Source organism: Pelophylax lessonae (assembly GCF_965119305.1).
Source record: "Pelophylax lessonae genome assembly, chromosome: 13".
Lineage (NCBI taxonomy): Eukaryota > Metazoa > Chordata > Amphibia > Anura > Ranidae > Pelophylax > Pelophylax lessonae.
In genome coordinates this window covers 124,195,820-124,474,895 of record NC_138780.1, presented here as the reverse complement: position 1 = coordinate 124,474,895, position 279,076 = coordinate 124,195,820, and the positions used below count along the sequence as shown (strand labels likewise).

Below are 279,076 nucleotides of genomic sequence, written 5' to 3'. Positions count from 1 at the left end.
GTGAAACAAGCCTATTCCTGTCCAAAAATGCTAGTTACCTGTGGTGCTGCTTTTTTATTTTATTGCTGATCTAGAACCAGTATGCATATAAGAAGCCCTGACTTTACTTGCTCTGCCTTAGTAACTTCAAAGTATGGAAGCAAGAGCTAGTTGAGCATTGGCAGCATGCATCTTTCATGGCTAGTGCCCTGTAACTGCATTCATTACACACACAGTACCTTTTGTATTTCTCCCTGCAATCTATGCCCAAAAAAAAAGGACAGTAACATGGAAAATAAAACCTGCATCGGTGTTGTATTCATCTCTGCTATTCCCAGACACAAGCTGTGGGCACTGTGTGGCAGGTCGGAGACCTGCTCTGCATTGAGTTGAATGAGACGCTTTTTCCCCAGCAGAAGGTTTTGCACAGCAGGCAAACAAGATTTGTTTTGTGGAGAGTACCTTTTTTTTTTTGTGCAAGATTGCAGTTCAACTTTATTTAATCTCATGCTGGCCAGCTGCCTGGAGCTCATACTTGTTTTCAGGTCCTTTTTCTAGATTTACAGCTAAAAATATCATTTTTGTAAGGATAATTAATAATATATAGGAACTTTAACACTCAATCATTTATCCAGGCCACACTTGCATTTACACATCTACATTAATTGGGAAAACACAGCCCTGTTATACAGTGCATTAAAATGGGCAAAGTCTAGATGAGACAAAATCCACAGTTGCTCCTGCAGGTTCAGTCTCATTTGTAGCCGAATACTTAGCCCCCTATTAAAGACAGTCCACTTTTAGCACAAACTATAATAAATGCGCCCAAAAAAAAAAAAAGAAGCAATTTTTTAATTTTAACAATGAAGCCTGCAGAGCATCACAGGTACAGATCTTCCATTATGAGGGTGGTGGAAGTAAACATATGGTTTACAAGCGCAATGACATCAGTTTGTGAGTCCTTCTGCTTTGGTGGCAGATGGGACATGTAGTGATCTTTGTCACAAATCCCAAACAGAATAAAAACCTGCTGGAAGCATCCCAATATTCAGGTAAATGGGGACTGGGAGAATGTGTCATAGTATACCCTAAACATGACACAGGGTGCCACAGGTGGACTATGCATTTAATGGCGCCAATATAAAATTGGATTATTAATAACAGCTGTTTTTCTAAAGACGCGACTTCTAAAGCAAAGTGTGGAAAGTGTCACCTTGTGGTGTCCATAGAGGATCACAGCTCGGGCACATTGCTCTAAAGGCAGAGAATCAGGAAACATTTTGTCAGCTGATCACAGTCCACTAACAAAGAGAACCAAGTAAGTGCTGTTTCTTTGCTCCAGAGCACTCCCGCAGTGTATGGAATATTGTACAGGACAGTACATACATTCCACACCAAGCCAGTATTAAAGCCCACAATGGTGTTCAGGAGAGAAATATGTACTTATATCTAAATAGATCAGCTTTAGGAACAGATGATTGAAGATACATTGTATTATGGATAACCCAATGCAAACATAGCTCTGCATTCAGGCCTGTTGCTTCTGTTTCCTATCAGCCTTCTTTGAAAAGACAACTCCTAGGGTGTCCTAAAATCTAACCTACAACAAGATTATTACACTCACATCCACAGGTCTCTGCTCTGGAGCTGGGGAGTCACTTCATTATTAGCATACAGTCACTGTTTTACAGCTGATCTATTCTTCAAATCTAAAGCTTGGTTGTCTAACAGATGCATTAGCACATTTTATTGTGACAAAGCAAAACAGTATAATTCCAGAAAGCAGAAGATTAGTGGGTTTGGGCAAAATAGCAGCTGAAGAATACCATGCCAAGCTGCCCTTAGAATACTTATCACGTCAGTAGGCTGATCAAGAAAAAAAATAAATTACTTTCTCCATCTACACAAGTGGGGTGAATGAAGGAATTTTCCTCACCAAGACATTGTGTGTTTGACTTCTTAAACCTGGAGAATGCAAAATATGGTGCAGCTCTGCATAGAAACCAATCAGCTGCTAGCTTTTTTTTTTTTTGTTAAAGTTTAATTGAACAAACCAAATTCAGAAGCTGATTGGTTACCATGCACAGCTACACCAGATTTCGCACTCTCGAGTTTTAGTAAATCAACCCTAGTGTTCTGACATCAGGACTTTACCACTGTCAGAATACACAGATCGTTGACTACAGCCACCAATCAACAAAAGTTTTTCCAACATTCCCATTCAACAAAAGTTGACCTAATAATCAACTTCTGTCATACGCCCACACATGGATCGAATCTTAGCCAGTTTAGCAGGGATTGGCCCGAGTTTCAATAAAGTTCTGGCCAGCTGAAGTCTGTAAATGTTCTTTTATGTGTAGCATGGTAAAAAAAAAAAAAAAGGTGGCCTTTAAAGAAAATAACCCTATTGTTTTTGGGTGAAATTAGCTTAACCGCAGTTATATATCAGAATGTTGAGGTTTCTTTCCTTATGAACCATTGCTGTACCAAAAGGTTCATCCCATCAAACACTTGCTGGCCTTTCAAAGGTGTTAAAAAAAAGTGCACCTTACAGATTTTGTGATCACAGTGCCTCTGCCCAGGCCGGGTCACCTTACACTTTAGCCATTTATACATACTTCCTTTACACAAGATGACCAGCACACAGGAAATCCATTCATCTGTAGCAAGCAAGCACCATAGATACATCAAAGTGCTGCAGGTAGCCCGGCTACGTACAGTAAATATGAAGACAAGGTAATACGTACATTTTCAGTTTTACTATTTTCATTCAAAATAGGATATTTGGTTTAACGACTACTATAACTCAATGAAGTCTTGTTACCATAGCAAATAGGGGGGATCTTGAACCGGATTCCAGTGGGCACTGCATAAATCTACCTGTTCTGAAAGTATTCAGATCCTGCCACACATACCGTACATTTCAGAAGTGCTAAAGTTTAATATGTAGGAATAGAAAATGTCTCTTGGGTTAAGGTGTGGATTTACCATTAGAATGGCCTTTCTGCTTCCACAAACACCATTCAGTCCTGGAAACTCATAAGACACTGTGCAGCCCTTTAGAGTGTACATGATGGCTTCCTCCAGGTTGTAACTTGTAGCATCATAAACCAAAGTAAGTGCGTGGCGAGCTTGTGCTCCACCTAAATGTCATTTTTAGAATTCAAGTCTGGAATCTCTTTCTGCATAAAATACATGATGGCCTGAGCCACCTTATCCGGTCCAATGTTATATACGGGATGTGTAGGCTTCTGTCAGGGAGGAAGAGAAAATAAACGTAAGATACCATACATAGTTCTGCATTTCCAAAATTAAAATGGTATGGAGAAAATTATGCATTTCTAGTAGGGAAAAGAAACCCAATTCTTCCCGCTTAAATTTTAGTAGAACAGTTGGAAAAATACAAGTCATATTAGATTTAGAACAAAAACCTAAAGCCAGTGTTTGCATGGTGAACCATCATAGGGAATATTTTACCATAATGAGCCCATGTCGGATATTGAATACATTTTTTCAGTAGATAAGGAATTACACAAGTACACTAATCCAAAAACAAACAAGGGATTTTTCAGTAAAATAGGATTGATTGGGGGTTCTGCATTATACCCAAGCACCAATATTTAATATAATGCAGCTGACAAGTCCCCGGATGAGGTGTTTGTATCTTTTTTTTCCAGCCCCCCCCCCCTTTTTTTTTATTTTCCCCCTGATCTTGCCATTAACACACTTCCTAATCAAGGATGACGATCATGTACTGTACTGTATCATTAGAGGAGCAGCATTGTCACCCTAGGATAGGAAGTGAGTCAGAACTACAGAACACCTCCTTCTCTCCATATAATAGGGGAGATTTGTACTGTAATCCACAATTATAGCTGGGAGGAGCTCTAACTGATCAAGTCCAGCAAGAACACAGGAAGTTATCAGCTCACAAGTTTTTTGGCAGGGTCAACAGGTATCTTTTTGCAATTTAACGGATTTACCAAAACTAGACTAAAAAGGGAGAGAGTTTCAACATTGGGTTATTGTGGGTGAGAGCCCAATGAGGAAATTTTCCTTCACCTCCTGCCCCCGTGACATCTTTAGAAGAAATGGGGGGGGGGGGGGTGCGGATTGCAGATGTTCTGGGACAGAAAGGCACTGCCGGCCCATGTGAAGAAGGCCATAGAACTTCTGTTTATATTGCAGTTTACCTGCACACACCAGATTCTAGCAGCAAGAATCATGGAATCTTGCAGCTAGAACAGATGTATAAAGTAATAACAGGATGACAGCAACCGTCACTGATCACATGTACCCCCGTGCATAAATCCGTTACTTGCGGTTAGGGATTGATGTCCAAGTTTGGATGCAGTCAAATGCACCCAGGCTCAAACATCGGTACCTAACAGGTAACCCCCGTGGTGTGCAGATACATGCAAACAGTGATGACTGCTGTCAGGAGCAGCCTCTGTCACTTCAGCTGCAAGAATCTGCTAATTCTTGCCTCTGGACTCCAGATGATTGTAGTTAAATGCACAAGTGAATTCCAAAAACTAAAAGGTTTTTTTTTTTTTTTTTTTTAGAATCAGTGTCTATATCGGAGAGATTTCCTTTCCTATCACTCCCTGTCTTAAGTGAAGTGAGGGTGAATCTTCCTAACAGGAACACAAACTGAAAAAAAATAATTTTAAAACACTAACCCCTTTGCCTGCTCTGCCAAACAAAAATAAACATTTGGTTGGATAGTTCTAGTAAAAGTGCTCTGTACATAGCCAGGCCATAATCCGCTCTTCTCATACTTTCTGCCTGCCGCATATTTATTGAATATTCTCAATCATATCATTACATGTCATTGTTAACATATTTTTTTTTTTTTTAATATAAGTTGCTAGTTCCCATATGGCAATTCAATGGGTTTTAAGTAAATCTTTGACCCTGAACAAGCATGTAGCCAGTGAAGTCAGAACGCCTGACAAGCATGTGTGCTGTAGGTCAGTCCCTCACCAAGTAGTAAGAACAATATTGAAAGCTCCAAAATCTCCATCATGACAGAATTGCTCAAAGTGAATTTTCTGTCCTCCATTCTTGCTTATTCCTTTCTTTAATCCCATCGTTTAAACCTTATTAACAGTCTTGATTGATTATGAATGTCACCCCACTCTGTACATACAGGTGCTGGAGAGAGCACTACTCTCTATATGTGACCACAAAGTGTGTCAAGTGCAGGTAAAGCAACTTCAGAAAAAGAACCGTTCATGTAGAGAAATGCACTGAAATTTGGGAAAAATTGAGCATACAAGTCATGTAAAACGCTAAAGCACAAGGGGAGTCATCTACAATTAGAGCCATCATATTTCCCACACAAGGCAATCATCACTTCTAGGGTAAACTTTAGGATAATGGTCCAATAAGATCGCAGCATCCTACTAACTGGCCAAACACAAGCAACAGGCAGGGCTAAGATTGGAATAGTGTGATCAAATACACTACTTATCAATATTATCAAATAAAAAGGTCAATGTTGCAAAACAAGCATCAATTGTCACTATGCACAACAATTGAGAACTGAAAAATCAAATGCATACCAATGTGCATGCATGAAGTCCATAGAAACTATTAAAAGATGATACAGTGTTGAAAATACAGAAGCCTACTGTGAATAAGTGTAGTCCATCTTCTAACAGCTCCCCCAAAGGTGTGCCCTCACCTTAACCCTGTATGGTACAATCAGAAGGCTGCAGTACTGCCCTACATTACCTTAACCCTGTATGGTCAGAAGGCTGCACGGTCCACGTGCCTGCACAGTCACACGTCATTGGTTTGCTGTGCCACTGCTCACGGCGCTCACGGCTCAGTCACAACCAACATTCATCATGCGCGACGAAGAGGATCCGCCGCAAAAAAATATCGCAATATATATCGTGGGAAAAAAATATTGCAATGTGATTTTTTTTCAATATCGTGCAGCCCTACCACACATTATAGAGTTTTCTTACTCAATTTCCTGTAGGTTTAACTTTGTACGGAATCAGGCAGGCCCTTAAACTATAGAAAGTGAAAATACCTGCGCTGCTTCACAGAACAAAATAAATAAATATATATAAATATACGTTAACAAATATTGTGCATAAAGTGCTAGTGCTTAACTGAATGTACACGATAACTATATCATGATTACCACTCAATATACATATACGGTAAACGTGGATGAAATAAATCAATAAATATAAACGGTTATTTCAATCAATAAATCATGTGCTGAAAAATATATAGTGACAGTCTTTGTGTAAAACATCAATCCAAAGTGCTGCGTGCTCATACAAAAAAGTGACGGTGCTCTCTGTATACGAGTAGGTGCTCCCCTCTAGGTCCCTTACTCACCAGAAGCCAAATAATATTGCGCTTTGAGACTCTCCTTTGATGATCAGTGTCTTATTAATCCAACAGCTTAATAGATGTACTGTAGATCACAACATCCAGGTGATGCTCAAAAAAGAAAGAGATGCTGGCATCTCACTTTCTACACTTTTTAAGGCACTTCCCTTTTTATACCAGCAGCAGCTCACCATATTGCACTATAAAAGTAATTTTAATCCTAAGCGCTAGCCTTTCACAATTTAGGCCCTTAAACTACAAACAAAGTGTTTTGACCTAATTTTATATGGCTTTAATAAATCTAAAAGGAAAATTGTACAAGAAAATTGTATGGCTCGTACACATGATCTAAAAATTGGATGAAAAATACCGCTTTCGAATCAATCGTACAGAGCTTTTGAGAGACAATCAAGACAATTCATCTGATATTATCCGATCAGACAAGCAGGAAAATTTATTGTACGATAACATCATACGATTTTCATTTAATCAGTACAGGTAGCGTTCAAAAATACATTACAAATATATATATATATATATATATACATACACACAAACACACACACACACACACACACATACAGTATAGCCTTCAAACCTTGCGGCCAAAAGAAGCATCCGCAGATGCCAACAAATTACTTTTTTTTTTTGTGAAAGAGTGCACCGATGACCAGGTGGCCGTCTTGCAAACCTGCGTCACTGACACCTGATGACAGAAGGCCCAGGAGGCACTGAGTGCCCCAGAAGAGTGCGCCTTAACAGGGAAAGCAGGAACATGACCCTTGATGGAATAGGCATAAATCACTGTCTGTCTGATTCATCTGGAAATTGTCAAGGAGGAAGCGGACAACCCTTTCCGAGGCCAATCCGTGAGCACAGTGAGTCTAACTTCCTAAAAGGCCCCGTAGCTGCCAGGTACACCCTTTTTGGCCAGACCACATCCAAGCCATGCAAAGCAATTTCCTTCGGATGTTTTGGCCTGGGACACAGGAAAGGCAACACAATGTCTTCATTCAAATGAAAATCAAAGACAACCTTTGGAAGGAACGGCAGACAGGGGCCAAGAACCACCTTATCTCTGAACTACCAAGTATGATGGACAGGATAATCCCGCCAATTCCGACAACCTGCTAGCAGAGGTGATAGCCACTAAAAAGACCACCTTCTGGGTCAGCATAAGCAGGGGAATCTCCCGAAGATTCTCAAAAAGGAGGCTTCTGGAGGACAGGGAACCAAATTAAGGTCCCAAGGCGGCGACGGAAACCGCACATGAGCCAAGTGCCAAACTCCCTGAAGTAAGGCACGCACCAGGGAGTGTGTGGCCAAGGGTCGTTGAAAGAAGCCTGCCAAGTCTGACACCTGGCCCTTGATAGTACAGACCCAGCAGAGTGATCTTCAGGATCTGAGGATTCAGATGAGGCAGGAGGCGCTTTTTGCTAGCCCGTCGCTCAAAAACGACCTCCACCCGGACATAAAGGTCTCCAGGAGCGCTATCAGTGCATCAATGGATGGTTGGGACCCGGAGGGGCCTGCAGCATCTGAGAGGGGATTAAGTGGGGAAATGTGCTCCAAAGACTCAGTGAGTCAATAGGGGGACACCACAAAAGCAAGGTGGAAAAAAATCACTGCTAAGGGACACCCCCACTGCTCAGGCAGCACTACCCAGTCGCCAGTAACAGAGCACCTAATCAATCCTCATCAGAGAGGGCGAGGACCCCACCAGACTCCCTACCCAGCAGACACAGGCACCTGCAGCCACCAGGATAATCTGCAATCCACCTACGGCAATCAGGAAGTAATAAGATCCAGGAGTCAGCACCAGTGGATGAGGAGGGGCTCCCACCTCCGAAATCGCCACCCAAATGGCTCCAACTGTCATGTCCGCAGCTATTTTCAATGGCAAACCACCGCAAAATGACCGCCGGACGACAGAAACATGGCCGCCGTGGTGGCAGATGGGAAGTGAGATGGCCCACAGGGACCACCAGACCGATGATGAGAAGGAGGGGAACACGGGGGTCCGACTGTCCCATGGAGGGGCCCACATCCACCCCAAAACCCTTTAGGGGAAAGAGGGGACAGTTACTTACCATACCAGGAACCAGACGGGCACCACTCCAGACAGAACCTCCTCTCCATCTAAATGGGGGGGGCTGTTGGCCAGGAGGAACTCCGATTCAAGCAGACCTGGTCGTATGCAACCTCACGAGGTGTTTAACTCGCAGGCCAGCCCATGTCCGATGGAGCTATGCCGCGGGCAACCTACCGCAGAGCTGAGGTCTGCACGTGCTGGCCAGACTGGGGTGACCACTGGATCTAGATTATCCAGCCTGCCACCCAGTGCAGCAGTTGATTGTAGATCTCACAGGAAAAAAGCCAGGAGAAAAAGAAAAAAAAAAAATCTATCTAAAAAGAAAAAAATTGCCACAGATCCCAGCAAGGAACTAGGTCCTTACTCCTGACTAGCAGAGAGAGGGAGTATACCCGCTGGGACTGCCCATATGCATAGCCAAATTTATTTTTTTCTGCCTTGTGTCCTACTCCTGTAAGGGGCACTATAACCCAATGGTTAAGATCAGGAGCTGTGTCCGTCAATGAACAAAAGAGAAAGTTATTTTTGAATTGGGCTTTTATAACTATTGGATGTTTATTAATAATCATTTTACTGTATATGTGTTATGTTCTCACTGAGCACACACTTCACGGAATAGAAGGACTTTATATATGTGGTTCATATATGGTACTTATTAGGCCTCATGCAAACACTGGGTTTTTACAGCTGCTTTTAGGAGCTTCAGGTGTTTTTTTTTTGCAGCTTAAAAGCACCCTTCTATGTTATTCTATGGCCTCGGGCACACACAGGCTTTGAGGAGCTGCAAGTGGCATAGGCATTTTTTTTTTTTCAAGCTGTAAAAAAAAAAAAAAAAAAAAAAAAAAAAAACCCAGGGCCAGTGCATTCTGGAGCAGCAGCGTTAAGCTGTAAAAACGCCTGACGCTGCTAAAGTTTGCATACAGCGTTAGCCCATGTCAGACGTTTTTTAAGCTGTAGTAGTTGGATTGGAGGTTGGAAAACAGAAGAGGGCAGAGAAAGGCTGCTAAACACCAACGCTGCTAAAACTTGCATTAACTCCAATATAAAACTCTTCTAAAAGCACGTTTTTACATCTGCTTTTTCCTGGCGTCAGAACTGGCTTTGCAGCTTGTTTTTTCAAACGCCCTGTGTGCATGAGGCCTTAGAGGTATTTTTTGATGAACAGCCATTTTTTTTCTTACAGTTATTTTGAGCGGTAGGAGTTTTACCATTTATTAGTGGTGCGGCAGGTCTTTTCTATAGCACATTCATTTGGTTATTTACATAGCAGCGGGCATAAGTCACCCAGTTATATTAGTACAATACAAATACTCTACAACAAATCACTTCTGATTTTTTATTCTATCGTACGAGAATTTTTCTAACTTTAGTATACTTTTTAATTTTCAAGATGCCAATAGTATGCAAAGAAAAACGGACGATCTGTCCTCTGATTTTCGGATTGTGTGTACGGCCATTAGGGACACAGTGGTGTTGAATTACTAAAACTGTTAAATGCTAAATCTGGTGCAGCTCTGCATAGAAGCCAAATCAGCTTCCAGTTTTTTTTTTTTTTTCCTCAAAGCTTAATTTATCAAGCTGAAGTTAGCTGATTGGCTACCATGCAGAGCTGCACCAGATTTTGCACCCTCCAGTTTAGGTAAATCAACCAGTTATTCACATTTCACAATATTGATATTTTTTTTCATATTATTATAATTATTATTATTAAAGATGAGCTCCTACAGAAAAAAATAAAAGTCGGCAGCTACAAAAATACTGCAGCTGCTGACTTTTAATGAAAGGACACTTACCTGTTCAGGCATCCAGCGATGTCCTCACCTGATTCTTCAATTGGCTTTGGGTGTAGGCGCTGAAATCTGTAGTAAGGGAAACATGAAGTGAAGCCTTACAGCTTTCACAGCCTGTTCCTAATGGACATGTGCAAGTTGCACCGTGCTTTATGAACGGTCCTGTAATATCCTGGGACTTGTGAGGTGTCCCTGAAGACTGAGGAGCCACGGCGATCCGAGTTGGAAGTGGGAGCGCGTACCTGTCAAAACCAGGTAGCCCCACCCCCCATAAAAAAATAAAAAAGTGGCAAATGTGGCAGTGGAGGGATGGGAGCAGGGTGCAAAACAAGCAGAACTTCCCCTTTTGGCTGGAGCTCCACTTTAAGTTTAATTAGAATAATCACAGCACAGATTGTAAGTTCCATGGGCAGGGTCCTCCTATTTCTTCTGTATTTAAATTGTACTGCCTCCCTTTATATTATAAAGCGCTGCGCAAACTGTTGCCACTATATAAATACTATATAAGATCCTATTATGATTTAAGAATTTCCCCTCTCAGGCCATAGACCTAACCTTCCAAAAGTCAGCTGCTGCTTTCTTTAATCTGATAGATGACAACTATAATAACTGATGACTTCTATCTTCCTACTCACCAAAATGTTTTCCGGAGATCCCACAACAGTCTCTCGAAGCATCTCACCACTTCCAAAATGCTGAGCTATAGACAAGCCACTCAGACAATAGCAGGTATGATAGAAGTCTCTTGATCTTTAAAAAGAAAAAAAAAATTCCATTATCCAAGAGAAGCCACTCCAGTGCTATACCAGTACAAACTAAACAGTTCTTACTTGCCAGGTTTATCTAGTAAACCACCAGTGGGACATTGGCAACACAAGAGAATATATTCTTGGAGGGCCTTCTGGTCAAACATCCAACTGGTGTAGCTGAGGGCGGAATCTCCTGCAAAGACAACGCTTTCGGTGATACAGTGCAAAGATGACATGCAATGTGCTGTACCTAGAGTCACCCATCAGAGTTAAAGCAAATCTTTCCTTGGAGAAACATGGGGCCGCCACTATCAATCCCCTTCTGAAGATGCTATCTGGATAGAAAACTGACCAATGGGATGCAGTATAGTTTCTGTCACTGATCTGTAACAAGCATGCATTATGTAAAGTCTGACATCCTTTTGTGCATGCTTGTTCCAGGTAACAGAGAAGGAATTTCAGTTTAAGGCAGTCCTATTTATTATTGTGCCCAATCTGTATATCAGTTCCTTAAAGCGGAGTTCCACTCAAAAGTGAAACTTGCGCTTATCTGTCTCCTCCCCCCCTTCGATGCCACATTTGGCACCTTTCAGGGGGGAGCAGGTACCCGTTTTTGACAGGTACCCTGTCCCCACTTTTGTTGGACGCGAGGTACATCCCCCTACTCCTCCCTCTGCTTCCTGGCCAATTGCTGAGCGCAGCGCCATGCGCAGGAGGGACCCGGCCGTGAAGCCGCAAGGTGGCGGTGGCAGCACCCGACAGCCGATGGAAACATCGGCTGCAGTGCCAACATCGCTGGACCCCAGGATAGGTAAGTGTCCTAATATTAAAAGTCAGCAGCTACAGTATGTGTAGCTGCTGACTTAATTTTTTTTTGGGGGGGGGGGGCGAACTAAGCTTTAACGTGGTTGTAAAGCTTAACATACCACACCTCCCACTAAAGTGACTACCATCTGCTACACGGAGATGAAAAAAAAATCCTTTAGCATAAGTTGTGCCTATTTTTCTACATCCATCTCTCCTGTACAGTCAATGTGAACAGTTTTTACACAGCATTTCTGAGTTCCAGGAGGCAGGAATCTGATGTCACACCATGCACAGCACAGAAAGGACAGCTGAGTGAGACCTGAGTGGGGGGGAATGGACATACCCCCCTCTATAAATGGGAATACCCCCAGCTAGTGGGGATAATATAGCGCTTGCTAGTAAAATGCAAATATGTAGATCTAAAACCATAGGATAAAATAATTGCCCTTAAATGCACAGTAAAATGTAAATATATAAATCTAAGACCATAGGATAAAATAAAAGAGGAGGTTAGATGTACACTCACCAGATGCGATGGGTCTCAAATGTCATATGACAATGAGGCCAGTATTGCTTTGTGACCATCCAGGTCAGGGGTAGGGTGACTGCTAGACTCAGGTCCCTCTAGACCAGGTACTCCCCGAATATGGATCGAATTCCCAAGGTCCTTTTGTTGGGAAGAAATAGCTGTTCCTTTCACTAGCTGTTACTTTCACTGCAGTCTGCAATCAGTCTAGTGAAAGGAACAGCTATTTCTTCCCAACAAAAGGTTTTTAGATCTACATATTTGCATTTTACTAGCAAGCGCTATATTATCCCCACTAGCTGGGGGTATTCCCATTTATATCCATTTTATCTATAGCAGCTGCTTTGTTATTTATACCACTATACCATATATTAGGCACTCCTAGGCGCGAGGCATATTCCTTGAATATATATTTATCATACCCCCCTCTACCCGGTCTTATGAGGAAACATGTACAGCTGAGGCAGTCAATCACCTACTGCTGGGGTGGGAGGTTGGGTAGGTGCGCTGCCGTTTCATGAGATTGCTTGGTATCAGATAAAAGATCAGAGGGGACTTATGCAGATAACAGAGAATTAGGAGAGCAGACAGAAAATCACACTCAGTGCATTGGAGTGAGATAAGTACACACTATACAATGACATGCTTTGTTCATTATTAATTTCACAGGTTTACAACCACTTTAAAACCTTATGCAGAACATTAAATAATTTGCAACAGTCCTTACTTCCAATCTAATTTTTATAACTGAAGTTACACAGTGCAGCCAGATTTGGGTTAATATCACTTATAGGCATTACAGGTAAAAGCTTCTACTAACATAGTAAGTTCCTGGGCCAACATGAGGATTGACATGTCACTTTGTGGTACACTTGAAGCAAGCCACCATTATAGAAGTCGTAGGGACAGTGGACCAATTTTATCTGTGGAGTTTCCTGCATAGGAAGTCAGCTGTGTGTTAGAAACTATCACTACCCGCATGATCTTCCATTTCTGGCTTTCCATTTCCAACAACCGCATATGGTGGGGTACACTTGGTATCTGGAAAACTGAAATTTGATGGCATTCATACATTCAGTGGAAGACAGGATTGTGTAATGTCATAAAGAAAATACTGAGTTCATCACCAGAGGAAGCACACTGATGCCATCAAGCTGCACGGCTACATCTCTATAATAAACATATGGCAGAAAGGTTGTTACCTTCAGCATGTAAAGTTCTATGGAGGAGGGGCATCAGACCAGCTTGCCAAAAGGAATAGCAGCCATCAACCAGTTTGTTACAGCGACCTTGGAATCCACCCTCAAATCTCATTTGTCTAAAAGCAACCCATCTCTGGAAGAAAACCAAAGCCAATTGCATTCATGTATCAAGTTCATACTGGGCAATAAGAAGTCCACTACTTCTGTGAGTTAAGATAGCAATCATGATCTATTTTCCTATCAGTCTTAGAACAGAACCAGTCAGGAATAAGCGCTTGTAGGAGCTGGAAGTTCTACCTAATGTGCAACTTTACTTCTCAGGGAAAGGTTTGTGTGCTGCTATTCACTTGTATTTGCTCCCAGAGGCTGACTGGTGTTTTCTCTGAACTCAGGCCTGATATCGGACACTGTCCAACCACTGTAGGAGAGTATGTAATGGGAAAAAAAAAAAAAAAAAAAAGAAGATTCCTACAGGTGCATCAGAAAATCAGAATATCAAAAAGTTAAGATTTCAGGAACTCAAATAAAAACGTGAAACTCATATTTTATATAGATGCGTTACACACAGAGTGATATATTTCAAGCATTTCTTTCATTTAAATGTTGATGATTATGGCTTACAGCTAGTGAAAACCCACAATTCTCAGAAAATTGATTACATAAGATCAATAAAAAAAAAAAAAAGATTTTTAATACAGAAATGTTGGCTTACTAAAAATATGTCCACATACAGTACAGTAAGCACTCAGTACTTGGTCGGGGCTCCTTTTGCATGAATTACTGCATCAATGCAGCATGGCATGGAGACGAGCAGCCTTTGGCACTGCTGAGGTGTTATGGAAGCCCAGGTTGCTTTGATAGTGGCCTTCAACTCGTCTGCATTGTTAGGTCTGGTGTCGCTCAACTTCCTCTTGACCAGGGGTCTTCAAACTATGGCCCTCCAGTTGTTTAGGATCTACAATTATCATGCCTAGTCATGTCTGTGCATGTTAGAGTTTTTTAATGCCTCATGGGATGTGTAGTTCCACAACAGCTGGAGGGCTGTAGTTTGAGGATCCCTGCTCCTGACAATACCCACAGATTCTCTATGGGGTTTAGCTCAAGCAAGATTGCTAACCAATCAAGCACAGGGATATGAAACCAGGTAAAGGTACTTTTGACAGTGTGGGCAGGTGCCAAGGCCTGGTGAAAAATCCTTCTGACCAGCTTTATGGAGATGCGGATTTAATTTTCTAGCAGGACTTGGCACCTGCCCACACTGCCAAAAGTAACAATACCTAGGTTATGGACCATGGTATCACTGTGCTTGATTGGCCAGCAAACTCGCCTGACCTAAACCCAATGGAGAATCTGTGGAGTATTGTCAAAAGGAAGATAAGAGACATCAGACCCAACAATGCAGATGAGCTGAAGGCTGCTATCAAAAGCAACTTGGGCTTCCATAACACCTCAGCAGTGACACAGGCTGATCGCCTCCAAGCCACGTGGAATTGATGCAGTAATTTGTGCAAAAAGGAGCCCCGACCAAGTATTGAGGGTATAGTTACATAGTAGTTGAGGTTGAATAAAGACTATAGTCCATCCAGTTCAACCTGTGTAGGTGTGTGTGGATGCAATCATCTCACATACTCCTGAATGTTTTGATCCTTGAGATGTATGTCCAAGAGTCTTTTAAAAGTAGCCATACTTTCCGCAGTTACTACCACTTGTGGCAGAGAATTCCACAATCTTGTAGCCCTTACTGTAAAAAGCCCCCTGTGCAGCCTGAGGTTAAATCTCTTCTCCTCGAATCGCATTGTATGACCTCGTGTCCTCATGCACTTGTTGCGACTGAACAGTTTTTTTTCTATGCTGAGATCGCCGTTGAGGTACTTACATATTGCTATCATGTCCCCTCTCAGGCGTCTCCTTTCCAGGGAGAATAAATCAAGCGCTTGCAAGCGCTCTTCATAATAAAGATCCTCCAATCCCCTAATCAGTTTAGTTGCTCTCCTCTGGACTCTCTCCAGCTCCAACACATCCCTCCTGAGTACCCGTGACCAGAACTGGATAGAATACTCCAGATGTGGTCAGACCAGTGGAAGGATTATAGTCTTATCTCTGGAATATATCCCCTTCCTTATGCATGCTAATATTTTGCCGGCTTTGGCAGCTGCAGCTTGACATTGCATGCTATTACCAAGTCTATCTTCCACTAAGACTCCCAGATCTCTCTCCATTTTTGGTCCCCCCCCCCCCCCCCAAAGAGTATTGGGTGTTTATGTTTTTAGTCCCCAAGTGCAATACCTTACACTTCTCCACATTAAACCTCATTTGCCATATAGTTGCCCACTCTTATTTTGTTCAGGTCATTCTGTAAGATTTCTGCCTCACTATGTGCAGTTATTGCCCTACTTAATTTTGTGTCATCTGTAAAAACTGATATTGAGCTAAAGACCCCATCCTCAATGCGGTTTATGAATAAATTGAACAAAATTGGTCCCAGGACTGAGCCTTGGGGGACCCCACTTACCACCCCAGACCAGTCTGAGTATGCGTTATTACCATCATTTGGACACGCCACTTTAACCAACTTTGTATCCAAGAGCAAACCTTGTGGTCGATGCCTGCAGTCGTTTACTTTATAAATTAAGCGTTTGTGGGGAACTGTATCAAACGCCTTAGCAAAATCTAAGTACACCACATCCACAGGTCTCCCCCCTATCTAGCTCACAGCTCACCTCCTTGTAGAATGTTAACAGATTGGTTTGACAGGAACGCCCATTTGTAAACCCGTGCTGATTACTGCTGATGATGTGGTTCTCTTTAGCATATATCTCTCTTGGATATAGTCCCTTATCATCCCTTCCAGAAGTTTACATACTATTGACGTCAGGCTGACCGGCCTATAATTTCCCGGTACATGCCTCTGCCTATGGACTTTTAAGCCAGCATTTCTCCATTAAAAATGATTTGCCGTTTGCAAGATTTTATTTTATTGGTCTTATGTAATATTCTAATTTTCTGAGATACTGAATTTTGGGTTTTCACTAGTTGTAAGCCATAATCATCAAAAGTAAAAGAAAGAAATGCTTGAAATATATCACTCTGTGTGTAATAAATCTAACAAATCTGTATAAAATATAGGAATTTCACTTTTTGAATTGAATTACTGAAATAGATTTACTTTTTAAAGATATTCAAATTTTTTTTTTATTTTTTTTTAGATGCACCTGTTTATTACAGTTTTAGTGTGTTACAGCCCTACACTTCTGCAATGACAGGGAAACAAAACATGTAAAAAAAATATTTTAGGGCTGATTTTTTGTGACAAATCAAGAAAGATCGATCAGAATAATAAAGATAGCCATGTGTGACTGGCAACCTTAGGTGTGTTTGTCCTATATGCTGCCCTTACTGTACACTTTGTGTGCAGATCAAGTCAGTTATCAGCCCCCGTGTGATAGCAATGCTAGGTGAAATGAAAATAAAGAAAAGAAGAAAGAATTTTTTTTAAACTATTTACTCGACTGGTCTCATCTATTATACTGTACAGAACATTTGGAGATATTCTTGTGTTCATGTGCATTACAGTGCCTTGAAAAAGTATTCATGCCCCTTGAAATTTTCCACATTTTGTCATGCTACAGCCTTAAATGTATTTTATTGGGATTTTATGTGATAGAGCAACACAAAGTGCCACATAATTGTGAAATGCAAGGAAAATGATTAAATGGTTTTCTATATATATATATTTTTTTTTTACAAATATCTGATAAGTGTGGCGTGCATTTTTATTCAGCCCCCTTTACTCTGATACCCCTAACTAAAATCTAGTGCAAACAATTGCCTTCAGAAGTCACCTAATTAGTAAATAGAGTCCACCTGTGTGTAATCTAATCTCAGTATAAATACAGCTGTTCCGTGAAACCCTCAGAGGTTTGTTAGAGAACCTTAGTGAACAAACAGAATCATGAAGGGATCATCAGGGATAAAGTTGTTGAAAAGTTTAAAGCAGGGTTAGGTCATAAAAAATATCCCAAGCTTTGAACATCTGCTCAATCCATCATACGACAATGGAAAGAGTATGGCACAACTGCAAACCAACCAAGACATGGCCATCCACCTAAACTGACAGGCCGGGCAAGGAGAGCATTCATCAGAGAAGCAGCCAAGAGGCCCATGGTAACTCTGGAGGAGCAGCAGAGATCCACAGCTCAGGTGGGAGAATTTGACCACAGGAAAACTATTAGTCGTGCACTCCACAAATCTGGCCTTTATGGAAGAGTGGCAAGAAGAAAGCCATTGTGGAAAAAAAGCCATAAGTCCCACTTGCAGTTTGCAAGAAGCCATGTAGGGGGGGCTCAGCAAACATGTAGAAGAAGGTGCTCTGGTCAGATGAGACCAAAATTGAACTTTTTGGCCTAAAAGCAAAATGCTATTTGTGGCGGAATACTAACACTGCACATCACCCTGAACATACCATCCCCACCGTGAAACATGGTGGTGGCCACGTCATATTGCGGGGATGCTTTTCTTCAGCAGGGACTGGGAAGATGGTCAGAGTTGATGGGAAGATGTATGGAGCCAAATACAGGGCAATCTTAGAAGAAAACCTGTTAAGAGTCTGCAAAAGACTCAAGACTGGGGCGGAGGTTCACCTTTTAACAGGGCAACCACCCTAAACATACAGCCAGAGCTACAATAGAATGATTTAGATCAGAAAATATTCATGTGTTAGAATGGCCTAGTCAAAGTCCAGACTTAAATCCAATTGATAACCTGTGGCAAGACTTGAAATTTGCTGTTCAGACGCTCTCCATCCAATCTGACAGAGCTTGAGCTATTTTGCAAGGAAGACTGTCACTCTCTAGATGTGCAAAGCTGGTAGAGACATCCCCAAAAGACTTGCAGCTGTAATTGCAGCGAAAGGTGGTTCTACAAAGTATAGACTCAGAGGGGCTGAATACAAATGCACGCCACACTTTTCACATAAAACCATTTATCATTTTCTAGCACATAAAATTCTAATGAAATACATTTACATTTTTGGTTGTACATGACAAAATGTCGAAAATGTCAAGGGGTATGAATACTTTTTCTAGGCACTGTGGATTAGTTTGAATCCATTTTTAATGAAAATCCAGAATTGATAAACTGTTGCACTAATATCCTTTTGACGTAAAAAATGGTAATTACCATATTTTGGATTTCATTGACCTTTACTTCCAGAAAATATAACGTGCTAGGGTTAAACACATTTTCAGATAAAAAAGTGCAAAAAATGGGGGGGGAAAAAAGATTAAAAAAATTAAAATGAACAATTAAAAAAAAAAAAAAAAAAAATAGAGACTTACCAACAAGCTCTTTAAGTCTAAAAGGTGAACTCTCTTCATTATGACCAAGGCTGCCAAGCCACAAAACGTATATCCTCCATGTGCTTCCATGCCTGGCACCCCACCGATGCCACCTTCCCAAAACTGGCACCTATAACAGTGCCCCAGTGAAAAAAACAATACATCGTATGAAGATATCCTAAAACATCAGCACATTTTAAAAAGTTTTTGTAACTGAAAGTGACATTTTCATACCTGGCTATCCATTCAGCCGTACCATCAAATAGCCTGGGTGTCATAATGTTTGTCAGTGATGCCACAGAGGCAGCACAATAGGCACTTCTGTAATATAACAAGAAATGTAACTGATAGTCATCAAGTACTAACCTCCCATGCAAAAAATTACCCATAACACTTATTACATATTGAAAAAATATTTAGGTTGTGGACACAATCTGCTTATTCTATACCTACCTACATAACTCCCCCCCCCCCCCCCCAACTCCTTTATTATTTTTTCAAGTATTGTCAGCTGGGATAAAACAAGGAATTTCATGGTTTAGGTTCTATCATTTTACAAAAATGCAGTAGGATGACTCAAAATCAATGCAGGTGATGGCGAGCTGTAGTCTCCAACAGACCTAGAACAATGATTATGCCCACCAGCGCCTACCTATAGCTTACAGCTCGTAAAACAGTCTAATGCCGATTTCATTTTAATCAGACTGCTGTATCCAAACCTTGAATAAATATTTTTTATCCCCCCAAAAAAACAAAAAATTAAAAACGGAATAGCTGACCTTACATCCACTTCTCCACCCACATGCATGTTGAAAGATCCATCATGTTGCTTCAGGGACCAGAGGAATTCTAGCAGTTTTTCCCTGTAAAATAAATCATTATTGGCAGGGAACACACAAATGATGAAATTTACAATATTCTGCCCAGAGACAGCCAACATAGTCAGTTTAAAAGATGGATCAGCATCCATACAGGATACTTTAAAGGCCAAATTAAATAATTTGTTACCCCAACATTCCATATTCCTGATATGTGCCTGTTGTATCATGTTCTCTTTGAATTGTTTCCATTATGTGAAATCTCTGTTGTTCCTGCCAATTCCTCTGCTTTCCCATTTCAAACTGACCAAGATAGGCAAAGAATCACATCCAACCTAGCATGGTTAGTTTTCTGGCTGTGCTCCAATGGTCAGGCCCCAACCCTAAAGGTGATCTATCAGGATGAGGTCAGGACTCTGTGCAGGCCAGTCAAGTTCCTCCATCCCAAACTCACTCATCCATGTCTTTTTGGACCTTGCTTTGTGCAATGGTGCTCAGTCATGTTGGAAGAGGAAGGGGCGATCCCCAAATATTCCAGCCGTGGCAGCTAGGTGCTGCTGACGATCCCATTCACTATGACAAGTTGCTGGTGGCTGCAGATATTCACTGCTGCCTGCACAGCCACAAAGTGTGTGCAGTAGCGATTGCCGATTATTGTAAGATAGCAGGCTTCACTCATCCACATAAATGATGCACATACCTGTTAATGACATTATAGGCTTCTTCTGTTCCAATGGTGCATAGAGCATTCACTGCTGCATAGGTAGGAGCTAGGTGAGGTTGCTGGGCAGGTCCACCACCAAAGCCCCCATTGGGATCCTGACATCGACCTAGAAACTGGCAAACACTTAAAGAAAAAAAAGAAAAAAAGAAAAATAAAGAAATAAGGACAAATGATCCTGCATCCATTGTAAGTCATTTATTTTCACTGCTGTACACAGGTGGTCTGAAAAATCGCAAGTAAATATATTTCCCTTTTTTCCCCATCAAATTTGGCATAAACTGGCGGCAGGCCATACCCTGTGCAGTGTACACGCTCTATCCAATCTGGGCACTTCTAAGATGCCAAAAATGGAGCCTGGATAATTAACTCCGGCATATCCAAAGACCAAAGGAAGAATTCATTGGTCTAGAAGGGGTGACAAGGAAGATTGCAGCAGCAGAGAGAGCAGTGACAGCAAATCTGGACCGGTCAGCATCCCAGGGGAGCAAACTAGAGGGCAAATCTATACCAAAAGCCAGGTGTCAAACTGCAATGATGGTCTAATGCTAATAACTATAACTATGTGAGCCTTCACTTCCCTGTCAGGCATGTATCTCCTCTGACAGGGAAGTGAAGCTCACATAGTTACAGTTATTAGCGGCTGCTCACCCGGTGTCCCGGTGTGTCACTTCATTCATGCACAGATCGTAGTAGTAGTGACATCACCGGGAGGTGGGCCGCCGGCCAGAGGCGCGTCTTTTGAATGAAGGAGTCAGGACTACGGAGGAGCCGAGTGAGTAGGAGAGGGACGCTGGGGGGGCGGGGGAGTTCAGGCGAGCTTACCGTTGGTATAAGTAATATGCAGCATGATGGGGTTAATGTATTGTCACTGCTGCATTAGTGACCAACCAGTGACAGTAAATTAACCCCTTTGTGCTGCATTAGTGCAACCAGTATCAGTGCAACCAGTGTTAATTAGCACTGACACTGGTTGCACTAATGCAGCACAAAGGGGTTAATTAACTGTCACTGGTTGGTCACTAATGCAGCAGTGACCAGCAGTGACAATACATTAACCCCCTCATGCTGCATAATACTAATACCATTGGTAATTAAATGAACCACTTGCCAACCCGTCACAGTACATATACTGTGACAGGGTGGCAGCGCCAGGTGTACATCGCTGCCTGTTATTGGTGTATGCCCGTCTTCTATCCAATTTAAAATTTGGGGGGAAAAGTCATTTTCGGTTTTCGGCCAAGGGCATCCTGCATTTTCGGTTTCGGCCCAAAATGTTCATTTCGGTGCATCCCTAGCCATAACATCCTAGTGGTTGTAACCCTTCATCTCAATCCAAAAAAAAAAAATGGCTTCACTTTACTGTTTTGTATGAAGAAAAATAGAATCAGAAGGAGCATGCTCCACAGTGTTCTAAGAAACCGGAATATCAAATGTATAAATTCCTGGCTACTGCACTAGGAGAACTAGACTACTAATATAAATGGCTATGCAGGATACAGTTCATTTATAGCTGACTTATTTTAATACGGCTTACCTTGATGCCACAGATTCAGGGATTGGCTCATCCAATATCATTAAACTATGTACAATCCAATAGCATAGCCAGGGGCGGCTGGCATCCAGGCACTAGGATGGAGAAAACGTTACACAAAAAATTCAGAAGTGCTTCTTTAATGCAGCTTTAAATTTTTACCTGGAGTATCTTCATGGAACAAAGCAGAGCAATGGATTTTACTAAGCAAATAGATTTACATGTGAAAATACAACCTTACAAATGCATGAAAATGGCTAAGGCCTCATGCACACTGGGCATAAAAAATGCTGCTTACACAAGCGTTCAGCGGTTTCTTTTTTTTTCCTTTCAGCCTGCAATAGCAACTCTTTACGTTAGCATGTGTGTCCATGCACATTTTGGCATTTACAGGCAATTTGGAAGTGAAGCTGGAAAAGAAAAAACCCATCACTGGTGTGTTTTTAAAATGAGTTTCAAGCAAAAAAAAAAAATGATTGACGCACATAAACGCGGCGTTGGAGTGCATTTGGTGTTTTTTGAAGTGTAAATTGATTATAGTAAAAAATGAGCAGAGGGAAAAGTGCGTATAAACACCAATGCACATAAACCCACGTGCAACATGAGCCATTAACCGCGCTTTCTATGCTGCTTTTTTATGCCATTTTTTTTTTAGGTGCCTAGTGTACACAGACCCTAAATGTATAGTCCAGCACTCAGTGATTGACCAGAGACTCTGAAATGGTGATTTTTCAATCACATGGAAAACTAATTTGACAAATTCAGGAGATCCCAATATGAAGCCGTAACCTTAAAGTGGACCTTCACCCTAGATCACATCTTGAGTTGCCCTGCCTCCTCACCCCTCTCTCTTATACCAATGGACATTTTTTTTTTTTAATTATTATTATTATTCGTGCTGTGAAGCAGCAGTTCCCCTTTCCTCACCTAAGTGACAGGTTCTCCCCACCCCCTGTGTGCGCAGATATGCCACAGGGCTCAGTTCCTGAGAGAGGTTTCCCACGCAAAGACAGGCAACAGGGAAGTCTAAAACCTTCCCTGTCTTTAGCGCAGGGCTTGACAAATTTTCCTGAAATCTAGGAGCCAGCTAAAAAAGTTAGGAGCCAGTTTTTTTTTTTTTTAAACTAACAACCAAGCTTTATTTAATAAAACGGATACTAAATTTACACATAAATACGACTAGAACCCCACTCTCCTCTATAGCACAATTGGATGAAAACAGACTGTCTGTCTCTTTCCATCCGATGCCATCTGATCCGATCCACGGGATGGATAGAAAATAGAACCACCATCCGTCTGCTTTTGGTGGACAGGATCAGATGGCGGCAGATTACTGCTCCATAGAGGAGAATCAAGGGTCCGATCAGGTCTGCCTGAAAAACTGACAGGCGGACCTGATCAGACAGCCCGTGTGAAAGGGGCCTTCGGCTGTGGCATGGCGATGAGGAAAAAAAAAGGATATATATATATATATATATATCTCTCTCTATATATATATATATATATATATATATATATATATATATATATATATATATATATATCTCTATATATATATATATATATATATATATATATATATATATATATATATATATATATCTCTATCTTTTTTTTTTTTAATAATTGGAAAAAAAAGAATTTTTTTTTAATAATTAAAAAAAAAAAAGAAAAAAATATTATTCATTTTTTTTTTTTTTTACATTTAAAAAATAAATTAAATAATAATAACCACACTCCCTGTCAAAGGTAACTAACTGGACAGGGAGATGGTAATGAATGAATTGAGAACAAAAAGGCAGTGGAAACAGTCATTACAACAGTCATTACTCCCGGCCTCCACAAGAGGGCGCCAGTTCCCCATTGGAAGCCTGTCATCTCAAGTAGGCCGAAAAGCCGGGGCCTCAATTTTCGGACGGCCCGGAAGTCCGTGCACTCTGTGCGCGGAAGTCCGGGCAAAAATGACAGGACACCTTCTGCAGGGCACCCCCAGGCGCCAGGTCGCTAATTCTAGTCGCAAATGCGACCTGGCGCCCGGGGATTGTCGAGCCCTGCTTTAGCGCATGCATGGAAAACCCTGTGCAGACGGGCCTAGGGTACCAACCACCTGGTGGAAGAATGATCTGCATACTTACCCATTTTAAAGCTCTTCTGGTCTGGTCACATACTCCAGCTCCCCTGTGTCAGCCAGCAGCTGCTTCAGGGGAGAGGAGGGACAGCCAACAGATGGCCCATAGTAAGCTTATGAGCGACATCACTGCTCAGGTATTCCAGTCGTTGTCAGAGCGTTCTCTTCTCTCCCCTGTAGCCGAAGCTGGCTGATACAGGGGAGAGGAGGGACAGCCAACAGATGTCCCATAGTAAGCTTATGAGTGACATCACTGCTCAGGTATTCCAGTCGTTGTCAGAATGTTCTCTTCTCTCCCCTGTAGCCAAAGCTGGCTGATACAGGGGAGAGGAGGGACAGCCAACAGATGTCCCATAGTAAGCTTATGAGCGACATCACTGCTCAGGTATTCCAGTCGTTGTCAGAATGTTCTCTTCTCTCCCCTGTAGCCAAAGCTGGCTGATACAGGGGAGAGGAGGGACAGCCAACAGATGTCCCATAGTAAGCTTATGAGCGACATCACTGCTCAGGTATTCCAGTCGTTGTCAGAGCGTTCTCTTCTCTCCCCTGTAGCCGACACTGACACAGGGGAGAACATGTGACAGGACCGGAGAGCCTAAAGCCTAGTAGACACAGGCTGAATGTCGGCCATTTCATTAGAAACCAGCTGACATTCGGCCAGCTTCTGTTTAAGGCTCATGACCAAAAAAGGTCTGCTGAATGGCTCCCGATCAACGCCCTCGCCCAATGGCTTGCTTTGGTGGGGGGACGCGCTGTAAGAACACAATAGCATAGCAGGGGAGATAGCTGTAATAACATTGGATTGTTAGTACAGCGGCTTGAACCTGAGCTGTCAGACTAGTGGTGTGTACGAGGCTTTAGAATAGGCAAGTATACAGTCCATTCTTCCCCAGAGTAGTTAGTATAGGTATTAGAAGGGGGGTAGGAGCAGTTTTGAGTTATAATAATACTGGAATTCTACTTTAAGGCATCCTTCACAAAGCTGTTACAGCATACACCGGATTCTAGTGCCAAGAATGACACCTGAAGCACCTGGAATGACAAGTGCATGCAAATAGGGACGGCCACTCAGCGTGTACAAGGTATGGACAGACTGACAGCAGCTGTCATTTGCAAGTAGCAGCCCAGCAAGTGATAAGTAGGGACAGGTGTCTGACAATGGACGCAGTCACATCCACTATAGAGCGGAGATTTTACAACCCCACCACTTTATATGTAAAATAGTCGATTACCTCATAGGAGTCGGAGAGGTGCTGTAAGCCTTTCCGTAGGTAGTGAGCATGGAGCTCTCTCTCCAATACAAGCCTGGAAGAAACACAATGTACTTCAGCTTAAAGTTAAACTGTTATGAATAATGTATTATAATGAATCCCCACTCTGCACCTCCCCCAAAGCTGCAACAACGAAAAATAATGAATGAAATAGGAGTAAAAATAACCAATAGGCTGCTGTATTGCAAAATCCCTTGCAAAATAAAAAAAGTGACATATATATATAAGTGATCATATACTCCTACTACAGCACTCAATGGCAATCACATGGTGAATGCATATAAACTGAGCCATGAAGGTATTATTTAGTACTATGATAAATGTATCATTGCTGAACTTCTGAAAAATCTTACTCCTCTGGTTATTTTACTTTGCGTTAACAAAAGGTCTGCACACCATTATTACCAAACAATATCAGGAGCAAATTTTCCATCTTTACCACACATACTAAAACATGCATTTTAGGCTAGAAAATTACTTAACCACTTCTGGACTGGAAGATTTCCCCCTTAATGACCAGGCCATTTTTTGCGATACGGCACTGCGTTATTTTAACTGACAATTGAGCGGTGGTGCGACGCTGTACCCAAATAAAATTTATGTCCTTTTTTCCCACAAATAGAGCTTTCTTTTGGTGGTATTTGATCACCTCTGCGATTTTTATTTTTTTGCGCTATAAACAAAAAAAAAAAAAAAAAGTGACAATTCTGGAAAAAAAATATATATTTTTCCCTTTCTGCTATATAAAAACATTCCCAATAATAAAAAAAAAAACAAAAAAAAATTATATTATATATATATATAATCAAATGTTTTCATAATTGTAGGCCAATTTGTATTCTGCTACATACTTTTGGTAAAAAAAATCCCAATAAGTGTATTTTGATTGGTTTGCACAAATGTTATCGTGTCTACAAACTAGGGGGAAGATTTAGGTCATTGTTATTTTTTTTCTTTTTTTTTTTTACTAGTAATGGTAGCGATCAGAGATTTTTAGCGGGACTGCGACATTGCCGCGGACAGATCGGACACCTGACAATTTTGGGGGGGGGGGGGGGGGGGACCAGTGATATTACTACAGTAATCAGTGCCAAAAATATGCAGTTACTGTACTGACACTGGCAGGGAAGGAGTTAACACCAGGGGCGATCAAAGGGTTAAGTGAATGCCTAGGTGGTGTTTTCTAACTGCGGGGGGGGGGGGGGATGGGCACTATCAACACTAAATAGGAGGAACACAGGAGCCCTGTGTTAATTGCTGACAGAGCAATGGTCTGCTGTGTTTACAACAGCAGACTGCCATTCTGTCTCCATGGGGAGCGATCGCGCGTGATCGGCGGAAATCGCAGCCGCTGTCCCCGCAGATCAGCTTCCTTGCTGTCGAATGGGGGTGCGCGCGTGCCCCCACGATCGATTTTGTGACGTGACGTACAGGTACAGTGGACAGTCTGTCAGTACAGTAACAGTGCATATTTTTGACACTGATTACTGTAGTAATATCACTGGTCCCCCCCAAAATTGTCAGGTGTCCGATCTGTCCGCAGCAACGTCGCAGTCCTGCTAAAAATCTGTGTTCTTCACCAGAGAAACTGGAGTAGGGTGTTATTGGTGCACATTGCTGCAATAAAGATACAAGCTGACCGCTCCTGTCATCAGATAATATGACGGAAGTCCCGCGGTCGGTAGCTGAGTCACACAGGTATGATGTACCAATCCTCATGTTAATAAATGTTCTTTGTGAATTGTAATGCTCCCTGTGCAGTGTAACAGATGATATGACCAAGGTTTTTGTTGTAGTGGCAGTAATGATTGATTTCAGACTGGCCTCTGATCATGTGACCGCTGTGATTGCAGTCACATGATTAGGAGCCCGTCCTGATGGTTCTTCATCACAAACGAAGCAAGAGCTTTAGGAGACATCTCAGTGTGCTTGGAGGTCCCTCTTAGCAAAGAACCTCAGACCACCGCAACAGCTGGGCATTAAGGCCCACTTTTTCCTACTGCTGCATATATGCATTATGGCGAAAGGGAAGAGGGTAAAGCACTCACTAAAGCTTTATTGCAATCACAAAGGGCCCAATAAACATTGTATGTGCTTTGGGGAGGTGACAATTTCTCTTTAATGACATATCTGCGGTCCGGATGTCTCCACTGCTCTCTACCCGAGCAAAAACTGTGCTTTCCCTGGCCAGAGCCATCAGGTAGTCCCAGCATTGAACCTATCACAAAGATTAAAGTTGATTCTCACAAATACTCCATCCATTCTGAGAGATTTGCGCTGGTACCAGATTCCCATGAGCTGTGGGAAAGCCACCCAGAAAGTCAATCCAGCCTTTCCTCTTACATCCAACATACTCCTGGGTATGTCAGATGTCTGATTCCCCGCTGCGCTCAATGGTCCCTCCAGCCGACCCCTATATTACTGGCAAAGGAGCCAGTGGGAGGAACCAAGACATGTGCTGGGGGGATGCAGGACTAGAACACTCACAGAAGTGGAGAATGCTGAAGACTCTGCCTGGAATTCTGACTTGTGGTCCACAGGAGAGGTTCATTATTCACAGTCATCTATTGCATCCATTCTCTGGATTTTTGGGGGAAATTACAGTCACTTAACTCCAGGAAAAGGGCTAAACATATAATTAGAATATTTATCTGTCAAAAAAAGCTGTCATTTTGTTAAAGTCTGTCCTGAGATTAAGGCCTCCATCACAAGGGTGATTATACGTATACACCAGATTTTAAACACAAGAACGATCGGTGTATATGAATAGCAGTGACCGCTCAGCCTGTACAGAGCAATGACAGGCTGACAGCAGCTTCCATCGTTCACATGTATCCACAACACCAAGTGGTCACCTGCATTTAGGGATGGACATCTGAACCTGGACACAACTGGCTGCATCCAGGCTCTGACTACAAGTAACAGCTTGGGGTGCACATACTTGTGAACAGCGACGACTGATGTCAACCTGTCATTACTTTGGCAGCTGCTGCCATTTGCATACATCTGTCATCCCAGCCAAAAGACCCCACTAACTCTTGCTGCTGGAATCTGGTGTATATGAGTAATCACCTGTGTGATGGAGGCCTTAAGATAGCCCTGCCAGACAGCACAGACAGGTGGTAACTTCACCTCTCATTTGCAGTAAAGCATCTCTCTCTGTAAGCGAGGTTTCCTGTGTGCATGCAGAAAACACGACTGCCCCTCCCTCTCCTAGTCTAAGTGCTGCTGTATAGAGGATTACTGGAAGCGGAAAACAAAATAGATGCAGGTACTTATTACAAATGGTATTTAAAAATACATTTAATGATTTTTAAATGAATATCCAACTACATTTTATATATACAGCATATCTCGATTTCAGCTTTAAATGCACAGTACGTTCTCTGCCAATTTCACATTAAGCCTAGCTGTGTACATTTTGTTACAAGGCATTTCAAAGCAGACTTACGTGGGGAAAATTTGTCAAACAAACTCTACAGCGACAGAGAAAGCAGCGTGAAGAGAAGTCTGAAATCAATCATTACTGCCGCTACAACTAAAACCTTGGTCATATCATCTGTAACACTGCACAGGGAGCATTACAATTCACAAAGAACATTTATTAACATGAGGATTGGTACATCATACCTGTGTGACTCAGCTACCGACCGCGGGACTTCCGTCATATTATCTGATGACAGGAGCGGTCATTGCAGCAATGTGCACCAATGACACCCTACTCCAGTTTCTCTGGTAAAGAACACATGCACACACATACATACATATATATATATATTATATAAAAAAATATATAAAAATGTGTAATATATATATATATATATATATATATATATATATATATATATATATATATATATATATATATATATACACACATACACAGTATCTCACAAAAGTTAGTACACCCCTCACATTTTTGTAAATATTTTATTATATATTTTCATGTAACAACACTGAAGAAATGACACTTTGCTACAATGTAAAGTAGTGAGTGTACAGCTTGTATAACAGTGTAAATTTGCTGTCCCCTCAAAATTACTCAGCACACAGCCATTAATGTCGAAACTGCTGGCAACAAAACTGAGTACACCCCTAACTGAAAATTGCCAAAGTGGGCCCAAAGTGTCAATATTTTGTGTGGCAACCTGTATTTTCTAGCATTGCCCTAACCCTCTTTGGAATGGAGTTCACCAGAGCTACACAGGTTGCCACTGGAGTCCCCTTCCACTCCTCCATGATGACATCATGGAGCTGGTGGATGTTAGAGACCTTGTGCTCCTCCACCTTCTGTTTGAGGATGCCCCACAGATGCTCAGTAGGGTTTACAACTGGAGACATGCTTGGCCAGTCCATCACCTTTACCCTCAGCTTCTTTAGCAAGGCAGTGGTCATCTTGGAGGTGTGTTTGGGGTCGTTATGTTGGAATTATGCCCTGTGGCCCAGTCTCCGAAAGGAGAGGGATCATGCTATGCTTCAGTATGTCACAGTACATGTTGGATTCATCGTTCCTTTAATGAACTGTAGCTCCCCAGTGCCGGCAGCACTCACGCAGTCCCAGACGATGACACTTCCACCACCATGCTTGATTGTAGGCAAGAAACACTTGTCTTTGCACTCCTCACCTGGTTGCCCCCACACACGCTTGACACCATCTGAACCAAATAAGTTATCTTGGTCTCATCAGACCACAGGACATGGTTCCAGTAATCCATGTCCTTAGTCTGCTTGTCTTCATCAAACTGTTTGCAGGCTTTCTTGTGCATCATCTTTTGAAGAGGCTTCCTTCTGGGAGACCAATTTGATGCAGTGTGCGGCGTATGGTCTGAGTACTGACAGGCTGACCCCCCACCCCTTCAACCTCTGCAGCAATGCTGGCAGCACTTATACGTCTATTTCTCAAAGAAAACATCTGGATAGGACGCGGAGCATGTACTCTCAACTTCTTCAGTCGACTATGGCAAGGCCTGTTCTGAGTGGACCCTGTCCTGTTAAACCACTGTATGGTCTAGGCCGCCATGCTGCAGTTCAGTTTCTTGCTAATCTTTTTATAGCCTAGGCCATCTTTATGTAGAGCAACAATTCTTTTTTTCAGATTCTCAGAGAGTTCTTTGCCATGAAGTGCCATGTTGAACTTCCGGTGACCAGTATGAGAGAGAGAGCGATGACACCAAATTTAACACACCTGCTCCCCATTCACACCTGAGACCTTGTAACACTAACGAGACACATGACACTGGGGAGGGAAAAATTGCTAATTGAGCCCAAATTGGACATTTTCACTTAGGGGTGTACTCAATTTTGTTGCCAGCTGTTTAGACAATGGCTGTGTGTTCAGTTATTTTGAGGAGACAGCAAATTTACACGGTTATACAAGCTGTACACTCACTACTTTACATTGTAGCAAAGTGTCATCTCTTCAGTGTTGTCACATGAAAAATATAATAAAGTATTTACAAAAATGTGAGGTGTACTCACTTTTGTGAGATGCTGTATATAAACACAAACACATACAGGTGTCCTAGGGGCCCTAGGAGAAAGTTACTATTCTCATTGATGCTTCAGGACAGGTACATTGCTGTAGACAAGGTTTGGAGTTCACTACTTTTATGGTCATCTACACTACAGTCCTTACAAGGGATTGTAAAGGCAGAAGGTTTTTTATCCTAGCAGCAGCCCCCCTCACTGGGAACTAGATCTCCCGTCAGATGTTATGGATGAGGACAAGATACTGGCGTTTACCTACACATTGTCTGTGTCATCTCATGCTCAAGAAAGTATTTACCAAATGTTGTCTATCTAGACTCTAGATCAGTGGTTCTCAAACCCGGTGTTCCATGAAAAAAACCATACCCATAAAAATTCCATACCCTCGTCACTTCCGGTGCACCCATGTCAGCACCTACGTCAGTGAACAGCTGAGGAGCTTACTAGTGCGCATGCTCGGAGGGTATGGAATGTTCACGGTAGTGTGTAATAACATTACACCGCATCACCACATTAAAACATCTCCGCTGCAACATGAGTCATCTCCGCTCCTACCCCTGTCACTTCCCTGATCTTGGCTACTAAATGTAAAAGCGGATCACGGAGCCGACATCGCCGTGATTTTGATTTCATAGACCCGCCGCCGCTTTTACATTTAGTAGCCGAGATCAGGGAAGTGACAGGGGTAGGAGTGGAGATGATTTCATGTTGCAGCCGAGCTGTTTTAACCACTTAAGCCCCGGAAGATTTTACCCCCTTCCTGACCAGGGTTTTTTTTGCGATTTTTTACTGCGTGACTTTAACGGACAATTGCGCGGTCGTGCGACGCTGTACCTAAACGAATTTCACGTCCTTTTTTTTCCCACAAACAGAGCTTTCTTTTGGTGGTATTTGATCACCTGTGCGATTTTTTGATCATGCGCTATAAACAAAAAAAATAGCGTAAATTTTGCAAAAATGACACTGGCAGGGAAGGGGTTAACTGTATTGGACAGGGAGGGGTTAAGTGTGTCCTAGGGGCGTGATTCTAACTGTAGTGGGACATTGCTATTGGTGTAAAAACAGAGATCAACGGTTCTACATAGTAGAACCGTCTGATCTCCATTTTTACACAGGGAGAATGACAGGCGGCTTGTTTACATAAGCCGCTCCGCCTTTCTCCTGCTCTACCGACGATCGTAGTGTGACCGGCGGACATCGGGTCCGCCGGTCACACATCCGCACTCCTCCGTGAACGAGCCGAGGCGGACGGCCGCGTGCTCGCCCGCTATTGGCTCAAAACCCAGTGACAGGCGAGCGACGTAGACCTACGTCACTCTGCCTGGCCGGGGCTGACTTCCGCAGTAAATATACTGTGCGCAGTCGGCAACCGGTTAATGTAACCGCTGCAACAGCTGATGCGGTGTAACGTTACAACACACTACTGTGAACATTCCATACCCTCCGAGCATGCGCACTGCTTCGCTGCTCAGATGTTTCTGACAGGAAGTGACGTGAGTATGTAATTTTCACGAGGTATGGTTTTTTTTTTTTCAAAACAGTGAGGTTTATTGAAATTTTGGTACAATACAAAAATAAACCGTGCATTGAAACTGCAATCAGGTTCATAACACATTGGGGTACAAAAATACAAATATACAAAATGATCAGCACCGAGAGACAGAACAGACATAGTAAAAAACAAAACAGTAGTCAGTGGCTCTCCGTCGATCCAACCCTCGAACAGAAAATATTGATTTACCAGGGGCGGTCAACATAGAATAGTTACCCACTGCATTACCGAGCCGTATCAGGGCACTGCACCCATTTGTCCCAAATCTTGTTGAACTTCTGAGGGCACCCCCTATGTTTATATAAAAGTTTATGAAATGGGATGACACTATTAACCTCCTTAATCCACAAACCTAGAGTAGGAGGAGTAGGTCTCATCCACCTCCTGGCTATCAGTTTACGTACTATAAACAAAGTTTCCTGAAGAAATATGACAGTGGATTTGGGCATTTCTCCATCTGGGTAAACCCCCAGGAGACACTCCTTAGGGGAGAGTTGCAGAGGAGACCCCATCTTGTCATGGAGGAATGTGACTACTTGTTGCCATAAAGTCTGTAATTGGGGACAGCTCCACAAGAGATGAAAGAAGGAGGCGTCAGGGTCTCCACACATAGGACAAGAAGGGACCAAGTCAGGGTGATATTTGGACAGTCTAAGTGGGGTGAGATAAGCCTGGTGTATTATAAAGGTCTGAGTTAGGCGATCCGACAGTTTTGGCGACACTCTGCGGCACGTCTCCAGGGCATCCTCCCATTCCTCATCCTCCATGGCCCCCACACTGCGCTCCCAGCGGGTCTTAAGTGCAAAAGCCAAGGTGGTCGAGGAAGGTGTGTGAAGTTCAGAGTAGAACATGGAAATAAGGTGACTGGGTGCTGTACTTTTAACAATCTCAAGGGTGGTAACCGATTCTAGCTCAGGAGGGCCATCAGGGAATTGAGATCTATAGGCATGGGAGAGCTGTAAGTATCTGTAGTGCATGGGGCCCTGGATCGCAAACTGGTCCTGCAAGGCCTCGTAAGACCGCAGACCAGTGGTCGTGGAGATATGGCTAAGGAGAAGAATACCCCTCCCGCTCCATATCGACAGGTCAGGGATGGAAAGGAACTCGCGTAATGCGCTGTTATGCCACAGAGGGGTGAATGTGTGAAATGGAGGGCACCGAAGCCTGGACGCTACCACCTCCCAGATCCGACAATAGTGGTATAGAAGAGATCTGGGGCACAAGGGCTCCGGCGAGCCCCTGACACCCCTAAGGATAACTAGGAGGGGGTCCCCGAGGGGATGAGCCCACCCAGGGCAGAGCAGGGTCAAAAAACGTTCTCTATCCGTTTTATCTATGTGAAAGAACTGGGACAACTGAGCTGCCAGATAGTACAGATTAAAATCCGGCAGGGCCAATCCCCCTAGGTTTGTAGGATTCTTGAGTTTGCGCCAGGAGATCTTGTGCCGGTTAGCACCCCAAACAAAGGTCTTGAGGAGTGATTCCATCTGCTTAAACAGCTTGAGTGGCAGGTAAATAGGAGAGTGCCATACAACATAAAGTATTTTGGGAAGGAGAATCATTTTAATTAAATTGACTCTACCCATCACTCCCAGAGGTAATTTGGACCATACTTGAATTTTAGCCTTAAGCAGAGGGAACAGGGGTTGAACGTTATCCGGGACATAATCTGCTGAGTTAGCTGTCACTTGAATCCCTAAGTATTTAATGCGGGATACACATTGTAGGGCTGGGCTTGCGGGGGTGATTGCCTGTGGGCTCTCGTCAAGCGGGAGAATTTGTGACTTATCCCAGTTTATCTGAAAACCGGAGAATCGTCCATACCGTTCAATTAAAGAAAGGGCCGTGAGTAGGGATTCCCGAGAGTCTTCCAAATATAACAAAGTGTCATCTGCATACATGCTGATCTTCTCCTCCAACGGTCCCTTACGTAGACCTCGAATCCCGGGATGTGCTCTAATGGCCATCGCCAGAGGTTCCGCGGCCAGGGCATACAGCAGGGGGGAGAGGGGGCACCCCTGTCGAGTGCCACGGGATAAAGGGAAGGCGGTCGACTGCCAGCCATTTGCCAGGACCCTAGCTACCGGGGCGCTATATAGAAGTTTGACCCACTTAATAAAATTAGGTCCAAAGCCGTACCGGTCCAGACAGGTCCACAGAAACGGCCACTCTACCGAGTCAAATGCTTTAGCCGTGTCCAATGAGACCACCACCCTGCCACCCATTCCGTCGTGCCGTGCCTGGAGATTCATAAATAACCGGCGAAGGTTAAATGAGGTGTTCCTCCCAGGCATGAACCCGGCCTGGTCCGAGTGTATGAGTGAAAGGATCACCTTGTTAAGGCGGAGGGATAAAATTTTCGCAAGGATTTTAGTGTCTACTGGGAGCAAAGAGATGGGACGGTAAGACTCTGGGGCGTGTACATCCTTGCCCGGCTTGGGAATGAGCACAATTAGCGCCTCCCGCATAGAAGGGGGTAGGGTTGCATCTTTGAATAGAGATTGAAACAAAGCCAATAATTTAGGAGAAAGGAGTTCCGAATATTGGGAGAAAAATTCAATCGGGAGGCCGTCCAGGCCGGGGGCCTTAGACCTAGGGAACTTGGACACGGCTGCTGCAATCTCTTCCACAGAGATGGGTGCCTCGAGGGTCGCCAACTGGTCGGGTGTCAAAGTGGGAAAGTCAACAGAGTCCAAAAAGTCGTGCATGTCAGTGCAGTCAGCGGGAGCCCTAGAGGTGTAAAGAGTACTAAAAAATGAGCGGAAACACTGTGTCACCGCAGCAGGATCAGCGATCTCATTACCCAGGTCATCCTTCAAAGTAATAACTACCGGGGGCCTATCCTCACAATGAACTAAGTATGCGAGGAGTTTCCCCGCCCGCTCACCATGTGCAAACAGATTCTGCTTCTGAAAAAACATCTTAGATTTCGCCCTCTCGTAGTCAAGTTGGGAAAGGACTTTAGAGGTCAATTTATACTGAGATTCACGTGCCGGAGTCGGGTCCCCCATAAAGGCCTGTTCAGCTTCAATTAGATTTGTCGTTGCCCTGGAGATCTCCTCGGCAGCCCGCGCTCTAACAGCCTTGATTTTGGAAATCATAGTGGATCTGGCGAACAGTTTAAACGCCTCCCACACCGCAGCCGGGGAGGCAGTGCCCTCATTGTCAGAAAAGAATTGTGTCCAGGTCCCCTCAATGTCGTTCCCATCCGACACCAAGGGGAGCCAGGCGGGATTCAGGCGCCAGGCCGGGGGAGGTCTATTGCAGGGCAAGGACAACAGTATCCAATAAGGGCAGTGATCAGACAGAGTCCGTGGGGCGAAGCCTGCCGTCAGTAACCTGGGGAGCAGGGTTCGAGACAGCAATATCAGGTCAATGCGTGACATAGAGTGGTGTGCAGCCGAAAAACAGGAGTACGCGCGCTGCGCGGGGTATTTGCTGCGCCAAGAGTCGGCCAAACCAAAGCTCTCCAACAATCGGGAGAACCTGGTCGGGGACGACCCCGGCGGCACCTGGGAGGCGCCACCGGACCTATCCAGACCCGAGTCCATCACATTGTTAAAGTCACCCAGCCAGATCACCGGGGCCCCTGGGCTCTGTGCCATAAACGCCAGTCCCTCCATAATAATCACAGCAGAGTAAGGGGGGGGCACATAGAAAGCCATCAGTAGCATCAATTCCCCATAGACTGACGTTTTGAGAAAAACATATCTACCCATTGGGTCGACCTGAGATCCTAGGAGCTGGAAATGTACCGATTTGGCCACCAGTAGCGCCACACCCCTGGAGTGTGAGCTATAAGCAGAGTGCTGCACCCAACCAACCCAGGGACGTTTGAGGGACTGTTGTACACGGCCCTCCAAATGTGTCTCCACCAGAACTATAATATCAGCCCGTACACGGCGTAGGACATTAAAGACAGCCGTTCGTTTAATCTTATCACGCATACCCCTGACATTCCACGTCAACAATTTCAATGCGGCCATGGCAGGGGTAGTACAGAGCGCGGAGCGGAGGCTCCCAGGATCTCAGGCAGTAAGGCCGCGGAACCAACAAGTCCACGGTCACACACCAGCGGCGATAAACGGCAGCAAAGGAGCAAATAATTATTACTTGAGGTCAATGTGCATAAAACAGAAACAGTATAGAGATTGTACCAAATATAAACCATAAACAATGGTAACACCCCAATCCCCCCTCCCTGCCCTGCACCAACCCCAACTTGTGCGGGCATGTTCCCAAACAAGTGCCTCAACCAGAACAGGCCCACATGCGACTGGGAAAGAGCAAGATCAGGAGGCCAGGGACCCCCAAGGTATGCAGCAAAAATACAGCAAAATACAAATAGAATAAACAAGGGGGCCCGGGGGCCCAGGTCCAGCAGAAGTCGCAGGGGGCAACAGGGGAGTTGGGCACAAACACACGCCTTAGCGGGTGTAGGGGGCGAAAACCAACAGGTGTATCGCTGGGTAGCAAAGCCTATGGGCAGGTGGAAGTCCATAGGAAGAGAACAGAGAAATCAGTTCCATCTGTGGAGCTAGGGCGCTCCGCCGGTCAAACACAGGAGCAATAGTGCAGGAAAATGAGGGGGGAGGGGGGGGGGAAGGGGGATGCAAAGTCTTGAGTTCCACAGGATCTACAAAACCCCTCCTCCACCCTTGCAGCAGCTTAAGGTATAGGCCATCAGGGAGAAAGTATCATGAAGTCGCCAGGGCAAGGTGGTCAGGCTCTAGCTTCCAGTCCTTCTAGCCAGGAGATGGCGGCTTCCGGATCCTCAAAGAAGTGGGCTCGGTCCTCGCCCTCCACTCTAAGACGGGCCGGATACAACATGGAGTATTTGATATTCTTGATACGCAGTCTGCGTTTGACCTCCAAAAAGCTCTTGCGGCGCCTCTGGACCTCAGCAGAGAAGTCGGGGAAAATCGCTATTTTGTGATTTCCAAATGGAATGTTCCCCTTAACCCTGGCCAGGCGCAATATGGCATCTCGGTCCCGATAGTTCAGGAATTTAGCGATGAACGTGCGGGGGGGTGCACCCTGAGGGGGGGGGCGCCCTGAGAGGCGATGTGCACGTTCCACAACAAAAGTGGGTGAAAAGGATTCTCTGCCATAAGTCTGAGTGAGCAATTGTTCCAAATATGATGAGGGGTCAGCACCTTCAGAGCCCTCCGGGAGGCCAATGAACCGCAGGTTACAGCGGCGCAGCCTATTCTCCATGTCATCTTGCTTTTGGAGGATAAGGTGTACTTGTTGCTGCAGCCTGTCTGAGGAGCTTTGCAATGGGGGGAGGGAGTCTTCCACCTCACTAATTCTGTGTTCAGCCTCACCAACTCTGTCCCTCAGCTTCTGCATATCCTGACGCATCAAAGATATATCTACCTTCACCTCCTCGATTTTAGTAGTCAGCATGGTCTGGCAAGTAGCAATCGCTTCCAAAACCTTGGATGTAGCAGGGCTCTCAGGCTCCTCCACCACGAGCGACGGGCCGGCGCCATCTTGGATCGGGGCCTCCTTCTCCAGCCTCCGGAATGCAGCCAGTTTTGCCGCAGCTTCAGAGCCTTTCTTCGGCGGAGACATGCGGAGGTCGGTGCCGCGGGTGTGCGGGAGGTGAAGGAAGGATTATCGTGCCCGAAGGGCTGCAGGATTAGCGGTGAAGGATATCGGTCCGGCGGAGCCCCTCTCACACACGTCCTCTCACATGCTGCGCCAGGCCACGCCCCTCACGAGGTATGGTTTTCTCACGTTACACCGGTCCTCAGGACCCACTAACAGGCCAGATTTTAAGTATTACCTTGGGGAGATGCAGACTAGAATACTGCAATCACTGAGCAGCAAATGAGATCACCTGTGATCATCTTGCAAACCTGGCCTGTTAGTGGGTCCCGTGGACCAAAGTTGAGAACCACTGCTCTAGATGGTACCGGTGTCAGACCTAGCCCTGACAGGGGCTTTTTGGAGAGGATTGGGAGCAATCCTCTTACCTACCGACTATGGGCCCTGGCATTTAAGGGAACACTACACTTTGGGAGGTGTATGCCTGGGGGATCCCTGGAGTGGTCTTGTTCCTAAATTAAGTTCATGTCTCCCCAAAAACACACAGACTCTGGGATCCATGGTAAGGGGCTAGATGACACATTACCAGCAATGACTGCTCAACACTGGGAAACCCATAGTCAGTGGGTAAGAGACTTGCTTCCAGTCCTCTTCAAAAGCCCCTATCCTGGCTAGGTCTGTCACAGTACTGCTACCCCTCAATCTCACATAAAATGGATCCTTCTAACCCCAATACCTGCTGGCGATGTTTGCAGGCCACAGGCACAATGACCCACATTTAGGGCACTTGCCGGAAGATCACCCCATTTTGGGACAATATACTGCAACTATATGACCAGCTTGTAGGCGATCGACTCCCTCAACTTGCCCCAAATTACTGTGCTGTCTATGCTGCCAGGTTCCTAGAAACAAATAAAAAAAAGAAAAGTCCTTGATGAGGCGTTTCCTCACTGCCGCTCAATCTGTAATAGCCAGACATTGGCAACAAACCAAACCAAAAATCATTTGGCTGAATGGCCTTGCAAAATGGACAGAACTGACCATTTGGAACACACGATCGCTTAGAAGGAAGACAGAACGGAGTTCATATCGACTCACATGGACGGTATGGTCTCATTTTCACTACTCCTCTTACTATCACATCCTTCATATCAGATGGGGCTTCAGTGTTGGCTACTTCTGGGATGTCAATGCTTGCGTCCCTCTTTTTCCTTCCTCTTTTTTTCCCCCCCCCTCTCCTCCTACCTCCCACGTCTATTAATGCTTCTTCTACCTCATCAGTCAATGGGACTACTGCCCTATTATGCACACACTACTCAGAATAAATTTATAAGGGGGGGGGGGGGGGGGATCACCTCCTCATTTAGACTCCTAATTCTTACATTGTTGGGCTACTGCACATTAGATAAAACTGTGGATTCTTTATGTGTAGAACCTTGAATATCATTCTCTTGATTCTAATGTGATAATGTACAATGTATATATAAAAGCACTGTATAAATTGACAGCGCTATACGAGTACCTGAAATAAAATAAATATTCAGAATTATTGAATATGCGTCATACTACTGTACTTCTGCATTTTCTTGCCTGTTCTGCTGTACTGTATATTGCATACGAATGCGGTTTTGACCTGCATGTTCTGAAACTTCTTTTTTTTTTTTTCTAACAAACATGTTATGTTATACTTACCTGCTCTGTGCAGTGGTTTTGCACAGAGCAGCTCCTACTCTTTTTTTCGGATCCCCCTCAGGCAGTGTGCCCCCAGAGAAAGGCACTTGCTCTGGGGGCACAGCTGTGTGCTCACTCCCAAGCCACTGCTCCATACGTCTATAAGACACAGAGCCACGCTCTCTCCTCATTGGCTCAGCCAATTAGGAGGGAAGCTCCCCATACAGCCGAGGCCATCATGAACATTGCTGGATCGGAGAAGGCTAAAGGTAAAGAATGGGGGGGAGGGCTGCCGCATACAGAAGGTTTTTTACCCTCATGCATTGAATGCATGAGGATAAAAAACCTTCAGCCTTTACAAATACTTTAAACATAAAACATGGTAACTGTGTGTGCCGATCTTATGAAAATGTTGGTTACCCCACTGTTAACAAGACCCTTGGACCAGAAACAAGTATGCATGTCAGCAAAAGCAAAGTGAAGTTCAGAGATTTAAGCACTCATTCACACCAGGTGCTTTAGGCCTGCTAAACATCACAAGTACGCATAAAAAAAATTATTCCCCCCCATGTGCCCTGTTCACACTATTTATGGGGGTGTACACTGCGTAATAACATGGCGCGTCTGCATTTTTAGGCAGGGAAACGCATATCACCACATTGTGTGACAACGTGCTGCAGTGCAGGGAGTGAAATAAAAATGTAAAGGAAGCAGTGAGATGCATTGCAAGAACGCTGCATAACAACACAGCATAACGTGTGCTGGCTGGTGCAGACAAGCTGTAACTGCATAGTTGTTATAGGTTAGTGGCTCAACGTATTGAGCATGACAGCCATATAACTAGAATTCATAAAGTAGCAGTTTCAGATTTCTCGAAGAAAAAAAAAAAAAAAAAAAGACTACATTTACAGTGAACCGGTGACCAGGCTATGCTCAATCAGGTATTTACATATTCTTTCCACGCTGGAAATGGACTCCCCCCCCCCCCCCCATTTTGCCCCCCTTCCCAGCAGCAAGCCCACCCCCCCCTCCCCCAGCAGCAACCCAAGCTCCCCCCCTTCTCAGCAGCTAACCCCAGCTCCTCCACTCTCCCCTCCCCCCTCCTTCCCAGCAGCAACCCCAGCTCCCCCATTCCCCCTCCTCCTTCCCAGCAGCAACCCCAGCTCCCCTACTCTCTCCCCCCTTCTTCCCAGCAGCAACCTCAGCTCCCACATTCTCCTCCCCTTCCCAGCAGCAACCCCATTCCCCCCCCCCTCCTTCCCAGCAGCTAACCCCAGCTCCCCCATTCTCCTCCTCTTCCCAGCAGCAACCCCATTCTCCCCTCTCCTTCCCAGCAGCTTACCCCAGCCCCCCCCCCCTCCAGCAGCATTCCCAGCTCCTCCGCTCTCCCCTCCTTCTCAGCAGCAACCCCAGCTCCCCCGTTCTCCTCCCCTTCCCAGAAGCAAACCCATCCCCCCCCTCCTTCCCAGCAGCTAACCCCAGCTCCCCCACCCTCCCCTCCTTCCCAGCAGCAACCCCAGCTCCCCCATTCTCCCCCCCCCTCCTTCCCAGCAGCTAACCCCAGCTCCCCCATTCTCCTCCCCTTCCCAGCAGCAACCCCATTCTCCCCTCTCCTTCCCAGCAGCTTACCCCAGCCCCCCCCCCCCTCCAGCAGCATTCCCAGCTCCTCCACTCTCCCCTCCTTCTCAGCAGCAACCCCAGCTCCCCCGTTCTCCTCCCCTTCCCAGAAGCAAACCCATCCCCCCCTCCTTCCCAGCAGCTAACCCCAGCTTCCCCCCCCTTCCCAGCAGCAACCCCAGCTCCCCCACCCTCCCCTCCTTCCCAGCAGCAACCCCAGCTCCCCCATTCTCCTCCCCTCCTTCCCAGCAGTAACCCCAGCTCCCCCGTTCTCCCCTTCCCAGCAGTAACCCCAGCTCCCCCATTCTCAGCAGTAACCCCAGCTCCCCCATTCTCAGCAGTAACCCCATTCCCCCCCCCTCCTTCCCAGTAGCTAACCCCAGCTCCCCCCTCCTTCCCAGCAGCTAACCCCAGCTCCCCCCTCCTTCCCAGCAGCTAACCCCAGCTCCCCCATTCTCCTCCCCTTCCCAGAAGTAAACCCATTCTCCTCCCCTTCCCAGAAGTAAACCCATTCCCCCCCTCCTTCCCAGCAGCTAACCCCAGCTCCCCCCCCCCTTCCCAAGCAGCAACCCCACCCTCCCCTCCCCAGCAGCAACCCCAGCTCCCCCATTCTCCTCCCCTCCTTCCCAGCAGTAACCCCAGCTCCCCCATTCTCCTCCCCTTCCCAGCAGTAACCCCAGCTCCCCCATTCTCCTCCCATTCCCAGCAGCAACCCCAGCTCCCCCATTTTCCTCCCCTTCCCAGCAGGAACCCCATTCTCCCCCCCCTCCTTCCCAGCAGCTAACCCCAGCTTCCCCCCCTCCTTTCCAACAGCAACCCCAGCTCCCCCATTCTCCCTGCAACTCCCTGCAGCAACCCAAGTTCCCACATTCTCTTCCCACTCCTGGTAGCAATCCCAGCTCCCCCCCCTCTCCCGTCAGCAACCCCAGTTCCCCCTTCCGGCAGCAACCCCAGCTCTCCCCCCCTCCTCCCAGCAGCAACCCCAGCTCCCCTGTTCCCCTCCACCCTCTCCAGGCAGCAACCCCAGCTCCCCCATTCCCCTCCCACTATCCCAGCAGCAACTCCAGGTCCCCCATTCCCTTCCCCCTATCCTAGCAGCAACCCCAGCTCCCATGTCTCCCCCCCCCCTCTCCCGGCAGCAACCCCAGCCCCCTCTTCCCCACCTCTCCTGTCAGCAACCCCAGCTCCCCCCTTCAGCTGCAGAGTCATTTTAAATATGATTGATCTCAATAAAAAAAAAGAAAAAAGAAAAAAACCACAATGAATGCAGCCTTATGCCCCACAATGATGCTCTCAGACGAATGATCATCTGTTTTTTTTTTTTTTTTGCATGCTAGTCTCTATATAGAAAATGAGTTTACTAAAGTTACAAAAAATCCTGTACGACAGAATAAAATTCGGAAGTGATGTGTTGTAGTGCATTTTAATTGTATTTTCTAACGACAACTGTACTGATTAACTACTTAACCTGCAGGAGATTTACCCAGCGTTCACTTTAACTGACAATTGCGCAGTCGTGCAACACTGTACCCAAATAAAATGTATGTCCTTTTTTCCCCACAGAGCTTTATGTTGGTGGTATTTGATCACCTCTGCATTTTTTTTTTTTTTGCGCTTTAAACAAAAAAAGACCGACAATTTTGAAAAAAAAAAAAAAAAAAAAAGACAATATTTTTACTTTCTGCTCTAAAAACATATGTAAAAAATGTAATGTCTTTATCCATTAGGCCAATATGTATTCGGTACATATTTGTGGTAAAAAAAAAAATCCCAATACGCGTATATTGATTGGTTTGCGCAAAAGTTATAGCGTCTACAAAACTATGGGATATTTTTATGGAATTACTATTTATTTGTAGCACTGCCCCCATAAGGACTGCCAGATTTCACACCTGCGGAATCCCCTGAGTTACCAACAGCAACCTCGACATGAACAGTTTCTCGCTTTTCCTCCTAGGCTCGCTCCACTAACCAGTCCAGGGGTATTTGGTTGTTTTGTGTTTTTTTATAAATTAGGGATAGGAGAAAGGAATATTGGGATACTCCGAATTAACTATGCACAATGTTGGAGGACTTCTATCTTCATGTACAGCCACCCTGCCACTATAGGTGAATTCAAATTAAGTCTCTTTCCTAGGACGACTTGGTGAACTATTGATTGTCTTCAGGGCACTCTCCTCAACATCCTCTCTCTCTCTACTGCGGACACCCGTCCTCTGACTACCCTACATGTGGGGGTGGCCCTCCTCAGGTCGGGCCCCTTGACACGAGTCCCTGTGCTCACGATACTGTTTTTTCCAGGGTCTCCAGTGTCTCTCCTTCAGTCAGCTCTCCGGGACCTCTGGGTTCAGCTCCTCTCATCCATTCCTCCGGCCCTCAGGAGGACCTTCTGCAACCACGTGCCACTGCTACAGAGGAGGCAGCAGCCCCCTCCCTATGGGACTCTGCTCTCCAGCCAAAGACCCCACAGCACATGTGCTCCTGGCTTTTATACAGTATCCCAGAATGAACTGAGGCGACCTGCCACTGCCAACCACCAGGACTGTATCAAAGCCTATGCATTAATTCGTCAGGTTTCCTCCAACTGTCCAACATGCCTCCCTTTTAGACCAGTGTGAAACACTCTAGACACAATGAATCGCATACTAAGCACAAGGAGCAGACCTTACTAACAGATCCTGCTCTTGGGTAAGCAAAGAGCAATATGGATTTGCCTGCAGCCCCTCTGGTAAGCAGACAGAGCTAAAAACTATACTCTCTAACTAGCACCTACCTAGGAGGGTGCTACATATTTTTACTAAAAAGGTCGGCGATCAGCAACTTGGACTACGATATTGCGGCGGACAAATCGGACACTGACACCGTTTTGGGGACCAGTGCTAAAAATATGAACTGTCACTGTACAAATGACACTGGTTGGGAAGGGATTAACTTCAGGGGCGGTCAAAGGGTTAACTGCGTGCCTAGAAAGTGTTTGTGTACTGTGTGGGAGGAGCTTTTACTAAGGGAAGACAGATCCATATATATATATATATATATATATATATATATATATATATATATATATATATATATATATATATATATATATACACATATACACACACACTCCTGTGCACAGCCACCGCCCTGCAGCAGTAAAACTGCTATAGGCCCATCGGCAAGTGGTTAAACAAAAATTGTACGCTCGAATATCAAATGAGAAAAATTTTCGTGCTTGGCCCATTAGAACTGTCGTGATCAGCTCTCAAGAGCTGTGTACATACGATCAGATTGCCGTACAATCGCTTCAAAAGCGGTATTTTTTGTATGATATTCTGATTGTGTGTGTTTGGGCCTTAAGAAATCTGAGAGAAAGCAGGCAAAAATAGTTCAATAAACAGAATTACTTACTGAAAGGCCCCATGGCTGTGTTTGATGGCAGTGAAGATGGCACCCACAGAACTCTCCACCTTTTTCTGTAAAAACAACATATATCATAAAAACATGATTCCCACACAGGCCCTGTAAAACAATAGAAGGGTAGATGTGGAGAGAGCCATTTAGGCAGCCGGCTGAGCTTTACTTTCAGGTAAATTGTACTGCATGTCGTATAACAACCAAACACATGCACACAGTGCGAGCATTTCATGGACGGTTCAATAAGCCTACTGCATGAGCAGCAAGTTCCAGCACCACGGAGCACAGGAAGATGCAGTACTTATCCTCTCCTGCTACATGAAAGTACAGCAGATTTTCAAGTAAGTCAGAGCAAATGTTCTAGTGGAACGGTGAAGCCGATTTACTGAATAAATACAATTAATCAGGCTACTGGCCACTGTAAAATGTTAACAGTGTGCGCATGGCAGACAAATCTGTGAGCCCAGGACTAGGGATGGGTGGTGGGTACTTATCGGAATCCGGAAGCCCCCTTTCACAAGTGAACCCCCAGATCCTCCCCCCCCCCCCCATGTAAATTGGTAGGCGGATAGCCTCCTAAGAGGTGAAGCGTTTTGTCATTTTTTTTACCAGGGTAGTCGGGAAGAGGCACTTATCCCCATCAACATGGGGACAAGGTGATTTGGGGTGGGGGTCAGAGCCCCCCCTGCCCCAAAGCACCCAACCCCCCATGATGGGGGCATGTGGCCTGGAATGGTTCAGGAGGAGGGGGGTGCTCAACCCCCCCCCCCCCTTTCTTACCTGACAGGCTGTAGGCTCGGATAAGGGTCTGGTATGGAGTTTGGGGGGGACCCCACGCTGGTTTTTTTTTCCTCACATTTTGCTGGGTTTTTTTTACCTGTATTGTCGAGAGCCAACAATACATTACAGCCACGAGCAAGTTTAAATTACATTTTTTTCCTTTAGAAATGTCAGCATTGCTGCAGCAGGCTCCATACATCGTACAGATGCGCCACTGTAACAGGCACACTAAGGGGACCCCACCCCCAGGCACGGTATTTAAAGGAATTTTTCATTTTTATTGTTTCACTTTAAGCAACATTAAAAACACCGCTCCTTTAAAAAAAACGGAATTTTTGTAAAATCTTACCTGTAAAATTCCTTTCTCTGAGTCCTCCGACAGTCGCCGCCCTTCATATTCGTCACATATGGGGTATTAGACTTTGCTCCGAAGGAGTAGCTAGGCAACAGAATATGTTAACATTAAAGCTTTTAACATATCCCACCCTCAAGGGGTGGTCCCCTCAGTCAATACCCTCCTACTTCCTGCAACCATATCTCAGTTTTAGTGGAATAGTAGTAGAGTATACAACCAAACCCCAAAAGAGGGGCGGGGGCGGCGACTGTCGGAGGACTCAGAGAAAGGAATTTTACAGGTAAGATTTTACAAAAATTCAGTTTTCTCTTACGTCCTCCGACAGTCGCCGCCCTTCATATTCGTCACATATGGGGACGTCCCAAAGCAGTGCAAACATGAGGGGTGGGAAACGCATCCGCGCCGAAAGGCAACGCAGTCTCCGCATCAAAGAAAGGAACCTTACCAAAGGAAGGAAACCAGCCGGGCTACAGGAAAAACAAGTGCTCAACAGGAGCAACAACCCAGGAAAAGACAAAAAACCAGGGGATAAAAAACTTATCCCAACCGCCAGAGGTCCCCAACAAGGGACCCTAGGGAATTGTCGCACTAAGAACCTTGCGGCCAAAGGAAGCATCCGCCGATGCCTGAACATCTACTTTGTAGAATTTTGTGAAAGTGTGCACGGTCGACCAAGTCGCCGCCTTACACACCTGGGCTACAGAAGCCCCATGACGACAGGCCCAAGACGTACTCAGAGATCTAGTAGAGTGCGCCTTCACAGGCACAGGGGGAACCTTCCCCTGCAAAGCATAGGCCTGTTCAATGGTCTGCCTGATCCATTTGGCGATGGTAGAGGCCGACGCCGCCATGCCCTTCCGAGGACCCTCTGGAAGAACAAACAAGGAGTCCGTCTTTCGAAAAGACTGTCGATTTAAGGTAAACCCTTATCGCCCGAACAACATCCAAAGAATGTAATCGCACCTCCTTTGGATGATTAGGCTTCGCGCACAGCGAAGGCAAGACAATATCCTCATTAAGATGGAATTCCGAAACTCGCTTCGGAAGAAAAGGATTAGGTCGCAAGACCACCTTATCCAAATGAACAACCAGATACGGAGACTTGCAGGACAAAGCCGCCAGCTCCGACACTCTGCGAGCCGAAGTGATCGCAACCAAAAAGGCGACCTTTTTGGACAACATAGACAACGAGATCTCCCTGATCTGTTCAAAAGGAGCACGTTGTAACACAGATAGAACGAGATTCAAGTCCCAAGGGGGCAGAGGATCCCTCCTAGGAGGAACCAGATGCCGCACTCCCTGAACAAAAGTGCCAACCAAGGAGTTGGAAGCCACGGGACGTTGAAACAGAACGGCCAGCGCAGACACCTGACCCTTTATCGTAGCCAGCGCCAAACGCTGATCAACACCCGTTTGAAGGAAGGACAGCACTCGGGAAACCGAGTACGTGCGGGGTGAAAACCCCCTGGACTCACACCAGGCAAAATAGGCCTTCCAAGTACGGTAATAAACCTTCCCTGAGGAAGACTTCCTCGCGTTGATCAAGGTATGAACGACCTCTGGGGAGAGACCCTTCTCCTTCAGGACCTCGGTCTCAACAGCCAGGCCGTCAAAGCCAGCGACTGTAAAGCAGGATGTTATATCGGTCCTTGAGACAGGAGATCGTCTCGAAGAGGCAGACGCCACGGGGCGTCGACCGCCAGATTCACGAGGTCTGCTTACCAGGACCGGCGAGGCCAGTCCGGTGCCACAAGAATCACCATGCTGCGTTCCGAGTGTAACCTGCGAAGGAACCTGGACAGCAACTGAATCGGTGGAAACGCGTACATCAGCCTGTACTGATGCCACGGGGCCACTAACGCGTCCGACGCGTCTGCCCGAGGGTCGCGCGTCCTTGCCACGAACCTTCTCACCTTGTTGTTGAGACGAGGCGCGAACAGGTCCACATCTGGAAGACCCCACTTCGCGCACAACGTCTGGAAGACAGCCGGGTGGAGAGACCATTCCCCCTGATCCAGGGTCTGGCGACTCAGATAGTCCGCCTGCCAGTTCTCCACCCCCGGAATGTGAACCGCCGTTATCGCCGGGACATGAGTCTCGGCCCAAGACAGAATGTCGGCCACTTCTCGAGCCGCTCGGGCACTCCTGGTGCCCCCTTGGTGGTTGATGTAGGCCACCGCCGTGGCATTGTCCGTCTGCACCCGAACCGGGCAGCCCTGCAGCCGGTCCGTCCAGCGATGAAGACAGAGATTTATCGCACGCAATTCCAGAATGTTGATCGGAAGGGAGGACTCCCCCTCCGACCAAGTCCCCTGGGCGGACAGAATGCCCAGAACACCTCCCCAGCCCGACAGGCTGGCATCCGTGGTGATTACCGTCCACGAGATAGGACGAAACGACTTGCCCCCGGACACCACCGGGGACTGGAGCCACCACAGAAGGTCTCTTCTGGTGCGATGACTCAACGAGATTTGAAGATCCAGAGATTGAGGTCGCCCGTCCCACATGGACAGGATCTCCGCTTGGAGACCCCGCGTGTGAAACTGGGCGAAGGGAATCGCCTCGAAGGCCGAGACCATCAATCCCAGACATCTCATGCAGGTCCGCAGAGACGAGTGCGGAACGTCCCTGAGGGACCTGACTTCCTCCTGAAGAGTTCTGAGTTTGTCTTCCGGCAGGAAGACCTTCGCCTGCACCGAGTCCAGAATCATTCCCAGGTAGGGAAGACGAACCGACGGACTCAGCGTCGACTTTGGAAAATTTATCGTCCAACCAAACTCCTGCAGAGTTTGCATCGTGACAGACAGGTCCTTCTCCAGACCCTGGCTGGTCGCAGACCGAACCAGAATGTCGTCCAGATACCCCAGGACAGAAATGCCCTGGGCCCTCAACAATGCCAGAACCGGTGCAAGCACCTTGGTGAAGACCCGCGGAGCCGAGGCGAGACCAAAAGGCAACGCCACGAACTGGTAGTGATCCTCCGCAATGGCAAATCGAAGGTACCTCTGGTGACCCTCGAAAATGGGGATGTGAAGATACGCATCCTTCAAATCGATGGAGGCCATGAATTCCCCCGGAACCAAGGCAGCCACCACCGACCGCAGGGATTCCATGCGGAACTTGCGAACCCGCACAGAGCGGTTCAGAGCCTTCAAGTCCTGAATTGGACGAACCTTGCCCTCCTTTCTGGGCACGGTGAACAGATTGGAATAAAACCCCCGAAATCTGTCCCGATGAGGCACCGGAACTACCACTCCCTGAGCCCTCAGGTCCCGCACCGCCAGGTGCAGGTCCCGTAAACGCTCTGGAGACAGTTGAAGATTTGAGGGAAAAAATCTGCTCTCCGGCCGAGAGAGAAACTCGATCTTGTAACCAGATCGAACGATCTCCTGAACCCATCTGTCCCGCACGCGGGTCAGCCAGGGCTGAAGAAAACCGAGCAAGCGTCCCCCCACCCCAAAACTGGGTGAGGGCGCCCCTTCAGGCCGCACTGTTATGGGCTGCGGATCCGGATTGACCGGACTTCTGTTTACCAGACCAGGGCTTCTTCTGAGAGCCTTGACCTTTGAACGGTTTGCCCTTGTAGTGCGACCGAAAGGCACGAAAGGACCCCTGAGGGGGCCGAAAATTAGCATGCTTCTTCCCAGAAGCCCCCTTAGCCTTGGGGAAATGGGGCAAGAGAGTGCTCTTACCTCCGGTGATCCCCTTAATCAACACATCCAAGGACTCCCCAAAAAGGCGAGACCCATCATAAGGCAGATTGGCTAAGGTCTTACGTGAAGACTGGTCCACCGACCAACATTTCAACCAAACCAGGCGGCGAGACAACACCGCCACGCTGTGCACACGTGCAGCCAACGGAACTAGGTCCAAGTCCGCATCACACAGATACATGACACCCTGGTGGATTTGATCCACCATGTCCAGGGTCGCCGGCGAAGCCGAATCGGCCACTAGGACGCGCCTAAGCATCTGCGTCCAACTTGCGATCGCCTGGGCCGCCATGAGAGAAGCAAACAGAGCCTTAAGCATAGAACCCGTAACAGAATAAGTATGACGGGCAAGAGACTCCAATCTCCTATCCGTGGCATCACGGAACACAGGGGAATCCTCTGCAGGAATCGCAGTGGATTTGTTTAAAACCGCAATTGCGTGATCCACTGGGGGAGGCACACACCACCTTTCATCAGTGGAAGGCGAGAAAGGATAACGCAGCTTGAACCTACTAGGTACAGCAAAAGGTTTGCGCAGATTGCGCCATTGTTCCTTAACAGCGCGCTGAAAAACATCATTGCAGGGAAAAACCTGCGGCGTCCTGCGTTTTCTCTGCGTCCCATAAGCCGCCAAGGCAGCGGGGGGACACACTTCATCCTGCAAACGCAGCGTTTGCTTTATGGAAGCAATCAATTCATCCATGATTGCAAGCTCTTCAGGCGAGCCAGGAGAATTATCAACCCCTTCAACTTCAGCCTCCACCTCAGACCCCACTAGATCCAGGGAGGAGCGGGACCCCGATAAGGAGGCCCCCGCCATAACAGCCCCATCACCTTCACCCTCAGAATCAGAGGAAAGAGCAACTCTGGGTCTTTTAGTAGATTGAGCAGCCACCAGCATCTGCACCTGAGCAGCAAGGCCAGCCACAATAGAGGCTAAATCCCCCCCTGGGGGGGAAACAGCGGTCCCCTGGCTTTCCACCAAGGCGGTAGGAAATTTGCCCTCCTGAGAATCCATTGCCCCTATAACAAATGCCGGATAATAAAGGGTTAACTGCCCCTTTAACAAGCGCGGCGAGCGCAGCCCACCGCACCACACACAAGCACAATGAGACCCCCACAGGGACAATAAAACTGACACAGGCAATGGATAGGAAGGATATAACCTGAGGAGACCCTCGCCGCTGCTGCTGCCTCGATCGGTGTTCCTGGAGAAGAGGAAGTGATGCTGCCAGGGCGCTCTATGAAAGTCTATGGGAGGCTACAAGAAAATGGCCGCCATGCATGTAGAACATGCGGCCGGAGCGAGTGTAGGCAAAATGGCGCCGTTTGGCGCCGAAACCGCCGCTCCACAGTACAGTAAAACACACATGTCATCCATGTATAAAAACAACATGTGAGATCGCCGCAGCGATCGCTGTATAGTGCCCAAACATGCCACAAAACATGCCTCACAGCACACAGCTGCACACACTGACAAGGCTGACACACACAGTGTCACACAGCTCCCCCCCCCCCCCCCTTGCAGCCCACAGCATGCAGCCGAGAGATCGGGAGACAAACAGTGTGAATAGAGGCAGGTTACACAGTCCCAGACTGACACCCCCCCAGACAGACAGGTCCCCACATAGATACACTTACCTCACAATGGCGTGGGGGACCCGCACAGGCGAACAAGCCGCTGCACATGAGGCAGGGAAAAATGCATACAAGACGCACAGAATGGGGGTTAAGAAACTGCACAGCGTCCAGTGAGGTAGCCACCTCACCAATCATCCCTGCACCGAACAGGGATGGGTCGTTCACTGTGCCAGGAGCGTTACCTGGCTGAACGCTCGATGGCAGGCTGGGAAGCCACTGACCCACGACCTGCGACCAGGGGGATCAGCCCGAGACCCAGCCCGCATGATCCTCTTCATCCGAAGAACTAACTAACGCTGACAAAAAGAACAGCTAAGTAAAGGTAGAGAGAAAACTCAAACAAAAAAAATCAAAAAAGAAGAAAGAGTCTGGGGCACAAAGCCCCAGTACAGAGAGAGCCAGCCACTCCTGACAAGCTAGACATTAAAACTGAGATATGGTTGCAGGAAGTAGGAGGGTATTAACTGAGGGGACCACCCCTTGAGGGTGGGATATGTTAAAAGCTTTAATGTTAACATATTCTGTTGCCTAGCTACTCCTTCGGAGCAAAGTCTAATACCCCCATATGTGACGAATATGAAGGGCGGCGACTGTCGGAGGACGTAAGAGAAAAAAACTTTTTTTTTTGCATCGATACATGTCCCCCAGGGAAGTACCCGTGTCCCCATACAATTTTTATGGCAATAACTTGCATACAAGCCTTTAAAATGAGGACTTTTGATTTTTCATGTTCGTGTCCCATAGACTTTGATAGGGTTCGCATGTTCGCTAGAACTTTTTCCCTGTTCAAGATGTTCTGTTGCGAACTGAACAGGGGGGTGTTCAGCCCATCACTACCCAGGACTTATTTTCACAGTGCACTGTTGCAGCATTGCATGCACATACAGTATCTCACAGAAGTGAGTACACCCCTCACATTTTTGTAAATATATTATATCTTTTCATGTGACACTGAAGAAATTACACTTTGCTGTCCCCTCAAAATAACTCGCACAGCCATTATGGTCTAAACCGCTGGCAACAAAAGTGAGTACACCCCTAAGTGAAAATGTCCAAATTGGGCTCAATTAGCCATTTTCCCTCCCTGGTGTCACGTGACTCATTGGTGTTACAAGGTCTCAGGTGTGAATGGGAGCAGGTGTGTTAAATTTGGTGTTATTGCTCTCACTCTCTCATACTGGTCACTGGAAGATCAACATGGCACCTCAGGGCAAAGAACTCTCTGAGGATCTGAAAGAAATACTTGTTGCTCTACATGAAGATGGCCTAGGCTATAAGATTGGCAAGACCCTGACACTGAGCTGTAACACAGGGGCCAAGGCAATACAGCGGTTTAACAGGACCGGTTCCATTTAGAACAGGCCTCGCCATGGTCGAGCAAAGAAGTTGAGTGCACGTGCTCAGCATCATATCCAGAGGTTGCCTTTGTGAAATAGACGTATGAGTGCTGCCAGCGTTGCTGCAGAGGTTGAAGTGGTGGGGGGTCAGCCTGTCAGTGCTCAGACCACTCTGCACAGTGCACACTGCAATAAATTGTTCTGCATGGCTGTCATCCCAGATGGAAGCCTCTTCTAAAGATGATGCACAAGAAAGCCCGCAAACAGTTTGCTGAAGACAAGCAGACTAAGGACATGGATTACTGAAACCATGTCCTGTGGTCAGATGAGACCAAGATAAACTTACTTTGTTCAGATGATGTCAAGCGTGTGTGGCGGCAACCAGGTGAGGAGTACAAAGACAAGTGTGTCAATGGTCAAGAATGGTGGTGGGAGTGTCAGTGGTCTGGGGCTGCATGATTGCTGCCTGCACTGGGGAGCTACAGTTCATTAAAGGAACGATGAATCCAACATGTACGGTGACATACTGAAGCAGAGCATGATCCTCTGCCTTCAGAGAGTGGGTATTTCAACATAACGACCGAAAACACATCTCCAAGACGACCACTGCATTGCTAAAGAAGCTGAGGGTAAAGGTGATGGACTGGCCAAGCATGTGTCCAGACCTAAATCCTCAAATGGAAGATGGGAGGAGCACAAGGTCTCCAACATCCACCAGCTCCATGATCTAGCCATGGAGGAGTGGAAGACTATTCCAGTGGCAACCTGTGAAGCTCTGTGAACTCCATTCCCAAGAGGGTTAAGGCAGTGCTAGAAAATAATGGTGGCCACACATACAATTCGGACATTTTCACTTAGGGGTGTACTCACTTTTGTTGCCAGCGGTTTAGACATTAATGGCTGTGTGTTGAGGTATTTTGAGGGAACCGCAAATTTACACTGTTATACAAGCTGTACACTCACTACTTTACATTGTAGCAAAGTGTCATTTCTTCAGTGTTGTCACATGAAAAGATATAATAAAATATTTCCAAAAATGTGAGGGGTGTACTCACTTTTGTGAGATACTGTATCTAATAAAATCAAACCCAATGCCTTTACTGCCAGAAGTCAAACATATTAATTTGTATACTTGCTGCACTCATCTAACCATGAAATATCACAAGCATCCTACATCATAAGCTCTAAAAAAGCAGGGCCCTCGGATTCCTCCTGTTTTGAATTTTATTGTAACTGTACTGTATGCCCTCATGTTGTAAAGTGCTGTGCAAACTGTTGGCGCTATATAAAATCCTGTATTATAATAATAATAAAACTGAAAATTAGACAATGCATAGCTTACACAGAGGCTGCAGTTTGTGATCTCCGCTGACTACATGAGTGCAGCACAGCAAAAATAATACATGGCTACTGGCAGGAAAGACACAAACAGGCATATGAAGCAGATGCTTTCATTATAGACTAGGTTTGCTGTGACAGCACAAACTGTAATGTTTACACTCTCCTGGGCCTAAGATGACTTTTAAACTTTGATATCAAAAGGGAAGGAAATAGACAGAGGTAGGAGGTTATATTTTTAAACCGTAAATAACACCTCTGTATAGATTAAAAGAGAAGTTTAGGAATTCTTTTTTTTAGAAATCATACTTCCGTGCATCTGTCCCTCACCAGCTCTAAGGCTGAGAGCTAAGCGATCACTCAGTGCTCCGAGCGCTTAGAGAACAGGCGACAGTCAGTCACCGTCTCTCTGCTCCCTCTTCCACACACAAACTGGGCACTGGGCTATGGAAGGGGCGGGAGAGGCTGAACCAGGTGGCGATCCAGGCTCCTGGATGGATCATGACCATATGGTTGCGATCTTTCCCCAGCCTGGAAGGGCACTTCTAAATCAGCCGCTCCCGCCACCTCCAAAGCCCAGTGCTCCATTAAGTGCACGGGGAGGGGCAAGCAGAGAGACAGTGACTAACTCATCAGTTGTTACAATGCTTTGTCCTCCCACTCCTTAACATGTAAATTACATCAAGCAATTAACATGAAGGTGATAAAAACAGCACACCTACGGCAGCACCCTTAAAGCGGAGTTCCGGCCTCAAAACATTGGACCAGACTTCTGAGGTTGAGCATCCCCCCACACACACACCTGTACTCTATCAGAGTCCACCATCAAGTAGATATAGGAGGAGTCCTTTGTAGTGCATTAGCACATCCATCCCAGCAAGGAGTGTTGTCTCCAAGGGTTGGAGAGGCTGGATTCACCCCCTTTTTTATGGATAGTGTAGGACCCACTGATAATGGGGTACTTTGACGCAGTGGTGGGCTTGAGCACGATATGGCCATATGGTGGGACTAAACCCCCATTTTTATTTATGGATTGTCTCCATATTTAATAGTCATTTCTTTTGCATGGTTGCTCTATTCTTTTTTAATATACATGTTGCCTGGTCCATAGCTGCACCGGCTTTAGATATACATGTTCAGGGTTTGCTCCCCCAATTTTTTGCTTGTTTATTATGTATTCGGTCTGACCAGACTTCTTTTAAATATGCTATCCTCCTTTACCGAGTTGATTCCCTTTTCGGCAAGCGAGTAGTTAAATCCCACGGCTGGGATCAAGGGTGTCCAGGGATGCTGGCAATGGTACCTTGTGGTGAAGTAGACTGGACCGGAAGGCATCGACAGTGGTGGAGCCAGCGTGGAACGCGAATGCGCCAATACCGGAACGGATATCAGCAGGAGGATGATGCTGTGACTGGGCGGTGACGCGTTTCGAAACTTCCTGATTTTTTTTCAGACCTCAAGAAAAATAAACAGGAAGCTTGGAAGCACGTTCCTGCCCATCCGCGGAATCGAGTTACCTGCTGTCGTCAGTTCTGGTATTGGCACCATTTGCGTTCCACACTGGTTCAACCGCGCCCGACGCCTTCCCCTCCGGTCCAGGCTACTTCACCACCTTGCTACAAGATAACTTTGCAGCATCCCCGAGACACCCTTGATCCCAGCCGTGCGATTTACCTACATGCTTGTTTTTATCTACTCAAGTGTGAGCTTCCAATTTTACTGTGTCTTATTAACCGCTTGCCAACCGCCGCACGACTATTTACTGCGGCGGTCAACCCCTCACAGGCAGAGCGACGTAGTACTACGTCGCTAGCCTGCGAGGCTCTAGGGAGCGGGCTCGATCACGGACCCCCCCGCGCGCGAGTGACCGGCGGACATCGTCGGTTACACCGGGAGAAAGGCAGGCGGCTAATGTAAACAAAGCCGCCTGTCAATCTCCCCTGTGTAAGAATGGAGATCATACGGTTCTGCTATTTAGGACCATTGATCTCTGTTCTTACACATCAAGCCACATCCAATCACAGTAAGAAACACGCCCCTAGGGACACACTTAACCCCTCCCTCTCAAATAAAGTTAACCCCTTCCCTGCCAGTGTCATTTTTACAGTAACAGTTCATATGTATAGCACTGATTACTGTAGTAATGTCACTGGTAACCCCAAAAGTGTCAAAAATGTCAGTCAAGGGTCCGATCTGGCCGCTGCAATGTCGCAGTCCTGAGAAAAAAAAAAAAACAAAATGACAAAAATCTCTTTTGTAACCAGTAAAAATACGCTTTTTGCGATTTTTTTTACCAAACATGTGGCATAAAACATATTGGCCTAAAATGTCAAAAAAATTTGATTTTTACTTTTTTTTTTTTGGGGGGGAATTTCATATAAAAAAAAAAATGTGAAAAATTTTATTTTTGCAAAATTGACGTTTTTTTTTTTTTTGTTTATAGCGCATGATCAAAAAAAAAAAAAAAAAAAAAAAAAAAAAATCACACAGTTGATCAAATACCACCAAAAGAAAGCTCTGTTTGTGGGAAAAAAAGGACGTCAAATTTGTTTAGGTACAGCGTCACACGACCGTGCAATTGTCCGTTAAAATCATGCAATGCCGAATCGCAAAATAGGCCCTGGTCAGGAAGGGGGTAAAATCTTCCGGGGCTTAAGTGGTTAAACCCATTATCCAACTATTGCACATAGTCTGGCCCCCAACCGTTTTCCATCAGAAACCAATCAGCTTTCAGGCTTTTTTGTCAAACCTTCATTGAACAAGCTGAAGTTAGAAGCTGATTGGCTACCATGCAGAGCTACATCAGATTTTGCACTCTCCAGTTTTAGTAAATCAGCCCCAATGACGGATGGAATATCGTGTTTTATGGGGGCAGCTGCAATAACGTCATTAGAAGAAAGGAAGGAGAACTGGAAGATACTGGGTCCATTCTGTCCTTGCTGATCGAGAACAAAGGGGCCAGTTCTGGGTCATGTACAACAAACCTTCGTTCACTCAAATGTCAATTTGAGTTCTAGTACTTTTCTTCAACCCCTTCATGAATGGGCTAAAACAAATCCAAAAATCGGCTGAACATATTTTTGCAGCTCTTACATGTATTAGTAAAAATGTACGTATCAATCTTTTTTTTTTTGGGCCAATTTGGGCTTTTTTTGGTGGTATCTCCTTATTCATTTTTTTATTCTCAAAAGGAAAAAAGTGCTACAAAAATAGTTTAAAGATACTATATATAAAATGTAGATGTACATTTCTTACTATTACCAGAACATAAAACCAAAAGAACAATCCAAAATAAAATTCCCTTATTGCAACTAATACTCTTATTCCCGACAATCAAAGATACCAAAGATTGCTCGCTCTAGACTTATAATGGTAGTCCTGAGGATCTCGTAGAGACGGGGGGGTGCTCCCTCACCATCCCGATAAAGGTCTTGGTATCGGGGGGGGGGGGGGGGGGGAAAGCACCATCTCATTTCCTCCAACTTGCTTGGTATTGTTGACCAAAATAGTTTTGTTGATTTCCTGGCATTGGGCTCCATTCACAAATACAGATTGCATGCAGTATTTAGGCGGTTTCCCAAATACCATATGTGATCTTGAAAATGTCTGGAGAATCTGGAAGATCCCCCGGGCAGACCGATTGTGTCAGGGAACGGCAATATCACTGAGGCAATCAGTCAAGTGATTGACGCATACCTCAAGCCGCATGTCCAAAATCTGTCATCCTACACAAAGGACACCATCCACCTTTTACAAATCTTGGAAGGGATGGAGGTCCCCGTCAACGCACATCTCCTAACCGTGGACGTTGAATCACTGTATAACAATATACAGCACAATAAGGGATTAACCGCAGTCCAACATGTTCTTCACCAAGAAAGTCTCCGAGATATACCATTTAATAATTTCATAATTAAAATGCTGGAATACATACTTACCCACAACTACTTTTCTTTTGACGGTTCGTACTATTTACAGATATGTGGCGTTGCGATGGGGACAAGTTGTGCCCCATCGTACGCAAATCTCTATTTGGGCGTATGGGAGCAGGAGTTTTTGGCATCCGAAGACAACGCACATCTCTGCAAATACATATTATTGTGGCAGAGATACATAGATGACCTGTTCATCGTTTGGAACGGCCCTGAAATCCTGATCCAGGAATGCATAGGCAAGATGAATAATAACACCTACAATTTATATTTCACAAGTTCACACAGCATGAAAGAGGTAACCTTTTTGGACACCACCATAATGAAACATTCAACTGGTAAACTTCACACCAAACTCTACAGAAAAACAACAGCCGGTAACACTATACTGCATGCGGACAGCTTTCATCCAACATCCCTCAAACAATCCATGCCCTACAGCCAGTTCCTACGCATTAAGCGAAACCGCTCAAATTATCAAGATTTTCAAAGAGACGCAGACGCCCTCACGACACGTCTATTAGAGAGAGGCTACACAAAATCTTGCCTTAAACGGGCATTTAATCGAGTCAGGACACTGGACCGACAGGACCTACTGTATAAACCCCAAAACCAACGCCAACCACAGAGTGCAGATAAGACAAGGGTAATCCTTACCTTTTCAAATCAACACCAACAAGTAAGAAGGATACTTGAGAAGAACTGGTCTATATGGACAGAAGATGACCTGCTTAAAACCTTGGTGTCACCTAAACCACTTATAACCTACAGAAAAGCAGGTTCTATCCACAATTCACTTGTACATAGTGAATTTAAAGAGTGCTATAACAAAGACCCTTGTAAACAAAAAGGTACCTACCCTTGTGGTAGCTGCATGCAATGTCAAGTGATCCCCAGAAGTACTTCGAAAATACTCCCCAATGGGGAAATCTTTGAGCCTAGGCACTTCGCAAACTGCCGAACCCGAGGGGTTGTGTACATGATGAACTGCCAGTGCGGAGCCTTTTACATAGGCAAAACAAGGCAAGAGTTTGGCCGTCGTGTCAACAAACACGTTCAAACCATGTCCATGGGTAATTTTCATCTCCCCTTGGGGAGACATATGACCCAAACGCATGGCAACAAAATGCCAAAAATCACTTTTTCTGTATTAGACAGAGTCCATATCCCCCCTCGTGGGGGAGATTGGAACAAAATCTTACTGCAGCGTGAAATGCGTTGGATCAAACGCCTACAAGCCACCTCTTTTGCTGGACTCAATGAAAATGAGAGTTATCGTGCATTCCTGGAGGGTTTTTCATCGGGCAAAACCGACTGAACCATAAAACCCTCAAAACCCCTTCCCCCATTTTTCCGATCCTCCCATTAATCTGGGTTCACTTCTATTTCTCTATTCTTTTATTTTCATTTATCCATTTTTTCGGTATTTGCACACCTTGCGAGCCATTTCTGTCCTGGGGTTTAACATCCATCCCCATACTGTCCCGCATCATGGTTCCCCCATTGTGTTTAGTGTCCGATTGCTCTACTATTTAGGAGGACCATCCTTCATATACTTGATTACTTTGTCTTGTTGATCACATTTAAATAACAGTAAATAAGTTTCACATATGCAATAATGTAAATGATTTAATGTGATTGTGTCCAGTTTTCCAGGAATCCTTAGACCTGTCCTTTGTGTGTGTGTGTGTGGGGGGGGGGGGGGGGATTATGCGCCCACATGCCCGCCCAGTTTCTTGTACCCAGCACGGAAAGCCCCCTATGTGGGGGCTTCACTAGGAGCCAATCTTACATCAAGTGCTCTTGTAGCCACCCAGCGCAATGCTGGGAAACACTGGCTCCAATACCCGTGTCGGCGGCTTCCAAGTATGCACAGCCGCGTCACGGCACTGACAGGCTGCGCACGCAACCTCCCGGCTCGCACACACTATGTGCGGCCGCAGTACGTGACGCTCAATATCGGCGTCGCTCAGCGCGGTATCGCGCATGCGCGACCCGCATACAAGGACGCCGGGGATCCAGAGGATCTCACTCCGTTCAACCCAGCGTGGAGTGAACATCCGGCAACAAGCGGTCTACACCTCTCCAAGACACCCCAGCCTCCACCATCCTATGGGACCTTTACATACATTCCTTCACCTTGTAAATCCATGCATATATTTTTCAATAGACACGGACTCAAGGACAGTATTTCCCTGGATGTGGGTTTGTCTTATCTCCGACCTAGGAATTCCTTCTTTTTGGGGACTCCAAGAAGTTTAAAAGTAAGCAACTTAAACTTTACATGTATATATTGGGAATAATATGATCCCTTATAAATACAAAACCAATCCTCTTAATATAGGGTCATTAATCCTTGCCATTGGGACCACTGGAGGATCACAAGTGTCTCACCTCCTCTTGAACACGTGAGTGTCACTCCACACCAACCCAATCTTTTACATATTTTACCAGTCCCCCACCATGTATAAATTTGTCCATTCCCCAGGGTAACCGGGTGCTTTTGGCCACACACAGGGGTTTGGGGTTCCTCTACACCCCAGGTTCTCATCCATCCATCCCAAAGAGGTGCCACATATAAACCTGAGGTAATCAGACTTTTTTCACCTATTCCCATAGGGTAGTGGGCAATAAACTGCCTGCCCTAAACATTCTACCATCTCTCTAGACCCAACACGCCCAGGATCCAGTAACAAGTTTCTTGGGGGGACTGGACCTAAGAACCCTCCCACCTCTCCACGGGGACAACCATTCCTGAAAACTAGGTACACAACCAGAAAAAACGATGTTACTTTGTTTTTTTGATATAACTTTTGCACTATAAGTCACTAATTGTGTGTGTTTATTCACTTTTCACTTTATAGAATATGGTGGTGATTTTTCCTTGATAAAGGCTATAAATGCCGAAACGCGTCGGAACCCCAGTTCTACAACCGGGAGTCACCACTTCAATTCGATAAGCAAAATGGTTTCTAGTTGATTGTAAAAACCTGTACATGAATTACCAATACAATTTATTTTCTTCTTTTTTTGTTTTGCTTCATTTATGTGGAAATATTTTTAATAAAACTGATACAAACTACTATTGCCTACAAAATCCCACTTTCTTTTGTCTTTTGGCCTGAGGAACCAAACCCCCCTTTTCCAATTTACCATAGGGATGATGGCAACACAATCTTATACTTTTTATATCTCTAAAACCCCACCCCAATCTTGAAAATGTCAACTCACTATTGTTTTATGTGGTGATATTTACTGCATAAAACAAATACCACATGGTAAATACCAAAGGAGCCAAATCACAAAAGGGGGGAAAAAAAAGGGCAGCCATTAAAAAGAATAGAAGTTTGGTGAGGTCACAAGGGGCAGGGCCAACTGGGGATGTCACTGGGTAGCCCCACCCCTTCGTTTATTTAGCGGCGGGAGGCGGTCAGATGGCGGGAGTCCGTTTCTCTCCAGGTCAGCAGTGGCGGGCATCATGACTGACCATGGATCTACACTGCGGGACATTTTTTTTTTTTGTGTTTTGTTTTTTTAAATAAAAGGACTTGTCAAAAATGGACCCATACCCATTCACACACGGGGGGGGGGGGGTGTAATCTGAGGGCCTCCTTGTTAAAAAGGGGCTTCTAGATTTAGATAAGCTCTCTGCCCCCCCCCCACAACCACCAGATCCCCCACCTCCCAAAAGTAGCCCCCATGTTGGGGGCATGTGGCCTGGTATGGTTCAGGAGGGGGGGGCACCCTCCCTCTCCACCCGTACCCCCCCACCCTCTCTTCCTGCCCTGCCAGGCTAAATGCTCGGATAAGGGTCTGCTAAGGATTTTGGCAGTTAAGCTTTCTTCTTAACTCTACTGCCGGCAATTTTTTTTTTCCATTCAGTTGTCGCTCCTTAAGCAGATATTTAAGGACGCAGGTTTACCAACAACTGCAGTAAATTACCGCATGACTTCATAAAAGTAGCGCATGCTGTATTTTAGTAGTGTTTTTATTGTGAAAGGTTTAAAAAGCACAGTGCTGTATCTTACCACATACTCTGATGCGGTAGGATACTGCTTTGTAAATGGAGCCCAAAATTTCCTGGTAGAGTGGTAACTGTACATATGAGCAGAAACCATGTCTAAATGCGCAACAAAACACGCATTTCAATGCACTATTGGAGGAAACATAAAAAAAATGCATCAATCTGCCCAATTTGAGTTACAAAAGTAGTTCCAAAACTTTGAGCCTCAGGCGTTTTGAAGTAGAGTTTTCGTTTTTTTTTTGAGTTTTGGAGCTTCAGAGCCGGTTCACATATATGCAATGACAGACATCGCATGTGATTCGGAGCGCACTGCTTTGCAAATCACATGAGAGGTCTGTGCGATGCAAATTCACCCATACAGATTGTATGGCTGAATTTGCATCGCATTTGGGTCAAAGTCACACAGGACCCTTATTTGGGTCTGCACCAGAATCAGATTGCATGGGTGTTCACACCTATGTGATCCAATTTATGTCTGAACTGACAGTTCGCACTGCAATATGCAAAATGATCTGGGGGGTGTCGTTAACATTGTATTGACACCCCCAGCGATTCGCATGCAATGCGAGAATCCAAAGTGGATTTGCAGGGTTCCCGCGGTGTGAAACCGGTTTCAAGCTTTGCAAAACGAAATGCTCAGATGTGAATGGGTCCTAAGGTCATTCAACATGGAAATTCATCATTATCTATGAAAATGATTCAGGAAAAAAACAAAAATCAGTAGATATGGTGTATACTTGGTTATCACTAAACAAAAAAAAAAAAGAAAAAAAGAAGTGCCACAGAAAGAACAATTACATCTTTACAGAATGGATAAGAATGGCCTCCATTGAATCAGCACCCACACTCTGCATCCTGCCATTCTCCCTGTGTATAATCTGATAACAAAGGACAGGACGCTCATTGTAGTTTTCCCAGCTGTAACTACCAAGGTTAGCATATTTCTTTTGTATAAAACATTACCATAGAACCTCTAGGAAACGTTTTCAAAGATTTTTGGCACAAAAAAAGCTAAAAAAAAAGTCTGTTCACTCTTATCCCCCCCCCCCCTACCTCTCCCAACACAGGAGCTCTCTTCCCCCCCAGACCCCCTCCAAACTCAGGGAGCCCTCTTCCCCCCTCCCACACACACCACCCACTGCGGGGAGCTCTCTTTCCCCCCTCCTAACACCACCCACTGCGGGGAGCTCTCTTTCCCCCCTCCTAACACCGCCCACCGCGGGGAGCTCTCTTTCCCCCCTCCTAACACCGCCCACCGCGGGGAGCTCTCTTCCCCCCCTCCTAAAAGGGGTTAAACAGGGTCGATCAAAGGGCTGTGCCTAGCCAGTGTTTGCGTTTAATATGTGTGCTGTTTTTACTAGGGGAAGAGATGGATTCTAGTCCCTACTTTGCAGAAATACAGAATCTATCCATTCCTCCCATCAGAATGGAATTCTGCCTTGCTTATATAGAAAGAGTCTCTGCCCAATGAGCAGTGGGAGCCGGCAGACATTTAATGCCTGGCACCCACAGATCGGCTTCTGCTGTAAATATTCACAACAGAGCTGGTGTGCCCCTTGCAGGCAGAAATGCCAAATCAGATTATAATATATATATATATATATATATATATATATATATATATATATATACACATATACATACACACACACACACACACACATATCTCTGTGTGTATGTATAGTTACATAGTAGTTGAGGTTGAATAAAGACAATAGTCCATCCGGTTCAACCTGTGTAGGTGTGTGTGGCCGTAATCATCTCTCATACCCCTGAATGTTCTGATTCTTGAGATGTATGTCCAAGAGTCTTTTGAAAGCCACCATACTACCCGCAGAAACCACCTCTTGTGGTAGAGAATTCCACAGTTTTGTTGCCTGAGGTTAAAACGCTTTTCCTCTAATCGCATTGTATGTCCTCGCGTCCTCATGCAATCCTTGCGACTGAATAGCTTTTTTTCTATGCTGAGATCTCCATTGAGGTATTTGTAAAATGCTATCATGTCCCCTCTCAGCGTCTCTTCTCCAGGGAGAATAAATCAAGCGATTGTAGATGCTCTTCATAATTAAGGTCCTCCAATCCCCTAATTCGTTTAGTTGCCCTTCTCTGGACTCTCTCCAGCTCCAACACATCCCTCCTGAGGACTGGCGACCAGAACTGAACAGAATACTCCAGATGCGGTCGGACCAGAGTTTTATAAAGTGGAAGGATTATAGTTTTAACTCTGGAATACATCCCTTTCTTTATGCATGCTAATATTCTGTTGGCTTTGGCAGCTGCCGCTTGACATTTGCTTGCTATTGCTTAGTCTATCCTCTACCAAGACTCCCATATCTTTCTCCATTTTTGATTCCCCCCCCAAAGGTTCACCTCCTAAAGTGTATGTATGTATGTATGTATGTATGTATGTATGTATGATCTGGTGCACAGCTGTGGTCCCTTAGAACTGCTATAGGGCGGTCAGCAATTGGTAATATACGAGTACTGTACCTTTGAAAGATAAGCCATGCAAGAGTAACTATAATTAATATTAAAAAATAAAAATCAAACCTCAGATGAAGCACAGTCCCTTTTACAAGCTCTACAGATATCAACTAGAGATCCAAGAAGAACCACTAGTGACAGGATTGCCAATGTCCTGGGGTCTCAAGACCTCATGCACAGGATCTTACTGCAAGCCAAATCCTGAGGACTTGTCCGTACTGCATCTGAATGGAGACGTGTGCAGTCTGAGCTTTCTCCTCCAAGTACACATTTATTATATTTACATTTCCCTGAACAATTCATTTATATGGAGGAAGTAAAGTTGTAGAATATCATCAATCTTCCTTCATTCACAAGGACAGAAAGCCAAGGTCATGCTGTGCCCGTGCCATCATGTACACAATCCTTTACTCAATGTAAGGAAAAACCCCCAATAAAGTGTGATCCAACTCTCTCCTGTGGAGAATAAGATATTCCCCGGATCTACAATCCCTGATCTTAAAGTATAACTAAGAGCAAAACTTTTTTTTTTTTTTAGTTTGCGACAGAGGGGAGAAGGATTTAAAAGCTTGTCAGTTTTTATTGCTGTCAGTGCCCTCATTAGGCTCGATTCACACCTATTCATGTTGCTTTGAGCGTTTCTGCACTGCGTTACATGTTTTTTTTTAACACAAATTGCATTTTTTTGTTTGTTGTTTTTTTTTTTTGGGGGGGGGGGGGGGATTGTTGTTGGGCAGATTTAAAAAAGCAAAATGCAAATCACGGTAAAAACGCACTACATGCTTTTCTGCAGCTTCCCAAATAAAGTGTTTCGAACCAAAAAAGAATAGAAGCACCATTTTGCGTAAGAAAAAACAAAAAGTCCCTGACCCTTTCTAAAAACGCAGAGGCACAAAAAATGCATTGATGTGAACGTGTTCCATATGTCCTGCACTTATGCAAAAAGCAAAATAAAAAAACACATGGGTGTGAATGGAGCCTCAAGGAGACTCGCCCTCTCTATTTGTCCTGTTTATCATTATTATTGAAAGGAAAAGAAAAATGCCAAATTTTGGGTTGTAATGAAGGGGAAATCTTCCAATGGGGGGACACTAGTTCTGATGACCTGGGTGTCCCCAAGGAAGTCCCTTAATTTGCAGGGATTTACCCTCATTTCCCGTTTGACAGAAAGTGAAGGGAAATATCTGCAATGGTATACAGATAGCGGAAAATAAATAAATCAGATGTGGGTTATAACCCTTAGGCCCCTTTCACACTTGCGGATTTGTCCGTTTTTCAGGTGGAGCTGAACAGATGCCCCATGCATCTCTATGGGGCAGCGGATGTCAGCGGAGATATGTCCGCTGACATCCAATCCGATCCTGTCCGTCAAATCCGGACTGATGGAAACCCTATTTTCCATCCGTCTGGTGGATCGGATGAGAACGGACAAACGGTCCCTTCTCATCCGATTCCCCCATAGAGGAGAGCGGGGATCTGACACCTCTGTGTGTGGAGACAGAGCTGCCATCCGCCTGCCCAGCGGGGATTGGCAAATCGATCCCCCACTGAGCAGAAAACGGAACGGACATGTGTGAGAGGGGCCTTACATAGGGAGGTTGAAAAAAAAAAAAAAAAAAAAAACAATCCATCCAGTTCAACCTATGATGTGTGTGTTTGCTGTTAACCATACATTGTATAAGCTCTAACGAGCAGGGTCCTCTAATTCCTCCTGTATTGAACCGTATTGCCTTCCCTCAGCGCTGCACAAACTGTTGGCGCTATATAAATCCTGTATAATAATAATTGTATACCCCTGTATGTTGTGGTCCTTAAGGTGCCCATCTAATCGTTTTTTGAAACTATCAATGCTCCCTGCTGATACCACTGCTTGTGGAAGAGAATTCCACATCCTTACTGCTCTGACAGTAAAGAACCCTTTACGCAGTTTAAGGTTAAACTGCTTACTAAAAAGTTTTGCCCACAGTCCTACTTTAAATGTTAGCATCCAGTTATATTGTGTGTATCTAGAAATGCATCTTTTAAACACTTTACTGATCTGGCTAACACAGATTCCTGATCACGCCATACATGCGCGGTGGGGTGCTCTGTGTACTAATGGATCATGTATACATTGTTACGCTGCATGAAATGTCCTTCTGTCATACTTTTAATTAAGTTAAAAGAAAGGAAGCGGTCTGATCCATGTGTAACATGCATTACACGGAGCACACACACCAGGCGATGGGGGGGTGCAGGGGATTTGGCGATGGGGGGGTGCAGGGGATTTGGCGATGGGGGGGTTGGCAGGGGATTTGGCGATGGGGGGGTTGGCAGGGGATTTGGCGATGGGGGGGTTGGCAGGGAATTGGCGATGGGGGGGGGGTTGGCAGGGGATTTGGCGATGGGGGGGGGTTGGCAGGGGATTTGGCGATGGGGGGGGGGGTTGGCAGGGGATTTGGCGATGGGGGGGGTTGGCAGGGGATTTGGCGATGGGGGGGGGTTGGCAGGGGATTTGGCGATGGGGGGGGTTGGCAGGGGATTTGGCGATGGGGGGGAGTTGGCAGGGGATTTGGCGATGGGGGGGGGGTTGGCAGGGGATTTGGCGATGGGGGGTTGGCAGGGGATTTGGCGATGGGAGGGGGTGCAGGAGATTTGGCGATGGGAGGGGGTGCAGGGGATTTGGCGATGGGAGGGGGTTGGCAGGGGATTTGGCGATGGGGGGGGGGGTTGGCAGGGGATTTGGCGATGGGGGGGGCTGGCAGGGGATTTGGCGATGGGGGGGGGGGGGTTGGCAGGGGATTTGGCGATGGGGGGTGCAGGGGATTTGGCGATGGGGGGTTGGCAGGGGATTTGGCGATGGGGGGGGTTGGCAGGGGATTTGGCGATGGGGGGGTTGGCAGGGGATTTGGCGATGGGGGGGTTGGCAGGGGATTTGGCGATGGGGGGGTTGGCAGGGGATTTGGCGATGGGGGGGTTGGCAGGGGATTTGGCGATGGCGGGGTTGGCAGGGGATTTGGCGATGGCGGGGTTGGCAGGGGATTTGGCGATGGCGGGGTTGGCAGGGGATTCGGCGATGGGGGGGTTGGCAGGGGATTCGGCGATGGGGGGGTTGGCAGGGGATTTGGCGGTGGGGATGTAGGTGATTTGTGTGGATTTTGGATGCAGTACACTAAACAAGAAAAGTCCTACAAGCTGCATGTTAAGGGACATTCATCATAAAGTACATTGTATAGAGATTATACCAGCGTCACACCCCAATATACAGAGGGGGGGGGCAGCTGTGGGAACCCCTCCTGGTACGTCCAGTGATGGCTGCTCCGCATGTCTCTGCACAGGGCAGTGGATAGTGACCCATACTGTGTACTGTACATCACAAGGTAGGTGACAACACTCAGAGGTGTCACCCGATACCGGAAGTGTGTGTCCAGCAATCTCCAGGCATTATACAGTGATCTCTTCTATAGAGGAGGGCTCAGCACTTCCAGGGTGAAGGAGATTTGGGGGGGGGGGGGGGGGGGACACGTGCACGGTGCAGATATGAGCGGAGATTGTACTGCACACCTACCTGCTCCATGGAGGTCTCGGTAGGTAGGGAGTCCTCCTGTAGCCGCTCCTCCCCATGGCTCTCCCTCGTACACCGCAGATCTCCACCGGTCTCCGCCATGTCCGCCCTGCACGCCTCTCACCGGCTATCCGATCAGCTACGGAGGCCCGGCGGGGTATGAAAGGGTCAGACCGCGAACTCCGAGCCCCGCCCACCTGTCACTAGTACTACACAGAGAGCGCTTCCTCATTGGAGGATAGACTGAGCCACACAAGCCCCTCCTCCTATGTGACAGACAGCCAGCCTTCTCATTAGTATTCGTTTCTTCACAGCACATACACATACAACATCATTGTACAACAAACACCAACAGACCCTGTCATTGTACAACACACACCAAGAGATCCTGTCATTGTACAACACACACCAAGAGATCCTGTCATTGTACAACACACACCAAGAGATCCTGTCATTGTACAACAAACACCAAGAGATCCTGTCATTGTACAACACACACCAAGAGATCCTGTCATTGTACAACAAACACCAAGAGATCCTGTCATTGTACAACACACACCAAGAGATCCTGTCATTGTACAACTCACACCAACAGACCCTGTCATTGTACAACACACACCAAGAGATCCTGTCATTGTACAACACACACCCAGAGATCCTGTCATTGTACAACACACACCAAGAGATCCTGTCATTGTACAACACACACCAAGAGATCCTGTCATTGTATAACACACACCCAGAGATCCTGTCATTGTACAACTCACACAAAGAGACCCTGTCATTGTACAACACACACCCAAAGATCCTGTCATTGTACAACACACACCAAGAGACCCTGTCACTGTAAAACACACACAAATGACCCTGTCATTGTACAACACACACCCAGAGATCCTGTCATTGCACAACACACACCAAGAGACCCTGTCACTATACAACACACACCAAGAGATCCTGTCATTGTACAACTCACACCAAGAGATCCTGTCATTGCACAACACACACCAAGAGATCCTGTCATTGTACAACACACACCAAGAGATCCTGTCATTGTACAACAAACACCAAGAGATCCTGTCATTGTACAACAAACACCAAGAGATCCTGTCATTGTACAACACACACCAAGAGATCCTGTCATTGTACAACACACACCAAGAGATCCTGTCATTGTACAACACACACCAAGATATCCTGTCATTGTACAACACACACCAAGAGACCCTGTCATTGTACAACACACACCAAAAGACCCTGTCACTATACAACACACACCAAGAGATCCTGTCATTGTACAACTCACACCCAGAGATCCTGTCATTGTACAACACACACCAAGAGATCATGTCATTGTACAACACACACCCAGAGATCCTGTCATTGCACAACACACACCAAGAGACCCTGTCACTATACAACACACACCAAGAGATCCTGTCATTGTACAACTCACACCAAGAGATCCTGTCATTGCACAACACACACCAAGAGATCCTGTCATTGTACAACACACACCAAGAGATCCTGTCATTGTACAACAAACACCAAGAGATCCTGTCATTGTACAACAAACACCAAGAGATCCTGTCATTGTACAACACACACCAAGAGATCCTGTCATTGTACAACACACACCAAGAGATCCTGTCATTGTACAACACACACCAAGATATCCTATCATTGTACAACACACACCAAGAGATCCTGTCATTGTACAACACACTCCAAGAGACCTGGTCATTGTACAACACACACCAAGAGATCCTGTCATTGTACAACACACACCAAGAGATCCTGTCATTGTACAACACACACCAAGAGATCCTGTCATTGTACAACACACACCAAGAGATCCTGTCATTGTACAACACACACCAAGAGATCCTGTCATTGTACAACACACACCAAGAGATCCTGTCATTGTACAACAAACACCAAGAGATCCTGTCATTGTACAACACACACCCAAAGATCCTGTCATTGTACAACACACACCAAGAGATCCTGTCATTGTACAACACACACCCAGAGATCCTGTCATTGTACAACACACACCAAGAGATCCTGTCATTGTACAACACACACCCAGAGATCCTGTCATTGTACAACACACACCAAGAGATCCTGTCATTGTACAACACACACCAAGAGATCCTGTCATTGTACAACACACACCAAGAGATCCTGTCATTGTACAACACACACCCAGAGATCCTGTCATTGTACAACACACACCAAGAGATCCTGTCATTGTACAACACACACCAAGAGATCCTGTCATTGTACAACTCACACCAACAGACCCTGTCATTGTACAACACACACCCAGAGATCCTGTCATTGTACAACACACACCAAGAGATCCTGTCATTGTATAACACACACCCAGAGATCCTGTCATTGTACAACACACACCAAGAGATCCTGTCATTGTACAACACACACCAAGAGATCCTGTCATTGTACAACACACACCCAGAGATCCTGTCATTGTACAACACACACCAAGAGATCCTGTCATTGTACAACACACACCAAGAGATCCTGTCATTGTACAACTCACACCAACAGACCCTGTCATTGTACAACACACACCCAGAGATCCTGTCATTGTACAACACACACCAAGAGACCCTGTCACTATACAACACACACCCAGAGATCCTGTCACTGTAAAACACACACAAAGTGACCCTGTCATTGTACAACACACACCCAGAGATCCTGTCATTGCACAACACACACCAAGAGACCCTGTCACTATACAACACACACCAAGAGATCCTGTCATTGTACAACTCACACCCAGAGATCCTGTCATTGTACAACACACACCAAGAGATCATGTCATTGTACAACACACACGCAGAGATCCTGTCATTGCACAACACACACCAAGAGACCCTGTCACTATACAACACACACCAAGAGATCCTGTCATTGTACAACTCACACCAAGAGATCCTGTCATTGCACAACACACACCAAGAGACCCTGTCATTGTACAACACACACCCAGAGATCCTGTCATTGCACAACACACACCAAGAGACCCTGTCACTATACAACACACACCAAGAGATCCTGTCATTGTACAACTCACACCCAGAGATCCTGTCATTGTACAACACACACCAAGAGATCATGTCATTGTACAACACACACCCAGAGATCCTGTCATTGCACAACACACACCAAGAGACCCTGTCACTATACAACACACACCAAGAGATCCTGTCATTGTACAACTCACACCAAGAGATCCTGTCATTGCACAACACACACCAAGAGACCCTGTCATTGTACAACACACACCAAGAGTTCCTGTCATTGTACAACTCACACCAAGAGATCCTGTCATTGTACAACACACACCAAGTTATCCTGTCATTGTCCCACACACACCAAGAGATCATGTCATTGTACAACTCACACCAAGAGATCCTGTCATTGTACAACACACACCAAGAGTTCCTGTCACTGTACAACATCCACCAAGATATCCTATCATTGTACAACACACACCAAGAGATCCTGTCATTGTACAACACACACCAAGAGATCCTGTCATTGTACAACTCACACCAAGAGATCCTGTCATTGCACAACACACACCAAGAGACCCTGTCATTGTACAACACACACCAAGAGTTCCTGTCATTGTACAACTCACACCAAGAGATCCTGTCATTGTACAACACACACCAAGAGTTCCTGTCACTGTACAACATCCACCAAGATATCCTATCATTGTACAACACACACCAAGAGATCCTGTCACACAAACCAAGAGATCCTATCATTGTATATCACACACCAAGAGATCCTGTCATTGTGTATCACACACCAAGAGATCCTGTCATTGTGTATCACACATCAAGAGACCCTGTCATCGTAGAACACAGACCAAGAGATCCTGTCATTGTGCACTGAAATATTCACTGGAGATGTGATGTCACCAGCTGCTGCTTGCTAGAATATCTCTTAAACAGTGCATGTTTTGGAGATATTCATTCTACCTACAGGTAAGGTTTATTATAAGCCTACCTGTAGGTAAAAATAAAAATTGACTAGTTTACTACCGCTTTATTTGGCTAAATATGTAGCAACAGAGGTCTTATGTTGATAAGTGTAAAGTTATGCACTTGGGGGCAAAGATTTTTTGCAATCGGAGCCGCCTGACCCGTGCATTAGATTCCCCGCTGCCAAATGCGGGAGCGCGCCGCCGGCGCCACGCGCTCGCCCTCTAGCTTCCCGTGCACAGGAGAGCCACCCTACCACAGTAAAAAGGCTGCGGATGGTCGGGAAGTGGTTAAACAATAAGCATGTTATACTTACCTCCTCTGTGCAGTTAGTTTTCCACAGGGCAGCCCGGATCCTGCTCTTCTCCAGTCCCTCTTCGTGGCTCCTGGCCCCTCCCTCCTATCTGGTGCCCCCACAGCAAACAGATTGCTTTGGGGGCACCCGAGCCAAGCTGCAGTTCCATGTGTGCATTCAGACACAAAGCTTCTGTTGCCCCCCTCTCTCTCCTGATTGGCTAACTAACTTTGATTGACAGCAGGGGTGTACCATGGGGTTGGCGAGAACGGGGCCCGCCAGGGGCGCAGGACGAGGGGGCGGGGCGCAAAATCAATGCAGTGAGATCATCCAGCCCCCTTTCAAAGCAGTGTTAACAGTTGGCAGTGTTAGTTTTTTCTCCCCGCCCCGCGATCAGTCTGCGCCCCCAGGCAGCCTGCTGTTCCTTGATAGAGCAGTACCAGTGCGGCAGCATCACTCACCCTGCCTGTTCGCAGCAGCCCAAGTGATGATCTCACTGCATTGAAAGGGGGCACGATGATCTCACTGCATTGAAAGGGGGCACGCGCTGGTCATTCTGCATTGAAAGGGGGCACACGCTGGTCATTCTGCATTGAATGGGGGAACACGCTGGTCATTCTGCATTGAAAGGGGGCACGCTGGTCTGTCTGCATTGCAAGGGGGAATGCTGGTCTGTCTGCATTGAAAGGGGGCACGCTGGTCTGTCTGCATTGAAAGGGGGCACGCTGGGCAGTCTGCATTGAAAGGGGGCACGCTGGGCAGTCTGCATTGAAAGGGGGCACACTGGTCTGTCTGCATTGAATGGGGGAACACGCTGGTCATTCTGCATTGAAAGGGGGCACGCTGGTCATTCTGCTTTGAAAGGGGGCACACTGGTCTGTCTGCATTGAAAGGGGGCATGCTGGTCTGTCTGCATTGAATGGGGGCACACGCTGGTCATTCTGCATTGAAAGGGGGCACATGCTGGTCTGTCTGCATTGAAAGGGGGCACACGCTGGTCTGTCTGCATTGAAAGGGGGCACGCTGGTCTGTCTGCATTGAAAGGGGGCACGCTGGTCATTCTGCATTGAATGGGGGAACACGCTGGTCATTCTGCGATGAAAGGGGCCACGCTGGTCATTCTGCATTGAAAGGGAGCACGCTGGTCTGTCTGCATTGAAAGGGGGCACGCTGGTCTGTCTGCATTGAAAGGGGGCATGTTGGTCTGTCTGCATTGAAAGGGGGTACGCTGGGCTGTCTGCATTGAATGGGGGCACGCTGGTCTGTCTGCATTGAAAGGGGGCACGCTGGTCATTCTGCATTGAAAGGGGGCACACTGGTCTGTCTGCATTGAAAGGGGGCACGCTGGTCTGTCTGCATTGAAAGGGGGCACACGCTGGTCTGTCTGCATCGAAAGGGGGCACGCTGGTCTGTCTGCATCGAAAGGGGGAACGCTGGTCATTCTGCATCGAAAGGGGTCACGCTGGTCATTCTGCATCGAAAGGGAGCACACGCTGGTCTGTCTGCATTGAAAGGGAGCACACGCTGGTCATTCTGCATTGAAAGGGGGCACGCTGGTCATTCTGCATTGAAAGGGGGAACGCTGGTCATTCTGCATTGAAAGGGAGCTCATGCTGGTCTGTCTGCATTAAAAGGGGGCACGCTGGTCTGTCTGCATTGAGAGGGGGCACGCTGGTCTGTCTGCATTGAAAGGGGGCACGCTGGTCATTCTGCATTGAATGGGGGCACGCTGGTCTGTCTGTATTGAATGGAGGCACGCTGGTCATTCTGCATCGAAAGGGGGCACGCTGGTCATTCTGCATTGATAGGGGGCACGCTGGTCATTCTGCATTGAAGGGGGCACACAATACCTTAATTACTGAAGGCCCCTTTCACACTTTTGTGACCTCAAAGTCACGCAATTTTTTACAGCGTTTTTTTGCCGCAAAGCAATGCCTATTACATTTTTCTGTTTGCGCCCCCCCCCCCCAAAAAAATTTTGAGCACCAGCTGCCACTGGTAAGGAGGATCCATTGAAGTGCATTGTACTGGGGAAGGGAGGGGGGAATGTTGTGTGTGAGGTCTGTTTGTATAGTAGTCAGTGTAGTGGGTGGTTAGTGGTCACTATAGTGGTCAGTGTAGTGGTTAGGGTGGTCACTGTAGTGGTCAGGGTGGTCAGTGTAGTGGTCAGTGTAGTAGTTAGGGTGGTCACTGTAGTGGTTAGGGTGGTTACTGTAGTGGTCAGTGTAGTGGTTAGGGTGGTCACTGTAGTGGTCAGTGTGGTGGTTAGGGTGGTCACTGTAGCGGTCAGTGTAGTGGTTAGGTAGGTTAGTGTAGTGGTCGGTGTAGTGGTTAGATAGGTTAGTGGTCAGTGTAGTGGTTAGGTAGGTTAGTGTAGTGGTCAGTGTAGTGGTTAGGTAGGTGAAAGTGGGAACCAGGTAGGTCTGTGTAGTCTCCACTGTATACATGGGCAGGGCAAAGGTAGTGGAGTCAGGGGCGAGGTCAATTTGGGGGAAGGGGGGGTGGCAAAATGAGGTTTAGCCTAGGGTGTCAAAAATCCTTGCACCAGCCCTGCACAGTACACAGGGGGAGCACCTCCCCCTCGCAGTCTGCGTAGGAGCGCCGGGTGTCATGTGACTACCCGGCACTCAGCATGACACAGACAGCACGCCAGACATCGAACGCCCCCTCTGCTCCCCTACCATGACAAGTAGGGAAAGGGGGCTGGGCTAGAGATATTGAGGAAGGGGGGAGATGGCAAGGGGGGGGGAATATTGAGGAAGGGGGGAGGTTGGCATGGTCATGGGGGGGGGGCGATACAGCTCCTCGCCAAGGGCGCTGGAGACCCTAGGTACGCCTCTGATTGACAGCCATGGGAGCCAATGGTGCCGCTGCTGTGTCTCAGCCAATCAGGAGGCAGAGTCATCGACATCACTGGATAGAGATGGGGTTCAGGTAAGTATTAGGGGGTGCTGGGGAGGCTTCTTCACACAGAAGGATTTCTATCTTAATGCATAGAATGCATTAAGATAAAAACCCTTCTGACTTTACAACTTCTTTAAGATCATCACAGAGCGCAAGGGGACACTCTTTACCTCTGGAGAAAAAGGGATTTATTCTCCAAATACGGAAAGGTTTCTTCACAGTAAGAGCTATGAAAATGTGGAAAAGACTTCCGCAAGAGCTGGTTCTGTCCAGGTCAGTAGATTGTTTTAAAAAAACGCCTGGATTATTTCCTAAATGTACATATAACTGGATACTAACATTTATTTGAAAAGTTGATCCAGGGAATATCCGATTGCCTCTTGGGGGATCAGGAAGGATTTTATTCCCCTGCTGAAACAAATTACATCATGCTTTGCTGCATTTTTTTTATTTTGCCTTCCTCTGGACCAACTGCGGGTATAGGATTGTATATATTCTCTCCTGATTGAACTAGGTGGATTTGTGTCTCTTTTCAACCAGACTAACTATGTAACAATGTAACATGGCTGTCATGATGGGGCCAGCAGCTGTGTTTGTGTGGCTATTGTGTCCCAATACACATGAATGAGACTGCCTGCATGTTTATGTACATAAACCTGTGAATCCAGTGTGGGTAAAGACAGCCCTTTGCACAGGTGTACACATAGATACCGAAAACAGACAAAAAAGGAGGCGTAAACACCTAGTGCATTACCTTTAACACCTTTGGAAAGTTTATTAAAAAGCCAAAAACATACAAACATGAAGAGTAAAATTGTGTGGAGAAGGGCACGTCCTAGTGCTTGGACCGCTGACGCGTTTCAGAGAAATGCTCCCTTCCTCAGAGCTAGTCCATTGTCCTGTAGACTCTACATTTATACTGAGCGAGCATAAGTCCCTCCCCCTCCACCATGCACTCTGGGCGGAGCTGAGCGATAGAAAAATGAATGGATGAATGAACAGCTGTGTTGTCCACAACCCAAAATAGGGGACAGCCGCAATCCCCCCTGTCCATACATAAAGTGCTATATAATGAGTGGTATTTGGCCCCCAGTCTCACAATGGGACCTATGGCTTCCGTGACATCCCTCACCATCAATCCCACAATGGGAGGCATGGGGATCTGGGGCTGCCCCACTGTGTGCCCTGTTGTAATAAATGATTAATTTGTATGTCACATCACTATCCAGTGATCCCCCCCCCCCCCCCCCCGCTCAGACCTAGCGCCTGCTTTTTTGTCTGTCTTCAGTATTTTGGAGTTTCCCCACCTAAGGAGAGCAGCACACCGACAATTCCTAACAGAGTGAGCGCTTGGGTTATATAAAAAATTGAAATATCCACGCTAAAACATATAAAATAGGTGGATAAACACATGAGCAGCTCGCATAAATTTTGTTGATTACAAAAAAACAGATAAATAAAACTCCATATGCAGCACTTTAAATCAAAACATAATAGTGCATGATCATTGAAGAAAATGGAGAGAGGAGATCCCAACAGCAGTGAAAAAGTAGCACATCACACCACAGTGCCAAGTATATCTCCTTACCAGAGCCAAAGATGACGCTAGGCATATAGGCAATGCACCATAATCAACATCAGTAGTCAGATATGCAGACTCTCGTCAGCCACCTCAACTGGGCAGGACTCAATCCGAGTAAAACCGTCAACCAGAACCCACTTTTGCGCTGGATATGTCCTTTTGTAACCTCACATACAGGGGTAATGATACCAGGAAGAAATGACAAAGCAGCACATAGTGAAGGCCTATAAAAATAGCACAAAGTCTATTAAACTGGTACACAAAGATAAATCGAATACAAGCTTCAAAATGTACATAAAGGGTTGCCATGGCTCATAGCGTACTTGTGTCTCAGCTGACGCGTTTCATCCAATAGGATTTCTTAAGAGGCTATATGGTGGGTTATATAGTCGTAAACATAGATAAACCTGTGTGAATAAGGCCTTACCATGTGGGCATCTATCAATGTGAGCTCCGGTGCATCGTACTGCTTACTTATTTTTTTTTAACTTTATTTGAAGTATCACATAGTGACACTTCAGGGTTGATTTACTAAAGGCAAATAGGCTGTGCACTGTGCACGTGCAGATGCTCCAAAAACTTTTTACGTTTATGAGGGGAAGCTCTGCTGGCTTCCATCATTCAGTCATGCGCAAGTACAAATGCAGCTGAGTAGCAACTGCATTTGCAGAGTACAACTGCACTTGTAAATTGCATAGTCTATGTGCCTTTAGTAAATTAACCACATAGCGTTTGACATCTGTGGGCAGCAGGGTTGAACAGTGCACCTGAGCCCTCCACGCACAGCTAAACGATTGGTGAGCATGAGGCCTAAAGTGTTTGCATGAAGACATAGTCCAATGAGGCCTTTACACAGTATCTCACAAAAGTGAGTACACCCCTCACATTTTTGTAAATATTTTATTATATCTTTTCATGTGACAACACTGAAGAAATTATACTTTGCTACAATGTAAAGTAGTGAGTGTACAGCTTGTATAACAGTGTAATAACTCAACACACAGCCAATAATGTCTAAACTGCTGGTAACAAACGTGAGTATACCCCTAATTGAAAATGTCAAAATTGGGCCCAATTAGCCATTTTCCCTCCCCGGTGTCATGTGATAGTGTTACAAGGTCTCAGGTGTGAATGGGGAGCAGGTGTGTTAAGTTTGGTGTCCTCGCTCTCAGTCTCTCATACTGGTCACTGGATATTCAACATGGCACCTCATGGCAAAGAACTCTCAGAGGATCTGAAAAAAAGAATTGTTGTTCTACATAAAGATGGACTAGGCTATAAGAAGATTGCCAGGACCCTGAAACTGAGCTGCAGCATGGTGGCCAAGACCATACAGTGGTTTAGCAGGACAGGTTCCACTCAGAACAGGCCTCTCCATGGTCGACCAAAGAAGTTGGGTGCATGTGCTCAGCTTCATATCCAGAGGTTGTCTTTGGGAAATAGACATATGAGTGCTACCAGCGTTGCTGCAGAGGTTGAAGGGGTGGGGGGGTCAGCCTGTCAGTGCTCAGACCATACACTGCACACTAGATCAAATTGGTCTGCATGGCTGTCGTCCCAGAAGGAAGCCTCTTCTAAAGATGATGCACAAGAAAGCCCGCAAACACTTTGCTGAAGACAAGCAGACTAAGGACATGGATTACTGGAACCATGTCCTGTGGTCTGATGAGACCAAGACAAACTTTTTTGGTTCAGATGTGTCAAGCGTGTGTGGTGGCAACCAGATGAGGAGTACAAAGACAAGTGTTTCTTGCCTACAGTCAAGCATGGTGGTGGGATTGTCATGTTCTGGGGCTGCATGAGTGCTGCCGGATGTACTGTGACATACTAAAGCAGAGCATGATCCCCTCCCTTCGGAGACTGGGCCGCAGGGCAGTATTCCAACATGATAACGACCCCAAATACACCTCCAAGATGACCATTGCCTTGCTAAAGAAGCTGAGGGTAAAGGTAATGGACTGGCCAAGCATGTCTCCAGACCTAAACCTTTATGAGCATCTGTGGGGCATCCTCAAACAGAAGGTGGAGGAGCACAAGGTCTCTAACATCCACCAGCTCCGTGATTAGTGGCGGCTGGTGCTCAAAATTTTTTTTGGGGGGGGGGGGGCGCAAAAAGAAAAATGTAATAGGTATTGCTTCGCGGCAAAAAACGCGGTAAAAAAATTGCGTGACTTTGAGGTCATGGTACAGGCATGGCACAGGTGATGGTACAAGCATGGCACAGGTGATGGTATAGGCATGGCACAGGTGATGGTATAGGCATGGCACAGGTGATGGTATAAGCATGGCACAGGTGATGGTACAGGCATGGCACAGGTGATGGTACAGGCATGGCACAGGTGATGGTATAGGCATGGCACAGGTGATGGTACAGGCATGGCACAGGTGATGGTACAGACATGGCACAGGTGATGGTATAGGCATAGCACAGGTGATGGTATAGGCATTGTTCAGGTGATGGTATAGGCATAGCACAGGTGATGGTATAGGCATGGTACAGGCATGGCACAGGTGATGGTATAGGCATGGCACAGGTGATGGTATAGGCATGGCACAGGTGATGGTACAGGCATGGCACAGGTGATGGTATAGGCATGGCACAGGTGATGGTATAGGCATGGCACAGGTGAGGTCACAGGTCGGCTTCAATCACTTACCTGCTCTCCTCCTGGGCTGCCTGCGAGACGTCCACAGCGCTGCTCCTCTCCTCGAGTCCTTTTCTTCTGACGGCGGTGGGATTCCGGGAACCGTCCACGGCGCTGCTCCTCTTCTGTCTTCCTCTTCTGGCTCTTCAGATCCGTCCGGCGGGAATGAGATCGGGCGGTGATGGTGCGTGACTGACGCACGCACCGGCACCGCTCCCATTGCGGTAAAAAAATTGCGTGACTTTGAGGTCATGGTACAGGCATGGCACAGGTGATGGTACAAGCATGGCACAGGTGATGGTATAGGCATAGCACAGGTGATGGTATAGGCATGGCACAGGTGATGGTACAGGCATGGCACAGGTGATGGTATAGGCATGGTACAGGCATGGCACAGGTGATGGTATAGGCATGGCACAGGTGATGGTATAGGCATGGCACAGGTGATGGTACAGGCATGGCACAGGTGATGGTATAGGCATGGCACAGGTGATGGTATAGGCATGGCACAGGTGAGGTCACAGGTCGGCTTCAATCACTTACCTGCTCTCCTCCTGGGCTGTCTGCGAGACGTCCACAGCGCTGCTCCTCTCCTCGAGTCCTTTTCTTCTGACGGCGGTGGGATTCCGGGAACCGTCCATGGCGCTGCTCCTCTTCTGTCTTCCTCTTCTGGCTCTTCAGATCCGTCCGGCGGGAAGGAGATCGGGCGGTGACGGTGCGTGACTGACGCACGCACCGGCACCGCCCCCATTGCGACATCAGCGGGGTCAGCAATCGGATGTCCTGGATGATGATTGGTCCAGGCTGGAGACTGGACCAATCACAGCCAGGATATCACGAAAGTGGGGGTGTCCTAGCGCTATGACCTGCGCCCAGGTTACGCCCCAGAAGGCAGCCAATCGGCGCCTCTGCTGGGTCGTAAACCCCCCCGTAGCCACCACATAGACCGGCGGCCAGGATTTTTTTTTTGTAACTTTATTTTTCTTTTTGTAAACTTTTTTTTCTTTCCTTTTTTTCTAGGGGGGGCGGAGCCCTGGCGCCCCCTATGCACAGGCCGCCACTGTCCGTGATGTCGCCATGGAGGATTGGAAGAGGACTCCAGTGGCAACCTGTGAAGCTCTGGTGAACTCCATGCCCAAGAGGGTTAGGGCTGTGCTGGAAAATAATGGTGGCCACACAAAATTTTGATACTTTGGGCCCAATTTGGACATTTTCACTTAGGGGTATACTTACTGTTGTTGCCAGTGGCTTAGACAATAATGGCTGTGTGCTGAGTTATTTTGAGGGGACAGCAAATTTACACTGTTATACAAGCTGTACACTCACTACTTTACATTGTAGCAAAGTGTCATTCCTTCAATGCTGTCACATGAAAAGATATAATAAAATATTTACAAAAATGTGAGGGGTGTACTCACTTTTGTGAGATACCATATATTGTAGCATTTTCTCATTTTCTCATTTCTTTCATTGTGAAAAATCTCAAAACATATTTTAAAAATGAGCTGCAAATACATCTAGACACATTTATTATGACACCCGTGTAAATGAGGTCTTATAATCAGGGCTGCATGTCTCCTACTATTCTTTCTATTCCAGGGTTGCAGTCTCTGTCAGATTCTTTAGCACTGAATAGTTCCAGAAGTGTCGGATGCCTGTGGCCCCATGATGTTCTCCTCTGATGCAGCAGTGATACAGAAGCTGGAGGAGAAATGTGGAGATGGGGAGGAGGAACAGACATCCAACCCTTCCAGGAGTGACAAATACTGAAGAGATTGGGAGAGACTGGCTGCAACATCGGAAAATAGCAAACGTATAAGACACAGGATGTTGGAGAGATTAGTATAACAACCCTGATTTGCATCATCAATGTTCATGTAGGGATGGCTGAGTAGCTGGGACAGCACAGACAGTAATTAGACACTCCCAGAAGAGGAGAGGGCTAAGACATGCAAGGAGGGAGGGGGCTGTGCTAGGGATCTGACACTTTCTGGAGTGCAGTATTGGTAGTGCTTTAACCACTTGCCGACCAGTCACGTTGACTGTACTGCGGCAAAGTGGTTCATTATCGTCTGGCGACGTAGACCTATGTCACCAGACATTCCCTTCTCTCGGCGGCGCGCGCGCGCCGCCGGAGGCTCGCTCCCGCCGCCGGAGGCTCGCTCCCGCTGTATTCAGTTAGGGGAGGGGTCCAGGGGAGGAGCGGCGGTGATCACCGCCACTCTTCCCCAATCGTCGGGGAATCGAGTGTGGAGATTCGCCCGCTTGTGTAAACAAAGCGGGCGGATCTCCTAAGTGACAGACAGGGTCAGATTGCAGGGTTCAGCAAAGCTGAACCTGCGATCTGTCCCTGTGTCACTCAGTCACCTCCCCCCACACACGTCAGTAAGCACCAGGCATACATTAACCCCTCCCTCTCCAATAAAAATGAACCCCTTCCCTGCCAGTGTCATTTTTACAGTAACAGTGCATATGTATAGCACTGATTACTGTAGTAATGTCACTGGTACCCCCAAAAGTGTCAAAAATGTCAGTCAAGGGTCCGATCTGTCAGCCGCAATGTCGCAGTCCCGCAAAAAAAAATCTCAGATGGCCGCCATTACTCGTTAAAAAAAAAAAAAACACCAAAAATGACAGAAATCTTTCCCTTAGTTAGTAAACGCAATAACTTTTGCGCAAACCAATCAAAATACGCTTATTGCGTTTTTTTTTACCAAAAATATGTAGCAGAAAACAAATTGGCCAAAAATGATAAAAAAATTTTGATTTTTACATTTTTTTGGGGGGAATTTCATATAAAAAAATTTGAAAAATATTGTTATTTTTTCAAAATTGTCGCTCTTTTTTTGTTTATAGCGCAAAAAGTAAAAATCGCACAGGTGATCAAATACCACCAAAAGAAAGCTCTGTTTGTGGGGAAAAAAAGGACGTAAATTTCGTTTGGGTACAGCGTTGCATGACCGCGCAATTGTCAATTAAAGTCGCAGAGTGCCGAATCGCAAAAAGTGGCCTGGACGTAAGACAGCAAAATCCTCCGGTGGTAAAGTGGTTAAAGTGGAAATCTACATTACCCCCACCCCCCTCCCCCTCCCCCTCAATGCCAAACACTTATCCTCTTGTCTATCCTTTTTTCCAGACAGCTCAGGGCTACTCATTTCCTTCAACCTCTTTCAGCCACTTCCTGTTTACATTGATTTGTCTGATTGGTTGCCAAGCACAGCTACTTATAGATTGTGTCTGCTCCAGTTTTAATAAATTCCCCCTTGCATGTATTTTCAGATATCCGTTTGAGTTATTATTGCGTTTTACCTGCATGCTTTTCTTTTTATAAATTTACAGATATGTAGATTAGCCACTAGAGGGAGCCCCATATTCCACCACTGTCATTCAAACCTCCCTGCTGGAAGGAAAAGTGCAATGTATTCTCAGGGATCCCACATTTTGTAACATTATTACAATGTTTAACCATCATTTTTAATGTGACATTTACATTTTTAGATAGTTGCATATAATATATATATATATATATATATATATATATATAGTTACATAGTAAATCAGAAAAAGTCAAATGTTCATCAAATTTAAAGTAGAACTAAAGGTAAAACATTTGTTTTCATTTTGGATAGCATAACGAGGGTTATAACCCCCCCTTTTTTTTTTTTGCTGTGTCACATTGGGGGTATTTACATTCACTTCCTGTCCTATAGTCAAAGCAGGAAGTGAGAGGAAATTCCTCCAAAGTAAAGGTTGTCACCCAGGTCACTTAAACTTCCCACTGCAAGAAGGCACTTACATTGGTACTTACATTGGGTGAGAAGTGTTCTTTGTTTTGGTGGCTGCTGTCTCAGTCAGAATCTTCAATCCTTTGCCCCCCCCCCCCCCCCACTCCATACCAGAGCAGCTGTAACCTTCCAGTACTGAGGGGTTATTACAGCTATTGGACCTATCATAGGCACTCGTCAACAATGTTGACTATGGACGTCCTTCTTTCTACCCCTCCTTAATTTATAGTAGCTGTACTATGGTTTCCATAAATAAAAAGTGGACCTTTGACTCACCCACTTGTCCTCCATTCATAGATCGCTTTTCATTGCTGGAAGCTATAGTACAGTTTCTATGAATGGAGGACTGGCGTAGAAAGGGTGGGCATAATTGCCACTCTTAACAAACATCTTTGACAGGTCCAGAGGCTGTATTAACCCTTGCAGCATCAAAAGATTACCACTGTGTGGGTGGGGGCAGAGGACTGAAGATTTAAACGAAGACAGCAGCCACCAATGCAAGGGACACTTCTCATTTAAGGTATTACTGTCCCTTGTGCTGATTAAAAAAAAACCTAGGTTTGGGCTTTCATTTAGTTTTCCTTCTCTGCAGTGTCCTTTTGTGAACTGGTTCCGAAGCTGAACTGCATATTCAAGATGAGGTCTTGCTTGTTTCAGCTTACTTTTCCTGCCATTTTAAATGTAGAAATGTGTAGATTAGCCACTAAAAAAGGGTAGATTTGCTATTAAAATGACTGCTTACTTGCATGACAAATGCTGAGATATCAGCCACCTAAGGTGTGCATTGTTTTTAACAAGTCAGCTAATTCATAGAATTGCATTGTGAGAAGAAGCAGTAAAGATTAACTACTATGCAGTGCTCTAAAGGAAGAACATATATATATATATAAAAGATACATAATTGCAAAGTATATACAAAAAAGTAGATTTTAGCCATTGTACTACTTTGTAGTTTATTTTTCTGGCTCCATCTCATATCATCATACAATGAGTAAAATCTGTTTCCCTGATCTCACAGGTATATGTTTTCTAGACAATTAATCTAATAGTTTTCCTTCTGGCCAGCGCCCCATGGCTAGCCTAGTAAGGCTTGGACTGGCCCACACAACACTGGAATATCCTTCTATGGGGCCTGACTATATGGCCCAAAAAATGAAAAAAATTGCGTAATGGCGGTCTGGCATTTCTGCCTGTCAATGCCATGGCTGCCTTTCTGCGCTAAGCATCCCACCCCAAGGGTCCTTAGCCATGTCATTCTCATCAATATCATGTACAACAACTTCAGCAAGTGTTATGTGGTGTTTAACCTATCATTATAATTGCTTTCTATTCAGGGAAAAGGTTAATGCTCGGTTCACACTGATGCGATGCGGGAAGGCTGCGAATTCGCAGCCTGTTCCCGCATCGCACACGCACCCCCGGCAGTTCACACTGCCATATGCGATCCGCTGGGGGTGTCAATGTAATCTTAACGACACCCCCAGTTTGATCGCATATCGTAGTGCGATCGTGCAGTTCGCACAGGATCGGATCGCACAAGTGTGAACCGCTGTGCGATCCGATCCTGATGCGGCAGCAAAAATGCCTCCTGTGCGTGTTTGCTGCGGGTGCGATGCGAATTTAGCCATACAAACTGTATGGCTAAACTCGCACCACACAGCTGATCGCATGTCATGTCGGAGCAGTGCGCTCCGACATGACATGCGAACCCCGCACACGCAGTAGTGTGAACCGGGGCTTAACATGTGAAGTATTATTGTATACACTGTAGATAGTTGGAATATGAATGAAGACATCTCACTGGTCTTGATTCACATTTTGCGGTAGGGCCCGGCTGCAACCCTGATCTCCTTGCACATGTCACTGGAATTCTGAATATGAATACTAGCAATATGTATTGTCTGATTCATTTTTTACTTCCGATAATTCATTTTTCAATATAAGTACATTAGGTAGTATGTAACCATAAGAACAATGTATCATAGACAACAGTAGAAAATTGAGTTAGTCAAATACTGTATAATTCTTCATGTTCATAGATTCAGAGATTGGAGAGGTCATGTCACCTGTATGGAGTAAAATTTTAATATAAGTATTCTCGACTCCAAGTTGTGGTATTTACTTACATGACAAGCGTTTGACCCAATGGGGTTGATTTACTAAACCTGGAGAGTGCAATATCAAGTTCAGCTCTGCATGGAAACCAATCAGCTTCTAACTTCAGCTCGTACAATTAAGCTTTGCCAAAAAAAATCTAGCCGCTGATTGGTCTCTGTGCAGAGCTGCACCAGATTTTGTACTGTTCAGTTTTAGTAAATCAACCATAATTTGTCTAAAAGGTAATATATATATATAAATCAACAGTAAATATACTAACTACAATGATCATTTTTAAATAACATTTTTTTTTGCAGTTGAAATAATTAGTAAAAGTCTTACTAATGATTGTAGTGCCGCTCTAAGCAAAGAAGAAGAGTGGATATAGTCCCGCTGGTACTAAGGAATGTGGTGTTGGCCCTGTGTAGCATATTTGGAAAAAAATCGCCGCTCAGCCCTATCTAGTCTACGTGGTTAAAAAGATGGCCTCAGCCTTGCGCCACTCCACAAGCCATGCCTTTCCGATATGTTTCGCCCCACCCTCCCGGGAGACCTCTATTTCTAAGCCCTTGTGGGTGGGCGAAACATGCCAAAGGGTGTGGCTTGTGGAGTGGTACAAGGCTAAGGCCATCTTTTACATGTTAACCACATAGACTGGATAGGGTTGAGTGGCAATTTTTCCAAGTATAGTAAAAGTCTTACTCCAGATCATTAGGTGGTGGCATTAACAAATTACTAAATGCAATGTAATTTGCCAAGTAGAGAAATATACGGTTAATGTAGCTGTTAGACAGTCTAGTAACATTGGATAGTAACAAAGCATTACCATATACCATTAGTCTGAAAGGAATATAATAATTTAGGCTGCATTTGTCAAATCTTGTAAACAATTATGATAAGGAAGAAATAGAACTATTAAACAAAAAAAAAAAAAAAAAAGAAAAAAAAAAGGAGGTGGCCATATGGCCTTTTTTGCAATGTGTTCGCCATAAGGGGCGATACCATGTTACAAACTTCTATTCTATGTGAATAAAAGTGAATTTCAATTCACTTTACCATAAAAGTTAATAAACTAACATTATCCCATTGGCTGCTTAGAGCTCACATTGGATTCATGAATGTTGGGGGTTTGGCAGTGTCGCGGAAAAATTTGGTTCTTCTGTACAGTCTATGGTGGGGATTAAAGGGTTCCCTGCACAGGAAAAAATTTATGGAATGCTATAATTATATGAATATAGGAAGAATTGTTAGTTTGTTAGGTAGTTTAACCTGACAGGTTCCCTATAACCTTAACAGTAACACATGAATCCCAAAACTCAGCACTTTGTGCATATGTGGCTTGTGCTCTAGTACTTACAGATTCAGGATTGCTCCATTATACCTTAAAGCGGAGTTCTGGCCAAAAATACATTTTTAAGATAAAAATACCCCTCTAATCCTAACATATCGCCAATTACAGTAACACTATTACCACATTACAGTACAGTACAGTATTTGAATATAGATAATATCTTACCTTTAAAATTGATTGCAGAGCGTGGCCATCTCCTGTGTGGGCGTCTGAAGCCGCTGTGTCCCCTGCTGTGTCCCTCTTCCTGGAACTGGCTACCCAGAATCCCGAACGGAATCTAGTGCATGCGCTGTAGATTGCGATCGGCAATCAGAAGAGCGGCTGGCCATGCCCATTGCCTCCTGGATTTGATGACACACATCTCCCAGGACGCAATGCAAAACCGGAAGTGACATCCGGGGCCACGGCCGCAGAAGAACTAAGTGGGACAAAGAATCTTCTAAAATAAGGTAAGTGATCAAAAAAAAAAATGATTGTCCAATTTATTTTTAAAATGCATATCCCTACTGGAATCTGTTAGGATGAAAATGAGGGTAGAACTCTTTAATAAAGTGCAAGCTCTTTTCAGCAATTTAGAGTAGTTCTATAATATATGCTCCCTGTAACGTAATCCATGTGAAAATCAACAATTAGAGCGCAAATCACTCTATTTCTTGATTCCACGCTCTGTTACCACATGTTATCAGCACTAAAGGTTTATGGACTTTTAAGATGGTATTTTGGTGCTCTATTTGTTTTTTTTTTCACATCGAATTCTTAATTTGTGGGATACCCCCACCTTGTGATAGACCTGCCGAGGTCAGTCTACAAAATTAAACCACCATCTCTTGTTTAATGGGTGGAGATCCAAGTCTAGCACCTCACATACACTTTTTCATGGCCCTGTATTGTACTGTAATGATAGAATTGACAGTGTTTTTAATAAAATATAATGATACAGTCAAAAACAATCCTTCACCAATAAAGCTTTCGTGTGAGAAGCCTCTGAGAGAAATAGCCATGCCCTGACTCACAGACCCTATAATAAGGGGACAAACATAAAAGAAACATTGCCCAAGGGACTTTAAGGAGAGGAACCCAATGGGAAAAAAGTAGAAAATGTGTATAAAAATACAAAAATGTTTTATTTATCTATTCTAGACCAATGACGTAACATACATTTAAAAACAAAGTAATTTACAATTGCCAAATCATGTAGAATGCAAGAGTAGATGACACAGAAGCAAAAAGATAAGATATTTACCATGAAAAAGTGATACTCTGTGCTGAAGTTTCTCTACGCGTTTCGTGAGGTCACAGCTCGCTTCTTCAGGAAATGCATAAAGAAAGATCTGTAATGTACTGTAATGACAGAATTGACAGTGTTTTTTTTTTTTTTTTTAATATAATGATATAGTCAAAAACAATCTTTTGCCATTAAAGGTTATGTGTGAGAAGCCTCTGAGAGAAACAGCCAAGCCCTGACTCACAGACCATATAATAAGGAGACATAAAAGAAACATTGCCCAAAGGACTTTAATGAGAGGCGACCCAACTGGGAAAAAAAAAGAGGAGAAAATGTGTAAAAAATACAAAAAAGTTTTATTTATCTATAAGACCAATGTAACATACATTGAAAAACAAAGGCATTTACAATTGCCAAATCATGTAGAATGCAAGAGTAGATGACACAGAAGCAGAGAGATAAGACATTTGCCATCAAAAAGTGATACTCTGTGCTGAAGGACTCTACGTGTTTCGTGAGGTCACAGTTCGCTTCTTCAGCAGATGCACAGAGAAAGATCTGTAATGTACTGTAATGATAGAATTGACAGTGTTTTTATTAAAATATATAGTGATATAGTCAAAAACAATCCTTCAGCAGGTAAGGTTATGTGTGAGAAGCCTAAAAGAGAAACAGCCAAGCCCTGACTCACAGACCCTATAATAAAAAAACCTATTAAGGAAAACTTACAGTGTCTGGTTAGTGGGGTCAAATCAACAATTATTTTCGACCATAGTGATGTAAAAATTCGAAGGTGGGCATTTTTTTTTTTCGAGCACACAAAATTAAATTCTAACTGTGAATGCAAATGTTTTCTTTGGAACAGTGGTCCGGCTCCCTATTCTACATGCTGGGCGCCGGACGCATGGATTCCAATGGATTTTTATTTTTTTTTTAAGTACGTAATTAGAGCCAGAGGCTCTAATAGGGTTCAAAAAAGGGTGGGCTTGGGGCGCAAAGCACTGCGCACTGAGCCCACCCAGTTGTGTGACAATAGTGAATGAATATTTGCTATTCTCACATGGATACTCCTCCTGACCAATCAGGAAGCGGGTCCTGAGCCCAGTTTCCCAATTGGCCAAAAGGAGAAGCCATGCCATTGGCCAAGGAGGAGGAGGACGAGGGAGGAGACGCAGGAGACTGTGGGGGAAGCCGTCGCAGCTGCTGCCTGCCTGCCCTCCATATGTCCAGGGTGAGTGAGCCGGCAAACAGGGGGGTTAGGTTACGGGCTGGTGTGTTCCGGGGGGGGTACAGTGTGGTCTGTCTTATGCCCCCCCCCCGGCCCATGGAGCACCAGCCACCACTGCTTTGGAAAAATTTCATAATGAGACCTGTTTAATACATCTGGGATTACATTCAAAGATATGGACAAAATTTTAAGGGTCTTCGAGCAAAATGATTGGACTCAATGATGGCAAGAAAAAATGTTTTATTATTCTGATATTCTGATACTCTGATTATTCTGATTATTCTGATTATTCTGATTCTAGCAAAAAATACTTATTTTAACTTGTAAACATCATGTGTCAGATATAGGCTTGGTCCTTAAGTGGTTAGGCGTACATCTGGGCAAAAGGCTGCATTTGCCTGCATGGGTTAGGAAAGGTGTTCCGTGCGTCTGCATGCAGGCAGTCCCATTCATGTCTACTGGAATGCAGCGGTTGCATGGACACAGCCTCTGCTCCCTAATTGAAATGCATTCAGGTGTGTGTCCCTAAACACAGATAGTGTAAATTTAGGGACATGTACCTGCATGGATGTCAAACTGGGAGCTGCGGCTGTGTCTCTGCAGCTGCTGCGTCCCAACAGACAAGAATGGGACCGCCTGTATGCGGATGCCTGGAACACCTGTGCATCCTGTGCAGGCAAATGCAGCGGTTTGCATGGATGTACACGCCAGACATGCCTGTGTGAACGAGACCTAAATTGCCAGCAAAATGACATACAAGTGACACACAATGATATACAAGACCCTTATCCTAGATGAAGTCAGCATCTTAATGCTTGACTTAGGTTATTCAAAGCCAAGCAACTAGTATATGCTGAATAAAAGCAATGGAAGCCTCCATGTTTCTCTCAAGGAAGATTTTACGCTGGCATTTTTTGCCAGTATTGAGTTCATAACTGAACATAATTTTTTGAAGGTTGACTTTTTTTGTATTAAAAACACTTTTCTTTTATTGGTCGGATGAAATATGCTAATTTTTTGAGATAGGAATTTTGGGTTTTCATGAGCTGTATGCCAAAATCATCAATATTAAAACAATAAAAGGCTTGCACTATTTCAGTTGTGTGTAATGAATCTAAAATATATGAAAGTCTAATGTTTATCAGTACATTACAGAAAATAATGAACTTTATCACAATATGCTAATTTTTTGAGAGGGACCTGTATATAAAATGTTTGGGGGCTCTAAGAAATTTTCTAGCGAAAAATACTGATTTTACAGTAACTTGTAAACAACAAATGTGAGAAGTAGGCATGGTCCTTGAGTAGTTAAGACTGGCTGGCTTCACATTTGTGGTTAAATGCAATGCACGTAATGCGGAGTCAGGTCCATTTTGAGTGGCACTCCAATGCACCTTTGAAATGCAACACAATGCACCCATCTGTGTGTTGTGTTTCAGTGTGTTAAAAAAAAAAAAAAACATACATGTCTGGTTTTTTATGCATTTTGGTGTGTTAGCATCGAATGCAAAATGAATAGGCTGCCTTAACCTCCCTGGCGGTATCCCCGAGCGTGACTCGGGGTGGTTTTTTAGTCCAGGATCGGTATCCCCGAGTCACGCTCGGGGTAGATGGGCAGAGAGCGCAGCTGTGTCTCTTACCTTCTCCTGGCGATCCAGCGATGATCTCTCATTGCTGTGACCGCCAGCCGAGAGTCCCGCCGAGAGTCCGTTGGTATGTTGACTTCCTAGTTCCGTTCCCTGCAGCAGCAATGCTGCATGGGAGCGGAACTGGGAGGGAAATTCAAACGTTGCACAAAACACAAACACATAACACATTTTATATTATATATATATGCATATATATATTTGTGTATATATATATATATATATATATATATATATATATATATATATATATATATATATATGCACACACCCACACACACACATATATATATATATATATATACACACCTCTATACACACATATATATATATATATATATATATATATATATATATACATAATTATATTATTGATTCGATTATAATTCATGTGTTATATATATATACACACACACACACACATATATATATATAATATATAACGCATGAATTATAATCTAATCAATAATATAACTGTATTATATATATTGTATATTATACAATAAAATTATATTATTGATTAGATTATAATTCATGCGTTTGTGTTTCAAATTTATCACATCTGGGATGTCTACTAGAGTCTTGTTTTGGTCAGGTTTAAGTCAGTAATTACTAAAAACTGAAGGCCTATAATACATAACGCCAAATTTCCATGAAAAAAATTGTACCGCTATTGGTACATAATTCCTGACATAATCATACCGCCAGGGAGGTTAATACAATGCTAAGTTAAAGTGCAAAATACAGCATGGTAAAGCTAAATGGTAGTTTATTTTTTAATTATTAGGTAGAGGGTCAAAGGCTTTTTTTAATATACAAGGAATTTTGTACATTCAAACCAATCTAGCGCATTACCAACTTCCAATTCGCTAATGTCATGCTGAAGATCTGCATCTGCTCTTAGTGAAAGCAGAGTTTCCAGCAATGTAGACCTGCCATATAGGCTACATAAACCCCCCTTGACATGTCTACAATAATGACCAGTGGCAACCAGTTAGATATCAATTCCGTTTTTTAGGTGGGGGTTTAGAAATCGCAGATTCTCTGACTAACACAGTTACTCTTTAATGGAGTAAGAAAAGGTCCCAGATTTCAAGGTCAATGTTAAAACATAAGTTGAGCTTGAAACTGCTTTTATTTCAACTTTTCTATCCTCTAATCCATAGCCCATCAATACTTTCATGTACACTATGGCAACATATCCCACTTGTTGCCAAGGAGCTATATGACTAATACTTGTTTAAAGGTCAGGCTATTTTTACGTTTTATATCTACAGTACGCGTTTATTGTATTTAGTGCTAATGTCATTTTTTTCATGTACCAGATGCATGTGGTGTTTATTGGATGTTACGGTTTCTCTATCTGCAGCTTGCAGTGGTTCGAATGTTGGAAGGACACACTTTGTGAAATGTGTTTTTCATATCTTTAAGTGACACTTTTAAGTTATCACTTATTTAGCACAGAATTGATAAACTGCCTTGTCATAGTTTTACTTTATTTATCTCACCAGTGGCACACATATAGAAGGCCTTGAAGCAATGATAGTGATGTTCAATTTGGGGGAATTTTTTTAATAAACGGTGGCTGGCTTCTCAGCTATTTGTGTGTTGTATTACGCAGTGACGCATATTGGGAACTGGGTCTTAAAGTACTCATGGTGGTCTCCAGTGGTTTCTCTGAGTAAGGCTTACCTATAAGAATGGTAGGGGCTGTGGTCTCATTGCTCAGTATTAAAAGGAGCCAACTAGAATATTGTTAGAGAAAAGATCCCAGGATTGGGAAGAAGTGTTATCTCAGGTACGCTGCCCTCAGAGTAGTAGGGGTATTTATTAAAGGTAAACTTCACTAAAGGTGAAGATGTCCTTTAAAGTGTATTTAAACCCCACCCACCCCCCCAAAAAAGTTCCCCTAAATTTTGGGAGCTTTTCTCTCAAATCTTGACTGGTGTCTTACCCATAGGACACTCTATCTGAAGACAAAAAAAAATCAATTTTTGGCTTTACATACATCATATCTAATAGAAACATGGGAGCTACCATTTCTGAGTTTTTTGTAGATGCAAACTAGCAGGGAAGGGTTAGACCCTCTGTCCAGTTTTATAGCACTATGTGTCCTGCTTGAGAGAATTCTCTAACTGAGAGATGTCAGAGAACCTAGGAATAGAGAATGGATCTCTCCAACTGAGACACAGCAGTAAAAACACATTTTCTAGTAGAGTGGGAAAGAGTTAAAACCGTATTCAGTTTTTTTTTTCTGTCTGTGTGCCTACAGGGCAAATTTCTTTTCACTGAAATCATTTTTTTTAGTAGAGACATTAACGTGTACCTGTGTTTTGACTATGTAGGGCAGAGCAATTGTTTTACCTTGCAGTTGATAACAATTAGAGTTTAAGCAGGACTGGGGATTCTCTCACTACCCCCATGTGACAGCACTGATGTCTCAGAGGCCAGTTGTTAAGAACCAGTGCTGTCACACGGGAGGAAGGAGAGTGAGCCACATGCTCCCCTGTTGTGTAATGGTAGGGTGCCACATGCTGGGCTGCAAGGTCACCATTTGTACTCTCAACCCATTCATGCCTGGACGAGGAATTAGAGAGCATCTGGGCCCAAGGCACCTTGGGGTACATGGGGACTATGAAAAAATGCAGAGGCTCGCCCCTTCCCATGAGCTCACCATTTTACAGATGTCGAGCCTAGCTTGACCTGTTCACTCCAGCTGTGTTTCCACATATCCACAAGAGGCCTACAACAATGAGTCCCACAGCAGCCCATGCTGGCACAAGCCCAACAGAGATTAGTCCAGAAAGCCTTTTTAATAATTTACTGCAACACTTAGTGAATTCCTTGTTACACCCTTCAATCATCCTGGTCCCAGGTGAGCGCATAATACTTCAATTCTAAACAGAACAGAAGTGAGGAAAGAAATGAGAGCCGAGCTGAGGAGCAGCCCATATCTTTAGGGGATTGTCAGAGTTCTATATCCTAAACCCAAGAGGTGTGAGTACTCCCATAGTCCTGAACCTCTTCTTGCTTCCTCCCCTATGGGGAAGCTTTGGCACAAACTCCCTACAGCCTACATTTTGCTGTAACTTGGTCCTTAGTACTTCCATTGCCTATTAGTCCTGTTCTATAAATTCTTACACTATCTTGTGGCCAGAAAGAGGAATTACACCAGGCATGTCTGTGCCCTTACCCGAAACCCCTATAGTGGAAAGTATAGGTTGTTACTTCACTTCCCCTGGGGAATGGTGTAATGGATAGTGATTGGAAGGTACATCTAAGCAGCTGAAAAGTCCAGAATTAAAGGGCACCTGTTTCTTGCCCAGTATGGGGACAGCCGAAGTGTACCTTCAGGTTTAGAATCTCCGTCAAACATTAACTGCTCTCCGTGATTAAAAGAATTCACGGACTTTCTGTAGGTGTCAGACAGAACAAGAAGCAAAGGTAAAGGCCCGTACACACGTACCGATTGTCGGCCGTAAATATTCGGCCAACCTCCGATCGGCCGATTGTCGGCTTGTTAGTATGATGCTTCCGACAACCGACTGCGACTTTTCGGCCGAACAGAATCTGGTGTGCAGGCTTTAAAATTTTTGTAGGCCAACAAAGAACGGCCGATTGTTCGTCAGTCAGTACAGATTTCGGCCGACAAAAAGCAGATGAGCAAGACTGGGCATGCTCAGAGAAGAAAAAACACACGGAAAGTTAACCATCACATGACATCACTTCTGCAGTCGGCTGTTGTTGGCCGACAAAATTCGTGTGCAGTCTTTAGCACTTTTCAACCTACAGGACAGCACCGGACAAAAGACGGCCGATCATTTGGCCGACAATCGGTGCGTGTGTACGGGGCTTTAGTCTCATGGGAGACAGGGACAGTCTCTAACACTTCCCCACTCTGCCCAAAATTAAAGCAGTAAACCTTTAGACAAAGTTTGTCTTTTAAGTATATCTTATACTAAACTGTTTTAGCATTTTTGGAAAGTATACAACCCCTATAATGTTTTGTTGTATATGTCCTATTTTGGAGATTTCCCCTCACTTCTTGTTCCATAGGAAGTATCTCCATAAGGAGAGAAAATCCCCCTGTTTAACAGTTGTCACCATGACAGGTTTCCATATTGGAAGAGTTCCCCTCTATTCCTGTTGAAATGACAAAAATAAAATTTTGATCCTCATCACTTTCTGTAACAGACACAATGGTCACCAGAACAAGCAGAGAGGGTCATACAGACAGCAACCCAAACACTACTGAAGTTTTAAACCTTCCCCACTCTATCCAAAATGGCTTTAGGTGTATTCGAAGGTGGTTCTATGCTATGCCAATGCAGGAAACACAACATGCTCACACTTTGACAAAGACCTCCACATCAGCACAAACATTACTTATTGGCTACCTCATTTAGCCACTGGAGTGATAGCTTACACAGTGCTGTGAACTCCCCATGTGAAAGCGCTAATTGGACAAGCCTGCTGCTGAATGGAGCAGTGGGCATAGCGGTATTAAAGTGAAACTTGCACTTATATAGCAAGTCTGCATTTATAGGGTCAATGCACACTGGGCTGGAAAAAAAACGCCAGTTCTTTTGGCTTATATAAAGGATTTTTGTACCCGCATTTAAGAGCATTTAGCGTTTTTTTCTGTCAGAAAATGCCTCTCAAAAAAATGAACCAGAAAGGTTTTTTTTTTCTTCCTTTAAATGCTCAGCCTAAAATTTGCCTCTAAATGTCCTAATGTGCTTGGACCTATAGGATAACATTGAGCTTCTTCTACAGGCAAAATGCAAAGCTCCTGTAGAAGCAGCGTTCTTTAGACCAGTGTGCATGGACCCTAAATATGCTTAAAGAGGAAGTAAACCCTCCTCTGCAACTTTTACCTATCAGTAAGCCTATGATAAGACTTACCTATAGGTACTGTAAATACCTCCTCAACATGTACCGTTTAAGAGATATTTATTTTGCATGCAGCCAGTGACATCACTGGCGCATGCGCTCTGAAGAAACGGCTGCTCGGGCCGTTCCTTCAGAGCCCCGTGCTTTGAATGTCGGAGTGACGTCATCACGGCTCCAGCCAATCAGATGGCCGGATGCCGCAAACCCGGAAGAAGGTCCGGAAACATGTCACCCATGAGAGAGATCAGCACTGCGGGGCTTCGTTCTAAGGTAAGTATTTCATTCTAAGGTAAGTATTTCATAATGAGCTAATATGCGATGCATACTAGCTCATTATGTGTTTGTCTTTCAGGTGTTTGTTTTTTAAAAAAAAAAAACATTCTGAGGTTTACAACCTCTTTACAAAAGTAAACTTAAACAAAATAAACAAAAGTAAACTTAAACAAAATAAACAAAAGTAAACTTAAACAAAATAAACAAAAGTAACTTAAACAAAATAGCTGTGTGGCAAAAAAGGTAAATAACATACTTACCTTTCCCCCAGCTTCCACCTGCAGCACCTAGAAGAGGGTGGTATCATTCCCCTGGTGAGAACCTGGGTAATGTTAAATAACCCAAATTTTGCTGAAAAGGCAATCCTGTGTTGTGCTGCCACATTTTCTTGCAATGTTTGCAGTACCCAACATTCCCTGGGATTATAGTGGCAGGATGATGGTGAGTATATTATCTAATTTTTACCACAGCAAGTTCCACTTTAAGGGTCCATGTACACGGGACGTTGTTAAAAGTCCCTTTGAATGCTTGAATTTTTAGGACGTTTGAAACGTCCGTTCGGTCGCGTTTGTACCCGCGTTTAGCGGGCGTTTGCGTTTAGAACTGTTCCTAGAGGTAAAAAAAATTATCCCCCTTTAAAATGGAAAAACGCGAACGCCAAACGCGGGTCATCGCGTTCGGTCGCGTTCAGACGCGTTCGGACGCGTTTGGTCGCGTTTTTGCGTTTGAAACGCCGGGAAACACACGTTCGAACGCAAATAATTGCGTTCTAAAAAAAGTCCCTGAACGCAACTGCCCGCAACTGCCCGCAAACGACCGCAAACGACCTGGTGTACATGGACAGATAAGATAAAATGTAGATGGGTTCAGGGGCTTCTAAAAAAAAACGCCCAACTGCTCCTAAACGGCCATTTCCAGCGTCCCGTGTACATGGAGCCCAACTCCGGGCACGAAAAAAAAAATAAAAATATGCCACACACACACACACACGTAAAGTTTAGGGGTACAGGGATAAGGTGTAATACTTATCTTACTACTTGCTCCTACAGGCTTCCTTCAACTGTGTTACCATTCCAATGAAGATTCTTTGCTAAGGCAATCCAGACAAAGGTCTAACACCTGCCTCCTTGACTTACAGTGCAGGGTTAACATCCCCAAATTGGACTTGATGATGGCAATCAGGGCTGCTGTTAGAGCCGGTTCACATAGACGCGACCCGGCTTGCCGGGGCGACCTGTGAAGTCGCGGTGCGCAGCTCGCACCACGACCTCGCAGCGGCATGCACGGACTTCATATCATTGAAGTCAATGCAGGTCGCTCCAGGTCGCCCCAAAGTAGCTCAGGACCCTTTTTCTAAGTCGGTGCGACTTGTGTCGCTCCTATTAGAACGGGTCCTGTGCTAATCTATGGCAGGCGACCCGCGGCGACTTGTCAGGCGACCAGGTCGCCTGACAAGTCGCCCCAGTGTGAACCGGCTCTTAGAAATCATGGGGCCCAGTACAGCCTACCTGGCAGGGCCCCCCTCCCTAAAAATATCAAAACAAAAAAAATACACTAAAATCTCTATTAACATACACAAATATAACATAACTTACAAACTTTCTGCTAATTCTAAAAGATAAAACTGTAGTAAGTTAATAAAAAACGTTCTGGGTGCAAATGAGGTCTTGGGGCTGATTCACATGGGTGATTTGGCCTGTGCAGTGCGAACCAGTGTTTTTTTTAAATGTGGCTGAAGCTGTGTGCAGGCAGCCTATGTTAAGTTATGGGGACGCAGAAGCTGAACGAACACAGCCTCAGGTCCTAACTTGACAGGCGTGTGGTGCAGGTGTACGGTCCCAAACACAGACAGCGTGTATTCAGCACCACTCACCCACACCTGCACACTTATCAAACTAGGACCTGCGGCTGTGTTCATACGCCGATGCATCCTCATAGTAACAGACACCTCCAGCTTCACGAACTGCTCATTCACACTGTATGGATCAGAGAACCCGTGTGAATGAGTTCTTAAAGTACAACTAAAGGCAAAACTTTTTTTTAGTTTTTGACAGAGTGCAGAGGGATTAGAACCCCCATCAGTTTTTATTGCTGTCTGTGTCCCCATTAGGGAGATTCACTCTCTCTATTTGTCCTGTTTACCATTATCGTAAAAAGTGAAAGTAAAAGAAAATCCCAAATCCTGGGTTGTCCCCAGAAAAGTAATAGAGGGCAAATCTTTCAATTGGGACACTAGATCTGGTGACCTGGGGGTCCCCAAGGAATTCCCTTAATTTGCATGGATTTCCTCTCACTTACTGTTTGGTTATGGGACAGGAAGTGAAGGGAAATCTCTGCACTGGGACACAGATGATGAAAAAAAGTCTAACTGGGGTTTAAAACCTCCCTTTCTTTATCCAAAATGAAAAAAAAAAATTGCCTATAGTTCTACTTTCATTCTTCAAATTATTTTTTACAATTTTTTAAGATTCGTTTTTACAATTTTTTTAAATATTTTTTTTACAATTTGCTATTTTTTTACATTTTTAAAATTATTTTTTTACAATTTTTTTTACAATGCTATTGGTGGGGGGGGTCTTTGGTGAAGGGAAGGGACAAACACCAACATTTTTCTTGTACAATACCAGATCATATGATTTTCGTTTAATCAGCAAGTTTTTCGCCCGAATATATAATACAAATACATTCCAATTTTAGCATTTTAGTAACCTATTCGTTTTTTGATATAGAGCCTAGCATGCAAAAAAAAAAAAACTGCAAAAAAAAAAGGGACTATCATTCGTCTTATAATCTCATTGTGTGTACTAGGCTTGGGTTCACACTGGTGCGATCCCAGACATCGCATTTGATTTGCACCGCATTGCTGTGCACATCACATGCGATGTCTGTGCAATGCAAATTCAGCCATACGAACTAGTGATCGTCCGATAATGGTTTTTCGTTGCCGATACTGATATTTTGGCCATTGCATATCGGTATCAGCTGATATTGGCCGATATTTTCCTACATTTAAAATTTTTTAATTTTTTATTTTTATCACTTGAGGTTATCTTGTGGAGGGATCTGGGGGTCTAAAAGACCCCAAACCCCTCCTCTGCACTTAAAAGCATTCAAAACGCCAAGTTTGGCTGTTTTGAATGCTGTAATTTTTTTTTTTAATCTGGCGCCAGTCCCCGGAAGTGATGTCATGACATAATTTCAGTTTTTTTGCATGAAGACCCGATCAGAGCTGAATGCGGCTTTGATCGGGTCTTCGGCGACCGTGAAGGCTGGTTGCCCGGGTCTCCCGGTGGGACGGGAGACCCGGGCAAGCCGCAGAAGGCGGTGGGAGGGGGGACGTCCCCTCCCGCTCCTTGTAATGACAGCCGAGTGGCTTCTCAGCTGCATCGGTTGTCATTACAAGACAGCCGACCATCGGCTATGGACGCCGGTACCGGGGTGATGCCTCTAGCTGCAGGCATCACTCCGGTACAAGCAATTTCACGAAATATCGGCAATATCGGCCACCTTGGTGGCCGATTCCAATATATCTGGGAAAGTGCAGATCGGCCCCTGATATATCCGCTTTGTCGATAATCGGTCGATCACTAATACAAACTGTATGGCTGAAAATCGCATCACATTCGCACCAAAATGGTGCAGGAACCTTTTATTGGTCTGCACTGGAATCGTCTGGTTCCTGTACCATTTCACAGTTCGCACTGTGATTTGCAAACCGATTTGGGGGTGTCATTAACTTTAAATTGATAGATGTCAGTCTGAACCGCCTGCGATTCAAGTGTGATGCGGGAACCCACACAGGAATTGCAGGGTTTCCCCGCATCGCACCAGTGTAAGCCAAGCCTTAGTGTATATGTGCCTCAACACTCATCAATTATATAGTGAAAATGATTAAACCAAAAGCACAAGTGTGAATGATTGCTGCAATCACCTTAATGCAGGGGTGTCAAACTCCATTTCCTCGGGGGCCGCATTAGCATTATGGTTGCCCTCAAAGGGCCACTTATATCTGTAAGACTTCATAATTTTATCGTATAAAAATTGGGGTATTGGCGCTGCTTGATCTACTTTATAGATCAAGCAGCGCCAATACCCCAATTTTTATACATTATTTACATAGTCCTCGGACTATAGTTTAGGGTAGGCTGCAGCTGATCTGTGCATATATCCTTTATCCTTTGATAACCTTAGCGCGGATTTTTATTTCATTTACTTCATAATTTTACCCCCCCCGAACCACATCAGACAATGGGTGTGGCAAATTGCAGCAGTGGGAGGATCCTGAAGAGGCAGTAAATACCAGGTGTGTGTTTTATTCATAGTTCAGGGACGTACAGAGTGCAGTTTCAGGGGTCCCCTATTACCTGAGTGCAGAGGTCAAGGGAGCGATACGTACTGAATGCAGGGTCAGGGGTGCGCTATGTACAGAGTGCAACTTTAGGGGTGCCCTATGCTCCGTATGCAGAGTTTAGGGGTACCCTATGCACAGTTTTCAGAGTTTAGATGTGCCCTACGCAAAGTATGCAGAGTTCAGGGGTGCGCTGTGTACAGAGTGTAGAGTTGAGGAGCGAGCTACATACAGAGTGCACGGTTTAGGGGTGTGCTATGCACTGTGTGCTAGGTTTAGCTTTCTTTCACAGGCTTTCTACATCTCACTTCTGGCTATAAAAAATGCCCTGGGTACAAGGGCCACATGAAATGGCCTGGTGGGCCACAATCCACCCACGGAGCCTTGTGTTTGACACATGTGCCTTAATGTGTTCCCACACTCTCTATGCAAATAAGTAAAAAAAAAAAAAAAGATGTTGAGCAACCTCTCATACATTATAAACAAGGTATTTGTTATAAACAAAGTATTTGCAAAACTGCTACAATAAAATGCCAGTGAATTCTTCAAATGAAGAATCACTGGCACTATATTGTAGCAATTTTGCACATTGCTGAACATGAACTTTTGATAGGTAATAAGACCCTGTTCAGAGGACACTATTATGTGTACTATTTATTATTGGCTTTCTTTATTTACTTGGTTTATAATATATAAGAGGTTGCGCAACATCAATTTATTTACTTGTTTCTTCAATTAACCCTTGCAGTCCAGATGCAGACCCATTGCAATGAATAATCAAACATTTTTGGGTTTTTCATTCTATTCACCATTTTAGCAAGGGGAAGGAGAGGGACATTTAAAAGGTGGACCTTGCTTTAAAGGCAAACCTGTTGCTTTGCCCTGGCCACTGGTGATTTGGGTTCAGAAATTTGGGAGCCTTCCTATACTGGATAAGCTACACTAGCCATGCAAATGAATCATCATAACACTAATACACCCTGCACAGCATGGCTTTCTATGGCTGATGTTTGAAATCCGTAATGCGCTCTAAACAATAAGATGGATATTTTATATTTAAAGTATACAGTGCTTTCTTCCTCTGCTTTTTCACTGACTTCTTATGTCATCTTTGCAGTTTTAGGCAAATCGTGAAGCCAGAAGAACAGGAGGAACCAGTTCCCCAGTGCAATCGATCAGTGCTGTGGAATGTGTGGAGGGGAAGCAGGATGACAGCTGTCACTGAGCTGCTGGAGTGACAGTCTGAGCACAGGTGACATCCGCCTGTTGTCCCTGCACCTGCCTGCCTGCTCCCTCCACACCCAGCAATCACCACCTAGGAGAGAGGTGTAGCACCCTAATCCAGTGTAGTCTGCTGCATAAGGTGGAGCCTGTGTCTCTCCTCCTCCATGACCATTTTGATAAGATATCTGCCATCTGTTCATTTCACACAATCCTGAATATCCTGGAGGAAGGGGACAGCATAGATCTGCTGCTCATTAAGATCCAAGCAGACTCATCCAGGATAATCCATTTCCCCTATCATCATCATCAGCCATGGATGGGGAGATGGGTGCCTCCTGACTTGTCTGATCTCCAGCCTCCTCCCTTCTCTACTCCTCTCTACTCCAGCGATCAGGCTGCCAGCAGACACAATGGCCAAACAATATGATGTTTTATTCAGGCTGCTGCTGATTGGGGACTCCGGGGTTGGCAAAACATGTTTGCTGTGCAGATTCACAGACAACGAATTCCATCCATCCCATATCTCCACAATAGGTAAGAAAGGCTTTGTTGCTTGCTTGCATTGATGAGCTGCCTCTGTTAATTGGAGATTATAGTGCTCAATGTGTGTTTACATGCTGTCAATGCTGGAGAAAACATGCATTCACTGTACAGGCTTTTCCTGATAAATATACCCTTGGCTTGTTTGTATGTGCCTCTAATTAGTACATAGAGAGCAGCATTAATAATGGAGCTATTCATAGACTCAGTCAATGATACATTTATTGCAACTGTTTTTATTTTTTTTTTTCAAACAAAAAACAAATCTTGGTTTTTGCATTGATTATATTGTTTCTTTATGCAAAACATCTTTTCTGATTTGGCTACCCTGTTGCCATGAATTGGCAACAGGGTAGCAGACATGCAGAGATGTCCCTGTCCTCATCAAAGCATGTCCCATTCCTTCATTTCTTCCACCTGTAATTCCCAAATGATTAAACACATCAGCTGTTGGCTGGGAGTTAATGCCAGTTTTTTTTCTATTCTTCTATGAGCTGACAACAGACGAAAACCCAATACTGTCCTTTATGCTGAAGGGGGGTATGTTGGCAGATCCTAGTTCAGGTCAAAGCCAAATACCTGTTAGAGAAAAGTGTTTATTCCCCTGTGATATCTTTGTTATAATGGGAAAAGGTTTAGTTAGAAATTCGGATATCAGATTGTTAAATACAAAGAATGGATAGGGTTGGGTTAATAAAATATATAGAATACAAAATAAAATATCAAATATATAGTACAGAGCAGCCATTCTCATCTAGGGCTTCAATGGACTCTCAAGGTTCCTCCAGGGGTTGCTGAGGTTCCTTGACCTCTCATTTGGTGGTGTCCACATAGTGACGGGTCAACGTCACTTGGCAGAGCCAGCTGCAGGACACCAGGGATCTTTTTTTGTTGTCAGTTAGGGTGACATTCTGACTTCCACTCTAGGGGGGCATCCTCCCCATTGCCCACCAGCGTAAAGGGGCATTTTCCACTGACCCACAATTAATTGGTTTGGTGGGGGTTCCTCAAGACCAAAATTTTTTTTTAAGGGTTCCTCTAGGGTAAAAGGGTTGAGAAAGGCTAGTATAGAGATTATGCACATACTATGTATGTTTTTACCAATCTATTGATCTATTCCTTTACAGTAAGCCATATCATGTAAATATATACATGCATTAATACTGTAAATATACAGCTGTACACATGACTGTTGTGATTGCAGAGTTGTCATACTTAAATTCAAGATGGCTTTGCTGAATCATAATATTTAGAGAATAGGCATTGACCAGAGTGCTTTGTAATGTTTCAAGGAATTTACCACTCCTCTATTAGAACCACCCATTAACTGGTCAATTACTGCCTTTGCTTGGCAATCTTTTTTTAAATGACATCATGCCGTGTAACCCTAGACAGACTGTACAGAGGATTAGCAGACATAGGTATGCGGTCCAGATTCTTTATGGTAATGCTAACACAAAAAAATCCCCACTTCCCTGGAAATTACTTTTTAAACTGATTATGCAAATTTCTGCACACTTGCGGGAAGGAGGTCGTTAGACGATGCAGTCAGACTGCTTTAGTAATATGAGAATATATGCAATAGAAATTGTATTCTATTCACGATTAGCAGGTGTTTAACACACAAATGTAGACATATGACAGTATAATTCAGGGGAAAGGTAGTCTAGACAGGGAGCCAACAGACATTTCAAAGGAGAAGTGTGGGCTACATGAAAAAATAAACACATACTTATCCAAATGGCTGCAGCATCGCTATGATGCTGCAGCTGTCCCCCACTGGCTCTACACTGAAAACTGAGCAATCAAAGATCACTGACCGCCAGTCACTGCTCTCTGCTCTGCCCCTTCAGTGCTTTGGAGGGTGCAGGAGTGGCTGGCTCAGGCTCTCAGCTGTGTGCTGAGAGGCTGATCTAGCTCCCAGTCAGGCATCTGGGTAGATCCCAGTAGGCAGTGGCAGCTGGGGCTCAATAATTGGGGGGGGGTGGCAAACCAATGCACCGCCCCTTTCCCTGACAGATGGAAGGGTGGCAGGCAGGCAGGCAAAACCCCACACCATATCCCCCCCCCCCAAACAGCGAGCCAGCCTGCCTCCTTACCTCCTCCTGTCCGAGCCAGGGAGTGCTGGATGGCTGAGCCACTGTGCTTCTCCTCCAGTCATGTGTCTCCTCCCTCTTCCTGGCCAGTGGCATGTAAGATCGCTTCTCCTTTTGTCCAATCAGGAAAGGGATCTCACAACCCTCTTCCTGATTGGCTGGGAGGAGAATCAGTGTGACAATAGCGAATATTTACTGGCTATTGCCATACAACTGGGTGGGCTCAGGGTGCAGTGCTCTGCGTCCCGAGCCCACCCTTTTTTAAAGCCTCTTAGAGCCTCTGGCTCTAATCACGTGCTTAAAAAAAAAATGCCCTATTGGAATCCGTATGTCTAGCGCCCTGCATGTAGATTAGTGGGCCGGATGCATGGATGGGGGGGCCGCGCCCCTAATGGACGGGCCGCCACTGCCGGTAGGGATCCTTTCAGAGCCTGGACCAGCTCTGTGACGTCAGTGAACAGTGAGCTTTAACTGTGACCCACATGAGAATTATGACTATAAAAGCTCTGGTCATACTTCCCTTTTTGGGTAAATCCGTACTTTTTTGCTAATTTATTTTACCAACTATCATGCTTTGAAGCAGGCATTCTAAGGATCCTCTTCTTACATTTAGGTCTCGTACACTGAACTTTTGACAATCTCTCCTAGACACCTTTCCTCCTGGCAGCAGCGTTTTAGAAGAAAAAGTGCTTGAAGCTTGTAAATTGCACCTTAAGGCCTTTTTAGTCATGCCAAGTGCTTGGGCGTTAAATTATTTCATTGGTTAACATTCAAGCACTAAATCCATGTAGCGTTAACTTGCGTTTAGACAAGTTTACCCACGTGAAGCGTTTTTTCTGCCAAAACACTACTGCTCCTGGACACACTGGGAGTGGGTTTTTTTCCAGCCTCTAAACTTCCCTAAACATCTGTGTGCATGAACACATACAGTAGGCTAACATGCAGGGGAGTTTAGAAGCAGAAAAAAATGACAGATGCCCCTAACAGCAGTGGTAAAATCATCTTGTGTGTATGAGTCCTCACCATTTGTCTCTGCTGCTGGGACCTTAGGCCCTGTTCACATCTGAGCGTTTTTCAGCTCGTAAAACGCTCATCTCCTAAGTTTTAAAACACCCAACAAGCAAAATCCCATTCATTTCAATGGCCCCTATTCACATCTGAGCGTTTTGTCACCTGAAGCAAAACGCCTGAAGCTCAAAAAAGTACATGAGCTTCTTTTTTTGGCAGATTACAAGCGTTTTTGTTAGATGTCAATGCCTGCCTCCAAGCACATGCAAAAACGCTGAAGGCACGCCTGAAAAAACACCAGAAAAATGCCCAAAAAAAAAAAAACACCTGAAAAACGATACACTCAGGTGTGAATGGAGCCTTAAAGCTGATCTCCAGGAGCAAAAGCTTTCATTTGAATATATCTCTCAATCACACACAAGGATATAAATCCACGTTGTGTGCACCAATAAATATTATTGTAAACATATCATTAAGATATTACCTTGTAAAAGTAGTGATGACTATTACTGTTCTGTCTATAGCCTGTGCAGCCCAATACCAGCTGCCTGGAGAAAATTATAGCAGGGGGCAGAGACAAGACCAGTGTCCCTGCACATGAAGAGAGAGCAGCAGTGACTGGTCTTTATTACAAAAAGCTCCTGAATTAGGCAAAGGTTTACACTGGATTACTGCACAGATCTGAAAGAAATAAATAAATATTCAAGTAAGAATAAAACTTCAATTGTATTGACAGTATTTGCTTATCCTGGAGTTCAGATTTAAAGTGGTTGGAAAGGCTGATTTTTTTTTTTTTTTACCATTCTACATTCTCGGCATTAAGGTGAAAAAACCTTCTGCTTGCAGCTCCCCCACCCAGCCCGTCACCCACCCCGACCTCCCTAAGCCCGCTCTCCATCAAGTGTTGTGCATTAAAGCAAAGGCTCTCTCCTTACTCAGAGAGACAGTAGCTGGAACCATTGGCTCATTCTGCTGTCAATCACAGCAAGGGCCAGGGCAAGGGGTGGGCAGGAGGGGTGGCTGCCCTGGGCACTGGGGTATCATGTGAGGGGCACCACAAGGAGGTTGGGGGAAGGGATGTGTGTTTGGAGGGGGAGAGGCAGGGGACAAGAATTATTCTAGAATGGGACATTTGAGGAGGTGTGCTAGGAGTGGTGATTTTTTGCAGATACGTAATGCTGCTCATACATCTTGGGGGGGGGGGGGTGCAATTTGGTATGTCCGCCCTGGGCTCTAGATGACCTTGTCCTGGCAGTGATCACAGTAAATGGATCAAGTCTGCACAAGTGCCCCCATAGCAGGAGGCTTACTATGGTGGGCATATGGCAGGGGGGAGGAGCCAGGAACACTGGCAAGGGACCCAAGAAGAAGAGGATCACGGGTGGTCTGTGCAAAACCACTGCAGTGGTAGTATAGTATGTTTGTTATTTTTTTTAAATAAAAGTTGATCCTTTACAATCGCTTTCAGAAAAAACAGTCCTTTTTGTTATAGAGCGTACGTGATTGAGACTCCTACCTAGTTTCCACAGTTCAGCACCCAACCAATCCCAACATTTGAACACTATCACGGGGGCTGGGTGTTGTGTTCTTTGCCCAAGGCAACTACTGGATTGCCTACGGAGTACAGATTTGCATTAGAGTATATGTAAATGCAATTAATAAAAATGATTTAATGTGTAATTGTAACATCAGGGGCCATTTCAATTTTTTTAACTACTTCCGGACCGCCCGCCGCAGTTTTACGTCGTTGCTTTCATGTTAAATACCGGGATTATGGCAGCAGATACCGGTATTTTTTACTGGGCGGACGGACCTCTTTCACATAAAAGTGGTCCCAGTGGTGGATTTGCCACAGGATCACTTTTATGGGTGGCGGGAGAGGTGCCGCCCCCCTCCCACCGCTTCCCAGTCGTTTTCCCCGCTTACCGGAGCTGTCGGAAGTGGGAAAAACTTTTCAGTCCTCTCCCCTCCTAGGCAGGAAGTCGAGTGAGTGCAAGCTGGCCTTGGAGGACCGGAGCGATGTTATACGTTGCTTCCTTCTAACGGCCTTAGAGGGCCTTTTTTTTTCATTATGAAAAAAAATTAAATTTTTTTTTTTGCTTTTTAGTGTAGATGTGAGATCTGAGGCCTTTTTGACCCCAGATATCACATTAAAGAGGTCCTGTCATGCTTATTTCTATTACAAGGGATGTTTACATTTCTTGTTATAGGAATATAAGGGATTAAAAAAAAAAATTTAAAGGGACAGTGTAAAAATAAAAGGTAAAATAAATAAAAAAAAACATTTAAAGCGCCCCATTCCTCCGAGCTCGCGCGCAGAAGTGAACGCATACGCAAGTCGCGCCCACATATGTAAACAGTGTTCAAACCACACATGTGAGGTATTGCCCCGATCTTTAGACTGGGAGCAGTAATGCTAGAACTAGACCTCCTCTGTAACTCTAAACTGGTAACCTGTAGAAATTTTGAAAGTGTGTCAATCATGAGAAAAGCAAATTCCTGTTTACTTATTTCATCTCCACATGACTAGATAATTGAAGGGAATATTCCCGCATTTTTTTTTGTGTGAAGATTCTCAACTCCTTTGGTAAATCAGGCCATATAATTGGCACTTTTTAACACACACTAGTGTGACACTACACGTACATGGTCCATTGTTGTCAAAACCGGGAATCCGGCCCTGAGAAATACCATGCAGCCATCCTTAGAGTGCATGCTTGTAGAGAAGCCTCAAGAGATCAGCATTACTGCAATGCAACAAAGGATCAAAAAAGGGGGAAACAAAATAAATACATTTTATTATAACCTGTGCTTTAGCAGATTTACTCAAGGCAAATAGACTGTGCACCTTGCAAAGTGCAGTTGCACTCTGCAAGTGCAATTGCTCAAAAGCTTAGTAAATGAGATGAACATTTTATCTATCAGCTAATATTGTTTCTGGATACTGACTGCCTGTTTCCTAGTGTTAGCATAGCACTGTTATGCATATACTGTATATTATATATATATATATATATATATATATTGTGACAACTTGGGGGTTTTGTAGCTCATTGGTAGTGTAAACAGTGAGTTGACTCAATGCCTGCAATGGTAATTTTGGCAGCAAATTTCGTTTTAGTTTTAGTCTTTTTGACTAAAATGCCATCTAAGTTTTAGTCGTATTTTAGTCTTTTGACTAAAATGCTATTTTAGTTTTAGTCTTCTGATGTGTTTTAGTTTTAGGCATATTGTAGTGGACTAGAATCTCCAGTACATTTTAGTCGACTAAAATCTCATACATTTTAGTCAACTAGAAATCTAATGGGTTTAGGTAAATTGTAATGCATTATTTAAACATTTCTCTAGAATTTCAAAATGAATTATATACACCTGGAGTAAAAATCGAATATGTTATTATTTATGGTGTTAAGGTTTGAACATGCACTACAGACACAGATTTAGCCATTGTGATATATAACGTCTTTATAAATAAAAAAGTAATAAAAAAAAAAAAAGTTTCATAAACAAACAAAAAAGTTTTGTTTTTGACAAACAGAAGTTCAACTTTAACATACAACCCCCCCCCCCCCCCCCAAAAAAAAAAAAGAAAAAAAAGAAACTGTAAACTCAAAGGCTGTAATTTCATTGCACATATTACAATCTCGGTAATTGCGGATGATACTAAACTAAGCATGCCAATATCTTCTATGCAGGATGTGGAAATATTACAAGCGGACCTGAACAAAATAACGTGGCCACTAAGTTTTAGTTAGTGGCCACGTGTCTTATTGTATTCCCTTTCTCTAAAAAGTTTGTTCCTTATGCTAGGGTCCTCACCAGTACAGTATTTGTACACTGATATCATATCCCCCCACAAGTTCAATGCTTGTAGTCTTTCCTCATAACCGATGATCTCCATTCCCCTAATTATTTTTATTGCCCTTCTCTGGACTCTCTCCAGTTCCAGCACATCCTTCCTGAGGACCGGTGCCCAGAACTGGATGGCATAATCCAGATGTGGCCGGACCAGAGTCTTGTAGACTGGGAGAATAATCTCTTTATTTCTGGAGTGAATCCCCTTTTTTATACATGCCAGTATTCTGTTGGCTTTGCTTGCAGCGGCTTGGCATTGCATGCCACTGCCAAGCCTTTTGTCCACCAGTATCCCCAGGTCCTTTTCCATCTTAGATTCACCCAGAGGTTTCCCCCCTAGTGAGTAGCTTGCTTTCGTGTTTCTGACGCCCAAGTGCATTACTTAACATTTTTCAACATTAAACCTCATCTGCCATGTAGTTGCCCACCCCATTATTTTGTTCAGGTCCGCTTGTAAGATTTCCACATCCTGCATAGAAGATATTGGCATGCTTAGTTTAGTATCATCTGAAAATACTGAGATTGTGCTAGATATCCCCTCCTCTAGATCATTTATGAATAAATTAAACAAGATTGGTCCCAGGACAGAACCTTGGGGGACCCCACTTTCCAAACCTGCCCAATCCGAGTATTCCCCATTAATTACCACCCTCTGGACTCTCCCCTGGAGCCAGTTCTCTATCCAGGTACTCACCCAATGGTCCATACCTACATTCCTTAGTTTGTACAGTAAGTGTTTGTGAGTAACGGTGTCAAAGGCCTTTGCAAAGTCCAGATACACCACATCCACAGGCTTACCTTTATAAAGGGGGCAGCTCACTTCATCGTAGAAGGTTAATAGATTGGTTTGGCAAGAACAATTTTTCATGAATCCATGCTGATTACTACTAATAATACCGTTTTCATTACTAAAGTCTTGTATATAGCCCCTTAACATCCCCTCCAAAATCTTGCAGACTACTGATGTTAGGCTGACCGGCCTATAGTTACCCGGGATATATCTCGGCCCTTTTTTAAATATTGGTACCACGTTGGCTTTTTTCCAATCAGCTGGCACCATACCCGTCTGTAGACTATCCTTAAAGATCAGGAATAATGGTCTGTCAATCACCTGGCTGAGCTCTTTAAGAACCCTCGGGTGCAAGCCATCCGGTCCCGGTCATTTATTTATTTTAAGTTTCTCTAGTTTAGTTCTAAGTCTATCTTCTGTTAGCCATGGCGGTACTTCCTGAGGTGTATTTAGTTTAGCCTTACAAGTTGGGTTAGTGTAGCCCCTCGATTCTTTTGTGAAGACAGAAGAGAAGAAATGATTTAACACTTTTGCCTTTTCTCTGTCCTCTGTGGCCATATTTCCCTTGTTGTCTTTTATGGGGCCAATGTGTTCTGGCCTCGCTTTCTTACTGTTTATATACTTAAAGAATTTCTTGGGGTTCTTTTTACTTTCTTCCGCTATATGTCTCTCATGTTCTATTTTAGCTGCCTTGATTTCGTCTTTACATATCTTATTACACTCTTTGTAATGCTTGAATGCTGCCAATGACCCCTCAGTCTTGTATTTTTTGAAGGCCTTTTCTTTAGTATTAATTTGCATTTTTATGTTGGAGTTTAGCCACCCAGGGTTTAGTTTTGCTCTTTTAAATGTATTTCTCTTTGGAATGCACTGTCCAATCCCTTTGTTTAGTATGCTCTTGAAGCACTCCCATTTTCCTCCATGTTCTTTGTTCCCAGGGTTCTATCCCTTTCGATATTTTCTAGCAGAGAGCGCAGTTTTGGGAAATTGGCTCTTTTAAAATTCAGTCTCTTTATATTACCCTTGTGTTTCCTATTACTATGATAAATACTGAATCTAATTGACCTATGGTCACTGTTTCCTAAGTTGCCCCGTATTTCTATATCCGTGAGCAGGTCTGTATTGTTGGTAATCAGTAGGTCAAGTACCGCATTGTTTACTTCTCGGTGCGTTCACCATCTGACCCATAAAATTGTCCTGAAAAACATTTAGGAACTGCCGAGCCTTGGCTGAATGCGCGGTTCTTTCTGCCCAGTCTATATCTGGATAATTAAAGTCCCCCATTATAATGACATTTCCCATCCTTGCTGCCAATCCTATCTGTAAAAGGAGGTCCGCCTCCCCCTCCTCCCTCTGGTGGGGGGGCCTATTGTCTTCAGGGTTGTCTTCAGTGGTGGGGGTGATCCTATACATCCATTATTGACCAGGGTTCCCTGAAACCCCAGGGTTCCGCCAAAGGCTGCTAAGGGTTCCTTGAGTTGTGGCTTATTGACTTTTCATCTGCGTGAATCCGGAGCTAACACCACTTGGCAGAGCAAACAATATGACACCAGACATCTATTTAGCTGTTTGTAAAGATGGCAGTCTACCTGCCACTGTAGGGGATCATTCTTTCAACTGATCACCATTGTAAGGGCATTTTTCTCACTGACCACAGTGAAGTGGTTTAGCAGGGGTTCCCCAAGACCTGGAAATAATTCTAAAGGAAAAAAATTGAGAAAAGCTGCTATCGATATATATTATACCTTACCTTTATCAGTCTTAGCAGATGATGATTTGTTTGCATAGTGTTGCTGCATGTATAACAAAACTCTGATTGGCTGAGAGAAAATTTGGGTTAACAGTGCATTGTCCATTCGTGTTAATGGCCAAAAAAGCCTGGATATATATATATATATATATATATATATATATATATATATATATATATATATATATATATATATATATATATATACAGTAAAACCTTGGTTTGAGAGTAACTTGGTTTAAGAGCGCTTTGCAAGACAAGCAAAATTTTCAAATAAATTTTGACTTGGTTTACAAGCGATGTCTTGATATACAAGTAGCCTCAAGTCACAGCTGAGTATAAAAGAGAAGAGAGGCACCTCTAAGTGTAGCAATATGGTTAAATTTAATGAAGGTACAAACTTTAGCAACTCAGATGGTTGATGATTGGAACAGGCACATCTAAGTATGCAGGCATCCAGGCTAAAGCTGTCCACATAGACCATCCTCCACACCACCATCTACGTCATCCCTTCCATGCTGCCCCTCGCTTTCAGATGGCTTTACTGCAGGGTGGTCTTCCCGGTCAGGATTACAGACTGGCAGTCGGCGGTGCAGAAGATAGTCTATGTGGACAGCTTTACCCCGGATGCCTGCATACTAAGATGTGCCTGTTTTATTCATCAACCATGTGAGTTGCTAAATGTTGTACCTTCATTAAATGGAACCATATTGCTACACTTAGAGGCGCCTCTCTTCTCTTTCATACTCTGTAGCTCCTGCTGGATTTTGCTTCTAATCCCCTTGTGGAAGCGGCTATTTGTGGATGGACATTTTATGGTTATATAACCTCTCGCAATGCTATAATCTTTTTATATGGACTATAAACTGAAGGATTTATAAATAAATGGTTGTGGAACGAATCATCTGAGTTTCCATGATTTCTTATGGGGAAATTTGCTTTGATATAAGAGTGCTTTGGATTACAAGCATGTTTCCGGAACGAATTATGCTCGCAATCCAAGGTTTTACTGTATATATATATATATATATATATATATATATAAAATCTAATGTGAGATTAAATGTATGTATATAGTCAGATTGAGACCGTATAAAAGGGTTACAATAATATAACAATTTCTATGGCATAGAGAGTGTTGCATGCATCAACTGGGTCTGGGATATCATTAACTCACTATTGTAACACGTTTATACTTGTAAATGTGGTAATATTATAAAAACTTAAAACAGAAGTATGGGAATCAGGGTTTTTGCAGATTCATACTTACCTAGCTGGATGCAGCGTTGGTCCGATGCTGCATCTGTCCCCTGCCGGCTCCAACAGTGAGAACCGAGTGACCAAACACCACCAATCGCCTGGTTCTCAGAAAACCATGAGCAGAGAACTGGTGACTGTCAGTCACCAGTTCTGTGCTCTGCCCCCCCCCCCCCCACTCCCACTGGAGCACTGGGCTGTGGAGGGGCAGGAGCTGACAGCTCAGGCTCTCAGCGGCTCGCTGAGAGGCTGAGCCGGGTGCTGGTCCAGGCATGAGGGAGGATCCTGACCATATGGTCATATCTTGTCTAGCCTGGACCTGAGCTCTGTGACGTCAGCCTGAAGCCTGATGTCTGCTGAAAACAGGCCACAGGAGTACAGAACAAACTGCATTCCTGTGATCCACAGGAGAAGTACAGCCAAACAATCTTTGGCTTACTTCTCCTTTAAGTGTTAGCAGTCCTTCTCCACTGTTGGCAGCCCTAACAGCCAACATGCAGAACAACTCACTGCACACAAGCCAGTGTCCATCCACGCATAGTGACCTGAAAGTCTAAACACCCCCACTCCATCATACGTATATACTTAATGCACATCTTATAATGTGGTTGCTATGCAGCATTGTTCTGGTGACTGCACTGTAAAGAATTATGACGTCTTTTTGTGAGCAAGATGTTCCAAAATTCATTAATGTGCTAAATATGAGATAACCATAGAGACTGATAAGATGTGGTGTGGTCACCGGATATAGGCATAAGTACAAAAGTGCATATTACCTTTTAAGCAATTGTGTATGGTGAATACTGTATATAGATTATATTGACCTTATTTGTTGAGTCATAGCATAGACACAGAGAACTTAGCAGCTTGCTAGTGCCTAATCCCATCGCATGAAGTCAGTTGTCCCTGGTTTACGGGGACAGTCCCCTGACTGGGGACACTGTCCCCGGACCAACCATGTCCCCTGTTTTTTCCTTGGATTCAGGGCCAGAATACTGTAGACAGGGCATCCCATGCTGGCAGAGAAACAGCCTGGTGTCTCGAATGCCAACATCTCTGTATATTATGTAGTCCTGTGTGTGCTTTACAGTTCTGTGCCCAGCGCTCTGTGTATTATGCAGTCCTGTATCCAGCGCTCTGTGTATTATGCAGTCCTGTACCCACTGCCCTGTGTATTATGCAGTCCTGTACCCAGCGCTCTGTGTATTATGCAGTCCTGTACCCAGCGCTTTGTGTATTAGGCAGTCCTGTACCTCTGCCCTGTGTATTATGCAGTCCTGTACCCAGCGCTCTGTGCATTATGCAATCCTGTGCCCACCATTCTGTGTATTATGCAGTCCTGTGCCCAGGGCTCTGTGTATTATGTAGTCCTATGCCCAGCATTCCGTGTATTACGTAGTCTTGTGCCCAGTACTCCGTGTATTATGCAGTCCTGTACCCGGCGCTCTGTGTATTATGCAGTCCTGTACCTGGCGCTCTGTGTATTATGCAGTCCTGTGCCCAGTGCTCCATGTATTATGTTGTCCTTTGCCCAGTGTTCTGTGTATTAAACAGTCCTGTTCCATTTGCCAATAAAAAAAAAATGTCCCTGAATTTCATTTTAAAAATCTGGTCACCTTACTGTATAAAGTACAATGTATGTATTGTAAAGCTGAACTCCAGTCAGATATAAAAAAAATAAATACAGCTTTTTGTTTATCACCATTTTTTAACCACTTGCTGACTGCCCACAGTAATATTACTGCAGCAGTGTGGCTCCCCTGGGTCTCGGTGGCGCACGCGCACACCGCCGGAGGCGCGCTCCCACTGTGTTTAGACTTCCTTCCCCAATCATCCAGTAAACGGAGAGAAGACAGAGAGAAGACCCGCCTGCTTATGTAAACAAAGCAGGCGGATCTTCTGTGAGAGTCAGGGACAGATCTAAAGTTTCAACTAAGCTGAAACTGCGATCTGTCTGTGCCTGTCACAGAACCCCCCCCAACATACACACACAGTTAGTAAGCATAAAGGCATACATTAACCCCTTTCCTTTGATCACCCCTAGAGTTAACCCCTTCACTGCCAATGGCATTAGTACAGTAAGAGTGCATATTTTTAGCACTGATTACTGTAGTAATGTCCCTGGTCCCCCCAAAAGTGTAAAAAATGTCAGTCAGGGTTCGGATCTGTCCGCCGCAATGTAAACAATAAAAATGACATAAATCTTTCCCGTAGTTAGTAGACGTGATAACTTTTGCGCAAACCAATCAAAATACGCTTATTGCGATTTTTTTTTTTTTTTGCCAAAAATATGTAGCAGAAAACAAATTTGCCTAAAATGTAAAAAAATTTAGATTTTTCAATTTTTTTTTGGGAATGTCCTATAGCAGAATGTGAAAAATATTGTTTTTTTTTTCACGATTGTCGCTATTTTTTGTTTATAGTGCAAAAAAATAAAAATCGTACAGGTGATCAAATACCACCAAAAGAAAGCTCTATTTGTGGGAAAAAAAGACATCAATTTTGTTTGGGTACAGTGTCGCACGACCGCGCAATTGTCCGTTAAAGTAATGCAGTGCCGAATGACAAAATAGGACCTGGTCATTAAGGGGGGAAATTCTTCCGGGGCTGAAGTGGTTAAAAAGTAATTAGTGTACATACCTGAATTTGACATGCTAAGACGAAGCAGCACAAGGAGCCAATAAGGACTAGATAATTGAGTGACAGTATGATGAGCTTAGAAATGTTCTTTTTTTTTTTTTCTTTTCACTGTCCAGTCACGGGCTGAGGGAAGGAACAAGACCTGAAAGTATTACTCAAAGTGGTTCTAAAGCCTGAAGGTTTTTTTACCTTAATGCATTCTATGCATTAGGGTAAAAAACCTTCTGCAAGCAGCTCCCCCCCAGAACCCCCTTTATACTCACCTGTGCCCCATCTCAATCCAGCGATGTGCACGGGAGCAGAGACTCTCTCCCTTCTCATTAGCTCCGACATAGCAGGGGAAGCCATTGGATCCTGCTGCTGTCAATCACAGCCAGGGAGAAGGGAGTGGGGCTGAGCAGCACTAAGTATGTATGAGCGAGGCTCGCGGACGTGAGAAAGAGCACTTGGCAGAAGGGAAGGAGCCAGAAGTGTTGACGAGGGACGCTATAAGAGGAAGATCAGGGCTGCTCTGTGCAAAACCATTGCACAGAGAAGGTAAGTATGACAAGTTAGTTAAAAAAAAAAAAAAAGTTTACAATTACTTTACCTGCAAGAGACAAAAACTGGGAACCAGGTCTCCTCCCGCCAAACAGGGCTGTGTGGTGTAGTAGAGCTGTGTAAATCTCAGGGCTGGATGGAAAGACGTACAAATCCCTTAGTAAAAGAGCTCACTTAAATGTATTTAATCTATCTATTTTACTGTTTACCTAAAATTCTGTTTTAAATTGGCCAGATAAGCCAATGGGCCTGGAGCATACTTCAGTCTGTGTATTTGCCATGTGCAAGTTTGTCAAATATTTATTAATATACTGTTTTTTCTTATGTTAAATAATTTGTCATATTTGTTTTGTTAAAGTAAACTTGTCATTACAGGAATACAGATGACATGATATGACAGCTGACATTGTTGAACCCCCCCCCCCCCCAAAATACTGGATACCTGGCTGAGCTGACATTCAAGCTCCAATGCCCTCTGAATTACTGGCACATGGTAAAAGTGCAGATTAGGAAACTCTAAAATCAGAAGGCCAGCATGGCAGCCAAGCATCTAACATTTTTAAGAGAGGTCAGCAATGGCAGCCTTTGTATTTCTCTTGTAGTGCCTTATCCAATTGAATAGATAGCCCATTTTTTTTTTTAGTTTTAGATAAAGTCTTTATTCAATTGGGGAAGGGGTGGGATGCAAAGACAACAAGAACTAAGTAGAACTCCCTACAAGTAAGGAGAAATGATATCTTAGACCAGGGATCCTCAAACTACGGCCCTCCAGCTGTTGCAGAACTACTCATCCCATGAGGCATTGTAAAACTCTGACATTCACAGACATGACGTGTCATGGAGCCAGCCCTTACTAGCAGCTAACACCACCCCTGGCCAAACATCATCTATGTCATGGAGCCAGCCCTTAGTAGCAGCTAACACCACCCCTGGCCAAAAGTCATCTGGGACTTTATACCGTGAACTATATATTGCGGACTTTTCTATTATTATTATCTGCCATAGTCCATAGTAGTCTTTAACATTTTTTATAATCATTTTTATTATCTATTTATTAGTTCCATTATAGCACCTTTTGAACATAGTTGGTGCTTCATCTAGCCCACACGAGAGCGCTAGCTTTCCTTACCTGTTACATGACCAGCATGATGGGAATTGTAGCTCCTGAACAACTGGAGGGCCATAGTTTGAAGACCCCTGTCTTAGACAGTTGGCACCAAAACCTTTTGTCTTCCTGTTTTAGGAAGATTTACTCTCCCCCCTCCTTTTTGGTGACATCTGTAAAATGTTGGATTTCCCATCACTTTCTGTCTCGGGGACAATGGCAATGAAGGCAAACAGAGGTGTACATCTACACAGTGGGGGCACAGACAGCAGTAATGCTTAGTGTACACAATGAGAAAATCGGACCAAAATACCGCTTTCAGAGTGATCACCCGAATCCGATAATGTGATCATTAGTACACCGCTTTCGAGAGCCGATTACGTCAGTTCATGCAAAATTATCTGAAGGGACAAGCACGAAATTTTTTTTCGTACGATAACAGATTGAACGATTTTCGAGTAATTCGTATCGTATTAGTATTGTATATCGTAAACCTATTGGTTTTCAAAAAATATACTAGCATCGAAAAAAAAAAATGTACGATCATTCGTCTGATATTGTTATCCTGTATACTAGGCATAAAACCTGTCCAGGGATCTAATCATTCCCATCTCTGATCAAGATTAAAAAAAAGTTTAGGCTAGAGATACACTTAGCATACAGGTGCATCTCAAAAAATTAGAATATCATCAAAAATTTAATTTATTTCAGTAATTCAGATATAATGAACTCTGTTGAAGGCGCCACTCCAACCAAAGATATTCACCTACTGCTGCCCCTTTAACCACTTGCCAACCACCCCACGCAGATTTACTGTGTCAGGGCGGCTCGGCTGGGCATAATCACGTAGATCTACATGATTATGTGCACGCGGTTTCGGCGGCACGTGTGCGCTTCCGCTGTGTTTAGACACAGCGGGAGGCAGACCGCAGGAGGGGTGGGCTCGATCGCCACCGGCCTCCCGCGGTCTTCGGCAAAACTGACATGAGAGCCATCTGGAATGTTAACTATGCAAAAGGAAAAACTGCAAGGGTGATCAAATACCACCAAAAGAAAGCTCTATTTGTGGGGAAAAAAAGGACATCAATTGTATTTGGGTACAGCATTGCACGACTGCGGCAATTGTCAGTTAAAGCAACGCAGTGCCGAATCGCAAAAAATGGCCTGGTCATTAAGGAGGTAAAACCTTCCGGGGCTGAAGTGGTTAAATGTCAAACACATTAAATTCAGTGAAAAAAATAATAAAGTAGGGCGCAGTAGGAGTGATAATATGTGATACATTTACATGTATGTGAAAAATGAATTATAATAAGACTCTATTGTGATATAGAAACTGTGGGACCAAGTAAGATAAAATGTAATAATCAAATCTGCTACAAGTATAAATTGGTAATACAGTTCATAAAACGATAGTAGTATATGGGGCTCTTCACTCAGTGACTATAACCAATATCATACATATTTCTTCATATTCATGTTGTGCTCCACCACGTGCAATAAAAAGTGCAAGCGCTCACCAAACTTCCCAGATCCAAAGGACCACAAAGTCTTTATCTGATATGGGGTCACCCCTGCCGTTTGAAGATCCTTCTCACAATAGCAACATCCATTCTTTTGCTCAATATCCTCTCCAATGGCATATCGTGTAAAAAAGCAAGAAATAGAGTAATAGTGCAATCCTGTTTATTGAAACAATCTCTAAACAGGCTAATAGTTAGAGGCTTAAATGAATGGTGCCTGGACCAGCACCAGCTCAGGTGGCATAGTAATGCATCCCACATGCAAACACACTGTGTGCATCCCCCTCCAATCAGCGAGGTGGCCAGCATGTGTTCTATAGAACACCGGATGTGATGTCATTGGTTATCAGGGCATGCAGATAGCAGCCAGACCTCAATGCCTTTCACCATCATATGGCATCATCGGGAAATCCACATTTTTAAGACTGCCTTATTGGCAGCTCAGGGACCTCACAGGTAGGTGAAAGCCACCACCCAAACAGGGACTTGAACCCTGGCCCCTCAGCTTAAAAGTCTGATGCTCTACCGACTGAGCTATTGGGGCTCTCAATTCATTTCAGTAATTTAATACAAAAACTGAAACTCATATGTTTTATATAGATTTATTACACACAGAGTAATATATTTCAAGCATTTCTTTCTTTTACTTTTGATGTTTATGGCCTATAGCTAGTGAAAACCCAAAATTCAGTATCACAGAAAATTTGAATATTGTGAAAGTTCAATATTGTAGACTCATGTGTCACGCTGTAATCAGTTAATTACCTCAAAACACCTGTAAAGACCAGATTTCATAACTTAATTGTAGAAGGAAACCGTTTACCTTTAGGCCTCTTTCACATGGACATAGCTGTGGACTTGTGATCTGTGGTGGACAGTAGAGAGTGGAGTAGTCAGCAATGACTGACTCACGGTTAGCAGAATATTTGAAGAGGGATTTCACACTTTTATCCTACATTGAACACAGTTGTGGAGCAGCCCTATTCACTTCTATGGGGCACAGTTTTGGCAGTATCGTCTACGGAACGTAGCTTTTACCTTCTTCATCTCACTGCAACCATGTCCATTGGAAATGGTTACATCCCGGTTGTGGAGCAGCCTCATTCACCACTATGGGACATTGGCAGGCAGTATCACCTATGGAACACAACATTTCCTATATTTTTGCCATACTTCAATGCACAGCTTCGTAGCTGCAGCAATATTTATGGGACTGTCCAACGGGAAATGCTTGGTTTTGACAGGCGGCTGAGGTGAATTAAAAATGCACCTCATCCCCCTGTTTTTGTCGTGTGACAGTGCCTATGTAAAAGATTCATAATATAAACCATCTTATTAATGTGTACAAATATATTACAAAGCCTTGTTTCGATGAACCGTTTGTCATCTTATGAAGCTTATACATGGAGAAAGACATATTTGATCATTTAACATGCAGGAACCGTTTCATGCTTATTATTACTGTACGACGGTTGTGCTGTGCTGATTCACTGTTCATCTACTAAACAGGGTCTGTCTGAGTGAGAACAAAAGACAGGGAGCGTCTGTTTATTTTTCAAGAAAAGAAATAGGTATTTTTTTAACTCAAAATAATAATGTGATTTGATAATGCTCCATGGTCCCTGCTGATTTATGTGAATTTGGAGTTTAATAATACGACCCCAAAATTTGTTATGTAACATGAGCACATGAGTGGCTAACATAGTTGACACAACATGTATGCAATGCTACTATATACTAACATAGTTGACACAACATGTATGCCATGCTACAATATACTTCTACTGCAGTGTACAGCTTCCAGGAGAGTAAAGATAATAAATCATTTTGATGTGTCCTATTGTATGGCTTACTCAGCTATTATTTTACAATTTGTGTACATTTTCTCTGCAGGCATGCAATGATATGGCTTTATTTTTATTTATTTTCTTGTGTTTGTATGGTGATTATTCCTTATCACATTATACATAAATGATATGGTCAGAAGTATATGGACACCACTGTCTATTAGGGTTTATGCTGGGCCCCTTGGATCCAGTGGAAATTACGAGGAATGTAACAGCATACAAAGGTACTTTTGATATTTTGCACCTCCAACCTTGTGGAAATAACTTCGGGAGGGCCTTTTTTTGTTCTGTGCACAAAGCTCTAAAAAGACAAGGTATGACAAATTTGGTGTAGAGAATCTTAAGTGGCCTGTGCAGAGTCTTGTCATCAACCCTATTGAACACCTGACATCACAAATGCTCTTTTTTTTTTTTTTTTTTTTTTTTTACTATATTGACAAAAATTCTCATAGACAAATCCAAAAACCTTGTGGAACGCCTTCACGAATGATTGTAGGCTGTCATACCTTGATATTAAATTGGATATCAATCTTTGATTTGGAGTTCCTTCTTACCCAGCCCTCCTCCCCTCCTCTGTCAAATAGTGCTTTGCTTATTTACCTTTATTTATTTTTTTTTAAACTTCTAACCCACCCCCATGCACGTCACCTGCTTAGGCGAATGACGTGGACTATACTCACTGTGCCTCCTGTAATATGCATGTCATATATCCCAGGAGGCATAGTCCTTCATGTACAAACAAGGAGTGGGGTGGGCCTAGTGGCAAATCACCTGGAGGCCCACTGGCTGAGCCTGGAAGAGCTGGCAGCCTCTTAACGACCTCACACAAGAAGATGGTGCACGGGACAAAATGGGTGCAGAAGAAAAGAGAATTCTGCAAGGCCATGCTAGATCTGCTGGGCTGGTGAATACCTAAATTGTGCAGGACCCGTAACCAGGTAAGCAGTGGTTAACCACTTTACCACTAGAGATGTACAGAACTGTTCGCCGGCGAACAGTTCCCGGCGAACTTTGCATGTTTGCGTTCGCCGCTGCAGGCGAACATATGCGATGTTCGGTCCGCCTCCTATACATCATCATTGAGGCAAACTTTGACCCTGAACATCACAGTCAGCAGACACATTCCAGGCCAATCAGCATACCCTCCCCCCACACCCTCCCACCTCCTATAAATAAGCAAGGGCAGCATCCATTTTAGATCATTTCTGTGTTACTGAGAGCAGGGAAAGTGCTGGTGCTGCTGCTGCTGTTATAGCTAGGGACAGTTCCCGGTCTTGTTAGCCAGTGTTCTTGGTACACTCCTGCTGTAAGGACAGCACCCCAAAAAGCCCTTCCTAGGGCTGGTATTTGAGGTTTTTTTTGGATATATATATATATATATATATATATATATATATATATATTGTCCCCAAAAGCCCTTTTGAGGGCTGGTATTTGTGTAATTTTTTTTGTTCTGTGATATATATATATATATATTGTCCCCAAAAGCCCCTTTGAGGGCTGGTATTTGAGTATTTTTTTAATATATATATATATATATGTAGCATGTCCAGAACCAGAAAAAAAAATTCATATAGGTGTAAAAGGGGTTCCCACCATCCCTGCTCTACTGAAAAATTCTCTTTTTTTTCTGGTTCTGGACATGCTACAGAGCTGAAACTTCACAGGTACACTTTTTAGACCCCCTATAAACTAAATCACACAAAAAAAGTTCTTAAAAATTGTCATTTTTGATAGAGAGCCAATTATTGGAAAACTTAAAAAAAAAAAAAAAAACTTAAAAAAAAAAAATTTCTTTGGATTTATTGTCTGGGGGGGTCTAAAAAGTGTACCTGTGAAGTTTCAGCTCTGTAGCATGTCCAGAACCAGAAAAAAAATAGAATTAGGGTTAGGGCTAGGGTTAGGGTTAGGGCTAGGGTTAGGGTCAGGGCTAAGGTTAGGGTTATTTTTAGTGCTTAGGGTTAGAGTTAGAGGGGTAGGGGTAGGGCTACTAACTCTAACCCTAAGTATCTCACCATAACCCTAACCCTAGCCCCTAACACTAAACCTAACCCTAACCCTCTAACCATAACCCTAACCCTCTAACCTTAACCCTAACCCTCTAAGCCTAGCCATAAAAATAACCCTAACCCTAAACCTAACCCTAGCCCTAACCCTAACCCTAGCCCTAAGCCTAATTCGTATTTTTTTCTGGTTCCGGACATGCTACAGAGCTGAAACTTCACAGGTACACTTTTTAGACCCCCCAGATGCTAAATCCAAAGAAATTTTGTATTTATTTATTTTTTTTAATTTTTCCAATAATTGGCTCTCTATCAAAAAATTACAATTTTTAAGAACTTTTTTTTGTGTGATCCCTCTCCGGCATGCCACAGTCCAGGTGTTTGTCCCCTTGAAACAACTTTTTCATTACTATTGTGGCCAGAAAGAGTCCCTGTGGGTTTTAAAATTCGCCTGCCTATTAAAGTCTATGGCGGTTCGCCCGGTTCGCCGGTTCGGGAACATTTGCCGATGTTCGCGTTCGCCGTTCGCGAACGGCGAATTTTAGGTTCGCGACATCACTATTTACCACCAGAGGATTTTGCTGTCTTACGTCCAGGCCACTTTTTGCGATTCGGCACTGTGCGACTTTAACTGACAATTGTGCGATGCCGTACCCAAACTAAATTTACGTCCTTTTTTCCCACAAACAGAGCTTTCTTTTGGTGGTATTTGATCACCTGTGCGATTTTTACTTTTTGTGCTATAAACAAAAAAAGAGCGTACATTTTGAAAAAATATTTTTCACATTTTTTTATATGAAATTACCCCCCCCCCCCCCCCCCCAAAATGTAAAAATGAAATTTTTTTTTACATTTTTGGCCAATTTGTTTTCTGCTACCTATGTTTGGTAAAAAAAAAAAATCACAATAAGCGTATTTTGATTGGTTTACGCAAAAGTTATTGCGTTTACTAACTAAGGGAAAGATTTCTGTCATTTTTGGTGTTTTTTTTTTTTTTTTTAACGAGTAATGGCGGCGATCTGCGTTTTTTTTTTTTTTTTTTTTTGCGGTACTGCGACATTGCGGCGGACAGATCGGACCCTTGACTGACATTTTTGACACTTTTGGGGGTACCAGTGACATTACTACAGTAATCAGTGCTATAAATATGCACTGTTACTGTAAAAATGACACTGGCAGGGAAGGGGTTAATTTTATTGGAGAGGGAGGGGTTAATGTATGCCTGGTGCTTACTAACGTGTGTGGGGGGAGGTGACTGAGTGACACAAGGACAGATCGCATATGTTCAGCTATGCTGAACCCTGCAATCTGACCCTGTCTGTCACTTAGGAGATCCGCCCGCTTTGTTTACACAAGCGGGCGGATCTCCAAACTCGATTCCCCGATGATCGGGGAAGAGCAGAGGCGATCGCCGCCGTCTGTGACTGAATACAGCGGGAGCGAGCCTCCGTCGGCGCGCGAGCGCCGCCCACAAGGGGAGGAGTCTGGCGACGTAGGTCTACGTCGCTGGACGGGAACGAGCCACTTTGCCGCAGTAGAGCTCGAGTGAGCGGTCGGCAAGTGATTAAACAAGTTGAGGGGGTGAAAGGGGGAAAATCTGCTTTAATTTCTATGGTTTTGGAATGGGATTTACAAAGTTATATTGGTGTAATGGTTAGGTATCCACATACTTGTGGCCATTTAGCATATCTCAGTTAGCATTTGTAAACTTAATACGAGCATCCTGAAATAACTTTGCATGACAAATTACATTATTTAAAAATTATGGTTTATTGCCTCTGTTTCTTGACAAAGTATAATATACCTATCAGTAATACATCATGACGTTTTATCTATCTACTATACCTAATTTTAAAACAAAACTATTCCCAAAGGAAAAAGCCTCACAAGAAAATGCCTGCCAGGAAAATAAAATCCCATACATTATTGACCATTAATTAAAATATGTAAGGCAGGCTTGAATAATTCACAGCTGTTAGCTGTTAGGGTAACTGAAAAGTACAACTTGGGTAGTGAAGAGTGTCTTTATTGCTCACATGAGACACTGGGCATTATCTGGAGACCATTAAAGCTGCATGTCTTTGTTTAGCATAGATGAAGTTTGTGCTTTTATATGTTTTTCTATTGCTGTGTCCATAGCTGCACTCAAAAACCACAATGAACTCCTTACTGGTATTTCCATGGATACGGAGAGCTACTGTTACAAGCATCATCTTTACGCCTGGGTATGCTAGACAACCTGCTTTTAAAAAGGGTGGTAGGACAATATAATAGGGTTGATTTACTAAAAGCAAATCGACTGTGCACTTTGGTATTGCAGTTGCACTCTGCAAGGGCATTTGCTCCAGAGCTTAGCAAACATTGTACCTAATGTGTTCCTGAGAGCTAAGGATTGACATAATGTATCTTTCCTATTAGTTCATGTATATTCCGCCCTAGAATATATTCTAATATTGCAGAAGTGTTAGATGAAGAATGGTGGACTTTATAGTTCTGACCTTGATTCCTTACTTTAGGAAAGTGGTCTAGGCAAAGCTCAGAGACATCTTCAAAAGGCCAGGTCTATACTCCCTGCCTCGCTAAGCCCATTCCTCTTTTGCTTTTCTCTTTTAGTCACTTGGCTAGCCTAAAGCTGGCCATAGACAAAGCGTTTTCTTTCCTGCAACCAGGAATTGCAGGAAAGAAAATTGCTTGATTTCCCCCATCAACAGAGTCAGCCTCCCACTGAGCCATCGTGTTCTACTGGCAGGGGGAACGGCGCAAGCTGTTCCCACTTGGAGAACACTGTGATTATTGCTAGAAGCTACAATAGCCGCTAGCAATAATCACATGTAAAATCCGACAGGCTGGTTGTACCCAAGTGAATAGATCGATCAACATCGGGTGCATTTAGCCTGCCCATAGATGGTTCTAATCTCGGCTGGTTCCTGCCAAGATTTGAACTGTCCAAGATGGCTTTAGTTTCACACTAAGAAGATCAGAAGTCATAGGCACCCAATGTAAAATAAGACTTTGGCAATAATTGTTGTTCTACCGTAAACTATTCCACCAATATAAATGCCCAAACAATGCAGTAGAGGCAGTAACAATGAGGACCTGGTATTTTACTGGCAGACAGGGAGGAAGTTGGGAACTTTTTCTTACATGCAAAAATGTGTTAGTGACAATCAGTTAGGTGATGTGTGAATAGCTAATCAGTGCTCTTGGCAGCCCTGCCTACCTAGGCCATGGAATATGTTGGCTATGTAAAAATCTGGCCTGCCCTCTCCTCTGCGTTTTGCACATTCCTATTCACAAGTGATGTGGCCTATCATAGTGATGGTACAAAACAAATTAGAAGGCTTAGCTGTAAGCTCTGAGACTATCTGGAAGTGTTAGAGCTTTGCCAGTCAGGGTTCTGACCCATCTGCGGGTCGTTTTTAACCACTTAAGCCCCGGAAGATTTTACCCCCATTCCGACCAGGGGGTATTTTGCGATTCGGCACTGCGTGACTTTAACGGACAATTGCGCGGTCGTGCGACGCTGTACCTAAACGAATTTGGCGTCCTTTTTTTCCCACAAACAGAGCTTTCTTTTGGTGGTATTTGATCACCTGTGCGATTTTTTGATCATGCGCTATAAACAAAAAAAGAGCGTCAATTTTGCAAAAATAACAATATTTTTCACATTTTTTTATATGAAATTCCCCCCAAAAAAAATGTAAAAATCAAAATTTTTTAACATGTTCGGCCAATTTGTTTTATGCTACCTATGTTTGGTAAAAAAAATCGCAAAAAGCGTATTTTGATTGGTTTGCGCAAAAGTTATCGCGTTTACTAACAAAGGGAAAGATTTTTGTCATTTTTGTTGTTTTTTTTTTTAACGCGTAATGGCGGCGATCTGCGATTTTTTTTTTTTTTTGCGGTACTGCGACATTGCGGCGGACAGATCGGACCCTTGACTGACATTTTTGACACTTTTGGGGTTACCAGTGACATTTCTACAGTAATCAGTGCTATATATATGCACTGTTACTGTAAAAATACACTGGTAGTGAAGGGGTTAACTTTATTTGGGAGGGAGGGGCTGTGTGTGTCCCTAGGGGCGTGCTTTCTACTGTGATCGGCTGTGGCTTCAGCTGTAAGGACACTGATCAACGGATCTACATAGTAGATCCATGTGATCAGTGTCTTTGCAGCGAGGAGAATGACAGGCAGCTTGTTTACACAAGCTGCCTGACATTCTCCCTCTCCCCGTGACCACGGGGTCTCCGTGACCACGCGGGAGCAGGAGCGCGCCTCCGGGGGCGCGCGCTCGCTCCCTAGACCCTCACAAGCAAGCAACGTAGCCCTACGTTAGTTTGCCTGTGAGGGGCTGACCGCCGACGTAGATAGTCGTGCGGCGGTCGGCAAGTGGTTAAGATGCTAACAGTATGTATGTAAAACTAATTGCCTACACTCCATGAATGTGGCAGTTTTTTTTTTTTTTTTCGTTTTTAAAGACAAAGCCTCTTTAAAGGACTTCAGTAGAGTCATAAATAATTAAATCGAGAACTTAGAATTCAATGGGAGGCATATTAGTATAATGCCATTTAAAGCCAGTTATTTAGAAGACTATAAAACTGAATATAATGGAGGTATTTGATAGTTTTATGGAAGTGTAGATATCACCGAGATTCAGCTTTGTCAATGGAGTCTCAGTTGTCAAGCCTTAACATGACAGCTATTCTTTCAGTTGGGTGTGATTGTAATAAAAAAATAACTATTTTCATATACTTTGTAATGTGAATCACAGGGAGCCTGACAATGATCTCCTTTAATAACTCTTCAATGAGGGCCTTACACACCTTACAGCGTATCATGCTGACATTTGCAAAGTGTAAGTTAATTCTCCTATATAAAGACGTATTAAACATAAATGTCAAGATCACATTAGTCTTTCATTCTTGAAATGTTTGGAACAACAGCTACTCACTCTATCTTTCCTGTTTTGTGTAATGAAGTCATTGCTCTCCAGTGTTCAAGAGAGCCCTTACACCAACATTTCTATACAGGATGTACTATATAGCGCAAGTAGAGATTAAAAAAGAAAAAACTGTAAAAGTGATGCACAAAATTTAGGTAAACCTGTTGCACACTTGGGCAATTTCTGAATAATAGTGCATACAAGTGGTTCAATGTCAAATTAGCTTTAAAGTGTAAGTCCACAGGCTGTATGGACATGTGGGCCTCTGCCTTGGGCAGCAGGGTTAGAGTGGTGTCATTTGCAATACAGTAGGGAATGGTTAGAAACATTGCTGTCTATGTTTCTTTGGGGAAATGCTCTATTTCCCCTTACTTTGGAGAGTTTTATTCTTATTTTCAGTTGTGTTTTTTGGAAATGGCACATGGACAAAATACAAGACAGGGCTTTCAACTATTAGGCACACTTAGAAATAAATAGCCCATTAAAAGAGAACATAAAAAAAATCTTTTGTGGCAGTATTTATCCAGAGCTGCCCCCTACATTACTTCTTTTATGCCATGATGCCATCCATTCTAGTCTGACAGCCAACATCTTTCAACCAAATTCCCTGAGCCCAGGATCCCATGGACCCACCCAGGCTTATGACTGAACAGCAAAAAGCAGCACAGTAATTAACTCATATCTCTGTCTCACTGCTTTCTTTTAGTTAGCACATGAACCAGTTGGCTCACATTCAAGAGGCAAAAGGCTGATACCAGGTCACATTCAAGCATAACTCCACTTTTGATGAGAAAACACCCCTCTCTGGGTGATCTCTGTACATTAACAAAAAATGATAGAAAAGGAAAGATGGGGCTTTGCAGGCCGGTGGGAGTAGAAGGATCAGACGCAAAACCAATTTATAAAACCAAATAACATTTTATTGGTATATAAGATAAAATGCATGGGCTACCATGCATATTTGGTGCAAATAGACTAGCATACAAAATGGTAAAATCAAGCAAGATGAGTCATTTACAACATAGAAATACATCCCATAAGGGAAACAAAACCAAAGAGCCTGTGTAGGATGGAGAGTAGGTCTCAAGATGGAATCGGTGTATATTGCAAGGATTATAACAAACTTTGTTGCAGATTCCTGTGTTTCTCTGTGCTCATATGAGAATTTGAGCCTAATGGGAAAGGTTTCATAATTATCAATCAACTGCGCAGCTGCAGAGCACTAATGAGGAAATCAGCTGGGTCACATCCCCTTGGACGTGTTCCTATTGGGAGTATCTCACCAAAAATTAAATTTTTTGTTCTAGAATGCCTGAAATCTGACTTGTATCTTAGACAGACTTCTGGGAAAATTGGTGAGCCAATCACACAAGCAGGAAATTATGTTTCTGGGGTCTTGTCAGTACACATTCTGTATGCAGAACAGCTCCAGGTAGCCATATTGCATTGCATTTTCAGAAAATTACAGAGCTGCAGTTTGAAAAGGAAAGGTCATTTTAAATCTCATTTAATTACAATATGACTTGTGACGCAATTGTATACGCTATATTATTTTTTCTTTCTTTGTTATTTTTTTCCCCCACGGAAGTGGAGTTACCCTTTCAGGTACTTACACTGCTTGCATTTGAAAGGTACATTTATTGGTGCATTAATGATTACAGGGCTGCATTATATTGAGTCTTTTATATCTGTCTTGAATTCATCTTTAACCACTTCCCACCCGCCCTAAAGGGAAATGACGGCGGGAAGGTGGTTGCATTATCCTGACCGGACGTCATATGACGGCAGCAGGATAATGCGTTCTGCGTGCCCCCGGGCGATCGGTAATGCGGCGTGTCACTCTGACGTAGGCTCTTTACCATGTGACTAGCTGTGTCCAATCACAGCTGGTCATATAGTAAATAGGAAGTGCAGTTGATCGGCTTTCCTCAGTTCGTAATGTAAAAAAGGATAAATAGTTGGAGTCGGCGCTACCTAATATATAAAATAGTGGTGTATCCAAACCTTGAGATAATAATCACTTTAAAAACATGTGCGGAGTAAAGTGCCAGTGCAAAAGTGCATCTAAATCAAAAAATACTGTGTGGGTAAAATATATGATTAGCTTGTTAAAAAGAAATATCACAAAGTGCTAGAAAAGAACATTTAATGTGAAGTGACAAGATGGTGTATAATAATAAATATGCTTCACGATATAAAAACAGTAGATAATAAAATGTAGCCGAAGGACAATCCCCTATAAATAGCTGTGCTCAAAGTAAAATCGGTGAAAGTGAGTGTGGTGAACTCAAGTGCTCGTGGTTCAGCTCTCCAATAGAAGTTGCACTCACCCTTTGGAAAGGTAACCAATAGTGGCTATAGGAATGTCCATAGGGGGATTTTTATCCAGTCCGGAGCTCCTAAGTCTGGTTCCTGGAAATCCTTACAGATAGGCGGGTCCCATCTAGGTGCTCAAACATAAAAAGATCCCCATAGTGCAATATACTTTGTTAAAAGCATGTAGTAGTTTATAGTAACTCACGGTAAGGAGTTTGCTGATCGACTCAGAATGTTAGGCACAGCGCCGAGAAGCTTCCGCGTTCCAAACACGGCAGACTGCAGACCGGAAGTGACGTTGACGCAAGGTACCGCCATACGCGTTTCATCATTGGACGTCTACTGGAGCGGTGTCCGTCAATCAACCTCCCAGTCATTTTATAGCCGGTAGTATCTAAGCAACCAACAATGTATTCGCCTCCATATTGGTGCTCCGGCGCGGCAGACAGAGGACATTTTGGTCCACCCATCATCAGCCGGACAGTCCAATGATACAAGTTTAACGGCTATACACCTCATCATATTCGATCAGACTATCTTTAAAAACTATCGATCCTTTTAATGAAATATTGACAGGCACGAGTAGAGGAGAGCCGATCTGCGGCTCTCCTGACAGGGGGGGGGTCTGTGCTTGTAATCAGAGCATTGATTACCAGTGCAGACCCTTGGGGGGGTGCCACTAGAACCACCAGGAATGCCCACCCATGACCCCAGAGATGCCAACCATGGCCACCAGGGATGGCAGTCAGTGCTGCCCGCCAGTGCCCTCCCCATCAGTGCTGTCTGCCAGTGCCCTCCTCACCAGTGCTACCCACAGTGCCCATCATTGCCATCTATCATTATTGCCCACCAGTGCCACCTATCAGTGCCCATCAGTGCTGCATTTCAGTGCTGCCTATCAGTGCCAATCAGTGCCCATCAGTGCTGCATATTAGTGCCAACCCATCAGTGCCTCCTCATCAGTGCCTGTCAGTGCGGCCTCATCAGTGCTCATCAGTGCAGGAAAAAACGTATCTATTTACAAAAGTTTATAACATAAACAAAACATTTTTTTTTTTTTTGGATTTCAAACTTTTCAGTCTTTTAATTGTTTAGCGAAAAAGAAAAAACCTTGTGGTGATCAAATGCCACCAAAAGAAAGCTCTATTTGTGGGGAAAAAAATGACATAAATTTGGTTTAGGTACAGTGTTGCATGACCACGCAATTGTCGTTCAAAATGCAACAGCGCTAAAAGCTGAAAATTGGCCTGGGCGGGAAGAGGGAAAAGTGTTAAAGTGGTTAAAGCTTAGCCTTCAGTCTTGCATGGTTGTACAGGTTCCTCTCCTGTACTGAAATTGCTTGCTCTGATTTAAATGCACACAAAGTCCCTCATAGTGTAAAATAGAAGCTGCAGCAAGTCAGTTAGAGCCCCTTTCATTTTTTAGCTTGAGGACTTCCAGCATCATCTAAACTTTTTGGCCGGAATGAGGTACACAGGATTTAATGAAAAGAACCTCTGTCCAACTGTTAAGCATGGGGGTGGATCAATCATGCTTTGGGGTTGTATTGCAGCCAGTGGCACAGGGAACATCTCCCGAGTAGAAGGAAAAATGGATTCAATAAAATTTCAGCAAATTTTGGATGGTAACTTGATGCCATCTGTGAAAAAACTGAAGTTAAAGAGAGGATGGCATCTACAAATGGATAACGATCCTAAACACACCTCAAAATCCACAGGGGCTTACATCAAGAGGCAAAAACTGAAGGTTTTGCCTTGGCCTTCACAATCTCCTGACCTCAACATAATTGAAAATCTATGGATAGACCTTAAAAGAGCAGTGCGTGACAGACAGCCCAGAAATCTCAAAGAACTGGAAGACTTTTGTAAGGAAGAAGGGGCAAAGATACCTCAAACAAGAATTGAAAGACTCTTTGCTGGCGTTTACAAGCTGTAATACTTGCCAACGGGGGCAGTACAAGATATTAACTCTGCAGGGTGCCCAAACGTTTGCAGAGGCCATTTTTTTGGTTTTCTGTTATTTTGAAAGTGTCAATGATGGAAATAAAATCTAACTTTGTTGACATGTTATAAGAATGTCTAATCTGTAATTTGATGCCTTTTGGAGATTTATCCATCTTTCCTTGGCTTCTTTATGCACATTAATGGAACTTACAGTCTAAGGTCCCTAGCTCACATTCATTCATACTAGGGACAATTTACCTACCAGCATATCTTTGAAGTGTGGGAGGAAACCCATGCAGACACAGGGAGAACATAGAAACTCCATTCAGGTAGCACTGTGATTGGGATTTGAACCAACAACTCTAGTGCTACTAGGTTGAAATGCTAACCACTTAGCCACTGTGCTGCCTTGAATATACTTTAGCTTTAAATGTTAAAAAAATGTAAGGCTATGCACCTGGGTAGGGAGAATAGTATTGTCTCCAACCTATTACGGTAAGTGGAATACAGTTTGGTAAAACAGAGCTGCAGAAGGATTTTCAGAACTTTCTGAACCTTTCCTGGAATAGAGCTCTCCATGAATGTATGAGAAAACGGACACCTTATACTGAATAGTAGCTGAAGGTGGCAGCATGCCTTTGAAGTGTATTTCATAGGCATTTGAAGTCAGGAGATTGGGGAATTAGAACTATGCAGGTGCAGTCACCCCCTGATCTCCCACCCTGCCCTTATTTTTGGAGAATTGGATTCGGTCCAATTGGTTTTCTCCAACAAATTATAATTTAAAATGACCTACCTATGATTAAACCTTGTAACCCTCTATAAACTGTACATGACTAAATCTAATACAAATGAATGTCACACATTGTTTTCTAAGGAAAAAAAATAAAGTATTTTGTACCCACAAATGTATTTCATTTTGCAGACCGCCTTTTAATATCTGTGAACAAAATGTGTGAAGCACTCAACACTATAATAATTTGTGTTGAGATTTTTAACACATTTTGTCGAGATGCAAGAGCAGATGTGACATACTAAACAGGTTCTATCATGTTCGAAGACAAATTGAATTGTTTTCATTATAATTACTGTAGCAAAGATGTCATAAAATTTGTTTAAAATAAAGTAGGTGTCTGTGCATGGTGTTTTATAGAGATTATGTAAAAAGAGATTAAAAGCAACTGTAATACAAACCTAGGAGCATATAATGAACAAATACATAAGCAAAGGTTGTATTAAGTGAAAACCACATGCCAAAGCAATTGGCAGATCCAGAGATATGGGTAGCTAAATGTATACAAATGATCACTTCCCTTTATAAATTGCTTGCCTTCCCAATCCACACACATGGACCTCCAATTGGTCAGTAAGGCTGGCCTTACTGGCCTTATCACATGAAAACACTGATAGCTAGTATAGGAAAGAGGCAAGACCAAGATAGACTTTCGCATGAATATGTGTTTTATGTTCAATTTGAATTGCACAGGCTAGTCGTAGATTTACTTTAAAATGCTTTTCTACAATACCTGTAAATGTATCCAATCTCCCTACTTGGTCGTTGAATGATAAAGTGCTATTCCAGCAAGAGACAGTCTTTCATATTATCCTTCACTCTAAATAAGTACATTCTTTTTGTTTAGTTTCCTCCTTACATTGCAGGTACATAGTTTTACTCTTGTATTTGAAGGATTAGGCCACTCAGAGATATATCACTGCTTCCTGGAAGAGTGGACAGCTACTAGACAGCTGAAACAATTGCATTAAAGCAGTAGACCCCACTTTTTACAGCTAGCATTTTGTCCTGAAATTACTTTTTATATCTTTTAATACCTCAAACCAGGGCTGTCTTTAACGCAGGGCAAAAGGTGCAGCTTCGCCGGGCCTAGTAATTGTTGTGGGGCCCAAAGCAGTGGCCCCTTGAGCCCATGCTGCCGACAAATTGTTTTCCAAGTGTAGCTGGGCAGCCGATCCTCTCCCCCCCCCCCCCCGACTCATCTGCCTGCCCTCTCTGTTAGTTTACTGTGCATGTGCTTTGCTGTGACAGGGGAGAGGCGAGCTGTGGGTTGTCTGTGTAACTCCCCCCTCCCCTCCTATCAGCAGATTAACCACAAGAGCGGGCTCTATGTAATTCCTGCTTACCGCCTGCCATTTTTCCCACTGCTGTCTGAGAGAGAGAGAGTCTGCACCAGCAAAAGCTCACTGCCGCGTGTGAGACTACCAAAGATTACAGAGCGTGACCTGAGTGTAAAGGGACGAAGCTGCTGCCAGGATAAGGACCTGCTGTGCTGCCTACCAGAGTCACCACGAGCAACCCAGAGTGAGCGGGCACCTGATCAGAGGGACCAATGTTGCTGTATCGCCTGGTCTGGTGATAGAGCCTTGTGGCCGCTACTTGTTACCAACGCTATAGATTGACCCATTATGAATTACCTATCATGGGTGGGACGAGAAAATGTTAACACTTTAAAACATGGCAACACTTTAAAACATTTTCCCAGAGCATCATGGGTTATCTAGAGAGCATAGAAGAAGCACCGCCTTTCTGCGTGCTCATTACAGTATGAACAAAGCCTTCAACAGAGGTGTACGGAATGAGGGAAATATGTCACTGCTTTTACTCATTAGTTTTATTACAACAAATGGGAAAAACGTGAAAAGGAACCTAAAGCTCTACTTACTGAGAATATCAATATGCAATATTTCATAGTTGCCTGACAAAAAAAGTTACCATTTAAAAATGTATTACATAATTAACCAATTCAATACAGGCCGCTTTCACCCCCTTCCTGCCCAGGCCAATTTTCAGCTTTCAGCGCTGTCACACTTTGAATGACAATTGCGTGGTCATGCTACAATGTACCCAAATTACATTTTTATAATTTTTTTCACACAAATAGAGCTTTCTTTTGGTGGTAATTAATCATCGCTGTGAGAAAAAAGACAGGAATTTTTGAAAAAAAAAGTTTTTCTTAATTTCTGTCAGTAAATTTTGTAAAATAAGGAATTTTTCTCCTTCACTGATGTGCGCTGATGAGGCTGCACTGATGAGGTGGTACTTATGGGCACTGATGAGGTGGCACTGGTGAGGAGGCACTAATATGCCGCACTGATAGGTGGCCCTGATAGGCATTAACAGACAGCACTGATGGGCACTGACGGACGGCACTGATGGGTAGCACAGATGATTAGGCACTGATGGGCACTGACTGGCAGCACTAATTGAGGTCACTGTGGGCACTGATTAGAAACATAGAAACATAGAATGTGTCGGCAGATAAGAACCATTTGGCCCATCTAGTCTGCCCAATATATTGGGGTCACTGATTGGTTGGTGTGTCTGATGGGTGATTTATGGGCACTGTTTTTACTTTAGGGTAATCAGGGCACTGATGATCAGTGCCCTGATCACCTGTCCTAGACTCCCCTTTGAGGAGGAGCCGCTAAACGGCTCTCCTCGCCACACACTCTGACAGTAAAGAAAACACAATCGTACAATCCTTTTATATTTATATATAGATATATATATATAATTATACAATCCTATACCCGCAGTTGATCCAGAGGAAGGCGAAAAACCCCCAGCAAAAGCATGATCAAATTTGCTACAGCAGGGGAAAAAATTCCTTCCTGATCCCCCAAGAGGCAATCGGATATTCCCTGGATCAACTTTACCTATAAATATTAGTTCCCATTTATATTATTTACACCTAGGAAAGAATCAAGTATACATTCCCTTGAGGTACATAGTTTTGATGTATGTATATTGTATACAAACAAATTGTATACAAATATTAGTTGAAATTACTCTTCATATCCACATTCAACACTTAGAGCTGGTTCACACTACTCCGACTTGGACCTTGTGTGCCCTCAAGTCGCCCCAAGTCTCTTGTCATTAGTACAAATTCAATGTAAATGAATGAGAGCCGTGTTAATATGCACTAATGAAGTCGTTTCTTCAGAAAAGGTTCCTGTACTACTTCAAGGCGACCTCTATCCGACTTGTGCACATGGACTTCGATGGGAGTTGCCTCTAAGTCGGATCCTTATCTATTTTCAAGCGACTGTGATCAGACTTTCGAGGAAGAAGAAAAAGATTAGCCAGGCATTCCCCACAGACAAAGTCGCCTATCATTTAAGTCTCTTACAAGTCTCTGCTAAAAAGTCGCTCCTTCATGGGGCGACTTTCTGGTCGTGGTATTATGAACCGGCTCTTAGACTCCGTTCACATATTGGCGCCGTATTTGGGGTGCCATTGCAAGTCACAGGAATTGCACGGGCGTCCCGCGATTTGCAATGATTCAGGATCGAGATCCGAGATGCCGATATGTGAACAGAGCCTTAGTGCTGGTTGACACTGGTGTGATTTCTGATGCAACTGATGCACACAGAATCCCATAACAGGAGAAATCACATAATTTTTAATGCTGTTCATTCACATCAATGCCACTCTGTGTGGTGTGATTGTGGAAAGGGTTCCTGTGCTACTTTTGTTCCATTCCAGTGCGATTTGGCTCCATAGAATATGCTAACCACATCCAAACTCGCATTTAAAGTCACACTACATAATCACATTTGTATGCAATTGTATTGCAGTAGTGTGAACTCAGCCTTTTACATAAACACACAGATCACACACTCCTGATTGCGGGACAAGCACTGTACTGTGAAACATACAATATACAATGCCAAAACCAGAATTTTTCTTTATTTCCCCAAAAATTGTAGCAAAAATTCAGATCATCTTGGGGTAATTGCTTTCTAAAAAGAGGTAATTTCAGGGGGTTTTGTACTGTCCTGACATTTTTATTTGCTTAGATTTATAACGCAATTCTTTTCTATAAGCCCCGGTTCACATACATTATACAGTATTACCAAAATTATCGGGATGCCTGCCTTTACACGCACATGAACTTTAGTGTCATCCCAGTCTTAGTCCGTAGGGTTCAATATTGAGTTGGCCCACCCTTTGCAGCTATAACAGCTTCAACTCTTCTGGGGAAGGCTGTCCACAAGGTTTAGGACTGTGTCTATGGGAATGTTTGACCATTTTTCAGAAGCGCATTTGTGAGGTCAGGCACTGATATTGGATCAGAAGTCCTGGCTTGCAGTCTGCGCTCTAATTCATCCCAAAGGTGTCCTATCAGTTGAGGTCAGGACTCTGCACAGGCCAGTCAAGTTCTTCCACCCCAAACTCTCTCATCCATGTCTTTATGGACCTTGCTTTGTGAACTGGACCAAATTATTTGGTGGAGGGGGGGGGGGGGGTTATGGTGTGGGGTTGTTTTTCAGGGATTGGGCTTGGCCCCTTAGTTCCAGTGAAGGGAACTCTTAAGGCGTCAGCATACCAAGACATTTTTGGACAATTTCATGCTCCCAACTTTGTGGGAAGAGTTTGGGTATGGCCCCTTCCTGTTCTAATATGACTGCGCACCAGTGCACAAGACAAGGTCCAAAAAAAGACAGAGTTCTGACCTCAACCCAATAGAACACCTTTGGGGATGAATTAGAGCGGAGACTACGAACCAGGCCTTCTTATCCAACATTAGTGCCTGACCTCACAAATGCTCTTCAGGAAGAGAAAGACGTTCCAATACTTTTTTGGTAATATACTGTATATGCGGTACGGAAAACAGAGCAAATCCTAAGAATTTCCCGCACTGCATTGAAATCGCACTCCATTCATGCGACCTGCCACCGGTGTCAATGTTATAATTAACAAATAAATTAATTAATTTAACTCCTCAAAACAGGTCATAAAACGCAGTGCGATTGCAAGAATCAGATTGCATGGGTGTGAACACCCATGTGATACAATTCCGATGCAAAAAAAAAAGATGCCTGCACCTTTTTCGTGCGGTGCATTGCAAATTGAGCCCATCCAAAATGAATGGGCTTAAATCACAATGCAAAGAATCGCATAAGATTTGAATAGGAATGCGGTGAAATTCCTATCCGAATCACATGCTGTGTCCCGGTAAGTGTAAACCCAGATTTTTATATATATATATATATATATATATATATATATATATATATATATATATAAAAAACAGTGGTTATTAAATACCAACTAAAGAAAATCTGTCTGTTTTTTAAAAATGTATATAATATGAATTTGGGTAGAGTGTTACATGAGCAATTGTCAGTCAAACTACTGTATCATTAAAAAAATGGCCTGCACAGGAAAAGGGTATAGCACGCCAGTCCTCAATTGGTAAATGCAATACATTATGCTATAATCTATGGAGATTGGTTTGTGGAGACCTTCAGGCTTTGTAAGTAATATAATGCAAGGTTCAAAGCACGAAGTACAAGTTGCATGTTGCCTAATGATCAAATATATATTTTGTAAATTTTACTAGACATACTTCAGTAAAATAAATTCTGATTTTCTCTTGTGACTTATATAACTTTGTATCTAATGCTCTTTCTGTTGTTTTTTAATAAGCCCATTTTTGTCTTATTTTTATAGTATTTTTCATATTATCTTTTTAATTCATGGTCACAGTTTGCAAATCCTGCTAATGAGGAACCACTTCGACTTTTATTATGGAAATATTCTCTTGCACAATCTGAGCTTTTAAATATCTCTAAAGTGATCAGTAGCTATTTAATAGAATCTCATTCTAGATAATTTGTTCTTTAAAATTAAAGAGAACATTAAAGACAACATTTACAAAGCCCCTGTAGGCAAACCATGTATCACTTAATAAAAATGAAAGGATAATTCAGTGGCAGCCATATGGAGAGTTTAAAAAAAGAAGAGCATTGTACAAGAACACCACTGATGGACAAACACCATCTAATCAGACACTGTCTTCTGTAAAACTAATAAAAGTGCGCTATCTCAAATCAATATTGTGTGAACGTGAAATCACATGTAAATTGTTGATATCCTGCCATAGCAAATACCACTATCATATAAAAAGTACACAATTTCAAAATGATTAAAGTGCAAAATAATGTGCAAAAATTAATTTCTAAAGTGCAAATATAGTGCAAAAAATTCATATAATAAACATTTCATATAAAGAGCAAAATGCAAGAATCCACAAAATGGATGACCATATTAACCACTTCTGGACCAGAAGGTTTTACCCCCTTAATGACCAGGCCATTACTTTAACTGACAATTGTGCGATGCGGTACCTAAATAAATAATTGTCTTTTTTTTCCCCCCCACAAATAGAACTTTCTTTTGGTGGTATTTGATCACCTCTGCGATTTTTTTTTTTTTTTTTTTTTTTTTTTTTTTTTTTCTCCTTTTCCTTATAAACAAAAAAGTGTGACAATTTTGAAATAAAAAAACAATATTTTTTACTTTCTTTTTTACTTTTACTTTCATCATTTTATGCCAATATGTAGTCTGCTACAAATTTTTGGTAAAAAAATCCCAATAAGTGTATATTGATTGGTTTTCTCAAACGTTTTTGCATCTACAAACTAGGGGAAAGATTTATGTAATTTTTATTTATTAGTTTTTTTTACTAGTAATGGCGGCGATCAGCGATTTTTAGCGGGACTGCCACATTGCAGCGGACAGATCGGACAACTAACTGACATTTTTGTTACTTTTGGGGGGACCAGCGACATTACAGAAGGTGCTCAGTAGATCGACTTTTGTAGAACCAGCCTCCCCATACATCAAAATGTGATCAAAAACGTGGCTGGTTCCTGCTAAAACTTCCATCCAGGTATGGCCAGCTTAAAGCGGTAGTATACTCCGCCTTTTAATTTTTACCTACAGGTAAGCCTATAATAAGGCTTATCTGTAGGTAAAATAAATATCTCCTAAACCTGCACATTTAACCACTTAAGCCCCAGCCCTATTTCGGACACTTTTTGTTTACAAGGTAAAACCAATATTTTTTCCTAGAAAACTACTTAGAACCCCCAAACATTATATATATTTTTTTAGCAAAGACTCTGGAGAATAAAATGTCGGTCATTGCAAAATTTTTTGTCACGCGGTATTTGCGCAGCGGTCTTTAAAACGCCATTTTTTTATGAAAAAATTTGAAAAATCACATTTCACTGCATTTAAAAAATACTAAACAGTAAAGTTAGCCCATTTTTTTTTGTATATTGTGAAAGATGATGTAACGCCGAGTAAATAGATACCCAACATGTTACGGTTTAAAATTGCGCCCCCCCGTGGGATGGCGACAAACTACGGTCAATAGAGATCTTAATCTGCGACGCTTTAAATTTATTTAACGGTTACCAGTTTAGAGGTAGAGTGTAGCTTTTTTTTTTAAATTATTGCTCACGCTCTGGCGATCGCAGGGATACCTCACATGTGGGTTTTGAACAGCGATTTCATTCGCGGCTCGACTTGCGTATACGTTTTTTTTTGTGCTCGAGCTAACGGTGACGGGGGCGGCTAAATTTTTTATTTTTTCCTATTTATTTTTTATTTTTTTTAAACTTTATTACAGGTTTTTAAAAAAAAATCTGATCACTTTTATTGCTGTCACAAGCAATGTAAACATCCCTTGTGACACCAATATGTAGTGACAGGTACACTTTATGGAGGGATCGAGGGTCTAAAAGACCCTAGACCCCTCCACCACACTTCCTTGTATGCAAAACGCCGAAAACTGCATTTTTGCATACAGCCGTTTTTCAAATTTGCCGCCTTTTGCAGCACAGTAACCCGGAAGTGACGTCATGGACGCCGCCTCCGGGTTACGTCATCGGAGACCAGATCGATGCCGTTTCCGGCATTCATCGGGACTCCATCCCGCCGGCGGACGTGACGGCTGGGTGCTCGGGGCTCCCGGTGGGACGGGAGCCCCGAGCAAAGCCACGGAAGGCGGCGGGAGGGGGGAGGACGTCCCCTCCCGCCCCCCCGGGTAACGATCGAGCGGCTCCCGCACCGCATCGGTCGTTACCGACGGAAAGCCGACCGTCGGCTTCAAACCACGGTACCGGGATGATGCCTCTAGCTAGAGGCATCATCCCGGTATAACCCCGCAAAGTGTACCGACGTACCGGTACGTTAGAATGCGGTAAGTGGTTAAGGAGATATTCACCCTGCATGCAGCCGCTGACACCAGCGGCGCATGCGCTCTGAAGGTCCGGCCTATCTTGCCAGACCTTCAGAGCTCCTTGGCGGAAAGTGAACTACCGCACGCATGCATTGTCCTGCAGGTTTCTTTGTTTTGTTTTTTTTTACACAGGGTATACATCCGCCATAAGCTTGTATGGGCACCACCCTCTTTCCTATTGTTTCTTTTTATTGTTACATGTTGCTATGTATTAGCCTTTGGAACATTGAATGCCCCCTAATTCTTAAATTATTCTCTCCTTTGCTTTATCCAATACTTAGTATATGGCCATGAAAAAGGATGGTGCTATATACATTTACAACAATTATTGTTTTTAGGTTATTTGTTTGAGTCAGAATACACCACACCAGTACATTTCTGTTTAGAGCACTGAAGCCAGATTTCTATTGTCCTCAGATCCTGCTGGAAAGGTTTCAAGTATGGTTGGGAGATTTCTGACATCTAATTGTATATTTTTATTAATGCTGAAAGGTCTGGACGATCCATTGTCAGAATTCATGTAAATCACTGGTGTTATTGGACAGGAATATTTCACCAGGCTGAAGAATGTGCAGATAGTAAGAAATGTCCTCGAGGGTGCCTTCTATTACCAGTGTTCAGTTTTTATTATGTGGAATAGTTGTATTTCAAACATAGGTGTGCGCAGACTATTGCATTAGGGTGTGCACCCCAAAGCTCAAACATACGTGTGTGTGTGTGTGTGTGTGTGTATATATATATATATATATATATATATATATATATATATATATATATATATATATAGTCACACCCTATTGTTGGCAATGGCACTGTTCAAATCGGACAATGACTCTGCGGTGCCGCATCGAATTGAAAAAAATAGTTCCTGCACTACTTTTGGCTATTTCGGATGCGCATGATGCCGCACAGATGACTTCAAACTCACACCTGAAGTCTCACTGACTTGCAGACTTTGAAATTGTACGATTTCAGATGAAGTTGCACAATTTCAAAGCCGCATTTAAAGTGAACAAAGGCTGAAGGACACATGATTGGCTTATTGTGCTTCTTCTTCTCTCTTTTAAGCTCTGCTATACAGGGGCTGAAAGAGGCTGATAAAAAGTCAGATATAGCTAATTACACTGCCTGCATTCAAAAAAGAACGTATTAATAATTAGATCTGGCTGTAGGGTTTTCTACATCATTCAGCCCCCAGGTGGTTAGAAATATACACTTTCTCCCCTGACTGTCCCTGTTGTCATGCTGCTTTGGGTGACTATTTTCATATGACCTGGACCTGCCCTAGCATTAAGAGATTTTGGTTGGCAGTTCTTGGGTTCTTGCAGGAAAAGTTGGACTTCCCAAATATTTACTCCTTAGCGAGATGTCTTTTGGGAGACTTTGGTGAGGAGGACTCGACCAGCTCTATGAAGACCCTATTGAGGATAGTATTTTTTATGCAAAAAAAGCCTTTGCGCCCTGCCCCCCCATCTCTTCAATTCCTGGTGGATTTGATTAATAAAGCATTACCACTATATAAACTAACATATGCCTCTAGGGGCTGCCCCATAAAATTTTGAAAATATGGGCTGGGTGGCTTACTTTCGATCTCTGGAAATATTGATGTTTAAGACATATCTGGTTGATCATTCAAGTATCTTCGAGTGGGATTGTGAGGTATGGGGATAATTGTATGCAAGATTGGTATGGCTTATATTCATATGATTTCAGTATGGTTCTACTTGTTACTTAAAGTTTATTTTATGAATTTGTTCTTTATTTACAAGACATTAATAATATACAAATTGATGTACAGTATACTTTGATATTGCAAAATTTTGTGAACGAATGTCACTTTAATTGTACTATTTATATGTGCTATGTACATTGTGGATATTGTCACTATTGTGTTACAAATTGCGAATAAAATGTACCCTCTAAAAAAAAAATTATATATATATATTATACACACTTTGGTTTTCAGTCTTGCACTTGCAGCCCATAGGGGGAACTCCCACTCTTCCTATTTAAATATACTGTATTATATATTATGAAGAAGGAATTTTGAGTAGGGGAATTCAAAGCTGTGGGGAACACCTAAAATGTGAAAGTGAGAAGAAACATACCCAGGCTCTATCATATAAAAATGTCAGCACAGACTTCAATTTTAGGTAAAATGTGTAATTTTTAGGTGGAAGGCCTTTTAAATGAATTTACACACATATTTGTATGTGTATATATGCATTATACTTACAGTACTATGTAAATTACTACAATGACATACATTTTATTTATTTTTTCTCAGGAGTGGATTTTAAAATGAAGACAATAGACGTTGATGGAATCAAGGTGCGGATACAGATCTGGTGAGTGCAATTATAGTTCTACACTGCAAAGTACTATTTTTGGTTATTGTAAATTACATTAATATTTACTAAAATTGAGCCCTATCTTTCTGCCGTTCATTATGCAGTAGTATTTGGATTTTTAGTGTGGATGTAGGAAATCAGTAGTTATTTTGTATATTTTGCCATATTATGAATTGATGTCCCTTTCTCATGTGTACTGTAATTAAAAAAAAAAACAAAAAACTATCCTGTAAAGAAGAGGATAAAAATTACGTGCCCTGCCACCTGTGCTGCAATTCTGTGCTCTGTTACAAAGCTATGCTAGCTGAAGAATCTTCTGAATTTGACACTTCCAGGAGTGTCAGATGCAAGGTCCTCCCTGCATGCTGTGGTTTATCCACTAGTCCATACATTACAATTGTGTTCTGTGGTGGAAAAGGGAGGTCAAATTTGAAAGTGGGAGGAAAATTGAGGCTTATATCGATTTTAATGGTACCGTACAAGAGTTTTTTTACCAGACAAACTGTTTTAAAAATATTTTTAACAAATTTTATTCAGAAAACATGTAAACATTTCAATATCTAAAAATGTATCAACATAGTTGCCTGCTCTAAGACAGTGAATACATGAATCACAGATGGAATGACCTTAGAAGGATTATCCTAACTGTCAATTGTAGCAAATACCATCTGGATTTTACATGCTCAACATGTTTCGCAGTAGATTAGCCGCTTCTTCAGGAGATTTTAGTGTATCATCAGGTAGAGCAGAAATCAATATCTTACTGTGTATCACACAGGTGAAGCTATATTAGCAGGGCCCAGGGACGAACATCTCCCCCGGCGAATGCGGGAGCCCAGCCTCAAAGAAGGGGGAACAGATTCCTTTTTGTGCTGTTAAAACTGGACAGATATCCAGTTCTCCAAAAAAAAGCAAAAAGCCTAAAATGCTTTCAAGGCTGACGTGGCGCTGCTTTATAGATTGACCAACACAAGCTTGGCCAGAAATAATGATGGTGGCGGGACAGGGATTAAGTCTCCTCAACCAATATTAGGCTCTATATTCATCTTCCCATAATCAAATTGATTTTTTAGATATATGTAGATGAAGATCATTCAGAGATTGATATAATATATCAAGATTTGGTGCATACAGCGTCCTAGAACTCTCCTTTATAGTTAGAAAAAGGCAGGCGTCCAGCAGTCCCAAAATGTGGCGTCCCAGGGCGGCAGCAGTGTCCTGTGGTGGAGCACAAGGCAGCAGATGGAACAATGCTGCGCAGTGGAGGAACAGCCATTTCTTACACCCGGAAGTATCTTGCAGCAGAAGAACCTTCAGCAAGTGAAGATCGATGGTGGGGCCGGTCCCTTACTATTTTTTTTTTTTTCTTTTTACAGGTTGGGCTATTTTTGTTTTTATTTAGCAGTAGAGTTGCTATAAAACCTACTTAGTTTGGCAACATTGGTTCATGTTTATCCATAGGACCAATGCGTTTTATGCTCAGCTGTTATCATATAACTGTTAACAGCCTTGCTGCAATAGGTTTGAAGAATAAGATGATGGTAGAAATACTGTGTCTGTCTTAAGGAAAATGCTGTTCTAGGTCCCCTTCATCACTGAATGCAAATAGAATGGATTTCACCCAATTATACAGTCATATGAATGCTATGGTACTTCATCTCGTTTTGAATGAAAGTTGCTTTGCTGTATTAAGAAGCCTTATTTTCAAACCAAGTGCTTCAATTAAACACCGCTATGGCAATACTGAAAAATGTAGGATCCAGTGATGAGTGAATTATTAGGATTTCAAGCCAGCTTCTATAAAACTGACAGGAACTCATTATTGATATTATAAGAGCGAAGAGCAGAGTAACCGCATAGTCAAAGCATCCCTTCAATGCTGACATCATTTCTGATTATCTAGGTACTTTGTCATGTGTTTTGTGTTGAATGAGATAATTAAAATTTGGAATTCCTGGAAAAACCCTTTCTGCAAAGATTATACAGTATCTCCACAAAAGATAGTACACCCCTCACATTTTTGTTAATATTTTATTCTATATTGTGAACGAATGCGATAACTCTGAAGAAATTACATTTTGCTACAATGTAAAGTAGTGAGTCTACTGCTTGTATAACAGTGTAAATTTTCTGTCCCTTCAAAACAACTCAACACACAGGCATTCATGTCTAAATCACTGGCAACAAAAAGTGAGTACACCCCTAGCAAAAAATTTCCAAATTGGGCCCAAAGTGTCAAACTTTTGTGTGGCCACCATTATTTTACAGCACTGCCTTATCCTCTTGGGCATGGAGTTCACCTGAGCTTCACAGGTTGCCACTGGAGTCCTGTTCCTCTCCTCCATGATGACCTCATCATGGAGCTGGTGGATATTAGAGACCTTGCGCTCCTCCACCTTCTGTTTGAGGATGCCATACAGATGCTCAATAGGGTTTAGGTCTGGAAACATGCTTGGCCAGTCCATCACCTTTACCCTCAACTTCTTTAGCAAGGCTGTGGTTGTCTTGGTGTGTTTGGGGTTGTTATCATGTTGGAATACTGCCCTGCGGCCCATTCTCTGATGGAAGGGGATCATGCTCTGCTTCAGTATGTCACAGTACATGTTGGCATTCATGGTTCCCTCAATAAACTGTAGCTCCCCAGTGCCAGCAGCACTCATGCAGCGCCAGATCATGACACTCCCACCACCATGCTTGACTGTAGGCAAGACACACTTGTCTTTGTACTCCTTACCTGGTTGCCGCCACACACGCTTGACGCCATCTCGACCAAATACGTTTATCTTGGTTTCAGAAGACCACAGGACATGGTTCCAGTAATCCATGTCCTTAGTCTGCTTGTCTTCAGCAAACTGTTTGGGAGCTTTCTTGTGCATCAATCTTTAAAGAGGCTTCCTTCTGGGATGACAGCCATGCAGACCAATTTGATGCAGTGTGCGGTGTATGGTCTGAGCACTGAAAGGCTGACCCCCCACCCCTTCAACCTCTGCAGCAATGCTGGCAGCACTCATACGTTTATTTCCCAAAAACAACCTCTGGATATGACGCTGAGCACCTGCACTCAACTTCTTTGGTCGACCATGGCAAGGCCTGTTCTGAGTGGAACCTGTCCTGTTAAACTGCTTAATGGTCTTGGCCACCATGCTGCAGCTCAGTTTCAGTGTCTTGACAATCTTCTTATAGCCTAGGCCATCTTTTTATAGAGCAACAATATTATTTTCGTGTCCTCAGAGAGTTCTTTGCCATGAGGTGCCATGCTAAACTTCCAGTGACCAGTATGAGAGAGTGAGAGCGATAACACCAAACTTAACACACCTGCTCTCCATTCACACCTGAGACCTTGTAACATTAACAAGTCACATGACACTGGGGAGGGACAATGGTTAATTGGGCCCAATTTGGACACTTTCACTTAGGGGTGTACTCACTTTTGTTGCCAGCAGTTTGGACATTAATGGCTGTGTGGAGTTATTTTGAGGGGACAGCAAATTTACACTGTTATACAAGCTGTACACTCACTACTTTACATTGTAGCAAAGTAATTTCTTCAGTGTTGTCACATGAAAAGATAAAATATTTACAAAAATGTGAGAGGTGTACTCACTTTTGTGAGATACTGTATGTGTCTAAAGCCTAGTACACACTATCAGTTTTTTTTTTTATTCAACCGGCTGCCATACACACAGGCTAAATGTTTTTATTGAACTGGCCAACGTCACACGGAATTTGGCCCATGCGTACTACGCTTAAAGTAGGACTTTAAGCAAAACTTTTTTTTTTTCATTTTGCATAGAACAAGAGAGGGTAATAACCCCTATCCGATTTTTTAAAAAAATTTTTGCCATCTGTGTCCCATTGCGGAGATTTCCCTTCACAAAGCCAAACAGGAAGTGAGAAATGCATGCAAATTAAGGGAATTCCTTGGGGTCACTAGAACTAGTGTTCCCATTAGAAGATTTCCCCTTACTACTTTTTGGTGGACAACCTAAAATGTGGGATTTTCTTTTTACTTTCACTTTCAATGCTAATCATAAACAGGACAAATAGAGAGGGTGAATCAGCAATAAAAACTGACAGGTGTTCTAATCCCTCTCCACCCTATCCATAACATATAAAAAAAAGTTTTGCCTTTAGTTATGCTTTAAGCCTAGTACATACTATCAGTTTTTTCACCGGCAGGTTGAACGAAAAAAAAAAACTTTCAGCTAAGGTTCGAGCCGCTGTGCTAACAATCCGATGTTAGTATCGCAATCTCCCCCTCAAAGCTATTGTTTTTTGGTCGGTCGGTCGGCTGCTGGTTTTCCAGTATGCTCTTCCGACAGAACGTATGTTTGCCGGTTTTAATTGAACCCGCTGATGTAGCCCCGCATTCAGTTTGTGTGTACTAGGCTTTAATTCTTCAGATATGTGACCAGCACTAAACTTTTTATCCCTTCCATAACTCTTTATCCCTTTCAAAAGTACTACGTGACAAAGCATTATGTTAACATTTGTGTATAGTTGCTCTACCATATTGGATGCAGGATGTTTCCTCTGTTGACCTGATTGATTTTTTTTTTTTCAAGGTAATGCTTCTGAAATATGCTTTGAACAAATGAGCACTTTCCAGGTATTTAGTGTGTGTAAGGTCCAATTTACTGCACAACCAAATTTTTACATTCAATTTCATGCACAATTGCCTACAATCTGTTGCTATGACTGTGGTAGTTTGTCCCTACAAGATGTGCTACATGGCAGCAATTACAGGCCATTTGTCAAGCATGATTGTGCAATCACTTGCAATTAGCTATGTATGTGTGTTACCATTGTTTTTCCATCTGTCTGGAGGATCGGATGAAAACGGACAGGCGGCCCATTTTTATCCGATCTCGCATAGAGAAGAGCAGGGATCTGACAGCTCTCTCTCTGCAAAGTAAGCGGAGACGGAGCTGTCATCCGCCTGCTCAGTGGGGATCGGCGGATCGATCCCTGCTGAGCAAAACTGAGTCCGCCGGGTGCACTGCTTGTGTGAAAGGGCCCTAAGTGTTTTAATATAAGCATTCCTGAATATTATTTAATTTCAATTAAATATTCATTTCATCAGTTCAGTCACATTTTTTTCAAAGAAAAAACAGACGAAGTTTACATCAGTTTTTTATCAATTTGTCATCCGTTTGTCATCCACCAGCTAAAGTCCTGGAGCCTTTTTTTCATGCAAAAACTGACTGTTGGTCTGTTTACATCAGTTTTTCGTCTGATCCATTAGGCTTTGTTCCATTGCAAAAAACAGATGTGGACAGAAGCAGATGTAAATGGATGATCATTTGTTTACATCAGTTTTTCCATAGAGATTCATTGATGTCTGTTTTTTATCCATCAATGGATGGATGAAAAACAGACAAATGGTTCCACATGTGTAAAAGGGGCCTTAGGGACATTAAATACTTCTGTCCACTTTTTATTGCTGTCCATGACCTTTGGGGGAGAATTAATTTATCTTCCTGTCCCCCCTGACAACAGGATAAGAAATGATAGGTGCTGTTGTCACTGAGACAGTAATAGACAGACAACAAAAACAATCTAACAGATATTCTAATCAATTATTCCTTTTACAAAAAAATGCAGTTTGTTGTTACTATTCTATCCCTTCCTCACTTTGTCCAAAACTAAAAAAAACAATTGTGTGGCTATACTTAGGGTTTAATGCAGGGAAAGATGTTCTCTGTGGTACAGTTTATTATTATTATTGAAATTGAAAATGATCAATTATAATTGAAATTATTGCCCCTGGAAAGGTTGGTCATGAACTATGTGCTGGGAAAGTTTCAGATATTTATATATCTATTTCTAGATGTTTGTGGCCGGCAGATCATAACCCCTACCTTTACAGCCATAAGTATTTGAACACGTCAACATGACTATGCTCCTGTGCACAAAGCCAGGTTTAAAAAAAAGACAAAGTTTTGCCAGTTTGGTGTGTAGGAACTTGAATAGCCTGCAAAGAGCCCTCATTTCCATCATGTTAAACACCTTTGAGATGAACTGGAACACTGATTGCTAGCCAGGCAGAGATGTATAGTAACGAAGTAGAACTACTTAAGTACCGAAATGCGGTATCTGTACTTTCCTAGAGTAGAATTTATTTCTCCTACTTCTACTTTTACTTCACTACATTTTTTCGATGATTTCGATACTTCTACTCAAGTATTTTTTTTTTGTGCTGCATAGTTACTCGTTACTTTTAAAAAAATTACCACTGCCAGAACAGTAGATGGCAGGTTGCATAAAGCTCAAAAAATGTGTATAATGTCATTTGTAAATCAGCGCATACGAAAATAAAGGCTGTGTATAATAAAAGCTGCTATACCAAATCTTTCCAAAAAAGGAAAATATGAAACAAACAAATAAATGGTGCTACAGCGCTTAAAGTGCATCAAGAAACTACTAACAAACACAGGTTAATCATTTGAATAAATCATTTGAAATAATAAAAAACAATATGATGTTCAAACTTTGACTTCTTTCGTTAATAACTACATAACACAGTACTTGTACTTCTACTTTCAGTACTTGAGTAGAATTTTTTTTTCAAAACTACTGGTACTTTTTACTTTTAGTACTTAAGTAGCAATTTTTTTGAAAAAACTACTTGCAATACTTAAGTAAAAAAAATGTTGAATACTTTAGTACTTCCACTTAAGTAACTTTTTCTGCGAGCACTTCCACTTCTACTCAAGTCACTTTTTGATCAAGCACTTGTACTTTTACTCAAGTAGAAATTTTGAGTACTTTATACAAGTCTGTAGCCAGGTCTTCTTGTCCAACATCAGTATATGACCTCACAAATGCTCTTTTGACTGAATAGGTACATATTCGCTTAAACTGCTAAATTTTGTGGACAATCCTGCCAGAAGACTGAGTATTACTAAGGGGACACTTGCCGATGTAGGGGGCAGTCTGGAGGATGGAGGTGGACTCTAGAGGTAATAACTTAGTACCTCCAGAGTGCCCCCTATACATCCTCCAAACTGCCCCCTACAACCTCAAGTGTCCCCTTAGTAATACTGTGCTAAGGGGCACTTTGGGGGCACTCTGGAGATACTAAGTTAGTACTTCCAGAGTGCCCCCTTATATCCTCCTTTATTTGCCTGCTCCTTTCTTTTCTAAGTGAACACGAGTGATCAGTACCGATCACTCACTGTGTTTATTCATAACTGAAGCCTAGTAAACTGTGTTTTTATTATACTTCAATTTATGAACAGACAGGAGCCTCTTTCTCCTGTTCATTCATCAGCATTGGAGCTGAGGCTACAGAGGAAGGGACTGGGGAATGTGTCCTCAGTCCCTTTCTCTGTTTCAAAAGTGAACCTTCAGGTGTCTGTTTAGATCCCTGATATCTCACCAAAGCCCCCCCCCCCCCCCAACAGCGTTGTGGAAAAAATGTAAAACATTATTAGATAAAAATGAATTGAACATTTAAAAAATTAAAAAATTGTAAAAACAAATCAGACTAAAATTTCTAATCAGACTAAAAAGCAATGCTGAATATGTGGCATAATTTAGCCACACCCACTGTGTGGTATTAGTAATACTGTGCACCAGTTCACAAAGTAAGGTCCATAAAGACATGGATGAGCGAGTTTGGGGTGGACGAATTTGACTGGCCTGCACAGAGTCCTGACCTCAACCTGATGGAACACCTTTGGGATGAATTAGAGCAGAGACTGTGAGCCAGGCCTTCTCATCCACGTCAGTGCCTGACCTCACAAATGCGCTTCTGGAAGAATGGTCAAACATTCCCATAGACACACTCCTAAACCTTGTGGACAGCCTTCTCAGAAGGGTTGAAGCTGTTATAGCTGCAAAGGGTGGGCCGACTCAATATTGAACCCTAGGGACTAAGACTGGGATGCCATTAAAGTTCATGTGCGTGTAAAGGCAGGTGTCCCAATACTTTTGGTAATGGAGGGTATGTAATAAAAAGAGCATAACAATCATGATCTAAGACAGGTGGCCCATTTTCATCCGATCTTCCATAGAGGAGAGTGGAGATCTGACAGGTCTGTCTCTGCAAAGTAAGCGGAGACGGACCTGTCATCTGCCTGCTCAGCGGGGATCGCGGATCAATCCCTGCTGAGCAAAACGGAGTCTGCCGGGCAGAAAGCCCATGTGAAAGGGGCCTATAGCTCTATTTTTCTTCCGTTAAAAAAACTGATTAGATGAAAAACAGTTTTTCATCCATTTTTGCATTGGTAGTGGATGTAAAAAAAACTGATGAAAAAGTGATGAGTACTAATGAAAAATGGATGAAAAACTGATAAAGGGCCCTTCCACATGGGCTTTCCGCCCGGCAGACTCCGTTTTCCTCAGCAGGGATGGATCCGCCGATCCTCACTGAGCAGGCAGATGACTTTGCAGAGACGGACCTGCCAGATTCCCTGCTTTCCTCTATGGGAGATAAGATGAAAACAGACTGCCTGTCCGTTTTCATCCGATCCGATCCTCCAGATGAATGGAAAATGGGGTTTCCAATTTCCATCCGTCTGGATTTCACGGACCACATTGGATCGGAGAGCAGTGGGTGTCAGCAGAGATGTCACCGCTGACATCCGCTGCTCCAAGGAGGTGCATGGAGCATCCGATCAGGTCCGCCTGAAAAACTGAAAGGCGACCTGATCGGGAAGCCAGTGTGAAATGGCCAAAGGATGAAAAATGAATAAAAACTGATGACAAAGGATGAAAAACGGATGAAAAGCTGATGTTGACTGAAAAAAACTGATGACAAAAAAAACGTGACTGAACTGATGAAATGATCGGTCTGTGTGAAAGGGGCCTAAACTGCCATAGCTGACCAAAAAATGCTAGTTGATGATCCGGCTTCAGTACTTTAGTGTAGTGATAGGAAATTGATTTTCAGTTGCTGCATATTTCTTACAGGTCTGTGACTCAGAAATATTGAGGCACAGAAAAGACAGCTAGATTTAGGTCAGCGGTAACAGTCCACATAATTACCTCATGTCAGGGATAAGAGTTCCAATCTCCAAGTATTTGTTGTAATCAAAATCAAAATCTCTGCTCTTGAATTGCTATAGCAGTGCATCCTCAACTGAAGCTGGGCATACATGGAATGAAATGCGGCCAATTCAGCAGAGTCTGGCTAAATTTTGAGCTATGTATGGGCAGGTTGGTTGTCCTGTTGGGTTTTTGCTACTTGATGAGCGTGGCAGCGTTTATCAGTGTATTGTGATGACAGGGAAGTGTCCCCACTGTCAGAATACAATAGCTCAGCAGGGAGGGTTCCCTCATCCAAATCAAGTGTGTGAATGGAGGATAGAGTAAGAATAAAAATGACTCATCTATGGCCGGCCTTAATCTTTATTTAACTATTATTATTTGCTTTTATTATTTACTTGTAGTCTCTCTCTATCAGAGCAGAATTGTTAGGAAGTTACAGTGTCCTTTCACTGCTGATAAAGAGATACACAAAAAGCTGTAATAAAACTAAGATTCTGTCAGCATTACACAGAAAGAAATAAACCTCCTCTTTAAGTAAAAGATTTAAACTCCAACAGCACAGAACCTCAGTTATCAGCCTGAAACGTAGGCAAGAGAAAGGTCAACTTTCACGGGGGCCTTACATTCTGACACTGGGTTGACATTTTTGCTCTGGGGTAGAATTCAATTAAATTGCAGCACACACATCTATCCCTATGGGGCAAGACTGCAATATTATAAGAGCATAGGGGCCTATGTTCAGATCCTTATAAATGCCCTTTCCTGACCAGAGCTTTATTAGTAATGCTCCCAGTTAGGAATCTCATACATTTATGGACTAATCTGGTGTAAGAAATGCTTCCAGACTTTCGGGCTACAATAGGAGGATTTATTTAACACACTACTATAGCCATCATGTTTTAAATCGTTTTAGAAAGATATTATATTGGCTGTAAAGCCCCAATTGTGCATTTAAAAATTAGGTAAAAAGAAATCACGCTGGATTTAAAAAAAAAATGCTTATGCTAAAATACGATTTTATGTATAGCCAACACTAACTATTTTTAAAAGAGTAGATGGCTTCAAATTCCAACAGTTTATTTTTGATGTCCGGTTGGGAAGATTTCATAGTTACATAGTAGATAGATTAGATAGTAGATAGTTAAGGTTGAATAAAGACAACAGTCCATCCAGTTAAATCTGTGTAGGTGTGTGTGTCAGTGACGATATTCATTTCCTATATCCCTGAATATTGTGTTCTTTGAGATGCACATCCAAGAGTCTTTTAAAAGTATTATACTCCCCGCTGATACCACCAATTATGGAAGAGAGTTCCACATTCTTACCGCCCTGACAGTGAAAAACCCCCTATGCAGCTTAAGGTTAAACCGCTTCTCCTCTAATCTCATTGTGTGGCCACGTGTCCTCTTACACTCTCTTAGACTAAAAAGTTTATTTCCTATGCTGGGATCGCCATTGAGGTATTTTTAAATCGCTATCATGTCCCCTCTCACGCGTCTTTTCTCCAGGGAGTTTCTCCTCGTAATTAAGGTCTTCCAATCTCCTAATTAGTTTAGTTGCCCTTCTTTGGACTCTTCTCAGATCCAGCATGTCCCTTTTGAGGATTGGTGACCAGAACTGGACAGAATACTCCAGGTGTGGCCGGACCAGAGTTTTACTTTCCTTTTACTTTGTGTCATGGTGTCTCAACAAGAAGTGAGAGGATCTATCCACAATGTCAGAAGAACTCCCCTCCAAGACAGCGGTCACCGCTAATTTCTCCTCATTTTTTAATTTCACTGAGAACTGTAAAATTTTTGATCTACACGACGCAGATAATCAAGACAAAGAAAGTCGGTGAATTATAAATACACCCCTCACCACTCTATTCAAAGCAAACATTAGGATAAACAGCCATATTCGGAGATATTTTAATAAAGTGGGTGTAGAAAAGAATCACCCCCTTTAAAACAATCTCATTTTGTTGCTTTGCAGCCTTAAATGAACCAGGTGCAGTCTGCTATAGTAGAAATAACTAGATAATGCAATGGCTGTTCAACCACAAGTATACAGCAGGGTATCACTGAAGGTTGAAAATATTAGGCACATACAAGTATGCATGCGTCAGATGACCATATAGTTAGTCAGGTTGAAAAAAGACACAAGTCCATCTGGCTCAACCAGTACAAAACAAAAAAACAGTATAGAAAACCCAACCATACAATCCCATATACACAATACTATAGTCGCAGTTGATCCAGGGGAAGGCGAAAAACCCCAGCAAAGCATGATTCGATTTGCTACAGCAGGGGAAATAATCTCTTCCCAATCCCCAGAGAGCCAATCAGATATTCCCTGGATCAACTTTACCTATAAATATATATAAGGGAGGCCTGAAGTTCAAATTCTGAAATGACTGGTGGAGACTTTAGATTTGGATTGGTGGGGAGGTAATGCTGAAAAGACTGGTCGAGACTTCAGTGCTAGAATGGCGGGGAGGAAGGAGACATGGGATGTTGGAGAAGTGACTATGCATACCTCTTCTCTTACAAGGGAGACTTACTTGCCTTTTTTTTTATAACCTGACAGGGTGTCTTCAAATTAATACTTGGTAATCTTGCCTTGAAGGCCCTTTGTAACAGTACTCACTGTTACTGGGAATGAAAGACAGACAATATGCTAATATCATCAGCTCAACCCCCTGTCTTCCAGATATCGTTGAATATGCTGATGTACTCAGTCACATGTTATCTACAATAGGTTCTGTATTTACACCTATTGTTTGTGTATTGTATTGCAGGAGCTCAAGGACGGCTGTCTGCTACTTAATTGGCTCAGGTTGATTGAATCACTGTCATCTATTAGTTGCTGAGTGGAAATATACCGTTTGTGTTGGTTGTTCTTTAGATATGTTAATTCTATTTCTGTATAAAATGTAATCTGCATAGGATAATGTAATCAGGTAACCCCTGCCCTGTGTGTAGTAATTTGATCAGGAGGGGGATGTGCTCATGTGTGTGTATATATTGAGTGTGAAACTGTTCAATAAAGGAGAAGGTGCCTTAACTTGTACCAGCTAAGTTGTCGGCTAGCTATGTATGGGGGCGGCTAGGATTTGATATCTATGTTCATGACTGGGAGGAAGCCGTATACTGACGGAAGACCACAAGTACAGTGTGGGTCGGCGGTTCCGTTACACACTTGTTTAGGCTCTTCCTGTTATAGGGTGACAGCACTCTGGTCTACCACCTGCCTTTCTGCGTTTCCACCCTGTCGCAGCCACTGCTGGTGAAGACTATAAGTGGCCATACTGACACTCACTGTGCAGGTATGTTAACCCTGCTGTCACTGTCAGGAAGCCTACCCTAAACAATGACGTACAAATAAACAGGAAGTGGCTGCAATGAAGATGGAGGAGATCAATGGCGCCAACATAAAATTATGAAAAAAGGTGAAAGGAAAAAAGAAAACAGAATATAGAACAGGAGGAAATATTATGACAATTGTTCTTAATGCAGCATGCTTTGATAAACTAAATGCCATCCGTTTATAGGTTTTATCCATTTTAAAACAACATATCATCTTCCATGATGTGAATAGTATTGAAAATGTAGCTACAGTAGTATTTTTTTCATCAGCACTGTTACTCCTATGTCAATAGCAGCAGGCTTGTTTTAATACAAAAAGGCTTACTGTTCTGGGAGTTTAACCTCTCATGAGATATTGGCACAGATGGCTAAAATCTAAGAAGACAACGTGAATTCAGCATTTCATATAGTGATGACAATCAGCTTTGTCTTATATTAAATGCAAAAACTAATTTTCATTGCATTGGGACAGCTACTGTACGTTACACAGCCATAAAGAGGGTGAACCTTTCTCTGAAGAATCTTGAATCCATGTGATAATGTAGGTTGTCGAGTTTGAAAAACAAGGCTCAAATGTACACTAAGCTGGGAACTTTGGCAGGGAGCCCTGATTGCTAAAATCTCCAAGAAAAATACCTGGCAGCCAATGATTTATCCGACCTATAACTAAAATTTCACTTCTCAGTGGACTGACCCTTTCATAAAGTCAAATTTCTCATGGGGTTTAGATTTCTCAATGTTACATGATCATGTCTAATGAGAAAGATCCAAGATGACCTAAATACCAAACTCTGGGAAAATATTATCCCACGTAGTGGGGCTGTACCTGCCCCGCAAGGGTTAATTGCTGATCTAAGACTAGGGGAAGAAAATGTGCTTACCTGATCTTCCTCACTGCTAGATTGGTCCCCGCAGCATCTTTTCTTCTATGCTCCACGGTCTAAGGTCTCCACATCATCAAGACCAATGCAGGGTCCACCTCTGGAGTTTGGGAGAGCGTCATCTGCTGGCGAGTGGAGAATTAGGTAAGTTAAACCTTTACCTCGCCAAACAACTCATTCAGTTTAAAACAGAAATGAAAGGCAAAATATGTCTACTTATGTAAAAAACAAAACAAAAAAAAACATAATAAATACCATTTTTTAATAGGTGATCACATAACATCTATTCTCAGCTGAATAAGGTGCTTAGAGAGCTAGGGGTGGAGAAACAACAGAACACTGATCTTGGAGTACAAGGAAGGCTGTTTTTTCCAGCACAGCTAGAAAACTGACCACACTAGAATGGATGTGCTTTTGTGTCTAGTGTGGTCAGTTTGAAAGAGGAAAGCAGGAAAGGACTGGCAGGAACAGCAGGGATTTTACAGGCAATAGGCAATGCAGAGAGAACAAGATGCTTCTTAACACAAGTACATGGTACAACAGGCACATATCAGAATATGAAATATTGGGGTAACATATTCTTCAACATTTACAGTGTGGGCGCAGCCCCACTGCAAGGAAAAATTTTCAAATTTCCCAAAGCTGGGTTTTAATGTACTGTATATTTTATTACATTTAATAAATGAATTCCATGTTCACATCTGTTTATTAGTTAATTTTATCCTGATATATTTATCAAGTAATTAAGTGTTTCCCAATTGCCTGTAGCTGGCCAGCTCAATTGTTGGATGTTCATATGCATGCAGAGTTCAGGAATAACCGTTTCCGAGCAGCACAGGGAATGCTCACAGTGCAGAAAATTAAACATACAGGAAAGCCGATTGTCATCTGTGCTCAAGTATCTGTCTAGACTGAGCATCGGGATGAAATAAAAATCAATTTCTATGCATATCCATTGTTTGTGTCAAGACATCCAGCATGTAAAGCCGTGTGGCTTTGGGTGAAAGTATCTGATTTACTTTATTGTGATCTTAGTCTCTAGGCAGGGTTTGAAGAGCTGACATAATAATGCCCATCTTACACGCTTCAGTAACTACTGACATTTTATACATCTGTTATTTCATCTGTTAACCAGGAAACATTTTGTTTTTCTTTTTTATAGGGATACGGCTGGGCAAGAAAGGTACCAGACAATAACCAAGCAGTACTACAGAAGGGCACAGGTAAATGTTACCCCAAATTTAGTATGATTTTAATGTAGATTTTTTGCTAACTGCCCACAGGTTATTTTCTTGGATAGAGGTACCTGTTGTGTTTTTTTTTTTTTTTTTTTTTTTACGTCTATCCAAAACTATTATCCAAGTCCTCCATGAATGCTACTGGTTGAATTGGCCAAAATTTCTTGCTTCCCTTTGTTTAAGTTTTCAGCTACATCTGCCTGAACTAGTCTTCAAAAATGGTCAGATCTCATATATGGTACTTAAAGAGACATTGCTAAGCCTGAGTACCTCATGCAGATGCCTTGGAATTTAGGTATTTGATCACCAAATGTTGACAATGCAGTGGGATGTCATTATCACAGTGCTAGATTTACCATGTAAACATGGGCCTATAGGCAGCTGAGGCAAAGGGAGCTTTTCCCTGTATGATTGTCTGCCACACTTTTTTTCCCATCAGCAGTAAGAATAATCATCATCACATTATCATAATATTCTAAAAATGTATGGCTCATGCACACTGGGTATCAAAAACCTCACTTTTAAGGGTATTTTACTTGTTTTTCTGCCTCTAAATGCCACTCCGTGTTAGCCTGTGGGCTTGATTTACTAAAAATGCAAAATCTGGTGAGGCTGTGCATGGTAGCCAATCAGCTTCTAACGTCAGCTTGTTCAATTAAAATGTTACTAAACCAAGGACCAGTGTTAATTTTGGCAGCAAATTTCAATTTAGTTTTAGTTTTAGTCTTAGGACTAAAATGGCATTTTAGTTTTAGTCCCATTTTAGTCTTCTGCAAGTGTTTTAGTTTTAGTCGTATTTAGTCGACTAAAACTCCAGTATATTTTAGTCAACTAAAACGGCCTACATTTTAGTTGACTCAAGGCCCGTACACACGTACCGATTGTCGGCCGAAAATGTTCGGCCACCGAACGATCGGCCGATTTTCGGCTTGTTAGTATGATGCTTCCGACAGCCGACAGCGCACTTTCGGCCGAACAGAATCTGTTGTGCAAGCATTAAAATTTTTGTATGCCGACACCAGAACAGCCGATTGTTCGCCAGTCAGTACAGAATTCGTCCGACAGGCAGCAGATTTGCAAGACTGGGCATGCTCAGAAAAGAAAAAACACAGGGAAAGTTAACCATCACATGACATCACTTCTGCAGTCGGCGGACAAAATTCGTGTGCAGTCTTTTGCACTTTTCAGCGGACACGACAGCCCGGGGACAAAAGACGGCCGATCGGTCGGCCGACGATCGGTACGTGTGTACGGGGCTTAAAACTAATTTTAGTCATCTATAATCGAATGGGTGTAGTTCAATTGTAATTTGTAATGCATTATTTAAGCATTTCTCTACAATTTCCAAACTTATTATATTATATACTACTGCTGGTCCTGGAGTGAAAAATCTAATATGTTATTATTTATGGTATTAAGCTTTGAGCATGCACCAGTGTTAATTTTGGCCACAAATTTCGATTTAGTTTTAGTTATAGTCTTTTGACTAAAATGCCATTTTAGTTTTACTCGTATTTTAGTCTTAAGACTAAAATGCCATTTTAGTTTTACTCGTATTTTAGTCTTAAGACTAAAATGCCATTTTAGTTTTAGTCGTATTTTAGTCATCTGAATCGTTGACGAAATTAACACTGCCAAGGACCCTGCATTCACTATATCTGGTCTCCCACAGTACACAGGAAATGCAATTATTTTAGTAATTATAAACTGCTGAATACCTTTTCTCATCCCCAGTTAGAGCAGTCTTGTGACTTCTATCTGTGTCCAGCAGAGCACTGGGTAAAGTTTATAGGAGGGGTTTTCATTCTATTCTGACTGTCCTATGAGGGTGCAGGACCCCTGACCCTCTGTCTGGACAGTGCTGATTCGCCCTGTGTTGTTCACATTCACCCTCCCAAGAAAAAAAAGGAAAAACTCTCTAGCCATACATACCAAACTGAGCATGTGCAGTTAACCCCCAGGGCTCTGTTCTATAAGGAGATGGGTTAGGGACAGTAGAAGAAGGGGAGGTTTGGAGAAGACAGAATCAAACAGCCTTTTTACACAATGTGGAGGATCAACCCCTTCCACAGTGAGTATAACAAGTATGCTTTACTGCATATACAGACTGATTTTACTGTTGTGGGTTTAGTAACTCTTTAAAGCGGAGTTCCACCTAAAAAAAAAAAATGACATAAAAATACCCCCGGGACAGTCAGGGCTAGTACATTCCACAATGGATAGCCTCTGAACTGTCCCGGGTTGCACTTACCTGCAAGAAGAAATACTTACCTTGAAAATGTATTGTCCAGCGCTGCCATCTCAGGTGTGGGCAGCTTGAAGATCCTCTTCTGCGTCCTCTTCGGTCCCACGATGCACTGCACCGGCCCCGCCGTCACTTCCGGGGCTGCAGCGTCATCCCTGCACAGCTTCTGGGGATGCCCAAAAGCTGTTTAGCAAGGTATGCCGGCGCCTGCACCGGAACTGACGTCGGGGCCGCTGCAGGCGCATTGATTCCTGGGAGCGATGACGTTCAGCTCCCAGGAATCATTGCAAGCCAGGAAGTGATGACTCGCCTTGGCCGCCGAGGGGAGGAAGAGAAAGTAAGGTAAGTATATTTTCTTCGAATCCAAGGTAAATAAAAAAAAAAAAAAAAAATGCGATTATCCATTTTTTTTTAAGGTGACCTGGCACAAGAAGATGGACAGAAGTGTAATTTTAGGGTGGAACTCCACTTTAAGCTTTGACAATAAAACCTGGAAGCTGATTGGTTTCTTTGGAGAGCTGCACCAGATTTTGCACTCTCCAGTCTTTAGTAAATTAATGCCTATGTGTCCTTGCAGGCAGTTAGAGGCAGAAACAAAATGTCCAAATGTGCATAAACGTCTAAACACGTCTAAGCGTGTCTAAGCACTAGGCTTATTTAGCGCTTGAACATTCATTCATTTCAATGGCCAGAGTAGAATAATATTCTGGCCAATGAAATGAGTGAAAACCTGAACGCCTGATGTCGTGAATGCGCCGAGACATGTTTGCAAAAAGTGGCTTTAGGTACGTTTTTAATGCTGCCTTTCTCTTTTGAAGGGAAAGGTCGTTCAGAAGATCTGGACAAACTGCCAGTCTGTATGAGGCCTAAAACAAGACTTGTGTAAAGGAGTTGATCCTACAAGCTAGCAGGGCTATTGCTTGGAACTCCAATTGTGTGTCTATAGGCTCCTGTGATGAAATTCGAACCCACACTAATCTTTATGAAAGTTATTAAGTCTTCTCCTACCTGACTTCAGAGGCGCAGTCCCATGTGGCCCCTAAGAGATTTCACAGGTCATGTGACTGGGATTGGGGACAAGGGGAAACAGTTCCCTGAACTGGGTGAACTCTGCAGTATCTTCAAGCTTTTTATAGACTTTATCATTCTAGACTTTCTATCTTTCTCTTATATCTTTCCACATGACATGCTCCTTCCACACCAGTCATTCTCCAGGGGTCTTTCTCTAGAATAGTGTCTGCATGAGTGACTAAATGAAAAATTCTCTTGGACAGTTTTACCAGGCCATCCTTTTCACATGGCAGGCAGTCCTTAGGGCTATTTCTCTTTCTAGGACAATATTGCCAGACTGTTGTCTTTACATGTCAGACTCTTTCAGGAAAAACTGTTTTGCAAGCAGTGTTCATTTGGTTGATGAAAATATTTTCGTCATAATTTTCGTCATAATTTTCGTCAGCTACATGTTTTCAGTAATGAGAATTACCGAAAATAAAATTCATATTAGGTCAACTGATGAAAACGCTGAATTGGCTCACTTTAAGAGAACAGTGATAGAATAAAAGTTAATGTTATTAATGATGTATAATAAAATAAATGTTTTTATACATAATACACTCTATCAGTGTCATACCATTACTATTGGTCATTGACGGTACCCTGAAAATCCTGATTTTTGCCCTATATTCTTTTAGTTTGTGTCCTTCAATTGATGAAAACTATGATGAAAATCAATTCCAATTTTCATCAATGAACTAAAACATAACGAAAATGTGAGGGAGGGACCTACCTGAATAAAATAAATGTTTTTATACATAATACACTCCATCAGTGTCATACCATTACTATTGGTCATTGACAGTACCCTGAAAATCCAGACTTTTGCCCCATATTCTTTTAGTTTGTGTCCTTCAATTGATGAAAACTATGATGAAAATCAATTCCAATTTTCATCAATGAACTAAAACATAACGAAAATGTGAGGGAGGGACCTACCTGAACCTCCATTTTCATCAGAGCTCTTCCTGTCTGTTAAAACCCCAGCCCCCGACAAGCTTTATTGGCTGAGAGTTGCAGGCTCCCTCTGTCTGCCTGCTGCCTGGGAGTTCTGCAACAATGCCCTGCAAACCACATGGTGAGTCTTTCCCCTCCCAGCAAGGTAGCAGTGCTTAGCACTAAGTAAAATAACAGCCTCTCCAGACCCGTTCTCTGCCCTGTGCACTCCCTCACTCCCATTTTCTTGCCCATCCCCACTACATATTGTTAGATTTTTACTCCAGGAGTATATGTGTTTGGAAATTCTAGAGAAATGCTTAAATAATGCATTACAATTTAACTAAACCCATTCGATTTTAGTAGACTAAAATATACTGGAGATTTTAGTCAACTAAAATATGACTAAAACAATTCAGATGACTAAAATACGACTAAAACTTAAATGGCATTTTAGTCAAAAGATTATGACTAAAACAAAATTGAAATTTGATATTAATATTAACACTGTTTGCAAAGCAGGTTCTCAACACTGCAGTCTCTTTCAGTAAATAATGAATTTTTACAACCATTATTTCATAATGGAGCTTATTTGTACATTTCTGAGCATCCTGGATTTTTTTTTTTTTGAAAATTATTTTTATTTAAATTTTCACAATAAATTTACAAACATAGAGAAAGATTTAACATTCAGTACTACAACGCATCAGCACCAGTGAACAAATGAGCTCCAAGACCAATAATAATGAAAAGAAAAAAAGTAAGATTTACAGAGGCAATACCACATCACCCCAGAAATACCAACAGTAACTAAGTCAGGTGCCCATCAAGGCCTACACATATTCAGCATCTTGCCCACATTACGAACCTTTAACCATGGAACAATTATTCTGAGGCTGTAGAATTATCATCTATCCAACCGCCCCCACACCTTCTGAAATTTATCAGGTACCCCTTTATTAAGAAATGTAGATTCGTAAGGTGGTAAAGTATTATTTATCAACGCCTTCCAGACCATGATGGTGGGGGCCACTGGTTTCTTCCACAACAAAATTTATTATTTTCATGCATAGTATGGGAGCAGTGTAAGTAGTGTATGGATCACCTTTTTGGATGCTAATGGATCTACCAGGCCCAACAGACAGGTCTTATGGTAATTGTCGTGACCGACTTAACACAGTCCATAACCACGCCCAAAATTGCTGGATGGGTGCGCAATGCCAAAAGGGGCAGCACACCTCCAACAGTTTGAGGGATGTGCTGGAAAAATCCTTGCAAGTTGAGCATCCTGGATACTTGATGCAAAAAGAAAAAAAAAAAGTTAATGTTGTATGGATTGTATTATCAACAAGATAGCATTCTTTTGATTTTTGATCATGACCATTTTTTCTTATAATGTTAGGATTAGGTTTACTTTATTAGGTAGGTATAGGACTGTAGCTCAAACAAGAAGAAAAGGTCTGCAAAATTACATCCAATTACCGGATGCAGGGCAGGATGGGGCAGGGGGGGAATTTGTTATCCGAGTCAGAACAGGTAATATGTGTTGGGCTGGGGGTCCTAAGTGCATTCGGACATCGCAATCAGAGTGAGAGCTGCAGTTAGTGACAGCAGGTAGTCATTGTACTTGTATATACTATCTGCTCCCTGTTCACAAATTATTACAGCGAGAGTGAGACTTTTTCTTACTTTCTTTATTAAATTAATGCTGTCCTAATAAAAGGTTTCTCATGTCTACCTAGCATGAACCCTTGCTTTACTCACCCTTTCAGGGCCAGGGATGGCCACTGAGGGCTATCTAGAGCACAGCATTGAGCTGGTTACGTTTTGTAACTTTGTTATATGTTATATACAAAACACAATAAGACCTACTTGCCAGTGGATAATGCTATCCCTACTACATCTTTAGAGGTTTATCTATATATACCTTCAGCGGTGGGTTGTTCCCATGGGCCTGTAGGCGTGACCCTCATCTGGAGATTTTTCTCTGTTGCTGTGTTTCTTTATTTTTTGATGGTGCACTTAACAGCTATATATCACTGCTAAAGTTAAAAGCTACATACTGTAAATGCGTGTCGTTTCCACAAAACGCGTTGACCTATCCATCATTGAACATATATACAAACTTTATGTTCTCACAATATATTCCATGATGCTTTGCACTGTATGGTACCAATGTCCATGTTTTAATGCTGATAGACGCTTTTGAAATGATGTGTAAATTTAATAAAAGTATTTTGCATTTTATATATTCTGTGTGTGGTGTGTTCTTAGAGGCATATTCAAAGTCCTGCCTCTTTTTTGTCCTTTTCTTTCTCTGCGCTATACATACCTTTTCTGAAGCCGATCCGGTTTGGTTCCACACTGAGCTATCAGCTGCAACTTCACAGTGTATGCGGGTGCAGAAGAGGCAGCCCCATAGTAACCCTTTGGGTTACGTCACTTCCCATTCATTTCCTAACGGCCATTCCTCTCCAGAGCTTGGAGACCAGACGGGTCCGCTTAAAAAAAGTTTTGTATACCGATTTCTTCTTTACAGAGCTAGATACGTTAGTCTTAGATGGTGGATGCCTGTAGATTTTGAGATTTTAGTGTTAGGGTGGACTTCCCCTTTAATAATAACTTTGGGTTCCACCTCACGCCCTCTAGACTACACAGGGTGTCTCCTGACATCCCCAACACTTGCTGGCGCTGTAACTCTGGCGCCCCTTCCTATGCTCACATGATCTGGCACTGTCCGTCCTTGCAACGATTTCGGACTGAGGTCCTAGGCTTTATCACTAGATTGACTACCATCACTGTGCCCTCTGGGATTGAGACCTGTATCCTGGGGCTTGTGAATGTGTTGGCCCATACTGTTGCCACTCGTACCTTGTTGGGACTCCTGCTCTTCTACGCTAGGAAATTGGTGGTGATGCATTGGAAGGACTCTGGGGCCCCTTCATTATCACAATGGAAAGCTCTGGTGAACTCGGTAATACCATTATATACAGCGGTCTACACGTACCCAACAAATTCCATAAAGTGTGGGATCTGTGGCTTGAAGCTAAGGACACTGTCGATGACCAAAATATTACGGATGTTAATGTGCCTTAATCCAACTTCTAGATTGTCTCATTATGTGTATAGTGCTGTAAGATACTCGTGCCTCCTGGAGCACATTGGGCCTGCGGTGGATTGGTTTTACGTGCATTGGAGTATCGGTAGGATGCCTGAGATTTGCACATGCTCTCTTAAGCAGCAGCCATTGTTGGGGGGTTGGTGGTTCTAGTTTAATTTTCTGTTCTTTTTGTTGTTGTTCTCTAGTTTTTATGTTTTGTTGAGCCTGGGTATGCCCCAACGGCTCTGTTTTGTACCTTGTTTTTTTGTTTTCCAAAAATGCAATAAACAGAATTTAAAAAAAAGAAAATAATAACTTTGGGACAAAAACATATTCGTTTGCATGCTAGTATATATAATAAACACCTTTCTTGTTCACTGCTCCCACAAAGCACCTCTTTCTTTTGTGTTGCTTTCTCATGTTAGATTTAAAAATGTGTTAATTTTAGTGTCTGCTTGTAGTAATCACTGTATGTTTATGATCATCGTATAGCACTTTGGATATAATAGGGCTTTTAAATACCATAGCAAACACAATAATTACGATGATTTACAAATAGGCATGTATGGTTTATTTGAAGGAATGTTGCTGCAAAATTAAACAGAAACATCCATACAATACTAGATGCTGCATCTGACAATGCTGTCTTCAATGTAGTAATTGGCTTGCAGTAACCTGAAGCGGTACAGTTATCCTAATTATGTGCTATGGCCCAGAAAAGATTTTCTGTAACGCAACGGTACTAGCAAATCTGTTATTGGAGGCATCAGACCTTCGTTAAAATATGCTGGTGGGAGTCAAGAACCATTTCATGTAGAATGTGCTTGTTATAGCTGAGCAGAAAACATCAAATAGTATAACAACATCTTGCTTTACAACTCCTATTTATATTATAATGACCACTTTTCAAAAATGCCCAAATCTCTACAACCCAGACCGTCCCTAAAGGTTAGTGGTATTTACTAAAGAGGCAAATCAGAAATTTTAAAAGATTATCTGTGAATCAAAGCTTTTCCCCCCTTCTGCCATATTTTTCCTGCAATATTGCAGGTAAAAAAAAAAAAAACAACAAGAAAGTAGGGGGTAAGGATAAGAACAATAAGAATGTCTGTGCATATTTATACATTACTGTTTGGAGAACTGCTAAACAATTAAAAGAAAATATTAATGCAAGAGAGAAAGAAGATCCAAGCAGTTACAGTGTCAAGTAGGGGGAGATTTTCTAACACTGGAGCACTGAATCTGGTGCAGCTGTGCATGGTAGCCAATCGGAGTCTAACTTCAGCTTGAGCAGTTAAGTTTTGACAATAAAACGTGGAAGCTGATTGGTTTCTATGTGGAGCTGCACCAGATTTTGCACACTCCAGTTTTAGGAAATTAACTTCATAGGGTCAGGACATTGTGGCCCCCTAGTACCTAACCCATATGGCTCTTTGGCACTTGCTATGCATCCCTTGTAGACAATAGTCTGTGTTTTGGTACCTAAAGGTTTTATTGATTAAATCAGGGGTGCTTTAACCTTTGAGAACAAGGGCCACTTAAGTGACTTGGTAACCAGTCGTGGGTCACGATGAATGATGGGGCTTTACAGCCCCCCAAACCACAAATGTAGCCCTAACTGTCCTGAACCCCCTCTAAGGCTGCTTTCACACTGATGTGCTGCGGTTTTCCAGTGGGTGCAGTGCAGTGCTTTTTCAGATTTCCTGCAGGTTAGCTGCACTGAGCCATAGACTTCTATTACATCTTGCGGGTATAGTGCACTTTCTGAAAGCACACTAAAACTCTTGCAGGGACTCGTTAAGGACTGGAATAGTACCACTGGATTGGCGTAGGGCCAATGTGGTGTCTATATTTAAAAAGTCTTTGCCAAGTAACTATAGACCTGTTAGTTTAACTTCTATAGTCAGGAAGATACTGAAGAGTTTAATAAAAGATGAGTTCTTGCTGGAAAAAAAATATTTTAAGCAACAGACAGCATGGATTCATGAAAGACAGAAGTTGTCAAATAAACCTGATTTCTTTTTATGAGGAGGTAAGTAAAACCTTGGACAGGGGGGTGGCTGTGGATGTAGTATACTTGGATTTTGCAAAAGCATTTGACACAGTTCCCCACACATGGCTAATTTGTAAGGTAAAGTCTACAGGCTTGGAAAGATAGAATTCAGAGAGTAGTGGTTAATGATTCTTCTTGGTGTACCCCAAGGTTCAGTGTTGGGACCGTTACTTTTAATATCTTTATAAATGATATAGGGTCTAGGATTAAAAGTACCATTTCAGTCTTTGCAGATGACACCAAGCTTTGCAGTGGAATAACTTCCATGCCTCAATGCACTGTTTCTTTAGGCAACTATGTGGCAAATGAGGTTTAAATAAGATAAATGTAAAGTTATGCACTTGGGGGCTGAGAATATGCATGCAGCATACATACTAGGGGGAATAGAACTGGGGGAATCCATAGCAGAGAAGGATCTGGGTGTTCTGGTAGATCATAAGCTTAATAATAGCATGCAATGCCAAGCTGCAGTTTCCAAAGCAAGCAAAGTCCTTTCTTGTTTTAACAGAGGCATGGACACCAGGGAGAAAGATATAATTTTTCCCCTGTACAGATCATTAGTAAGACCTCATCGGGCATATGCAGTTCAGTTTTGGGTACCAGTTCTTAAAAGGATATCGGGGAACTGGAGAAAGTTCAGAGAAGGGCAACCAAACTGATAAGAGGCATGGAGGAGCTCAGCTATGAGAAAAGATTAGAGAAACTGAATTTATTCTCTCTTGAGAAGAGGAGATTAAGGGGGGATATGATCAACATGTATAAATACATAAGGGGTCCATATAGTGAACTTGGTGTTGAGTTATTCACGTGAAGGTCAACACAGAGGACAAAGGGGCACTCTTTACGTCTAGAGGAAAACAGATTTCATCTCCAAATACAGAAAGATTTCTTCACCGTAAGAGCTGTGAAAATGTGGAATAGACTCCCTTCAGAGGTTGTTCTGGCTAGCTCACTAGATTGCTTTAAAAAACACCTGGATTCTTTCCTGGGTAAAGTTGATCCAGGGAATATCCGATTGCCTCTCAGGGGATCAGGAAGGAATTTTTTTTCCCTGCTGTAGCAAATTGGATCATGCTTTGCTGGGGTTTTCTCTCCTTTCTCTGGATCAACAGCAGGCATAGGATTGTGTATATGGGATTGTATGGTTGGGTTTTCTTTACTGTTTTTTTGTTTTTTATTAGTTGAGCCAGATGGACTTCTGTCTTTTTTCAACCCGACTAACTATGTAACTATAATAGACGTCTATGGCTCACTGCAGGTAACCCGCAGGAAAGCTCCAGGTGCACTCGCTGCACCTGCGGATCAGTGTGAAAGCAGCTTAATAACTCTTTTTTATAAGTGCTAATATGCCTATTTCAAAAGTGTAGTGTATATGATGATTATAACACTGACCTTTTCCTCCTCCCACATCTGCTGGCATCGCTCTCTAGGCTGCGAGAAAGGTCCCAGGCAAAGTGCATCTCTGCCTGGGACAGGAGCCAATGCTACAGAGGAAGCATTGGCTTTTGTGGCTCCTGCTCCCTTTGTGACTGCCTTTTCCTCCACTGCCAGTGGTGGCTCAAGGCACTCTGATGCTCTGGGATGGCGGGTCAGCAACCTGTTGATCGCGATCGTGGCTCGTCAACCCACCATTCCAGAGAAAGGGCATGTGGTTCCTTGGTTTGAGGTCGCAGACCCCATAAGAGGGCTCCACAGGCCACTGGTTGAGCACCCCTTTTACACAGTCTTATTTTGCATGCTGCCAATTCTTTTTCTTTTTATATGTTTTTTTTTTCAATCTTGTTTAATAGATCTGATGCTGAGAAAAATATCAAATGTAGCACAAGTAATTATTGAAGGGCCACAACTGTGGAAGCAGCCATTTTTAAAAGTCTCATGTTTTGTCTCAAGTCTATACCTCAAAATGCAAAACATTTCCTGTGCACTTACCATCTAGCTAGCTAAAATGTTCACTGTATTTAAATAAAGGTTTTTATTGGACAGTGACAGTTACTCTTTATTGAGTGACCAGGGGTCTAAAGGACCCCTGATCCCTCCTCTGCCCTCCAAGGCAACTAATCAAACAGAGATCTGTTTGATCAGCTGCTTCTGAACTGAAACTGGAAATGACAAAATCCTCAGTTCTTCTGGCTTCATTCATCACAGAGGAGACGGAAGAATTGATGTTCATCCTCTTCTGTGCTTAGCCAACCCGGCTGCTTTTAGTGGCACAGGGCTGTTAAGTTCCCCCAGCGCTGTTCCAACAGGCAGTGGGCAGGAGGAAGGCCCCCTTCAGTGCGCTGTAAAAGTGATTGGGTGGAGCCACTCGGATCACTTTTACCTAGAAATGGATTACCAGCTCTAAAAAATTATACCAGGGTCATGGTTGCAGCTGCAGTCATGATCCTGATATAACTGCTTCCTCCCAAGGCCCTATATACACTCTATTACCAAAATGATTGGGAAGTCTGCCTTTACACGCATATGAACTTTAATGGCATCCCAGTCTTAGTCCGTAGAGTTCAATAATGAGTTGGCCAACCCTTTGCAGCTATAACAGCTTCAACGCTTCTGGGAAGGCTGTTCACAGGGTTTAGGAGTGTGACTGTGCCAACCCCTTGGGAGAGTACCAAAAGTTTGTATGTCATTGGTCAGGTTTCCTCCAGCATCCAACGTGCCTCCCCATTGGATCAGCTGGGGACACTCCCTGAGACCAGATGAATCACACACCGGGCACACTGAGTAGACCTAACTACCAATCCTGCTCCCTGATAAGCAGAGTGCACAAAAAATTTGCCTGCTGCTCTTCTGGTAAGCAGAGAGAGCCAAAACTACACTCTCTTACCTAGCACCTGACTAGGAGGTTGCTACATGTTTTTTCATTAAATAGTTTCTTACTGTGTTTTCTTGCCTCCTTGAAACATCCTCTGTGAGCTCCTTAAAGTGGTTCTAAAGCCTTAAGGTTTTCCCCTTATGCATTCTATACATTAAGGTGAAAAACCTTTTGTGCTGCAGCTCCCCGCCCCAGACCCCCCTTTTTATTTACCTGAGCCCAATCCAATCCAGCGACATGCACGAAAGCAGCAGTTTCTGCCGCTGTCTCCCTTCTCTTTCGACAGATTGATAGCAGCGGGAGCCATTGGGACTAGGGAGCAAGCACTCACAGGTGCCCCCATGGAAAGCAACTTTCTTTGGGGCACCCACCGAAAAGGAGGGGCCTAAACACATATCTTTGGAGAGAGCCCACCTTCAAATCCCACAGCAAATACATAGTGATGTAATCCAAATATACCATAAACTTTAACAAACAATAAACATACTTACAAACATATGTGTATCAAAGGGGGAAAAAAAGGAGCGCTTCACTGGTGTGCTTCTGGAAGATGGCTCTGCAATGATGTGAGGGTAAAACTTTATTAACAAATACAAAACACTTCCTGTTTCTTTTCTGAAAAGAAAAAGAATGCAATTGCAGCAAATAACCAATAGATGGCTATCTGATCAGCACAATAATAATGTGTAGACAGAGTACACAGTGCGTATTAGTTGTGGTCATGTGCAATTATCTACTATGCACACTACAAATCCCATACTCCATAGTTCCTATTCCATGTCAGAAACAAGCAAAAGAGGTTGGCTATATTCCTACATACAGTGGGACCACAGAGAACGAACATAGCCGGTCTTTTTTCAGGAAGTCAAATCACAGCAGGCGAGTCTTATGGCCATGTGACCGCCATGATTGGCTGTTACGGTGATGACACGATTGGAAAATTCACATGATCGACAACTTGCCGTGAGTCTTTGTGCCAGGAGCGAGCAAAGTGCACGCTTTCTGCGCAGCACTGTTGGCGCTAATGCATGCAAATATTGGCGCCAAGGCCCGGCCATCGAGAGGCTGCATATTTACGCGAGCTCGACGCGAAGAGGTTAAAGCTCACCAGGAGAGGAGAGGTATTAGCAAGCCTGTATAGCCTTGGCAATGCACCTGTCACGGTATACCAACTAGTACAAAACAAAAGGCATTTATTATTGTACTGTATTAATGCTACCATGGCCATCCATGGTATAAAGGGTGCGGTGTATGGATACCTTTTGTTTGGGGTATATGTTGTGGCTACAGGTGCATTTTAACTGCATGTTCCAGAATTCCTGTATAGTCAAATAAAATGCCCTAACTGTTTTAATAAACTGAATTTAGGTCTGTCACAGTGTAGTTGCAGTTTAATTGATTTCATAGGATGGAAGAAGATAGATTTCGTAGACAAGCACTTAAGCACTGAGACCACAGGTCAAGCAGCTCTGTTATTGAAGTATCTCTGGTACACCCCTGTCTATAGTGTAGAATGACATTTAGAGGATTAGAGGTTAGGCTTGAGTCCCGTGCAGTAGAAAAGGTTAGCGTGTGGGATGGTTAAAATGACATTTTATCTATTTTTTATTTAAATGCCAGCTTTTAAAAAATAATTATAAGACCAGAGTTTGGCTCACTAGAATAATGTATTGACCTGGGTCACTCCTATACAAGTCAGCTCTTAATGATTTTTTAACATCGTTTATACTCACTTTCTCATGTAGAATATTAGTGTAAATCTACTGGATGACTATATTTTCATCAGCCTGTATATTCTAATATAGAAAAAAAGTATATATAAATCTATTTGCCCTTTAACAGGCATGTCACTGGATAGCCAGCAGAAGAAAATCATATGTTTTGGTGCTTTCACTGTCATGAGATCCTGATATTAGACATACTGTAACTATTCAAGTGTCACTAAATCTAATCATACATGCTTTGACATAAGTGAAATTTATAGCAGCATTACCATTATGGTCCACATACTACAGCATTTGACTGATTGTAAATACCTTTTTTAAACTTTCTGTAACTTGGTAATGGGACCTTATTCCAGTTTGTAGGGAGGATGCCCCCTAGGGGCAGGTTATGCAACCACAAGCTATATTAGGTAGCACTTCACAATTCACATCTTTGTATTTTCTCAGTAGTAAACTCTTTGAACCCAGGGACAGATTCATCTTGACCTCTCACTTACAGTATTCAACTTAATTTCAAGGCAGGAATGCTGAACGTGCCCCGATCTTCAACAGCCCACTCAATGCCCCGATCGTCACAAGCCCGCTACATTGTGTACACATATGTAAAACTTCACTCTGATGACCCACAGGCCAGGCTTAGACCAACCCTGGGTTGCAACAAGCTTCAAGAACGAGATCGAGCCACAAGGTGAGGGACCCAGAAGCACAACGGTCCCCCTCCACATTTAGGGCTGCCCCCCCAGCAGTGTCCCCATCCCAGAAGGTTGTATGCGCTGTTTTACCCCTATTTAGTGTGCTCCTACCCAGAGGGTAAATGGCTTTAACTCCCAGTATTCATGCTGTAATACACCATAGTTACAGTACACTTGTTTTCCCATATCAGACACTTCTTCCAAGTAAGTGATATTGACAACTTTTTTCATTAAGGGCCATACACACTAAGATTTTCTGAAGACTTTTTCCTTCAGATTTACCTTTTCGATGTAATGCAAGGGCCTGCCAGATTGCATACAAATTGAAAGTGTTTAGGTTTGACCTCATATTATATGGTTTGGGTAAATCTAAAGGAAAAAGTCTTCAGAAAATCTTATAGTGTGTATGGCCCATTAGTCCTTTATTTGCAGACTTGAAACTGAACATGAACAAATCACATAATTCTTCAAAATATCTCTCCCATATATGTGCAGTTGATAAATATATAATTGGCTGTGTGATATCTTTTGAGGTTGATTGTCTGTGCTGCTGAATTGAGATACAGGGCTCCATTCACAAAGTGGTATCTTACCGCATCTGAGTATGTGGTAACGTACCGCACAGTGTTTTTCAAAACGTTTTTTTGCATTCATTAAGAAACGCAACTAAAATACTGCATCTGTTATTTTATGAAGTCATGCAGCCATTTACTAGTGAAAGCCTGCGGTAATTTACCATTAGCAGTAGCCGGCATCCTTAACACAGACTGTAAATAGCTGGTTGTAAAGGAGCGGGCAGCCATCAGCGTCCTTAACAACCAGTAACTCTCATAGTTGTTAGGGAGCGGGCAATTGCCATGTCCTTAACATCCGATGAGTCATCAGATGTCAGCGGGGTTTTTCGCTGACACCTGAATGTGCCGGCAATGAAAAAAAAACCAAAAAAAAAAAACCAAAAAAATTGCCGGCAATGAAAAATGTAGAAAATAAAAAATGACATGGAGTCCCCCCAGAATCCATACCAGAACCTGACCTGAGCATGCAAGCAGGCTGGCCAGGAAGGGGGGGTGAACAAGCGCTCCACCCCTTCTAAACCCTAACAGGCCACATGTCCTCAACATAAGGGGGGTGCATGTCGATGGGGACAACGGCCTCTTCCCCACAACCCTGGTCTGTGGACAGGGGGCTTATCAGAATCTGGAGGCCCCCTTTAACAAGGGGACCCCCACATCCCGCCCCCCCCCCATGTGAATGAGTATGGAGTACATATTACCCTTACTCATTCACCACAAAAAAGTGTAGTGTAAAAAAAGACAGTAGGCACTTTTTGACAAGTGACAAAAACAAAAAAATGTCCCCCTGTGTAGATCCATCATTTGTGAATTTAGATCCATCATTTGTGAATTGCCTTTCACTCCTGTTTAATGAGGTATTTACCAAGCTTTTATTTTTTTTATGCATAAATCAATAGTAAATTGACATTTTTAGGATTGTATGCAGTATTTGGGAAAAGCCCTAAATACCGCATGCGATCTGGTTCTGTGAACGGATCCCACTGTCCCTAGTGGTAAAAGATTGGTGCATAGAAAACTTGTGCTGTAACAAAAGTCCAAAACACGTGGTTTCCCAGAGAACACGCACCCTGAAAGGATGGTGGAAGATAGAAGGGTTACATCATAGCACTAGTCCTCACTGGTCTACTCCCCACACCAGAGCCCCTGAAAGTCGGTCCCCTGCATATATACTGTATATACCCCCAAAAGACATCTGCAGAGGAAATTAGTCATATACAAACTAATCCCTACAGAATCAGCCAGAAAAATTTTAAGTAACAATGAACTAGCATAAATAACATATGTAGAAGATAAAATAACGACATACAGTAGACACCTGACTAACGTTCCCCCAAAAGTCAGTGGGCAATATTTGGAAGGAGCTAATTTTCAGATGGTGAATTTATCTTGCACATGCAAATGAAGTATGTTCATATCATTGGGCCCAAGCTGCAGTGAGCTGACAATTACATGACTATTTTTGAAAAATCCATTAAAATATCAATAACAGTACTGTACAGTATTTTTTTTTTTTAAAAAAGGGACAGATTGGCAACATGGAAGAGTGTCAGGAGTATTTTCTCTCTAGTGATCTATTTTTAAAAATTTTCCACCACACATAGTTAGGGAAAATAGTTTTTGAGTGAAAAGTTAAAAAATATTTTTGGGTTTAATGACACTTTAAAAATGGCTTTGTCTGTCTAAACCAGGGGTCTTCAAACTATGGCCCTCCAGTTGTTCAGGAACTACAATTCCCATCCTGCCTAGTTATGTCTGTGAATGTCAGAGTTTTACAATGCCTCATGGGATGTGTAGTTCAACAACAGCTGGAGGGCCGTAGTTTGAGCATCCCTGGTCTAAACCTAATATGAGCTTATAAAGTTAATAGTACATTGACAGACTTGATGTTACTTTACACAACTGTAGCCAATGCTTTTGTTAAGGGTTGTATGGAGTTAGAAAGAATTAGAATCAAGGCCAGATTTATATTTCCTGTTCCCCGGGGCAGCTTTGTTCTGCCATCTCTTATACAGGCATTCCCTGAGTTACAAACCTCCGACTTACATACGACTCATACTTACAAATGGAAGCAGTGTGACGTCACACTGAACCTGGAAACCGCCAGGTGGCCATCATGCTGCTCACCAAATGCTGCCACCTACTGTCCGGCGGACCTGTCAGCAATTCCCCATCACTACATGGCCAGTTAGCCATGTCCTGACATGCCCCCGCTGCACAGCCATTGACTGGGAATCTCAGTGTGCTGCTGCTTCTCCCCCAGCTTTTATGCAGCTGAGAACAGAGGGAATGTACTCACTTATAAAGAAAGAGAAAAAGGTATTGATAACGTGTTCTTATATCTATACAAAAATATTTTGCATTTCATTTCTATTTTACACTGAATGGGTTGTTTTACAAAGTGATTGTTTAGAATTACTTTGAGAACAGACCTAATGGACCTATCCTGTTTGTAATCTGGGGATTTGACATCATTCACCATAACACACCAAGACAAGAAGCAGAGAGGCTGAAAGGGAGTTTGCCCAATATGAGTCAGAAATCCTAAATCTGGCAACTAGAGCAGTAGGCAGACTGTCCTTCCACTCCTCTAGCAGTTTAGTTCTAGGTCTATGGACCTGGAATGGGTGAATTTAGTGGTGCTTTAGGGAAATACACCCCTTTTAACCACCTCGCACTCAATATCCTTTGATTTAAAAATTCAATAAGCTGGGCTAAAAATTGTCAATTGAACAGTAACTGCATTTATATGCAGCCCCTGTTTGGGTATTCTGACAGGCGGCAAAATACATCAGCTACAGCAGGAGATTCCTTCATCTGTGCTGTATAGTGTGGATTGGGGAATCTCTTAGATTATTTTAGTTCAGCCTGCAGGTTGATGTGTATATACCCAGGTTAAAGCTAAACCCTGGGAAACCCTAAAATTCTCCCTTGCAGTGCGGCTGCACCCGCACTGCACAGGTTACCTGCTTGTTTAGTCTAGGGCAGCCTTTTTCAACCAGGGTGCCTTCAGGTTCCTTCAGGAGTGCCTTGGCGTAATGTCTAAAAATTGCCAAAAAATTGTATATAAGCCAGTGGGTGGAACAAACCTATCTTTTAGTTACACAAAGCCACAAGTCTTTATTGTGCACTATTACAACTTTCAGTTGCCGGCATCCTAATAACCAATTACTTTATCAGTTTCATAAGGAGGATGTTAGGCGCCTGCCAAGTATCCTTGCTAGCTGCTCCCCTGCCCCTCTCCATCAGCACTGGGGTCACATTGGCTAAGTGTGGGAGAGAAACTTAGGGAAAAGAGAGACATTGGACTAGTAGTCAGTATCGGTGTACGAAGGTGTATATGCTTTGGATGGATAAATCTTTTGTAACATCGTGTGTCCTATGTGTGTGGATGTTGCTTCATTATGTGAAACTATTAGTTTAATTTTTTTAAACTTTAGAATGGGATGCCTCAAGATTGTGCAGAATTTTAAAGGGCGCCTTGAATGAAAAAGGTTGAGAAACAATGATCATCATCTAGGGAATGGTAAATTCAGTTTTACACACCTGTCCTGTGGACTGTCCCCCAGCATCTTCATGCCCAATGCAGGGCATTGAACTCTGTATTGGTTTTGATGATGTCACGACCTTAGACCACTAGAGCGAAGGGCAGAAGATGCAACAGGGACCAGTCTAGCAGTATACAGGAGACTCCAGGAGGTAGGGTGACCACGTGTCCTGGATTGCCCTGGACAGTCCCGCATTTTGCAGGTCTGTTCCGGGTCCCAGGCATCTTCCTTTTTGGGACAATACAGTGTCTCGGAATACAGTGGTGATCCAAGCTGTCACTGGAGATGAGGGGCCTCCTGCTGTGTGTCAGCCAGCGGTGGAACTATTATATCCCTACACGATATATATAGCTGACACCGAGCAGCCGTACAGACTCGTCCAGGACACACCCTCTGCCCACACCCCCCTCTCCATCTGTAGCAGAGCTGCCTTTCCGCTGTATGACACCTCACAGCCCGCCGCTCTCAACCACAGCCCGCCATGCTCTGGTGATGTCCACCCTGGTGTGTGTCGGTGCAGCACAGCCAAGCCCTCTGTTTCCACAGGGCTTCCTGAAATGGGCGGAGACTCCGGTGGAGTGTCCTTGGATTCGTTACTGGAAATAGAAAGGGGTGGCTAGACATCACTCCAGATGGCAACAGAATTTAGGCAGGAATAGAGATATCTTTCAAATTTCAAAACCTCCATTTCAGGGAGAATAGTGACACTGGGACTTGTAGTCCTTCAATTTTGGAGGATGCGACCCCCCCTAAACTAGTGAAGAACTACAGGTCCCAGCATGAACCCATGATATTTATGGGGTCCCACCCTTGGATCTCAAGGGTTCATGCTGGGACTTGTAGTCCTTCAATTTCGGGGGGGGGGGGGGGGTCACATCCTTAGATATCAGGGGTTCATGCTGGGATTTGTAGTCCTTCACTTTTGGGGATGTGACCCCCCAAAAGTTAAGGACTACAGGTCCCAGCATGAACCCCTCAGAGCTGAAGCTGTGACACCCCCACCCCAAAAATTTGGCAAAATAAAGGTATCAAAAATTATCTTTTTTTGTGGGGGGGGGGGGTCCCTAAAAGGCAGTTTGGAAATGTGGTCACCCTAACTGGAGGGAGAATCAAGTAAGTAGATCCTTTTTTGCGTGCCCCTTAAGCCCCGTACACACGTACTGATCGTCGGCCGAACGATCGGCCGTCTGTTGTCCAGGGCTGTCGTGTCTGTTGAAAACTGCAAAAGACTGCACACGAATTTTGTCGGCCAACAACAGCCGACTGCAGAAGTGATGTCATGTGATGGTTAACTTTCCTTGTCTTTTTTCTTTTCTGAGCATGCCCAGTCTTGCTAATCTGCTGTCTGTCGGCTGAAATCTGTACTGACTGGCGAACAATCGGCCTTTCTGGTGACGGCCAACAAATATTTTAAAGTCTGCACGACAGATTCTGTTCGGCCGAAAACGCGCTGTCGGCTGTCGGAAGCATCATACTAACAAGCCTACAATCGGCCGATCGGTCGGCGGCCGAATATTTACGGCCGACAATCGGTATGTGTGTACGGGGCTTTAGATTTAAACAAGCAGTTAACCTTGCTGTGTGGGCTCAGCCTCACCAAAAGGAGGAGTTTCCAGATCTCCTGGAGATCAGTTTTAACTCTCTTCCTTTGTGGTTATCTAGACAAGAAGTGAGAGGAAATCTCCCAAGTGAGCATATACCTATCTCCATGCAAATAGTTTGCTACAGCTGGGTTTTAGTCATGAAATTATTGTAATGAAAGTGTCTTTTCTGGAAGAAGATACAGGCTAGGTTCACACATATGCAGGTCATGTAACGTGTGCTAATTGCATGTGTTCCCCAACCTGCAGACAAAATGCTCTTTTAGCAGATGTGCAGGGGAGGCTGCAGACGGGAAGCAGGTAATGTAGCAGCAAACAGTTGTTGGAAACCAGAAATGGAATTCGTATACGAACTTCAGGAAAACAAACCTTTTTATTCGCTAGCGAAAATGACTTAGCCCGACTCATGACTAAATAAGGGTGTACATCACATATATAAAACAGCATTTACGTCACAGATACATATTTCCCTAACTAGTTTGGCAAGCAATACAGATGTTCCCTGTAACTTTTTATCAATGGCAATTAAAATTCCTGGCTTCACACTTATCTGTATTATTGTTAGTTACATGAGAACAGAGAGAAAGAGATAAAGGGAGAGAAGGGGGGTTCTAAAATACGCAGCTTGACTGACTCTGTGCCCTTAAAATACTACAGGGATTTTCAGAGTCTACCATTTTGTTTTGCTAATTATCCACCATTTTAGAAGGCTTTCCAGGTGATTGCCACAGTAATTGGCTATTTTGGGGTGTGCAGAGCTTTGCTTTAAAATGGAAATTTACTTCTGCAGAAGTCGGGTTTTCAGGTTCTCAGTCACCCTGCATAGTTACATAGTTACATAGTAGGTGAGGTTGAATAAAGACAATAGTCCATCCAGTTCAACCTGTGTAGGTGTGTGTGACTGTAATCATCTAACATAGCCCTCAATCTCCTGATCCTTGAGATGTAAGTCTAAGAGTCTTTTGAAAGTCACCATACTACCCGCAGAAACCACCTCTTGTGGTAGACAATTCCACAATCTTGTAGCCCTAACAGTAAAGAACCCCCCACGTTGCCTGAGGTTAAAACGCTTCTCCTCTAATCGCATTGTATGTCCTCGAGTCCTCATGCAATTCCTTCGAATGAACAGCTTTTCTTCTAAGCTGAGATCCCCATTAAGATATTTATAAATTGCTATCATGTCCCCTCTCAGACGTCTTTTCTCCAGGGAAAATAAATCGAGCGATTGCAGCCGCTCTTCATAGGTAAGGTCCTCCAATCCCCTAATTAGTTTAGTTGCCCTTCTCTGGACTTTCTCCAGCTCCAACACATCCCTCCTGAGGACTGGCGACCAGAACTGGACAGAATACTCCAGATGCGGTCGGACCAGAGTTTTATAAAGTGGAAGGATTATAGTCTTATCTCTGGAATACATCCCTTTCTTTATGCATGCTAATATTCTGTTGGCTTTGGAAGCTGCCGCTTGGCATTGCATGCTGTTGCCTAATCTATCATCAACTAAGACTCCCAGATCTTTCTCCATTTTTGATTCCCCCAAGGGTTCCCCTCCTAACGTGTATTGTGTTTTTATGTTTTTGGTCCCCAAGTGCAAAACCTTACACTTCTCCACATTAAACCTCATTTGCCATGTCGTTGCCCACTCCGTAATTTTGTCCAGGTCATTCTGTAGGATATCTGCTTCATGCTGTGCAGTTATTGCCCTGGCCAATTTTGTGTCATCTGCAAAAACTGATAACGAACTACTGATCCCTTCCTCAATGCTGTTTATGAATAAATTGAACAAGGTTGGTCCCAGGACTGAGCCCTGGGGCACCCCGCTTACTACCTCAGACCAGTCTGAGTATGCGCTGTTTATTACTACCCTTTGGACACGGCCTTTTAGCCAATTCCGTATCCAAGAGCAAACCCTGCTGTCGATACCTGCAGACCTTATTTTATAAAGTAAGCGCTTGTGGGGAACTGTATCAAACGCCTTAGCGAAATCCAAGTACACCACATCCACTGGTCTCCCCCTATCTAGCTCACAGCTCACTTCCTCGTAGAATGCTAAGAGATTGGTTTGACAAGATCGCCCATTTGTAAACCCGTGCTGGTTACTACTGATGATGTTGTTGTCTTTAGCATACTCTACGATATAGTCCCTTATCATCCCCTCCAAAAGTTTACATATTATTGATGTCAGACTGACAGGCCTATAATTTCCCGGGATATGTCTCTGGCCCTTTTTGAATATCGGAATCACGTTAGCCTTCCTCCAATCCCCTGGTACATCTCCTGTCCTAATACTGTCAGCAAAGATCAGGAACAGTGGTCTAGATATAACCATACTGAGTTCCTTGAGCACTCTCGGATGTACGCCATCCGGGCCTGGTGATTTGTTTGTGTTAAGTTTATCCAGTCTTTCCCTGATTTCCCCCTCTGTTAGCCATAGTGGCAAGTCCTGTGTATTACTACTAACCATACAGTCATGGTCAGTGTACCCTTCCTTTTCCTGCGTAAAGACTGACGAGAAAAAATAATTCAGCACGGTTGCTTTTTCAGTGTCCTCTGTAACCATCCTCCCATCATCGCTAATTATGTGTGCAATATGCTCTGCCCTAGTTTTTTTGCTGTTGATATATTTAAAGAATTTCTTTGGGTTTTTTTTACTATCCTCCGCTATTTGTCTCTCAAAGTTGATTTTAGCCATCTTGATTTCGTGTTTACACTTCTTATTTTCCTCCTTATCTCCAAATCAGAGGATGAATGTGTTTGTCGTGCATAGAATGGCATGTCAAAAATGATGGACTTTCAGAGACCTACCTCTGCCATCTTCCTGAGACTCTAAACAGCTGTTACGTAAAAAGAACATATCGCTTTTTATTACTGCCTACTGTTAAGTCATTATTTAATCAGTAGCTTCCAACCTTCTCATGCTGTCAGGGCAGAGGCGGTTACAAGGTGATGTTGGCCATAGGCAGTCTCTTACAGATAATAGAGAAATGGGTCTCTTATACTGTATATAATTATATCTTAGCACAGGTTCATTTTCATAATAGCATACATTTTTAAACATAGTTCTGCCACTTTTGTAATGTTTAAAAAAAGGACACAGTATGAGTTGAAATTCCTGTTTAAAAATTTAGATAAAATTATAACTGCATACAACCTGTAAAATGAACTGACATTTATGTTTTCTGTGTGAATCATAGGGGATCCTTTGCATTTTCACTTGGGGCCTAATTCTCTAAGAATAAAGAGAAGAAATTGTCGTTCTACATTTAATTACTCCCAATTAAAACAACTGAGACCTTAACTAGGTGAACACGTGAACAAGAAAAGTAGGAGTACAAATAGGTGAATATGCATTAGTAAATTCCAAATCGGCACAGTCATGGTTCCAAAACTGGCAATTGCCAACGAGTTTCCTTCATGAAACTGCACTGCAGTATTTAGCTATGATCATGTGTGTACATATATGCCAATACATATGGGGTGTGCTCTACCTCATGTGTGGCTATTTATTTATATTACAGAAAATATAGATTGATTGGGGGCAGGTCCGACACACGGTCAAGCCGAAGCCTGGGTGGATGTCCGGGCAGTACCTCACCAAAAATATGGGACTTTATAGGCATTGATTGATGAAGATCTGTGATATAAAATCTTGAGCAAGGACCATTTGTATAAAAGACTTAGATTTTATTCAAAATATAAATTACATTTTTTTTAAAAAACATTAAAAGACAGACATAAAGATTAACAAATACAATAGCTGAATTATGAACAGCAATGGGTCACATAGGTCTTACATGTTTCGACGAGGTATAGATCATCATACAGTGGCTTCTTCAGGGACCAGAGAGGTGTAACCCCTTTACTGATTCAATTCATTTGACATTCGTTGAAAATGAAATCAGTCCACAGTGAAAGGCATGGCATGATAATGATGCAGCAATGGTCAGGAAGGTTCTGGCACGTGACTGGGATCTCCCAAATTGGTGAGCACTGGACCGGGCTACAACACAAGGCAAAGTAATGTCCAGGGGAAAGAAGGAGTAAATCCAGATTGCCTGATTGCAAAGAGGTCCTCACAAATTGTTCCGTAGAAGGCACAGATCCCCTGGTCCTCTGTGCAGAGGGAGCCATGGCCCCCTGCCCTGCCAGTGTCATTAGAATAGTAACCGTGCATATTTTTAGCACTGATTACTTTATAATTGTCACTGGTCCCCTCAAATGTGTCAGTTAGGTGTCCGATCTGTCCACTGCAATGTTGCAGTCCTGCTAAAAATCGCTAATCGTTGCCATTACTAGAAAAAAATAAACAAATAAATAAAATGACATAAATCTGTCCCCTAGTTTGTAGACACTTATTGGGATTTTTTTTTTTTACTAAAAAAATATGGCAGAATACATATTGGCCTAACTTGATGAAAACATTTGATTTTTGTATTCTTTTTTATTGGGAATGTTTTATAGCAGAAAGTAAAAAATATTGTTTTTTTTTTTTTGTTTTTTTTTTAGAATTGTCGCTCTTTTTTTGTTTTATACTGCAAAAAAAAAACAAAAAAACGCACAGGTGATCAAATACCACTAAAAGCTCTATTTGTGGGGAAAAAAGAACATCAGTTTTATTTCGGCACAGCATCGTAAGACTGCGCAATTGTCAGTTAAAGTAACTGAGTGCAGTATCGCAAAAAATGGCCTGGTCATTAAGGGGGTAAAATCTCCAGGTTTTTATGTGGTTAATTATGTAAATTATATTCTTGTATACAGTTCCCTTTGCATACGATAATTTGATCAGCCTCACCTGTTTGTGTACTATATAAATTCTGTGTGAGTTTGCAATAAACAGTTCCAGTTCTCATACAAACTATTGCCGGCTAGTCTTGTATGGTCAGCTATAATAACTGGTTCCTATGTCCAGACTGGAGGAAGCTGTATACTGATGGAAGCACCAAAGCTGGGTGCTGAAGGGGTCCGTCACAGGAGGCAAGCACTGAAATGCCGGGTCTATTGTTATTTTGACATCCTGGTCCTACCGATAAAGTTGTGGGTTGTGTGGCTGTCCACTAGGGACTCTGCAACCCTGGAGATCAATCAGTGAGTGAGGCTATTTATGGTTGCACAAATTTCCCTTCTTTTCAGAAAAGGTTTACAAAATCTGGTGTGATCTGTGCCGTGATTCTCCATACAGTTAGATTGTGTTTCAGATCCATTTGAGATTATAATCAGTCAGATCAAGCAAAATTTACCATAAACTATGTAGTGTAAAGACTTGCTGGACTGGATGTCATTTGAATGAATTGTTGAAAGCGTACGCTAATATAAGAAAATAACGAATTTATTCAAGTTTTGCATTTAATAAAAATATATATGTATTTTAAAATGGTAACTCGAACTGTGTTTGCCCTAGTCTCCCTTACTGGTGAGGAAGGAGCAGTTCCGTTAGCCAATCAAGAGTTTTCTGAGTGGAGGAGAAAACAGAAATTATCTGCTGTTCCTTCACTATCCAATCACAGCTTTGACCATGAAGAATTGCTTTAACTGTGCAAAGAACAAAAAGAGGGCGGACCGACCTTGTGCATTACCCAAATGGAGTTTATTAAAATGAAATATACTCACAAACATAAAAATTAAAAAAAAAAAAAGAGTATTGATCCACAAATGGATCCAAGGTGACCAGGTCATCAGGACAGTGTCCAGCACGCCAGAGGAACTTCCAAGATGGCTGACGCATTTCGAGGGGGGGAATCCCCTCTTCTTCAGAGTCAGATTGACTGGGTCTGAGGTAGAGGGGATCCCCCCTTGAAATGCGTCAGGCATCTCGGAAGGCCCTCTGGCATGCTGGACACTGTCCTGACGACCTGGTCACTTTGGGTCCATTTGTGGATCGATATGCTTTTTACATTTTTATGTTTGTGAGTATATTTCCTTTTATTTCATTTTAATAAACTCCATTTGGGTAATGCACAAGGCCGGCGTGCCCTCTTTTTGTTCTTTACACAATGTTCTCATCGGGTTTCCCCTGACCCCAGGAGGGCAGCAAAATCTGTGCTTATACCCAGAGATTTAGAGACCCATAACCGCCACATCTCTGTCAAGCGCAGGAGTTTTTATCTACTTGTTCAACATTGCTTTGACTGCGGTGGGAAAAGATAAATGGTCACGACTATGACTATTATACGGTTATACTATATACTGCGCCAACCCTAAAAATGTTTGCTTTTCAATTACTATTATACCTTGGGCAGAAAATTCTTGGTCACTATTGGCAACTGAAAAAAAAATCTCTGTCAACTGGGCCATTGAAAGCCAATGCTGGTGGGGAGGCAGGTGCTGAAATGCTAGGACTATTGTTAGGTATTGCCAGCACTAGTGGAGACCTTAGCGATTAATGGGACTGTATTGACAGGCAGTGTTGCATGAGATAAGTCCTGCCAGTATGTCAGAAAGGTGAGCTTAGCTCAGTCTGTCTCATGCAATCCATGCTGTCAATATAGCCACATAGGCTACTACGTTCTCATGCCATTCCGGCGTTACCTAACAATAGCCCCTCTGTTTCCCTACTAGCAAAAGTTATATCAGTATATTGGGGACAAACCCCTTGCCCAAATGCTCCCTCCACCTTCTCCAACATTTGTCAGCTCCAGAACCATGACTTGTCTGCGTTGAGAGAAACAGGCACAGCTACCAAAATGTAGACACGCCATGGGAGCTTTTCTCACTTTCTGTTTATTGTCATTTATTGCTTAAATGTGTTCTGCTGGTACAGTAATAGTCTCTTATATTTTATTGTTAGTTTAATTGTTAAAATAAAGTCTTTTCAAAATTAACAGAACAAATGTTTTTCTTTTAATTCATTTAAAATCCATGGTGCACGCAACTCTGCATGCTGATTTTTGAACATCTGGAAGTGATATGTCAAACTAAATATATTTATTTTTTTTAACTTACATTTTTATGTACTGTATGTTACTCCCATGTATATTAACCACTTGACCTCTAGAAGACCAGGCCACTTTATGCAATTTGGCACTGCCTTACTTTTACTGACAAATGCACAGTTATGCAACGCTGTACCCAAAGAAAAATTATGAAATATTTCCCCCCACTAATAGAGTTTTCTTTTGGTGGTATTTGATCACCACTGCATTTTTTATTTTTTGCGATAAAAAAAAACAAAAAAAAAAAAACAGAATTTTGAAAACAAAAAAAATAAATAAAATTATATTTGCTCTCTGCTAAAAAACACATCCAATTAAAAAAAAAAATTAAAAATCAATTTTCTTCATAAATTTAGGCCAATATGTTTTCTGCTACATGTTTCTGGTAAAAAAAAAATCCAAAAAGGTATACATTGATTAGTTTACATGAATTATTATGGGATTATTATGGAATTTTTATTTTTTATACTATTAATGGCAGCGATCAGCGACTTATAGCGAGACTGCAATATTGCAGCAGACAATCAGACGCTACTGACACTTTGCTGGAACCAGTGACACTAATACAGTGATCAGTACAATATGCACTGCCACTGTACTAATGACACTGTCTGGGAAAGGGTTAAACCTCTAGAATGATCATAGGGATAACTGTGTGCCTAGCCAGTGTTTGTGTGCTGTATGTGCTGCTTTTACAAGGGGAAGAGATGGGTTTTAGGGCCTTCTTTGCAGTTACGTGAAATCAATCCCACCCCCCCTATCAGAACAAAGCTCGGCCTTGTTTCCATAGGCATACCTCCATTCTGAGTCTCTGCTCGATGATCGGCGTGTGCCAGCGGACATCAAGTGCCCGGCACCCACAGATCCGCTTCTGCTGTGAATAATTACAGCAGAAGAGTCCTGGTGGTGGCACACGTGCAACCCCTGCAGATAAAATGTCAGATCACATATATACAGTAAAACCGCTATAGGGTGGTCGGTAAGTGGTTAAGAAACTGGAGACATAGCCAGGGCTACACAATCAATCCTAGAAGATCTTTTTTTTTAATCAGGGAGATTTGTGAAACATTTAAAGCTTTAAGTTTGTATCACTAATTCTATTTTTTTATTTGTTTTAGGGAATATTTTTAGTGTACGACATAACAAGTGAACGCTCCTACCAGCATATAATGAAATGGGCCAGTGATGTAGATGAGGTATTTTTATTATCATTTACTTTAAATAATTTATGAAAACTGGATACATTTACATATCCTTTGCTCAAAGCAACCAATCAACTCAACATTTTTTTTCTAAACTACACTATAAACAGCTGAAATCCAGTTTATTGGTATAGATTAACAGACATGCTTTTTTTATCCAATTTTATAAATTACCCCAGTTTGTATATTGTGGTATTTATAGCCCATAACCAAATATGATGACCAATTACATTAAGTATAAATTAAAAACCATGTTTTCCCACAAAATATAGATCCTAAAGAATTAAAAGACTAGTATCCATATGTTTTTTTACATCTTACTATGCTCCATTTGTCAAACCTATATTTATATTAAATAGGGAATATGTCCACACACAAATACAATGTAATTTTGAAAAGTGTGTACAGTAATAAACAATGTATACTTCTTAAAGTGGCTGTAAACCTTTGCATATTCCCAGTGAAGTGACTGGCCTCAAGGTATACACAGAGATTAAACAAATCTTCCTACATAAGTTGTACCTGTCTATTTACAGCCCTCTTTCCCCTACATACATTCAAAGTGCAGAATTTACCCAGGATCCCTCAGCTCTGAAAAGAAGGGAGTGGGAGGCTGAAGGTACAGTGAGGAGAGCTCTGAGAGCTGATTGGAGGGAAGGTACAAACCCCCCTTCATACAGCACACAGGAGCAGAGCTGAGGCTGTCAATCACAGACTGTGCCCTCCCCTGTCACCATTTCTTTCTTGGTGTTAGGAAAACATGTCACGAGGAAGGAAACAGCTGAGAGAAATGACACTTGGTGCTCTGGATTAAGACAAACGCACACTATAGAAGGATATGCTTGGTTCTTATTTCATATCTAAGGTTTACAACCACTTTAACTTTTAAACATTTTCTTTGTAAAATAATGGAAAATGTAAAATTGTAATTATGCAACACCAAAAAGTGTTCAAGCCCTTTGTTCTAACTGTTTAACAATAAACTAAATTGCTGATATAACCTCTAACATGTATACACTAAAAAAAATTATAGTTAAGAATATATTCTTAACTCAAAAAAGTACCTTCTATTGTGCTCAGCCTCCTCCGAATTGCCAAACTTTTTTTTTTTTCTGCATTGATCTGACTTCCTGTTAAAGGGGGGGGGGGCTACATTTGTTCTCCATAGTCCCACTGCATGTAGGCTTGGAGTGATCACATGGCCTGATAATCACACTTAGGGGATGACCTTCCCCCCTTCACTGTGGTCCCCTGCTGATTGGTGTGACCAATCAAAGAGAAATCATGGCTCTAAACAGACTCTTGAGGTCCCCATTCTACCTGCTTGCAAACACAGATCAGGGACCGAGCTCCAATTTATAATCATACTTAAAAACTGACCTGTAATACCAGACTTGTGATGCTTTTGCAGGGTCATTTTTCAGAATCAGAGCAATCTCTGTAATGCCCAGGAATTTTTGTAAGCATGATACGGTGGCCGCAGTGAATGTAATAGCTGCCAGTTGGGAAGCTCTGATATTGTCATGTTACCCTCCCCAATTGCCTGCAGTTACAGAATGCCTGATTGGATATGCATTACATCAGTGGTCCTCAACCCTGGTCCTCAGGGCCCACTAACAGGCCAGGTTTGCAATATAACTAAAATACATCCCAGGTGATATAATTTGCTGCTCAGTGATTGCAGTACTCTAGTCTGCATCTCCCCAAGGTAATACAAATCTGGCCTGTTAGTGGGCCCTGAGGACCGGAGTTGAGGACCACTGCATTTCATGAATGAGAGTATTCTCTGAACTGTGGGCCCACAGCCATTTCACTTGCTGTGCATCATTGTAGAATGGTTACAAATATTTTGGACACCTGATATCTGCATTCAGAAGGGAAAGAAGAGTGGTGCCCCAAAACAGCACTTGTGCTGCTACTACCTTTAGGGGGCCCTCAGCTGGATTTATGTGAATAAGCAGCAGGAGGGGTATTGGGGTAAGAGGAAGATAATGCCTGGGGCAATGGTGTAAGAGGATGGTGCCAGAAGATAGTGATGGAAGAGTCTGTAGCCACCTGGGTAATAACAAAGCCTTGCTGCTATTGGGCTAAGAGAGGGTCCAGCCTATAACCTATAAAACAACATTAATTTGTATCATACTTTAGACTCCAGACTTCTCTTTTAGGCCTCCCCCCATTAAAGTGTTATTTGGCCACACTCACTATTTATCATTACTGTTACAAGTGGCTGCCACGATTTCTGTGGGATTTCTCAATAATTGTACAGTACGAAGACTAAAGTAGGGGGTAAACCTCTCCAGATGACAGACAGAGCTGCCAGCTCCTGCAGGAAGTCCTCACTGCTGGTATTTATGACATTGGTGGCCAACTGGCCTCAACACATAACTAAAATATCGATTTATGGTGGCCTGATCCCTGAACTAACCTATGCTAATACATTTAGACTTTTTAAATATCATTTTTAAGTAATTTTGATATTAATACATATAACATTATGTTTTAGTATGCACCTGATGGAGTGCAGAAGATTTTGATAGGGAACAAAGCCGACGAGGAACAGAAAAGACAAGTTGGGAAGAGCCAGGGGATGAAGGTAAGTTTGCATGAAATGCAAAAAAATCTATATTATTTCCAATATTATTTCAACGCTGATATATTATGCAATCCTTTACAGGGTGCCTAGAACACTTCACGTAAGTCTTGTCCCCCGAAGTTGCTCACAGTCTAATGTTCCCACCTCACTCATAGGCAACAGGGAAAGTTTGGTAGGACCTTTACCTATCGGAATGCTTTCAGATTGTGGGAGGAAACCATTAAAAAACTGTATAAACACAGGGAGATAATACAACTCATGCAGATATTTCCCCGGATAGCTGAGTTTAGCAGTTAAGCCCAGGACCCAACAAAAGTGCATACCCTTTAACTATTGTGCTGCCCAATGACCAACAATATTACAGCCACTGAACATGCTGTAAATGTTTTACAGTTACAAATAACCTATAATGGTTTTGGGGTCAATTGTCTTTACCAAACAGGTATTTTTTAATCTGTTCTATATTTTAATCTTTCCCATATCATACATTTATCATTAGTAGACACGGATCTACTTCCAAAGTTTGTTTTTACACACCACAAGCTACTATAATGTGACACTGACCGCCTAATGTGACCCATTTGTCAAAAATTGCAACTTTTCCTATTTGTCCATGTTGTCATAGCTAGGGACAAAATGGCACAGTCAGCCTTCTTTCAACCATCATTAGTTATTTTTGATTTTAATTACAGTTGGTATGCAGTGAAACAGTTAATTTGTGTGAATAGAGATGCTCCAGGAGCATCCTTGAAATTCTTATATTGGTGGATGGGTTCCCATAGCAACCACCTTCCATCTTTCACAAGGGACAAAATGTGCACCAGCTTCACTGCTGTGCATTTTATAGCTGACAAGAGCAGAAACATATCAAATTCTCCCCTGGTGAACTCAAGTGGATGATAGAAACCATTGGCTTTATTCTGAACATATCATCCATTCCCTTTGTAATACAACATGGGTACATATATCTGATATTTTGTGTAAATGAATTACTGTGCTCATGAATGCATACATAGGATTTGTAGAAGTACTAATCACAAAATGGACTCATTTTATTTAACCCAGAGCAAATTTTTAGTTGCTCCAAGTACAACAGTAACGATCATAACCAGTTAATTTATTTTAAGGTAATAAGATTAGTTTACACTGGTTTCAAATAAAACATTATAAGACTACAGCACAAAGGTCCCCATTGTCTGGAATCTAGTAGATGAAAGGACTCCACAGAAATGAGCACAAATGGGTTCCAATGTGTGTTGGTACCAGACCTTCACAGACATCCGCAGCCAATCAGTCTTGGGAGGAGCATCTGGATAGGTCATGTTGGATATTTTTCAACTGACGGTTATTTATTTCCCTGCAAAAGATATTTCTGCTCTTACACCTCCCTTCTTCACAGCTATATAGCTGCAGTAGCAGCTATAGAATGCGACTGAACCATAGACATAGTCATGTTTATTGAAATATCTTTTAAAAGATAATTCAGGTCTGCATATAATTTAAAGGAACCTGCAAGAGCCTATGGTGACCCTTTCTTCTAAATATGTTTTTTGACTGGCTGTGGTTCTAATCCAATAGCACTGATTTGGACAAGTATAGGGATCGGTTCTGACCTCATTCTGATTTTTTATTTCAGGTCAGTGACTAGGAATCAATTCCACATTAGCCCATTATCCAGATAACACTATATAATTTATTTTGCTTGATGTATTACCAGGCTCCCTGAAATTTGAAAACATCAAGCCTCTTTTCCAGAATACCAGATTGCAGAATATGCCTATTCTGCCTAATACAACCCCCTTTAAAATTAGTTAACTTTTAATGTATGTCCTATTATTTGTGCATGGTGTTTAAACAAAATTAACCTAAAGAACATGTTCTGAAGTGCTAAAAATATCTGAAATAATGGAATTTATAATTAATTTGCAGCAGTACAAAAGCTATGAAAACACCTCTTGCTTTGTAGTGAAGGCATCCTGATTTCAGTGCTTAATGAGTCCCCAATACCGGGCTAAGCACCCCATGATGGACTCTCAATACTATGACAGCTCTGTCCACCTTTTGCCACATCAGGAACTGTGCTACTGGCCCATCATTGTTACGGGTAACCAATAAACTTGGGAGAAGGGAGTGGGCAGGCAGAGATGGCAACCAGAAAGATGACTGCATGTTTGAGCCCTGAACTAAAAATTCGACCAGACATCCTGATACCTGGAGGAGCTTTTATTGCACAGTAAGTGTGGTATTGTAGCTATTATATAGCCACAGGTTTGCTTTAAAGGTGTTCCTGGTAATTGAAAACGGTACCCAAGGCTCAGACATTCTCCTTTTACTGCTAGATGACACTGTGATATGAGATCTTCCCTGCTTCAATGCCACTGGCTATAGGTAATCTAGATACACATTTATTTTAATATAATGCTAAATCTATGTGTACTTTTATTATTTTATATTAATTTATAATGATCTTACTTTTTGAGAAGTTGAAGTGTAAGTTATATATTTCTCTGTTTATGGACCATGTGCATTGATGTTAGTCTTATGTATGCCTGTAAAACAAAATAGAAAATGGGTAAATGGTATATATATCTACATATGATGCATCTTGGTGTTCAAAATAAGAATTACTAACTGCAAGAAAAAAAAAACTTATATTGTCTTTTTCTACCTCCGGTAATCCAAAAATAATCTTTATCCAGAGCTAGAATAGTAATGAATAACAGATTTGCACCAATTACTACCTGCTTTTTTGTGATAAATACAAATTAACTGTCTTTGCTATAGTAGAATGCTCTGTTTGTCAATGGTTTTGTTCTCTGCTTTGGGAGTGTCCTAGTTTAGGACCGGTGAAATATTACCAGTGGTTATAACTTTGGGGACAAAATTAAATTGATGGTGGATTGATTCTTTCAGAATGATTTTCCTAATACTGTGACATGGTAGTCACGCATAACACTTAAAGCTGAATTAAACCTTAAACATGAACAAAGCTCTAACTCTGCCCCAATATATGCAAAATTAAATGTTTTAGCTGGAGTAAGGCTTTAAGAACAGCGCCTAGTCCTAAACTGGCCACACATGTGTGAATATTCTCACTACATTAAATGAATGATAGACTTGACAAATGTTGTTTGAAAGTACTTAAAATATTTGCTTGCTACTAACGTTTGATTTTGGAATGAATGTGATTTTCTGAATGAAAGCTACATACACTGTTAGAAATTAGTTTGTTCTATCCTACTCCTTTGACATTTCTTATTACTGCGATAAAAAAATGAACATTATTTGACCCACTAACGATCAGAAAATTGACTGTTCTTAAAAAACAAAAATTAAAACAAAATTCTACAAGTGTAAGGTCAGCTTTGGTGTTTACTACTTATTTTGACTGCAAAGATTCATTAAACTCAATAAATATCCAGCACATTACATAGGTTAAAAAATTTCCATTCTGCTCCTTCACATTTTCTCATCACTATGGTCAAAAATGAATGTTGATGTATATTCTAATAATTAGAATATCAAGCAACTTTTCTTAAATCTAAAAACTTCAAACAAAATCCTACTGGTGTATGGACAGCTTTAGTGCAAGAGATTAGAGGAGTCTGTTTTCACTACAAATTCAGGTACATTATTTCTTTAATTGATATCTCTATATCTGCAGATCTAACTGATAAGCAAATACTTTGTTCTCTGCAATTGTCCTTTAGTAACAGTAATCAGATGGTATCATAGAACACATATAAGGCTCAATTTTCAAAGCTTTAACAAAAGGATAAGAATCTTTGTTTCATCCAAATGACTGTAATTTTCACATCTCTTTGGGCTGAAAATACCCCCCCCCCTTTTTTCTTTTAAATAAGGATGCCTTATACTAGCTTTGTGAATAGAGCCTATAATGCGGCAAGATTTATACAGATAACTCTCTGATTTATGAAAGGATTACATTATAAGACTTTTTACATATGATGATTTTTAATTATTCGTTTCAAGTTAAAAAAAAAAAAAATAAGCCTTAAAATACCAAAGAACCATTAAGGAGTGTTATTTTTTTTTAAGCAGTATAAAAGTAAATTTTTAAAAAAAATGCCTCTCGTGATTTGCCCGTGGTAATGTTATCTAAGCAGCGCATGCCCAGTTCAAACCACTTTTACGGCACCATGCCATGGAGAAGTGACTCTCATGCACATGAGTGATATCACTGTGGCCCGGCCATTTAAGTGGCCAAAGAGCACCTGAAAGGAAGAATGGGAAAAGCTGGACCTGAAGGAACGGTGACAGCTCAGCGCTGGAGGGATCCATTTGACAGGTAAGTCTGTCATAATGTTCAAATATAAGGGAATACTAGCACATTATGGCATAAACCTCCTGGGTACCCATAAAAATGTGGTTGTATGAGTTTAATATAGCTTTAATTCTGTGCTTTAGTCCTAACTCCTGCCCATTAGCCTATTTCGGTTCCAGGGGATGGCAGTGATTTCAGTACCTCCTTCTCCTGCTAGAGGGATATAGAGAGGAGAGATCATATATGGGGTGACATGGAAGGTTTACTGTAGCAAAGAAATGTAATAAACACACTTGGATGATTTTTGACAAGCTCCTAGGCAAGTCAAGAGCTTTTCCATCTTTATTTTCCATATAAATATAAATATATATATATATATATATATATATATATATATATATATATATATATACACACACAGTGCCTTGAAAAAGTATTAATACCCCTTGAAAGTTTCTACATTTTGTCATGTTACAACCAAAAACGTAACTTTATTTTATTGGGATTTTATGTGATAGATCATTACAAAGTGGCACATAATTGAAGGAAGATGATAAAAAGTTTTCAAAATTTTTTTATAAATAAAACAATATCTGGAAAGTGTGGCGTGCATGCATATTCAGCAAGGGGTAGGGGTTAGGGGTACTCTGATACCCCTAACTAAAATCTAGTGGAACCAATTGCCTTCAGAAGTTACCTGATTAGTAAATAGAGTCCACCTGTGTGTAATTTAATCTCAGTATAAATACAGCTGTTCTGTGAAGCCCTCAGGTTTATTAGAGAACCTTAGGGAACAAACAGCATCATGAAGGCCAAGGAACACACTAGACAGGTCAGGGATAAAGTTGTGGAGAAGTTTAAAGCAGGGTTAGGTTATAAAAAATATCCCAAGCTTTGAATATCTCATGGAGCACTGTTCAATCCATCATTAAAAAATGGAAAAAGTATGGCACAAACCTACCAAGACATGCCCATCCACCTATGGTGACTCTGGAGGAGCTGCAGAGGTCCACAGCTCAGGTGGGAGAATCTGTCCACAGGAAAACTATTAGTCATGCACTACAGAAATCTGGCCTTTATGGAAGAGTGGCAAGAAGAAAACTATTGTTGCTGTTTGCAAGAAACCATGTGGGGGACACAGCAAACATGTGGAAGAAGGTGCTCTGGTCAGATGACACCAAAATTGATCTTTTTGCCCTAAAAGAAAAAGGTTTTGTGTGGTGTAAAACCAACACCGTACATCACCCTAAACACATCAACCCCACCGTGGAACATGGTGGTGGCAGCATCATGTTGTGGGGATGCTTTTCTTCAGCAAGGACAGGGAAGCTGGTCAGAGTTGATAGGAAGATGGATGGAGCCAAATATAGGGCTATCTTAGAAGTCTGCAAATATAGGGCTATCTTAGAAGTCTGCAAAAGACTTGAGACTGGGGCAGAGGTTTACCTTCCAGCAGGACAACGACCCTAAAGCTACAGCCAGAGCTACAATAGAATGATTTTGATCAAAGCACATTCATGTGTTAGAATGGCCCAGTCAAAGTCCAGACCTAAATCCAATTGAGAATCTGTGGCAAGACTTGAAAATTGCTGTTCACAGATGCTCTCCATCCAATCTGAGAGATTGAGCTATTATGCAAAGAAGAATGGGCAAAAGTTTCACTCTCTGGATGTGCAAAGCTGGTAGAGACCTCCCCAAAAAGACTTGCAGCTGTAATTGCAGTGAAAGGTGGTTCTACAAAGTTTTGACTCAGGGGGGCTAAATACAAATGCACACCACACTTTTCAGATATTTATTTGTAAATAACTTGGAAAAGCATTTATTATTTTCCTTCCACTTCACAATTGGACACTTTTTATGTTTGTTGGTCTATCACTTAAAATCCCAATAAAAAACATTATATTTTTGGTTGTAACATGAAAAAATGTGGAAAATGTCAAGGGGTATGAATACTTTTTCAAGGCACTGTATATACAGTCAGGTCCATAAATATTGGGACATCGACACAATTCTAATCTTTTTAGCTCTATACACCAACACAATGGATATGAAATTAAACAAACAACATGTGCTTTAACTGCAGACGTTCACCTTTAATTTGAGGGTATTTGCATCCAAATCAGGTGAACGGTGTAGGAATTACAACAGTTTGTATATGTGCCTCACACTTTTTAAGGGACCAAAAGTAATGGGACAGATTAACAATCATAAATCAAACTTTCACTTTTAATATTTGGTTGCAAATCCTTTGCAGCCAATTACGGCCTGAAGTCTGGAATGCATAGACATCACCAGACGCTGGGTTTCATCCCCGGTGATGCTCTGCCAGGCCTCTACTGCAACTGTCTTCAGTTCCTGCATGTTCTTGGGGCATTTTCTCTTAATTTTTCTTTTTAGCAAGTGAAATGCATGTTCAATCAGATTCAGGTCAGGTGATTGACTTGGCCATTGCATAACATTCCACTTCTTTCCCTTCTTTCCTTTGGTTGCTTTCGCAGTATGCTTCGGGTCATTGTCCATCTGCACTGTGAAGCGCCGTCCAATGAGTTCTGAAGCATTTGGCTGAATATGAGCAGATAATATTGCCCGAAACACTTCAGAATTCATCCTGCTGCTTTTGTCAGCACTCACATCATCAATAAATACAAGAGAAGCAGTTCCATGGGCAGCCATACATGCCCTTGCCATGATACTACCACCACCATGCTTCACTGATGAGGTGGTATGCTTTGGATCATGAGCAGTTCCTTTCCTTCTCCATACTCTTCTCTTCCCATCACTCTGGTACAAGTTGATCTTGGTCTCATCTGTCCATAGGATGTTGTTCCAGAACTGTGAAGGCTTTTTTAGATGTTGTCTGGCAAACTCTAATCTGGCCTTCCTGTTTTTGAGGTTCACCAATGGTTTACATCTTGCGGTGAACCCTCTGTATTTACTCTGGTGAAGTATTCTCTTGATTGTTTACTTTGACACACATACACCTACCTCCTGGAGAGTGTTCTTGATCTGGCCAACTGTTGTGAAGGGTGTTTTCTTCACCAGGGAAAGAATTCTTCGGTCATCCACCACCGTTGTTTTCTGTTGTCTCCCGGGTCTTTTGGTGTTGCTGAGCTCACCGGTGCGTTCTTTCTTTTTAAGGATGTTCCAAACAGTTGATTTGGCCACACCTAATTTTTTTGCTATCTCTCTGATGTGTTTGTTTTGTTTTCAGCCTAATGATGGCTTGCTTCACTGATAGTGGTGCTAGGACATATGACACTCTTAGGGATCTCCTTTTCCCTGAAAAACCAGCAACTAAGACTTTGGCAGAGCTCCTAACACTGTTAGGGAATCACTTCCAGCCTAAACCACTAGAGATTGCAGAAAGATTCCGGTTCTATCAGCGGCAGCAGCAGCCAGGTGAAGATATTAAGGCTTATGTGCTCGCCCTTCGCAGACTAGCCTCAACCTGTTCTTTTGGGGAGTATTTACCAACTGCACTGAGGGATAAGTTTGTCATGGGACTGAATAGTGAGTCTAGCCAAAAGAGACTGTTAACAGAGAAAGACCTTACCCTTACAAAGGCAATTGAGATAGCTTCAGTGATGGAAATGGCTGTGAAAGATACAGAAGCTTTGAACCCCCAGAGCAGAAGGGGAGAGGTTAAAGAGGAAGTTTTCAGAACAGCAGTCAAGCAAACTGCAGCTAACTGTAAATATAGAACCTCACCAACCAGGACGTCAGCTTGCTACCGTTGTGGGAATACAGACCATGATCACAAAGTCTGCCGGTTTAAGGATCAGCTCTGTCATAATTGTGGTAAGGCAGGCCATCTGAAACGAGTCTGCCGTAGTAAGAAGGTGCGAAATAAACAACCTCTGAACCCCAGGACAAAGGCATATATGGTGGGAAGATATACATCGTCATCTGAATCAGAGGATGAGGAAGTGCTCCACAGATTGGACATACATCATATGCATTCAGCACCCTCAGCAATGACTGTAGAGGTAACCGTGGAAGGAAAGAAACTCAAGATGGATGTAGACACAGGAGCAGCAGTTTCAGTTATCACCCAGAAACAATGGAGAAAACTTCTGATCCGAACAACTGTCCGTCCAACACCAATCAAACTGCAGACATATTCAAAGCAGATACTCCACCCACTGGGGTACGTGAAAGTACAGGTATCCTACAAGGGTCAGACAAAGAGAATGCCATTATATATCCTAGAACATGGGGGACCCCCTCTTTTTGGGAGAGACTGGATTGCTCACTTTGGCATGCCAGACATAGCCATTAACCCCTGCAACACCGTGACCATCCCATCAGGGGATGAAGAGGGATGGGTGGAATCCCTGAAACAGCGATTCCCGCAAGTCTTTGATAACCATTTGGGAAAAATAAAGCATGACTGTGTGAGACTCAGGCTGAAACCCAATGCCCAGCCTAGGTTCTTCAAAGCTCGGACGGTACCTTTCGCACTCCGAGCAGGTGTGGAAGCTGAACTAAGCCGGCTGGAGGAACAAGGTGTCATCTCAAAGGTAGAGCACAGCGAGTGGGCATCACCAGTTGTACCAGTAAAGAAAGCGAATGGGGACTTACGCATTTGTGGCGATTTCCGCATGGCACTAAATTCTCAACTGGAGATAGACCAGTATCCCCTACCCAGAGTAGATGACATTTTTGCCTCTCTTGCAGGAGGTCAAAAGTTCACCAAGCTTGATCTCAGGCCAGCTTATTTACAGTTTGAGGTCCACCCTTCGTCCCGCAAGTTTCTAACAATCAACACTCACAAGGGACTGTATGAATACAATCGGATGGTGTTTGGGGTAGCCTCCGCCCCAGCTATTTGGCAACGCAAAATGGATGAGATTTTGGCGGACATTCCTTTCACACAGTGCCTGTTAGATGACATGCTCATCACGGGCCTGACGGACCAGGAACACAAGTGTAACGTGGAGCTGGTGTTGGCCAGACTCCAAGAGCAGGGTCTAAAAGTGAACTTGGCGAAATGCCAATTCATGGTACCTAAATTGGAGTTTTGTGGCCACCTTGTGGATGCAGAGGGTATACACACCACGGAAGCCAAAGTTGATGCTTTAGTAAAAGCTCCAGCCCCGACCAACGTCCAGCAGCTGCGATCATACCTGGGCTTGCTGAACTATTACCACAAATTCCTGCCGGATCTAGCACACACTTTGTTTCCATTAAACAAGCTTTTGGAGAAACACTCCAGATGGAACTGGTCGGCTGCCTGCCAACGTGCTTTTGAAGTTTCTAAGCGAAAGCTGTTGGCGTCACGCATGCTCGTGCACTATGACCTCCAAAGGCCTCTCACCTTGGCTTGTGATGCCTCACCCTATGGTCTAGGGGCTGTACTATCTCACGTTTTACCAGATGGGTCAGAGAAACCTGTGGCATTCGCCTCCAGGTCCTTGACAAAAGCAGAAAGCAATTACTCTCACATTGACAAAGAGGCTCTGGCGCTCATATGGGCAATTAAGAAGTTTCATCTTTACCTGTATGGTAGGGAATTCACCATACTGACTGATCATAAACCACTCCTTCAGATCTTTAGCCCTGACAAAGGCATCTCCCAGACGACTGCAGCCCGTCTTCAACGCTATGCCCTATTCTTGGGAGCATATAGCTACAAAATCCAGTATCGCAGCCATGATGCCAACGCTAATGCAGACGCCATGTCCCGTCTGACAAGGACATTAACAGACTCTTCTCCACCTGTCAAGAGTTGTCGCTACACCAGCCTGTCCTTTCTGTCTTCCGGGGAAGTAGCAGCCCATACAGCCAAGGATACCTTCCTTAAGACAATACTCTCCTGGGTACGGTACGGTTGGCCTGCAACTGTCACACAGGATTATGAGCCTTACTTCCGTAGGCGTCTGGAATTAACTGTGTCTGGCAACTGTGTTTTATGGGGAGACCGAGTGATCGTTCCACAGACCCTCCGGAGACACATTCTGGAATTGCTACATACTGGTCATCCCGGGGGCACATGTATGAAACAAAAGGCCCGAGGCTATGTGTGGTGGCCGAACCTCGACTCCGATATCACGACATATGTGAATGCGTGTGCTGGATGTGCACAAACTGCGAGAGACCCTCCTCGAGGGTGCGTCCAGCCCTGGACTTGGCCCACGGTTCCCTGGTTTCGCCTACACTTGGACTTTGCAGGCCCGATCAGAGGACACACCTTTTTGATCATTATTGATGCCCATTCAAAGTGGCCTGAGGTCGTTCCTGTTACTCAGCCAACGACTAAGGCGACGATTTCCATACTGTTACATCTCGCTGCTACGTTTGGATTCCCCAGAGAAATTGTCACAGACAACGGTGCACAATTCACAAGCCAGGAGTTTCAGGGTTTCCTGACTGCCCACAACATCAAACACAAGTTGACCGCACCTTACCACCCGGCTACAAATGGTCAAGCAGAAAGGTTTGTACAGACCTTCAAACGCTATTTCAAAGCTACTGTGGCTACAAGTAAACAACAGTCCCTGTCACCCCAGCAGCTGGACTCCTTCCTTTCTGCTTACAGAACCACACCACATGCAACCACTGGGAAAACTCCAGCTGAACTTCTTTTGGGTCGGCAGCCATGGACTGTTTTGGATATGCTCCGCCCTCAAACGGTCCAGGAACATGTACGGCAGTCCCAAGACAAGAGGGTCGAACACGACGAGATTCCCCGGTTTACAGCCCAGCAAAAGGTATGGGCCCGATCTTATGGCGCTTCCAACACTCGTTGGCTTCCTGCTATCGTCGCAGAGACTTTGGGACCCAAAATGTATAGGGTCTGCCTGGAAGATGGTTCCATTTGCAGAAGGCATGCGGACCAATTGCGTCCTCGTTCTCAGCTGCCCGAATCCCTGACATCGGCTGCACCTCCAGTGTCTCAAGGATCTGCTCCTACCGGATCAGGAGGCATTGAAATGCTCAAATCCAGTGAGTATGGAGCAGGGGGCGGGGCTTAACCACACTGTGTGTGTCAATAGATGCACACTGTGCAGCTCCGGATCGGGCCTGCACATGTTACCCTATAGCAAGTGGCTTGCAATAGGGGCACTCTGAAAGCAGGAGAAGACAGAAGCGGCAGTGAGTGACCCCAGAAGAGCAGGATCAGTGCTGCTCTGTGCAAAATTATCAGGTCGGTATAACATGTTTGTTCGTTTTTTTTTTTTAAAAGAAAAAAAACCTTTAGAATTACTTTAATAGTGAAAACTGTATTTCAGTCATCTTGGTAAGGAAACTTCTTTGTTTTGCCAGGGCTTTTCTAAAAAAAAAAAAAAAAAAAACAGACACAATAACAATATAAGCCCAAAGCAGAGTAGGTCTAAATCACTGGTCCAGAAAGGCTAAGTAATAGAAATTAATGATAATCAGGCATTCATCCATGCAATTACTATATCTAAACACCAGGATTTTTTTTAATCCGTGCTTTTCTATATGTCTGTGTGTCATTTGTTTGGAACAGAAAATTAGTGATTTCTAAAGCCAAACTTACTCAACCATGATTTCATGGAACCCTGGGATTCCTCCAGAAGTTGTTAGGGGTTCCTTGAGCAGTGACAGATTAATCTACTGCTTTTGGTTGCCTGCATAGTTCCAGCACCAACATTACTCTGCAGAGCCTTTACTCTACTCTACATTATTTTACCTCTGAGATTAACCACAACTTACTTTTTGACAAATGTACAGTGAACTCTTAATTTGTTAGATTTTAGTTAGGGTTTAGTGAAAGCTGAGAAGTATTTCATGAGTTTCTACAAGGTGAAAAGGTTCAGAAAGTCCAAAGCAATGGATTATAATGTGGATTCCAATGATAGAAAAAAGGAAAAATGCTATGTTGGGTTGTACCCATGCTGGTAGCATAGGCGTACTATAATCTTTATGACCAGAGCTTTTAGCCTGCATGTTTCATTAAGATATTTGTTTTCATAAGTAGAAAACACATTTAAGTCCTAAAAAAGAACTGCAGCCACAAACAAGATAAACATGAATAGCTCACTAAAAGATAAAATACCAAATTCAGCTTTTGCGGAATTGTCAGCTCCACCAGGAGCACTGACAGCACAGTGCTGGAGGGAATCGTTTGATAGTTAAGTCTGTCATAATGTGCTAATATACAGTGAATAATAGCACATTATAGCATAAACCACCTGGGGAACATTTATTTTAAAAAAAGCAGAGTTTAATTCTAATTCCACCTTAAGTGCAAGGAGGTGTATGCCACCTCCTGGATCTCTCTATTTTGTTTAGAATTTACTGGTTCACAGAACGACAGTTAGAATTTACTGGTTCACTCCAGTGCAACCCTGCTTGCCTCTCCTCTCCCCTTGCCCATTCACAGAAAGCTTTGGATTTTGTGAGAGGAATGCAAAGCAGTCTGTGATTGGGGCAAGGGGAGCAGAGGGGTGGGCAGTGCAGCTACAAACCACAGTATGGCTGCTGTATAGGACACCCATAGCTGGGGTGTCGGAGCACTGGAAGTATAGCAATCCCTATACTATCAGCACCTAGTGAAACAGAAAAATTGTAAAAGACAAAACAGTGAACCCTAAGGTGGCATGCACCTTGTTGCACTTAACTCCTTATGTGCAAGCAGATTTGCAAGTAGATTTTTCCCTAGAGTTCTTCTTAAATAAAATATAGTTCAGTGGGGAGCAGGCCCTTTAATATGGCTTGTAGGACAACATTAAAATACATGATTAATTTAAATAACATGTTGGGGGTGCCTTTAGGCTGCACTTCAAATCCCAGTACATGAGGGATGTACTCCCACAAAAGAGATAATTTAAAAATAAAGCCATTAAGTGACAGTTATGATTGCCTGTCCAGGGGATCCCGGGTGATTTCATTGACCACATGTTGTCATGATTATATGTGGCCAGTGATGTCCCCTAGCATCCCTGTCACCAGCTGTCATTTGTGGCAAGATTTAGGCAGGAAAGGAGTGTTGACAGGGGTCGTTGGGTGTTGCTCATAGTGACTGACAATGGGTTTAAAATGCTGGAAGACATGATTGACAGTGGATTTACATCATGCAACATTTTTTTTTTTTTTTACCAAAATACTTTTTCTACAGTATCTAGTGTGTCTTTTTGTGGATGAGTAATGAGGAGTTTTGTGGATGAGTAACGAGGGGTACTGTGTATCCCTTACCTATTGACGTGGGGGGCAGATATCCTGATCCTAAGCGGGGGATTCGGATCATGATAAATTCCCACTTCCTTGCTGACCCCTACACTCACTGGGCCAGGGATGTAGGAATGAGGCCATTGTCTCCATCAACATGGGGGCAAGGTGCTATGCCAGTTGAGGGCATGTGGCCTGGTAAGGATAAGGAGGCGGGGGAGGGGGTATTCTGTATTCACTGTCCCTCCCTTTCCTGACCAACCAGGTTTGGTATGGGTTTTTTTTTCTGTTGGGTTCCCCCTTAAAATCCATACAAGACCCTAATCCAGGCACGCAACCTGGGAGGCTAAGAAAGGAGGGGTCATAGAGAGAGAGCACCCCTTCCCTCCCCATCCTGAAACATACCAGGCCACTTGCCCTGCAGAAAGAAATGGCATTGAGTTTCTCATAACATCAATACCAGACCTTTATTCTAGATAAGGATCTGTTATGGATTTTTAAGGGGGGACCCCAAGCAAAAAAGAAAAAAAAAATGGCATGGAGTCCCCACCAAAATTCACACCAGACTCTAATCTAGACTTGCAGCCTGGCTGGTCTTGGAAAAAGAGGAGCAGCGTGCATATGTCCCCCATCCTGAACTATACCAGGCCACATGCCCTCAACATGGGGAAAGTACCCTACCAGACCCCGCCCCACCCCCCTGTTGATGCAGACAAGAGCCCCCTACCCACATCACTGGTCTGGTGGAAAGAGTTATTGAAATCTGAAAGTCCTCTTTAGGATAAGTGGGCACCTTCCAAAAAATAAGTGGTACATAGTACCCCTTGTTACTAAACAAATGTAAATAGTACATAGAAAAAACAATTAATAAAAAAAAACATGTTTCATGATGTATATCCATTGTCAATTACATCAGCCAGTGATGTAGATTAATTGTCAAGTGCGATAAACTAGACAATACCCTGACAACTCGATACATCAATCTTTTGTAGACTTTGAGGCCACTTAACACAAACAAATTATTTAGCTTTCTTTGGCTGAGTAGGTATATGACAGTTAAAAGATAAAAACAATGTTAATACCCCAGGGAGAAACTGTTAAATTCAAGACAACAAAAGCACATCACTAAACAATCTTGTGTGCAATAAATTGGAAAATGAGACCCCACTATGCAAATTATGCCGTTTTTGCTTTTGCTGCCACAGGGTGTTGTAAGCTTGCTCCTAATGTCTACAGCAGGTGGTGGGATTTTGAAGAAGTTTGTTGGTAATTTTCCACCAGTATCTACTCAAAACAAAGTAAAAGAACAGTTTGGGCTTTAGCATATACAGTATGTATAGACTTTAAGCCTAACTCCAACCTTTGTTTGTGTGTTGGTTTGTTTTTCGAAAAGAATAGAAAAGAGTTAGACACACAGTTTTTATGGTTGTTATTGTCTATGCTGGGGAGTGGTTGTGGTTGACCATGGAGAAAGTCTCTTCATTGGGGATAGAAGTAAAACCCTAAAAGCAGGGCACATTTGAGGGTTCTGTTCAGAAAGACCTTATCTAAAATCATGATTATTTATTTTCTTATACTTTTCACCACTCCTGTCCTGTATTCAGTCTTGGTTTGTGAATATAACTGTTAAAAATTAAAATTACTTGAGGTTTCAGAATATTTGCTTTGGATTTAGAGATGCAACTGGACCAATGGTCCAGCCATCAGATGGGACAGTAGACAGTTGCATATTATATGAGCTATGGAAAGTCTTGTGACTTTTCCTATTCGCTTCACCGCCTCAAGTGTTACCACTGAATAAAATAGTTGGACAAAAAAAAATGTTTTTGTACAAACCTGATGCCTTAGACAGAGTCTATTAGTGCCTTGTTGTAACTTTTTTTTTGGTTGCTTTGCTGGAGAGAGAGCATAAGGATATTGAAATGTTGGATTTTTGTACAAGTTTGCAAAACATAATTATTCCAAATTCGTGCAAATCTGTTATTAAGTGCTGGAGATTGCGATGTGTAATATTTCTTTACACACATGCCACAACCAGATCCTAAGATACTCCCCCTTAAAAGCAATAGAAAATTCATTATTTTGAACACTAAGAAGTGTCTTGTGTATGTAGATATATATTAACCCTTTATTTTATTTTACAGGCAATGTTCAGTCATTGAACAACATTTTCAGTGGACCATGAACTAAGGAGAAATGTATGTACAAACAGATAAGTATGTGTTTGATAGTGAAAGTTTGTGTATCTAATATTTAATGCATGAATCCTTTAATATCTAAAAGTAGGATTATACGTCTTAGTGTATAAACAGTAGAGACATTGTTTTGCAGAAAATATATGGTGATCATTCTGATATTAGGGTGAAATTTAAGTTGGCAAAAGTGATTGGCACACTGGATAATGAAGTTCCAGAAGGATATTTTTTCTTAACTATTTTTTTTTTCAAAACTGGCAGTATCACCATGGACTGAATCCTGAATCTGGTCTACTGGCTGCCCCCAGTAATCAACAAGAACTTGTGCAACTTGCCAACAAGAACAGTTGACTACTGTCTGTGATACTTTTTTTATTTTCACTAACATCAAAATGTTCAGGACAACCGTTTGGGGTGTAAGTAACCCCTTCGTCAAAGTCTAAGCAGTACTAATACACAAAGTTTTGGCAGAATGTTAAGCAATAATTATACTACAACTTGTCAAAAAAACAGTGACCTGATTCTGCAGCTGGGCCATCAGCTTTAGAGGTCATCTTCTGCAGGCCATCAATCTGTGTATATTTGAAGCATATACAGTACATAGTTTAAAGTACTTGTAGGTACAGGTTGGTAATAGGTAGTGTCATCAGCACAAATGGTACTAGTGACGTTATTACTTTGATTATGTGCCGTCATGTTGATATCCACTCCTGGCAAACACATGGATGGGGTTTCTCCAGAATGATCTATCCTTCATTTGGTTCATAAAGTGTATTTATACCCATAACTTTTTTTTTCATCTTGGATCGAATGGGGAAAGATGGGGGAAAAGAAGAACAAACTCTTTGGAAAAACTAATGCTTGGAAAGGTTAAAGAGAAAATAAGAAGAGAGTAACTAGTATTGCACTAGCTGGATACAGCTGAAGACACTATATGAAAATGCCTTTGGGAGAACTTAAAGAAATTTTAAACCCAAAAGCAAACAATGTAATGGCTACATTTATGGCAAATCTTTTTTTCAGAAGGGAAAAAAATGTTGTTCTAACTGCTTATCAAGTGTGAGCTGGGGTTTGGCTTCAACCGAGTGACATATTTAAATCTGCTAGTACATCGGACGATTACTGGTCAACGATGAACCCACTACAATGATCAAACGCCCATACCCTCCTTGCTCCTGTTCCTTATATCCTTATTAAAATTCCAGACTCTTAGACATACTTAGACATCAGCCGTTTACCATACATGGTGTGCTAGGATATCCCACAATTTTAATGACAGGTTAATCAGTTTGGGAGACAAGACCCTATAACTCAAACCTAGCCCACCCCTTGTCAACTCCCTTATCCCTATGTGGTTGTTTGTGTTTTTTTTTTTTTCTTTTCTCTTCCTCTCTCCTCCATCTTATTCCCTCTATCTCCCCCCTCTATGTACACTCACCTACATTCATTCAATAACACATCGTTACAATTAATTCATATTCTCCAACACTATCATTTAAGGGACAGGACCAAACGTGCTCTTGTCTATAGGCGCACCTACCCACTTTTTGTTGCTGTCCCACTTGCACGCTCTCAGAATCAAACTTAAATTCACGTCCATCCCCTTGAATTTTGAGAAGCAGCCGTTGGATACGTTTTTTGCATTTTACCTCTCCTGCTTTTGTACTTGTATTACGCACGTACCATGTTACGTTAAAATTTTACACTAAAATGTTCTTGTTTAAAAAATCTGCTAGTACATCTAGCACCCTCCCCCTCCCCCCCCCCCCCTGACTGAAAATGCTGCCTCTTATGCATTCCCCCTCTCTTCCTGTTGTGCAGACAGCCTTTTTTCCCCAGACAGGCAGTGATGGAATCTCTCCAATGGAGCCTCTTACTGTAGTAAACCTTACAAGAGTTCTAATCCTCCCCACGCTATCCAAAACTATAAAAACAAAAAAAAATATATAGGTATGGACACACTTTAAGTCTTTCCAGTGGCATTTTATCCTTTCTATGACTGTATCCAGCTACCTTATTGTCCCTTTTCTTCTTTTTTCTACTTTTATAAGCATTATTGCTTACTTCCAGGTGAATTGGTTCTTTTCAAAATATGTTCAATATAAGGCATTGTAATTTTAGCTATCTGTCATTCTGTCAGGGACCTGTAATTCAGTGTCACCCGAGGACAGTAAAAGAACAACCAAGCCAAACTGATGGACTTAAAGAATAACAGCATGTACAGCCCCTTCCTTGCTGTTTTCCAGTACAGGCAAGACAAGCTAACTATTACAAAAAGTGCAGGTATAGAGAACGTGTCCTTGATGGCCCCCCTCTCTATGCTAAGCATATATTAATAGCTGATATTTACATATAACACTTTCCTGTCAATATTTTGTACTATGCAGATTGCCCATTTTAGTATGACCTTTCTTTTAAACTCAATATTGGCCAGTGTGCACCCTATGCATGCAAAGCTTGAATTTCATATCAATATTTTTTATTGGTTTTCAAAAGAAGTTGTAACATTACAAGTGTAATAACCGGAACATAAGAAGTGGGTATAAAACATCAAGGATCAAGATGTGGCTACAAACATCAAAAAAAGCATAGTAACCAAAGAACTTCTTTCAGGCGCGCAAGGTAAAACTGACCACTTCTAGAAACAAAGTAGGATTATGCCTTCTCAAAAGAAAGTTGTGTATTAACCAGGCTAATAACTTCTGAGTGGGATGGCGGAGTGGACTGTTTCCAGTGTCTTGCAATGACATTTCTGGCAGCGATTAAGATATGGGTATACACCGTTCTCATGTTAAGGGGAATGCCATCCATGCCTAGAGAGAGGATAGCCAAAGCGGGGCTTGGGTTTATCAATATGCCAGTGGTGGTGGAGAGGACTTCACATACCTTCTTCCAGAAGCTGGTAAGGCTCCTGCATGACCAAAAGACATGAAGTATGGTACCTATTTGGCCACAGTCACACCAACAAAGTTGGCTGTGTGTTTTATAGAATATAGACAGATGGTAAGGCGTCAAGTACCACCATGTAAGGAGTTTCTGAGGTTGTTCCCAGTGGTTAACACATCTGGATGCCTGATACGTGCTACACAGCTTGAATTTCATTCAAGCCAATCGAAAGCCTGTCTGCAGCTCAATAAGCTGATGACGAGTCAGGCATTTAAATATGATTTGGGCCAGGAGAAGCGCATTGGCTGGTATTATTGTGAAAGCAAGGGGTGCCACACTTGGCTGGCCAAAGGGCACTAAAGAGAAGCAACACATGCATATGCTATTAACTAAATTCTCAGTGCAGGAAACTGAGCCACTAAGGAGAAGTAAATATATTGTAAAAACTCTTCTTTCCCTATTTAAAGCAGAATTTGACTGTCCAGTGAAAACCTATTACCTGGAATGATGTCCAGTATGCTTACTTTAGTTATTGAAAAAAAACCTGATTTCCGTTCATGCTGATTGCCGTCTGTTTTAAATGACCCAACAACGATAATAAAGCCTAAAGCCACTCCCTGCCTATATCAACATGATCTTTATTATTCCCTGCATGTTTCTCAACATAGCACTCATGCAATACATGTTGAGAGTTGTGGTTTTATCACTGCTGCAAATTTTAAAACTTTTAATGTGTGTTTGTAGTACAGTTTTAAAGTACCCATGGACACAAAGTGACTACTGACCAGCCAATGCTGGTAGAATTGAATGACCTTAGTTATGTTTGTGAGTATAATACAACATTCCCAACTGATCGTTAAGCAATACTCAGGTAAATGTTATAAATAGTGGTGCTGGAGGGGTCTACACACTCTACTTATGAAATAAACCTACACACTTGGGTGATACAAGGTGCCAACATTCCTCTGATCTTTAAAAAAAATATTCCAGCAGTTAGATGGTGCTACATATTTATTTCCCTTCCAATATTCATATCCACTTGAATATAACATTCTCTGGGGAAGATTAATAATAAGGTATTAGGGATTTCATATTTTTCTGGGAAGGAATATTTTTTCACTGCTGTGAGACTTTAGGCTGCCTATACATGGATCGAAATATGGCTGGTTCAGTAGAGACCGGCTAAATTTCAATCCATATACAGGCAGGCTGGTTATACAGATGTCAATCCATCAATCAACTTCTGTACAACCACCTTGTTGGATTTTCCCTGCTCAATCAGTGTTGTAGGTTAAAGCCTGCCTCAGTGTATTCTGACAGCGGGAAAGTTTTCCTGATGGCAGAATACAAAGACTCAGCAGGGAGAATTCCCCCATCTATCTCTAATGTGTGGATGGGGGAATTGGGTCAGTTTTTTCTTGAATGAAAAAAAACTGCATCATCAATGGGCTGCTGCTACACTTATATTGGTCACAGTTGGCAATCATTTTGGTAACAGTTATGTTAGCTGTGTTTTTAAATTTGAAGACTTAAAGCGTTTGTTACCCCAGTATTTCATATTTCTGATATGTGCCTGCTGTACCATGTACATGTATGATAAAGCATCCTGTTCTCATTGTATTGCTTCCTTTGTGTGAAATCCCCGGTGTTCCTGCCAGTCCCTCTGCTTTCCTAAATACTGACCACACTAAGCACGAGAACACACCGTAGTCAGTTCTCTAGCTATGCTGGGAGCTCAGCCTGCTGTCTTAAAATGTTTAGACTAGGGATAGACCGATTATCGGCAAGGCCGATATATCGGGGCCCAATATGCACTTTCCCCGATATATCGGTATCGGCCCCGGAACTGGCTGATATTGCCGATACTTTTGTGATGTCATTCTGCCTTCTTAGGCCGCCTCCCTTGTTGCGGACAGCCTCGTCTGGAGTCAGGACTAGTTTCGCGGGAGTGTATCACATCCATACACCCACCCACAGCAGCCCGGTCCCAGCCTTCCACCCACATCCACAGGCCCTGTACCAGCAAGCCACAGGCATTGTACCAGCAAGCCAGCCAGCCAGCCAGCCAGCCAGCCAGCCACCAACAGGCCCTGTATTAGCCAGCCACCCACAGGCCCTGTACCTGCTAGCCATAGGCACTGTTCCAGCCAGCTAGCCACCCACAGCCCCTGTGCCAGCCACCCACCCACCACAGGGTGCCAGCCAGCCACCCACAACAGGGTGCCAGACAGCCAGCCACTCACAGACAGGGTGCAACACAGTGAGCCACCCACAGACAGGGTGCCAGACAGCCAGCCACCCACAGGCCCTGTACCAGCTAGCCACAGGCACTGTACCAGCCAGCCGCCCACAGGCTCTGTACCAGACAGCCACCCACAGCCCCTGTGTCAGCCACCCACCAACCACAGGGTGCCAGCCAGCCAGCCACCCACCACAGGGTGCCAGACAGCCAGCCACCCACCACAGGGTGCCAGACAGCCAACCACCCACCCACCACAGGGTGCCAGCCACCCACCCACCACAGTGTGCCAGCCAGCCACCCACCAAAGGGTGCCAGCAAGCCAGCCACCCACCACAGTGTGCCAGACAGCCAGCCATCCACCACAGGGTGCCATCCAGCCAGCCACCCACCACATGGTGCCAGCAAGCCAGTCATTAAGCATTAAACAAAAATTAACATGTTCAGTATCAGATTTGTGTCAAAAATTGTCTTTATTTTTCAAAACTTTAAATGTTAAAAATATAGGCCCAAATCGGCCAATACCGATACGTTGTGACCAAAATATCGGTATCGGTATCGGCTCTGAAAAAAAGATATCGGTCTATCCCTAGTTTAGACTTGTCCTGACACACCTCCCATGCACAACATATCACTGGGAAGCTCAGTGTGCTGTTGCTTCTCTTCTCCCCAGCACTTATGCAGCTGAGAACAGAGGGAATGTGATCGCTTATAAAAAACAGAAAATAAGGTATTTATCATGTTTTTTTATATCAATACACACATTGTTTGCCTTTCATTTCAGTTTTAAACAGAATGGGTTGTTTTACAAGGTGATCCTTTACAATCACAAACTCACTACTATGGTTCATAGACCATTCTTAGTAGAATGCAAGTTAATAATATATGAAATTAGCATGTCTGTATTTTAATTGGTGTTAATCCATGCATCTACAGTACTGTCCCTAAACACCTGTGGTACCAAAAAACTCTGTATGAACCTAAATATCAGTCATATGTACAGAAAATTACTGTTAACCTGATAATGCATATATAAACTATATCAGTAGACACAATCATATAATGCTTAACAAAAGTGCTATAAGCGAAATGAATAAATATTTATAAATGTGCTTATTACACATGGCCAGATAGGCACACTATTGTATGTATGGTGGACATGCCCTAAGGTTCGTCGCTTTTGGATGAGGGTTCACTCAATTATTTTCTCAGTCACGATAGTTAAAATCACTAAAGATGCAAGTATAGCCCTACTAAATAAGCCTGTTGAAAATATTCCACAACATGCCCAGACCTTAATCTACTTTATGTTTTTAGCGGCTAAAATCGATATAGCAACAGTGTGGAAAAGCCCTGTTCTAGATATTGCATTAGTGAAACTGAAACTCACGTGGATGATGTTAAATGAGAAAATTGTGAGTGTCCTATGAGAGAAACAATCCACTTTTGACAAAATATGGTCCCCTTGGCTTGCCTATTTACAGGTCCCAGATGAACGAAGCTCACTGTAGGGATAATTAATAAAGGATCTCCAGATGGATTCACTTCTTTTTCCCTTCCCCTCTTCTTCTATTCTATTGTTCCCCTGATTCTAGCCAGCCTTGGCATCATGCTCTAACAGCTCTCTTCTTATTTTGTTAATTAAGCAACTCATGTTTACAATTGGGGAACTGGAGATCCCCCTGTGGGCCGTTTTATTGCTTGATAATGAGAAATACTTAAGAAGCTATAATCACTGGATTGAGGCCTTTCCATTTTGTAGGCCTATTTACAGAGCCTACACTTTAGTGAGGTCTTGACCTCAAGATCCTTATGACTTATTGTTCCATACTCTGATTTAAAAGTCAGTCGTCTGGACAGCTACCTCGACCTTGTTGTTTTATATTCTATCTATAGCTCAATGCTCGTTTACTTCCGTTGGTGTCCATGTGTTCACCCATGGCCTTATGGAAGACCTAGCCCATCTACCCGTTTACCAAGCCCCCTTTTTTAAGGTTTGGTCTTTTTTTCCCTCCACATCACTTATGTACCCTTTTTTTTGTTGTATGTACAGAGCATGTGAGGATTGTTTGCTGCTCTGTAAAGCATTCACTTACTTTTTGCTCTTTTCAAAATACTAATAAAAACAATTTAAACAGAAATGTGCCAATTACAATTCATGTAGTACATATAGAAAGTACTCAAAAGTAATAAAATGCTCTGTGCATAATAGAACGTTCATATACAATGGTGTATATTGTTCCAGTGAAATTTCACAGTGACGTGCTCCTCCCCTCCTATGTTCCCCTACTCACCGACAATAAATGGCTCTCTAAACCACACAGGCAATGATAATGTGTAATTATTTTGTCTCTCCTTAATTTCTCTTTCATTCTTTTCATGCAGTCCTCAGATGGCAGTGGATGGCCTCACAAAATCAAACCAATGTGTGGATGTATGATTTCACTTTTACTCCTCCTCCACTCCTCCACTTCTCCACTGCGATTTCCAGGCTCAAGGCAGCAAATGCATCATATAGGAAAGGATGGAAGAAATCCCCATAGTGTAATACTGTTAAACTTTATTAAAACTTTAAAAACGCAATTGCACTTACTTTTATACAGATCATAAAAGTGTAGCAGGATTCCCAGCCATCTTGCAGGATGTGGGTCTGCCAGGGTTACCGCTAGCAACAACAGCACATTTAAGCATGTTCCCCAAGTGTGAGCACTGAGACAAGAAACAGACCTACATCTTTGGTTTTTGTATTTATTTTAGGAACTTGGATGGGAGAAGGGAATGAGTGGGATACTCCTTTGGCTCAACTATACACATAGAATGGGACACTGAGAAAAATGCCTCTTGACGCTGACTTGACGCTGGCTGAATGCCAGTCAACGCCCGTTGGTGCTTGTTAACACTAACTTGCTGTCTGTGAACTTGAACTGACTTCTGACACTTCCTTGTGACTCAAAAGTCCTTTGTACTGCTCCCTTTAGCCTTCCTGGCTGAAGTAGCTATTTATAAGCACTGCTGCAACTCTTAACTCTTCAGGGCCAAAACACTGGCACCCTCTTTCTATAACTTCTGCACAGGCTAGCTGGCTCCTGGATCCCTCTGACCTTCCAGAGTGGTCCCCTATCCTAGGCAGACCCCGGGGCAGTTTACAGTACTCACGACACTGCTTTCTTGGAAACTCCGGCCCCCACAGCTCCGCTTGGTCCTCAGCACACTGGATCCCTGTCAGGGCTCCAGTGGTAGAAGAGGGTCTCTAGGACCCAGCATCAGTCAGGACACCAATGGCAGGAGAAGGGCTCTAGGACCCAGCATCTCAGCCAGCACATCACATGGACCTTTATAAGGAAGTGTGCCAGTGATTGAAGTTGCTGATTGATCTTCAGCTTGTACCTGTTCCTGTGATCCTTGTTCCTGAAGGTTCTCTGTTACCGACCCGGTCCTTACTATTCTGCTTGTCTCCTGACCCGAACTCGGCTTGTCTTTGGATATTCTCTCCTGTTACCTGTGTCTGATCTCGGCTTCCCTATATGACCTTACATGCTCTGGTATCCTCCCGGCTCTGAACTCTGGCTTGAACTGACTTCCCATTGCCTTAGGGCAAACACAGACCTGCAACCTCTCACAGGCGCCACCTGGCTGCAGCCACTACTTCGCACATCAGAAACCTTTCTGAGTTCTTCTGCAATCAACATCACAGGCGACCTGTGCTACTTTGAGCCTGACTCCTCCTGTTCTCACTTTCAGGGGAGTCTGGAACTTAGCTGCAAGGGAAGCCCTCTCTCCATTGGCCTCCACACCAGGTACGTGATAGTATCAATCAGCCATATGTCTAAGGGCGAGAGAGGTGCTGCGGCGATGGAAGCTCTCTGTCAGCAGATGACCACAATTACACAAGCCATCAAGGATTTGCAAGGAGGATACTTCCAGCTTGAAGAACGCATGTGCGCTCTTACTACTACAGCGACTTCCACAGAACCCAACCCAGCTATGTGCCCCAACCCTTTAGCGGCTCCTTCCAGTCCTCCGGCCACTGCTCCAGCTGCAATTTTGCTTCCTCCCCCAGAACCCAGAGTTCCCACTCCTGAGCGCTTTTCAGGGGATAAACGAAAGTTCAGGGCCTTCAGAAACGCATGTGAACTTTTGCTCTGCAACCAAGGACTTTCGCACTTGAGACTGTCAGAGTAGGGTTCATTATTTCTCTATTGTCTGACGAACCACAATCCTGGGCTCATAACCTATTGGAACAAAAGAATACAGCACTGAACTCCGTTTCCACATTTTTTGAGGCCATGGCTGTCCTTTATGATGACCCACAGAGAACTGCCACCGCTGAGTCTGCCCTTCATACCCTTGTACAGGGCCAGCGACCTGTGGAAGACTACATTGTGGAGTTCCGTAAGTGGTCAGCTGATACCGGATGGAATGCCGCTGCTTTAAAATACCAGTTCCGTTTAGGCTTAGCTGAGACCCTTAAGGATGAATTGGCCCGGATCGAGGCTCCTACCTCTCTTGAGAATCTCATTCTAGTCTCCATCCAGTTGGACAGACGGCTACGGGAGCGACGCTCCGAACGTACCCAGAGCTTCCGGCCCACTTGGGTGCTACCAAGGGTCCCAGGTTCTACCATTCCTGCCCCGGTTCCTCAACCTTCTAGTTCATCTGATGCTGAACCCATGCAGATTGGTTTACTTCGACCCGCTCTGACTCCTGAAGAAAAGGAGCGCAGACGACAGAACAATCTCTGTCTGTATTGCGGATCCACCGGCCATTTCCTGCGCAATTGTCCCATCCGACCAAGTAAGCCCCGTCAACCATCCTCTTATCTCCAGTTGTCCGGGACTCAATCCTCGCACATCATTCTTCCCATTTCATTGCAGGTGCCTGGTAAGGGAATCAACCTGCGAGCAATCGTATACTCTGGGGCCTGCAGCTGCTTCATAGACATTAATCTTGCAAAAGACTTGCATATCCCTTTCAAACCTAAAAAGCAAAGACTTGATATACACCTAGCAGATGGCACTAGTCCCAGCTCAGGACCTGTTAACCAAGAGACCCTTCCTATCTCAGCAACCACAGATACAGGTCATCAAGAACTCCTCCGGTTCGATGTCATCAGGTCTCCCATATTCCCAGTCATCCTAGGAATACCCTGGTTACAGGCCCATAATCCACAAATTGACTGGTCCAAGGGAGAAATTACCTTCTCATCTAGTTACTGTCAACAACACTGTGACATCTCCATGCATGCCGCTCCTCCTGCATGTTTTTCCATCCAGCCCTCAACAGATACCAGTCTTGCCGTCCCACCAGTTTATCACAACTTCCTTGATGTATTCGACAAAAGAAAAGCCGATACTCTACCCCCACACCGATGCCATGATTGTCCAATCGAATTACTTCCTGGAACAGAGATACCCTTTGGACGCATCTTTCCACTGTCTGAAACTGAGCTGGAAGTCCTCCGACAGTACATTGATGAAAACTTAGCCAAGGGATTCATCCGTCCATCTTCCTCGCCGGCCGGAGCAGGTATCTTCTTTGTTGAGAAAAAGGATCACTCCCTCAGACCATGCGTTGACTACAGGGAGCTTAACAAGATCACTATCAAGAATAGGTACCCACTTCCTCTTGTTCCAGAATTATTTCAGAGGTTCTGAGGAGCCCGGGTGTTCACGAAGTTGGACTTGAGAGGGGCCTACAACTTAGTCCGCATAAGGGAAGGGGACGAATGGAAGACCGCCTTCCGAACGAGATTCGGTCATTTTGAATATCTCCTGATGCCCTTCGGGCTTTGCAATGCTCCTGCAACGTTCCAGCACTTTGTGAATAACATATTCAGAGAGTACCTTGACCTTTTTCTCATTGTCTACCTGGATGACATACTAATCTTTTCTGCCTCACTCGAGCTCCATCGGGACCATGTCAAAAAGGTGTTAAATACCCTAAGAACTCATGGCTTATTTGCCAAAGCAGAAAAATGCGAGTTCGAGAGACAGTCTATTCAGTTCTTGGGACTCATAATCTCTACCGAGGGAATTTCCATGGATCCTCAGAAGGTCTCAGCAATTATGGAATGGCCTGCACCCTCAGACAGGAAGGGAGTCCAAAGATTCATAGGATTTGCTAACTTCTATCGGAAATTTATCAAGGGTTTCTCAAATATCATTGCCCCGATTACTCAGCTTACTCGCTCACATACACGCTTTCTTTGGAATCAAGAATCCCAAGCAGCCTTTGAACAGTTGAAAGCCCTATTTACCTCTGCCCCTGTGCTACAACACCCAGACCCAGCACTTCCTTTCGTTCTAGAGGTAGATGCCTCCGAAGTAGCAACAGGAGCAGTGCTCTCTCAGCGTCAGGGCCCAAAGGCTTTGCTTCACCCGGTAGCTTTTTGTTCCAAGAGACTAAACCAAGCCAAAAGGAATTATGATGTGGGTGATAGGGAGCTCCTGGCAATTAAAGTAGCCTTTGAGGAATGGAGGTACCTGCTGGAGGGGGCTAGTCACCCAATCATGATTTTTACTGATCACAAGAACTTGGAGTACCTGAGATCCGCTAAACGCTTAAGACCTCGTCAGGCTAGATGGGCCTTGTTTTTCTCCAGGTTTAATTTTCATTTGACATACCGACCAGGATCCAAGAATGGGAAGGCAGATGCCCTGTCTCGGATGTTCCCTGAATCTTCTGAACCTGCTTCCCCCAGCACCATTCTTTCTGCCCAAAAATTTTTGCTAATTCAGCCTAGTCTGGAATCTTCCATCAGGCAGGCTTCTGCATCATGTCCTGAATCCGAACAAGCTTCACTAAAAAAGAAGGATGGATTGCTGTGGCACCAAGATAAGGTATTTATACCTCTGGAGGCAAGGCCTCAGGTTCTCAAGACATTTCATGACCACGACTAGCCGGACACTTTGGGGCTCGTAAAACTTGCGAGCTCATCCAACGGGCCTTCTGGTGGCCTAACCTTAGCCGGGACTGTAGGGCCTATGTTAATTCCTGTACAGTGTGTCTACGCAGCAAGGGCATCAAAGCTAAAGCCTGGGGGTTATTAAGGCCCCTGCCCATTCCTAACCTTCCCTGGGAGATGATCTCCATGGATTTTATCGTTGACCTACCTCCCTCTGAAGGGTTTACTACCATTTTGGTAGTGGTAGATCAGCTGTCCAAAATGGCTCATTTTCTGCCCATGGTTGGTACTCCTTCTGCTACAGATACTGCCCACATCTTTATCAAGGAGATTATCAGACTCCACGGCTTACCCAGTAACATAGTTTCGGGTCGAGGGGTACAGTTTACCTCCAGGTTTTGGAGAGCCCTCTGTAATACACTACAAGTGGAACTTTGCCTCTCATCCGCCTACCATCCTCAAAGCAATGGACAGACGGAACACACAAATCAGACACTGGAGCAATATTTGCGTTGTTTCTCTGCATTCTCTCAAGATGACTGGGCATCCCTGCTCCCACTGGCAGAATTTGCCTACAACAACTCTTTACATTCAGCAACCAACCAATCTCCATTCTGGGCCAATTACGGATTTCACCCTTCCGCCCTGCCAGCAAGAATGTGCGAATCAGCAGTACCAGCAGTGCAAGACAGGCTTACCTTTATACAGAGCAACTACCAAACCCTTCAAGACTGCATACAAAAGGCTCAGACAGACTACAAGAGGTTTTTTGACAGGAAACGAAGAGGCAATCCCCCCCTTAAAGTAGGAGACAAGGTATGGCTGTCAACTGTGAACCTGAAGCTACCGTGCCCGTCAAGGAAGTTGGGACCAAGATATATCGGTCCTTTTCAAATCAAACGTGAGATAAACCCAGTGGCATTTGAGCTTTCCCTGCCTGACTCTTATAGGATCCACCTGGTCTTTCATGTTTCTCTTCTGAAGCCAGACACTCCTGACCCATTCCCAGGAAGAGTGGAACCACCTCCACCACCAGTAACTGTTGGAGAATAGACGGAGTATGACGTAGAGTCCGTTTTGGATTGCAGGAAACGAGGTACAGATCCAATACCTTATTAGATGGAAGGGGTATCCACCTGAAGAAAGCTCCTGGGACCCCGAAGCCAATTTACATGCTCAACCCTCTGTCCTCTTAGGCCAGCCGCCTAGGACACCTGGTCCACGCCGACAGGAGGAAAGACAGCCGTCACCTTCCTCCTGGGACTCTGCTTCCCGCCAAAGACATCCTGTTATGTGCTCCCCACAGACTTATACCCCCTACCAGGATGCATTGTGGCAGAATCTGCCCTCTGGGATGGATACAAGCCCTGGTGTGCTATTGGTCAGGTTTCCTCCACTGTCCAATGAGAGCCCTCATTGGATACAGTGGGGAGACACCCCAACTCAACACTCACACCTGAGAACACATTACAGCCTAGCTGAACAATTGGACCCTGCTGATAAGCAGACAAGGTCTCCCCTATAGGTTACTTAGCACCTACCTGGGAGGGTGCTACATCAGCATGCAAACTCTCCAAGTGGCTGCCACGGCGCTCGGGTCGGCTATATAACCTCATCACAAACTGTTCTTGCTTGGCGCATTTCGTCCCTCCCACTGGGTGTCTTCAGTTACAGTACATGCTTTTATGATCTGTACAAATGTAAGTTCAATTGCATTTTTAACATTTTAATTTTTTTTTACCAGTATTACACTATGGGGATTTCTTTCATCTTTTCCTATATGCTGCCTTGAGCCTGGAGATTGCATTGGAGGAGTGCAGGAGTAAAAGGGAGATCATACATCCACATATATTTTTGATTTTGTGAAGCGATCTTAGGACTGCATGAAAAGAAGAAAGGAGGATTGAAGGAGAGACAAAATACTTACATATTATCATTGTCTGTGTGACTCAGAGAGCCATTTATTGTCGGTGAGTAGGGGAACATAGGAGGGGAGCACGTCGCTGCGAAACCTCACTGGAACAACATACGCCATTGTATACAGACTTTCTTTTATCCATGGAGCACTTTATTACTTTGAAGCTCTTCCTTTATGACCTACATGAATTGTAATTGGCACATTTAGAAATATTTATAATTTAACTTATAGCACTTTGGTTAAGTTTTATCTAATTGCGTCTATTAATATAGTTTATATATATATATATATATATATATATATATATATATATATATATATATATATATATATATGAAATGTTAGGTTAACAGTAATTTTCTGCACATATGACTGATATTTATGTTCATACAGAGTTTTTTTTTGGTACAACATGTGTTTAAGGGCAGTGCTGTAGATGCATGGATTAACATTATTGGGTTTATGAAACCTTCACCACAGCAGCAGCCTTATTATTAATTTGTGAGGCTTAATTTAAGATCCATAGTGTGGGTATACAACCATACTGTAATTTAAATAAATAAAACAACGCCCCCTAAGTTTAATTACTATTAGTGATTATTAATCAGCTGCTGCCATCAATTCTTGGTTTACCCAAAAATATAGTATATTAATAGTTGTTGAGGTGCTAGCTTTTTAATACTGGTGTGTATGTGAAATTCCTCCAATACCAATAAATGTATAAACAGAGAAAATCGTGAAACCAATGATATTTTACAAAACTGTTTACCAAAAAAATATGAATATGCAATATAAAAGTCTATGCAAAAAAATGAAATCTTCTAATCCACTTCTTTTTTCCACCACGTGAATTAGTGATGCATGCTCTTCTTAAATAACAGTGCTCCACTTATATACTATGCTCCACCACCTAGTATATGGTGGCCACTCACCAGAAGGCTTTGGCCTACCAGGTCCCTCACCGCTTTAATGCTCACTCCTATGATTGGTTTTTAGTAAACATCCACTTCATCAATGCTTACATCTAATGTCAACCTCAGGATTAACCCGGAATGAGAGAACAATAACACGGTGATCGTGTTATTCAAAGTTCTTCCTGATGATGCCTTCCGGTGAAATGCATTGAGGTCTGACTAGTGGCGTAATTTCCAGGTCTTTCACTGAAGTCACGTCCGGCCATGGTGGAATGCAGGCTGGCTCAGAGAGACGAGCGGCGGTGAAGTTTGTGCACTGAATAGGCTCTACATAGTGGGTGCCGCTATACAGTGGGTACGGAAAGTATTCAGACCCCCCTTAAATGTTTCACTCTTTGTTATATTGCAGCCATTTGCTAAAATCATTTAAGTTCATTCTTCTTCCTCATGAATGTACACATAGCACCCCATACCGACAGAAAAACACAGAATTGTTGACATTGTTGCAGATTTATTAAAAAAGAAAAACTGAAATATCACATGGTCCTAAGTATTCAGACCCTTTGCTCAGTATTTAGTAGAAGCCCCCTTTTGATCTAATACAGCCAGGAGTCTTTTTGGGAAAGATGCAACAAGTCTTTCACACCTGGATTTGGGGATCCTCTGCCATTCCTCCTTGCAGATCCTCTCCAGTTCTGTCAGGTTGGATGGTAAACGTTGGTGGACAGCCATTTTTAGGTCTCTCCAGAGATGCTCAATTGGGTTTAAGTCAGGGCTCTGGCTGGGCCATTCAAGAACAGTCACGGAGTTGTTGTGAAGCCACTACTTCGTTATTTTAGCTGTGTGCTTAGGGTCATTGTCTTGTTGGAAGGTAAACCTTCGGCCCAGTCTGAGGTCCAGAGCACTCTGGAGAAGGTTTTTGTCCAGGATATCCCTGTACTTGGCCGCATTCATCTTTCCCTCGATTGCAACCAGTTGTCCTGTCCCTGCAGCTGAAAAACACCCCCACAGCATGATGCTGCCACCACCATGCTTCACTGTTGGGACTGTATTGGACAGGTGATGAGCAGTGCCTGGTTTTCTCCACACATACCGCTTAGAATTAAGGCCAAAAAGTTCTATTTTGGTCTCATCAGACCAGAGAATCTTATTTCTCACCATCTTGGAGTCCTTCAGGTGTTTTTTTAGCAAACTCCATGCGGGCTTTCATGTGTCTTACACTGAGGAGAGGCTTCCGTCGGGCCACTCTGCCATAAAGCCCCGACTGGTGGAGGGCTGCAGTGATGGTTGACTTTCTACAACTTTCTCCCATCTCCTGACTGCATCTCTGGAGCTCAGCCACAGTGATCTTTGGGCTCTTCTTTACCTCTCTCACCAAGGCTCTTCTCCCCCGATAGCTCAGTTTTGCCGGACGGCCAGCTCTAGGAAGGGTTCTGGTCGTCCCAAACATCTTCCATTTGAGGATTATGGAGGCCACTGTGCTCTTAGGAACCTTAAGTGCAGCAGAAATCTTTTTGTAACCTTGGCCAGATCTGTGCCTTGCCACAATTCTGTCCCTGAGCTCTTCAGGCAGTTCCTTTTGACCTCATGATTCTCATTTGCTCTGACATGCATTGTGATCTGGAAGGTCTTATATAGACAGGTGTGTGGCTTTCCTAATCAAGTCCAATCAGTATAATCAAACACAGCTGGACTCAAATGAAGGTGTAGAACCATCTCAAGGATGATCAGAAGAAATGGAAAGCACCTGAGTTAAATATATGAGTGTCACAGCAAAGGGTCTGAATACTTAGGACCATGTGATATTTCAGTTTTTCTTTTTTAATAAATCTGCAACAATGTCAACAATTCTGTGTTTTTCTGTCAGTATGGGGTGCTATGTGTACATTCATGAGGAAGAAGAATGAACTTAAATGATTTTAGCAAATGGCTGCAATATAACAAAGAGTGAAAAATTTAAGGGGGTCTGAATACTTTCCGTACCCACTGTATGGTACATAAAAACGTGAGAGTATCGGCCACTATTTTTTAATTACCATTTTTTAAATAAACGTATTGCTCGATTAACGCATTATTGTTCTCTCATTCTGGGTTAATCCTGTGGTTGACATTTGATGTAAGCAATAATGAAGTGGATGTTTACTACAAACCAAGCATAGGAGTGAGCATTAAAGCGGTGAGGGTCCTGGTGGCCCAAAGTGGAGCCCTTCACACTTGTGCGGATGCGGAGATCGCATTTAATTCGGAGCACACTGCTCCTAATTACATGCGATCTCATGTGCACTTTGTATGGCTGAATTCGCACTGCATCCGCAGCAAAGACGCACATGAGGCATTTTTTGAGCCGCCTCAGAATCGGATCGCACAGTGGTTCACACTTGTGCGATCCGATTCTGTGAGAACTTGCAGATCTCACTGCGATATGCGATCGCAACTGGGGGTGTCGTTAACTTTTAATTGACACCCCTGCGTATCGCATATGGCAGTGTGAACTGCCAGATGTGCGGATGCGATGCGGGAACACGCTGCATATTCGCAGCTTTCCCGCATTGTACAAGTGTGAACCAGCACTTATACTGTATTGCATATTCAAGTTTTTTTTGGTGAACAGTTTTGTAAAATATTATTGGTTGCAGGATTTTGTCTGTTTATACATTTATTGGTATTAGAATTTCACATACACACCTGTATCAAAAAGCTAGTGCCTCATCAGCTATGAACATACTGTAATTTAGTTAGGATTACAAACAAAAAATACATAGTGGCCTTCTTTTAACCAGTTCTGGACCGGAAGAATTTTACCCCTTAATGACCAGGCCATTGCTTGCGACTCAGCACTGCGTTAATTTAACGGAAAATTTTGCGGTCATGCGACACTGTACCGAAATAATTGATGACCTTTTTTCCCCACAAAGAGGGCTTTCTTTTGGTGGTATTTGTTCACCTCTACAATTTTTTATTTTTTGTGCTATAAAAAAAAAGACCGGCAATTCTGAAATTCTGGAAAAAAATAAAACAATATTTTTCACATTCTGCTATATAACATTCCCAATAAAAAAATGGAAAAATCAAAAATTTTCATCCTTTTATGCTCATTTGTTTTATTTTTTTCATATTTTTGGTAAAAGAAAATTGCAATAAGCGTATTTTGATTGGTTTGCGCATAAGTTATCACATCTACAAACTAGGGGAAAGATTTATGTCATTTTTATTTATTTATTTGTTTTTTACTAGTAATGGCGGCGATCTGCGATTTTTAGTGTCACTGCGACATTGCGGCAGACAGATCAGACCCCTAATTGACATTTTTGACACTTTTGGGGGGACCAGTGACATTACTACAGTAATCAGTGCTAAAAAATATGCACTGTTACTGTAATATTGACACTGGCAGGGAAGGGGGTGATCAAAGGGTTAAGTGTGAGCCTACGGAAGTGTTTTCTAACTGTATGGGGGATGGGCTTGTGAAATGACCACAGAGACCTGTGATCCTATATAGAAGGATCACAGGCGCTCTGTGATCATTTCAGAGAGAAAAACGGTCAGCTGCATTTACAACTGCTGACCGTTCTTCTCTCTCAGAGGGGAGCGATCGCGGGTGCCCGGCGGCAATCGCTCCCCCCCCCCCCAGCACCACACGCGCGACCGACTTAGGGCTATGACATTTCCTGCAGCTGAGCCAGCCTGCCACAGTATATCTGCGGCTGTCGGCAAGGGGTTAACAGTGCCAAGATAATACGTTTCCATGGCAAACAATTAGACCTTAGTTGTCTAGACCATAATATCATGCTGATTGACAGCACAGCTCGAACAAAAGTATAGCAGTTAATGTAGCTATTATTTATTAGAAAATGAGCTTTTCCAACCTTGTTCAGACCCTCTCAGCTTTGACATGCCGAATAAGGAACAAGAGTTCCAATGCACGAAAACTATATTTCAGTGTACATTAACTGTGCTTGTAACAGGGCAATAATTCATAATTACGTAGGGATAGCAATGAGAAACTGGTATGTAAATACAGAGTGTAAATAATATATTATCCCTTTGTAAACCTTTATGAATATAGTTTATTCACATCTGCAAATAAGACAAGAAGCTAATTAAATGCAATAGAGAATGGTCTTATCTTTTTATGTTTGCAATCCCAACATTCATGACTAAGTAACCTCCCTCCTCCTAACTAATTCATTTGATCTGGCTTAATATTTAAACAGTTTACTGTGCAAACATTGACATGAAGGTGCTGCTTTCTCATATGTTGCTTTTCCTTTTCATAGTTGTAATATACTGGGGCTATCATGATATATAATAAAAATAAAAGGATTTTATAAAAATGGAAATGCAACAACCTGATAATATCAATATCAGTTTTGGCCAATATTTACTTATTTATCATATATTTTATGTTGTAAATGACACAATTCTTCCCAAAGGAAAAGCACTGCAGGCAAAGATAGAGTAAAGCTGGCCATACACTGGTAGATTTTTGAACAAACATTCATATGAACGTTCCTACGAAATTTCTCAATACACTGGATGACTTGACGTATGTCGTTAAAAAGTACTTCAACATTTTGTTTGCTTTTAACATTCGATTTTGGAGTGGATGTACTTTCAACAAAACAAACTTCAAACAAAAGCCACATAGACTGTTAGAAAAAAAATGTCATCCTGATTCTTTGAGTTTTCTTGTTACTGCAGTGACAATGAATAAAATGAGCAACAGTTTGACCCCACTAATGATTAGGAAACACAATGTGATAAGCCTCAAAAACATATTTGTATAACATGATCAATGCTGGGTACTTAGTGCAAGGTAGCTTTCCTGTTAGGTGCCCCTTTTAAAGTATATTACAGTCAAGTTTTTGTTATTTATTTATGGATAGGGTGTGGAAGAGTTAGAACAAGAAAGACAGAAGGGGGCGCACCCATCCAAATGTATGCTATTTATTAAAATAAATTAATAGGAAAATGCAGTGACTGGGAAAATTGGCATTGGAGCTTGTTGCCCCGAAACATATAACCAGGCCCCCAACATCTTGGTGTCATTGCCTAGTGCTCCTGAAGAGCTTTCGGCAATCCTCTGGAGCTTCCTGGAACTTTTGGCAATTCTTGGAAGCACTCGGCAATGATGTCAGGACATTGGAGTCATGGCCACACGTTTCAGGGGAACAAACCCCGCCCCTTTGTCAAAGAGTTTGGTTTGACAAAGTGGTGGAGCTTGTTGCTCTGAAACATGTAGCCATGCCCCCAATGTCCTGACATAATCGCCGTGTGATCCCATGGATTGACCAAAGCTCTAGAAAGCCTCTTAACCGCAGAAGGTGGCTTGCGTTCCACGCTCGCCTGACAGTCTTTCTGCCCAGCACTCCAAATTTCTGGTCAAACTTTGCAGAAACACCAGCCAAGTTCCTGCTAATCTCTAATGAAAAGGAGATCCTGCGAGCTACTATAACTATAGACTGCAGCCTGCACTAATCACTCCCTAATCAATGAGTGTGAAAGACATAAATAAGATATAAAAAGTGCTGCGCAGTATGTGAAAAAATATTGATGATCTATGTTGTTAAATATATAAATGTATTTATTTATTATTTATTTCAGGTTCTTATATAGCGCTGTAAATTTACGCAGCGCTTTACATATACATTGCACATTCACATCAGTCCCTGCCCTCAAGGAGCTCACAATCTAAGGTCCCTAACTCACATACATACACAGTAGGGCCAATTTTTTTATACAGGATCCAATTAACCTACCAGCATGTCTTTGGAGAGTGGGAGGAAACCGGAGTACCCGGAGGAAACCCACGCAGGCACAGGGAGAACATGCAAACTCCAGGCAGGTAGTGTCATGGTTGGGACTCGAACCAGTGACCCTCTTGCTGCTAGGTGAAAGTGCTAACCATAAATTGATTAAATAAATTCACACATAATGAATGTTCATAAAATGAAAAAAAAAAAAAATATATAAATGTAAATTAACAGGCGATATACAATTTCAATATGTGCAAACGGGGAATAATCACTGAAAAAAATGGGAAAACTGGAAGAAAAAAAAAAAGGAAAACATTTTTTCCCAAAAACATGGTAATCAAATAGTCCCAATCACCAGTGATTAAAAATGTGAAATATATATGAACTTTGAAAATCAGCGACCTTGAAAAGGTACCTGCACTACTTTGATGCAACTTTTCATGTGACTTTGATCCAGAGAGTGTAAAGTTGGATCAAAGCTGCACTCCGAAGTCGCACTGTAGCCTAGTGGCTAAGTTTCCACTAGTGCGACTCTTAACCACTTGCCGACCGCCGCACGACTATCTACGTCGGCGGTCAGCCCCTCACAGGCAAACTAACGTAGGGAGGGCTACGTTGCTTGCTTGTGAGGGTCTAGGGAGCGAGCGCGCGCCCCCGGAGGCGCGCTCCCGCTCCCGCGTGGTCACGGACCCCCCCGCGCATGTGACCAGCGGACCCGATGTCCGCCGGTCACTCGGCGATCGGCGGGGGAGAGGGAGAATGTCAGGCAGCTTGTGTAAACAAGCTGCCTGTCATTCTCCTCGCTGCAAAGACACTGATCACATGGATCTACTATGTAGATCCGTTGATCAGTGTCCTTAGAGCTGAAGCCACAGCCAATCACAGTAGAAAGCACGCCCCTAGGGACACACACAGCCCCTCCCTCCCAAATAAAGTTAACCCCTTCACTACCAGTGTATTTTTACAGTAACAGTGCATATATATAGCACTGATTACTGTAGAAATGTCACTGGTAACCCCAAAAGTGTCAAAAATGTCAGTCAAGGGTCCGATCTGTCCGCCGCAATGTCGCAGTACCGCAAAAAAAATCGCAGATTGCCGCCATTACGCGTTAAAAAAAAAACAACAAAAATGACAAAAATCTTTCCCTTTGTTAGTAAACGCGATAACTTTTGCGCAAACCAATCAAAATACGCTTTTTGCGATTTTTTTTTACCAAACATAGGTAGCATAAAACAAATTGGCCGAAAATGTTAAAAAATTTTGATTTTTACATTTTTTTGGGGGGGAATTTCATATAAAAAAATGTGAAAAATATTGTTATTTTTGCAAAATTGACGCTCTTTTTTTGTTTATAGCGCGTGATCAAAAAATCGCACAGGTGATCAAATACCACCAAAAGAAAGCTCTGTTTGTGGGAAAAAAAGGACGCCAAATTCGTTTAGGTACAGCGTCGCACGACCGCGCAATTGTCCGTTAAAGTCACGCAGTGCCGAATCGCAAAATACCCCCTGGTCGGAATGGGGGTAAAATCTTCCGGGGCTTAAGTGGTTAAGTTGTGTGATTTAGAGTGCAACTTTGAGTGCAGCTTTGATCCAACTTTACACTCTCTGGATCAAAGTTGCATCAAAGTAGTGCAGGCGCCTTTTCTAAGTCGCTGATTTTCAAAGTGGCATAGATGGGAACGGGTGCCATTAAAATCAATGGGCTGTGACTTGTCATGCAACTTTATGTGTCCAAAGTCACATGGCAAATCACGCTAGTGGAAACGGAGCCTAAAACTCATTACTCGCATGTAATGAGCAAGAAAAAAAATTATCTGTATCCTTCTAAAGTTTCAAAAATGTTCCTTTGTACCTTACTTCTTTCATATATTGCGCCGGTCATGTGGGCGCCCTCTTCCTCTCTCTATCTCTCTCTCAGGAAAATCTGCTAACCTAAACAAGGCTATGAAGATAGGAGGGGATCATGTTCTGTGAAGGACAGGAGGGATGGGGGTGGGGCTGGGCAAGTTCAGGCATGCCTGTCTAAGGCCCCTTTCACACATGCGGACCGTTCAGATTCGCCTGTCAGTTTTTCAGCCGGATCTGAACGGATGCCCCATGCATCTCTATGGGGCAGCGGATGTCAGCGGAGACATGTCCGCTGAAATCCGATCCGATCCTGTCCCTCAAATCCGGATGGATGGAAACCCTATTTTCCATCTGTCTGGTGGATCGGATCGGATCGGATGAGAACGGACAGGTGGTCCGTTCTCATCCGATTCCCCCATAGGGGACAGCGGGAATCTGACACCTCCGTCTCCACACACAGAGCAAGGACAGAGATGTGATCCGCCTGCTCAGCGTGGATCGGCGGATCGATCCCCCGCTGAGCAGAATGGCTCCGTCGATGGAACAGAGCCATGTGAAAGGGGCCTAAGAAAGACCAACAACCTTTTCAGGAAGTAAAAGACAGCTTAGCAAATTCAGATAAAGAGAGATTGCATTGTCGGTGAAGAACAGGAAGAAGCTTTTTGTCTAGTTTAGATAAGACTTTCAAAGCTACACAAGCAGCTAGCCAGAAAATGAATAATATCATGGATAAAGATATTTAACATACTATTAATAGGAAAAAAATTAATGTTTGACTGGAGTTTCCCTTTAAAATTAAATTTTCCCCTTAGATTATAAATCCCCTCCCTTGCCATAAACAATTTTTGTATATTTCCTGTTAATGAATAGTTTTTTTGCTTTAAATATTATTTGTGCAGTCAGTAGTTGCACCATGTCCTTGAATTTTAGGAGTTTTAACTGTAAGAGAATTGAGTTTGTGTGATCCATATATCTTGCCCCATATATAACCCATATTGCTTTCTTTTACAGCATGATCAATGGATAAATTCTAGTTATATAATTATTGCCCAAAACCTCTGCACAAAAATTAAGATATGGAAGAACTATTGAACAATATAAAATATGAAGTGATGTATAATCCAGAACATGTCTTACTTTATTTAAAACTGCTATACCTTTGAATACTTTGGACTGCGCATGCTTTACCCCTAATACCATAATGTTCTTGTTTGCTAAATATTATGTCATGGTTTATTGTATCAAATTATTCTTTTAAATCTAAGAATATCCCGACTATATATTGTTTCTGGTCAATTGCATTTGTAATTTCCTCTATTGAATCTATTAATGCCATTGATGTTGCCCTATTTGATATAACTTCATATTGATCTTCAGTGAGTAATTTCTTTTTTTCCTAAATTTGTCCAACCAGTTATTAAAAAGTTTTTCATGTGAGTTGTGTAAGACTGAAGCTGAGATTTAAGCCGTTGTAAGCCAGCCAAGCGTAGAGTTTTGGAAAGGTCTTGAAGGCTTGTACCTAAGGGAGTAGAGTTTCTTGAGACAGCAGGTTACATTTTACTGAAACTGTCTCTTAAATAAGCCTACAAAGATGAAAATTATTATTTCAGTGCATAGATATGATTGACCTTTGGGAGTGTATCATTGAAATTGGACTCTGAATGCTCTCCATTGATATGCAGATTTCACATTAAAGATATGCTTGTCCTTGTCACAATTACTTTCTACCCAACTGACAGTTCTTTAGGGAAAAGGGAGTGAATGTGAATCACTAACAGACATACGTGCTTGTCATTGCTAACTTCAACACTGTTCTCTTCTAACTTTTAGACATAATAATAAAGGAGAAGTTTCATACTTCATACTCACCACCGTACTGCAGCTGTCTCCCCCCCCCCCCCCACTGGCTCTAAGCCTGAGAACTCAGTGATCATAGGACCACTGGTGCTGGCTCTGAACACAGAGTGGTGATTGTCAGCCACTGGCTCTCTGCTCTGTTACTCCAGCGCCTAATGGAGTGCCAGGCTGGGGAGGGGGCGGGAGTGGCAGCCTTGTGCTGAGAAAATGGTCAGGCATCTGGGTGGAACCTGACAATATGGTTGGGATCCCTCCAGAGCCTGGAGCAGCTCTTTGACATCAGCCGACAGTGGACTTTCGCCCACTGTCAGCTGTTTCGGGGTAACGAGAGAGCACAAGTAAATGAATTTAAAAACCTACAGAAGGATGTGGTTCTTTTGTGATGCTACAGCTGTGTGTGGAGTTTCTTCAGTTAATAGTAAATGCTTTACTATATAGCAAAAGTTTGTGCACACCTAAACAAATTGTAAAAAGTACCATATTTATCAGCGTATAACACGCACAGGTGTGTAACATGCACCTTTATTTTAAGAGGGAAGCTTTAGGAAAAAAAACATTTTAAATATTGAAAAATTACAGTATACAGCCCCCTTTACATTGCACAGCCCCCTCCCCCTGCACAGTACACACCCCCTTTTATTATAAAGTCCCCCTGCATAGCCCCCCTGCACTCCCAGGAGACCCCTAGTCTCCTAGGACAGCCCTGCCAGCGTACTCTAAAGTAAAAAAAATATTCCCTGCCAGCTCCTTTTCATTGATGCTTCCTACATTGTGTGATTGTCATTGTAAACCAATGCCTCTAAATACCTTGTTAGCTCCGTTCTTTCATGGCCAGTCACATGACTGCTCTCCTCTGATGTTTACTGGGCAATCATGTGATCGCTCTCCTTCTCCAATCTGAAGCTACACTCAGAGGAGGAGGAGCGGGAGAAGGTGAGCGGTCATAAAGAACAAAGCTAACAAGGTAGTTAGAGGCACCGTTTTTCAATGACAGTGATATAATGTAGGAAGGATCTAAAAAAAAAGGGGCTGGCACTCATTGTTTGCACTATATTTTCAGGGGAAAAAAGTGCATGTTATACACCGATAAATACGGTAAGTGGATACCTCTTCAAATGACTGAATTCAGTTTTTTCTATTGAAGAGTACTGTTAATTCTGTAGCTTGGAAAGACATTTTTTTTTGGCCATTCTGATGTGCGGCCAGGGGGCAGTAACAGCAGGCAGTTGAGCAGCCATTTTACCACCCCCATCAACCCCCTATCTAAACAAAGACATGCAGTTGCTTAGCCTTGTACACATGCCCCAGCTGCAATGTTTTGCTGCACAGCTGTGGTAATAATGAAACACTCAAAAAAGTTTTTATGTGTGCACTTAGGTCGCAGGATACCTAGGCTCACAGAAATAATTAGAGGTGCCACATCCTTGATACTGGAATTGGAAAATGGAAAAGAAAGAAATAGGGACTTTATTGGCACCGGTATTAAAAAAGGTATATATTTTATTGAAAAAATCACAAAGAAATATATTTAAAAAGAAACATAACAGAGATATACAAACAATTCACATATATTTAACATACAGTAGGATTCGGCGGTAAAGCCTCAAAAACATGTGCAAATGAGATCGCACAACCTACTAGGTAGACAGAATTGTGACAACAATCGCATACATCACAGAGTAACCTGTATAACATAAGACGGCCAAAGAGAGGAATAGTAGCCGTCTCCGAAGGTCGTCTGTACAATATGAGTGATCAGATGTTGAGTTAAATCCCAGTTGCCCTACATGTTTCGCTTAACATAGTAAGCTTCTTCTGGAGCACGTGATATAAACAAACATCTGAAAAACAATCAGGTTGTAGAATTTTGTGGTAAGCTGAGCCAGGTAGGCTAAGTCCTAATCGGATTAAGGCCACCTTGTAATGGGCACCAGTAGCACCTAATAGTAAAAGAGGGGCCAGAAGGAGGAAGGCACCCTGCCTTCCAATCCAGACAAAGCAGGACGAGGTGGGTATGCCTCGTGTGCCTGAGACCCTGGTAGGTATAAGCACAGGTATGCTCCGGATCCCACGACCACATGTACACCCCCCCCCGGATGGGGATACCGCCAATGGCTGGTATTGGAAGGCAGGGTGCCTTCCTCCTTCTGGCCCCTCTTTTACTATTAGGTGCTACTGGTGCCCATTACAAGGTGGCCTTAATCCGATTAGGACTTATGAAATTGCTCCAACCACAGTGTACTGACCCCCTCGTTACTTCTAATAGCTTACCTGGCTCAGCTTACCACAAAATTCTACAACCTGATTGTTTTTCAGATGTTTGTTTATATCACGTGCTCCAGAAGAAGCTTACTATGTTAAGCGAAACATGTAGGGCAACTGGGATTTAACTCAACATCTGATCACTCATATTGTACAGATGACCTTCGGAGACGGCTACTATTCCTCTCTTTGGCCGTCTTATGTTATACAGGTTACTCTGTGATGTATGCGATTGTTGTCACAATTCTGTCTACCTAGTAGGTTGTGCAATCTCATTTGCACATGTTTTTGAGGCTTTACCGCCGAATCCTACTGTATGTTAAATATATGTGAATTGTTTGTATATCTCTGTTATGTTTCTTTTTAAATATATTTCTTTGTGATTTTTTCAATAAAATATATACCTTTTTTAATACCGGTGCCAATAAAGTCCCTATTTCTTTCTTTTCCATTTTCGAATTCCAATAATGAAACACTGTCGCATTTGGTGGGCACTACTACTGCCAAACAATTAATTAAAGTTAATGGGGCTATATCGCAACCTCGTGCATTGCCTGTGGTAGCGGTGTGGTGGTTCAGGCTTTTAGGGTTAAAACTGGCAGTGAGAAGATGACATATTACCTCCTAGCCTCCTGTCAACTACACGCTAAGATGCAATCCACTACATATCACTTTTCAGAGAGATGGTAAGGTCTGTTGCACGTGAGAAAGAGCCAATATATGTACCTCCAACCTTGTGGCAACAGTTTGAGGAAGGTCCTTTTCTGTTCCAGCATCACTGTGACCTGTGTATGATGCCAGGTCCTTAAAGACTAGATTTGATTAGTTTGGTGACCTGCAGAGAACCCTGACCTTGGCTCTAATGAACAACCTTTAGAATTAATCAGAACACCAATTGTGAGCTAGCCTTCTCAAGCAATGTCAGTACCTGACCTCACAAATACTTTTTTTGGCCGAATGAGCACAAATTCCTCAAAATCTTGTGGAAAGCTTTCCCAAAAGGGTGGAAGCTGTTATACCCACAAAGGATGGGGCAACTTCATGTTAAAGGCCATGATTTAGGAAGGGGATGTCCAACAAGGTAATTTAGGTGTGATGGTCAGGTGTCCACAAGCATTCGTCCACTTGCAGTAGTCAACCGCATTGGCTTGTTGAATGCTGGCTTTTTCATTGAAAAATTACAGCACCCAAACACAGATCACTGCAAAAGGCCTGATTTTCTTTCAACAAAAACTCAATTCAATAGGACATGCTGTATCCAGAGAAACACAACACAAAGAAAGTCATCCACGCTACATCAATGAGGTAAATGGAAATTTACTGACCTGCCCAAAGTCTGGCAGAAGGATGGATTTAGAAAATGCTTTTGTCCCCGATGACAGACAGTACAAGCTCAATTAAATGGGAAGAAAGTAACCAATTGTAAAGGTATAATCTTTTTCTGTATGGGGCCTGATATACATGAGTGAAAAATGAGGAGAAGTTAGGTCTTCAGTCTGGTAAAGTGAATTTAGAAAGCAGGACTTCCTCTGCATATAGTTGGATCACAGGCTTATATGTGAGACACAGGGCCATGTAAGTTAATTTTTAATTGACTTCACCCTATAGTAAATTTGGCTCATGAAGTGTACAGTATGGTTAAGTTGTGTGCTGCTAGGTACTAAAATATATATATATATTTTTTAAATCAGGAAAATGTTTATTGTAATAAACAGGCATCATAACAGTCCAATATAACAGGCAATACAATAAAGCAGTGTTTCTCAACTCCGGTCCTCAGGGCACACTAACAGGCCAGGTTTGCAAGAAAACTGAAATTCATCACAGGTGATATAATTTGCTGCTCGTGATTGCAGTATTCTAGTCTGCATCTCCCCATAAAATCTGGCCTGTTAGTGTGCCATGAGGACCGGAGTTGAGAAACACTGCAATAAAGGATGCAGTAACTTACAAATCCAAGAGCATTAATGATACATTGTCAAATACTGGTGTTTGTATTCACATACACCTAGCAAAAACTAAGCAGGCACATCGCCACCATGACACCATTCCCCCTGGAGCTAAGCAACGTCGCAAATATTTATCCTAATCAAGCAAATATCAGAATCTCACGGTCTATTCGGACAGATCTCTGGTATACCAGTTCCGTGGGCTGAGACCTAGGGAGTCCAACCATAGTACCCACAGCTTTTCAAACTTGCCGGGGCAACCCTGACATCTAAAAATATGCTTTTCCAGAAGTAAAGCCTGGCCCCTAGAAGATACCCAGGACTCATGTGTAGGGGGATCTGGCGACTTCCACATCACTAATAGTAACCTACGGGTGTGAAACAGGGCCCTGCCTACCGCTATCCTAGGATGTCCATTTTAATGATATCCTCTAGAGCATTGAGGAGACAGCATTTAGGGTCTAATGGGATTTTTACCCTAAATACCATATTTAATGTGTCTATAACCTGCTTCCAATATAGATGAAGTTTAGGGCAACCCCATAGTAGATGGAATAAATCATTGTGGTCCCTTCTTACACCTATGGCAATTTGATTCCGTGTCATATCCCATCTTGTATAGCCTTAGGGGAGTATGATGAGAGCGTAAGAGAATATATAATTGAGAGAGCTTCTGGGCCACATTTAAAGAACAGGTTACCACAGCCTGATATGCCTCCTCCCATTGGTCATCCATCATTGGTCTCAGGTTTCTCTCCCAGAGTGACGCCACCTTGCTAGGAAAGCCCTTGTGTAATTCAGACAGTAACATACTATAGCATTGTGAAATAAAGCCTTTAGAGCTTTCAGCCATTTAAATCAGAAAAAAAAATAGGAGTGGAAGATAAATGCCATTCCCCCACATCCCCTTGTGCCCTGACCGCATGCCACAATTGCAGATAATAAAAATGCATATGCGCAGGTAACGAGTATGTGGCCTGCAGTGAGGCAAAAGGTAGCAGAACTCCATCTCAAAAGATATGAGACATATTATCTATCCCATACATCTTCCTCCTAGCATCATGCACTAACTTGGAAAGCTCCAGATAATTATATCATTGCACCATATTGGTCTATACTTTGTATATCGGGTAACATGTTGTGAGTGTTTGGCTTTGCTCCATATTTTTTGAATGAGGCCGTACGACGGTAGGAGCTTAGTAAAGCCAAGGGCCTCAAGACCCTCTGAGACCAATCTCTCTGGATTTAGGCAAGCATAATGCGGGTCATTGATGGGATGTGGTCTTCAACAACTTGTGTAAGGACAAACTTGGGGCCAATTAGCTGCTGCAATTTTTCTGTTATTTAATATAGCCAGGGGTTAGGAAGGACAAGACCCCCCCCCCATCCTTGGACTCTTGTAATTGTTCCAGTTTGATTCTCAGTGTGTGCTTTCCCACTAGCAGAGTTCTAAAAATGGAATTTACTATTCTAAACATTTTTAAAGGAACAACAGAAAGGGAGTTGTGTAATGGGTAGAACAGGGGCATCAGAATTATTTTGATAAGGTTTGTTTTACCAGCAACCGACTATGGCAATTTATTCCAGATTTTTATTTTATCTCTAAATTTGTTCAGCAGGGGGGAAATATTCAGTGAGTCGTACTCTTAGGGAGAAGAAGTCACATAAATCCCTAATTCCTTGAATTTATCTGTGATAGATATGGGACAAGCGGGCGCAAATGGTTGTGTGGAATCACCGTCCAGTATGAGCAGTGCTGATTTGGTCCAGTTAATAGTCAGTCCAGGGTATTGACCAAATTCAAGAACTGATGACATGACTGCTTACAGTGACAGGGTCGTATCCCCTAGCATTAGTAGCATGTCACCTGCATACAGCATGATTTTTTAGTGAATGTCACCATAGCAAAACCCTGCGATTTGGGGGTTGGCTCATATAAGGGCAGCTAACAGTTCAATGGCAAGCGCAAAGAGCAGTGAAGATAGGGGGCAGCCCTACCTAGTGCCTCTGCCCAAAGCAAATGAAGGTGAGACCCTATCTAATACTCTTATAGATGCAGTTGGTGCACTGTAAAGAAGGCATACCGAGGATATGAACCGTGTACCGAAGCTGAATTTGGTCAGGACAAGCCAGAGTGTCCTATTCAACACTATCAAAAGCTTTGTGAGCATCAAGGGATAGTAAGGCTCTGTTACACGTTATCTGCGGGGCTCTGTATATTGACAAAAAAGTATTCACAGACTAACCGCTGTCGACATTGTCAGAAGAGTTTCTTGCAAGCCTATTATGGCAGGGTTGAAATTCTGGAGGCACGTGGATATCATAGAGTGTTATTGTTCACCCCTCTAACTTTCCCTGCTACAATAGGTATTGAACTTAGGCAGCTGTACATAGTAAAAGACAGGAGCTAACCAGAAAAAGACCATAATGCTGTCACCTTATTGGTAGGCCATCCATCGGTTATGTAGGTTTAGAAAACTCAAATGCGGATACAGAGGTGAGTGGAGTACATGAGAATTGTAAAGCCAAAAAAGGGACTGTAAAGTCATAGTAGTTACGGGTACAAATTCCTGTTGAAAGTCAAAACAAAAATTAGGTACTAACATATTTAGAATGTATCTTATTATAAAGAGCATCCTCTAATAAAAAAAATAACATACTGTTTTCACGTTTTTTATTCTTTGGTACATCTCAGTGCTGCATATCGCCTAACTATGTCCGCATAGTGGGTGTTGAAATTGTCTCTTGTCCCCATCAGAAGCCCATATGACAGTGTGACAATGGAGCACATATGTTAGACATTGTCACCCTACAACAGGTTGTGTCTGAAAAAAGGACCTTCATGGCAGGATGATCAAAATTAATTAAAGCTCCAGATTTATTATGACTGAAAATGACAATTGAAATTACATTGACAGGTTAGATGCTTAAATAATATTTCAGTGATTGGGCTTACATATTAGTTATGTGTTTTTACCAAATGCTTTGTTTAGTTGATTAATCCCCTGAATATTTATTTTGTAGCTTGCAGAAGAATATGGCATGGACTTCTTTGAGACAAGTGCCTGCACTAACTATAACATAAAGGAGGTAAGAAAGCCAACATTCCGCATGACCTTTGTTGATCACTAGTGTGTCTTGTGAAACAGTTTCAGCTGAGCTGCAATATGTTGAATTCTTGTATTGTATTGTACAACCCTCACATTTTTTGTAAGTATTTTATTATATCTTTCATGTGAGAATGTAAAGTAGTAAGTGTACAGCTTGTATAACAGTGTAAATTTGCTGTCCCCTCAAAATAAGGGTGTACACCCCAAGTGAAAATGTCCAAAATGGGCCCAATTAGACATTTTCCATCTCCGGTGTCATGTGACTCGTTAGTGTTACAGGGTTTCAGGTGTCAATGGGGAGCAAGTGTGTTAAATTTGGTGTTATCGCTCTCACTCTCTCATACTGGTCACTGGAAGTTCAACATGGCCCCTCATGGCAAAGAACTCTCGGAGGATCTGAGAAAAAAATTGTTGCTCTACATAAAGATGGCCTAGGCTATAAGAAGATTGCCAAGACACTGAAACTGAGCTACAGCAAGGTGGCCAAGACCATACAGTGGTTTAACAGGACAGGTTCCACTCAGAACAGGCCTCGCTATGGTCAACCAAAGGAGTTGAGTGCACGTGCTCAGCAACATATCCAGAGGTTGTCTTTGGGAAATAGACGTATGAGTGCTGCCAGCATTGCTGAAGTGGTTGAAGGGGTAGGGGGTCAGCCTGTCAGTGTTCAGACCATACGTCCCACACTGCATCAAATTGGTCTGCATGGCTGTCGTACCAGAAGGAAGCCTCTTCTAAAGATGATGCACAAGAAAGCCCACAAACAGTTTGCTGAAGACAAGCAGACTAAGGACATGGATTACTGGAACCATGCCCTGTAGTCTGATGAGACCAAGATAAACGTATTTGGTTCAGATGGTGTCAAGCGCCTGTGGCGGAAAATATATGATGAGTACAAAGACAAGTGTGTCTTGCCTACAGTCAAGCAGGGTGGTGGGAGTATCATGGTCTGGGGCGGCATGATTGCTGCCGGCACTGGGGAGCTACAGTTCATTGAGGGAACCATGAATGTACTGTGACATACTGAAGCAGTCTCCTTTTGGAGACTGGGCCGCAGGGCAGTATTCCAACATAACGACCCCAAATACACCTCCAAGACGACCACTGCCTTGCTAAAGAAGCTGAGGGTAAAGGTGATGGACTGGCCAAGCATGTCTCCAGACCTAAACCTATTGAGCATCTGTGGGGCATTCTCAAATGGAAAGTGGAGGAGCGCAAGGTCTCTAACATGCACTAGCTCTGTGATGTCTACATGAAGGAGTGAATAAGGACTCCAGTGGCAACCTGTGAAGGTTGGGTGAACTCCATGCCCAAGAGGGTTAAGGCAGTGCTGGAAAATAATGGCGGCCACACAAAATATTGACACTTTGGGCCCAATTGGGACATTGTCACTTAGGGGTGTACTCACTTTTGGTACCAGAAGTTTGGACATTATTGGCTGTGTATAGAGTTATTTTTAGGGGAAAGTACATTTACACTGTTATACAAGCTGTACACTTACTAGTTTACATTGTAGAAAAGTGTAATTTCTTTAGTGTTGTCACATGAAAATATATAATACAATCTTTACAAAAATGTGAGGGGTGTACTTACCTTTGTGAGATACTGTGTGTGTGTGTATATATATATATATATATATATATATATATATATATATATATATATATATACTGTGTGTATGTATATATATATATATATACACATACGTCATATAGTGTAGTAATTTATTGGAGGTAAAAATCCACATACAAATGAATATTTCCAAATAATCGGTACAGCGTTAATAAAAAACAGTGTTACAATCCACTTACTAAGATGTCCGCCAGTTTCGGGCCTGGAAATAGTGGCATGGTGTCAGCGCATTGTCTCGTCCTAACGCATTTTGGTGAGGGCTAGTCGTCAGAGGGCATTGATGCCCTCTGACGATGTGCCTTCGCACTAAATGCATTAGGGTGGTCCTACGTAGCACTGACGTAATGCCGCCACTTCCTCATAGTTACTACAGCCCTCTAGTGGTAGACATCAGTATCACCAGACACCTGGGAAAGATCATAGCAGCTGGAAGCTCATGTATGACAGACTGGGAATCCCTCTCTTTTTAATGCGCTGTTTGCTGGTTTAAGCCAGCATAGGATCTGGTTGGTGCAGAAATAGCACTGAGCACAAGTGGTGATGTGTCAAAAACTGTGAAGCTGAAGTCATTCCTGGACACTCGAAGACACCCTTCTATATATATATATATATATATATAATATATATATATATATATATATATATATATATATATATATATATATATAAAATTTACACTTTTTCTGTGGGACTTTATTCATTTATTTAGTATTACAGTTATTATGGTCTATTGGCACTATTTCTCCCATTGACTCCAATAATGGGACACTATTCCTCCCACTGACACCAAAGATGAGGCACTATTTCTCTCACTGAAACCAACTATAGGGTGCTAGTCCTCCCCCTAGTACATGTTTACATGTACTGGGGGAGGAACTGTTTGCATTGTTTCCACTGATGCCAGGGAAATATCAACTCTCAATTGTCCCCCAAATGTCTGAAGGACAGTAAACTGGCCCTTTGTTTAGAACGCTGTGGATTATTGATCTGGGGAGTATCCAATAGCATTTATGGATCAGAAAGAAATTTGTTACAACAGATTGGATCACACTTTTGGGGTTTTTGATCACCTTTTACAGCAGGTTTAGGATTCCAAGGATGTAAAGTTTTTCCCTTATGCAGCCAGGCAGTCTTGGGAAGAGATCTGCAGCCAAGGGTTTTCTCCCCACAGCCGATGGACTGGAACCATTAAAGAGGACCTGCAGCTGCATCTGTCACTCCACGTCAGAAAAAGGGGACGGGCCTGCACCCGAGCCTGCTGAAGCTGCCTATTGAGATTAAGCTAGAGACAGAGTTGCTGCATCTTCATCGTCCAGGCTGAGAGATTGCAGGCTGTATCTGGATGAGGGACCTGATCACTGGGAATCGGGAGTCGCCAAGATGTTGGGACCAGAGTAGCCATCCTAACCGCCACCACACATGGTTAGCCAAATTAGTGACAGCTCTTTCTTAGCAGCTTAGCCTTTATTGATACATTAATACTCTTAAAGGGTCACTGTACCATCAAAAGAAGGGCTCCACTGAAAGTCAATTATGAGGTGTCAGGTAGTTTCACGAGCTTTAGGGTTACCCCAACTCTAGGAATGCTTGCACCCAGCCTACTGTTGGGGTTGTATGCACAAGGTGTACACCAGAACCCTTTTTGACTCTTCAGAACTGACTGAAGTTATTAAACCCTTCCCACCAACATAACGCAAATATGCGGCCTCGGCTTTAAGGGGTTGTACCGACGTGATGCCTGCAGCTAGAGGCATCACCCTGGTACTGTTTTTAGAGCTGATGGTCAGCTTTCGTGTAATAATGATTGATGCGGCTCCACCAGATGAACCGAGCAACCAGCCAGCATGTCTGCCAGCTGGCCAAGACCCGAACAAAGCCGGATACGGATTTGATCGGGTCTCCGATGTAGAAACCCAGAAGCAATGTCATGACATCACTTCTGGTTACTGGAGCCTGAAAGGCGCCAGATTTAAAAAAAAAAAAATGACAGTATTCAAAAAAGCCAAACTTGGTGTTTTGAATGCTTTTAAGTGCAGAGGAGGAATTTGGGGTCTTTTAGACCTCAGATCCTTCCATAAAGAGTACCTGTCACTGGCTATTACTGTCACAGGGGATCAAATCTTTTTTTCTAAGGGAAAGTGTAAAAAAATAAATAAATAAAATAAATAAGAAAAAAAAAATAAAAAATGTAAAGCGCCTCGTCCCTTCATGCTCGTGCGCAGAAGCAAACGCATACGCAAGTCGTACCAGCATTTGTAAACGGTGTACATGTTAGGAATCTGTTTACTCAGCTTAACATCATCTTTCTCATTTTACGAATAAATTGAACTAACTTTAATGTTTTTTTTTTTTTTTTTTTACACATGAAAGTGTATTTCTTCCAAAAAAAAAAATGCATTTGAAAGTATGCTGTGCAATTACCGTGTGACATAAAATATTGCAACAATTGCCATTTTATTCTCTATGGGTCTCTGCTAAATATATACAGTATATATATATATATATATATATATATATATATATATATATATATATATATATATAGGGTTAAGAGACTCTAGTAGCTCGGCAAAGAATTAGGGTAACAGTGCCGTAGTTTCTTTAAGTGCAAGTTAGAGAACTGTTACCCATTTTTGTATTATAGTTGTCACCTTTGGGGGTCAGGCTTGGGGACCAGTAGCTATAGCAGAAGGGGGACTCCCACCGACCAGCAGGATACCCTGGTGGATAACGCGGACTCACCTGAGGTGCGGAGTCTAAGTACTAAACGGTGTTCACTAGAGCTCCTAATTGTGGAGATGGGTTATGTTGTGTGTTAATACCAGGTCGTGGTCCTCAGGATTGTCCCACCTGCAGATGAGCAAGCCGGGGTTCAGTAGCAGATATAGTAGGTAAGGATCAAACAGAAGCGTAGTCAGGAAACAAGCCAAGGGTCGGTAATAAGTGGTTGCAGGTTAGGATCTGTCTATTGATTTGCATCATATTGCCGTAATACATTCAGTGGATTTACTGCCAAGCTGTTTATGGCCTCATTTCTTAAGCCCTGTACGCACTGGCTGAATGCCGGTTCAATAAAAACCTGGCCGACATTCAGGCCGTGTGTATGCCAGCAAGTCCGACAGAAGCCGGCCAGAAACAGACTCCCCATCAGCGCTCTCAGCCATTGGTCTGATTTGAGTGATCTGCAGAGGGGGGGGCACAAAAGCTTAGGGGAGATCGCTGTACTAACGTTGGATCTTTAGTACAGTGGCTCCGATCGGAGCTGACAGGTTTTTTTTCCTACGGAAAAAAGCTCATAGTGTGTACCAGGCTTTGGTAGCCTGCTAATCCTTAAATCCACATGTCCAAATGGTCTTTAATATATTACCAAGTGTGTCATTGTAGACCGAGCAGTTTAGCGAGTCATGGCATAGCAGAGGACTTATCATCACCAGAAGCTCCTCCGGGGAATGGCGCTACTTTTATTTTTACCTTTTGGTTGCACTTGATGGACATGTGTTTTATCAGCCTTACTAATAATGTAACCATACTCACAGTTACTACAGCACAGTATATATTATACTTTAGTAACTGTTAGTATACTTACTCATATGTGTTATGATGTGTTATGATGTGAGTATGTGTGAGAATGGCTACTCATAGGTGTTATGGCAAGGAGATAAGGTGAGGAGAATCCTGGTGGGTGGGTAACCAATTCTGTTGGCAGAAATGAAGTATTTATCTTTCCTCCTGGATAAAAGCACTATCTATCTTTTTTTATCTGTATGTTAGTCCTGCTTTCCGTTTGCAGTGAAAATGTGTACCTTTCAGACTCTGTCTTGTCTCACACAGGTGCTTCAGGTAGGCCCCACGTTATAATACTGCTAGTGTGGTGGAGAGATTTAATATGCATGCTTGAATAAATGTCTGGCTTATTTAGGAAAACACGTCATAGAGTGACTATGCTAAATACATAATATTACCATAGAGAAACCAGTAAGGTGTTAGCAGACTTGTATAAAGTACTCGAAATTTCTACTTGAGTAAAAGTACAAGTGCTCGATCAAAAAATTACTTGAGTAGAAGTGGAAGTGCTCGCAGAAAAAGTTACTTAAGTAGAAGTACTAAAGTATTCAACATTTTTTTTACTTAAGTATTGCAAGTAGTTTTTTCAAAAAATTTGCTACTTAAGTACTAAAAGTAAAAAGTACCAGTAGTTTTGAAAAAAAAATTCTACTCAAGTACTGAAAGTAGAAGTACAAGTACTGTGTTATGTAGTTATTAAAGAAAGAAGTCAAAAGTATGAACATCATATTGTTTTTATTATTTCAAATGATTTATTCAAATGATTAACCTGTGTTTGTTAGTAGTTTCTTGATGCACTTTAAGCGCTATAGCACCATTTATTTGTTTGTTTCATATTTTCTTTTTATTGGAAAGATTTGGTATAGCAGCTTTTATTATACACAGCCTTTATTTTCGTATGCGCTGATTTACAAATGACATTATACACATTTTTTTGAGCTTTATGCAACCTGCCATCTACTGTTCTGGCAGTGGTAATTTTTTTAAAAGTAACAAGTAACTATGCAGCACAAAAAAAAAATACTTGAGTAGAAGTATCGAAATCATCGAAAAAATGTAGTGAAGTAAAAGTAGAAGTAGGAGAAAAAGATTCTACTCTAGGAAAGTACAGATACCGCATTTCGGTACTTAAGTACAGTACTTAAGTAGTTCTACTTCGTTACTATACATCTCTGGGTGTTAGTTTAAAAAAGTTAGAGCAATGATAGCTGTATGAACTGCAGAAATCCATAGCAAACCAGGATGCATCTTTAATTGCTTTATCTTTTGCAAACTGACTTTGGCTTATTGATTAAACCTATATGTGACATATTTTATTATACCACTAATGGTACATTATAGGGATGCCTTAGTGATATGGAATTTCAGTAAGTTAAACAAAATACCTAGGTAAATAATTCACTAGTAATATTATCTCTTTTTTTTTTTTCCCTTTAGTCGTTCACCCGACTGACAGAACTGGTTCTTATGGCTCATAAGAAGGAATTAGATGGTTTACGCATGACTTCCAACAATGAACTGAATCTAGCTGATCTGGAAGATGATGGCCACAAAGCAGATGCAATGGCAAACTCAAAGTCTTGTTGGTGCTAGACAACTCTGAATGGAAGAGAGAGAGAGAGAGAGAAAGAGATAGGTGTAAAGATCAAGTTCAAAGATGGAATGTTTTCTTTATGGATCTATTGTGAAGGCTCAACGTCAAATGTTTTAATCCCTAAGGCCCCAATTACTAGACATGACTAGAGCTTTGCATATTTCTTCAGTTATGGAATTGTATATTTTCATAGAGAAAGTAAGAAACGTCTACCACTCCAGGGAAATGGATGGCTGCCAACATCTCAATAAGGGTACTACTGATCCGCAGGTGTTTCCATGGACATGATCCATGGTGCACTCTAAAAGGAAATTGGAAAGCAAAGAAAACTGATTAATATGTTCAGATATCATTTTATTTCCTTTGTTCATTTTCGTGTAAACACAGATTGACAGAAAATAATATAATTATTCAAGAGACCTTCAGATATAACCCTGTTCTATTGGTCAGTATTTGAAACACATTGCATTGCACAAGTTGCTAAATTCCCTCTCTGAGAAACAGTGTCCCAGAGCAGTGTTTCCTAAAGTGTGACACGTACCAATAGTTCCTCTTAACTGTATTGTAAGAGGAATTGTATAACAACTTGTAGAAAACTATGCTCACTTCAGTGGCAGGCGAGGGCATATTGATTCAACCTACAGTTATAAAGGGGCTGTTTATTGCGCTCCTGAAGTCATGTTAAAGCATATGACGTCTTAATTGATGTTGGCTTTGTTGGTAGGTGATACGACTGCTAATTTATAATAATTTTAATATAGGTGGTATGTAGGGATATCTTGGTGATATGGAATAAAACAATTTGGCAAACACTGGCCTAGAGGTCCTACAGCTTGACATGCACTGTACACAAAGTCATTTTTTTCTTTATTAGAGTTCCGACAGTGCTAACCATCAGATGGCTTTAGATATAGACATCTAGTACATCTAAAACATGAGATTTCTATAGCATAGTAGGTTCTAGAGCTCAACTAAAGAAGGAATGTAGATAGCCAATGATTGGCCAATGGCTGCAAGTCTGAAAGCTGTGCATAACAACTATTAAATTGATATTCCATACCAAAAATGAACATATATACATTGTATATAATTTATATACAGCATATATGTATTCCTACTTGCATTTAGTTTCACTGTAGTTCCAGGAAAAGTACATTACTTAGCTGAACTGCTTCTTCACTGTCCTGGACTTAAGCCCCGTACACATGTGTCGAAAATTGGCAGGGAATTTTCGGCCAACGTCCGATCTGCCGATTTTCGGCTTGTTAGTATGATGCTTCCAACAATCGACTCCGACTTTTCGGCCGAAAAAAATCTGGTGTGCAGACTATAACATTTTTGTGCAAGTCTGGGCATGCTCCGAGAAGAAAGAACACAAAGAAAGCAAACCAACACATGACATCACTTCTGAAGTAGATTTTTGTTGGGCGAGAAAATTCGTGTGCAGTCTAGGCACATTCCAACCAACAAAACACCACTCTGGACAAAAGACGGACGATCGGTCGGCCGATAATCGTTGCGTGTGTACGGGGCTTTAGACAAGTGTTTCTGACAGGTAGTCAATTACTGTGAGCTCAGATTTCCTTGTTCCTTTGCTTCCTATGTTCTCAATTATCGGGCTAGTGGCAATGATGAAGACTTGATGTAACTTTGGACCAATGATACTCATAAAAAAGCAAACCTTTAGCAATCTCCAGTACAAGAGGAAATGTCAGCTTTGCCTCATTCATTTATCCTCTGAAAAATCTGCATCATTACTGCTAAGAAAGAAAAATATTCACATCTTCCATACTTTTCATTTAAAGGGGGATGCTACATTTCAAATACATGTTTATGCTTAAAGTCAAGACTAGGCTGGTAGACTGGTAACTTTGGCATTTGTCAATCTGGCATCCCTGGAAGGATTAGTGGGCTAGTGTGGAGTCCTAAAGGCCGCATGACTTCAGAAAGTATTTATGTAGGGTTTTCATTGTAAAAAGGATTTATAATTCTGCTCAGCCTGTTTTCTAATCCACACACACCTGCCAGACATTATACAAGGTCCTTATCATTTATTATTTCGCACTGCGTTGGGCAGACAGAATACATCTGTGTTATCCCTTAATCAAATTATTCTATTTCTTAGACTTGCTATACTGCTCAGTGCTTTAAAACAGTGTTTCTCAACATGTTTTCAGTCAAAGCACCCTTTAGAATTGTGCACAATTTCAGGCAATAGCAGTTTGGGGGCTCGTTCACATCAGGAGGTGCGTATGAGTACGCACTTTTTTTGTGCGTTCTAGCTCATCGTTTTTTATTGGGCTCTGTGCACATTTAACACACAAAAATGTGCCAGCTTTTAAAATTGCTCCACACCAAAACACATGGTACTGTGGTACTATGCGTGTTAGTAGGTGTAAATTTGGTAAATGCGTGGGGGTGCAAGTACGAACTAATGACACCTGCATGCGTCTGCAAAAGGTAATGCATTTTTGTGTGGTGGGGGAGAACACGTGATTTTGCATACGTTACTGCACTGTACATGGTGTGAACAAGCCCTAAAATATAGTTAGTGAGCCAGAATGCAGTAGTCTGAAGGTTGTGAATCCTCTCCCCCCAAATCCCCGAGTACAAAACCTCATCCCACCACAACCCTCTTATTACTACAGGAGTAGTGACAGCCTCAAAGAGGAGGAGAAAGCCAGGAGGAGGTACGGGCTGTGTTTTCCCCCAACCCCTCTCCTTTCCCTCCTGTCTGTATGCAGAAATTAACACAGAACCCTCTCAGATCGGGACTGGACAGGGCTTGATTAATGCCCCTATCCAAAATTTCTGCTGCCATGACAGGAGCATTCTAGGGAGGAGATAGAAGGTAGAAATCAAACCCTGTGCAGTCTGATCTGAGAATGTTCTGTGTTAAATCCTGTATACAGACATGAGGGAGAGAGCCCAGCCTGCTACTCCTTGTTGCCAAGTCAGTACTCCTGTTGGCAAGCCAGACAGCTGTGCTGGCGCCCGACATATCCTTAGCAACGGATGACCTAATTGGTTGGTAGGACATTGGAGTGTGACCAGTACAGTTTTCTGGCTTGCCGACAGCAAGCAGCAAAGAGGTGAGATCCAGGAGGAGGTGCAGGCTGTACTCTCGCTCTCCTGTCTGCACACAGGTGTTAACACAGAACGCTCTCAGATCTGACTGTACAGGGTTGGGGCAGTTTTTTGTCCTTTTGCCGTGACACCCTTGAGGACTCTTTGCAGGACCCCGGTTGAAAAATGGTGCAGTAAAGCCAGACTGGCCAATATTGCTGACCCTTCCTCCAGACTGAATGCTAGAATGCAGGGATTACTGGAAACTACTGGAAATACAGATTGAGGTAATATTTAAAACACATTTATGTATTTTCATAAATACATATGAGCATGGCCACATTGACTGAACTGGATCCTTCAAAAACCACAATTCACAGCAAGGTAATGTGAAAGAGCCCCAAGGATTCGACTGTTTAAAATGCAATCCTTTAAAACTAGATCAAAAAAGAAAAAAAAAAAACGGTGTCACATTTGTACTTGAAAGTGGTATATGCATATGAATATGCAAAATTTTCCATCTTCTAAGCAAAGAAGTCATTTTTGCTGAGGTTCCTTGTAGTGTTTCAGTGATCAAACACTAGTATATTTTAAAGAATAAATTATTTTTTTCCCTTACTCATGCAGTCACATAGGATTTGACACAGTTCATGTCTGGCAATTGATTGCATAAAGTACTGTCACTTGGGAGGGGTGGATTGGGGGTGGTTGCCGAGTGTGTGCTTATAATCCACACACCTAGCCTTACTCCAGCACAGCTTTGAAGAGGGATCTTGTAACATTGCAGATGATGTCTGCCACCTATATAGTGCCTACTATATACCCTTGATTTTAGTTTTATAATTTTAGGACTTCACAGAGGACAAGTGACATAGGTGAAAAGAATTCAGGCATAAATGAATACCAGAGAACATGCAGGGCATGGTACATGCTAAGAAGGAGACATGTGCATGTTATAAATCTTCATTTAATTTCAGATGCATTCGTTCATTGACGAATTTAGTTTAGTCATATTCGTTTAGTGTTGAACCAGTTAGTTTTTGGAATTCGTTTCCTATGTTTGCCATTTTTTCATATAATCATTGGTCTGGGTGGATTAGAAATATTTTGTAGATTTTTTTGGAAGATTGCTATATATTCAATATATTATCGAATCTGAGGGATTCCAATTGGAAGGATTCAGTTTTTTCGGACTCTAGTCCAACCCATCGAGAGAAATGGCGTGAGCTAATTGGACAATATTTATTGGCATCATGTGCATCTGAGCTAATGAATGGAATGAAATTTGTATCCATGTGTTTCCTGAATTATCAAAAAATCTGAAAATGTAATTTATTTCCCCCATGGGCCCGAACTACTATTGCATCATGTGACATCATCCATCTAAATTCGACAAAAATTGCCAAATAGGCAAGAAGGGGAAGAAGTGGGACTTTGAGTTATGCCAGAAATCATGTAATCAATAGGAACAATGTTATATAAAAAAAGTAAAGTAAAAAAAAGCTTCGCCAAAGGGACAAGAAAATATATAACACTCTAAAGTGCAAAAAAATATACCAATATATATATAACACTCTAAAGTGCACAAAATGTCATATTTCAAGAGTATTTTCTATATATATATATATAATATATTGGAATATTTTTTGCACTTTAGAGTGTAATATATTTTCTTATCCCTTTGGCACCGCATTTTTTTTACTTTACTGTCCACTGTGTTATGTGAAAGCACTTAATGTGAGCAGCCATTGGCTTTTTTTATTTATCACGTATTTAATTAATCCATATATTTTGGTTAGCACTGATTTCCTCACTTTCTATGTTATATAAAAAGTTATACATTTATTAACATGAGTTAAAACATCCCCACAAAGTGGGACTCAAAAGACAAATGGTTAAAACAACCACATAAACAATCAAACCCATGTAGCATGGGCCTGACAGTGTTAGTGCACAGCAGGGTACAGTCCCAATGGTTCTTGTTCAAAGCCCCAACGCGTTTCACCTTATCCAAGTCTTCTTCAGGGGAAGAAGCTCCACCAATAACATCGATTAGCACACACAGGTCTAGCATGCAACCACCATGCAACTGCAAACAGCAAAGTTAGATGGTTGCGAATATCCATCTAAATTTGTTTATTTCATTATAACTTTTTTACGGATTTGTTGACATTCGTTAATATGTCCATTTGGGAGATTCATATAAGTAAACATCTAAATCTCTGAAAATGTTATTTTCGTATGAAAAAATAATTGTAACGAAACAAAATTCATATGTCTACTATGAAGCAAGAAGTCAGAAATCAAAACACAAAACTTGGCTAACATTGAGGTTTTTTTTTTCTGTTCAATGAGCAAGTTCCACAAACAAAAAAAAAATCAGATTTTCCTATCTATACACTTGAGGTGGATGGGAAATTACTTGCGCTATGCTATTGTATTCTAACAGCGGGGTAACTTCCATGCACGCAGAATCCAATGATCTGTGCTGCCGGCTAGAGCTGACACAAGTTGTACACAAGTCGATCTTAGGTTGACTTTTGTGCAACCAGCCTTACCATACATGGATCAAAATTCAGCTAGTCCCCGCTGAACCGGCTGAATTTTGATCTATATATGGCCGGTTTAGGGGAATATGATGAGAGGGTTACAGATTAACTGATGACAAAATTTAGGGAACTGAATCGGAAAGGCCAAAGCCTGAACTGTAGCAAAAATCATCGGAAAGTCAAAGCCTAGGACTACCAAATTGCAGGGTATAGAGGAAGAGGTGCTGAAATTTAAACTAATCTACACAATGTATTACAAATGTCTGAGGCAAGGAGACTTTAAAGACCCTAGAGTATTGATCAGACAAGTTATGTATCCTGTGTCTTGGTTACAATTGATGGGTGGGCATATTTTCATTAGTTTAGCTCCTCTGAGCACCGATACTGAGTTAGAACTGCTTCCCTTATTGCTCTCCTAATATTGCGCCAGGAAATTCTCAACGCTGGGGCCAACGCTTTGATTATAACACAGGTGCTGTGTACACTTCTACATCCATTACCTATTTGTATGCAGCCTAAGATACCAAGAGAACAGAAGACCTTTTTCTATATCCTGTTTCTTATCAGAACTTACATATGTTTGTCTAGCATCTGGTCGCCCGGATCACGTGTGATCTGATAACTGAAGCCAGGCTTTTCAGTATTGACAAAGGCTTTTATAACACAATAAAATACAGTAGTTGTGGTACATAGTGTGAAGAAATGTTCTCCCTTGATTAGTCTTAACATAATGTCATTTGTACTTGCTGTGCTTTTGATGCTTAATTAAATATTGTTTAATACCATACTGACGTAGGTCATTTTGAACAATGAGACAATCGTATGGTGTGTCAGCATGTTTACAGACTGTTTCTATGTTTACGGTGCTCAGAGGAAGAAACACGGCAGGCAGAAGTCCAACAACATAAAATTACCAAAAGCTAACTGCTCTTTAAAAATAAACATCTATTTTACATCACTTACCGCGTTAAGTGTTTTTATTCTAGCAGACCATATGGGAGCACTGAAGGGCTCTGTTAAGCACTGTTTGCATGTTAACCAGCCAGGTAACACAGCCCCCAATGTGATTTCAGAAAAACAAGCTTTCTGAGAAAAACGCACACACTGTTTAAGCAGTACATATTTAAAGGGTAACTCCACTTTCGTGGGGAAAAAAATAGCAAATAAAAAAAAAAAATAATAATATAGCATATACAATTGCGACATAAATCATATTGTAATTGAATGTTATTAAAAATTAGCTTTCCTTTTCAATCTGCAGCCACTGCAATTTTCTGAAAATGCAATGCAATATGGCTATCTGGAGCTGTTCTGTACACAGAATGTGTACTGACCACGCCCCAGAAACATCACTTCCTGCTTGTGTGATTGGCTCACTGATTTTCCTGGAAGTCTGCCTACGATACAAGTCAGATTTCAGGCATCCCCTGCACCATAAATTACATTTTTGGTGAGATACTCCAAATAGGAACACGTCTAAAGGGATGCAGGCCCAGCAGATTTCCTCAATAGTGCTCTGCGGCTGCACAGCTGATTCATAATTATAAAACCACTCCCATTAGACCCACTCAGCACAGAGGCACAGAGGAACAAACAGTGATTTCTTAAGAATACAGTATCTTAGAAAAGTGAGTACACCCCTCACATTTTTGTAAATATTGAAGAATTTACACTTTGCTACAATGTAAATTAGTGAGTGTACAGCTTGTATAACAGTGTACATTTGCTATCCCCTCAAAATAACTCAACATACAGCCATTATTGTCTAAACCGCTGGCAACAAAAGTGAGTACACCCCTAAGTGAAAATGTCCAAATTGGGCCCAATTAGCCATTTTCCCCCCCTGGTGTCAAGTGACTCATTAGTGTTACAAGGTCTCAGGTGTGAATAGGGAGCAGATGTGTTAAATTTGGTGTTATTGCTCTCACTCTCTCATACTGGTCACTGGAAGTTCAACATGGCACCTCATGGCAAAGAACTTCCTGAGGATCTGAAAAAAATAATTGTTGCTCCACAAAAAGATGGCCTAGGCTATAAGAAGATTGCCAAGACCCTGAAACTGAGCTGCAGCACGGTGGCCAAGATCATACAGCGGTTTTAACAGGACATGTTCCACTCAGAACAGGTCTCATCACGGTCGACCAAAGAAGTTGAGTGCACGTCGTCAGCGTCATATCCAGAGGTTGTCTTTGGGAAATAGACGTATGAGTGCTGCCAGCATTGCTGCAGAGATTGAATGGGTGGGTGGGTCAGCCTGTCAGTGCTCAGACCATATGCCGCACACTACATCAAATTGGTCTGCATGGCTGTTGTCCCAGAAGGAAGCCTCTTCTAGAGATCATGCACAAGAAAGCCCACAAACAGTTTGCTGAAGACAAACAGACTAAGGACATGGATTACTGGAACCATGTCCTATGGTCTGATATGACCAAGATTAACTTATTTGGTCCAGAACAAATTATCCAGATATAGACTGGGCAGAAGGAACCGTGCACTCAGCCAAGGCTAGGCAGTTCCTAAATGTTTTGCAGGACAATTTCATGGGTCAGATGGTGAATGCACCGACAAGAAACAATGCGGTACTTGACCTACTGATTACCAACAATACAGACCTGCTCACGGATATAGAAATATGGGACAACTTAGGAAACAGTGACCATAGGTCAATAAGTTTCAGTATTAATTACAGTAATAGGAAACACAAGGGTAATATAAGGACACTGAATTTCAAAAGAGCCAATTTCCCTAAACTGCGCTTGCTGCTAGAAAATATCAAATGGGATAGAACCCTGGGAACAAAGAACACGGAGGAAAAATGGGAGTGCTTCAAGAGCATACTTAACAAGGGGATTGGCCAGTGCATTCCAAAGGGAAATAAATTTAAAAGAGCAAAACTAAACCCTGGGTGGCTAAACTCCAACATAAAAATGCATATTAATGCTAAAGAAAAGGCCTTCAAAAATACAAGACTGAGGGGTCATTGGCAGCATTTAAGCATTACAAAGAGTGTAATAAGAAATGTAAAGATGAAATCAGGGTGGCTAAAATAGAACACGAGAGACATATAGCGGAGGAGAGTAAAAAGAACCCCAAGAAATTCTTTATGTATATAAACAGTAAGAAAGCGAGGCCAGAACACATTGGCCCCATAAAAGATGACAAAGGAAATATGGCCACTGAGGACAGAGAAAAGGCGGAAGTGTTAAATAATTTCTTCTCTTCAGTCTTCACAAAAGAATCGGGGGGCTACAAGAACCTAGCTTGTAAGGCCGAACTAAACAGCACACCTCAGGAAGTGCCACCATGGCTAACAGAAGATAGACTTAGAACTAAACTAGAGAAACTTAACATAAATAAATCCCCGGGACCGGATGGCTTGCACTCGAGGGTTCTTAAAGAGCTCAGCCAGGTGATTGCCAGACCATTATTCTTGATCTTTAACCACTTTAGCCCCAGCCCTATTTCGGACACTTTTTGTTCACAAGTTAAAACCAGTATTTTTTCCTAGAAAACTACTTAGAACCCCCAAACATTATATATATTTTTTTAGCAAAGACTCTGGAGAATAAAATGTCGGTCATTGCAAAATTTTTTGTCACGCGGTATTTGCGCAGCGGTCTTTAAAACGCCATTTTTTTGGAAAAAATTTGAAAAATCACATTTCACTGCATTTAAAAAATACTAAACAGTAAAGTTAGCCCATTTTTTTTGTATATTGTGAAAGATGATGTCACGCCGAGTAAATAGATACCAAACATGTTACGGTTTAAAATTGCGCCCCCCCGTGGGATGGCGACAAACTACGGTCAATAGAGATCTCAATCTGCGACGCTTTAAATTTATTTAACGGTTACCAGTTTAGAGTTAGAGTGTAGCTCTTTTTTTTTAATTATTGCCCACGCTCTGGCGATCGCGGCGATACCTCACATGTGTGGTTTGAACAGCGATTTCATTTGCGGCTCGACTTGCGTATACGTTTTTTTTTGTGCGCGAGCTAACGGTGACGGGGACGGCTAAATTTTTTTTTTTTTTTTTTTTCCTATTTATTTTTTCTTTTTTTTTAAACTTTATTACAGGTTTTTAAAAAAAAAAAAATCTGATCACTTTTATTGCTGTCACAAGCAATGTAAACATCCCTGGTGACAGCAATATGTCGTGACAGGTACTCTTTATGGAGGGATCGAGGGTCTAAAAGACCCTAGACCCCTCCACTACACTTCCCTGTATGCAAAACGCCGAAAACGGCATTTTTGCATACAGCCGTTTTTCAAATCTGCCGCCTTTTGCAGCACAGTAACCCGGACGTGACGTCATGGACGCCGCCTCCGGGTTACGTCATCGGAGACCCGATCGATGCCGTTTCCGGCATTCATCGGGACTCCATCCAGCCGGCGGACGTGCCGGCTGGGTGCTCGGGGCTCCCGGTGGGACGGTAGCCCCGAGCAAAGCCGCGGAAGGCGGCGGGAGGGGGGGACGTCCCCTCCCGCCCCCCCGGGTAACGATCGAGCGGCTCCCGAGCCGCATCGATCGTTACCGACGGAAAGCCGACCGTCGGCTTCAAACAACGGTACCGGGATGATGCCTCTAGCTAGAGGCATCATCCCGGTATAACCCCGCAAAGTCTGATGACGTAGAGGTTACGTGACTGGTATTAAAGTGGTTAAGGATAGTTTACAGACGGGTATGGTGCCAGCTGATTGGAAAAAAGCCAACGTGGTACCAATATTTAAAAAGGGGCCGAGATGTATCCCGGGTAACTATAGGCCGGTCAGCCTAACATCAGTAGTCTGCAAGATTTTGGAGGGGATGTCAAGGGACCACATACAAGACTTTAGTAATGAAAACGGTATTATTAGTAGTAATCAGCATGGATTCATGAAAAATCGTTCTTGCCAAACCAATCTATTAACCTTCTACGATGAAGTGAGCTGCCACCTAGATAAAGGTAAGCCTGTGAATGTGGTGTACCTGGACTTTGCAAAGGCCTTTGACACCGTTCCCCACAAACACTTACTGTACAAACTAAGGAATGTAGGTATGGACCATAAGGTGAGTACCTGGATGGAGAACTGGCTCCAGGGGAGAGTCCAGAGGGTGATGATTAATGGGGAGTACTTGGACTGGGCAGGTGTGGAAAGTGGGGTCCCCCAGGGTTCTGTCCTGGGACCAATCCTGTTTAATTTATTCATAAATGATTTAGAGGAGGGGATATCGAGTAAAATCTCAGTATTTGCAGATGATACTAAACTAGGCCTGCCAATATCTTCTATGCAGGATGTGGAAACCTTGCAAGCGGACCTGAACAAAATAACAGGGTGGGCAACTACATGGCAGATGAGGTTTAATGTTGAAAAATGTAAAGTAATGCACTTGGGGGCCAGAAACCAGAAAGCAAGCTACTCACTAGGGGGAGAACCTCTGGGTGAGTCTAGGATGGAAAAGGACCTGGGGGTACTGGTAGACAACAGGCTTGGCAGTGGCATGCAATGCCAAGCCGCTGCAAGCAAAGCCAACAGAATACTGGGTTGTATAAAAAAGGGGATTCACTCCAGAAATAAAGAGATTATTCTCCCGCTCTACAAGACTCTGGTCCGGCCGCATCTGGAGTATGCTGTCCAGTTCTGGGCACCGGTCCTCAGGAAGGACGTGCTGGAACTGGAAAGAGTCCAGAGAAGGGCAACAAAAATAATTAGGGGAATGGAGGACATCAGCTATGAGGAAAGACTAAAAGCACTGAACCTATTCTCTCTGGAGAAGAGACGATTGAGGGGGGATATGATATCGATGTACAAATACTGTACTGGCGACCCTAGCATAAGGAACAAACTATTCAGAGAAAGGAGATACAATAAGACACGGGGCCACTCACTAAAACTAGAGGAAAGGCGGTTTAACCTTAAAGTGCGTAAGGGGTTCTTCACTGTAAGAGCGGTAAGGATGTGGAATTCTCTTCCACAAGCAGTCGTATCAGCAGGGAGCATTGATAGTTTCAAAAAACTATTAGATGGGCACCTTAGAGACCACAACATACAGGGGTATACAATGTACGGTTAAAAGCAAACACACACACACATCATAGGTTGAACTGGATGGACTGATGTCTTTTTTCAACCTCACTAACTATGTAACTACTATGTAAATGTTGTCAAGCGTGTGTGGTGGCAACCAGGTGGCAAGTACAAAGACAAGTGTGTCTTGCCTACAATTAAGCATTGTGGTGGGAGTGTCATGGTCTGGGCTGCTGCAGGCACTTGGGGAGCTACATTTCATTGAGAGAACCATGAATGCCAACATGTGCTGTGACAACCTGAAGCAGAGCATGATCCCCTCCCTTCGGAGACTGGGCCGCAGGGCAGTATTCCAACATGATAATGACCCCAAACACACCTCCAAGACGACCACTGCCTTGCTAAAGAAGCTGAAGGTAAAGGTGATGGACTGGCCAAGCATGTCTCCAGACCTAAACCCTATTTCTCTAGCGCTCATTGACAGACGTAGTCCTCGGTGATACAGCACCTTCGGGTTATGTTGCCTCCACAGGAGCAGGACTAGACAGGAAATTAAAAAGCTCTGGCCACACCCTAGGGGCAGTCCCAGAGGGTATATCCTCTCTCTCTCTGCCTCAGCAAATCAGTTATTTTCTGTCTAGTTAGGAGTAAGGACCTAGATACCTTGCTGGGATCTTCGGTCCTGGCAAGATTTTTTTCTTAAAAGATTTTTTAGACAGCTTTTTTTCTCCAGTGTTCCTGTGAGATCTTCAAGCAAGAAAGCTGAACTGGGCGACGGGCTGGATGTTGAGATCCGGTGGTCACCCCAGTTCAGCCTACGAGCGCGTGCAGGCCATAGCTCCGCGCTGGGTCGGCCGCGACAAAGTCCCATTAAGGGACTGACCCCGCGAGTTAAACGTCTCGCTGAAACGCCAAAGACCATGAGTCACGGCGTCCATATCGGTCGACAGCCCTCCCGCCCCGGTGGAGAGGGGTACTGTCAGGAGTTGGTGCCCGCCTGGTTCCGGTATGGTGAGTAGTATGTTCCCCCTTTCCCCTGACGGGTCTTGTGGTGAACGCGGGCCCCTCTCTGTATGGTAAGATAGAGTCCCTCTCTATCCTATAACATGACACAGATCCTCCTACTTTGAGTGTGATTTTATGTGCAAAAAGCCAGGAGGCTTGGTTTGGGAGCTAACAATCTAATTGTATACATGTTAAAAAGATTGTAATCAGTGGCATTCTGGGAATCTTACTATGATAAGAATAAGCTACCTACCAGTCAGAAGCCACGGACATGTAGACTGCCTTCCTAAATCAGATCTCCAGCTATAAGCAGGCCTCTCGAACGGCCATGCGGTCCGCCAGGGCCGGTACCGCCAACCACGCCAAATCCCCATGCAGAGAGAGTGTTGTGTGCCCTGCAGCACACCGCTATTCAGTACAGGCCGCCGCCATTTTTTTTGCTGGATCGCACGAGCCGCCATCTTGGCGTAGCCTCGTGTCTCCAGCATGGGGGCGGCCATGTTTGAGGTGATCCAAACACCTCGTGGAGCTAGGGGAGGCGCCGGAAGGCGTGCAGAGGGGCGGAGCCGCCTCCTTTCTTCCTGGGCAGCCAGCCAAAAGACTTCCTGTTTGTCAAGACAGCGCTGTAACCTGTTGCAGTTAAACTCTGAGCATCAAGTGGTGAGCCTGGGGGTCTATCTCTCTCTCTCTCGATCGATAGGGATCCCTAGCAGGTAACACTAAGGGGGTTTTTTGTGGCGCTGGGGGTCTGAAAAAAAAAAAAAAAAAAAAAAAAAAGTTTTTTATTTTTGTATTATATTATCCAGGAAGTGACTGGAATTATCATGGACCCTGCCACACATATTCCCCCACCTGTTTCCCTTGAGGGGGCCACGGGACCCACCGGTGCACAGAGTGTAGAGTCATTTACAGCAATTTTGGAGTCTATGGTGGCTCGGGTGGAGGCGGCCTGTCAGGGACGGGGGTCAAGGAAGCGACCCCCGCCTACCCCTATTCTATCTGACACCTCTGACTCAGATTCAGAGATGGTCACTGCAGTTGCAGGTCCCTCTGCAAGGGCTGTTATCTCAGGTAAAGCTCCCTCAGACAGTGAGGAGGACGTTTCTTCTCCCGCTATAATTCAGGAAGAAGCATTGGTGGACGCACTAGTTGTGGCAGTGCAGGAAACCTTAAAACTTGAGGTTTTACCGGCAGAGGCAACTGAAACAGAGATTCCTTTTGGTACTAATAAGCCCATCAAAACGGTGAAGGTTTTTCCTGTACCCAAGTGTTTCGGTAATAAGATTAAAGGAGAATGGGAGCATTCTAAACGTACCTTTACGATTTCCAAGCATATTGCTAGACGCTATCCGTTTGAGGAATCCATCATTAAGAAATGGACGGTACCACCAGTGGTGGATCCACCTATTTCCAGGCTGAATAAAGCCACGGTTATCCCAGTGGAGGACACTTCGTCCTTTAAGGATCCGGTGGATCGAAAGATGGAAGCAAAGTCCCGCACCATCTTCTCTCTGATAGGGTCAGCATTTAGACCAGTAATTGTTATTGGTCTAGTTTCCCAGACACTTACGGAATGGGCGAAAATGGTACGCCAAGACCTTAGGGGAAAAGATATTCCCCAGGAGACATCTGATTTGATGGAACAGATTATACAAGGGCTACAGTTTATCTGTGACGCAGCCTTGGACACTACTCCCCTATTAGGGCATGCATCTATGTCAGCGGTCATCCTCAGACGTGTGCTGTGGTTAAAATGCTGGTCAGCTGACCTAGGTTCCAAAAAGACCTTGACAAATCTCCCCTTTCAGGGGAATCGTCTATTTGGGGCCAACCTAGATGAAATCATTAAGGATGCCACTGGGGGCAAGAGCACTTTTTTGCCACAGGCTGCTAAAGCTAAGGGACCTCGCAACAAGCGAGGACCTTTCTTTACCGCCCATAAAGGGCGCCCGGCTGGAACAAGCGGGAAAGGCAAGACTCCTCCAGGAGGGTTTAAGAAGTGCTGGTCGGACAAACAGAGGACCAACCCAGCCAAACCCGAAGCAAAGGAGTACACAGCCTGAAGGTGCGCCCCCACCCGGTTTCAGGGTGGGGGGACGTTTTCACCGGTATTCAGGACATTAGATCGAGCATCAACCACTACTACAGGTGCGATTCTTCCCTTCCAACATTTAAGCACTACAGGAAGCGGTAGTTACCGTTCCCTGAATAGATCTTTTCCTTTACCTTTTCCTAAGATTAGTCCCTATACCTCACAGGAATCGGATCTGGTTGACCAGATAGGCCAAGAAGCCTCTAGTCGGGTGACTTCGGTCCCTGAGGTTCAACCAGAAAAGATCACCCTTCCTGATAACAGGTATCTGATAAATGTGTGGGAACAGAAAACGACCAGACTTTCTCGGATGGTCGGGGCCAGATAGCTCTAGGGACGCCTGGTTCAGATCCAGTCAGCGCCAGTGGTCCTAGAAATTCTAGGCTGGCCTCGTCAAGCCGGCCTGGCCGACTTGGACATGCTAGTCGCAGACGTTCCATGGGAACTTCGTCTCAGGGAATGTCTGTGGTCTCAAGGACCAATTTACCATTGTGCTTTACAGTCGCTGGTTTTAATGGCCTGGCCATTGAGACCCAAGTACTGAAGGACAGAGGGTTGTCAGCTTCAGTCATTCCTACCCTTATTAAAGCAAGGAAAGCGACTTCCAGCAAGGTCTATTATCACACATGGAAGACTTATATTGCGTGCTGCGAATCTTTAGGATTTCCTCCACGTACCTATTCGGTGACTCGAATATTGGCCTTTTTGCAAAAAGGGGTTGAGCAGAAACTAGCCTTGAGCACCATCAAGGGTCAAGTTTCAGCATTAGCAATCTTCTTTCAGAAACCTTTAGCTACCAAGTCCTTGGTGCGGAATTTCATCCAGGTGGTGCGGCACCTGGCTCCACCAGTCCGCGCGCCCTTACCGCCCTGGGATCTTTATTTGGTTTTGTCGGTTCTACAGAAACCTCCCTTTGAAAACATCAGGGAGATTCCCTTGCTTACTTTATCCCAGAAGGTGGCCTTCTTGGTGGCTATCACTTCTGCTCGCAGGGTGTCAGAACTGGCTGCATTATCATGCCAGTCCCCATACCTAGTGATTCATAGGGATAAGGTAGTACTTCATCCTAAGCCATCTTTTCTTCCTAAGGTGGTTTCAGATTTTCATCTGAATGAAGATATTGTACTACCTTCCTTGTGTCCTCAGCCCAAGCATCATCGGGAACATGCGTTGCATTCCTTGGATGTAGTTCGGGCAATCAGGGTATACCTGAAAGCTACGGAATCATTCCGTAAGACGGATTCACTTTTTGTGATCACGGATGGCCCCAGAAAGGGTTTGCCTGCATCTGCCGCGACTATTGCCAAATGGATTAGACAAACGGTGGTACAGGCTTATTCTATTAAGGGTCAGAGTCCTCCGTTCCCTGTTAGGGCGCACTCCACTCGAGCGCTCAGTACTTCCTGGGCCTTTCGCCATCAGGCGTCAGTGGTCCAGGTATGTAAGGCGGCCACCTGGTCGTCGGTACATACCTTTACAAAATTCTATAAAATTGATGTGACGGCATCGGCGGATGCCTCATTTGGCCGCAAGGTTTTGCAGGCCGCAATTTGAGGAGACCGGGGTCTACCTCGAGGGTTTTTTTCTGTTTGAAAAAAAAAAAAAAATTTTTTCTCTTTTTTGTTGAGTCTCATCATTAAGGATGAGCATTGTAAACTTCTAGTTGGCACCGGTTGGGCCTTCTAGATTGGGATTTGATTTCATTTTCCCACCCCTCATTTGTGATACTGCTCTGGGACGTCCCGAAGGTGCTGTATCACCGAGGACTACGTCTGTCAATGAGCGCTAGAGAAAAATGGATTTTTGTAAAATCTTACCGTAAAATCCTTTTCTCTTAGCTCATTGACAGACGTAGTCCCCGCCCCTCTGTTTTTTGAGTTGGGTTGGGTTAAAATCTCTAAAGACTGCTTTTTCACATAACTGATTTGCTGAGGCAGAGAGAGAGAGGATATACCCTCTGGGACTGCCCCTAGGGTGTGGCCAGAGCTTTTTAATTTCCTGTCTAGTCCTGCTCCTGTGGAGGCAACATAACCCGAAGGTGCTGTATCACCGAGGACTACGTCTGTCAATGAGCTAAGAGAAAAGGATTTTACGGTAAGATTTTACAAAAATCCATTTTTAGCATCTGTGGGGCATCCTCAAACAGAAGGTGGAGGAGCACAAGGTCTCTAACATCCACCAGCTCTGTGATGTCGTCACGGAGGAGTGGAAGAGGACTCCAGTAGCAACCTGTGAAGCTCTGGTGAACTACATGTCCAAAAGGGTAAGGCAGTGCTGGAAAATAATGGTGGCCACACAAAAAATTTACACTTTTGGCCCAATTTGGACCATTTCACTTAGGGGTGTACTCACTTTTGTTGCCAGCGGTTTAGACATTAATGGCTGTGTATTGAGTTATTTTGAAGGAACAGCAAATTTACACTGTTATACAAGCTGTACACTCACTACTGTACATTGTAGCAAAGTGTCATTTCTTCAGTGTTGTCACATATAAAATATTTACAAAAATGTGAGGGGTGTACTCACTTTTGTGAGATACTGTAACAAAAGATAGGAATCTGCAACAAAGTTTGTTATAATCCTTGCAATGCACAGAGATCACCCAGAATGTTTTTTTTTCTCAACAAAAGTGGAGTTACGCTTTAAAGGATTTAAAGCAGAACTCCAGGTAAACTGAATGACTTGCTTTAGAAATATACACTGATCAGCCAGAACATTATGACCACCCAGCATAACAAATCGAGGCATGGACTCCACTAGACTTCTGAAGGTATGTTGTGGTATTTGGCACCAAGCCATCAGTGGAAGAGCCTTTAAAGTGGTTGTAACTCTAAAAAATTAAAAAAAATTTATTTTTTTTTAAATTTTTTTAAAACGTGTTATACCTATCTGCTCTGTGCAGTGGTTTTACACAGAGTGGCCTGGGCCCCCTTCTTCTCAGGTCCCTCTTCTATGCTCCTGGCCCCTCCATCCTGTTGAGTGCCCCCCTCCCCCCCAGCAAGTGATCTGGCCCCACCTCCTCTCTCCCCAGTCACTTGGGGTACAATTCACACATCCCTCCTTACTCCCGATGGCTCGTCACACAATAAACAGTCCAAGGGTATTGGTTTTTAGTGTTTATTTTGGAACTTGGATGGGAGAAGAAAATAGTGGGATACTCCAACTGTAACTATTAACAATGACAAGGACAACTCTCACTTGGCCTCCCCAGGTTGCTTGTGGAAGCAGCTGTACTGCTTAACCACTTCTGGACTGGAAGGATTTGCCCCCTTAATGACCAGGCCATATTTTGCAATTCAGGACTGCGTTATTTTAACGGACATTTGCGCGGTTGTGCGATGCTGTACCTAAACAAAATTGATGTCCCGCTGTACCTAAACAAAATTGATTTTTGCGCTGTAAACAAAAAACGAGCGACAATATATTACATATATTTTTCACATACTGCTATATGACATTCCCAAAAAAAAAAAAAATTAAAAAATCAAAACTTTTTAACATTTTTGGCCAATTTGTTTTCTGCTACAGATTTTTCATAAAAAAAAATCGCAATAAGTGTATTTTGATTGGTTTGTGCAAACGTTATAGCGTCTACTAACTACGGGAAAGATTTATGTCATTTTTTTTTTGTTTTTTAACTAGTAATGGCGGCAATCTGTGATTTTTTGCGGGACTGCGACATTGCTGTGGACAGATCGGACCCCTAACTGACATTTTTGACACTTTTGGGGGGACCAGTGACATTACTACAGTAATCAGTGCTAAAAAAATGCACTGTTACTGTAATAATGACACTGGCAGGGAAGGGGTTAACATTGTGGGTGATCAAGGGGTTAAATATGTACCTAGGGGAGTGATTCTAACTGTGGCGGGGGGGGGGGGGAAGGCGTGGCATGTGCAATGATCACAGAGACCTGTGTTCCTGTATAGAAGGATCACAGGCGCTCTGTGATCCTTCCAGGGAGAAGAACGGTCAGGTGTGTTTACAACAGCTGACCATTCTTCTCTCTCAGCGGGGAATGATCGGAGCCGCCTGCCCCGTGCATCGTCTTCCCCCCTGGCGAGCGGGGGCGGGAGCACACCACTGGCGGCGCGTGCTCACCCCCTAGCTGCCTGCGCGCGACCAACGTATACCTATGGCAGTTCGCGCAGGAGCGGCTGCCTGCCACAGTAGAACTGCGGCGGGCAGTCGTAAAGTGGTTAAGCAAACGTCTGTGCACTCATTTCTCAGGTTTCCTCCCACTGTCCAATATGCCCCCCTATTGGACCAGTGTGAAACACTCTGCAGACAGAACGAGTTACACCTGAGCACATTGAGCAGACCTCACTAACAGATCCTGCTCTCTGGTAAGCAGAGAACAATATAGATTGTGCAGTCGTTCTGGTAAGCAGACAGGATTCAAAACTATACTTTCTCTCTAGCACCTACCTAGGAGGGTGATACATCAGCAATGTAAAATCCCCTTAAAAAACGGTGTGGGGTCCCCCCTCACATCCATACCATGCCCTGTGAGACTGGTATGGATCTTAATGGGGAACCCCATGCCAAAATATAAAAAATACCATAGCAGACCCTTTAATCTGGTATAGATTCTGAGGGTAAACCCCACGGCAACTTTTAAAAAAAAAATGGTGCATGGTCCCCCCCCCAAAAAATTTATACCAGACTCTTATCCGAGCATGCAGTCCGACAGGTCAGGAAATGGGGGAGAAGAGTGAGCCCCCCCTCCTGAACCAGGCCACATGACCTCAACATGGGGGGGTGTGGTTTGGGGCAGGAAAGGCTCTGCCCCCCACCTAAAAGCACCTTGTCCCCATGTTGATGGGGACAAGGGCCTCTTCCCCACAACCCTGCCTTTTGGTTGTGGGGGTCTGTAGGCATGGGGCTTATCAGAATCTGGAAGCCCCCTTTAAAAAAAGGGAGCCCCCAGATCCTGGTCTCCCTATGTGAATGAGTATGGGGTACATTGTATTCTTGAAACCTTACAAAAGAAACACAGGGCGCACCGACCTAGTGCATTATCCTAAGACAAATAATTTATTGAGTAAAAAAGTGGTAAGTATTATACTCACAAAATTGGCTATTGTTTAAAGCACATCACAAATTCCAACATAGTTCCATCCATAGTTCATCAACTCATACAACAGAAATTGAAGACCCAATGGGCTGACACGTTTCGAGGATTACCTCTTCTTCAGAGCCACATAAGGCTTCTGCTAGCACCCCTCTTATATATAGCAGAATGACAGGAAAAACTCTTAGATGTGGGAGTCGCCACCCTGCCCACTGGGCGGGATGACCTCTTGCATCAACAACTAGTGGACACAATCACATCACAATATAATAACATCACAATATTGGATCCATTCTATACACGTCCTATCCAATCCAATATACAGATCCAATATAGGACCCATCCAATATTGTGATGTTAATATTTTGTGATGTGATTGTGTTCACTAGTTGTTGATGCAAGAGGTCATCCTGCCCAGCAAGCTTTGTTGAAGCATTTAATCATACCATTCAGCTCCAGTTTCTAAATGTTGAACACAGCTCCTAATGGGAGTGTTGATTGCCACTTCAGGCAAGCTGCTAGCAGGCTCCAGCACTTCATAAAGCTTATTGAAAGCCTGAGTGGGGAGGGAGTAACCAGGGAAGGCAAAATATGAATAGATTACGCTTAGTTTAGTTCTCCTTTAGACATTGTACACACAGGCAATACTTTGGTCCTTCATCTTTTCAGTCTTCCAGCTCCCGCATTGGGGAATGCAGGTGATACAAAGTTAGTAAGGGCAGGATTAGGGTGGTGGGGGACACTTTGCCATTATTTCTATTTGAAGTCTCTCCATCACTGCCAATGCAGTCTGTAGGGAGAGCACAGTGATACAATGGCTGTTCACAGGTTTGGGACAGAAAGAAACCAACTCTGTAGGATAATGGATGTTAAATGTTTTGCTGGCGGCAGAATCACCAGTACGATGTGGCTTTTAATGGGCATACAGCATTACTGGAGGAGGATAGTGTGCATTGAGCAGCAATTTTGAAGCCTGTTTGCGTAAAACCATAATCAGACCAAAACTTACATTTTCAGGGGTTTTTTTATTATTAATTATTTTATAATACAATACAATTCCATAACATATGGGACGTTGTGTAAAATCTAAATGAAAACAGAATGCAATAATTTGCCAATCTCATGAGTCCATATTTTATTCACAATAGAGAATAGAAAACATATCAAACATTTAAACTGAGAATATGTACCATTTTAAGAAATAAATGAGGTCAATTGATAGCAGCAACACATCTCAAAAAAAGTTGGGGCAGGGCAACAGAAAGTTGGAAAAGTAAGCTAAAGTACTAACAAGGAAGAGCTGGAAGAACACTTTACAATATATTAAAATACAATAGGGATAAAGTACAGTTACAATAAAATAAAATACAAGAGGGTTAAGAGGACCCTGCTCATAAGAGCTTACAATCGAAAAGGGTGGGGCAAGTGGTACAAAAGGTAATAACTGTGAGGGATTCGTTGATGGAAGATTAAAAAGTTCCGTTGTTTGGTGGACGGGATAGGCTTCCCTGAAGAGCAGAGTTTTCGGGGATCGCCTAAAGGTGGCCAGAGTAGGAGATAGATGGACAGATGGAGGTAGAGAGTTCCAGAGGATAGGAGATGTTCTGTGGAAGTCCTGGAGAGGAGCGTTAGTAGTAGTAGTAGTAGTAGTATATTATTATTTTTGTTAGTCATAGTATTTTATTTTGTTTTATTATTATTATTATTAACAATGATTATTATAGATATTGTTGGCTAGGTAAACTTAACTTACTCTCTGGATCTACCTGCCTGTGTTAATCTTCAGTTAACAGCCCCTTTAATTCCCTGAGCAATGACTTTCTGGATATCTGGATATCTCCTTGTGTGGATCCAGATACAAATATTATACACACCTGCACTTACAGAAAGCCATGCTCAGGAAATACTATTTATTTTGCTACCTGTTGTCACCCATCCCACACCACCTGTGCGACCCATGTTGGAGACTTTCCTTGGGCTCGAAGGAATTGCTCCTCTGATGCCACTTTTAATGTGGAATGCCAAACTAGAACTACACGACTAGCCCAAAGGGGATATACCAAATCAGTTCAGAGAGGATTAGATAATGCTAGGGTTAGGAGGAGAGAGGATTTTCTTTCTAATATTTCAGTTAATACACTACACAAACATAATAGTAGAAATAAGCATTTGTGCATACTGCATAGGGACAGATCAAAATAATCATTTGGTAACATTTGAAACCACCTTCTCACAAGAGTACCACCAAGTTGTCAATATAATAAAGAAAGATCTTCCCATCCTCTATTCAGACAAAAGTCTCTACAAAGTGTGCCGTTTTTCCAGTAGACGAGAACCAACTTTGGGCTCTCTGTTGTCACCTTGCTTATTTTCAACTAGAAAATACCAACCCACCCGACTCTCGTATGCAGGTTGCTACCCATGCAATCTAAAAACATGCAGATATTGTCATGTTACTAAATCTTTTAACTCAGCAATCACTAGAGAAAGCTTTGAAATTAAGCAATATATTGATTGTGGAGCAAAGTATTTGCTGTATCAAATTTGCTGCATTTCTTGTAACCTGCACTATATTGGATGTACTAGATGTGCTTTACGAACAAGAATAGGAGAACATTACTGTGATTCTGTAAATCCAAATGCAAAGCATACCTCTAATGTCTCACGTCACTTTAACCACTTCAGCCCCAGAAGGTTTATCCCGTTTCATGACCAGCCCATTTTTTTGCCCTACGGCACTGCGTTATTTTAACTGACAATTGCACGGATGTGAGACTCTGTACCCAAACAAAAATGTATGTCCTTTTTTTCCCACAAATAGAGATTTCTTTTGGTGGTATTTGATCACCTCTGCAGTTTTAATTTTTTTATGCTATAAGCAAAAAAAACCCAACAATTTTGAAAAAAAAAAAAAAAAATATATATATATATATATTTGTATATTTTACTTTCTGCTATAAAATATATCCAATAAAAAAAAAAAAAAACATTTATTCATCAATTTAGGCCAATATGTATTCTGCTACATATTTCTGGTAAAATAAATCCCAATAAGCATTTATTAAATAGTTTGCACAAATGTTATAACGTCTACAATCTATAGGATATTTTTATGGAGTTTATATATATATATATATTTACTAGTACTGGCTGCGATCAGTGATTGTTAGCAGAACTGGGACATTGCGGACAAATCTAACACAAAGTGACACTTTTTGGGGACCAGTGATACTAATACAATAATTAGTGCTAAAAAAATGCACTGTCACTATACTAATGCACTGGCAGGCAAGGGGTCAACATCAGGGGTGATCAAAGGGTTAAGTGTGCTCCTAGGGAGTGCTTTATAACTGTGTGGGGGATGGCCTTACTGGAGGAAGACAGAGATCCTTGTTTCTGCTTAGCAGAAACACAAGATCTCCATCTTCCTCTCTGACAGACGGACGCTCTGCCTCTCCTGTGAACAATCGGTGGGTCTCGGCGGACCAAGAGGGGTTCATATACTATATATTGTGGCATTTTTATACATGGCATTGATAGGGAACAAGGCCCACCCGGCCGAAATGCATTTACATCTGCTGTCTGACACTGTTTCTTTTATAGAAAACCAATACATTTTGAAGATTTTAAAAAGCAAGCAAGGAGTTTCGGACTTCTTCATGACCGCTTGCCTGTGTACTGTTTGCTAAAAGACAGTGGGGATGATTTACTAAAGGAGTAGATAATGTTCACATAGCTTAGTGAATAATGTAGAGCTGTGTTCACTTCAATCAACCAATCATATGGATGCAAACATCCTGTTTTACTTTTTTGTTCTAGTTTCCCTTGCACATTATTGGGTACTCAGAGCTCAGCTTTAACTTGGTTAAGCTAAATTAATACTTACTTAGCAAAATGAATAATTACTTTCCAAGTGAGAAATCTGCACTCCTTTAAAAAAAATCAACCACAAATATCTGCTCACAAATTCCAGAGATAAAAATCCCCCCCCCCCCCCCCCCAGTTTATAGTTTTTTCTATCTATTGAAAAGTTTGACAAATAAGTTATAACCAATTGCAACTGGAAGCATCTGGGATTCAGTAGTGCTGTCACTACAGGAGCATACCTCATCATGACCACTAGAGGGCAGCAGTGCAACATAAGTTTTTATACTGCAACAGACAGAGTGCCTTAACCCTCCGAAGCTAATCAAAATTCATCTTTCATTGTTCTGCCTGCTCTGGAATTTTGGGAGAGTTTTGTATAAATCATAAATGCCCTCAATTTGCCATATTACAAGGTAAATGTTTTTTTAGCGGTGGCACATACACAGTAAATGTACAGAAATAAAGTTGAAAAAAAAATAGTCTAATAAAAGTAAAACTAAAAAAAAAATGTTTTTTTCCTTAAATTTAGAGGCGACATCAGCATTACCTTACATTCTTGCTCAGAGCATTAGAGCACTGTGAGTGCCGTTCAATGGGACAGTAAAGACCATCACAGGAAGGACCTGTGATGTCATTGGAAGACTATTAGAAAATGGGTATGTATGTCATATTGTTCTTTAAATGCTGGTTGGGAGACGGTAAGGAGGCGTAGGGGGTGATTTTATTTTTTTTTGCAAGTTGACGCTTTATGCTAACAGGGCTCTGTCACACCAGCCCCATTAACCACTTTCCGTCCAGCCGCTGCAGATGTACATGTACGGCGCTCGCCTGGGAGGAGCTAGGGGATGATCGCGCACTCCCGCCCCCTTTTGTCAGCAGGGAAGCTAGCGCGAGTGTCAGGCGGCTCCGATTTTTCAAAATTGTTGCTCTTTTTTTGTTTATAGCGCAAAAAATAAAATCGCACAGGTGATCAAATATCAGCATAAAGTCCCAAAGTAATGAAACTCCTCCGATTATAAAATATGGTGACACAAAAACAGGTGTGAATAAAGGTGATGCTTCAAATAATATTGTTGAAATCCCTCCACCTGGTGAAATTCCTCCTTACCGGGCGGATATTAAGTGCAAAATATATATTGTTCCAAACAACCATTTCTTGTGACCACACAAAAGAAAAGTGCTCTTCACCGTACGTGCAAAAACCAAGATGGCCTCTTACCAGAACGGTATTAAATTGGCACTCAGTGAAATCATGGGGATTATCAAGCTGCTTCTCTCCATACGAATAGATGCGGCAGACTCCCAAGGTTCATCAGGGCTTATATCATCCCCTCCAACCTGTTGGCCCCGTCAGAAATCCAGTGTTGTCCTTTTCCGCACTCTGCAATTTGGTTAAAGCTCAGCGGCTGCAGGTACCTCTGTGCATCCACAGAACTCCGAGAAGAAGTCTACACACTCCAAGCCTACACCATAGATCGCAGGTGGAGGGATTTCAACAATATTATTTGAAGCATCACCTTTATTCACACCTGTTTTTGGTGTCACCATATTTTATAATCGGAGGAGTTTCATTACTTTGGACTTTGGAACTTTATGATTATATTTGTTTTGGTCACATTCATTTGTTCACGTTCATTGGATTTAGCGCACCATCCATATTCACACATTTTATAATTTTTTCTGGTAGCAGCTTAATCACAGGCCAGTGCACCTTTTTTCCATACACATATGATCAAATACCACCAAAAGAAAGCTCTATTTGTGGGAAAAAAAGGACTTCAATTTAGTTTGGGTACAGCATCGCACGACCGCGCAATTGTCCATTAAAGTCACACAGTGCCGAATTGCAAAATAGGGCCTGGTCATTAAGCAGCAAAATCTTCTGGTCTTAAAGTGGTTAAGCAGCATTGCCCTGATGCATAGACTATGCAATTTCAGTTCACACCAATGCATATGCACAAAAAAAAAAAAAAAAAAAAGGTTGCATGCGTTCTGATGCCCTGTATTGCATAGAATTAAATGGAAGTTTTAAAAAAAGAAAACAAATTCTCAATATAACACTTTGCAACAAGATGCCATGGTGCATGTAGGTGTGTGTGCAAGACACAAGCAGCCGAAGCTTGTTATTTTCACCCTAAAGCGTGCCAGATGATGCAAATGTGCCCTCTAGTGACAGAATGTGCAATTACAGGTTATATTATTTCTTCTATCATCTGGCTTCATTTCCCCATGCTTGGCCCATTTCAGGGTTTTAGTTTACACTAGCCCATTCCCTGGAAAGAAATCCACGGTCCATAGGTTTTCATGCTCCATTCATATCTGCGTGTTCAGTGAAAAACGTGTGTCACGTATGCAGTGCCATTAATTGTTAATGGCGTCCCAAATGCTATCAGCACTCATGTATTTTCACATGCATGCAAAGCATCAAAATATGAGGTTAAAAAAAAAAACAGACTCCCCACGCCCAGAAAGGTGCAGGAGCTTCTTTAGCACATTTGTCGTTTATGCGCGAAAATGCGCAAAAAAAGTAAAAACGCATGTTCATGAGACATGAAGGTGTAAATGAGGCCTTAAAGTGTGTATAAGCAGCAGCTTTCAGGCATTCAGTAACTACAAAGGGTAAAAAAGGCAGTGCTTTGGTCACAGGCATAAATTAAATGCAAACCTAGTAGCTAAAACTAGATAAAAGATAAGGCTGCTAGCACAAATGATATGATAAAATCATTAAACACATAGACAGATAAAGTGCAGCGCTAACTCCTAAAAAAATCAAAAACAGTTGCCTGTAGATTAGACAATGCTCTTTTGTTCACCACTATGTCCTAATGGATATGAATAAATAGGACATATATCATAAAAACCATATAAATAAACAGTCCATCCAAACTAAAAGGAGCTTGAAACCAGAAGGGATGATGATGATGTTACTAAGTCCATTGTGTCACAGGAGATAAATCAAGGCAGAGAGAGAGATCCCCACTTCCAAGAATGAGACCTAATTCCACCAATGTGCCACAAATGGATGTGCTCTTACCAGAAAAGGTGGACTTCCCAAATGAATGAGTGGTCAAACTAGCTTGTGTGCTTATTCAGCAACCATCAACTGCAGTCCATGGAGAGAAAGGTAACGCTCCTTGGTCTTATTACAGGCACATATACAGAAATAATCCCCCTACAGGCAAAGCCCCCACTGGTATGGGTGGGCATTAAGTGAACCTCAGAAGAAGCAAAGAAACTCCAAATGGTACAGTACGTACAGGAACTCTTAAAGATAAAAACAGTACGAACTACGTCCATAAATGATTCACAGCATGTAAACAAAGAAGAAAAATGGCCGCGGCGTGTGCATGCTTGCATCCACGTGGGTGTCTGACTCGTTTCATCATCAATGACGTTATTAGGCGTTCAGTAACGTCCCATTTCCATCTGAGTGGTGTGTTGCATTTTTTGAGGGACAGTGTAGGGCCTGCCCATTCCCTTGAATAGCCCTACGTGTGAAAAACATGCCAAAGTAGCTCCTCCTTTTTTTTAACACCATGTGCTTGTTCGCTTTTTGCACATTTTGTAGTGCAATTAGGAATGATCAGCATCCAAAGGTGTGTTCTGTGTTTTGATGCATTTTTCACGCGTTTCTGCTTGTGCCTTGGCTACATTCATATGTGAACGGGGCCTAAGTGATCCTGCCGTCTCTTTAATGTCTTTTTCTATGTTAAATGGGACTAATGCGATACCTCGTCTTTGCAGCACAGCCTCATTGGTTTGAATGGAAGGAGGTCAACTCAACATGCTGGATTAAATCTGCTGCAGAAGTGGCACAAAGTATGATAGCTGCGGCATGTGAATGGTCCCCTCCAGTTATAGTGTAGGCTTTTGGCAGGCAGTCAGGGGAAAGAGGGGCGTGGTGGTAACATAAGCCATGGTGTGAAAATGGAAAATTGTATTAAATATAATTTTCCTTTACTAACGGTAATACATGGCAGCATACATATGATATAGCTCCGTCCCTATATCAACCAACAGGACCTGTTTAAATCTATAAAAGTCTGACTGAGCAACCTCCCTTATTCTCTGTATAAAGCACAAAGATCAGAGGGAGGGTTCATATGCTACCATGTATTGGCCTCAGGAAAGGAAAATGACGGTAAGTATTTGATACAATTTTCCTGATGCCAACATGGCAGCATACATATGATAAATAATGAGCTTTTGGGAGTGAGGGTTTAATGTTGCAAACTTAGTCTTTATTTGACAATAGACATAGATGCTTGAATAGTATTGAATTCCTTTCTTTGGAGGAGGTTCCGTATCCTCCTATTCCAGTGCAGCTTTAACCACCTTAATGAATGATGGCACCACAGCAAATTCAAAGCTTGAATCCTCCGGATCCTCTGCCGAGGAGGAAATTGTATCTTCTCCCTCTTCCTGGAAGGTTGGCTGTACTACTGTGCCTGGGAAATCAGCCTGAGCTGAAGTCACCCTGAAGTGCCTGGTACCTCTCTGGCTAGAGAGGGTTGAATGGCTTGGCTTAGAGCTGGTGCAGGGCCCACATTTTTTCCATCCGCCTCTGTCCCTGGTTGTCCGAGACTACCAGAAAATTCCGCCAGGGAGTCACGGACTACTTCTTTGAGCATGGTTGACACCTGCTGACTCTCATACTCCTGGTCTCTGGCAAGCTGCTCGAAGCAGTGGCTGCAAACTAGCTTTTCTGGCATCGGGTCATCTCCACATGACCAACATTTGCCTTTTGGGCGCTGAGCCCTTTGAGGCAAAGCTGTGTGCTTTCTTTTGAGCATACATTTGCTCCCTTTATACTGGTATCTTCCAGGACTGGAGGAGTCACTCTCTTCCCTGGGAAAATCCTGATGATCCAGAGAGCCTCTGGACCTTCTAGAGCAGAAGTGTGAGTGGCCTGGGCTGAAATAGACAAAAGAAGGCACGCTCGTCAGGGCATAACGCACTCTTTTCTCCTGCATCTTCTTACTTACCCAAAGGCGGCTCTTACCTGAGATTGCGGTGGTCTTGGTTATGTGGTGTTAGGCTCATGCTGGCAGGAGAACCGAAAGGTGCAATGGGGACTTCATGGCAACAGAGAAGAAAAAATAATAGAGTGATAAAGAGAAAGGAATCAAAACAAAAAGGAAACCTGGGCAAAAAAAACAAACAAATTCCCAACCCTCTAACAATACATACCTCCTTGCCCCCCCACCCTTCACTTATCCTTGGAATAGCACAACTCACTTGCTTTTGCTTACACTTTTGGCTGAGATGCTGCCACTCTGCTGGAAAGCGATGGGAAGTTACCATTGTCCCCAGACCAGGAACGGAGGAGAATCCTCCAATGGGGGTCCCCTGCACCTGTGTAACTATCTAGGGGGAATTAAGTCCAAATGTTTTTATGCTTTATATTTCATGGGGGGGGGATGTATATATATATATATATATATATATATATATGTAGCACCCTCCTAGGTAGGTGCTAGGAATAAGCATATGGGTGGCCCTGTCTGCATATCAGGAGGGCCTGATCAATTTGTTAGGCTGTCATGTGTTACTCAGGGTGTCTGTTGAGTCTGGAGAGTCTCCCCACTATGTCCAATTGGGGCTCTCATTGGACAGTGGAGGAAACCTAGCCAATAGTACACCAGGGCTTGTATCTATCCCAGAGGGCAGATTCTGCCGCAATGCATCCTGGGATGGGGTATAAGTCTGAGGGGAGCACATGATAGAGTGTCTTTGGCGGGAAGCAGAGTCCCAGGAGGGGGGGTGACGGCGGTCTCTCCTCCTGTCAGCGCAAGTGAGAGTGTCCTGGGCGGTCGGCCTAGAGGACGAAGGCTGAGCTGGGCTGCAGAGAGGGAACCAGAACGAGTGGAGCTGCTGGGCAGAAGTTTTGGGGAAAAACAGTATCGTGAGTACTTGAGACTGCCCAGGGTTCTGCCTAGGAGAGAGGACCACTCCAGAAGGTCAAGGGGGATCCAGGAGCCAGCTAACCTGAGGAGAAGGTTTAGAGAAAGGGGGTGCCAGTGTTGAAGCCCTGAAGATAAGAGAGAGAAAGGGGGTGCTGGTGTGGGCCCTGAAGTGTTTAGCAGCGCAGCAGCAGTAAAAGTAGCTACCTCAGCAAGGAGTGCTTAGAGAGGACTTCTTTGAGTGAGAAAGCAGTCCAAGGTCAGTTTGGAGTTAACAGGCAGCAAGCCAGTGTTAACCAGCGTCAACCGGCATTGACCGGCATCTAGTCAGCGTCAAGTCAGCGCCAAGAATCGTTTTCAGTTGTCCCTAGAAAAATGTGAATAATCGAGCCAGAGGAGTATCCCCCTTATTCTCTTCTCCCATCCAAGTTCTCAAATAAACCAAAAAAACAAAAACAAAGATACTGGTCTGGTCATTGTCTCAGCACTCACAATTGGAGGAACATGCACAAGGGTACTTTTGTTGCACCCGGTGGCCCAGGGGGACCCATATCCAGCACAACGGCTGGGAATCCTGCTACATATATATATACATACACTATTGTAAAAGTATTGAAACGCCCACTTTACACACACATGAACTTTAATGGCATCCCTGTCTTAATCTGTAGGGTTCAATATTGAGTTGGCCGACCCTTTGCAGCTATAACAGCTTCAATTCTTCTGGTAAGGCTGTCCACAAGGTTTAGGAGTGTGTCTATGGGAATGTTTGATCATTCTTCCAAAAGCGCATTTGTGAGGTGCATATGCATTTTTCGTTCTGCATTTTTGCAGTGGCTCAATGTGAAATTAGCCTTAGCACTCGTATTGCGCCACCTTAGCACGTACTCTCCGCCCATTTAGTGCCCGTTCTGCACCCCATTACTGCCTCATTAACACCCAATTTCTGCCACATTACCTCCTGTTCTTTGCCCCTTTCCCTACCTATTACTGCCCATTCTCTGTCCCATCACTGCCTATTCCCTGCCCCATTTTTGCCTGTTGCACATACTATTAGCACCTATCCTCCTTCCCCTCGCTGCATATTCTCCATCTCCTTAGTGCCTGTTCTCCTTCCCAACACCTGTGGAGTCATGTGGACGGGGCTGCGATCTCTCACCACATTGAGAGTGTACCTGGGGGCAAGTCTTTTGTCTCAGCATAGGAAGTAGAGCGCACCATGCCCATCGAGATTCTGTGGTGCCTGTGGGAGGAAATCTGCAGCCTGCACGGGAGAACATACAGGCTGCAACTGAGGGTCATTCTGTCTGGCACCTCACACTTAGGTGGTGTGGTGGGACCTCTGTGTGGGCGGTGGGGAACAGAATGGTAGCAGGCTGGGCAATTGGCTGGAGCTAAGGGGCACTGAGAAATGAGCTGGGGGGACCAAGGGATAGGGAGGCCCATGATAGATGCAATTAGTTTAAAGCAGTATTAAACATAAAACCAAAAATGTAATATATTTCAGATTCCCAATCATTAAATGTGGTGGCTGCTGTTAGTATTTTTTTTTTAAGCTTTTTCCCTCTGATTTCACCTGGTGATCTGGCCCGTGATACACACCTCCTGTATTAGAGCACCCCCTACTCTGGCTGAATTAGCACAGGGGGCACCTTTGGACAGCAACATTGTCAGTTTGGGGGGGGAGGGGAATAGTAGATGGACTAACAGATTTAAATACACTAATAAACTGAAGCCAAACTCCAGCTTATGCTTTATAAGCAGTTACAGGTTTTTTTTTCCTTTTAGGATAAAGGTTTTACCTAAATAAATAATAGCTAATGATTGTAAGCATCCCTGTCGCTGTTTAATGGTTTGCCTGTGGTTGCTACAGTTGCAGAACAGCTTGTTCTGTTGGAAAACAACAGGCTTATTGGATCACCAGGTGAAGATAAAAGAAGGCAAGCCTAAAAAAGAAAACGAATGCAGACATCACACCCAAGAATTGGTAAGCTGCAATATAATAAACATTTGATTTTGGGTTTAATACTGCTTTAAGACGGGAAGAATTCAAAAATATCTCAATCAAGGACATTATATATACTGTACGTGTGTGTATATATATAAATACATATATATATATATATTTATATTAATTATGGTTTACATTTCAAGACAACTTTTTGTTATATTTTACCTTTTTTTTGGAAAAGAAATATATTTGTGAAATTTAACCTAGGTTCACACAAGTGCTGTGCCTGCACATTTAGCACACAGCAATCAAATCGCACTGCCCTTGCAATCCACAGCGGGGGTCGCAAAGGCAGTATGTTTACTGGCACCAGAGCCCATGGTATAAAAGTATTATGCGATCTGGTTGCAGTTTTGTACCAAAATTGCTGAATGGACAACTTTAGTGCAAGGGTTATGATTTGAGCCCATTCACTGAATCGCATGTGAATTAAGCAGGAATGTGGTGCGGTTCCCATGCGATTCACATGCAGTTTATAGTGTGAACTGAGGCATAGAGTAGCCCAGGATCCCCCAGGGCTCTCTCTTTTAGAAATAGTAACTACAACCGGCAAAGCAAAATAAATCCAATAGAGAAGGCCAGGGTAGGAAGAGGACCAATGTCATCTTTGGTTCATATCTGCATTATACAACAATTTCAGTTTTAGGGAACATGAGCAAATTAAAAAGAACTTGCAGATGCAGATTTCACAAGTCCCTCCCCCATACAGTTAGTAAACACTCCCCTAGGCTCACACTTAACCCTTTGATCGCCCCTGGGTTAACCCCTTCCCTGCCAGTGTCATTATTACAGTAACAGTGCATATTTTTAGCACTGAATACTGTAGTAATGTCACTGGTCCCCCCAAAAGTGTCAAAAATGTCAGTTAGTGGTCCAATCTGTCAGCTGCAATGTCGCAGTCCCACTAAAAATCGCAGATCGCAGCCATTACTAGTAAAAAATAAATAAATAAAAATGACAAAAAATCTTTCCCTTAGTTTGTAGACGCGATAACTTTTGCGCAAACCAATCAAAATACGCTTATTGGAAATCTTTTTACCAAAAGTATGTAGCAGAATATGAATTGGCCTAAAATGATGAAACAATTTGATATTTACATTTTTTTTTTTAGGAATGTTATATAGCGAAAGTGAAAAATGTATTTTTTTTTCAGAATTGTCACCTTTTTTTGTTTTTAGCGCAATAAATAAAAAAAACGCAGAGGTGATCAAATACCACCAAAAGAAAGTTCTATTTGTGGTAAAAAAAAAGACATTGATTTTATTTAGGTACAGCGTCGCAAAATGGCCTGGTCATTAAGGGAGAAAATCCTTCCGGATTTACATAATACATAATATTCCCATAAATATAACTTGCTGTCCAAAGAACCTGCTATTGGTTCTTTCCTACATTAGAGGAAGCAAAGCTGCAACTTTGGGAGTCAAGCTTGGAGGGTTAATGTTTCATGGTCTCTACTTTCCTATTGAACACCTTTTACTCTTTCCCTTTACACGTACAAAGTGTCACTCTACAAATATACCTGAGCTGTATTTGGAAACGCTGAGTGCAGTAGAGCATGCAGCTGTATCAGGGATGCTGTCAGAGGCTGCGCTATGCCTGGCTGCACTTTCTTCGCACTGGGACTTTGTATGTTTGAACATGAGTGACATTCTATTTACAATTGTTTCCTACAAATACGGATTAAAACATCATGGACATTGTCACTGGAACTCAGTTGCTAACACACTGTACTTAACAATATTTAAAGTGCTAGTGAACACAAAAATATATTTATTGCAGCTTACTAATTTTTAACAAGAAGCAGCTTACCAATTCTTAGATGTGTAGCACTGCCCCGTAAAGACTGCTAGATTTTCACTCTGTTGGTCCCCCCTGGTCACCAGCACACAGCTATAAGCAATGCAATTTTCTTACATTCCTCTTGGCTCTATCTCTTCAATAATCAGTCCAGGTGTATTTGGTTGTTTTGTTGTTTTTTTGTGATGGGGATAGGAGAAGGAAATAGTGGGATACTCCAATTTAACTATTCACAGTATTTGAGGACTTCTATTTTCTCCACTTCACATTTAGGTATGGAACAGCCAGGCTGTTAATTCATCCTGCCACTTCAGATAAATAGGGATTAAGTCTCTTGTTTTCCCTCAAGACGACTTGGTGGACAATCTCTCATCTTATCTTCAGGACACTCTCCCTAGCATCCACTTTCTGCTGACACCTGTCCACTGACTATCCTATGAGCAGGGGTGGCCCCCCCTCAGGTCAGGGCCCTTGACACGAGTCTCTGTACTCACGATACTGTAGCCACAGGGTCTTCAGTGTCTCCCCTCTCAGTCAGCTTCCCTGGACCTCTGGGTTCAACTCTTTTCAACCACTCCTCTGGCCCTCAGGATTACTTCCTGTGTCCGCATGGGACCTCTACAGAGGAGGCAGCCACCCCCTCCCTCCGGGACTCCGCTCTCCAACAAAAGACCCCAAGCACATTTGCTCCTGGCTTTTATACAGTATTTCAGCATGCACCGAGGCGACCTGCCATCTCCCAATCAGCAGGACTGTATCAAAAGCCTATGCACCCATTTGTCAGGTTTCTTCCCACTGTCCAACATGCCTCCCTATTGGACCAGCGTGAAACACTCTCCAGACTGAATGAATTGCATACTGAGCACAATGAGCAGACTTCACTAACAGATCCTGCTGTCCGGTAGGCAGAGAACAATACAGATTTACCTGCAGCCCCTCTGGTAAGCAGACAGAGCTTAAAACTGTACTCTCTCACTAGCAATTACCTAGAAGGGTGCTACACTCACCCCCCCCCCCCCCACCAAAATGAGCCATGTCCTCACTGGCTCTGGGCAGCCGTCCCTACAACAATTATTTGTACAAAAAATTACGGAGTATCCCACAAACTTGGAAAAGGGTGAAGAGGAAAGTAACATATGTACTGGGCTATTGGGGATACACCATATGTGGCCAGTGGATACAATAAATTCAGTGAAAAAATATATTTCTTTGCTGTACAAATATTCACACATTTATGTACATATATTATTTGAAAAAAAGATAAAGGTATGGTGGGATATAGTGTCCTTCGAGCACAATTTATCAGCAAAAATTATACCACGACATCTGAGGTGGGATGTCCCTTCTAATGATGGGTTGCTGGATGAAGTATCCCTAAAAGATTGCGGAGACCTTTTTTACCAATATAGGCCTTGAACTCTTGTTGTTTTTATTACACCGCAAAAAGTGAAAATTTAGATATGCTTATTAAGGAAATCAGAGACCATTCAGAGTTTAACAAATTATCATGTGATCTGAAAAATAAAATGAAAAAATGGGATAGGGAAACCCAGGACAAAAAGAGAACTAAGTTCCCTGAGGGATGTAGGGGATTTTGGGTCCAATAACATTTATAGATGGCAACAATCTATCAATGGACAGGCTACCCAAAATACAGAGAGAAATAATATCATACCTTAGTCTGTTGGTGGTGAAGATAGATCAGGGGTAGAACCCCAGACCTATTCCCCATTTGATTTATTGGCCCCCCCCCCTCAAAGGCATTTTTCTCCCAATTTCAGGGAAAAGCGGGGTAACAATAGATGAGGAAGAGGAGGAAGGGGAAGAGGTAACTCCCAATGGCCTTCTAGCAACGGTCCTTATAACCAATAGCAACCGCAGAGGGAAACCAAAACCTGGCAGGTGGTCAGAGGAAACAATAGAGGAGGACCCCCAAATAGGGGTTCCTTCCCCTGTAGAGGGAACTCAGAAGTTTTCACTTTTAATAGGTTCACCCCATTACAAGATGATTGTGAAAATTTTTCCAGTAACCAACATTTTTTAGAGGAGGGGAGGTCCCCTAGGCTACAGGGGACCCCTTCTGTCAACATGGCAGCGGAGTCGAGACATACAAAGTTGGGTCTGTGCTATGCTTCCCTATCCCCGCTGACAAAGTCCCGCCCATCATAAGGACGTAACGTGTACGGGAGGAAGTTACGTGACCCGCAGCCATCCCGGAAGACAGAGAGGGGTGACGGAGAGACGCTGGCACACACCGCTATTCATGTTTACATGCCTTTTATCTGTCCATTAAATGTAAGTGCAATATATACATTTTTAATAACAGCTTGAAAATTAAACGGAGAGCATTAGATCTTCTCTTCCTTTTGTATGGTATACTGTGGAGGAGGTTCGTGTTGGACACTCCAGGAGAGGAGGGAGATCCAGTGTTGGTGCATAATGCTATGCTGGGTGACCCTGTGGGGTCTTCTTTTGGAGAGGCTGAGAGAGAGCTGTGGTGGTGGGAGACGAGCACCTGCACTATCCTGCACCCTGCCATTGGAATCATCTGCACCTACTTTAATATTTGGTTTATCTGCTCTGAGTGATGTGTTTTATGCATTGTCATTGCAAAATGGACTATTAAGATTGCGCTGCACGTTTTACATTTAATAAAACCGTCTATTTGATCTTATAATCATTTATGTTTATGGGGTCGGTGTAACCTTACTGGCTCAAACAGTGATGAGGACATGTCGACATCTGTGCATGATCATGATAATTGTTAAAGGTCAGTTAGGAAATTTACACTGTCCCTGATATGTGGCCATAGTTTAGATAGCCAAAAAATGTGTATAAAGACTGCTGTTACCAAACATGAGATCACCATACTGCGTCTTGCTTGTGGTCCGATGACATTGTATGTTCTGAATAAACCATATACAGATAAAGAAAGCTGATTAGCGTTGAAGTCTTTCATTGAAAGACTAATCCTAACATTGGTGACCCCGAATACATGTCTCCTTGTCGCCGGCTCCTTCGTTCCACTCTACCCACAACAGGAGGGGAGGATTCCTGGAGGCCTCAGGTGGGAAACATTTTTCTCAATATATTTTTCCTTTGCTGGTGTGTGGATTTGAGTGGTTGGGACAGAGGAGGTAACACAGTCCTTTTTTTTTTTTTTAGCAATTATCTGTATGTAGTTGTTCATAATATAGTTAAAAAGTGCACTGTGTTTTCTCTCTTTCCCCAGAGAGGCAAATTATAGTTGTTATGAGGGATTTTCTATAGACATACCACATTTCTCAGTGAATATATGAATGAGTGCCTGAATAAA

The 279,076-nt window shown here is 42.9% G+C and overlaps 2 protein-coding genes across 2 annotated transcripts; one reads left to right on the top strand and one right to left on the bottom strand.

Annotated features, from left to right (window-relative positions):
- Positions 1-2,851: 2,851 nt before the first annotated feature.
- Positions 2,852-67,919, bottom strand: LOC309569489 (protein farnesyltransferase subunit beta-like). Its single transcript, XM_082275340.1, has 12 exons — positions 67,741-67,919; positions 44,584-44,648; positions 25,272-25,344; positions 21,915-22,006; positions 20,357-20,503; positions 19,618-19,701; positions 19,073-19,159; positions 18,839-18,968; positions 13,503-13,635; positions 11,049-11,160; positions 10,854-10,968; positions 2,852-3,230 (listed from the first exon to the last, which is right to left on the bottom strand). Exons 1-12 carry the CDS (start codon positions 67,837-67,839, stop codon positions 3,123-3,125), a joined length of 1,245 nt encoding a protein of 414 aa, XP_082131466.1. The 5' UTR covers positions 67,840-67,919; the 3' UTR covers positions 2,852-3,122.
- Positions 67,920-101,280: 33,361 nt separating this feature from the next.
- On the top strand, positions 101,281-242,934 carry RAB15 (RAB15, member RAS oncogene family). Its single transcript, XM_082275023.1, has 8 exons — positions 101,281-101,792; positions 142,754-142,814; positions 157,202-157,262; positions 185,658-185,735; positions 188,245-188,334; positions 235,512-235,577; positions 242,231-242,509; positions 242,541-242,934. Exons 1-7 carry the CDS (start codon positions 101,669-101,671, stop codon positions 242,384-242,386), a joined length of 636 nt encoding a protein of 211 aa, XP_082131149.1. The 5' UTR covers positions 101,281-101,668; the 3' UTR covers positions 242,387-242,509; positions 242,541-242,934.
- The last annotated feature ends 36,142 nt before the right edge of the window (positions 242,935-279,076 follow it).

Bases quoted from the DNA above. Each gene is read 5' to 3' on its own strand.
- LOC309569489 (XM_082275340.1), bottom strand. From the start codon at position 67,839: ATGGCGGAGACCGGTGGAGATCTGCGGTGTACGAGGGAGAGCCATGGG. The intron at 19,702-20,356 runs GTATGTGCATCA...TTTATTTTACAG, and splicing joins GCCTATAATGTCATTAACAG to GGAAAAACTGCTAGAATTCC. The intron at 3,231-10,853 runs GTGAGTAGGAAG...CCTCCCTGACAG, and splicing joins GATCTCCGGAAAACATTTTG to AAGCCTACACATCCCGTATA.
- RAB15 (XM_082275023.1), top strand. From the start codon at position 101,669: ATGGCCAAACAATATGATGTTTTATTCAGGCTGCTGCTGATTGGGGAC. The intron at 101,793-142,753 runs GTAAGAAAGGCT...ATTTTTTCTCAG, and splicing joins ATCCCATATCTCCACAATAG to GAGTGGATTTTAAAATGAAG. The intron at 235,578-242,230 runs GTAAGAAAGCCA...TTTTCCCTTTAG, and splicing joins CTAACTATAACATAAAGGAG to TCGTTCACCCGACTGACAGA.